This window comes from Paramisgurnus dabryanus, chromosome 8, assembly GCF_030506205.2.
Source record: "Paramisgurnus dabryanus chromosome 8, PD_genome_1.1, whole genome shotgun sequence".
NCBI classification, from domain to species: domain Eukaryota; kingdom Metazoa; phylum Chordata; class Actinopteri; order Cypriniformes; family Cobitidae; genus Paramisgurnus; species Paramisgurnus dabryanus.
This window is the reverse complement of record NC_133344.1, coordinates 4,044,666-4,287,165: the sequence shown is the minus strand read 5'-3', so window position 1 is coordinate 4,287,165 and position 242,500 is coordinate 4,044,666. Positions and strand designations below refer to the sequence as shown.

The following is a 242,500-nucleotide window of genomic DNA, read 5'->3' as shown; positions in this document are numbered from 1 at the left end:
TTTTTGAATGTGCTTGTAGAGAATGGTTTACCAAAACTAACTTAATGGGTTGATCTTTTTCACATTTGCTAGGTTGATAGAAGCACTGGGGACCCAATTATAGCACTTAAACATGGAAAAAGTCTCATTTTCATGCCATGGCCCCTTTAATTTCTCCCATCACTGTGTGTGTGTGTGTGTGTGTTTGTGCGTGCGTGTGTGTGTGTGTGTGTGCGTACATACATATATACATACATACATATAAAAACCGAGAAAAATACATTTTTTAACATTTTTGTAAAAAAAAAAATTATTATTATGTTATCATGTTATTATTTTGTTTTATGGTGCTACTTAGCTGTATTTTTAAAGTTATGAAGGTTTAAATAAAAAAAACCAAATGCAGTTGCATTGATATTAATTGGAATTTAGAACCAAAAATTAGATTTCTGAACAATTAAAAAAAACGGATTTATCTCGTTCTGTAACGAAAATCTTCATGTAAGAGCCATTTATGGTGTTATTCTTATTTTGTACACTAGGTGGACTATTGAGTTTGGGAAATGTATAAAATAAGTAAAGAAGTAATGCTGTACAGGTGCGGGTAATGAGCATACCAGTTTTGACCGTGATTAGAATGGCATTGGAAAGCCATATGTAACATCTGTAAGAATTTGTGACCTTTGTAAACTCTTTTTAATATTTAAACTATATATGAATAAACAAAATATAGAATGAGAACATGAAGATATGGACATTGTTACTGGTACACGAGTCAAACAGCATTCGCCCACAACCTCTGTGAGTGACTGATTGGCAGTCACGGCAACATAAAGTCAAAACTGAGCTCTTGGTGGATTACTCGAACGCTCTGTGAGGATTATTAGATTTGAACATTCATTGGATTACTTGTATGTTCTTGGATCGCTATGCGTTTTTTACTCACGAGGACGGAGGCGCGCACCCGCAAATAATAGGTGTGTTCGACCACATGCGGCGCTGACAGGTTGATGACGTCAATGTACCGCGAGAGCGATTCGAAATTACCCCTCGTTCAGACAGCCAACGACAAGCAATAGGTGTCTGCGCAGACCGATCGGCGAGGTTTGCCGCTTGCAGTCGAGGGAGGAACTGAAGGCGGAGCCGTCAAGCCGGACACCTGCTGCTTGCCGTAGTGACGTGTGCGCCGTGTTTCCTTGTTTTTAATCGCAAATGAAATTAATTAAAAGCTGAATTTCATAAAAACAAACCTTTTAATAAAAAGTTGCAACCAGAAACATTTTATATCGAATATTTTAATTGCTGCTTATACTGTATACCCGAAAATAACGGGAAACAAGCCTATATTATTAAAATACCAATAGAGTTTGTTATTTTCATTTTTATTTTATTACACGACACAATAGCCTATAACATATTTAGGCATATTAAAGTGTTTTTTCCTGTTTTAAAACATGAATTTATAATGTTTATAAGTGGAACTAAAGGTTGGATTAAACTTGAAACGCACGTGATCGTTGTCATCAATGAGGCGACCAATCACGTAAAACTGTTACGTCATCACAACTCCGGGCAGCCGCTCTGGAGAAGTTGCACCGGCTGAGCTAGCCGGCTACTCTCGAAACGCTCTCGCGGTACTTAAAAACCATATGACACAGTCACGTGCCTGCAGCGCCAGCTGAAGTCGGACAAAAATACTAACCGGAATGCACTGCTTCAAGTCAGCCGCCGATCGGTCTGCGCAGCGCCACATGAAGTCGAACACACCTAGTAGCAGAGCGACACGATCTCATTCATTTAAATGGAAACCTGGCGACTTCCGGCGACACGAGCGACAGTGACCGTTGGCGACCGTATGGGCGTGTCCAGCGACGCGAGAAAGTTAAGAAAAGTTTAACTTTATGCAAATGTCGAGCGACTTTCGGGAGCGACTACCAATGAGAACAAAGCAGTGGAGTTCACGTCACCCTTCTCTCGTCAGTTACTGGCGTGGATGGTACTCATTTGTTTATGACAAGCAGATTTAGAAACGCCTCATTGAAAGAGACAAGTGACACACAGCGAACGTCGCTGGCTGTCTGAACGAGGACGTGAGGTGTGTTCGAGATCATCCGGCGCTGCGCAATCGCAGACCGATGGGCCAGGTTTGCCGCTTGCAGTCCAGGGAGGAACTGAAGACGGAGCCTTCAAGCCGGACACCTGCTGCTTGCCGTAGTGACGTGTGCGCCGTGTTTCCTTGTTTTTAATCGCAAATGAAGTGAATTAGATGCTGAATTTGATAAAAACAAACCTTTTAATAAAAAGTTGCAACCAGAATCATTTTATATCGAATATTTTAATTGCTGCTTATACTGTATACCCGAAAATAACGGGAAACAAGCCTATATTATTAAAATACCAATAGTTTGCTATTTTCACAATACAACACAATACAACATATTTAAGCATATTAAAGTGTTTTTTCCTGTTTTAAAACATGAATTTATAATGTTTATTAGTGGAACTAAACGTTGGATTAAACTTGGGTTGTTTTCACATATGTTGGTGCGCACCTTGGTGCGGCCTCGGAGCGCACCAAAATACATTGTATAATTTTTCAGTTAGTGCGGTCCGTGTTCACATATATTTATATTTTTTACTTTACTCGAAATGCCGCACCGTACACCATGTGACAACGGTCAGCGCTGTCATTGGTCTCTGACAGCTCTTACCGTCTCATGACCACCCCCACGTTTCCACGACAACCAGCTTGACAGAGAGAGCGCAGTTATCAAGATGTGGAGATAAACGATGCACGTGTTTGCGAAGTTTCTTTGCTTTAACGCGAAATTGCGTAGCTGTTCTATTAAAGCCTTTCTCACGGAGCCGTTTGCTAAAAGCCCGTAATGTCACTATTTGTGTGTGGAGGACAGCTATGCATTTATAAAATCATCAGCTCAAACGTAAGGGAGACAGCGAATCTCTATGCAACGGACCAGGATTGGCTTGTTTGTTGTTAACCCACAATATAACACCCGGCTCACGTCACAACGAAAGCCCAGTGGCTCAAACATGTGGAGAACTTCCTGTATTTGGTTCGGCCCGAGGTCCAGCAGTGTTCACACCACAGGTGGGTCGCCCCAGAGTTCGGCAACAGCCGCTCCGAGACCACCTGTTTAGAGCGGTCTCGGAGCGGCCGTTTAGTGCGCACCCGAGTGCGGCTGTTGTGTTCACACTGACCCAAACGCACCGTACTCGGAGCGACACGTCATTTGGGCCCACCTAAACAGTGTATATGTGAAAACACCCTTGAAACGCACGTGATCGTTGTCATCAGTGAGGCGATCAATCACGTAAAGCTGTGTCGTCATCACAACTCCGTGCAGGTGCTCTGGAGAAGCTGCACCGGCTGAGCTAGCCGGCTACTCTCGAAACGCTCTCGCGGTACTTTAAAACCATATGACACTGTCACGTGCCTGCAGCGCCTGCTGAAGTCGGATAAAAATACTAACCGGAATGCACTGCTTCAAGTCAGCCACCGATCGGTCTGCGCAGCGCCGCATGAAGTCGAACACACCTGTGTAATATCTCGACTCGCTCTCGCGATACGTTGATGTTATCACCGTATGAAGAACAACACATAATAACAGACATCATGCCAAAAACAATACAGATTGTAAAGAAAGTGCTTCTAGCGAAACACTGCGTTTAGACGGGACTGAACATTAGAACTTGTTTAACATTAGATATTTCTAAAATAAACAGAAATATTGTGTTTTTAATGCAGCTTTTTAGATCTTCATCTGGGGGTGTGTTCAATTATTTCTACACAAACATGCATGCACATTTTGTTCTAAATGGACAGCCCTTTATAAAAATGTTTAAAAACGGTTTATAGGAAGAGTAGTAACTATGGTTTTAAGAACAACTATAAACATCAAAAGGAAACTATCTGCTAATATTAACAACCAATGATAATTATTTTAATCATTTAATAATAATTATACTTATTTTAATAATTAAAATATAAAAAAAATATTATTATGATTAACTCATTCACCGCCAGCCTTTTTTAGAAAAGTTGGCCGCCAGCAGTTTTGTTAATTTCACAAAAGTTTCCCAAATTTCCTTGCAGGAAAAATAATCTTCTATAAATATATAAACATACAAATATATCAAATGAAAGAACAGACCCTCTGCTTTCAAACAAACAAAAAACAAACAGTTGAACAGTTGTTTCACTGATGTACTGAAATATAATTACAAGCACTTCATACGTTTCAAAGGCTTTTATGGACAATTACATGACATTATGCAAAGAGTTAGTATTTGCAGTGTTGGCCATTCTTTTTCAGGACCCCTGCAACTCGACTGGGCATGCTCTCAATCAACTTCTGGGCCAAATCCTGACTGATAGCAACTCTTCTTGGAGTTTGTCAGAATTAGTGGGTTATTGTTTGTCCACCCGCATCTTGAGGATTGACCACAAGTTCTCAACATGATTAAGATCTGGGGAGGTTCCAGGCCATGGACCCAAAATTTTAACGTTCTGGTCCCCGAGCCACTTAGTTATCACTTTTGCCTTATGGCACGGTGCTCCATAGTGCTGGAAAATGCATTGTCCTTCACCAAACTGTTGTTGGATTGTTGGAAGAAGTTGCTGTTGGAGGGATTTTTGGTACAATTCTTTATTCATGGCTGGGTTTTTGGGCAGAATTGTGAGTGAGCCTACTCCCTTGGATGAGAAGCAACCGCACACATGAAAAGTCTCAGGATTCTTTACTGTTGGCATGACACAGGACTGATGGTAGCGCTCACCTTCCAGATGCCCCAAACAAACGGAAAGGGGCTTCATCTGAGGATATGACTTTGCCCCAGTCCTCAGGAGTCCATTCACTATATTTTCTGCAGACGATCAAGCTGTCCCTGATGTTTTTTTTTGGAGAGAAGTGGCTTCTTTGCTGCCCTTCTTGACACCAGGCCATCTTCCAAAAGTCTTCGCCTCACTGTGCATGCAGATGCGCTCACACATGCCTGCTGCCATTCCTGAGCAAGCTCGCCTCGACCGTCAGAGCCGTACTGATTTGCGAGTCAGGTCGGGTCAGCTCACTTCACTTTGGCTTGGATAACTTTTCCAATCGAGGTAGTATTACTTCAGAGTGGGAGGGATTACAGGCATGTCGTTATATTTGCGCTGCCTACTGCTGTGACATCATACAAGTGAGGGCGTTGTTGTACAACCCTAAATCAGAAAAAGTTGGGACACTGTAGAAATTGGGAGTAAAAAAGGAATGGAATAATTTACAAATCTCATAAACTTATATTTGATTCACAATAGAATAAAGATAACATATCAAATGTTGAAAGTGAGACATTTTGAAATGTCATGCCAAATATGGTCTCATTTTGGATTTCATGAGAGCTACACATTCCAAAAAAAGTTGGGACAGGTAGCAATAAGAGGCCGGAAAGTTAAATGTACATATAAGGAACAGCTGGAGGAGGACCAATGTTTAGGAATAGAAATGTTGTCCCATTCTTGTCTAAAATAGGCTTCTAGTTGCTGAACTGTCTACTGTTCTCAGATCCTTCTTCTACGCAGTCTTGATGTTGTAATAGTTGCAGTATGTAGTCTGGCATTGTCATGTTGGAAAATGCAAGGTTTTCTCTAAAGAGACGACGTCTGAATGGGAGCATATGTTGTTCTACAACTTGGATAAACCTTTCAGCATTGATGGTGCCTTTCCAGATGTGTAAGCTGCCCATGCCACACACACTCATGCAGCCCCAAACCATCAGAGATGCAGGTTTCTTAAATGAGCACTAATAACAACTTGGGATGTCCTTGTCCTCTTTAGTCCAGATGAAATTGCGTCCCAGTTTTCCAAAAAGAGCCTTGGCCCAGAGAAAATGCATGCGCTTTTGAGTCATGTTTAGATATTGCTTCTTGTTTGACCTATAGACACTACAGTGATGAGACCTATAACTGGCAACGGCAAATGGCACGGTGGATTGCATTTATGAATCCTCTTGTGCTTTAGTAAAGAAGACCCGTGACTAAAACTCTTCCCACAGACACTACAGTGATAAGGTTTCTCTCCAGTATGAACTCTCTGATGGTATTTTAAGGAACTTGACTGAGCAAACGTCTTGTCACACTGAGAGCATTTGTAAGGTTTTTCACCTGTATGAAGTCTCTTGTGACACAGTAATGTAGTTTGTTGACTAAAACTTTTCCCGCAAACATTACAGTGATGAGGTTTCTCTCCAGTATGAACTCTCTGATGAACTATTAATTTAGATGAAGTAGAGAAGCTCTTTCGACAGTGAGAGCAGGCGTAAGGTTTCTCTCCAGTATGAACTCTCTGATGATCTCTGAATTTAGATGAACTAGTGCAGCTCTTTCCACACTGAGAGCATTTGTAAGGTTTCTCTCCAGTGTGAATTCTCTGATGGACTATCAGCTGATATTTATAAAAGAAACGTTTATCACAGTGTGAACACTGATAGAGTTTCTCTTTAATGTGAGTATTCTGGTGTTTTTTTAATGAACCTGAATCCCTAAAGGTTTTTCCACATTCACTGCACTGATACGGTCTCTCATTGGTGTGTGAAAGCACATGTCTCTTCAGATTATATTTACAGCTAAATCTCTTCTCACAGTTAGGACACTCGTAAGGTTTTTCTCCTGTGTGAACTCTCTGGTGAATTTTAAGATGTTGTTTGTTTTTGAAGGAATTTCCACATTCAGTGCAGTTGAAAGGCTTTTCACCACTGTGTGTCCTCATGTGAACATTTAGATTAGAGGAAGAGCCAAAAATCCTCCCACACTGCTCACAGTGAAACTGCTTCTTCTTCTTCTTCTCTCTGTGGTCTTCTGAATGAAGTTTCTTCTCTTGTAAGGTAGTAAAGCTGATCTCAGATCTGGTGAAGAGTTTCTGTTCTGTGTGTTTTCTCTCATGTCTCTCTAAAAGTCTCTGTGAGCTGAATGTCTTTCCACAGGTGATGCAGGAAAGAGTTTGTGCTGTCAGTCGCTCTTTTGATGTTAAGGACGTTATTTCTATATTCAAACATGAATCACTCTTCACATCTGAAAGAAACACGAAACAATTAAATTGTCTTTTCACTCTTATTTACACAAAGAAGGATGAAGAATTGAGATTCTGTATCTTTTTCTAGATTCACACATATAGACAGAAGACAGGTGTCAGTCCTGCTATTACAGCTGGGTCATTGCACATCAAATAAACCAACATTTGTAAACATATCCAGCTATTTTGTATTATTATTTTTGTTAATATGTTATTTAATATTTTATTTAAATAGAGACAACATAACTAGTGATCAATGACAAAACATAAATGTAATGCATGATTATTTGTGAGTATTCCACTATTTTGTAGGAGTTGTCAAATGGAGCAATTTTTTTATTATTATGTTTATTTTCAGAGACTTTCACAATCCTTTTTGCATTACATGGTGACACTTCTAGAATAAGATTAAGTCTTTTTTAAAGGGATAGTTCACCCTGAAATGTTAATTTTATCATAAATCATTTACACCTGTGTCGTTCAAAACCCCCAAGTGCTCCGAATGTCTTCACAACACATTTTTAGATATTTTTGATGAAAACTGTGAGTCTTCTGTCTGTCCCATTAACTTTAGTTAGTTTCACAATTCTTTTTCCCAGAAAATAATGAAGGACATCACCAAAAAGGTCCATGCACCATATCAGTCTTTCAATAATAATATTATGATGAAGTGACGAAAACACTTTTGTGCTCAAAGAAAACTATATGAAAGATTTTATTCACTTGTTTCTCCTCCTTGGTTGTTCAGTGTGAGTTCATGACTAGGCTACGACACATGCTGCTGACGTCTCCTACTGACGGAGTGGTCAGCGTACAGACACAGAAAACGCTGGCAAGTAATTTGTGCATTTATACAGGCTGTTTTAGTATTGTTTACAATGTTTGAATAATGGGTAGATCTCCAGACTGAGAGTAAAGAGAGGCATTTTGAGAGTATTTTTCCTGCCTATGCAACTACGTTTTATTAAAGGTCGCACTGGCGCGACTGGGAAATTGAAATATAATTATGTTAATATGATGCGCTGGCGATTACGTCTACAGTGCATCCAGTCACTCTCCCTTGTTGCTGCCCCTCCCCCGAGCGATTTATTGCTTTGCCGATTTTATCGGCCCATATGAGCATGTCCCAGATATATCTGTATCAGCGTAAAAGCCGCAGATATGCAGCCGATATGAAAGTTTTTCACAGAACAAAGAAATGCTTTTGAATGATGTAAGGGTGGTCTGTGGAGACTGTGGGCGAGTTTCTCTCCTGTCATTTAAACACAAGCGGGCGTAATGACGGTTTAAATTGCCACAAACTAATATAATGTCAGAGTCCGCTGCTTGTGTTTTAAGTAAACATGCTGCACAGTGTTTTTTACATGAATATTTAAGAGCTTTCTCTGATATTTAAGCACAATTGATGAAATAAGATCGCACAACTTTTACGCGCTCGCAAAATGAAACTAATGAAAGACGTGGAGATCAGCCGCTTTAGTTTTATCAATGAAAGCCTAAAGATAGCGCTGTACACTGTGTGTTTGCGCTAGAAGTCAGAAAAGATGTAAAATATTGTGCTCAGTGCCTCAGGTTAGATAAATTGGGGGAGAAAAGGCGAACTTGTGTGGCTGTTCAAAGACATGTCGTGGAATTTTAGCCGCATCAAATAATACCATCAAAGAGTGATCCATAATCACACAGACACACTGTCAACAGAATTTTCTTTGTCTGAATTTAATATATTCTGCAGAATAGGCTCCCACTCCCTGGTGTCAGAAGTTAAAATGAGAGCCCCGTTCACAAGGTTGAGCACATATTTATAGTAAGATACTGAAAATCATCCCATCTCCGCCCATGATCCAAAGATCTCATCTTAGTTCCAGCGTCACTTAGAAAATAAACCTTCAATTTATCAATGACTAAGAAACATATCGGTTGAAGCACATCTGGTCAAATAGAAGAAATGTTTTTGTTCTCAGTGAAACTTTACCGTTTACTAAGTTTTTCCACTTGTTCATCATTCACTAGCCCCCCTTTATCTTATCTGGTAGGACTTTGCATAATGTCCTAGTCTTTAGACATTTTACTACTGAACAGATGGAAAGAACAGAAATCTTTCACTAGAAAAGAAGAACAGGATTTTGCATTTAACAATTATAAGTTCATAAACTATAATTAAAGTGCCCATATTATGACAGCTTTTCCACAAGTTAAATAGGTTTATGAGTTTCGTAAAGCATGTTTCAAAAGTTGTTTGCTCGAAATAGCTTGTAGGAAAAGATTGTTATCCATCTCTAGTAGCCTCTGTTTCAGTGCAGTTCAGATTGTGCCGTTTTGAGCTAGCCTTACATATTTATGAGCTGCTGCTCCTTTGATCACGCCCCACTACTAACCTCATGTGCGTGTGCATAGTGATATCGTGAGCAGTACAGACCATACTGTGTTATTATTTTATATATTATTAACGATTTATGTTGCCAACAGACAAATCAAGCAGAAAAGTATCACTAATAAGTAGCGTTACACTACAGGAGAAGAAACTCATTACACACAATGATTCCAGAGTAAATTGTGATGTAGGAGTTTCAACAATAAATGCGTTTTCCCTGGACAATACTAACATATTCCAGTTATAAAACATTTTCAAACGCATTATTTTCGCAAATTACAGAAATTAAGACCCGGCGGGGGATGTATACTGCTTGTAGACCGGGTGCTAATTGCTAGAAGCTAGCGGGAGGTCCGGACCGTAACAGTTATTAGAGGCTCGGGGGTTAGCCTCGTCAGAAAAGCCGGGGCGGTAAGGCCCGGTCTCAGTTAGTTTGGCAAAACACTTTTAGTTTGGCAAAGCACTATTACTAAGTTCTTAAGTCTACTAAGTAGAATTGTAAAATAAAGCCGTTAAATTTTTTTTTTACTTTCGAAACCACGCTGCAAACTATCTAGCCTGCAAAAATATCTATATAGCCTAACTTAAACAATTTTAACATCACTATACATTTAAAAGGTATAATTTACGGGATTAGGATCAATGTATGATCTCTGTTTTGAGATATAGATGCTCTAATGGCGCTTTTCCATTGCATAGTACCCCACGGTTTAGTTTAGTTTGGGTCGGGTCAGCTCACCTCACTTTGGCGTGGTAAGCTTTTCCATCGAGTTTAGTATCACTTCGGAGTGGGAGGGATTATAGGCGTGTCGTTATATTTACGCTGCCTACTGCTGTGACATCATACACGTGAGAGCGTTGTTGTACATTCCCATACATTCATTTATTTCTCAGTCTGCCACAAAATTAAAATTGGCCACCACAAATAGATGTTTGCACATCGCGTTTATAACTACCTCTGTCTCACATGACAGTTTCTGTTCAAACACCCGACCCGTGGCGTCAGTCGACGGCGCTCCGCTGAGCCTCATTCAAGTTGCATATAAGCATATATAATGCGGACGTGCACGTCGCGAATGTGCCGCCACAAACTGTAAGTCTGGAAAAAACTGTTATGGTGTCCCGGATTCTCAACCTGCGGATGTTTTTCATCGCTAAAAGGGTGTTTGGAAACTTATAGCAGAACACAGATAACAACATGTTTGCTTGAGACAGCACAAGCTAGCAGTAAGCTAAAGCTAATATTTACATTATAGCGATGACGTGACGATTCTCTCAGACCAATCAGTGATCTACAGTGTTTTCGCGTCACGTTTGGTATCAGCTCGGGTCGCTTGGAACCCCAACCGAGGTGGTACGAAAAAAAGTATCGGGTACTACGTACTGCACCCAATTGAAAAGCTCCCAAAAGTAAGCTGACCCGACCCAAACTAAACTAAACCGTGGGGTACTATGCAATGGAAAAGCGCCATAATGTTGTATTTTGTGACCGAAGATGACAACATGCAAAATATAACGTGACTTCTTACCGGTTTCAGATGTGTGAATGATCCATGAAAGTCCAATAAAATACATTCAATGACCATTTTTGTCCACAAATGCGTATAATCCGTGAAATATAGATACATAGTGACCGTCTGTTATAGTCTGTGATAGTCTGTTGGTACATCACATTTCGGTAACACACTGTATATAAGATTACTCAGGGTTCCAATAACCACGCGTTAAAACTTTGCTTTTAAAAGTAGGCGGGAGTATAATCCATAATATCCAGAGCCATATCCATGGCTCTGTAATATCCAAATTGCTGTTATTTCCGTGAGACATGATAACAGCATAGAGGGTGTGACTGCTCTGTGCTCTCTAGCTACCTGGTGGGTGGAGACCTGCGAGTGGGGTGGTGGACGGGAAAATTCAAACTGAATGTGACAAAACGGTTTGTTACGTCACAACGGAGCTGAGTTTTAACTAGCGCAATCTGAGACTCAAGGCAGAGGACATTCAGAAACCTGTATCTCACTCAGAACAGCATGGATGGATTTTTTTCCAAGTTTGTATGCGTGTGGGAGCATCAGAGACACAAATGAACACCCCAAAACCCAGAAAAAGTGAGTTTTTCATAATATGGGCACTTTAAATTATTTTATAGTATGTTTGTATTTAATTTCTTGTCTGCTTCTCTTTAATCTGTTAGATTATGCATTTGTACAGTATGGCATGGTTATTTGCAAAACACAGGAAAAGTAAAAAAAAAAAACATTTTAAAGACCTATACCGGTAGACCTTTGATAACGTTAGAATAACGTTAGGGGAACGTTAAATTAACCTAAATATAAAGTTCTATTTCTTTAAAGAAAACTTTCCTGGTTAACAAAAAACAAACCTTAAAAAAATAACATTATGGAAACCAAAAACGAACGTTAGGAAAAAGTTTTGGGTTTTCTTTATTCTTATTTCACATGTTGGTTCGTTTCTTGAAATTTGCATTCATTTTTATCAGCACAAAAATGATCCAATAACGCAACACATACCAGTAGAGACCATTATAGTTTCCATTACAACCAATAAAAATCCAATTAAAACTAAAATCCAATAGAATTTCTGTGATGATTTCTATCGATTTTTTAGCAGGGAGGTTTTGGTTCCCAAAAAAACTAACCAAATACCATATGGGAACGTTCTTTGTTTACTGGGCTACCGGTTTTCATCAAAAATATCTAAAATTGTGTTCTGAAGAGAATCAAAGCACTTGGGGGTTTAGGACGACACAGGCGTAAGTGATTTATGATCAAATTTTCATTTAGGTGTGAACTAAGCCAGCATGTTCCTCAATAAGTAGCTTATTAAATATAGCCTAAACTCCTTTAAAATTTACATTTTTGGGTCTTTTGATTAGTGAGTTTGTGACTGAAAACCCAAAACAGGTGCTCACATGACAGTTAAAAGTGTAAAATAAACACGACAATAATTATAAGGAGACATACCTGATGGAACAAAAGCATCATCTTCATCAGTGCGATCTTCCTCTTCTGTGGGTTCAGTTTTGATTTCTGTGGGTTCAGTTTTGCTTTCTGTGGGTTCAGTTTTGCTTTCTGTGGGTTCAGTTTTGCTTTCTGTGGGTTCAGTTTTGCTTTCTGTGGGTTCAGTTTTGCTTTCTGTGGGTTCAGTTTTGCTTTCTGTGGGTTCAGTTTTGCTTTCTGTGGGTTCAGTTTTGCTTTCTGTGGGTTCAGTTTTGATTTCTGTGGGTTCAGTTTTGCTTTCTGTGGGTTCAGTTTTGATTTCTGTGGGTTCAGTTTTAATCTTCATCATGAGGTTCGTGCAGTCGATGAGTTTAACTGAACACATCTTCAGTTTGGTCTGCAGGATCTGCTGCTGTTCTCCAGCGTTACAGACAGAATCCAGAGACTCTGTGGAGGTTTGATCCTCCTGTAAGCTCTGTTTACTGTCACACACTGTAGTGTCCTGAGCGTCTGTGGGCTTTGACTCAGTATAACAGAGTAAAGTCAGACTGAGATCAGAGTCCTGTGTGTGTCTGGATTTCTCTTCAGAGAGTTTAGAGTCCAGCAGTGGCTGTGGTGTGCGGCTCTGATCTCTGCTCATCCACACTGAATCCGGACTCCCATCATCAGTCACATACACTGAAGATTCACAACAATCCACATCCTGACAACACAACACACACAGACAGTAAGATTAGAAATGATTCGATGTTGTCTGATTCAGGAAAATGATGTTTAAGCTGTACAAACCTCTCGTTTCATTGCTAAATCTCCTCTTGACCTCAGCTTTGTCTCCAGTAACGCCACCTCTTTCTTCAGCTGAGAGATTTCTGTGATGAAATCATCAATATATCCAGCATGGACAGATCAGTTCCTACTCATTTACAGCACACCTCAACATCAACGTCTCAAATCTAAAATACACAGAGACAAGACTCTGTTTAGACTCAATGAAACACGCAAGAAGGAAAAACACTGAGGATACACAAACACATCACACGCGCGCTCTTTCTTTAGTGAGTTTATCTGCGGACTAAAGAGCTGCAGCGCCTCCTGCTGTACTGGAGAGAGAAGACGCTCACTGCTTTACAATGGATTTAACAAAATGCGTCTTAATTCTTGCCAGAAATCACCACAAACTATTGTATAAAGTAATAACTAAATGAAAAAAAGAGTGGTAAAATAATTGCTGAAGAATAAAGACAAAACATCAAGCTTTTAAGGTCATAAAGGATATAGTAGGACAAAGAGATTATGATCAGATTAAAAATACAAACACAAAGTTTTCACAACGTTATATTTTTTATGGGCATGTGTGCCACAACATTTTAAAAACTTTTTAAAACCACACCCTAAAAAAACAAAAAAGGACATTTTAAAAACATTTTGAAATACCTAATTTTGGCACGTTTTCTCTATGAAGTAAAAAAAAACGTAAATCACATCTGTTCACTATGAAAACAAAACCTGACCAAAATGCAACATTTGTGAGACGTTTTGTGTTAAAATGTGTTAAAATAACCACCTTAGAATAAAACGTTAAAAGAACATAATGACCAAAATCATGGCCGTAGCTAGAGAATTCTGGGTCCCCTGAAAAAAAATATATGTGCCCCCCCCACCACCCTCAACCCATATCATATACTGAATAAGAAATGAGCATGTAGGCTAAATATTTATATAAATAATACATCAAAATAGTGCCATTGAGCCACAGCCTGTAAGTTAAGCAAAGCTTAAATCACCATTCAACTAATACAGTAATAACAAAAGATAAGAAATTGTCACATAATAGTAAATACCATTCCAGTTTTTCCAATAGTTTTATCAATCTGTTATTAAATACTTGAAGTAAAAATTCAGAAATGAAAAAGAATGCAGTCAAATGTACAAATCAAATTACTCAAGTGTCCTTATTTTGGATGAAGATATTATGGCACTGTATTAGTACAGTGTGTTGTACTCATGTACTCTTTAGTATAATAAATCACATAAATATTAGGCAGGACAGTAATGCTCATGACCTGTGTTGTGTCCCTTTATCCGAAGTGTTATTCAAAACACAACAGCACTTTGATTCAGACCCATGGCCCAAACATAAACAAATGGCCATCAACTCAAACAATAAAACAAAAGGTACCAGGGTCACAGTTACCTGGCTAATTTCTTTCATTTTAAGATGAGAGACAGGAACTTGCAGGAACACACTTACATTATCAGGACAATGTTACTTGGTTTTGCTCTCAAACATGATGAATATATATATATGTATGTATTTTTTTGCAAACCTTGTGTTCTTATGAGTAACCACAGAACAGTGTCACCTGAGGCAGTTTATTAGGCAATGGCATTATGGATGTCCGCTGTTTATAGATATAACTACTGTTATTAAAGGATTATAAAACAAACTTCCATGTGATTAAACACCACATAAAGCTCTGCGATGGAGAACGATCTTTAGGAGTTTCTAACGTTACAACCATAAGAGGACATCAACCACATGAAATTGGACAAGGTAGGTGATGTTTCATTAAGATTCATTGGCCTTTATTTAGCTGATATCTAAAATGATAGCTACTTTTAATGAGCCAGATGTGTTAACGTGTAAACATTTAATGTTATCCTTTAAAATCATGCCCACATATTTATGATATAACCGTTTCCTCACCATTGACGAGTTATGTAGTCATTTAAGGCAAGGCAAGGCAAGGCAAGTTTATTTGTATAGCACATTTCATACACAGAGGTCATTTAAAGTGCTTTACATAGAAATGAGAAAACACAAAAATCAAAGATACATGAATTTAAAATATCAATTAAAAGAAAATAAATGTAATTTTAATAAAAAAAAATAATGTGTAAAAAAGAATAAAAAGTATAAAACCGTTAAAAATAAGAATAAAATCAAGAGAAATAAAAAAGAATTAAAATAGTGCATATGAAATATAGTGCAATCAGTTCGGACGCAGCATAGTGCTCATTCAGTAAATGCAAATCTAAACAAATGTGTTTTGAGTCTGGATTTGAATGTGACTACTGTCGGAGCACATCTGATCTCTTCTGGAAGCTGGTTTCAGCTGCGACTGGCATAATAGGTAAAAGCTGACTCTCCTTGCTTTGAGTGAACCCTTGGTATTTCTAGCTGATGTGATCCTAATGATCTGAATGATCTGTTGGGTTTATATTCAATGAGCATATCAGCAATGTATTGAGGTCCTAGTCCATTGAGTGATTTATATACCATTAATAATACTTTAAAATCAATCCTAAATTTAACTGGGAGCCAGTGTAGAGACCTGAGGACTGTGTGATATGTTCATATTTTCTGGTTCTGCTCAGAATCCTGGCAGCAGCGTTCTGAATGAGCTGGAGCTGTCTTATGGTCTTTTTGGGAAGGCTAGTGAGGAGGCCATTACAATAATCCACCCTGCTGGTGATGAAAGCATGCACAAGTTTCTCTAAGGGTGTTTTCACATATAGTTTATTTTAAAAGAACCAAACCCAGTTCACTTAAAGTGAACCAGAAAAGGAACTAGCTGAATGTGACCTCAGTCCTTTTGGTGTTCACAATATATTTTTTGGTCCTCTTCAGAACTGAAGTGATCTCAAACCTTTTCTTGTTCACATCACAACTTCATAAGAACTCGGATCCCAGCTTTCTGTGGAGCGATTTTGATACAGTGACTACGTTTACATGCTGTAAAAATATTCGGGTTATGGTCAGGTTAAGGTCGGGTTTCTGAAACATTCGGAATAACCCGTTTACATGCGTGAGCAGAGAGAGATACCCCTGTATACATGGAATTGGCAATATCCTGATGTAAACTGTGATTAAAAGGTAAATGCGGTGATTTTGCGTGGCTCACAAGTGCGCTATGCGGTTTTACCGCCTTCATTTACTAAAATAAGAGTATTATTTAAATCCAGAACAAGCTGCACCGATGTAGAAGCAGGGTAGGCTAAGTTACACGTCTTTCCTTTTTTGAGAAAAAGATTAACAAGCTATACCAGCCTTCAGCTAAATATATTTTTGAAAAAAAAATTAATTGAAGAACAATTTTGTAACAAGAAGTTTTTTAAGTGCAAATTTACAGATCATCGGTAAATACAGAAGACAACAGTGTCTTAAAGAAATTAAAATTAGACAGTATTTATGCACCTAAATGTACAAAACTGAATGAAACAGTATCAAAACTTTATCAAACAGAATGCAATAGCCTACAGAAGGCAATTAATATTTATTTATGGCATTTTTAATAACATATTAGTAGACAAATTAACATCTATAAAGTATGAAAACGAATAAATCATTATTTTGGCTACATTAAGCTGGATAGATCATTTTTATAATTTGTCATCCTTTCAGAACAAGCTTATATGCTATCTATAATAACTTGCATTATATCCTGAGTGTTACTTCGCCGAAAATATGTAGAAATACATGCAAGTAAAAAAGTACAGGACAAAAATGTTTAGCTCACGTGGATCGAACGAAAAGCCGTTAATTAAGCGGACGGAGGACGTGCAGAAACAGTCGAGTCGGCAGATGATCATCAATGTTTATAATGTTTCATACAGGTACTGTTGATGATAAACTTTCATATCTAAATGTCCAGGTGAGTCAAGTATTCAGTCAGTTAATAATAAAGCCACCGGCGGTATTGCAGCTTCCTTATCCACGGAGCGGACGCTGTATACAAAGAAAAAACCTAACGTTTTTATTTTAAGTGGTTTTAATGCTGGTAAGCAATCAGTTATTGTATTTGTGTCGATCAGTTAAATTAAAGTAATTTTAGTAATTTAGAAACTGCATCTAGATGCAGACGACGCTACAGTTATTCTGTCATCTTTCACTTTTTTCACAGATTCACTGTATTTAACAAAATATGAATAGCATAGTATTACATTTTGAATTCAAATTCACAAAAAAAAAAAAAAGTTACTCTCATAACTATTGACAATCTATTTGGCCTTTATTATACATGTATGATGTGAAAAACAAGAAGGGCATAGCTATATATTAATTTAACATTAAAAGCGCGGTTGTTGCAATTGGTTTCCTCCTCGCTCTAAAAGTGTGGTGCATCTCGCCATTCTTGCCTCTACTCCCTGCGGATTTTTTGGCGCATAAAAGAGGTTCCTCTACTCAAAAGACCAAGATTCCTTGGGAATAGAACATGCACAGTACACCAATCAATGTTCCTTTTGATGGGGATATGCCGATACGCGTTTACATGAACCAAATTTCGAAAAGGGGTAACCCAGGGGTAATATTCGTGTTTTTGCCGGTGTTTACATGGACGTCCGGGTTATTGCTAATATTCCAGATTTGAACGGGTTATTGGCTGCATGTAAACGTAGTCAGTGTCCAAAAGACACGCAAAGCGGACCGGGACCTCATTGATTTCACATATCAAAAAGAAATCGAACCACAAAAGAACCCAAAAGCGAACCGTACTCAGACCACCTCCTGATGTGGTCTGAGTTCGGTTCACTTCTGGGTCCTTTTAAGGGGGTCTGAGATCACTTGGTTTGTTCACATATACACCCTGAACTGATCTGAGAGCGTTTGGAGGGCTCAAACGAACTAGGTGTGAAAACACCCTAAGTCTTGTCTGGAAACAAAGCATATAATTCTTGCGATATTTTTGAGATGATAATATGCTGATTTAGTTATTGCTTTGACATGACTACTGAAACTAAGGTCAGACTCCAAAATCACACCAAGCTTTCAGAGAAAACACTTACCTGATGAGATTTTATGGTAATCTATAATTCTGCTATTATCCACTAGGTGGGGTTTGGCAAACAGGTGAAATATCTGGGAGAGCTTAATAATTTAATCAGAATGTAAGATGAAGTCTATAGGTCTTGAGACAGACAGCAGGGATGTAGTGTAATTGTGCCACTGCCACTGCCTTTTCTTTCTCCACTGCATACTTTTCACTCATCATTGCCTTGAGTGTTTTTCTGGATGGGAGGGTGCAGGTCAGATCCAGCTTCTTGCCTAAAGCTCGGAAACCATTATCTTCCACAATAGAGAAAGACTGGAGATCTTGAACTATCATGTTGAGGAGGGCGTCATCAAGCTCTTTCTTCCGTCCTAAAGATACACAATACAATGACCACATCAGCAGAACCCATAAGCAGTGTTTAGCCAACTGAGTAAAAGTAACCCGTCAGCTTTTCGTAAATGAAGTGCGCAGTCAATTCACACTGTGTGCACTCACAATGCACGTTCACAGTGTAGGCCTACTATGAAAAATATGTGGCCTTGGGTTCAGTCCTAAATGCAAAAAAAAAACATTTTTCAGAACTGTAACTACTTATTTGTCTTTTATTAAAAGTGTTTAACTTTTTTTGTAATTATCATCATTAATAACTGAATAATTCGGATAAAGAAATGTTACCTTCAGTTGGTACAGACTGGGCCTCTGAAGTTGGAGTATTGTCTGCACAGTTAGTGGGTGTTTTGCACGTAGATGGCGAAGCATTGAAGATGTGTTGTTGGAATATTAGAAACTTTATTCACATATACTACTTGTGTGGGACTCTTCAGACTGAATAACAGGTTCTCTTTCGTGCATTTTCCATAATAATTATTAGCGTGAATGATCTAGTCAGACAGCGTCTACAAGCAGCAAACAGTACTGTGATTGAGGAAGTATTTTTATTCTTTATTGAGTGATGGTTGAGTCGGCAAAGTGTTAATTGACACTCAAACAACATGATCATCATGGTTTTATTATTAATATTTAATGAACAACAATACACATGCACATACACAGTGGCAAAAAAAAAGAATGTGAACCCCTAGGAATAAACTGGTTTTCTACAGTGATTTGACATAAAATGTTATCTGATCCTCATCTAGGTCACAACAATAAGCAAACACGATGTGCATAAGCTCACAAGAAAACAATAATTCCAGTTTCTTGTGTCTTTTTTTGAAACACCCATTAAACATTCACAGTGCTGGAGGAAAATGTAAGTGAGCCCATGGACTAATTACTTTATTGAAAGCTTTTTTTGTCAGAAGCTGTCAAACTGGAGTCCAATTAATAAAATGAGTTTAAATGTGTGGTTTAGTGCAACTTTGATTGATATTAAGACATTCACACATTTTAAGATTTCTGTCCTTAAGAAGCATTATCTCTTCTGAACCATGCTCTTATAAAGATATCAGATCAAGAGTTCTTGCACTCCATAAGGCTGAAAAGGGATACAAAACAAATCTCAAAATGTTTAGACCTCCATCAGTCTACACTTAGACCAATTGTCTATAAATGGAGACAGTTAAATACTGTAGCTACCCTTCCTTGAAGTGGGCGGACAGTCAAGATGACTCCTAAGAAACCATGCAGAATACTCAATGAAGTAAAGAAGAACCCACGAGTAACAGCTAAAGACTTGAAGACATCATTGGAACGGGCACACAACTCTGTTCCTGTGTCTACCATACGCAAGTCTTTGGACAGGCACGGTGTCTATGACAGTACACCACGGAGGAAGCCCCTGCTCTCCCGAAAAACATTGCTGTGAGCCTGAAGTTTGCAAAAGAGCACCTTGGCAAACCCCAGTGCTACTGGGAAAATATTTTATGGATTGATGAAACAAAAGTTTAATTTTTTGGGAAAAATTTTATGGCGCAAAATGGGCACAGCTTACCAACATCAAAACATCATCCCGACAGTGAAGTATGGTGGAGGGAACATCATGATTTGGACTTGCTTTGCTGCCTCATGGCCTGGACCACTTGCTATCATCGAGGGTAAAATGAATTATTAAGTTAAAAAAAAAAAAATCCTACAGGATAATGTCAGGGTGGCTGTCCACCAGTTGAAGCTCAGTAGAAGTTAGTTGATGCAACAGGACAATGACCGTAAGCATTGTAGTAAATCCACTACAGACTGGCTTAAGAAATACAAAATGCGCCATTTGGAGTGGCCTAGTCAAACCTTACCTTAACCTGTGGAATGACCTCAAGAGAGTGGTTCACACCAGACATTCTACAAATGTGTCTGAGTTAAAGCGGTTTTGTAAAGGGGAATGAGCAAAAATTGCTTCTGAACGATGCGCAGGTCGGATTCAGAACTACTGAAAGCGCTTGCTTGAAGTATTTGCTGCAAAATGAGGCTCAACAAGCTGTTAAATCCAAGGGTTCACTTACATTTTCCTCCAGCACTATGAATGTTTAATGGGGGTTCTCAAAAAAGAAACTAGAATTATTTGTGTGTTGTCACCTTATGCACTTATCCTTTGTCTATTGTTGTAACATGAGGATCAGATCACATTTTATGGCAAATCACAGTAGAAAACCAGTTTATTCCTAGGGGTTCACATACTTTTTCTTGCTAATTATTTAAATTTCAAATCTATTTTATTTATATAGCACTTTTCAATTGGTAATTGTTTGAAAGCAGCTTTACATTAATAGAAGCAGTGAAAAGCACAGAAAATCGACAGATAGCAAAACATAATACACGACAGCATAAGCAACTAAATTTGCTGCGGCTATGAATCAACATTATAAGCGAGCGTATTACTAATGTAACGTATAGAAGAGGGTGCCAAGTTAAGCCCAAGAAGGCTGCCTCCCCAGGTTGAAAAACCCCCTAGGAGGAAAAAAAACCCAGACTTTTTAGCCAGGGGAAATAAAAAAAGTCCTAGGAGGGAAAAACCCTTGGGATATATATATACTGTACTTCTTGTCATGAATGTACAATATAATTATTTAGTACTTACAGGCAAGTGTGGGTTAATGACAGATACTTATATAGCTAGGATAACTAATTTCCACGGTGAACACACACAGCTGATTTCGCGGCATTCTCACGAGACGGTTTTTAAATTTGCAATTTCACCCTTCTTACTTTACACAAAATTTGTTTGAGATGGCACAAAGCTGGGGAAAGAAGATGGTCAAATTGGATGGTCGAACTTGCCTAATCGCTCCAAAGAAAAGTTTTTTGCAGGGCTTTAACATTAATGCGATTTGCAGGTATAGCAGACACTACATCACGAATTTCAGTGGGATAGTCACGTAATGTTTTGCTCATTTTTCCGTGGCATTCTCACGGATCTCCGCATTTTCCCGTGGCCCTGCTACGGACTGTCTTTTTCCGTGGCATGTTCATGGATTGGTTACTCAACGTCCTATTTTCTTACCATTGTCGCTTCGGTTTAGGGTTAGATTTACATGAAATGACATCCTTATCCAAACCCAACTCTAACCCTAACGCCAGGTGACAATTGTTTAAAGTTTAGAAAATATAAAAGAATAAATCAGAAAAAAATAGTATAAACAAATATTTAAAGTGAGATACTAACGCAAACGCCAAATCTAACCCAAAACCGAGCTTATTCAGAACCATACATTAGCAGTTTTATGCATTGTTTTTTCACCAAACTATATTAGAAATGCGTGGTCGAATCAAACACGGTGCACCACGGTGCACGTGCGTCCTGAACCGTGGGAGGATGACGGGACGATTAGATTCTTTACAGAGAACCGTTACACCCCTAGTAGTTACATATACAGCCTCAGTCACACAGTCCATATACTACTTCATAATCCCTTAGTTAAGGAATTCGCATGAAAACCACCACATGGTCACATAATTAAGAAATCACATAAGCCACCTTATAATCAAATAACATCATAATCGCGACGCAGTCGATCACATATACCACCTCATAGTCACACAGTTAAAAAAGAATAACATATACACTCACATTTTTAAGAAATCACATATACTGTTGATTAACTCTTCCCACAGACACTACAGTGATAAGGTTTCTCTCCAGTATGAACTCTCTGATGGGATTTTAAGTAACATGACAGAGCAAACTTCTTATCACACTGAGAGCATTTGAAAGGTTTTTCACCTGTATGAAGTCTCTGATGGGCTTTCAAGTGACCTGACTGAGCAAACGTCTTGTCACACTGAGAGCATTTGAAAGGTTTTTCACCTGTATGAATTCTCTTGTGAATTATTAAGGCATACTGTTGTCTAAAACTCGTCCCACAGAAACTACAGTGATGAGGTTTCTCTCCAGTATGAACTCTCTGATGGGCTTGTAAGTAACATGACAGAGCAAATGTCTTGTCGCACTGAGAGCATCTGAAAGGTTTTTCACCTGTATGAAGTCTCTGGTGTAATACTAAACTTTCATGGCGAGTAAAACTCTTCCCACAAACACTACAGTGATAAGGTTTCATTCCAGTATGAACTCTCTGGTGGGATTTTAAGTAACCTGACTGAGCAAAGGTCATGCCACACTGAGAGCATTTGTAAGGTTTTTCATGAATTCTCTTGTGATTTAATAATGTAGCCTTTACACTAAAACTCTTCCCACAGACACTACAGTGATAAGGTTTCTCTCCAGAATGAACTCTTTGATGAGCTTGGAAGTAACGTGACAAAGCAAATGTCTTGTCACACTGAGAGCATTTGAAAGGTTTTTCACCTGTATGAAGTCTCTTGTGATTTAGTAATGAAGCCTTAACACTAAAACTCTTCCCACAGAGACTGCAGTGATGAGATTTCTCTCCAGTATGAACCTTCTGATGAATTCTTAAATTAGATGAATTAGAGAAGCTCTTTCCACAGTGATCACAGACGTAAGGTTTCTCTCCAGTATGAAGTCTCTGATGGGCTTGTAAGTAACTTGACTGAGCAAACGTCTTGTCACACTGAGAGCATTTGTAAGGTTTTTCACCTGTATGAAGTCTCTGATGAACTTTAAGATTGGATTTGGTTCTGAAGTAATTTCCACATTCAGTGCAGTAGAAAGGCTTTTCACCACTGTGTGTCCTCATGTGAACATTTAGATCAGAGGAAGAGACACATATCGTCCCACACTGCTCACAGTGAAACGGCTTCTTCTCTCTGTGGTCTTCTGAATGAAGTTTCTTCTCTTGTAAGGTAGTAAAGCTGATCTCAGATCTGGTGAAGAGTTTCTGTTCTGTGTGTTTTCTCTCATGTCTCTCTAAATGTCTCTGTGAGCTGAACGTCTTTCCACAGGTGATGCAGGAAAGAGTTTGTGCTGTCAGTCGCTCTTTTGATGTTGAGGACGTTATTTCTATATCCAAACATGAATCACTCTTCACATCTGAAAGAAACAAGAAACAATTAAATTGTCTTTTCTTTTATCTCTATCTCTTATTTACACAAAGAAGGATGAAGAATTGAGATTCTTTATCTTTTTCTAGATTCACACATATAGACAGAAGACAGATGTCAGTCCTGTAATTACAGCTGGGTCATTACTAGGGATGGGCATGAGTACTCGATTGCTCGAGTACTCGAACGTGGCATCCATGATCGTTAAACCATTCATATTTGGTATCAAACTGATAATTTCTTCTTCAGTGATAAATAGTTTATTTTTTTGGTTCCTTTTTTGTTTAATAATCTGAACTAGGGATGCACCGATATGTTTTTTTTTTGCTGATAGCGATTTAAACAGACAACAATTGGCCGATACCGACATTAAACACATATACATATACAATACTATACTATATTAGTCGAGCAAACCTGTTTAGCATTAAGTTAACATCCACATTTCTTCACCGAAGTTGTTTAAAACAGCTTACCATCTATTTGTCGAATTGTCGACGTCCTTAGTACATTCTCTGTGAAGCCTAATGTACAAACTCCGGTTCCGTTTGGCTTACAAATACAACACTGAGCTCGCCGGCCGTGCGGAACAGGTAACTTCCGCTTTCTCTCCGAGTTTACTGGTATTTTGATACTGATGTGTGAATGATGTCTTACTGGTAAAAAGACGGAATGGCACTGTGTGTGTGAACAGCACATTTTTGTATTTACTGGTAAATTCATTCTGGTAAATTCATGGTAATTTACCAGAATTACTGTCTGAAAGAGGCTATAATAAAAGAGGCACAAACTTAAGATCAAATTTTGCTCAGATTTTGAAAAACACCCCGAAATCGCAGACATTTTCCCAAAATACTCCTACTCTATCCCAAGGGTGTAACTTTGGATGAGAAGTGGGGGTGACACAAAATGGGGGGAAATGTTTTTCGACATGAATCCCATTGCCTGCATTCACATTTGTTCAGGGACTATGGTGATACAAAATACAGTGCATTTCCACAGATACCGGAAAGATCCCTGAAAGACATGTGACATGTTTACAGTCCTGCAGTCCGCAGTGTCTTAAGTTTGCTTATTAAACATTATTTCTCTCTCCAGAAACCACTCGCCTGCATTTTTGTTTATGATAAGACTATAAAGGAGCGCCTGACTCGCCGTTCTATGCTGGTGAATTATCTCACTTCTGCGTGGATAGTGGCGAGCTACATGATATCTGCTTCAGTCCAGCTTGCTGTCATTTCTTGTCGTGAATGTTGATCTGCATGTAAATCCCTCGTTTTAAAGAGCTGAATCTTAAATTCATTGTTGTGAAGACACATGCGTCCTCACTACGACACGCCCATTACGGCACTGGTTCTGCGTCTTGTTCACACTGAGGGCTTTCCGGTATTTTACAGGAATGTGTCAGGATTCGGGACGAAAGGCGAGGAACACGAAGGAGAATGCAGATGCAGGTTACGGACAAAATTACATTTATTCAAATAAATAACATCAAACAAAACACGAGCAAACCAACAGGCAGGTAAAACTGGAACAAAACAGAGCACAACAGGTAACAGGCGACGATGAACCGGTGAGTGAATGACAGAAAACAAGGGTATAAATACACAGACAATCAAACAAGGAACAGGTGTAATGAGTTAATGTAATCAGTCAATGAAAGTCCAGGTGACAAGGATCAGAGACAAACACAAAACATGACACGGATCGAAGCGTGACATAAGCCCCCCCATAAAGAGTGGCTCCCAGACACTCCACCACAACACAAAAACACAAGTCCAGGTGGGCGGATCTGGGGGAGGGACAGAGGGCTCAGAAGCCCAGGCGGAACCGGCAGAGCGGAAGTTCAGGGCGGGTCCATCCACAACGGACCATCACTGGACCAAACAGCGCTCTTCTTCGGCCATCTTGGGCCAGGCAGAGAGTTCAACCACCGAGGGAACCAGCTTAGAAGATTCGACCATCGCGGGAACCGAAGATTCAACCATCACAGGAATCGACCCAGGAGGTTCAACCATTAGAAGAACTGACTTGGAAGGTTCGACCATAACAGGAACCGACGTAGAAGATTCGACCATTACAGGAGCCGACTCGGAAGACTCAACCAACACAGGAATCCACCCAGAAGGCTCGACCGCTACAGGAACCGACGTAGAAGGTTCAACCGTCACAGGAACTGACCTTGTCCCCACCGTTGCGTAACCCGCTGCATCCATGTATGACCGGTTCATCTGTCAGGATTCGGGACGAAAGGCGAGGAACACGAAGGAGGATGCAGATGCAGGTTACGGACAAAATTACATTTATTCAAATAAATAACATCAAACAAAACACGAGCAAACCAACAGGCAGGTAAAACTGGAACAAAACAGAGCACAACAGGTAACAGGCGACGATGAACCGGTGAGTGAATGACAGAAAACAAGGGTATAAATACACAGACAATCAAACAAGGAACAGGTGTAATGAGTTAATGTAATCAGTCAATGAAAGTCCAGGTGACAAGGATCAGAGACAAACACAAAACATGACACGGATCGAACCGTGACAGAATGTTACTAGGTCCTCTTTTCAGGAGCAATCCTAGACCATTTACCTGACGTGTAAGCTTTCACGCAGAGGCTTGTCTGCCAATTTTACAAGTATTTTCTGGGACCAGAGTGTTGAGTTAATGAGGTTATACTGTATGCTATACTTGAGCTGTTACACACCAACAAAATTGTAACATTTAAAAATAGCAATATTTTTCTAGAAATACCATCTTCCATCTTTACCATCTGCCTTAAATAAGCTTGTATAGCTTTTATTATTATTTATTAGGTGAATAACAGGTTTTACACACCAGTAGCTTCAGTAAAGCAAAAATAACGAAAGATCATGGAAACAGTGAACTTGAAAAAAAAGGTAAACTCTTAAATGATTCTTTAGACTGTTTTTATCAATGGGATTCTAAAATCTAGAGGACAAATAAAGCAGATTACAGCATAATTTCCATTGATTTCTAAGCTGTTGCAAGGTGAGAAGCTTTAAAATAGATACACTTACTGGACTAGTTTAACCTTCATTGCTTTTCTGTCTTATCACAATCAACTCAACACTCAAATGCATAAACATACTTCCTTGCATGGCCGGACTTATCATTGGGTTTGTGCCCAGGGGCCCCGGCCAGTAGGGGGCCCCGTGCTTGCTTGCGTTCGTTTGATTTGTTCAGTCGTTTTAATTTGGTTGGTGCTGAATTGTTTGGTGCTGCATTTAATTTGTTAATATATGTCAGTCATCTTGGTGCTGAATATGACGCGCTGCGTTTAGTGCTTTTGAAACCAAAAGATGCTAGTATAATAGCGAATACATGAAATGAGAGTCATGAATGAGCTTTACAGATAATGAGAAAGAGCAACACGAAAAGGAAGCGCTCAGTGAAATGAAAAAGATTACAAGAGTAAGTATGGTCTTTAGGGGTGTGACGAGATCTCGCGAGATTAAATGTGTTTCGCGAGATTACATGTGTCTCGCGAGATTTCTTGTGGAGGTGCTGGCCGTTTCTCAAATAAAAGACTGCATCCTTCGGAGGTCGCATTTTTAAACTGCATTTACTTCATCACTATCTTATTAGAGACTATTAACAATTATAAAGTTTACTAATTATTTAGTTAATCGCAAATTGTTGTTATATGCTCACGACTTGCGAATGTAATGCTCACTTGATGATCTGAAATAAACCTTGATGACGTATGCAGCCTGCATATGCGACCTCCATGCAGCTTTTTACAGTGCATGCATTATATTTGTCTTTTAATGCGTTTGCTTTTTGTTTAGGTTTCCAATAATGTTCTTTGGGAGCTTGTGTGAAGTCTGACATGCGTTGTGTTTGTCTGTTGATCAGTGTCAGATGTGAAGTCTCAGCAGATTAAACCCTCACACAGAGTTTACATGATTTAATGTCTGCATGTTCTTGTTTAAAAAATGACAGTGACTGTATCATTTCTAGTGTAAAGAAATTGACATATATTAAATATTAATATGGATTTAAACATTGTTTGACTAAAATAAGCGTTTCTCTCCGTCTAAAGTGAAAGTGAAGACAGCGTCTGCGAGACGAGTCCTCTATCGCCCCCTGCAGGCATTTGTTATAATACATACATAATGCTTTTTATTTATGGGCCACAAAATGTTGTTTAATGTAACTTGGTTTTAATACTTTATTTGAACCAATTTTTATTGCATTTTCGTTACTGCTCACTTGGGTCTATTTTTATTACCCCAAAATAAAAAATTACTTCATTATCAGTTAGCAAAATAATTGTTAGGGACAGTCCTTGATTAGTTAAAACATTTAAAAATAATGTGATTTCAGTTTCTTATTCATTTATTTTATCATTGCGGGTTTCTTAAAAAGTGTAAAAATATCGTCTCGTCTCATTCTTGTGAACCCAATCTCGTGTTTCGTCTCGTCTCGTGGATTAAGTGTCTCTTCACACCCCTAATGGTCTTGTAACTCTGTTTTTCTTGTTTGTTTGTTTCTTCAGTCATGTAGTGTTACGTGATAAGCAGGTATACGCAGTATAGCCTACCCACTAGGAATGGTCAAGGATTTCCATATACCCACTTAAAAAAGCGCGAGGATAGGTAACAGCACGTAACAACCTTTTAACACAAACACACGTTGTGCAGGGATTCACACAAACACACGTTGTGCAGGGATCTGATCTGCAGTGTAAATCCGCACGATCTTCACCGGTAAACGCGTGAAAATCTTCAGTAAGAACTGCTGTTGCATATGCTCTATAAAAAAGGAGTAATAAAAAGGCGGAGAATCGTTTGCATTGTGTGCATCAAGGCAGCGGTGAGATTCCGCTAAATCCGCGAGGAGATTGTAAACTCTAAGTCGAAGGATTGTTGATATCAAGGCCGCAGCGAGGTTTCAGGCTGGTTCCGCGAGACAGCCACGGATACCTGAGGCGGAGGATCGTTGCATTGGGACAGCGGCGGGTTCCCAGGTGATTTCGCGAGGTGGCCGCAAACGCTTGGCGGAGGATTGTTTATACCCAGATTACGAAGACGTTTCCAGCTAACTCAGTGCGGAGGCTGTGCAGTGAATTAGTGAAAAACTCACGGTTGGAAGGGTGCTGAAAATAATCTGTACACTTTTACAACATGCCTAGGAATACGAATAATAGCAGCGAGGACAACATCTCCCTGGCTCAGGTACGAGGGCTGCTTGATCAAGAGAAAGCGCATTATAAAGAATTAATGTTGCAACAAGAACACAGTTACAAAACTTTTACACAAATTATTATGACTTCTATGAATCAGAGAGTAGATGAACTAATGAAGGAGGTTCAAGATTTGAAGATAAGTCTCCAGTTCACTCAGAAGGAGGTTGATGAATTAAAAGTTAACTGTAGAGAATGCTCAACTGAATGTAAATCAAATACAAATGACATACATAAATTGGCTGAATCTCTTTTGATATTAGATTCTAAAGCCAATTATTTGGAAGGTCAGTGTAAGCAGAATAATATAGTGGTGGAAGGAATTCCTGAGTCCCAGAATGAGAAATGGTGTGAATCTGAAGAGAAAGTAAAACAAATGATCCAAGAGAAACTACAGCTTGATCAAACTAAAATTACCTTGGAGAAAGCACATAGAATAGGAAGGATGAAAATGGGAATTCTAATAGACCTAGACCCATTGTGGTTAAATTTCTTAAGTATAAAGATAAAGAGGCAGTGCTGGAGAGGGCAAAACACCTAAAAGGCACAAATATATACTTGAATGAAGATTTCCCGGAAAATGTGCATTTAAGAAGGAAAGAGCTTATGCCAGAATTGAGATCTGCAAGAGAGAGGGGAGAGATAGCTTATCTTCGTTATGATAAGTTAATCACATATCCTTCATCCAAAGTTAAACATCCTTAAACTTGATTGTAGAAATTAGATGAAGTTAAGATTTATTTATTTTTTTATTTTACAATTTTATAAATCATGTCAGTATCAATCAAGTTACCAAGGAAAGGATTAAAATTAGCTCATATTTAGGGCCCGAGCACACCGGGGTGTGAGGACCCTATTGTTCTTCAAGGAGTTATTATTTTTTTTTTTTTTTCTCCGATTTCAGCGGGACTTTAGAGGGCCTAAACATACTCGAAAACTCATGAAATTTTGCACAGATGTCAAGAGTGATGAAAATGTACATGTGGTGTAGGCTTTAGAATTAGGCGTGGGAAAATGGCTCTATAGCGCCACCTACAAATTTTCAACGAAGCAGCCCTCGGACTGTGTTTGACGTACAATTACGAAATTCGGTACGCTTCTGTAGCATGACATGACCTACAAAAAAGTCTCTTGGAGCGAAGCCGTAAACCAAACTGGAAGTCAGCTATTCGGAGTTATTTTTGTGATTTGGGCGCAGTTTTTGTCATTTCCAGGCGTCATACTTTAACTAACTCCTCCTACAGTTTTCGTCGGATCATCTTCATATTTGGTGAGTGTCATCTTAAGGCCTTTGTGATGCTAAATTGCGAAGGATTTGACTCTACGTAAAAATTTGTGTTGGTTCTGGCCCGACAAAGTTTGATGTTTTCCAATGAAACAGGAAGTTGCTGGAACTCATGCATACAATGTCTGATCAGTCCCAAATTTCACATGATTGCTAAGAGTCCTGACCTGAACACATCTTCATAACAATTTTCATTTATAGCCATAGCGCCACCAGCTGGCAACCTGAAGGAACATGTTTTAGCGCCACTTTCAAATATTGAATGAAGCAGCCCTTGGACTGTGTTTAACTTACATGTACGAATTTCGGTATGCTCATGTATTAATACAAGCCCTACAAAAAAGTATCTTGGAGCAACGCCCTAAACCAAACAGGAAGTCAGCTATTTTGAATTATTTCTCAGATTTTGTCTCAGTTTTTCTCATTTCCAGCAGTCATACTTTAACTAACTCCTCCTACAGTTTTCGTCGGATCATCATCATATTTGGCAAGTCTCATCTTAAGGCCTTTGTGAGGCTAAATTGCGAAGGATTTGATTCTATATTAAAATTTGTGTCGGTTTCGGCCAGCCAAAGTTTGATGTTTCGCTATGAAACAGGTTGCTGGAACTCAGGCATACAGTGTCTGATCTGTCCCAAACTTCACATGATTGCTAAGAGTCCTGACCTTAACACATCTACATGTTAATAGTCACTTATGGTTATAGCGCCACCAGCTGGCATCAGCAAGTGACATGTTTACAATGATTATGCAATGTCTGATCTGTCCCAAACTTCACATGATTAATAAGAGTCCTGGACTGAACACATCTACATGTCAATAGTCACTTATGGTTATAGCGCCACCAGCTGGCAACAGGAAGTGACATGTTTACAAGGATTATGCAATGTCTGATCTGTCCCAAACTTCACATGATTGATAAGAGTCCTGGACTGAACACATCTACACGCCAATAGTCACTTATAGTTATAGCGCCACCAACTGGCAACAGGAAGTGACATGTTTACAAGGATTATGCAATGTCTGATCTGTCCCAAACTTCACATGATTAATAAGAGTCCTGGACTGAACACATCTACATGTCAATAGTCACTTATGGTTATAGCGCCACCAGCTGGCAACAGGAAGTGACATGTTTACAATGATTATGCAATGTCTGATCTGTCCCAAACTTCACATGATTAATAAGAGTCCTGGACATAACACATCTACATGTCAAAAGTCACTTATGGCTATAGTGCCACCAGCTGGCAACAGGAAGTGACATGTTTACACTGATTATGCAATGTCTGATCTGTCCCAAACTTCACATGATTAATAAGAGCCCTGGACTGAACACATCTACATGTCAATAGTCACTTATGGTTATAGCGCCACCAGCTGGCAACAGGAAGTGACATGTTTACAAAGATTATGCAATGTCTGATCTGTCCCAAACTTCACATGATTGATAAGAGTCCTGACCTGAACACATCTACATGTCAATAGTCACTTATGGTCATAGTGCCACCAGCTGGCAACAGGAAGTGACATGTTTACAAGGATTATGCAATGTCTGATCTGTCCCAAACTTCACATGATTAATAAGAGTCCTGACCTGAACACATCTACATGTCAATAGTCACTTATGGTCATAGTGCCACCAGCTGGCAACAGGAAGTGACATGTTTACACTGATTATGCAATGTCCGATCTTTCCCTAACTTCACATGATTAATAAGAGTCCTGGACTGAACACATCTACATGTCAACAGTCAGTTATGGTCATAGCGCCACCAGCTGGTAACAGGAAGTAACATGTTTACAATGATAATGCAATGTCGGATTTGTCCCAAACTTCACATGATTGCTAAGAGTCCTGAACTGAACACATCTTCATGTCAATAGTCACTTATAGTTATAGCGCCACCAGCTGGCAACAGGAAGTGACATGTTTACAATGATTATGCAATGTCGGATTTGTTCCAAACTTCACATGAGTGATAAGAGTCCTGAACTGAACACATCTTCATCTCAATAGTCACTTATGGTCATAGCGCCACCAGCTGGCAACAGGAAGTGACATGTTTACACTAATTATGCAATGTCTGATCAGTCACAAACTCCACATGATTGATAAGAGTCCTGGACTGAACACATCTACACGCCAATAGTCACTTATAGTTATAGCGCCACCAGCTGGCAACAGGAAGTGACATGTTTACAATGATTATGCAATGTCGGATTTGTTCCAAACTTCACATGAGTGATAAGAGTCCTGAACTGAACACATCTTCATCTCAATAGTCACTTATGGTCAAAGCGCCACCAGCTGGCAACAGGAAGTGACATGTTTACACTAATTATGCAATGTCTGATCAGTCACAAACTCCACATGATTGATAAGAGTCCTGGACTGAACACATCTACACGCCAATAGTCACTTATAGTTATAGCGCCACCAGCTGGCAACAGGAAGTGACATGTTTACAATGATTATGCAATGTCTGATCTGTCCCAAACTTTACATAATTGACAAGAGTCCAGGACTGAACACATCTACATGCCAATAGTCACTTATGGCCATAGCGCCACCTGCTGGCAACAAGAAGTAACATGTTTTACACTGATTATTCAAAGTCAGATCTGCCCTAAATTTTACATGATCAATAAGAGTCCTGGACTGAACACATCTATGTGCCAACATTTACATGTAGTCACTCATACTCACACACACACACACACACACACTCGCTCACTCTCTCTCTCTCTCTCTGTCTCTCTCTCTTTCTCTCCCTCTCTCATGCTATCTTACACGATGCTACCTCACTGTAATTTGTAATTAGCAACATGAAATGTGGCACATTATACTACACTTTTAAATAGTTCACCTATGTTTACATGCTTAAATGCCTATTAACTACTGTTCCCTTTAATTCTTATGCCACGGCGTGGTGGTGTCATGTGTGCGAGGGCCCTTCCATCACTGCTTGCAGTTTTAATAATATTTGTAGTCTTAGGAATAAACTTGTTGAAATATCTGATGTCTTAACTACAAATAAAATTCATGTTCTAGCAGTAACAGAAACACATCTTGATCAAACATTTTCAGATGATGTAGTACATATAAATGGTTATAATATTTACAGGAAAGATAGAAATAGATATGGTGGAGGGGTGGCCATATATATTCAAAGTCATATTCCTGTAAAGATAAGACAAGATTTAATGCCTACAGATGTAGAGGTTTTGTGGCTACAAGTACAGTTACCATTTGTTAAAGCATTATTTGTTGGATGTTGCTATAGACCACCATGTGCAAATAGTTGTTACTTAAGTGAATTGTGTGATATGATTAATGATGTATGTGATACTGGAAATGAAATTTTTTTAATGGGCGATTTAAATATTAATTGGATGTCTCAGGTTTGTCCCTTAAAGACTACAGTGATGAATACGATTAATGCATGCAATTTAACACAAGTTATTGATCAACCAACAAGAGTCAATGTAAATAGTCTTGGTCAGAGAACATCTACTTGTATAGATCATATTTATACCAATGCTATGGAAATGTGCTCTAAGGGTGTATCTGTTCCTATTGGATGTAGTGATCATAATATAATAGCGATTACTAGAAAAACAAAGGTACCTAAAGGAAGACCAAAAGTCATCTATAAGAGATCATATAAGAAATTTTGTCAGGAACTATTATGTAGAGATGTAAATAATATATGTTGGGCTGATGTTTATAACGAAGATCATCCTGATGATGCACTAGCAGCTTTTGAAAGATTATTTTATTCATTGGTGGATAAACATGCTCCTATGAAAAAACATACAGTGAAGAATACCAGGGCACTATGGATCGATGATGAATTGAAGAATATTATGGTAGGAAGAGATGTGGCAAAGGGTATAGCAAATAGGACGAAGAATAAGCAGGATTGGGAAGTTTATTGCAAATTACGTAATCAAGTAACTAAAATTAACAGGAAAAAGAAAAGGACATTTTATAAAGTAAAAATATGTGAAAATAAATATGATGGAAAAAAATTGTGGAATATTCTTAATGAAATAATGGGTAGGAGATCAGGTCAAATTCCTTTTTTTATTGAGACTGGTGATTCTTTTTTAACTAAATCAGATGAAATTGCAAATTATTTTAATGAATTTTTTATAGATAAAGTACATAAACTTAGAAAAGAAATGTTAACTGATAATATTCCATCAAGTGAAAGGCAAATTGAAAAAATAACAAGTGATAAGCCAGCCCTATGCTTTGAAATGAATAAAATAAATGTACAACAAGTGGAACAAAAATTAGCATTGATAAATATAGATAAACCATCAGGAATGGATAACATAGATGGTCGTCTTCTAAAATTAGCAGCTAGCTGTTTGGCGGAACCAGTTTGCCACATTTTTAATATAAGTATTAATAAAGGAATTTTTCCTTCAGCTTGGAAAGAAGCGAAGGTTATTCCTTTACAGAAAAATGCAGCTCTGAGTTTTAGTGGTGCTAATAGTCGACCAATAAGTTTACTGCCAGTTCTTAGTAAAGTGTTTGAAACAATGGTCTGTGAACAGATTCAATTATTTTTTAAGAAGAATAATTTATTCTCTGATTTTCAACATGCATATAGAGTAGGACATTCAACAGGAACAGCATTAACACAGATTACAGATGATTGTTTAGTATCGATTGATGATAATAATTTAATAGGAACAGTATTGTTGGATTTTAGCTCTGCATTTGATGTATTGGATCATAACTTACTGTTAGAAAAATTGAAATATTTTAAATTTACTTCTCAAACTGTGCATTGGTTTAAAAGTTATCTGATTAATAGGAGGCAATGTGTATTTTATAATGGAAGTTATTCGAAAGTGAAAGAGTTACAATGTGGTGTTCCTCAAGAAAGCTGTTTAGGACCATTATTATTTTCTATTTTTACCAATGATCTCCCTTTTGTTTTAAAGCATGCAAAGGCAGTTATGTATGCCGATGATACAACATTATATTTATCAGCTACATCAATTGACAAATTAGCGGAAGATTTAAATGAGGAGTTACAATTAGTGGTAAAGTGGGTAAGGAATAATAAGATGGTTTTAAATTTGACAAAAACTAAAAGTATTGTGTTTGGATCGACTTCTAAACTTAAACCTAAACCAAAATTAAATTTGTCTGTAAAGAGTGTGCCTATAGAACAGGTAGAGGAAGTTAGACTTCTTGGAGTTACTCTAGACAGTAGGCTTAAGTGGTCGAAACACATAGAAAATATGGTAAAAGCTATGGGAAGAGGCCTATCAGTAATTAAGAGATGTGCAAAATTTTTACCTCAGTATTGCATCTCTCTAGTTGTGCAAACAATGGTTCTTACTCATTTAGATTACTGCCCAGTGGTATGGTCAAGTGCGTTAAGCAAAGATTTAGGAAAATTACAGTTAGTACAAAATAGAGCTGCACGATTAATTTTGAACTGTAAAAGAAGGGTTAATATCATAAGAATGCACAAAGATTTAGGTTGGTTAATGGTGAAGGATAGGGTAATTTTTTCTTTGCTATGTTTTATAAGAAACATTTCAGTATCTAGGGACCCAAATGTATTGTACTCTAAACTCTTGTATAGTAATGTTAGTCATAATTTTAACACCAGGCATGCATTAAAGGGATACTTCCTGCTTCCTGTTTCAAAAACTAATGCCAAGCAACGGACTGTAATGTGTATAGAGGAATGAAAATATGGAACGAATTGCCATCGGATATTACATGTGTTTTATCAAGTAAAATGAGGTTTAAAAAAGTTTTAAAGAATTATTTAATGGTACAGTATTCAATAAATTGCTGATCGTGATGTTTTTGATGAATATAGGGTTTGTATATTTAATTGTATTGTTTTTATTTTAGTTTTTTTTTTTTTTTTTTTTTTTTTTGTCATGTATTAATGTAATATAATGTAACTTTGTTTTTTACTTGTTGGACCCCAGGAAGAATAGCCACTACCTTGGTAATGGCTAATGGGGATCCAAATAAATAAATTGAAATTGAAACACTTTCATTCAGAAATTGACATCTGAATCACTCACCATTCGCATGCTCCACTTGCAACTTTGGCGGGTTGAACCTCATATACAGTCGGCTATTTGGAATTTGGCCTCATGCGGCACTGCGCGATCCGATCATCATATTAAAATCTAATTATCGCGGATTTGTGGCGCAAAAGTGACTGGAAAGCAGCTTGTTTACTGTATGTGCACAATTTACACAAGCTGTCACTGGGGGGGGGTACCCTTTCAAATAGTACACCTTTGTACCTAAAGAGTGCATATGGGTACAAACGTACCCATATCTGTACCTAATGGTAAATATTAGGACCCATTTAAAGGGTACCGTCACAGTGACAGCTTTTGTACCTTTTATTCTGAGAGTGTAGGGCCCAAAATTTATTCAAGCCCAGGGGCCCCCACCCCGGTAAGTCCTGACCTGCATCCTTGGCATATTGTTTTACAAAACGTTGGTGTGTGTAACTGATAGAATTTTTTAGTTTATGTTAATTCACTCATACAGGCTATGTTAATTAAAACAGCATAAGAGCTAACTTCATAATGATAACACAAAACAGGGAACGTATATCTGTATTATACTGCTCCAGCGTCACATTATGTAAACTGCACATATGCAGATGTCATATCTTCTGAAGTTCACTCCTCACACCGCGACCGAGCTAAAAATTCAGAGTAGAGTCTGGGCGAAGCGAGGGAGAGAGGGCCCAGCTGAGGGAGTTGTGCATGTGGTACAGTCAATGGCTGGAGACTTAAAAAGATTATGGGCCTCTAGAATCGTCCTAAGCACACACAACACAATGAGCGCGGCGTACGCACACGCATAACAGCACGAAAACTCCCACATAATGCAAAGAGTGACGATGGCGGATAGAGCAAAACGTTCAGAAGTGTGCTAATACTTCACTAGAGTTGTTGCAGACAACGTTCGTTGTCATACAGGTAAGTGCAACAAGATGTTTGCATGTAAGGGCAAAAACACAAGCAATCTGTCAAAGCATCTTTCAAAAGTGCATTACGTGCAGACAGAAACTTTGTCGCAATTTAAGGGCTGCGACCTTCTAAGCATGCAACCTTAAAAGGCGAGCACTCTGTCTTTCAAGGTGGCAGCATCAGAAGTCTGCAAAGAGAACTGAAATGAGACGGTCTAACCCTCAGAGGACCCATCATTTGCGGCACCTGCTGCACGCGCCCACCGCGCCTGTCAGCATGTATGCTAAAATCATGTTGAATCAACGTAGTTCACGTCATTTAAATTAAATGTACAATCTCCCTAATTGGTTTGCTTACCTTACATTGAAATTCTGTTGATTTCATTTGGGAGAAATGAAGTTAGGCATTCAACATATTTTCTACTTTTTTTAAAAATCCCAAATTAAGAAAAATCAGTATGTAAACATTTGGCTAAATGCACAGCACTTTAAGTTAGTTTACAAAATAACCTACATGTAAATATCCTATTTAGAGTATTTTTTTCTGCAGCTTTCACGCTGGTGCATTAACAAATAAATGTATATTATTTAGAAATGATATCCAGAAATTAATTTGTAATAATGAAATGCAGACACATATAATTAACTTAATCATGTGAACATAGGTTCATGATCAAATGTTAACATTGGCCAAAGTACCGATAAGAATACCGTTAAAGTACCAGACCGTTAAGCAATATCAGTAAGAGTAGTAATACCGTTAAAACCTTACCGATACCCATCCCTAAACGTTAGAGGAACGTTGCACTAACGATCTGCTAACATGTTGTTGCTTCAACATTCTGCTGACATTCCCCTTACCTCTATATCGTGAAAGCCTGAATGCAGGGATTCCCTGCTGAAAATAACAGCATCAAACCAGCATGGGTATTATGCTGGTCTATGCTGGTGGTCACCACCATACCAGCAGCTAAACACAACATATTGCTGGTCTTTCTGGTATGACTGGTCTTTCAGCATGGGATGCTGGTACTAATGCTGGTTTGTTGCTGGTGGTAATGCTGGTTTAGCTTGTGAGAATGCTGGTGCTGATGCTGGTTTAGCTGGTGTTCACTAGCAAACCAGCACCAAAACACAATGCTGGTTTTGCTGGTATGCTGCTTTTATCAGCAGGGTTAACAAATATGAATAAATACAAATATGAATAAAAACAAATGTATTGCTCATGGTTTGTTCATGTTAGTTAATACATTAACTAATGAACCTTATTGTAAAGTGTTACCACAATATCAAAAGCTTTTCCCTTATGCTACATAATATTCTCTTCATAAGACATCCCTGCTGAAAAACAGCATCAAACCAGCATGGACCAGCATAGGAATTATGCTGGTCTATGCTGGTTTGATGCTGGTTTAGCTGGTGGTCACCAGCATACCAGCACTAAACACAACATATGCTGGTATGACCAGCATGGGATGCTGGTGCTATCGCTGGTTTGGTGCTGGTTTAGCTGGTGCCAATGCTGGTTTAGTGCTGGTTTAGCTTGTGAGAATGCTGGTGCTGATGCTGGTTTAGCTGGTGTTCACTAGCAAACCAGCACCAAAACACAATGCTGATTTTGCTGGTATGCTGCTTTTTTCAGCAGGGTTAACAAATATAAATAAATACTGTAACAAATGCATTGCTCAAGGTTTGTTCATGTTAGTTAATACATTAACTAATGTTAACTAATGAACCTTATTGTAAAGTGTTACCACAATATCAAAAGCTTCTCCCTTAGGCTACATAATATTCTCTTCATAAGACATCCCTGCTGAAAAAACAGCATCAAACCAGCATGGACCAGCATGGGAATTATGCTGGTCTATGCTGGTTTGATGCTGGTTTAGCTGGTGGTCACCAGCATACCAGCACTAAAACACAACATATGCTGGTCTTGCTGGTATGACCAGCATGGGATGCTGGTGCTAACATTGGTTTGGTGCTGGTTTAGCTGGTGCCAATGCTGGTTTGGTGCTGATTTAGCTGGTGCTGATGCTGGTTTAGCTGGTGTTCACTAGCAAACCAGCACCAAAACACAACATATGCTGGTCTTGATGGTATGCTGTTTTTTTCACCAGGGATGTCAAATTGATCAGAAATCATTAAAATATATTTTTGTCCACACATATTTAAGTGAACGTTACTACAGCAAGAAAGAGATAAAAGAATTTGGCTACAATAATGTAGTCTCGGAGCTAAAGAGAGACAAATAAAACACTTCATTCACTTTAACGAATCTTACCACAGCAGTCTATCCGCCAAAACATTAGCTATCTCTGTTTTTACATCAATCATCTTTTAACTTCATATTCTCTGCATACAGATGTTAAAATCGATCGAAAACCACTGAAATGTATATTTGTTCTCTCATATTTAAGTTACTAAATGACGAAAGAGAGAAAAGAAATCGGTAAAATAATGTTTTCTCTGAGGTAAAAATTATGCGAGTTCGCAAGCACGTACTGCAGCAGTGGAGCGCGCACAACTTGCGCTCTAATAAAGAATACAATAGATTTATTAATGTTTTCATTTAATTTCCTTAACAATTCAGCAGTAGTGAACACACACGGAGCAGCGGGCATTTACTTCACTGCCCTGTGAGCTTTACCAAGTTGCCTTACAGTTTTTTTCGTTTGCTAAACGACAGTGAGCAACTGGAGCTACATGTGCAAAACTCTAACTTCAGTCTGTACTACCAAAAGTCACCTGAGCACAACTCTTAACACATGACTCAAAACAGCTCAGTGCAGCCAAACGCTATACACAACCCTCACGGAGATAACACACACTGTCACTCAGAACACACTGAGAGGAAAAACACTAACATCAAACACCAATACAGAAAATACTAACTTTTTATCTTTACAGTTTCAACAATTTCATTGACTTCATACAAAGTAAAGTTTTCTTCAAAGAATGATTTATCTATATATTGATTTATCACATGACTTTTTTTAAATGATTTTTTCATAATTCTTTAAGGTAAATGAAAATTAGCAATTTGCTTCAGTAGTCTGTAGTAATTATATATGAAAATATATATATATGAAATTGCAATCAGCAGTGTTTGAAAGGCACAAGGCTGAAAAGTTTTGAATTTAGGGTTCACAGTTCTGACAGCTGTGTGTTAGCATTTGAACAAAGTGCTGTAAATGCACAGTATTGTGCAGGTTGTGGTTAAAGTCATGGGATAAGTGTACACAGTTTTGGAACGTTCCGTGTTTGCTGGGCTTAGTTTTCATCAAAAATATCCAAAAATTTGTTCTGAACACAATCGGAGCACTTGGGGTTTAGTACGACACAGGGGTAAGTGATTTATGATAAAATTATGATTTTGGGGTGAACTAACGGTTTAAGCCTGCCTGTTGCTCAATAAGTATTAAAGATAATAAACTCCTTTAAAAAAAAGGTACTCACATTAAGGTTAAAAATGTAAAAAAAAAAAAAAAAACTATAATCAAGGAGACATACCTGTAATAATAAAATCATCATCTTCCTCTGTGCAATCTTCCTCTTCTGTGGGTTCAGTTTTGATTTCTGTGGGTTCAGTTTTGATTTCTGTGGGCTCAGTTTTAATCTTCATCATGAGGTTCGTGCAGTCGATGAGTTTAACTGAATACATCTTCAGTTTGGTCTGCAGGATCTGCTGCTGTTCTCCAGCGTTACAGACAGAATCCAGAGACTCTGTGGAGGTTTGATCCTCCTGTAAGCTCTGTTTACTGTCACACACTGTAGTGTCCTGAGTGTCTGTGGGCTTTGACTCAGTATAACAGAGTAAAGTCAGACTGAGATCGGAGTCCTGTGTGTGTCTGGATTTCTCTTCAGAGAGTTTAGAGTCCAGCAGTGGCTGTGGTGTGCGGCTCTGATCTCTGCTCATCCACACTGAATCCAGACTCCCATCATCAGTCACATACACTGAAGATTCACAACAATCCACATCCTGACAACACAACACAACACAACACAACACAACACACGCACGCACGCACGCACGCACGCACGCACGCACGCACGCACGCACACACACACACACACACACACACACACACACAGTAAGATTAGAAATGATTTGATGTTGTCTGATTCAGGTAAATGATGTTTAAGCTGTACAAACCTCTCGATTCATTGCTAAATATCCTCTTGACCTCAGGTTTGTCTCCAGTAACGCCACCTCTTTCTTCAGCTGAGAGATTTCTGTGATGAAATCATCAATATATCCAGCATGGAAAGATCAGTTCCTACTCATTTACATCACATCTCATCATCATCGTCTCAACACTTAAATACACAGAGACAAGACTCTGTTTACACTCAATGAAACACGCAAGAGAGAAAAACACTGAGGATACACAAACACATCACACGCGCGCTCTTTCTTTCTTTCTTTAGTGAGTTTATCTGCGAATTAAAGAGCTGCAGCGCCTCCTGCTGTACTGGAGACAGAAGACGCTCACTGCTTTACAATGGATTTAGCCAAACAACTAGGCGTCTCAATTATGGCAAGAAATCATCACAAACTTATGTATAATGACTAAATGAAAAGAAGGGGTGGGAAAATAATTGCTAAAGAATAAAGACAAAACATCAAACTTTTAAAGTCATAAAGATAGGACATTGTAGGACAACGAGCCTATGATCAGATTAAAAATAAACAAAAAAGTTTTTACAACTTTTCACAATGTTGTATTTTCATTGTAATACAGGTAATGTTGCAGCACAATATTTTAAAACCTTTTAAAAAACACATCTTAAATAAAAACCAAAAAAGGACATTTAAAAACATTGTAGGGCTAAAATACATAATTAGAACGTTTTCTATAGACCCCTTCAATGTTTGTAACCATTGAATGACTCTCGGGTGCGCGCGCAGCATGGGGTCAAACTGTTCATACCATTTAGGCTTTCTAGTTTAATCTAACAGCGCTGAAAAATGAGAACTTCCCTGAAATGAAGTGAGCACTACAAACACTACAAAGGCTCCGGAGCACTGTTTCGAAGCAGTAGTGTTTCGAAAGCTCGTTACGTGTGTCGGGACAGTGTGTCAAGCAACCCACCACTAGTACTGGGTAATACCAGATACATACTTATAGGTATACTGTAAGTAACAAGAAGCACTACTGTACTTACAAATAAATGTACAATATAAGTATTTAGTACTTACACGCAAGTGAGGGTTAATGACAGGTACTTATAGTGTACATATAGCTAGGATAACTAATTTCCACGGTGAACACACAGCTGACTTTCGTGGTATTTACATTTGCAATTTCACCCTTCTTGCTTTACACAATTTTTGTTTGAGATGGCACAAAGCTGGGAAAAGAATATGGTCGAATTGGAGTTTAACTTGCCTAATCACTCCAAAGAATAGTTTTTTTTCAGTGCTTTAACATTAATATGATTTGCAGGTATAGCAGACACTACATTACAGAAACACCCCCAGACACACATCAATCTAATACTCACTCATAATAATGTGGTCCTATTCAAAATAAATTGTCCCCATTTGGGCCTTGATTCAGCTTAGCAATGTGAGACTTTAAGCAGCCGTTTCAGCACCAGAACAGCTTCCGGGTGGAAAATATTGACCTTAAATGGTCAAATTAGTTTGGGTTTGGTATATCCATGTTCAGGAAAACAAATTGTTCCAATTATTTAAAATACAGTGTAGTGATTTTGACATGAGCACAAATTAATTTTGTGATTTTTACACAGGCAACAACTGGGTGTAGGACATTAGAGGTTTCACTGTGTGCGTGTGTCAGATGACCCCTCCCTCCTCTACTTCACGGCACCAGCTAAAGAATTTCACTTTAACAATAATAATGATGATATCTTAATAGATCATTCAACAAATAAGACAATATGTAAATTAGAGGGAGTTTGTCATCTAAATTATCTGAAGGATTTTGTGAGATTCTGACCAGCTTGTAGAACCCTTTAACTGTATTATCAACACAAGAAAGACACAGTGGTAATAAAATGGAATTTATTAACAAAAGATAAACAAGAAAACTAAAAACACTACTGAATAATACTAAATAATAGAAAAAGATAGAAACTAAAATGCAAAGAATAGAAAATTTAAGTGACTGAGTTCAATTCATGGCAGAATGTTTCTGTTTCTTTTAAGATGAAACCCTTATTTCTAATAACCCAAATAATGAAAGTTTTATCTGATAAATGTTAAAGAAATCAGTTATGCAATATTGAGAAGCATCTATGTTAAATAGTTAGTAATAGAATAGACCAATGCCATGGTTTCAGGAAAGATTTGTTTGTGTGATATTTACATTCTGTGCGGTCGAATGAGCAGTCCGGTGGTGGCCCGTCGGCCACGTGTCAAGCTTTTCCTTGCTGCAATGGGGAAAGAGTCAGGTTCAGTTCAACAGCCTTGAACATGAAGTGCTGTGAAAATGCTGATCTCCAATAGGCATCGAGAGAATTCTAGCGGTCTTGTAGTGGGTGCAGAAGGTCCTTAACAAATCTGGAACACGCAGATGAAGGTCCTTTGAAGTGAAGGTTTGCTCTTATGAGCTCCACCTTTTTTGCAGACGTCTTTGATTGCCTTTCTGGACGTGAGGCTCGGAACGTGGTGTGATCCACTTAGTCTCTGGACACATAATCTCAAAACTTGTGATCGATCTGGTTCAGTCTCTGTTGTCAAACTCAGAATGAGGAGCTGTAAAATCTCAAGGAGAGATTCAGAAACTTGGTTGGTTTTCTGATGATCCGTTATAGTCTTTCTGATCTATATAAATGACTGGATTGCGCATGACGTCACGATTGTAAAGCCACCGCCCCGCCATGTTGGTATACCCAAATGTTAAATCAATGGTAGACGTTATCAGATTTTAATGATATAAAACATCACTTTACAAGTCTTCGTTTTTATATCTGAAGTTACCCTGTACATTATTACAATGCAAACGTCCTAAGCATGTACATAGTTTTGCTTTTTAATCAATTATTATACATTCATCTTTATTAGAGTATCAGATCAGCGGCCAACCGCAGCATATTTAGTATTAATGAGAAATGTGCTCGTTCTGAAATCTAAATAAATAATCATGCTTTGTACTGTATGTGCATGCAATAATTTGCTGGTTTTGTAATTGTTATCTAAACGTACAAGTTACCTAAACTTATAATAGAGAAATGACGGTGACCATGTAGCTGAATGTCAAACAATCTTTATTTTTCCAAAATACCAATGGCATTATTCTGAGTTTAAAAAGTATAACATCAAAATGTTACTCTATCAAACATGCATTCATTCATTCATTCGTTAATAACGTTATTTAAACATAACATCACATAAAGATGTCATTCAGAATGCTAGTGTTCAGTCCAAATGTTGCAATCGGGGAGGGATCTGGAATGCTTTGTTGTATGCTGTTCACTACACTAACGTGTTGTTTTGTAATGCTATAGTCTTTGGTAGTAACAAGTTTTGATAAAATATCTGTTGGAAATCAGAAGTTGTTTGTTTTCTTAAGTTACAGACACCGGCCCTGTTGGTGTCTGTTTTTTATTGACTTAAACATGGTGAGGTTCAAATCTCTGTACAAAAACTACCGTACAGTGTACAGAAACTAACTTTTAGTGTACTTTCATGGTAACTTTTTTAACTGTGTATTTCACTCATAAAACAACTGTCAAAAAACAACACATAGTAAGAACAAATAATACTATGGAAGTAAATTGGCATGATTTCAAACTTTACTCAAAATATCAGAACAAAAGAACAAATACTGACTGTTGATTAACTCTTCCCACAAACATTACAGTGTTAAGGTTTCTTTCCTGTGTGAACTCTCTGATGGGATTTTAAATTACTTGAACAAGCAAATGTCTTGTCACACTGAGAGCATTTGAAAGGTTTATCACCTGTATGAAGTCTCTGGTGTGTTACTAAACTGCCATGGCGAGTAAAACTCTTCCCACAAACAATACAGTAATAAGGTTTCTCTCCAGTATGAACTCTCTGATGGGTTTTTAAGGAAGCTAAAAAAGTAAATGTCTCGTCACACTGAGAGCATTTAAAAGGTTTTTCACCTGTATGAATTTTCTGGTGTCTTAATAAATTTTCATGTTGATTAAATCTCTTCCCACAAACATTGCAGTGATGAGGTTTCTCTCCAGTATGAACTCCCTGATGGACTTGTAAGCAACGTGACTGAGCAAACGTCTTGTCACACTAAGAGCATTTGAAAGGTTTTTCACCTGTATGAATTATCTTGTGATTTAGTAATGTAGCCCTTTGACTAAAACTGTTCCCACAGAGACTACAGTGATAAGGTTTCTCTCCAGTATGAACTCTCTGATGAACTCTTAAATGAGATGAATAAGAGAAGCTCTTTCCACATTGAGCGCAGACGTAAGGTTTCTCTCCAGTATGAAGTCTCTGATGTGCTTTCAAGTGACTTGACTGAGAAAAAGTTTTGTCACACTGAGAGCATTTGTAAGGTTTTTCTCCTGTATGAACTTTCTGATGAACTTTAAGATATTGTTTGGTTGTGAAGTATTTTCCACATTCAGTGCAGTTGAAAGGCTTTTCATCACTGTGTGTCCTCATGTGAACATTTAGATCAGAGGAAGAGACAAAAATCTTCCCACACTGCTCACAGTGAAACTGCTTCTTCTTCTTTTTCTTATTCTCTCTGTGGTCTTCTGAATGAAGTTTCTTCTCTTGTAAGGTAGTAAAGCTGATCTCAGATCTGGTGAAGAGTTTCTGTTCTGTGTGTTTTCTCTCATGTCTCTCTAAATGTCTCTGTGAGCTGAATGTCTTTCCACAGGTGATGCAGGAAAGAGTTTGTGCTGTCAGTCGCTCTTTTGATGTTGAGGACGTTATTTCTATATCCAAACATGAATCACTCTTAACATCTGAAAGAAACATGAAACAATTTAATTGTCTTTTCACTCTTATTTACACAAAGAAGGATGAAGAATTGAGATTCTGTATCTTTTTCTAGATTCACACATATAGACAAAAGACAGGTGTCAGTCCTGTTATTACAACTGGGTCATTGCAAATCAAATAAATCAACATGTATTAAACTTTTTGTTAATATTGTAGCATATGGCTGGTTCCATAACTTTTGGATGATTAAAGTTGCATTATAATATCATTACTACAGTTCCCTCATAATCTCCTAAGGTCTCTTGATCTCAACATCATTCCCCCCTAGAGTTGTTCCGATTCCGATACCAGTATTTTCACTTAGGATAAATAAATATTACTGTCAAATGTCTTTCAGATAATAAAAATACTCTAGTTCACTGTATGTATTTGTTCATGTTTTATACATGAATAAGTCTAAAGCACACCATAAAACAGTTATCCATTCATACAGGGCTAGCAGTATGTACAGCTGTATATTATACAGATACACAGCCAGGTATCGTATCTGTACTCCGTATCGGACGATACCCCGAGCCCAGGTATCGGAATCTGGAAGAGAAAAATGTCATCGGAACATCTTTATCCCCCCCCCCCAAAAAAAACCCATTCCAACGAATTTGGTTGAACATTTCCGACCCCCTTTGAAGCTTGATAGAGAGCTGATAAGGTGTAGACATAATGTAAAGAACATTCTGCGAAAATATAAACTTGATATGTTTAATATTGACTGAGTAATGTCATGTCAGTGATTGAAATCATAGTGAAATTAATCAAATTGTGATTCTCTTTATTTCACAATAAGATTTGAGACTTTAGTCTGGTATTCACAGGCATAGTCTCAGTGACAGTGTGCCCCTTTCACACTGACATTACTGAAAATGGACCGGGAATATTTCTGAGAATGTTAGATTTTTGGTTCATTCACACTGCCAATGACTTGCCGGAATCTGTGTGTGCATTCCCACAGATACCGGAAAGATCCCTGAAAGACACGAGACGCGTTTAATGTCCTGCCAGGGCTCGAAAGCGCGACCAATTGCACATGCGCCCTAATTTCTCAATGGTGCGCCTTAAACAAAAAAATAGGTCGCAGCCGTTTGATGGATTAAAAGTCTCTACAACTCTGGCTGTTTCCCAATGTCAAGGATACTTCCTTGGCAAGACTAGTCCTTACAAGTCACTTCCTTCAGAGGCTAGGCGAGGCTCCTCTTAAGCATTTGGAGAACACGTATATGGTGTCTGTGCAGTGAAAGTGTGACATGCTTGCAAATCTGTCACCCCCAGGGGCTGGCTATGTTTGACTAAAGCCAAGCCCCTTCTCAACTTCCACCTCGAGGAGGTCCCCAAAGCAAACCCAATGACCAGACAACACGAGAGCAGGTACGTAATAAAACAAACTTTATTTAAATATTTAAAAGAATAGGGAAATGGGGAAAGGGCAATTAAAACTAAAGGGATCTCTAGCTCCTCCCTCCAGGGAGACTGCAGCCACGGGCAGGCAGGGACAAAGGGGCAACGGGGGTCCAGACCTCCGTAAGCCGGGGGGGAGGGAAGCGTCAGACTCCTGCCTGGTCCCTGCTATCCGTGGCGCCCTCCTTCTTCCTTCCTGGAGGCAGAGTACAAACAGTGTGACTGGTAAGTGGACTTTTCGCTATCTGCGTACCTTTCTCTGTTCGGCAGGGGGTCTTCGCCCCACGTGCCTTCACGTTTCTCCGTCGTACGTTCACCCTCTTGCTCCTCGTTCTCCACAGGTGGCCGCTGGGACACAAAAGCACTGTTAACTTGGACTACGAACACTTCTCACCGGTTCTGCTGTTTACAGCTCGTGGTAGGTATAGCTTTCCACAGTCTGTTCTCCTAATGTTCACTCTCGTTCTCCTTTTTCTCCACAGGTGGCTGCTGGGACACAAAAGCACTGTTAACTTGGACTTCGAACACTTCTCACCGGTCCTGCTGTTTACAGCTCTTGGTAGGTATAGCTTTCCACAGTCTGTTCTCCTAATGTTCACTCTCGTTCTCCTTTTTCTCCACAGGTGGCGGGTCGAGCGCTGCCCTATCCTCACTACCCATAGGGCGATCGAATACTGGACAGGGGCGCCCCTTTGTAGAGACCACGGGGCGGCGGAACTCTTTCGCCTCTGACTCTGCGACAGGGGCAGACACAGGTAAGTTTCCAATACAAATCATCCAATGTCGTACTCACACTCGCTGACAGTTCTTAATCTGCGTCACTTCACACTCCAAACAGCACACTGCGTATAGTAGCTGGTAATTCCTGAGGTCGTTAGCCTCTCCGTCCTCTGCTCAGTGAAAAATGGATGATGCGGGGTTTCGTCTGACAAGACACACAGCAACCCACAGCAAATACACAGCACCACTTCAACGTGAAAAGTTTCCTAATTACAAAGACTCACTCACCACACTATCAGTGTACACAACAAGGGACGCCCGGCGTCCTCCACTTCGCTTGGGCTGGATAAGGGCGATGGAAATACGACCTGAATAGTAGTTCGTTGCTGTGGCTGCTTGGATGGATGCTTCTGCAGCTCACCCACCACGCTGTTTCAGGGGTAGGGCCGCCCTCTTTCTCCTGGAGGTATCCAACAATTGCACAGGTTAGCTTTTACAAGTTGCTCAACACAAGAGTTGATACTCACAGCGGTTTGCCTTTGTTTACGTTGCAAAACAAAGTCGGTTTCCTTCCTGCTTTACTCCTTTAAATGTGCCACTTAGACCAATGTTTCTTCTACCCATAGGGTTCTCCTTTAACTCCAGCGTTTTCACCGCAGACTGCAACCAAGAGAGAGAGAGAAAAATGCAGACAGCCACCAATGTTCATCAACGAGCACAGCTCCGCTCCTCAGCACACACTAAACTTCTCCAACTGTGATTTAACTGCTCTTTAAGTGCTCCTCCGTGTATTCCAGTCGTCCAATCACCCGGCGATCTCCTTAACGACACACAGCTGTGCTTAATCTACTGATTACAGCCCTTCGCGATGCTGCCAGATGTCCGGTGTTTCCTTTCCCCGGTCCGGGCGGAAACATCCGGGCGGAACCAAACTTTCCCAACTTTTGGTTCCGCCCAAAAAGATCGTCACCTTGTGACAAATACTCAAAATATAGTGGTGTTCCTCTACGCAGTCTTTACTCCTCTCTACAAGCTCTTGCAGTTCATTTCTATTGTGCTACCATATCAAACCGGCATCTGGTCAAGATGATCTCAATGCAATAACAGGTCTTTTAACTTTCCTAGAAAGAATAAAAAGACTGACAAAATACTGAATAATTATGTAATTGAATTTACCAGCCGAGAGAATAGGCCTATAGCAGAAGTCAGGAGACATAATCATTGTAAAAATGAACAAAGCATTTACTGAATAATCTGAACAGTTCCTTTCTTAAATGAACAATAAATGACATTGTGGTCCCATGACATAAAACTTTGAAACCAATTTGTAAAATCACATAGCACACAATATAAAATAAACAAGTTTGACACATAACAAAAGAGTTTATAAAAGATAAAAAAATTATAAATGTGTAAATAAAATATGAAAAACAACATGAATTAACACTATTGTATATAGTTATGAACAGTATGTTTGCCTCCAGACACATACACCCTTTACCAGCTTGGCACCTTACCTCCAAAATACAGAACTGTCAGATCAATCTGAAAAACCTGAACAGCACTGTTTTATTTCATTTGTTCTGTTGTATTTATCTGCGATATTGCTCATAATTTGATTATTTGTTCTTATTTTACTATTAAAGGGTAACTAAACCCCTGGGGCCGGTTGCACATGCTGGGCATAAACCCGGTCCTAATCCTACTTTGTATGTAAAATTTGCTTCATGTCGGACGTACATTTAACACCTGTTGCACCATCTAGCCGTAGCGCACGTCTGAGACTTAAACTTACGTCTAGTCAAGGGAAGGCGTATAAGTATTTACTTTGTTTCTAAAGGCAAAAATAAAAATAATTAATGCGTCTAATGCACAGGATACGCAATGTGCTTTCATGCATGGTAGAGACCGCCGTGCTTTCACCGCCATAAATACTTACAAAGACACTGTAGAAGTTTTTAAAAGCTTTGATTTAATTTTGTTTTTAAACTAGAGCTGTTATTATGTGTTTGATGGGTCTGCACGCACGCATCTTGAGGTAGAGTGCACTGGTAAACATGGGAAAAGCTCTCATATGTCATCTATTAGTGTACCATTTTTGCCATAGTAAACACGAGCAGCGTTTAAATATCACTATTAAACACATACGTGGGGATGTGCATCATTTACGCTGAGCGTAGCTACGTCTGGTTGTAGTTTCAGATGGTGCAACAGGCGTAAATATTTTTCACAATGTCGGACGTAGCTAAGCCCAATGTAGGACTTGCACCCAACTTTTTTACATCGGCTGGTGCAACCGGCCCCAGGTCAGAGCCTGACTCCACCCACTGGCAATATATTGTAGCATTGAAACACTTTATACACAAATGTCAAAAAAGTTACTCAAATCAATGAACAGATAATAAAGCCCCATTCTTACAGATCATTAACTAAAAAAGTTGGTTTAGGGTTTAGTTACTATTTAATAATAGTTAAAACAGTTTTTGGTGTCATAACCTTATTAAGGTCACTGGTGCTATACAAAGTTTGACTGTTGATTAACTCTTCCCACAGACACTACTGTGTTATGGTTTCTCTCCAGTATGAACTCTTTGATGATCTCTGAATTAAAACGGATTAGAGAAGCTTATTCCACAGTGAGAGCAGACTTAAGGGCCGGGTATACTTTTTTCTGTGTCCGGCTCACAAACAGCTTTCAAAGCATACTCAGCTACCCGTGTTGGAAAGTGTTGTGGCCAAAAGTTTTGAGAATTACATAAATATTAGTTTTCACAAAGTTTGCTGCTAAACTGCTTTTAGATCTTTGTTTCAGTTGTTTCTGTGATGTACTGAAATATAATTACAAGCACTTACGTTTCAACGGCTTTTATCGACAATTACATGACATTTATGCAAAGAGTCAGTATTTGCAGTTTTGGCCATTCTTTTTCAGGACCTCTGCAATTCGACTGGGCGTGCTCTCAATCAACTTCTGGCCCAAATCCTGACTGATAACAACTCATTCTTTCATAATCACTTCTTGGAGTTTGTCAGAATTTGTGGGGTTTTTTTGTCCACCCGCCTCTTGAGGATTGACCACAAGTTCTCAATGGGATTAAGATCTGGGGAGTTTCCAGACCATGGACCCAAAATTTCAACGTTCTGGTCCCTGAGCCACTTAGTTATCACTTTGCCTTATGACACGGTGCTCCATAGTGCTGGAAAATGCATTGTTCTTCACCAAACTGTTGTTGGATTGTTGGAAGAAGTTGCTGTTGGAGGGTATTTTGGTACCATTCTTTATTCATGGCTGTGTTTTTGGGCAGAATTGTGAGTGAGCCTACTCCCTTGGATGAGAAGCAAATGCACATATGAATGGTTTTAGGATGCTTTACTGTTGGCATGACACAGGACTGATGGTAGCTCTCACCTTTTCTTCTCCTGACAAGCCTTTTTCCAGATGCCCCAAACAAAATGAAAGGGGCTTCATCAGAGAATATGACTTTGACCTTGAAGTTCTTGATGATTCTATAGGTTGTTGATTTGGGTGCAATCTTAGTAGCCACAAGATCCTTGCCTGTGAAGCCATTTTTATGCAACACAAAGATGGCTGCACACGTTTCTTTGCAGGTCACCATGGTTAACAATGGAAGAACAATGATTTCAAGCATCATCCTCCTTTTAACATGTCAAGTCTGCCATTCTAACCCAATCAGCCTGACATAATGATCTCCAGCCTTGTGCTCGTCAACATTCTCACCTGAGTTAACAAGACGATTACTAAAATGATCTCATCAGGTCCTTTAATGACAGCAATGAAATGCAGTGGAAAGGTTTTTTTGAGATTAAGATAATTTTCATGGCAAAGAAGGACTATGCAATTCATCTGATCACTCTTCATTCAACATTCTGAAGTATATGCAAATGGCTATTATAAAAACTTAAGCAGCAACTTTTCCAATTTCCAATATTTATGTAATTCTCAAAACTTTTGGCCTTGACTGTACACAATACAAATGATTTCTCATTCAAATTATTACTCTACCACGCCGTCAGAGCCGCACTGATTTGCGAGTCAGGTCGGGTCAGCTCACTTCACTTTGGCTTGGTAAGCTTTTCCATTGAGTTAGTATTACTTCAGAGTGGGATGTTTTCACAACGCATTTAACACTACCTCTGTCTCACATGACAGTTTCTGTACAAACACCTGTGGCATCAATTAACACGCTCCGCTAAGCCTCATAAGTTGCATTTAAGCATACGTGCGCGTCGCGAATGTGCCGCCACAAACTGCAAGTCTGAAAAAAAAACTGTTATGGTGTTCTTGATTCTCAACCTGTAGATGTTTTTCATTGCTAAAGAGAGTTTGGGAACTTGTAGCAGAGCACAGATGACAACAGATGACAACAAGCTAGCACTGAGGTAAAGCTAATCTTGTAGATTATAGCAATGACGCTGATAGTGACCATTCTCTCAGACCAATCAGTGATCTACAGTGTTTTCGCGTCATGTTTGGTATCAGCTCGGGTCGCTTGGAATCCCAACCGAGGTGGTACTAAAAAAAAGTATCGGGTACTTCACCCCGTGGAAAAGCTCCCAAAAGCTGACCCGACCCAAACCAAACCGTGAGGTACTATGCAACGGAAAAGCGCCATAAAAGAAATGTAGGATAGGTGAAGAAAAGTAGCCAATCCACCATGGCAAACAAAGTTTAGAAGAAACATGAAGAAAACAATGACCAGGAATCAAACATTAGGGTGACGAAGATGCTCCACAGCTTTCTGTTCTTGAAATAAGTGAAAATAAAAGTAGAAAAAAACAATAGTGTGAGCAAATGCTGTATATTGCCTTTGTGCAATTGTTTGTAGTGGGGTGTCCTGTCTCAATATTTTCTCACACATGCGAGTCTCTTGTGATTTAGTAATGAAGTCTGTTGACTAAAACTCTTCCCACAGACACCACAATGATAAGGTTTCTCTCCAGTATGAACTCTTTGATGGTATTTTAAGGAACTTGACTGAGCAAACGTCTTGTCACACTGAGAGCATTTGAAAGGTTTTTCACCTGTATGAATTCTCTTGTGAATTATTAAGATTGACTGTTGACCAAAACTCTTCCCACAGAGACTACAGTGATAAGGTTTCTCTCCAGTATGAACTCTCTGATGGACTTTGAAGTGACCTGAATAAGCAAACATCTTGTCACACTGAGAGCATTTGAAAGGTTTTTCACCTGTATGAACTCTCTTGTGATTAAGTAAGTTTGACTGTTGACTAAAACTCTTCCCACAGTGAGAGCAGGCGTAAGGTTTCTCTCCAGTATGAACTCTCTGATGAGTTATCAGCTGATATTTATGACCGTAACATTTATCACAGTGTGAACACTGATAGAGTTTCTCTTTAATGTGAATATTCTGGTGTGATTTTAATGAACCTGAATCCCTAAAGGTTTTTCCACATTCACTGCACTGATACGGTCTCTCATTGGTGTGCAAAAGCACATGTGTCTTCAGACCACGTTTACGGCTAAATCTCTTCTCACAGTGAGGACACTCGTAAGGTTTTTCACCGGTGTGAACTCTCTGATGAACTTTAAGATATTGTTTAGTTCTGAAGTAATTTCCACATTCATTGCAGTTGAAAGGCTTTTCACCACTGTGTGTCCTCATGTGATCATTTAGATTAGATGAAGAGACAAAAATCTTCCCACACTGCTCACAGTGAAACTGCTTCTTCTTCTTCCTCCTCTTCTTCTCTCTGTGGTCTTCTGAATGAAGTTTCTTCTCTTGTAAGGTAGTAAAGCTGATCTCAGATCTGGTGAAGAGTTTCTGTTCTGTGTGTTTTCTCTCATGTCTCTTTAAATGTCTCTGTGAGCTGAATGTCTTTCCACAGGTGATGCAGGAAAGAGTTTGTGCTGTCAGTCGCTCTTTTGATGTTGAGGACGTTATTTCTATATCCAAACATGAACCACTCTTCACATCTGAAAGAAACATGAAACAATTAAATTGTCTTTTCACTCTTATTTACACAAAGAAGGGTGAAGAATTGAGATTCTGTATCTTTTTCTAGATTCACACATATAGACAGAAGACAGATGTCAGTCCTGTTATTACAGCTGGGTCATTGCACATCAAATAAACCAACATTTGTAAACATACCCAGCTATTTTGTATTATTATTTTTGTTAATATTTTATTAAAATAGAGACAACATAACTAGTGATCAATGACAAAACATAAATGTAATGCAAGATTATTTGTGAGTATTTCACTATTTTGTAGGAGTTGTCAAAAGGAACAATATTTTTTATTATTATTTTTATTTTCAGAGACTTTCAAAATCCTTTTTGCATGGTGACACTTCTAGAATGAGATTAAGTCTTTTTTAAAGGGATAGTTCACCCTAAAATGTTAATTTTATCTTAATCACTTACACCTGTGTCGTTTTAAACGCCCAAGTGCTCCGATTGTCTTCACAACACATTTTTAGATATTTTTGATGAAAACTGGGAGTCTTCGGTCTGTCCTATTAACTTTAGTTAGTTTAACAATTCTTTTGCCCAGAAAATAATGAAGGCCACATCACCAAAAAGCTCCATGCGCCATATCAGTCGTTCAATAATAATATTATGATGAAGTGACAAAAACACTTTTGTGCTCAAAGAAAACTATATGAAAGATTTTATTCAATTGTTTCTCCTCCTTGGTTGTTCAGTGTGCGTTCATGACTAGGCTACGACACATGCTGCTGACGTCTCCTACTGACTGAGTGGTCAGCGTACAGACACAGAATACGCTGGAATGTAATTTGCGCATTTATACAGGCTGTATTAGTATTGTTTACAATGTTTGAATAATGGGTAGGGCTCCAGACTGAGAGTAAAGAGTCGCATTTTGAGAGTATTTTTCCTGCCTATGCAACTACGTTTAATTAAAGGTTGCACTGGTGCAAATGGGAAATTTAAGTATAATTATGTTAATATGATGCGCTGGCGATTATGTCTACAGCGCATCCAGTTATTCTCCCTTGTTGCTCTTGCTCCCCCGAATGATTTATCGTTTTGCCGATTTTATCGGCCAATATGAGATATATCTGTATCGGCGTAAAAGCCGCAGATATGCAGCCGATATGAATGTTTTTCACAGAACAAAGAAATGCTTTTGAATGATGTAAGGGTGGTCTGTGGAGACTGTGGGCGAGTCTCTCTGCTGTAATTTAAACACGAGCGGGAGTAATGGTGGTTTAAATTCCCACAAACTAATATAATGTCAGAGTCCGCTGCTTGTGTTGTAAGTAAACATGCTGCACAGTGTTTTTTTACATGAATATTTAAAGCTCTACTGTGTACTTTATTGAGTTAATTCTTAACAAAAACCCATGTTTTCTTTCAAAAGTATGTGCTCATTCATGTGTAATTACTTCCCACCACTAATCAAAGTATTCTCGTAAGTGTAGAATCTGATATTTAAAATGCATACCGTCGAAGCGCTCTCTGGCTGAATCCATGTTGTGCCTCCATCTTTGAAATACATTTGCCGAAGAGGGACATTCCTGAAATTCAAGCTCCGCCTTTCGCGCGTTCACTCTACACTCACGCTGCCCGATAGCTGAAGCCTCCAGAGGTTGCATGTGTAGGCGCTATACGTCATCAAGACAGTCTTATTTCAGAATATTAACAATTATAAAGCTGACAATTATTCTTAGTTAATTGTAAATTGATGTAATATGCGTATGACTTGCGAATGTAATGCTCAGTTAATTTAAATAAACCAGGCTTGATGACGTATCCAGCCTGTGACCTGCGTAGCTGAATCCTTCGGATTTTACAACAACCGCACACCGTGATGAACCTGCGATCTAATGCTTTGATTTGAAAGCCTGTTGAAGACATATTCTCGAGGACATTAAAACAAATCGCCAAGGATGCGAAACGGGGATTTTAAACGACAACGTGACAGGAAAAACATCAAGACCAAAGTCACTATTGGAGTTAGTTTTCCAAGATGGGGCTCAAGGGACACTGAAGTTGCACTTTCTATATTCTCCACAGGTAATTCAGCATATTCGTTTACATCTATACAGTCCATGTTGTAAACTTGAAGTTTTATAGTTCCTTGGCTAACTTTAGCATGATTATGCATAACACTTGTTAGTGTAAACATGCATGTGGTTTAATGTGTTTGAACAGACACACGCCGTCTCTCCGCCCATTTATGCAATCTGAGGTACTGAGATAAATGTTTTCATCTTTTCTGACCTCTAGCACAAACACACGGTGACAGCGCTATTTTTAGCCTTTCATTGATAAAAGCGCCTGATCTGCGCGTCTTTCGTTTCATTTTACAAGCGTGTGAATGTTGCGCGATCTTTTTTCACCAATATGAGAGAAAGCTCTTACATATACACGGACATGTAACATGTTTACTTAAAACATAAGCATTGTACTCTGACATAATGTCTGACATAATACTTTGATAAAGTGAAAGTTGCGCGATCTTTTTTCACCAATATGAGAGAAAGCTCTTACATATACACGGACATGTAACGTTTACTTAAAACATAAGCATTGTACTCTGACAATGTCTGACATAATACTCTGATAAAAGCGTCTGATCTGCGCGTCTTTCGTTTCATTTTACAAGCGTGTGAAAGTTGCGCGATCTTTTTTCACCAATCTGAGAGAAAGCTCTTACATATACACGGACATGTAACGTTTACTTAAAACATAAGCATTGTAGCCTACTTTGACATAATATTAGTTTGCGTCCATTTAAACCCGTCATGGTTGCTTTTTGTATTTGATTTTAAGCGGACATATAATGACAATCAGACTTTTTTCATGTTAAACATAAATCTGTGTGCTTTGATGGATCACAGGCAAAGGACATTGCAAATTGTTCATTTTTTCTCATTGCTTTTGCTTTGTAGCTACTGGAAGCCATGTTAACCTTGGCATGACACGGCCGGGCCACCGTACGAGTTAAAACGCGTTCCGAATGGGGAGGGCTAGAAAGTAATATTCAGTTGCTTGTCATATAGACTTTCACCGCTAGATGGGAGTAGATCTTACACAGTGGAGCTTTAAGAGCTTTCTCTGATATTTCAGCACAATTGATGAAATAAGATCGCACAACTTTCATGCGCTCACAAAATGAAACTAATGAAAGATGCAGTGACCAGCCGCTTTAGTTTATCAATGAAAGCCTACAGATAGCGCTGTACACTGTGTGTTTGCGCTAGAAGTAAAAAAAGATGTAAAATATTGTGCTCAGTGCCTCAGGTTAGATAAATGGGGGTAAAATTAAACGACCGTGAGGCGAGTTCGAAAGCGCGTGCTGGAGGAGCGGAGTAGAGAAGCGCGTGCTGCAGAAGTGGAGCGCACACGACTTGCGCACTAATAAAGAATACGATGGATTTATTGATGTTTTCAATTTCCTTCAATATTTGTTGGATAGCAGCAGTACTGAACTACGGTGGCCAGCTGGTGCACATACCACAACATTTGAAAAGCACACGTAAGCTCACAACACAATGAAATAAATGACAACACAATGAAATAAATGACAACACAATGAAATAAATGACAACACAATGGAAACAAGCCAAAACGGAAACGCTCCCGACCACTAGGGGGCTCTTTCGGCATAAAAATGTGTAACGCTGCTGCAATATTAGTAAGGTTGCGCTTAGCAATGATACATTATCATAATAATGCGCTACTGGTGTGAATGGCTTAAAGGTGCTCTAAGCGAATTCACACGTTTTGGACCATAAAACATTTTTTGTTACATACTGCAAACATCTCCTCACTATCTGCTCGCTGCCTGTCCGCTGATCAAACTGTAAAAACACGATCTCTGTAGACAGCCCAGGCTCCACAAACTGCAATAAAAACAAAGTGGCCAAACCTACAAACAGAAACCATAACAAAGTGTTTCAGCCAATAAACGACAAGAAGGATTTGAGGGTGGGGGTTGGTCGCGTTCATGAAAGCACGGAAGGGAGGGGGAGGAGTTAGCTACGCCCGTTTGTTTGAAAACAGTTCAAAAGTCAACAAAAAATTGGCGTCACAGCGCCTTTAATTTGATTATTAAGGACACCGTCAAGAAAGGCATTTATATTCACGATGAAATCAGGAAAAGCAGAGAAACCTATGCATTGTGCTATTAGTATCTATTATCTAGCTAGAAATAATGTTATAGTATGTTTGTATTTAATTTCTTGTCTGCTTCTCTTTAATCTATTACATTATGCTTTTGTACAGTATGGCAAGGTTATTTGCAAAACACAGGAAACGTAATAAAACATTATTTTTTAAAGACCTACACAGACCTATGATAACGTTAGAATAACGTTAGGGGAACGTTATTTTTAGTTTAGTTTCATGTTAAACTAACCTAAAAATAACATTATTTTAACGTTACTGTAACGTTAAACTAACATAAATATAAAGTTATATTTCTGTAAAGAATACTTTCCTGGCTAAAAAAAGCAAACTTTAAAAAAATAATATTATGGGAACCAAAAACTAACGTTAGGGGAAAAATTAAAAAAACATTAAAAAAATGTTAGCTGGGTTTTCTTTATTCTCATTTCACATGTTCATTCGTTTCTTGCGTTATTGCCAATAAAAATGAATGCAAATTTCAACACATACCAGTAGAGACCATTATAGTTTCCATTACTACCAATAAAAATCCCATTAAAACTATTACATCCAATAGAATTTCTGTGATGGTTTCTATCATTTTTTACCAGGGAGGTTTTTGTTCCCAAAAAAATAACCAAATACCATATGGGAACGTTCTGTGTTTGCTGGTTTCCCGGTTTTCATCCTAAACATCTAAAAATGTGTTCTGAAGAGAATCGAAGCACTTGTGGTTTAGGACGACACAGGCGTAAGTGATTTGTGATAAAATTATCATTTTGGGGTGAACTAAGCCAACATGCTTGTTCCTCAATAAGCAGCTTATTAAATATAGCCTAAACTCTTTTAAAATTTACATTTTTGGGTCTTTTGATTAGTGAGTTTGTGACTGAAAACCCAAAACAGGTGCTCACATGACAGTTAAAAGTAAAAAAAAAACACGACAATAATTAAGGAGACATACCTGATGGAATAAAATCATCATCTTCCTCGGTGCGATCTTCCTCTTCTGTGGGTTCAGTTTTGATTTCTGTGGGTTCAGTTTTGATTTCTGTGGGTTCTGTTTTGATTTCTGTGGGTTCAGTTTTGATTTCTGTGGGTTCAGTTTTAATCTTCATCATGAGGTTCCTGCAGTCGATGAGTTTAACTGAACACATCTTCAGTTTGGTCTGCAGGATCTGCTGCTGTTCTCCAGCGTTGCAGACAGAATCCAGAGACTATGTGGAGGTTTGATCCTCCTGTAAACTCTGTTTACTGTCACACACTGTAGTGTCCTGCATCGTCTTTACAATAAAATACACCGAGACAATACTTCGTTTACACTCAACGAAACACACAAGAGAGAAAAACACGGAGGATCCCATTCACAAACACATCGCACGCGCGCTCCTTCTTCTTCGTCGGTTTTATTGGCGGTTGGCAAACCAGCATAAAGGTGCATTACCGCCACCTACTGGACGGGAGTGTGAGCAGCAGATTAAATAAAAAAAAACTATTATTGTCTGTCAATTAATCCAGTAGTTTTAAGGAATGTAATTACATAGTCTAGACTTTTATAAGTTGATTTCCCCAATAAGTACTCTATTGTCATGTTTTGTTGTCCAACTTGATTTTCCAACTTCCTTCTAGCCTCCTCATATTTCTCACAGTGTATCAGAATGTGTTCAGTCTTTTGAGCTTTACAATAGTCACAGAATCCAGTAGGATGCTTCCCTATTCTGTGCAATGACTGATTTAATCCAGTATGTCCAATTCTTAGTCTTATAATTGCCATCTGTTCTTTTGGATTCCTGCCGTGTCTCATAATAACACCTACTTGTTTTTGTATTTTGTAAAAGTGTCGCCCTGTGTCTGATATGTCCCAATACTCCTGCCATAGATTTAGTGTGTGACCTTTTATAATGGTTTTCATTTCTGCTTTACTCAGTGCTACTTGTACATCAACTCTTTCATGCTTTATTGATCTTTTGCCAATCCATCAACAATTTAATTTCCCTCCACCCCTACATGGGCGGGAACCCACAGAAATAAAACCTCTAGCCCCCTGTCATGGAGTGTAAGAAGCACCTGCAATATTTGGTAGATAATGTCCTGCTGCCCGCAAGATGCGTTTCCAGGTTGTTAACTTGATAAAGCAGCCAGACTGTCCGAGGCTATGACCACATTTTTATTCTGACTGTTTTCTTCCAACCATTGTAGCGCGCTCCTTCTTTTTCTATTGACTTTTTATGGCGGATGGCAAACCAACTAATGGTGCATTTACTGCCACCAGCTGGACTGGAGTGTGAAGCACTGGTAGGCATATGACATTCGCATAAAAGTATAAAAAAAAATTAAAGGTTAAATTCTATCAAATACTCCTATTTCTTTAATATATTTTATTATAGAACCATATATAATACTTAGTTTTTCTTGTTCTTTCAATATATTTATCAAATTGAATGCTTCAACACCCATATTTTTAACTTTATTAATGAGTTTTAACCTTTCATTCTCATATTTCTTACACTTTATTAATACATGTTCTATGGTTTCTGGCTGAATACAATAATTACATTGCCCTGATTCATGCTTTCCGATTTTAAACAGGGAATGATTCAATGTAGTATGACCCATTCGGATGCGTGAAATTGCTGTATACACGTGCGCTCTTTCTTTCTTTCTTTAGTGAGTTTATCTGCGGACTAGAGCGATTTTTGTGTGAGCATACCAGTGAACACCCCTGACCACTCGGTGAGTTTCACGTCTTTGTAAACTAAAGTTTAATGCATTTTAGGAAGGATTGTTCCAGTGCACCATTAAACCCATTGTAGAGGTGTGAGATGAAACACAAACACGCGAAAATTCTCAGGGCAGCCGCAAATGTCGAAATTTCAGTCAAAACCATTCTATTTCACAATAAACAATCTGAAAACAGGGCTTTAAGTCTAAAATACCGAACTTGTCCTTTAAAGCAACACTATGTAGTTTTTTTACCTTTAAATAATATCTCTAATATTATTTCAGTGATAGAACAACTTTTAACTGGACAAATTGTACTGTTGCTACAACCTGAGAAGCCTCCTAGCTGCTACAAGCACACTCTGAAAGTGGCAGTGGAGGGTAGGAAACACAGCCGCGCCCCTCCCCCTGCCTGCAGAAGAGTGTCTGATACCAGGCACTGTTGCGCTTTTCAACCACATGGGGGAGCTGTAAGTCATTTTTACATGGAAACTACATAGTGTTGCTTTAACAAGCTCTTTACCCCCTGCATCACCGTCTCTCAGTTCCTCTAATTTTTCTTTCACACAAATCCAATCAACAGATGTCATGAAAGATCTACAAATGCTTGACCCCTACAAATCATTCGGACTAGATAACCTGGATTCGTCCTTTCTGAGACTCTCGGCAGCAATCATTGCTACTCCGATTACCAGTTCGAGCTGGTCATGGCTGTACCTCTGCTACACTTAAGGTCTTAAATGACGTTACGACTGCCATTGATAAAAGACATTATTGTGCAGCCATATTTATTGACCTGGCCAAGGCTTTCGATTCGGTCAATCATCACATCCTTATTGGCAGGCTTGGTAGCCTTGGTTTCTCAAAAACTGCCTTGATTGGTTTACCAACTACTTCTCCGACAGGGTTCGACATGTTAAATCTGAGGGTCTGGCGTCTGGACCTATTGACGTCATGATGGGGGTGCCACAAGGTTCGATTCTTGGGCCAACTCCGTTCTCTTTGTATGTCAATGATGTTCCTCTTGCTGCTGGTATCTCTCAAATCCACCTTTATGCAGACGATACCATTTTATACACATCTGGTCTCTCATTGAACGCTGTGCTGTCCAATCTTCAAAAAAGCTTTGATGCTATTCAAAATGCATTCTGGGGACTTAAGTTGCTCCTAAATTCCAGCAAAACTAAATGCATGTTGTTTAATCGCACACTACCCATACATGCTAACTTGACTAGTATTTTGACTCTGGATGGATTTACACTAGATTATGTGGACACCTAGAAATATCTAGGTATCTGGTTAGATAAATCACTTTCTTTTAAGTTCCACATTAACAAGCTGCAAACCAGAATTAAATCTAGGATTGGCTTTTTATTTAGAAACAAAGCTTCTTTTACTTATGCTGTTAAACATTCACTAGTAAAAATGACTGTCCTTCCAATATTAGATTTCGGAGACGTCATTTATATATCTGCCTCTACCTCTCTTCTGAAAAGGTTAGATGTGGTCTATAACAGTGCCATTCATTTTGTTACTAATGCCTCTTTTAATACACACAATTGCGATTTATACACACTAGTGGGTTGGCCTTCTTTACACACTCGACGTCTGACCCACTGTATCTGATCTCTCTTCTCACCATTGCCTCATCTGTTCATAACCTACGCTCCAGAAGATATATTTCTATAGTAATACCCAAAGTAAATACTTCTTTTGGCCGTAGCTCCTTCCAGTTTGCAGCTGCATACGACTGGAATGAGCTACAAAAGACCCTGAAACTTGAGAACACCGTCTCTCTCACTTCTTTTAAAGCACGCTTATCAGAGCTTTTGCCAATTTGTTGTACCCGCTGACCTCCTTTTTATAATTTTATATTACATTTTTTTCTGCTCTAGATCTTTTATTACAGATTAGGATATATTAATTTTTATATATTGTTTAATTTATTGTCTAGAAGACTTGTACTTCATTTATTTCCTTGTGTATTTAATGTATAATTTGTGCAATTTTTTATGTGGAACTACTTGTTGTCTTGCAGCTTGCTTCATCTTGGCCAGATCGCCGTTTCAATTAAGAATGTGTTCTCTACGTGCTTACCTGGCTAAATAAAGGTTAAATAAAAAACTTCAAAACTACGTACTTCACCCAGTGGAAAAACTCCCAAACAGGGGTGCAAACTCATCAGGGGTGAAAAGCGTTCATATATATATTTGAACATACATGTATGTATGACATACATACATGACATACATATTATAATTTGTAATTTATTTATTGTAAATCTTATTCATTTTAGCATTTTAATTTGATTTTAGCATTTTAATTTCAATCAAATTTGAAACTGTAAGCATTAGATAATGCAACATTAATTACTAACACCAATTACTGCAATGACATAAACCATAATTAATAAATGCTTATATACAATATAATGTTAAATTTTCGTTCATAATGCATTTACTAATGTGAACAAATGCAAGCTTTTTGTAAAGTGTTACAGAAATGTGCATTTTTATTATTATTTAGTAGTACACATAAACAAATAATTTAGGTTTTTTTCTGTTGCACAATCATAGCTCTAATACAGAATATGAACCCTGAACGAGCACCTCGAATCAAACTCGTGTACAATTCGACGTACAAATGTTATTAAAGGTAGAAAAGTGATTTAGTTGAGAGCAGTGAGAGATTTTCTCTCAATACTGTACTGTTTGATTAACACGAGTGACAGACAGGAGCAAAATTAGGTAACTTCCCCTTTAAGACCGAAGTCCGAATCCGGATCTAATATACTGTTACACGTGCGTTTTCTCTTTTAGCTTTTTACTTTCTCTTATGCCCTGAATTGTCGTGTTTATGAGGACACTTGCAAAAACCAGGAATTTTGACGCATGTGTGTATTAAAGGCTAATACAGCGGCAAAAATACTCACAAGCTTAATGAGAAGCGGATACGTGGCTTCCGCGCTCCTCTCAAACAGAAACGGGTATATAGCGCATATAGCACTGTTGTTTGTGTTTAAACAGCTTAAAATCACTTAATTTAAAACTGCGGTTAACAAATGTTAAGCTTTTATGACCACGCTCACAGCAACGTGACGTGGGCGCGTAACCTCGAATGAGAAAATACTACGAGTTAAGTGTGTGCGCTCAATCTGCAGACTGCTCAAACTTCGGCAGCAAATGAGGTGACTATAAATTGTAAAACATAACCCACCAAACTGACATCATTACCACAATAGCTGGACATGATTGTCATAATTTCATTTACTGCTACCCTGTCGCAGACCCCCCTCACCCCTTATTTTCAAAAACTCATTGGATCTAGACGAATCACAAGAATTACCTATTTTGGATCAAAAACGGCGCATTTCCCCGAATGTGACAATTTTGCACCCCTGCCAAAAGTAAGCTGACCCGACCCAAACTAAACTAAACCTTGAGGTACTATGCAACGGAAAAGCGGCATTAAAAAAATTTAGGACAGGTGAAGAAAAGTAGACGATCCACCATGGCAAACAAAGTTTAAAAGAAACAATCAAGAAAACAAAGACCAGGAATCAAACATTAGGGTGACGAAAATGCTCCACAGCTTTCTGTTCTTGAAATAAGTGAAAATAAAAACAAAAACACAAAAACAATAGTGTGTGTGCAAATGCTGTCTATTGCCTTTGTGTAATTGTTTGTAGTGGGGTGTCCCGTCTCAATATTTTTCTCACGCATACACCGTTGCGAAAATGACGTCATGCAGATGTCCCTAGTATACCTTCGGCTTTAAGGTAGCTCACCAGTATGAACTCTCTGATGGGCTTGTAAGTAACTTGACTGAGCAAACGTACTGTCACACTGAGAGCATTTGAAAGGTTTTTCACCTGTGTGAAGTCTCTGATGCCTTAGTAATGTAGCCGCTTGACTCAAACTCTTCCCACAGACACTACAGTGATAAGGTTTCTCTCCAGTATGAACTTTCTGATGGGATTTTAAGGAACCTGAATAAGCAAACGTCTTGTCACACTGAGAGCATTTGAAAGGTTTTTCACCTGTATGAATTCTCTTGTGCTTTAGTAATGTAGCCTTTAGACTAAAACTCTTCCCACAGACACTACAGTGATAAGGTTTCTCTCCAGTATGAACTCTCTGATGAACTATTAATTGAGATGAAGTAGAGAAGCTCTTTCCACAGTGAGCGCAGACGTAAGGTTTCTCTCCAGTGTGAACTCTCTGATGGATTATCAGATGACATTTATGACCGTAACATTTATCACAGTGTGAACACTGATAGAGTTTCTCTTTAATGTGAGTATTCTGGTGTGATTTTAATGAACCTGAATCCCTAAAGGTTTTGTCACATTCACTGCACTGATACGGTCGCTCATTGGTGTGCAAAAGCACATGTCTCTTCAGACCACGTTTATAGCTAAATCTCTTCTCACAGTGAGGACACTCGTAAGGTTTTTCTCCTGTATGAACTCTCTGATGAACTTTAAGAGCGTCTTTGGTTCTGAAGTAATTTCCACATTCATTGCAGTTGAAAGGCTTTTCACCACTGTGTGTCCTCATGTGAACATTAAGTTTAGAGGAAGAGACACAAATCCTCCCACACTGCTCACAGTGAAACTGCTTCTTCGTCGTCTTCTTCTTCTTCTTCTTTTTCTTCTTTTTCTTCTTCTCTCTGTGGTCTTCTGAATGAAGTTTCTTCTCTTGTAAGGTAGTAAAGCTGATCTCAGATCTGGTAAATAGTCTCTCTTCTGTGTGTTTTCTCTCATGTCTCTCTAAAAGTCTCTGTGAGCTGAATGTCTTTCCACAGGTGATGCAGGAAAGAGTTTGTGCTGTCAGTCGCTCTTTTGATGTTGAGGACGTTATTTCTATATCCAAACATGAATCACTCTTCACATCTGAAAGAAACATGAAACAATTAAATTGTCTTTTCACTCTTAATTACACAAATAAGGATAGCAGAAGCTGCGTGCTTACTCGTTTTTGTTTAAAGATACATATATGATGTTTAATATAGGCGAGATCGTTTTGTTGTTGTGTTTTTCATTAAGAATAATAATAAACCCATCATTCAAGCAGCGCTTTATGGAGGAATAGCCAGTTGCTCTGCTTGGGACTTGCAGGTTTCTGTCAGAATTACCTGTGCACATTGACTCAAGCACTTAAACCAGCTGTTGCACTCGCATTTGCACGCAATTTCATACGCGATTTAACGCAGCGTACGCAAGCGCTGGATTTAAACAACAGTTGCATCTAATTCAAAAGTGAAAGTAAAATGCGCACTTCTGTGCTTTTATAAGCCAGAGACTTTCACAATCCTTTTTGCTTTATATGGTGACACTTCTAGAATGAGATCAAGTCTTTTTTAAAGATTTTTTTGTTTTCATCTTGTTTTTGATATTTTTGATGAAAACTGGGAGGCTTCTGTCTGTCCCATTGACTTTAGTTAAGTTTCACAATTCTTTTCCCCAGGAAATAATGAAGGACATCACCAAAAAGGTCCATGGGCCATATCAGTCGTTCAATAATAATATTATTATTATGAAGCGACAAAACACAAAGAAAACTATATGAACGATTTTATTAAATTTTTTCTCTTCCTTGGTTGTTCAGTGTGCGTTCATGACCAGGCTATAGCACATACTGCTGACGTCTCCTACTGACGGAGTGGTCAGCGTACAGACACAGAATACGCTGACAGAATACTAGATTTATCGTTTTGACGATTTTATCGGCCGATATGAGCATGTCACAGATATATCTGTATCGGCGTAAAAGCCGAAGATATGCAGTCGATATGAAAGGACTTGTTTGTCCAGCAGAGCGCGCTCCACTGTTTTGGTTCTGGTGACCCAGGTCACTGTGTAGTGACACTAGCCAACCCCCCTTCACTTCAGTCAGTGGTCTCAGTTAGTTCAGGCGCCAGCAGTCACGCTGTATCTTCACAACATTCTTACACCTGGATAACGGTGTATTATGGAATCACTCATAGTGCGATCACCTTGTCCCTGGCCAAGTGGCTCCTTCAATGGGGCCCGATCCGTTATAAGTCCTCTGCTTAGGCATGATGCTTTCAGATCAGGCCATGTATGCACTGATTCCTGCAGCACCACTAAGGTGTGTTCAATGGGCACAGGGGTTAGCTCCCCCTGTGCCGTTAAACCTCTGCTACCAAACTAGAAAGAAAGCCTCAAAACAATCGGACTACCCAATGTCGACCACTGCACTGACTACGACTGCAAATTAGCGAATCTGAACTGACTATCCTTGAAGTGAACATCAGACGACTACGGTCCAATATTGGGGATCGTGCCAACTATTGATGGGGCCGACTCCATCCAGATTCCTGGCTACTCGCTCAATTGTCGCAGAGACCGCACTGGAAAATGCGGTGGTGGTATAGCAGTATACTGTCTAGAAGGAATATCCATCTATCACAATCCAGCTAGAGACCCTGATGACTTTGAGCTAACGTGGTTTCACTGTTACTCTAAAAAAAACAGGACACTACTGACAGGTGCTATATACCCCCCCAAGTGCCTCCTGTGATATCTTGGACTTCCTTGACAAGAGCACATTCTCTGTGATGGACGAATATAGAGCACAGTCTGCAATGCTCATAGGTGACTTTAATGTACACCACCAGGAGTGGCTGGGCAGTAATAAAACAGGCACTGCTGGACGGCGAGCTTTACAACTAGTCAACTGTCTGGGACTAGGACAGATGGTCATGGAACCAACTAGAGTAGAAAATATTCTTGATCTAGTTCTCTCAGACACACCAGCAACCACAACCAGCTTAGCACAAATGGGATCCTCTGACCACAATCCTGTTCTAATACAGCTGAAAATCCCAGTCTTCAGAGATAAGCCATACAAGAGAACAGTATGGAGTTACGATAAGGCTCACTTCTGGGAAATGAGAGGCTACCTTACTAACATTAACTGGCCCAGTATTCTCAAGGATGAAGATCCCGAAATCATCTGCACAAACTTTACCACCATACTACGAGATGCCATGGCATTATATATATTCCCAATAAGACATCACAAAAAAGCCTGGGGATAAAGCCTGGTTCAACGCAGAGTGCAGAAGATTAGCCTTGAGAAAATGAAAGCTTTATCACAACATACGGACCTCCGATGACCCGGCTATGAAATGGAAGTTCCTCAAGGCAAGAGCAGCATTCAATCAAGCTGAAAAGAGGGCAAAAAGGGAGTATTCCACTAAATCGAGGAATGTTCTTGCAGATAACTCACTAAGCTCAAAAAAATGGTGCGGCATAGTAAATTTACTTTCAGGAAGAACTGGTTTCACAGACATCCTTGTCATAGAACACTGGGGTACCACCCACATCAGCGCAAGTGCAAAGGCTAACATCTTCTGCCAAACCTTTGCAGAGAAGTGTACGCTGTTTGATGCATCTGCGCAATCGTTGCCTCAGTACCAGCAACCAACATCCTCTTTCGCCTATGTGCACTTCAAACCCAAAGACATTAGGAACATTCTTCGCAACCTTGATACAGCAAAGGCAACAGCAGATGTTCTTACAGTTCTTTCGCAGACGTGGAACAACATCTTAGACAAAGAAGGGGAGGTGTACATTGTTGTACTAGACATTAAAGGAGCGTTCGACCAGGTTTGGCACTACGGCTTTCTGGATAAGCTTTCTGCTAAAGGCATAACTGGGACATTGCATTCATGGCTACAGAATTACCTGGAAGGAAGGTCCATCCAGGTCGTGCTCTCTGGTCAGTCCTCATCACCTCAACAAATCAATGCCTCGGTGCCTCAGGGATCCATTCTCGTCCCGCTATTATTCTCCATCTTCATAGATGATGTTGTAGTACAGTGCGACAATAGCATTTTTCTTTATGCGGATGATTCCACCATATACGCCCCAGTAACGACACTTAATGGTCCCAATGTGGCAGCATCTCTAAATAAAGACTTGGAGAACATTCGCAGGTGGGCTGATACCTTGAAGGTCACATTCGAGCCTAGCAAATGAAAGGCTATGGTTTTGTCGAGAAAGAGGCCTCCATCCTGCCCGGACCTTTTCTTTGGGGCAACCAGATTTGACCTTGTTGAGCAGTTGAATATTCTGGGACTATGCATCGATAATAGGATGCTGTAAGAATTTATAGTCAGCCTTGACAAAGATTCCACTCCAATTTAGATGTTGAAACAAGCTCATCCCTCTAAAAGGCTTGATAATCATAAAAGGTAATCTCAGTTCAAGCAATACAATTATATTACCTGAAGTAATACTTTCTTACTAGTAGTATGGGAGCAAATGTGAGACTTCTTGAACCAACACAGATCAAAGAGGGTTCATGATAATAAAAGACATCTATATAAACATTATCTGACCACTTGGTTGAGCACACAGTTGGGTACTAAGGTAATCTGATCATATAAATACAATGACCCATTTGGGCACAGTGGGAGATAAAGAGGTCATTTGTAATATTAGTCTTAATTTACATTTAAAGGGATACTTTATTAGCATTAGGGGTGGGAAAACAGGTTTGAAACTATAAAGTGTTAAGACTGACTTTGCTCAGGGTTCACTCCAACTCCGATGAACCCAGAGTGCTTCATGTACTTTGCTACTGCTTCGATTGAATAAACTACTTTTTGATTGAGACCTTCAACGTCATCATTTTTTCTTACATTTGGCGAGCCAACCAGCGAGGGATTTCCGAAAAAAAAAAAAGCGGGGAAAGGTAAGAAAGGTGGACTTTTCTTCTTTAATGCTGTTTTTGTTTTAGGGAACCCCCTCGTTTAAAAAAATCTAGAAAAGAAAATTGTAAGGAGAGGAAGGAATAGTTTGTTTAATTTAGCAGGAGGAGTTCTTAAGCCTATTCTATACAATTCTGTTTGAGATTTTAACGAAACTGAATTAACCCGATGCAGTGTGGTGGCAGAGTTGTATTGGAATTTTTGTTTCTAACGTAATTGAAGCAAAGTGTTTAAGTTTTTGTGTTTCTAAAGTAACTGAAACGTGGTGTTGTGTTGTTATAATTTCTGTTAAGATTCTAAAGTAACTGAATCAACCCGACATAGTGTGGTGGCAGAATTATAACAAAAGAGTTTCTAAAGTAACTGAAACTTCTTGTAGTGAGAGCCCAACGAACTGTGGCTTTGTGAAGTTTAAAACTAAAAACCCGAAGCAGTGTGGTTTTGCTCGACGTACTGTAGCACAGTTTTAAACGTGATATATAGTGTTGTAAGCCCGAAGTACTGTGGCTAGATAGTTTAAGAGATAACACAGAAGCCCGAGGTAGTGTGGTTTTGTCCAACGTACTGTGACAGTGTTACATTTTAATCTATTTGTGAGTATTGGTGAAGCAGAGTTTGAGGCCCAAAGGAGTGTGGCCTCCAAAGTAGTGAGACTTTCAAGTTAAAAGAAACTTGGTTTGGAATTGTTATAATTTCTGTTAAGATTCTAAAGTAATTGAATTAACCCAACGTAGTGTGGTTGCAGAATTATAACAAATGAGTTCCTAAAGTAACTGAAATTGTTGTGTCAGTTACTTGAATGGCAATTTTTGTCAATGTTTTGAATGGCAATTTTTCTTACGATTTACAAGTAGTTGAAAACATTACAGATATTGATAGTAATCAGCTGGACAAAATATATAACACTGGCCTAGTGGTGTTAGGAAGACCTAAAACACACTGTTCAACAGGTGTTGATTGAGACATCCGGTTTGTGACGTCACGCTGAACAGATCGTGCATCGTAGCTCCGTCGAGTTCATCATCTAAAAGCTTTTTTTACCATCTTATTCCTATTTATATAATATAACTTATTAGTTTTACATAGGAATACTTTACCGTGACGATTATTGAGCAGTACTACCACGTGAAACTATTTATCACTAATAAACAGTTAGCATATAGCCCGCTAGCATCCTCACGGTGGAGGCTGAAGCTAGCATTTTCCGATCTAATGGCGGATTCATCTGATATATGCTTTTCTGACCTATCCTCACCTGAGCGGGAAGCTGTGGAGGAGTTGTTTCCCGGTTTTAGCAGATCCAAGGCGAGGTACAGCGCCCACTTCACCCTGCCTTCCGACGTCCACAAGCGAGCAACAAACATGCATTCCACGCGATGCAGCTTCACGGACCGTGAACGACATGAAAGCGATCGGGAAGCTGTGGAGGAACCGCTGCCCGGCCTTCGCAGATTCAGCAAGCCAAACATCACCCTGACCCCAGACGTTCGCAGGCGACCGAGGCGTGTCACAACCGAACACCCCACGCGATGCAGCTCCGGGGACCGCGTTCGGGTAAACGAAGACGCCATCGCCCAGCATGAAAGCGGTAAGACTCCGCTTGTTATTGTAACATGTACTACTTGCCACATGTATAGTTTAGCTTCTGCTGTTAGCATAGAGGGGTTTACATGCACTAAGTGTATTGAAGTATTAAGGTTAACTGAGAAGGTTGCTGAACTAGAATCGCGCATCCGAACGCTAGTTGAGGATAGCAAAACCGCTAATGTTACTGTCGCAAATAATCTATCGAGCGAAAAGACTAATGGCTCGGTTCCGACATCAGATGCTAATATAAATATTACAAATACTGTATCGAGCGCGCATAGTGTTTATCAAAATACACATGGCTCGGTTCCGTCATCAGAGTCAAGTCGGCGGTCAAACTGGGTGACTGTTAGGCGGCATAGTCATATAAGGCGTCCTTCTAAGACCCATAACGTAACGACAATTTCTTTTTTTTTTTTATACTTTCATTTTTATTGAGAACAAAAAACACATGCAGTTACAAGAAAAAAAGAAAAGAAAAAATAAGATAACTAAAATAAGATAAATAAATAAAAGGGTCGTCATAGGTACACAAAATTGAGCATTTTATACAATGAATAAATTACTGTAATACACTCAATGGTAGATGTGCAAGATCCATTTATCCCAAAATCTAATACAATTTACCAACTCAAGTCTTAAAGAGAAAGTTAGACTTTCCATACGGTACACTTCATTTACAATTCCCAACCACTGGTCCCTTGTTGGAGGGTCAACCTGCATCCATTTGCGTGTTATGGCTTTACGGCTGCTTGCCAAGAGTATTTTTAACAAATATTTGTCACTTTTTAGGACTGTTTTAGGAATTTTTCCTAGGTACATTGTGATAAATGAAAAGTCCAATTCCTCTCCAATTATTTTTCCAACCTCAGATGATACCTCATGCCAGAAAGGTTGTATTTTGGGACACGCCCAGAAAATGTGAAAATGGTTAGCCAAAGAGGTTCCACACTGCCTCCAACAAAGACCCAGATTTGGATCACCTGTGCGTAAGGCGACCAATTTGGGAGTTGTAAAGAATCTTATCACATTTTTCCATCCAAATTCCCGCCAAGATCTTGAATTCGTAGTATTTGCCTGAGTAACACAGATCTCTGCCCAGTCTTCCTGAGATATTTGGGAGTCCGACTCTTTCTCCCATTTTTGTTTAACATAGTTTGATGTATAATTTTTACCATTTTGTATATATCCATATAATTTCGATACCAACTTCTTATGATCCTTTTTTGAATATGCATTAATAAATAACGTTATCAAATTATCATCACTTGTTATTGTACATTTGATTTTTTTATTGAAATAATCCCTAATTTGCAGGTACCTATATAAATCCTGTTTTTCTAGTCCAAATGTGTCTGATATAGTCTGGTAATTCAATAAGTTCCCATCAGAGGTAACCGTGCAATAAGCTGTAATTCCCCTCCATATCCATTGTTTGAATCTCACATCTATTCTAGCGGGTTCAAAATCTGGGTCGTGTGCTATCCACTTTAATAGTCCCACCTATTTCTGTAATTGCAATTTTTTCAACACCTTGAACCACAATTTTATTGAAAAAATTGTCCAATTATTTAATTGTCTGTAATTTTTTTCAGCCATCTTTCTATTCCCAAGTGGTGATTGCAGAGGTGTATCTATCTGTGCAAGTTCCAGAGTTTTCCATCTAGATTCGTAACTTGGAATACACCAACTTATCAAAGGTTTCAGTTGTGCTGCATAGAAATAATCCTGAAGAGAAGGTAGAGCCCTTCCTCCCTTTTCTTTTACCAGCTGCAGTGTCTTAAACCTTATCCTAGGCCTCCTACCATTCCAGACAAACATTGATATCATCCCGTCCCATTCATTAAATTGGTTTAGTGATATGTCTACAGGTAGTGATTGAAATAGGTAAAGCAACCGTGGTAACATGTTCATTTTAATTAATTCTATCCGATTACTCATATCTAGTGGGCGCAAAGTCCACCTAGCAATATCAGATTTTATCTCCTTGCAAACTGGGCCATAGTTAGAATCGAAGAGTTTTGATATATCTTTTGTTAAATTTATCCCTAAATATTTTAGTGATGTGGAATTCCATTTAAACGTATATTGCTTTTTTATATTTGGGTTAGGTCTATAATTATATGTAAGTGTTTGAGTTTTTTGGATATTTATTTTATATCCAGAATATGGATTATATGCTTTTAAAAGGGCCATCACTCTGGGGATGCTAAAGTCGGGGTTTGTGAGGAATAGAAGAACATCATCCGCATACATACTAATTTTGTGTTCATCATCTTTTATTTTTATCCCCTTTATCTCTGGGTCCTCTCTTATGTCTTGGGCCAGAGGTTCAATAAATAGTGCAAACAGATAGGGGCTTAGAGGGCATCCCTGCCGTGTCCCTCTTTCCAGGTTTATCGTTTTAGATAAATTCCCATTGATCTTTATCCTTGCTGTTGGTGAGGAGTATATCATTTTAATGCATTTGATAAATGCTTCATTAAAGCCAAACCTTGCCAGGACCTGAAACAAATAATCCCATCCAACAGAGTCTAATGCTTTTTCAGCATCTAGACTCAGTAAAATTGCGCTTAAGTTTTCTGTCTTGATATGGCTCATTATGTGTAGAGTTCTTCTTAAATTATCCTGTGTCTGTCTATTTTGTATAAAGCCAGTTTGGTCTAGATTTATTAGCTCAGGAACGATCCCCTCCATTCTCTTAGATAATATTGAAGCAAATAGTTTGTAGTCTACATTTAACACCGAAATAGGTCTATATGAGCTACAGTCACTCACATCTTTCCCTTCCTTAGGGATGACTGAAATGATTGCTTCTTTCCAAGATCGAGGGGTTTTCTCCACCTCTCAATATATAGTTAAAACAATTAAGCACTATTGGCATTACTTGTGGTCTGAACGTTTTATAGAACTCAGGCGGGTAGCAGTCTGCTCCTGGTGCTTTGTTTGCTTTCATTTTTGATATTGCATTATTTAATTGTTCCATCGTTATTTCGGCCATAAGTGCTTTATTCTGTTCTTCCCCTATTGATGGTAGATCGAGTGAATCTAGAAATTTTTTTAAGGTTGGGGTGTCTACCCTGGCTGGTTGTGAATATAAATCTTTATAAAAAACTTCGAAAGATTCCTGAATATCTTTTAATTCGTTACATACTTTCTGGGTTTTAGGGTTTTTAATTTTATTTATTGTATTTTTTCCCTTCTGTTTTCGTATCCTCCAAGCTAACAATCTCATGGCTTTAGGACCTGTCTCATAGTATCTTTGCTTGGAGAATTTAATTTGCTTTTCTATTTCTTCATCATATATTCCATTCAATTCCTGTTTTACCTTATTTATTCGCGCCAATATTTGTGGATCTTTCTGTTTAGTATGTTCCATCTCCAAGTTTTTCATTTCCTCTTGTAAATTTACAAGTCTTTTTTGTTTTTCTTTTTTGCGCGAAGCAGCAAGTCCGATAAGCCTGCCCCTAATAACCGCCTTAGCAGCGTCCCACAAAGTGCTCGGAGACACTTCTCCATTATCATTATTTTGGAGATATAATTCAAATTCTTTTTGGATTTGCTTCTGAATCGTTAAATCATTTAAAATACTGGTGTTAAACTTCCAAAGTGTATCCCTCTTTTGATTTTCTAAATTTAAGGAGAGGTATACCCCAGCATGGTCCGATACATCTCTAATTCCGATGTAGCAATCTTTAATTCTGTGCCTATCTGAGTTATTCATAAATATATAGTCAATTCTTGAATATACAGAATGACAGGCTGAATAAAAAGTGAATTGCTTATCCCTTGGGTGGAGATCTCTCCAAGTATCGATCATTTCCAATTCTTTAAGCATCCGTTGAACCAATTTAGCATTTGAAGTCTTCATTTTGGAAGGATTAGTCGTATCCAGCCCGGGTTTTAATTGAACATTTAAGTCACCACCGCATATAAGAGTACCATGTGATTCCGTAGCCATTAAGTTAAATATTTTCTTAAAGAAAATTTTGGTGCTTCCTGGCGGAGCATAAATGTTAAACAATGTTACATCTTTATTATCTAGTTTCCCCTTTACTAAAATATATCTACCCTCTTTATCTTTGATCTCAGAAATAAATTCAAAGTTAACAATATTGGGGATCAATATAGCTACCCCTCTTCTGCGTCCAGATTTATGAGATGAATAATAAGTGTTCTGAAAGCCCATTTTCTTAAATTTCTCATGTTCTAATGAGGATAGGTGGGTCTCTTGCCAAAAAATAACCTGCAATTTTTCTCTTTTCATCTTAGCTATGATTTTACTCCTTTTAACCGGGCTATGCAGCCCATTGACATTAAGTGTAACTACCTTATGTTCCTGGTTATGCATGTTTTAATTTTAAGCCATTTCTCTTTTTGTAACCCTTTCCATGACGACCCGCTGAACATCATAAACCGAACTTAAACAGTTTTAACAAAATCAAATACAATATTAAATAATATGCTAACAACAAAATACAACAGGCTTCCAAGTCCTAGGTTTAACAAAAAACCTTCATTTTGAGAGGAAGTCCTCGCTTCTGTCGAGGGCCTCTCTTCAGTGCAAAAGAAAACACTCGCTTGACGCACTGTAGGTTTCTGAACTTTTCCCTCTGAATCGGTTTCAATGTTCAACTTTAGCAGGCTCATAAAAAATAATGTTAATTAGCAAACAACTTAGAGAAGAAGATAACCAAACACGATCCGTTTTCAACCAAATATTATGACCTCTGCTGCTATTTTCTCCAAAGGAACACGGTCTTGAGATCCATGTAATGACAAGCATCATAAGTCCGTGGTTATCTCTATTTTATCAGTCACTTGGTTTGGTTTTCATCACTTATCCCTCGATCTCGTTCGCAACAAGCTCAAGTTACAATTTTACTTATTTGTTTCCGCTGAACCCGGCGTTACGCGTTGAAAACTTTGTAACTTTCCACGTATTTTTTGTTGATCCACTCTTGTGCGGCGTCTGTCGGTTCCTTGTCTTTTCCACGAAACCGTGCTCTGCTGTTTCCACGATGTAGGTTCCTGTTCTTTGACGTCTTCTACAGAAAATCCTCTCTTCTTTAAGTCTTTAACTGCCTCAGCCGCAGAGTCGTATACTTGAGTACCGTTTTCGAAGAACACCTTTAGCTTAGCCGGATGTGGCGTTTGGAACCGAACCCCTTTGGTTTTGAGCTCCCTGAGAATTCCCGAGTATGCCTTTCTTCTTTTTAGTATCTCCGAAGGGTAGTCATGGTCAAAATAGATCCTCTTTCCTTCAAAACGAATTTCTTTCTTTTTCCATGCTGTGTGCATCACGTGTTCTTTCACTCTGTGCTCTAAAAAACAGAGTACCAATGATCTGGGAGGTGCGTAGCGGGGAGGCTTTGGAGCGAGCGCCCTATGACAACGTTGTATACCCAGCTCCTTGTCCGTAAGCGGCAGATCCAACTCCGACTTTATAAGATTTGTCACAAATCCCATCATATTAGCTCCCTCAGATCCCTCCGGGATTCCATATATACGAAGGTTATTCCGTCTCGAGCGGGCTTCCAGATCGATAAGCTTTGCTTGCATCTCACTTTGTTTCTCGATCAAATCAAGGAGTGTTTCGTCCGCTGCTCCGTTCCATTCCTCCACATCGGCTATACGTTGCTCCGCTTCAGTCACACGGGCAGTAGCAGCCTGTAGATCACCTGTTAAGTTTTTAAGTTTCAGATTAATTTCTTCTCTGAACTCGTTAAACTCCTTCCGCATATCTTCCCGAAGAGAGAGACGAAATTCGTCCATGTCACTCTTAAGATCGGCCCTAAATGCCCTTAGCTCGTCACGGACGGTCTTTATGTTAGCTTCTTCATTAGCCTTGCCCTGCTCGCCATCTTTATCACGACTCTCTTCCCCTCCGTCTGTATCTTCGATTATTTCTCCTCTTTCGCGCTTCGAGCCTGTTTTGTTTTTATTTTTTTTATGCTTTTCCCCTTCCATGTTCACTTTCAGTTTAAATTCGACTTTCCAAATCTAATTTCCAAGGGGATTTGAATCGACCGATTAAGAGAGATTGTTTCACGCGGCCATCTGCTCTAGCGCCACACCGGAAGTCCGTAACGACAATTTCTAACAGATTCGATCCCCTAAGGAGTATACCAGCTGAAACACCTTTTAAAAGTGCCCTGGTCATTGGAGATTCTATACTCAGGAACACTAACATTGAGGCACCAAACACCATAGTCGACTGTATACCGGGAGCCAGAACGTCTGACATTAGATCCAAACTTAAAGTGCTGGCTAATGCTAAGCGGAAGTTTTCTAAGATTGTTATTCACGCCGGCACGAATGACACTAGGCTCCGCCAGTCGGAAATCACCAAAGATAATATTAAGGAGATGTGTGAAATTGCAAAAACAATGTCAGACAATGTAATATGCTCTGGTCCCCTCCCCGCCTACCGGGGAGATGAAACACATAGTAGATTAGTGTCTCTCAATGGATGGATGTCAAAGTGGTGCCCTTAGCATAACGTAGGGTTTATAGACAATTGGAAGCATTTCTGGGGAAGACCATTTCTCCTAACCCGAGATGGCCTTCATCCGTCATCGGAAGGAAGTGCTATACTCACTAAAAATCTGATCAATAGTCTTAATTCTGATATAGTCTGACTATCCAGGGCCCAGGTCAGGAAACAGACGGATCGGCTTAACCGTCCATCTGTTAGCTGCCGTGATATGTCAAGACCACTTATATCCCAGCACTTCGATCTTACCGAAATATCAGCACATTTCAACTGTATCTGTTCCCCGAACAAATAAATACAGGGCACCGCTTGTTACATCTGGTACAAATCTGATTCAAATAAAATTAGAAAACAATACATTAACAGATGAATCTCGAATCTTAAAATTCGGCCTTCTTAACATTAGATCGCTTACCAATAAAGAACCTATTGTCAATGAAATAATTACAGACCAAAACTTAGATGTACTCTGTTTAACAGAAACCTGGCTTAAAGCAGACGACTACATTAGTTTAAATGAATCCACCCCACAAGACCAATATTATAAACACGAACCTCGATTAAAGGGGAGAGGGGGTGGTGTAGCTACAATATACAACACAATGTTTAAAGTAAACCAAAAATCTGAGCTAAAATTTAAATCATTTGAAGTAATGTTGTTAAATATGGAAATAACTGATCGTAACCACAAACAGCTTTCTTTTGCTTTAGCGACAATCTATAGACCACCGGGCCACCATGCAGATTTCCTTAATGAAATAGCAGATTTCCTATCTGAGCTTGTGGTCACTGTAGATTAGGGCTGGAACGACGCGTCGACGTAGTCGATTACGTCGATTACGTAATTACGTCGATTTGCCGGAAATGCGTCGATGCGTCGCACTGTTTACATTTTGAAATGAAGGCGGCTTCAGCTCCGACCGGGTGATACAAGTGTTACCAAACAGACAGAACGCGATCAAAAGTGTGGGAATACTTTAAGCAGAGACCAAATAAAACACATACTGTGTAAAACTGAAATGGCATACCACAGCAGCGCAACACCTGTGTATGATCATCTTAAAAGAAGAAAACCTGGAGCTCTCCGACCTCAAAATGACGAGACGTCAGCGTAAGAATTTGAACTATTACAGTAAGTTTTTATACTTACTCTATAAACAATAGAATCAATACATATTGTGCTTAATACAGCTGCGTTTACATCTTCGTTTAATACGAGCTGCGAGACGCCTGACAGACGTGACATTGCATCGCTTCTGGGCAGTATGTTGAAACAGTAAATAAAGAGCAGGACATGTTTTTATATTAAGAAGTTATGAAATAATAAGTTACTGTCACATTGAGAACTGATAGGCATGTGCCCGCGTGCACTGAAAGCCAGCTGGCAGTGCGGAGTTCCCAATGAACGTCTTTTTTGCGAATATGTGCGCAGATATTACAGAAGCTCGTCTTGTAAGGTATTCCTGACATGCGTTTATTTAAAGTAACAGCGGCGTAAACGCTGTTTATAAAATATTAGAAGATCATACTAACTGAACTTGTTTTTTACCCGGAACTTAAGAAAAGTTAAATGTTAAAGTTAAATGAGAATGCAGTACTACTAATAGTAATAATATTAACAGTAATAATATAACCATTACATCTTATATAAGGGTTCATGAATCACAATGAACTTATTTTTACTTCAGTCTGAACTAATGCTGAGTTAATGCATGTACTAATGATAAACTAATGTTTAAAATATTAATATATGCCTATTTTATTGTTTAAGTTGAATAATGCCTCTTTTAAAGTGGCACTGCCACTTTATTTTTCATGTTGAAAATTTTGGTTTGTGTGCTTGTTTAATTAAGAAAATGCTTAAATAAAATGTTAGCGTTAATGGCAGATGTTACATTTATTATTTGTTGGGGAATTATATGTATAAAAAAATTATTAGACTATTCGATTAATCGAAAAAATAATCGATAGATTAATCGGTTGAAAAAATAGTCGATAGTTGCAGCTCTACTGTAGATAAAGCTCTTATTGTTGGTGATTTTAATGTCCATGTGGATAACCCAAAAGACGCATTAGGACGTGCGTTTATAGATGTTCTAAATTCTCTCAATATTAGACAAAACGTGACAGGGCCAACGCATACTCGTAATCACACATTAGACTTAATTCTGTCAGTCGGACTCAATATTAATGACGTCGAAATATCACCTCAGAGTGATGCAGTTTCTGACCATTACCTTGTGTCATACACTGTACTTCTAGATAGGATCACTCAATCTACAACATGCTACCGACTAGCCAGAACAATAATTTCCACCACTAAAGATAGCTTTATTAGCACTCTTCCAGACCTGTCCCAAATGAAACATGTAGCAGATAACTGTGACGATCTAGATATTGAAATAGAAAACCTAAACAATGTCTGTTCTAACACATTGGATGCCGTTGCTCCCATTCGAAAAAAGAGATTCAAAGAAAAACCGCCAGCTCCATGGTATGACCATCACACAGCAGCCCTTAAAAAGGCAGCTAGAAAAATGGAAAGAAATTATAGAAGCACAAAGTTAGAAGTATGGCGCGCAGCATGGAAACAGAGTGTTAAACACTACAGACAGGCTATTAAAACCGCCAGATCTACATATCTTAGCAAGCTTATAAATGAGAATCATAATAACCCTCGTTTCCTCTTTAGCACAGTTGCGAAACTGACTAGAAACAAAGAACAAACAGAAACCAATAGTAAACTTCAACACAATAGTAACGACTTCATGATCTTCTTTTCTAACAAAATTTCGGCTATTAGGGAAAACATCGTAGCTACCCAGGCAGCCACCACTCTACCCATTAGTTCACTTAACACTAGACTACCATACGAACATCTTGATTCATTTAAACCTACTACAATAGATGAGCTCTCTAAACTAGTCACATCATCCAAATCATCGTCCTGTATATTAGACCCCGTTCTCACAAAACTACTTGAAGTATTCCCTGTAGTGTCAACCCCGGTTCTAAATATCTTTAACTCATCGCTAGAAATAGGATACGTTCCAACAGCTTTCAAACTAGCAGTTATTAAACCGCTGATTAAAAAACCACAGCTTGACCAAGGAGAACTTAATAACTTTAGACCAATCTCAAATCTCCCTTTTCTTTCGAAAATATTAGAAAAGGTAGTGGCAAGCCAGTTACGCATATTCTTGACAAATAATAGTACATATGAAAAGTTCCAATCAGGATTCAGGCCCCACCATAGCACAGAGACAGCGTTGCTTAGAGTTACAAATGACCTCCTATTAACATCCGATCGTGGTGAAATCTCAATTCTTATATTACTAGACCTTAGTGCAGCATTTGACACAATAGACCACAGAATCCTACTCAATAGACTAGAAAACTATGTTGGTATCAGTGGTCAGGCGCTAGCCTGGTTTAGGTCATATCTAACCAATCGCTATCACTTTGTTTATGTAAATGAGGAAGAGTCATATCACTCCCTGGTTAAATACGGTGTACCGCAGGGATCAGTTTTAGGTCCTATCCTGTTCTCGTTATACATGTTACCCCTAGGAGACATTATCAGGAAACATAACATAAGTTTTCACTGCTATGCGGATGATACCCAGCTTTACATCTCCTCGCATCCCAGCGAAACACACACGTTTTCTAGGCTAAAAGACTGCATTAGCGATGTTAGTGACTGGATGGCACATAACTTTCTTAAGCTCAACTCCAATAAGACAGAGGTACTTATTATTGAACCAAATCGCTACAAACATAATATGTCAGATTACAAATTGCACATAGATGGCTGTACTGTGGTGCCATCTTCCACGGTTAGGAACTTAGGTGTGATGTTCGACAGCAACTTATCCTTTGATAGTCATATCGCCAACGTCTGCTGCACAGCATTCTTCCATCTTAGAAATATCTCAAAAATACGCCATATACTGTCTACATCTGACGCAGAGAAGCTTATTCATGCTTTTATGACCTCTAGAATAGACTATTGTAACTCGCTACTCGGGGGATGCCATTCAAATCAGGTCAACAAGCTTCAGCTAGTTCAAAACGCTTCTGCAAGGGTACTTACTCGATCTAAGAAGTATGACCACATAAGCCCAATTCTGGCATCTTTACACTGGCTACCAGTTAAATATCGCATCCAATTTAAAATATCACTAATCACCTACAAAGCTTTAAATGGCTTAGCACCCTCATATCTTAGAGAATTACTATCAGAATACAATCCATCACGCACACTACGGTCGCAAAATTCTGGCCTATTGATTATCCCTAGACTATCAAAAGTGTCTAAAAGTGGAAGATCCTTTTCCTACTTAGCCCCTAAGCTCTGGAATGATTTACCAACCGATGTCCGAGAATCAGACACAGTCGATCATTTTAAATCTAGACTTAAAACTTTTCTCTTCAACAAAGCATTCGCATAATTTGTCTAGTAAAGGTTCTTAACTCGCAATAGTTATTTTCACGGAACAAAGCACTCACGGTCATAACACAGACCAACCAAATAAATAAATAAAAACCTTTTCTGCATGAACACTTAAAATGAATTGCATTAAATAGTTTGCCACCGTTTGCCACTGAACCTGCATTAACGACGACAGTGGGGCTTCCGGCCTTAGTCAAACGGTTTGGCACGTATGGTCGGGTTGCGATTTTGGTGCTTTCGTGTGTCTTGTGAATAGTATGCCATACAGACCCGTTTGCCACTGAACCTGCATTAACGACGACAGTGGGGCCTCCAGCCTTAGTCAAACGGGTTGGTATGTATGGTCGGGTTGCGTTTTTCGCGCTTTCGTGTGTCTTGTGAATAGTATGCCATACATACCCGTTTGCCACTGAACCTGCATTAACGACGACAGTGGGGCCTCCAGCCTTAGTCAAACGGGTTGGCAAGTATGGTCGGGTTGCGATTTTGGCGCTATCGTAAGTCTTATGAATAGTATGCCATACAGACCCGTTTGCCACTGAACCTGCATTAACGACGACAGTGGGGCCTCCAGCCTTAGTCAAACGGGTTGGTATGTATGGTCGGGTTGCGTTTTTCGCGCTTTCGTGTGTCTTGTGAATAGTATGCCATACAGACCCGTTTGCCACTGAACCTGCATTAACGACGACAGTGGGGCCTCCAGCCTTAGTCAAACGGGTTGGCACGTATGGTCGGGTTGCGATTTTGGCGCTATCGTAAGTCTTATGAATAGTGTGCCATACAGACCCGTTTGCCACTGAACCTGCATTAACGACGACAGTGGGGCTTCCGGCCTTAGTCAAACGGGTTAACACGTATGGTCGGGTTGCGATGTTTTTGGCGTTTTCTCCTGGTCCTGTAAATGGTATACAATATAGACCCGTTTGCCACTGAACCTGCATTAACGACGACAGTGGGGCTTTAGGCCTTAGTCAAACGGGTCGTCAGGTTTCATTTTCTCTTAAAGATCGGAAGGTGACCCTTATTTACCATATATACCCTCGCATTGGGCCCCCAATTTGCTAAATCCTCAACTGTGGATAACATAATTATGCCGCAATATTAAGTCTGTCTGGAACTAAGCTGAGTTAAACCACATCACTGTGTGACACTTCAATACATATGAACGGCCGCTACGCTAATACGATTTTGTTTTTCTCTCCCTGTCTCGTCCTCGACCCGAGGACGAGACAAACAGACCCAGTCCCGGTAGATGTGAAAGTTGGCACACCTCTGATCTACTGGCTGTCCTTCAACGTTATGCCCAGCTGATACCTGACCAACGATCACCGGCAGAACCGCTTAATCTCCGCTAAATCTCCATTTCCGTTCTCCCAAGGGTTTTTCCCTCCTAGGACTTATTTTTCCTCGGATAAAAGCCCGGGGGGTTTTTTTCTCCTAGGGGGTTTTTCACCCCGGGGAGGCAGCCTTTTTGGGCTTTACCTAGCTTCCTCTTCTATACGTTGCTTTAGTAATACGTGCAATTATAATATTGAGTCATAGCCGCAGCAAATTTAACTGCTCATGCTATCATGTATTTTGTTGTGCTATCTGTCGTTTTCTGTGCTTTTCACTGCTTCTATTTATGTAAAGCTGCTTTGAAACAATTGACTTTTGTGAAAAGCGCTATATAAATAAAATTGAATTGAATTGAAAAAGTGTAGAGAGCCCAACGCACCGTGGCTCTGTGAAGTTTAAACAAAAACCTGAACCAGTGTGGGTTTGCTCGAGGTATTGCAGCTGTGTTTTAAACTTGATAACTGTTGTTCCCCCTGAAGTGCTACAGCTAGGTAGACTATTGTAAAATATAATACAGTGTGGTGGGTCCGATGTATTGTGACAGTGTTATATTTTAAACTGCTTGTGAGCATTTGTGTAGATGAACTTAAGGCCTGACGGACTGTGGCCATGTCTGAAGCAGGAACCTTCAGGTTTAGAGGCCAGACATATTGTGTTGTTAATTCAGTGTCCGACGTACAGGAACTATGAACAAACAGACTAACGAATATCTTAAAGCAACTAGATAACGTGTAGTCATTGTAATAGTGAGTTGTAAATACCTTTTGAATTATTGCACATAATTCGGTAAGACAATTGAAATGGAAAAGCTGATTGTTAAATACATTACCAAGCACGGATCACAGGGAATGTTTGATGGGATAGAGAACTTTGTTGATAAGCCATATGAATGGGCTATCACTAAGTTTGAAACTTCGAAAATGCCTAAAAATGAAAAAGGAAAGATTGCCAATGCGCTTAACTTCTTACACCCTGAAGCTATTTTGGGGATTTTTGCCTGGATTTGGCCTACCCAATTTCAAAAGCATCCCATACCCACATGCAGAGGTTTACATACAAAAGTTTGGTATCATTTTACAGGTAACCCTTTGAAATTACATAAAACACTGTTAAAAGTGCTCAACATGGTTGTATGTGATATCAGTCCTCTAATAAACACAAAAATAAATAGGCGCTTTTTGATGTTTTTTTCTAAAGTTTTTATTTGAAAGTATATAACTCTGGCCCTGGGTATCTCAGGTCCCTGCAGACAGTTTTGTTTGATTCCAGCAATTGTCAGCTTACAGAGGAAAAAGGAATTTTTTCTCTATCATAATCTATGCAAAAGTTATTTTACTCCAACTGAAGGGAGGAATAATACCCTTTTTGTATACAATTTCTGCCTAAAAACATTTGAAGTGCTCCCATAACCACATACAGTGGAATAAATGCAATTTCTTTATATCATTTTAAAGAAAACCCTTTGAAGTTACAAAAAAAGCTGCTGTTTGTGACAAATATTGTTATTTATGTTGTTTTTCATATGATGAAACACCAAATTTTATTTTTTATGTTGTAAACACTGTCTTTTATAGTGTATAACTCTGGTTCTGGGTGCTCTAGCAGACTGCAGACAGTTCTGGTTGTTACCAGCAGCAGACAGTAAACAACCAAAAAAAGAATGAACTCTTTAGCATGTCGCATTCAAAAGTTATTCTCATTTTACTAAAGGGTGTGAAAATACATTTTTCATATAAATATTAATTTTTTGTTTTGCACATATAATATATAGCAAGGGATTATTCATGCACACAACCAAAGAAAATGCTGTGAATGGACTCATTGTTTAGAGTAGGACCTAAGATAAAAGATGGTGTATCATTTGTGGCTATCTGTGCTATCTGAGGCAGTTCACACTCAAGTTTCCCATATGTTTACAAAAGACCATTTTTCACCTTATTATTCATTCAGCGATTGTTGGATATGTGTTGATATTAGAACAAAAATAACGCTGTAGCCTTATTCCTGAGAGTGAGAGCTTTCATTTGATATAAGACTTGCCCATGTTTGTCATTTTTGAAAAATATGAAATATGTAAATATTAAATGATATAATAAAATATTGGGGGGGTGATAGTGTAAATTAAGTGTAAATAACTTTCTTACAGTAAAAGATGTGTCAAAGTGATGCATATCTGCAGAAAGTAGAGAGTCTAAGCTTTCAAACAGTATCTCATATGTGTTACTGGGGTCCATGACGGAGCATCAAAGATTAAAAGAATATTTTATATTAAGTCAAAATACGAAATTCTGGACCCGGGACAGGGTCCTCAGGGTTGAAGAGGTTAAAGCAGTTTTTGCTTCGTACAACGTAATAAGGAAGAGAGTAGATGAGTTAAAAGCTGAAAATGAGCGACTCAGTGTTGAGGTAATTTCTACAAAAAATTACCAGGCCCTTGAAACAATATGGAAAGAAGAAAAGGTCAAGATGCAGAATGAGATTGCACTCCTTAGAACTAACAAGGACATGCTTAAATCATCTGTGGAAATTTTGGCCAACAATTTGGAGGAAGCACAGACAGCTTGTCAATGTATGATAATGAATGGCACAACTGAGCAAAATGTTAGGAAGACATTGTTAGATGTAACAGTGTGTAGTCCAGTTTCAAATATGCCAGATTTGCAGGAAGAAAGTCCTGAGGCTTGGGAAAGAGATTCTCAGTTATTCAGAAGTCAGTACTCTGACTCTACAGTTAGATTTCCAATGGCACCAGTTCATGTGACTACAACTATGCGTGCTAGTGAAGGAAGGGAAGAGCGAATGACCTCTACCATGGTAAGAGCATTTAATCCAACTGAACTAGAAATTGTGATCAAGAACATTGGCAAATTTGACCCTGCCAAGCAGGATCCATTAGATTTTTTAAAGAATCTGGAACAATATGCAGATCTGTATAATTTTACTGATGGTGATGCCTGTGTTGTGCTAAAAATGTGTCTGCCTGATACTTTGTCTGGAGCCTTAACTCAGAAAGTAAAGGACAGAACAGCAAATAAGTCAGAGAGGAAACAGGCACTTCTTGAAGTTTTGGGTATGATGTCAATTGATTGGGATAAAATATCTGAGATGCACATGAGGAAAGGAGAGCACCCAGCAGCGTTTTCAGAATGATTACTGGAGACATTTAAAACTTTTAGTGGCAATCCTGATATTACTAAGAATGATGTCACTTTCAAGTCTGCCTTGATTAACAAATGTGATCCACTCACCCATTCTGCTGTGTCAATGTTTGTGACACCTTTCTCTGAATTTGATGACATTATTGCTAAAATGACACAGTTTTACAACAATAATGCTAATAGTCAAATGAAGGGTGCCAAATCTAGACACCCAGTTGCTGCTTTTGGCAGAACAGAATATTCTAGATTAACTGATGGCTTCCATCATAGACAAAGGAGATTTACAAGAGTAAATTCAGGTGTTGTTATTCTTTGCTATGCACGTGGAAACGCCGGTCACATTGCTAGGCATTGTCAAGACAAAGAGAGATATCGAAACTTTGTCTGTCATGCATGTGGAAAAGATGGTCACATTGCTAGGCATTGTTCAGAGAAAAGATGGAAAGATCAGGAAGCTGTTTGCTTTAGATGTGGAAAGACAGGACACAAGGCAAGACAGTGTCACTTTTCACATAAAAGACAGATGGGCTCTCATGATTTGCTTAAGAAAGTAGACAATTTAGAAACCCAGTTAGCACTGTTGAATGGAAAGAAGGAAGAAACCTTGCCAGACACATCACTGTGTGAACAATATGACTGTAACTCAGTCACAAGCAGATGTTGATTTGAACTAGAGAATTGTTTTATGATAGTACCACATTTTAGGAAAAATATGTTTACTATCAAAAGGGGGGTGATTCTTGAAGATTCATGAAAAATTATTTAATGTGATTGATATGTAAATTTATTTAGAAGAAATGTTTTAATGCCAATAATTTAAAAAATATATTTTTTAAAACATAACTGATGTTTGATGTTCTGTGTTTAAAAACATATGTGACTTTGATGTTTTGAATGTGAAAAATTTTTGTGGGGGAAAAGGGGGGCAACCTCTTCTATTCTTCTTGTTTCAGGTGTAAGCATGGAGATGTCTAAAATGTATAACCTTAGGGAGAAAGACGATTTGGACCAGAAGGCCAACAGGACAAGTGATGCCAGGGTACTTCCTCAAGAAAGAGGAATCAGGACTTCTCTAGAGTTACTACTGGAATAGGAAATCCAGACATTTCCAAACTTGCTAAGATCCAGAATGACAGATCTAAAAGATCCTGTGACATACGAATCGGAACAATAGCTATGAAAGCTTCATCTAAGGAACTGGTTTCAAAATTGAAAAAGATTGGACAATCGATAGGAGAAGCACAAATAAATCAAACAATTTCCAGAGAGTATGGACAGCAGTCTTCCTACCAAGGTGGAAAACAAGTGGACAAATGACATATATCCATACTATGAAAAGTCTCACTACACATGACACTAGAATGAGACTACAATGTATGCTATGCTTTAAACAATTTTCCAGGAGCAAGGAAATTTTGAGTTTGAGAAAATTCATTAAGGTGGACAATCTAGGAACATTACAGGAACATGTTCTTAAAAGAAAGCAAGAACCTTCCTAGATTTGTTGCAAAGTTGTCATCAGAAGAAGGGCGGGGAATAAACACAGATTGTTGTGACAAAACCCCATTCGGTTTCATGTGCGAGTGTGACATGGTGGAAAAACAACTATTGTGTTGAGCACCAGAAACTGACTTTGATGCATGTGAAGTTAAACTCACTCATATTCAGAATAATTTCTCTAGGATAATAGTCAAAGATGAGAGAAATGGTGTTACTACAACCTTGAATAATTTTTCCAACTTGTCAATGGTAGCCAATACCTCATTATAGTACTTCATTTTGTATAAATACAGAATCAGCATGGTCAATGGGTTATTATAACTTTCTTTATGTGAATGTGACCCGACAACTACTATCCTATTTGTAGAAAATATTCCACAATTTGATTTTAAAATGCCAGAATGCCAATGTGCTAATGTCATTGATTTTAATGAGAAAGATAGGGTAATGGGGACTTAGCTTTTGCATATTCAAATTTACTTTGGGATGTAAGCTTCAAAACTGCTATGTTTGTATCTTTCTCATGGTTTGTAAATGTATTATTCTATGCTGTATGTGTTCTCTATTAAGATTGCAGATACTTCAATGATCACCTTAGGACGTTCCCGTTGGCTGTGATGGTTCTTGAATATTTCTCTCCCAAACCCAAGAATTGTTTGTTTCATATTGCCAAATTTTAGAAGAGACCCTATGATAATCTTGCCTAAAGGGATGGAGCGATAACCAGTGTGCATGAGGTGATGACCCAAAGACGGGTAAGATTCTCCAGTGGCCAGATGGGGTACAACCTAAGCCAGGGTATTACCGCCACTGGGCACCTGCCCTAATAGTAAGGGAGGTGTAATCTTTATGAATGGAGTGGATGTGATGCTTCTCTGCCAAGAGCATCAAACGGGGGATTGTAAGAATTTATAGTCAGCCTTGACAAAGATTCCACTCCAATTTAGATGTTGAAACAAGCTCATCCCTCTAAAAGGCTTGATAATCATAAAAGGTAATCTCAGTTCAAGCAATACAATTATATTACCTGAAGTAATACTTTCTTACTAGTAGTATGGGAGCAAATGTGAGACTTCTTGAACCAACACAGATCAAAGAGGGTTCATGATAATAAAAGACATCTATCTAAACATTATCTGACCACTTGGTTGAGCACACAGTTGGGTACTAAGGTAATCTGATCATATAAATACAATGACCCATTTGGGCACAGTGGGAGATAAAGAGGTCATTTGTAGTAGTAGTCTTAATTTACATTTAAAGGGATACTTTATTAGCATTAGGGGTGGGAAAACAGGTTTGAAACTATAAAGTGTTAAGACTGACTTTGCTCAGGGTTCACTCCAACTCCGATGAACCCAGAGTGCTTCATGTACTTTGCTACTGCTTCGATTGAATAAACTACTTTTTGATTGAGACCTTCAACGTCATCATTTTTTCTTACAATGCTATGGAATAATCACCTGTCAAACATCTCCAAGCATGCTGAACAGCTTCTTGGAGCTCTGCGCAGGTTGGCCAATAAGCTTGATGTCAAAGGTAAGGCCAATGTCTACAAGGCACAAGTCAGGAGTACCATGGAGTACTTATGCCTTGCCTGGATGAACGCATCACAGACCACCCTTGGGCAGCTTGACAAAATCCAGAAAAAGGCACTGAAAATCATTGGGGAGGATGAGAACTCTACCCTAAGGAAATATGCAATCAGCCAGCTCAGCCATCGTAAAACTGTTGCAGCAACAACTATGCTTTCCAAAATGCACACTGAAAACTGCCTAGAGAATCTCAAAGCTTTGCTACCTCCTCCTGATCTCCTTTGCCGAACCACTCGAAGAGTATGACCAAGTCACGCCCTACAACTGCCCAAGTCCAACAATAAAATGCTTGGGGAGGAGCTTTCTTCATTCGGCTGTAACAACTTGGAACTGCCTCCCCTGTACTGTAGTAGGTGAAATCACCTCAAAAAACTTTCAGGCCCTCAAAAAGAGAACAAATAAACACCTCCTTAGGAAAAAAAACTGTAATTTCCCAGCTAACATTTTTTGGTTCCCAGAACATTCCCAGAACAGATACCGCAAAGTTCTAACGACAATAGAATGTTCCCTCTGGGTTTAGGTAACGTTCCCCTAACCTTGTGGAACGTTAAAGAAACAATAGAGGACTTACAGGACGATATTTATTGCCAGATAAATAAAAACTTTACAGATCTTACCACTGCAGTTTGCCAATCTGTTTTTAGATCAAACAATATCAAAAGCTTCTCCCTTACATTATATTCTCTTTATAAGACGTGTCAAATCATTAAAATATATTAACACCCAGGAAGGAGGGCACCCACTTGACAACCCAAAGCTCCTAGTGACACAATTCTAAGAAAATTCTTAGAAATGTGGGCGTTTACTCTTAAAATTAAAGAAAAAATCCTAGTAAAGAAAAAAGTAATTCAGAAAGCATCTTAACCCTTTAAAGAGGTCTTAAGGTCAAAATTGTTAGGAGCACGGATGAGGACTTTTAAGAGGCTTAAGAGTTTTTTAGCAACCGGAAAAGTGGACAAAACACGAAGAGGAAGACAAAGAATGTTGCACACAATGCATGACGGTAAGTAAATAACATGCGACACATTGGATCATGCAGGAATCATATTTGTGATCGATCTTATAAGAGACATAATAATATAGCGCCAGAAATAAAAGTAATCACTACATTAACTACAGTAACAGATTCGGTAACTAGAAAAAAAGCAACTTTGCAGCTGAGGTGATTTAGGTCTGTTACAGACGTCTATAAGCAAAGTAATCACACAAGCTTGCAGAACATTGTGTTGCTGTTTATTTCCTATCTAATACGTTAAGTTTGACATAAACAGCACTTATTATATGTATATATTTTCTATATTAATTCTATATTGTATATTTTCTCATTTTTTTATGTAATATGTAATTATGTAATAAATGCAAATTTCTTATCAGGCAATCACATGGCAGCAACTGAATGCATTTAGGCATGTAGACATGGTCAAGACGATCTGCTGAAGTTCAAACCGAGCGTCAGAATAGGGAATAAATGTGATTTAAGTGACTTTGAACATGGCATGGTTGTTGGTGCCAGACGGGCTGGTCTGAGTATTTCAGAAACTTCTGATCTACTGGGATTTTCACGCACAACCATCTCTAGGGTTTACAGAGAATGGTCAAAAAAAAAATATATCCAGTGAGCGGCAGTTCTGTGGGCGAAAATGCCTTGTTGATGCTAGAGGTCAGAGGAGAATGGGCCGACTGATTCAAGCTGATAGAAGAGCAACTTACTGAAATAACCACTCATTACAACCGAGGTATGCAGCAAAGCATTTGTGAATCCACAACATGCACAACCCTGAGGCGGATGGGCTACAACGGCAGAAGACCCCACCGGGTACCACTCATCTCCACGGCAAATAGGAAAAAAAGAGGCTACAATTTGCACAAGCTCACCAAAATTGGACAGTTGAAGACTTAAAAATGTTGCCTGGTCTGATGTGTCTCGATTTCTGTTGCGACTTTCGGATGTTAGGGTCAAAATTTGACGTCAACAACATGAAAGCATAGATCCATCCTGCCTTGTATCAATGGTTCAGGCTGGTGATGGTGGTGTTATGGTTTCTTGGCACACTTTGGGCCCATTAGTACAAATTGAGCATTGTGTCAACGCCACAGCCTACCTGAGTATTGTTTCTGACCATGTCCATCCCTTTATAATCCTAGTATACCCATCTTCTGATGGCTACTTCCAGCAGGATAATGCGGCATGTCATAAAACGTGAATCATCTCAGACTGGTTTCTTGAACATGACAATGAGTTCACTGTACTCAAATGGCCTCCACAGTCACCAGATCTCCTACGTAAAAGACTCCTACATAAAAGTTTTTAAGCTAAATCAAGAGTTTTCTGAGAGGACTCTTAGAATCTTTAAGAATACCAGCCCTGATCTTTTGTCCAAATATATTCAAGTTAACGTTACTAAATGAAGAAAGAGATAAAATAATTTGCTAAATTAATGAAGTCTCGGAGGTAAAGAGTGACAAATAAAACATTTAATTTACTTTAACTAATCTTACCAGCAGTAGGCGCCTAACATTAGCTATCTCCGTTTTCACATCAATCAAAAGCTTTTTTAATATAATATTCTCTTCATATAGATGTTAAAATCGATCAAAAACCACTAAAATATATATTTGTTCTCTCATTTTTAAGTTACTAAATGACGAAAGAGAGAAAAGAAATCGGTATTGTTTGTTTCTGAAGTCATATTAAACGACCGAGTGGTCAGGGGTGTTCACTGATGCTCACACAAAAATCGCTGCAAAATATGCTTTCCAACAGGATTTATCGTAGTTTTTGTCCAACTCCATTGACTTTTATTATGGCGCTTTTCCATTGCATAGTACCCCACGGTTTAGTTTAGTTTGGGTCGGGTCAGCTTACTTTTGGGAGCTTTTCCTTTGGGTGCAGTACGTAGTACCCGATACTTTTTTTCGTACCACCTCGGTTGGGGTTCCAAGCGACCCGAGCTGATACCAAACGTGACGCGAAAACACTGTAGATCACTGATTGGTCTGAGAGAATCGTCACGTCATCGCTATAATGTAAATATTAGCTTTAGCTTACTGCTAGCTTGCGCTGTCTCAAGCAAACATGTTGTTATCTGTGTTCTGCAATAAGTTTCCAAACACCCTTTTAGCGATGAAAAACATCCGCAGGTTGAGAATCCGGGACACCATAACAGTTTTTTCCAGACTTGCAGTTTGTGGCGGCACATTCGCGACGAGCACGTCCGCATTATATATGCTTAACTCTTTCACCGCCAGCGTTTTTAAAAAAAGTTGCCAGCCAGCGCCAGCGTTTTTCATGATTTTCACCAAAGTTTAATGCCTTCCAGAAAATGTTCTTCTTTAAATATATAAACATACAATATACCAAATGAAAGAACAGACCCTCTGCTTTCAAACAAAAAAAAACGTTTCATCCTACCTTTAGTGGTTCTTTTGCAATCAGCTTTTGAATATGGGTAGGTTTTTGCAAAAACACCATATTTTGAGCAAAAAGCAGAAATAATTCCATTTTTATGACGGACTTTTCATAGACATCCATTCAGAGCGATCTTTAAAACAGACACGGACATGCAGCAGCTTGGCATAGGGAAATACTTCCGGTTTTAAAAAGTTGCGGAAGGGCGCCACCTGGTGGATAATAGCGGTATTGCGGAAAGACGGAATATCTCGTCATTGGCGGGGAAGCGTTTTCTCTTAATTGACGAGAAATCTCGTCAATGGCGGGGAAAGAGTTAAATGCAACTTAAATTAGGTTCAACGGAGCGCCGTCGACTGACGCCACGGGTCGGGTGTTTGAACAGAAACTGTCATGTGAGACAGAGGTAGTTATAAACGCGATGTGCAAACATCTATTTGTGGTGGCCACTTTAAATTTTGTGGCAGACTGAGAAATAAATGAATGTATGGGAATGTACAACAACGCTCTCACGTGTATGATGTCACAGCAGTAGGCAGCGTAAATATAACGACACGCCTATAATCCCTCCCATTCCGAAGTGATACTAAACTCGATGGAAAAGCTAACCATCCCAAAGTGAGGTGAGCTGACCCAACCCAAACTAAACTAAACCATGGGGTACTATGCAATGGAAAAGCGCCATTAGATGTGCTGTGAGGTATGGTATTACTCCGCGCCCAGGGGCGAAAATTTGTTGGGGGGGACAATAAACATAACATTTTTCAAAAACAGTTTTTGAAGGGGACACCAATAATACAGGCAAAATTGTACTTGTAAGGAAATGTGTACAGATAGAAAACGTTTCTCTTTCTCTATGAATGGACACAAATTAAATTTTAATACACATGAATGCAGAGGTGGAAAGAGTAATAAAATATTCTACTTAAGTAAAAGTAAAGTTGCTGGTCTAAAAATCTACTCAAGTAAAAGTAAAAAGTAAGTCATTTTAATTCTAGTCAGAGTAAAAGTTACTTTTTTACAGCGGGGAGTGGTGGTGGATTCTAGTATAGTTAAAAAAGGACAAGGAAATATAAATCTCAAACTAGTTGTTTTTTTTGTAGGAACAACTTTACAATTAAAGTGCAATAACAAAAAGTTAATAAAATAAAAAGCTTTTTTATAACTAAGAAACTTTATGGATTATTTAAAGAGCCAGTAAGATGACAATTTCAAGCATCCTATCACTATTTATAAGTCCCGGACAACAGGTTTAAATGCATGCAAGGTCAAAAAACACTGTAATTTTCCAGGGCTCCAGACTGCCCCCAAATGGTGGCATTTTGCCCCTAAAATTTGAGAGTGTGCCACTGAATTTTACATCCAGTCGCACATGTGCAACCAGTAAATTTGACCTTTTTTTCCAAAAGTGCACAATAAAATGTGACACTGAATTTGAAACAGCACATTGTACTTTCTGCATCTATCATTAAAATACGTATTAGTAATACAGTGGAAATTAGTAGAAATGTGAATATTTGGTTAGCATGTTGATTTACGGTGTGTGCCCCTAAATTTTCTGGTTGCGCCACTAAAACTTTCAGTTGGGGGCCACTGTGCTCCTAGTGAAAAAAGTTAGTCTGGAGCCCTGTTTTCTCAAAATATAAATTTAAAATTACCCCATTTCTCAGAGATCCCCAAACGATTCGTGTGAAGCCGTTCAACGACTCAGTCTGCCTAAACCCCACTTTTCAGTAGCCTACTCTGCTCTGATTGGTGAACTGACACAGTGTCTTTGCACAGATCACAGATCAGTCTCACAGACCACAGATCGGTGGCACAGACCAAGAACAGTGCAACATGTATTGACCTCGTGCTAACATGATTTACTGAGAAGACATTATCAACATCAATACACATCATTCATCATTAATCCAAGCAATAACAACGACGATTGAAACTAACATTTTACACTCATTTAAGCATTTATGTAAACTAACCGGGTCATTACAAAACCGTAAATGAGCATGCGTTAGCCGTTTGCTAACGTGACTCTCTGACAGTAAATTAACAATTTAAACACACAACATCATTCATCATTAATCTAAACAATACAAACGACGATTGAAACTAACAATTTTACACTCATTTAAGCATTTATGTAAACTAACCGGGTCATAGCAAAACCGCTTGCTATCGTGACTCTGACAGTATATAAATCATCATTAATCCAAGCAATAAAAACGAATATAGACATTTTACACTCTTTTAAGCAAGTATGTAGCTATAATCATACTTACAGGTTGTGGTTAGGAGACGCATGTTGTTCCAAATAAAGTGGGTACTGAACCACTTTCATTGTCAAACGTCTAAATCCCTCCGTTAAAAATTAATTTTAACCACTGATTCTTCACAGCCAGACACGTTTAGTATATCCCTCCTTGAAAAAGTCTCCTTTGGTAGTGAAAACAACACAAGCTGAAAACACAGCGTGAGCTGATGTTTACACTCACACACAAACTAGCTGTGGGCGGGTCATAGTTTTCGTTTCTCCCGGGCAAGGCTGCAGAGGTGGGTAGAGTACCCAAAATCTGTACTCAAGTAAAAGTACAAGTACTTATACAAAAATGTACTCCAGTAAAAGTAAAAGTATCAAATCTAATTATTTACTTGAGTAAGAGTAAAAAAGTATTAGATGAAAAAACTACTCAAGTAGTTAGTTACTCGTTACTTCCAATCTGATAAAGAAGTAGCGCAAAAGCACTGAATTTCAGACTACTTGGAGAGTTTTCACAAACCTCTCCTTAAAAGTCTCATTGTTCTGCTTATATACAAGTAAAGCAGCCTATCTCAGTCCTGCAATGGGTACATTAACATCGCATAATGTGTCATTTGAGAAAAAATCTCAAGCACACACACATAGATGTTTTCTGACGGTTAACTCTGTATTTATTTTCATGTTCACAACACAAACATGTCAGCATCTGCCTTTAAACATGCAAACAGTAAACAAAAAACAACGTGTGTGTCTGTTTGTGATCATGTTTTTATATGAATAGGTGATTTTCATTGCCATTAAAGTGCAATTACTGAACATAAACAGGAGCTTAATAAAAATTATCATTTTAGAATTTCATATGGAACTTATCTGTTTGTGCAAATCAACTCTACATTTATTATAATATATAATACATGTTTCTTTAAAATCAAACTTTATTCTTTTATTTTTATTCATTCATTCTTTAGGAAGGATTTAAATAAAATACAATCCCGTTTTTATTTATGTATTTTCTACACACTAGTGAGGTATCCGGATTTGTGTATAAATGCAAGACGTCCTTACAGTATGCTGTTCAGTTTGTTTTAGTTGTGGGAAAAAAAAGATATGGAAATATGCAGATGTGAACGTGCTGTTTGTATGGTTTAACTTACACTAGGTTTTCTCATCGCTTGCACAAGAGTGCATATGGCAAAAGAACTCGGACAGTGTGTGAAATGACCATTAATAGTGTTCAAATAGACAATACTGTGACACTTACTTCAGGTTGGATCTTGAATTCTTGTACGCTGAGATGTCAGCTCGTTTAACAAAGCATGCATCGCATTATGAAACTATTCTTTTTAACATCTTGGAGTGAAAACATAGACCGAACTTGAAGCCACGCGTAATCTGCCTCCGATATCTCGCACAACGCACATGCGACCTCAACTGCTTCTCCTGTCATCTACGCGTGACCGCGCGGTCGCGCGCTAAAGGGTGACGTAGCAGCCTGTCTCGCAAAACTTTCGAGCACGCCCTATAAAGTAAAAAAAAAATATAAAAAAAAATAATAATAATAAAATAATATATATATATATTCATTAATTATTACCATTTGAAAGTAGCGCAGTAACGCCGCCAAATGTAGCGAAGTAAAAGTACAGTTTTTTCACTAGAAATATACTTGAGTAAGAGTGAAAAGTACCCATCGCTAAATTTACTCTAAAAGTACTAGTTACCCGAAAAATTTACTCAAGTAAATGTGACGAAGTAAATGTAATTCGTTACTACACACCTCTGCAAGGCTGTAGGCGGAGATTAGTATCTCATGTGACATGGATAAGTTCGTGTGACGTGGATAATATCAGGAAGAAGACTCACTCCCTATAACGACTTGTTTCAGCGATTTAGAGTCGACTCCCTACTTTAGAAACAAATAACTTTATTAATCGTGCACTTTTTGGTTCAACTACTTTACACGTTGTTTACATTGATGGACAGCAGCTACATGACACACTGCAATAAAGGTAAGTTTCGATTTTGGATCTGTGTGGCTCTTTAATGATTTGAGTTATGCACTTTTGAAGCAAAAATAATATGAGGTGAGCAGCTTGTAAATACAATCACTATAGTAAGCTTGTAATTAATGTATTGCTGGTAACATACATTATTTTATTAAACTATATACCTAGTTTAAATGAACATATAATGAGATGAGTGCCATGGCTATATACTTTTATCCTTTACACGTTTATTGTATTCTAGCTTCAGACCTGTGTACCTGATGTCTTTCAATCTCTCTCTCTCTCTCTGCAATGTCTAATGATCTGCGCATTCTCGAGGACGTTCTTAAGTTGTGTTTGACTTGACGAGAAGCTGCTAGATCTCGGAAGATGAGGGTGGTGGTGGCGCAGTGGATAAGACACACGCCTTTGGTGTGAGAGACCCGGGTTTGAATCCACTGTGACACACCATTGTGTCCCTGAGCAAGACACTTAACTCCTAGTTGCTCCAGAGACGTGCGACCTCTGACATATATAACAATTGTAAGTCGCTTTGGATAAAAGCGTCAGCTAAATGAATGAATAAGTAAGTAAGTAACATAAGGCGCATGTATGACAAACACGTCGTGCAGATTAGCGGTAAAAACCCGGTCGGCAATTCCGTACTCAAGAGCATGAATCCTACCTGAATTAAACAATCGCTTCGCGTCAATAGCTAGGTTTTTTTTTAATAAGAATTGAATTGAGGGTCTGCATTAGCCCACGCCTGTCTCATCCCTCTCTATGGTTCTTTTTGCACGTTCCCCCGCCCATCAATCAATCATCCGTGGCACTTCTTTATCACCTTGCTTTTTTACTCAGTAACGAATATGATTTAAAATGTAGTGAAGTACAATACTTTAAACAAAACATACTTAAGTAAAAGTACACAAAAAAAAAACCTACTCAATTACAGTAACGTGAGTAAATGTAATTCGTTACTCTCCACCTCTGCATGGATGCATAAAATGTTTTCTTGTTCGTTTATCTGCTTCTGTTCTCATAAAACGAAATATGTTCATGTTTATATGTCCAAATAGTCCCGTTTTAAAACATATGAGGTTAAACTGATAAGTGACGGGAAACGTTGTTTTGTAGGTATTAGGGATGAGCATTCGATTAAGTTTTCTTTGTCGATTGTCGGGAGAATTAACGATCGACTATCGATTAATCATTAATATTTTTATAATAAAATTTATTATTTAACTTTTATAATTCAAAAATGCAATGAATACAAATATACAGCTTGTTTTTCCTCGATGAGACCTTTATTACAAGATCAACTTGTGGCAGACAGTTGTTTACACTTGGTATTAAGATGTGTTTTCATCGATCGGATCACAAGTGGACAAGAGAGACACATTACGTTTACACCTGGCATTTAAATCCGTCTCTTTTATCCACTTTCGACCACTTCTGTCCTGAATACTGTGAGGGGGTGGTCTGTGAGACGGTGGGCGAGTCTCTCTCCTGTATTTTAAAGCGAGCGGGAGTAGTTATGAGTTTATGGAAGCAAACTAATATTATGTCGGAGTCCACTGCTTGTTTAGCAAGTAAACATGCCGCACAGAGTTTTGTACGTGTGTACATAAGAGCTTTCTCTGAATTTTCAGCGCAATTGATGAAATAGGATTGCGCACTTTCACACGCTTTCAAAGCGAAACTACGGAGATCAGCCGCTTTAGTTGTATCAATGAAAGGCTAAAAATAGCGCTGTTCACCGTATGTTCATGCCAGAAGTCGAAAAAAGATGTAAAACTTGTGTTTAACACCTCAGATTAGATAAATGGGCGGAGAAAAGGCGGTCACGAGTGGCTGTTCGAACACATTCAACCACATATACATTCCGCAACTCCAAAGGCGATCCGATCGAAAGTGGTTTCGACAACCTCTGGATGTGGTTGAAAGTGGTCGAAAGTGTACGAGCTCAAATTGTTTTGAACACCATTTACACCTGGCATTAACGTCGTCCACTTGTGATCCGATTGACGAAAACGCATGTTAATGCCAAGTGTAAACAGCCTCTATGTTTCAAACATATATGTGCGTGCATGCGGTGCTCTAAAGCAGCGGAACCTTCAGCTGCGAGCCAACGTTCTTAAACAGAGACCTCATTAGTTCCAAAAAAAAGATTCATGTTTAACATTAAATTAAACAAAAAACATAATACTATAGATCTGATCTCAAAATTATTCAAGCCAGAAGAAAGTGCAAGATATTAGCCTTCCTAACATTAGGCTAACTTAACAAATTAGGCTACTTAAAGCCTCGTGAAAAATAACTAACTTTAGTTTGATTTTTTTGAGAAATATAAGCATGTTTTGGGGTCAGACGCGACCGCAACCCATGGTGACCATCAGTCCAGCCGCCGCCGAAAACACCCGCTCCGAGGAGACTGACCAGGATGCACAGGTACCTCAGCGCTAACTTGGCTTATTTCGCATACAGAGTATGTGTGAAACAGCGTGCGTTTTGTGAGCCCCATTCACCATTGTTTAATTATACTAACATAGTCTTTTAGTTTTTATTTGTTGTAAAACAACAGTAGACACAAATTTACTATGGTCTCCAACTCCACAATATACCATAACCATGGTATTTGTAGTAAAATTGCAGAAATACAAATCGTATTTAATCTGAAAAAAAAAACATTTTCACAATGATAAAATCATGGCTAATTTTAATAAGTGAGTAATTAGAAAATGATATCTGTTTGAAAGACGGAGATGCGCACCTGTCGATCTATTACATAACAGAGCAAGGCCAGAGACAAACATGCTCATAAACGGGAGTAATATGGAATAATGTGTGCATCTTTGAATAACATTTCTTTTAAATATATTTTTGTCATATAAAGTTTTGAGACATGGCCTAATACATTTTTTTTTCACTTTTATTGCTTATTATGTTGGCTTGACAAAGCCAACATACTGTTCTTCGATCTAAGCTTATTATTATTATTATTATTATTAGTGGTGCTTGCATTTATGCAAGGCATCACTATTACTATTCCAAAAATTATTATTAGTGGTGCTTGCATTTATGCAAGGCATCACTATTACTATTCCTCATACTTATTCTTATTATTCTTATTCTGGACACTTTTTTCGGCGCGTAACTCGTCCCGCACGGTTTGTCATAGACCCATGAAAGATGGCTCAAAATGACCGGTTTATTGAGGAGAGGTGTGCTATGACTTTTATAAGGGATCGGGTGCAGGATTTTCGAAAGGGGGACGAAAAACCACCCGAAAAATCCCATTGACTTAACATTGCGCCCAACTTTGACGGGTCATAGCTCAGCTCGAGGATTTGGTAGAAACTTGTGGGTTACAACATTTGAAGAGGGTGGTAGGCTCTGTAAGAACATGGATCACAATGGGGTGTAAGTTGTACCCCTGGGGTGTAGGAGGCGCCCAAAAGTGCCCCATTGACTTATAATTGGTCAGGGAACATGCCCATATAAGGGAATAAGAATTTTCCTGATGGGATATCTTCGAATTACAGTGTCGTAGAATCAAGGGGGTGGGCTTATTTTACTCAGGCATCCAATCAGTCTCTCAGGAGAGTCCCAGAGCTATTAAGCCACGCCCCTAGCAACCATTTTGGGCACCCTAGCAACATCTCCCATAGACTGCCATTATAAAATGCCCAGATGGATATCTTTGCAGCACAGTGTCATAGAGACATGGGGGTGGGCTCATTTTACTCAGGCATCCAATCAGTCTCTCGGGATCCTTAAAGACTTACTAAGCCACGCCCCTAGCAACCACTTTTGAGCACCCTAGCAACATAAAATTCAAACAGTTATATCTCGGCATCAGAACATCGTAGAGACAAGGGGGTTGGACCGTTTTACTTGTGACTAGGGGTGTAACAATTGGGCACATCATTGGCCACTCCCAAGCCACGCCCCTAGCAACCAAATACAGTACCCTAGCAACAGAGTAAACAAAGCCTTATATCTCCGCATCAGAACATCGTAGAGACACGGAGGTTGGACCGTTTGACTCGTGACTCAGAGTGTAATCATTATGGGATGCCAATTTTTTCCCTAGCAACCAAATACAGTACCCTAGCAACAGAGTAAAAAAGCCTTATATCTCCGCATCAGAACATCGTAGAGACACGGGGGTTGGACCGTTTGACTAGTGACTCAGAGTGTAATCATTATGGGATGCCAATTTTTTCCCTAGCAACCAAATACAGTACCCTAGCAACAGAGTAAACAAAGCCTTATATCTCCGCATCAGAACATCGTAGAGACACGGGGGTTGGACCGTTTGACTCGTGACTCGGAGTGTAATCATTATGGGATGCCAATTTTTTCCCTAGCAACCAAATACAGTACCCTAGCAACAGAGTAAACAAAGCCTTATATCTCTGCATCAGAACATTGTAGAGACACGGGGTTGGATCATTTTACTTGTGACTGCGTGTAAAATCACTCTTAGAATATTTTGTCCCCCGAATTTTGCCACGGCAAGCACCACTTCACATTTTCTTCAGGAAATGTACCTATCTAGTTATATTTTATTCTTACATCTGCACGTTTTTTCGGCACCTAACTCGTCCCGCACGGTTTGTCGTAGACCCATGAAAGAGGGCTCAAATCGACCGACTTATTGAGGAGAGGTGTGCTATGACTTTTATAAGCAATCGGGTGCAGGATTTCCGAAAGGGGGGCGAAAAACCACCCGAAAAATCCCATTGACTTAACATTGCGCCCAACTTTGACGAGTCATAGCTCCGCTCGAGGATTTTGTAGAAACATGTGGGTTACAACATTTGAAGAGGGTGGTAGACTCTGTAAGAACATACATCACAATGGGGTGTAAGTTGTACCCCTGGGGTGTAAGAGGCGCCCAAAAGTGCCCCAATGAAAAGTCAATGGGGGAAAATCCCATAGACTTAACATTGCAAAAACTTTGACGGGTCATAGGTACGAGCGAGGATTTTGTAGAAACATGTGGGTTACATTATTTGAAGACGGTGGTAGACTCTGTAAGAACATGGATCACAATGGGGTGTAAGTTGTACCCCTGGGATGTAGAAGGCACCCGAATTTTCCCATTGACTTGTAATGGGGCAGGAAACATGCCCATATAAGGGAATAAAAAAGTTCCAGATGGGATATCTTTGCTTTACAATGTCGTAAAGACAAGGGGGTGGGCTCATTTTCCTCAGACATCCAATCAGTCTATCAGGATATTCCCAAAGCTTTTAAGCCACGCCCCTAGCAACCAAATACAGTACCCTAGCAACAGAGTAAACAAAGCCTTATATCTCCGCACCAGAACATCGTAGAGACACGGGGGTTGGACCGTTTGACTCGTGACTCAGAGTGTAATCAATATGGAATGCCATTTTTTCCCCTAGCAACCAAATACAGTACCCTAGCAACAGAGTAAACAAAGCCTTATATCTCAGCATCAGAACATCGTAGAGACACGGGGGTTGGACCGTTTGACTCGTGACTCGGAGTGTAATCATTATGGGATGCCCATTTTTTCCCTAGCAACCAAATACAGTACCCTAGCAACAGAGTAAACAAAGCCTTATATCTCCGCATCAGAACATCGTAGAGACACGGGGGTTGGACCGTTTGACTCGTGACTCAGATTGTAATCATTATGGGATGCCAATTTTTTCCCTAGCAACCAAATACAGTACCCTAGCAACAGAGTAAACAAAGCCTTATATCTCAGCATCAGAACATCGTAGAGACACGGGGGTTGGACCGTTTGACTCGTGACTCGGAGTGTAATCATTATGGGATGCCCATTTTTTCCCTAGCAACCAAATACAGTACCCTAGCAACAGAGTAAACAAAGCCTTATATCTCCGCATCAGAACATCGTAGAGACACGGGGGTTGGACCGTTTGACTCGTGACTCAGATTGTAATCATTATGGGATGCCAATTTTTTCCCTAGCAACCAAATACAGTACCCTAGCAACAGAGTAAACAAAGCCTTATATCTCCGCATCAGAACATCGTAGAGACACGGGGGTTGGACCGTTTGACTCGTGACTCGGAGTGTAATCATTATGGGATGCCCATTTTTTCCCTAGCAACCAAATACAGTACCCTAGCAACAGAGTAAACAAAGCCTTATATCTCCGCATCAGAACATCTTAGAGACACGGGGGTTGGACCGTTTGACTCGTGACTCAGATTGTAATCATTATGGGATGCCATTTTTTTCCCTAGCAACCAAATACAGTACCCTAGCAACAGAGTAAACAAAGCCTTATATCTCCGCATCAGAACATCGTAGAGACACAGGGGTTGGACCGTTTGACTCGTGACTCAGAGTGTAATCATTATGGGATGCCAATTTTTTCCCTAGCAACCAAATACAGTACCCTAGCAACAGAGTAAACAAAGCCTTATATCTCCGTATCAGAACATCGTAGAGACATTGGGGTTGGACCGTTTGACTTGTGACTCGGAGTGTAATCATTATGGGATGCCAATTTTTTTCCCTAGCAACCAAATACAGTACCCTAGCAACAGAGTAAACAAAGCCTTATATCTCCGCATCAGAACATCGTAGAGACACGGGGGTTGGACCGTTTGACTTGTGACTCGGAGTGTAATCATTATGGGATGCCAATTTTTTCCCTAGCAACCAAATACAGTACCCTAGCAACAGAGTAAACAAAGCCTTATATCTCCGCATCAGAACATCGTAGAGACACGGGGGTTGGACCGTTTGACTCGTGACTCGGAGTGTAATCATTATGGGATGCCAATATTTTCCCTAGCAACCAAATACAGTACCCTAGCAACAGAGTAAACAAAGCCTTATATCTCCGCATCAGAACAACGTAGAGACACGGGGGTTGGCCCGTTTTACTTGTGGCTTGGAGTATGATCATTATGGGATGCCAATTTTCTCCCTAGCAACCAAATACACTACCCTAGCAACCGAATACACAAAGCCTTATATCTCCGCATCAGAACATCGTAGAGACACGGGGTTTGGACCGTTTGACTCGTGACTCGGAGCGTAATCACTAGTGGATGCCATTTTTTCCCTAGCAACCAAATGCAGGACCCTAGCAACAGAGTAAACAAAGCCTTATATCTCCGCATCCGAACATCGTAGAGACACGGGGGTTGGACCGTTTGACTCGTGACTCAGAGTGTAATCACTATGGGATGCCAATTTTTTCCCTAGCAACCAAATACAGTACCCTAGCAACAGAGTAAACAAAGCCTTATATCTCCGCATCAGAACATCTTAGAGACACGGGGGTTGGACCGTTTGACTCGTGACTCAGAGTGTAATTGCTATGGGATGCCATTTTTTCCCTAGCAACCAAATACAGTACCCTAGCAACAGAGTAAACAAAGCCTTATATCTCCGCATCAGAACATCGTAGAGACACGGGGGTTGGACCGTTTGACTCGTGACTCAGAGTGTAATCATTATGGGATGCCAATTTTTTCCCTAGCAACCAAATACAGTACCCTAGCAACAGAGTAAACAAAGCCTTATATCTCCGCATCAGAACATCGTAGAGACAAGGGGGTTGGACCGTTTGACTCGTGACTCAGAGTGTAATCACTATGGGATGCCAATTTTTTCCCTAGCAACCAAATACAGTACCCTAGCAACAGAGTAAACAAAGCCTTATATCTCAGCATCAGAACATCGTAGAGACACGGGGGTTGGACCGTTTGACCCGTGACTCAGAGTGTAATCACTATGGGATGCCATTTTTTCCCTAGCAACCAAATACAGTACCCTAGCAACAGAGTAAACAAAGCCTTATATCTCAGCATCAGAACATCGTAGAGACACGGGGGTTGGACCGTTTGACTCATGACTCGGAGGGTAATCACTAGTGGATGCAATTTTTTCCCTAGCAACCAAATACAGTACCCTAGCAACAGAGTAAACAAAGCCTTATATCTCCGCATCAGAACATCGTAGAGACACGGGGTTTGGACCGTTTGACTCGTGACTCAAAGTGTAATCATTATGGGATGCCATTTTTTTCCCTAGCAACCAAATACAGTACCCTAGCAACAGAGTAAACAAAGCCTTATATCTCAGCATCAGAACATCGTAGAGACACGGGGGTTGGACCGTTTGACTCGTGACTCAGAGTGTAATCACTATGGGATGCCAATTTTTTCCCTAGCAACCAAATACAGTACCCTAGCAACAGAGTAAACAAAGCCTTATATCTCAGCATCAGAACATCGTAGAGACACGGGGGTTGGACCGTTTGACCCGTGACTCAGAGTGTAATCACTATGGGATGCCATTTTTTCCCTAGCAACCAAATACAGTACCCTAGCAACAGAGTAAACAAAGCCTTATATCTCAGCATCAGAACATCGTAGAGACACGGGGGTTGGACCGTTTGACTCATGACTCGGAGGGTAATCACTAGTGGATGCAATTTTTTCCCTAGCAACCAAATACAGTACCCTAGCAACAGAGTAAACAAAGCCTTATATCTCCGCATCAGAACATCGTAGAGACACGGGGTTTGGACCGTTTGACTCGTGACTCGGAGGGTAATCACTAGTGGATGCCATTTTTTTCCCTAGCAACCAAATACAGTACCCTAGCAACAGAGTAAACAAAGCCTTATATCTCCTCATCAGAACATCGTAGAGACACGGGGGTTGGATCGTTTGACTTGTGACTCGGAGGGTAATCACTAGTGGATGCCATTTTTTTCCTTAGCAACCAAATACAGTACCCTAGCAACAGAGTAAACAAAGCCTTATATCTCCGCATCAGAACATCGTAGAGACACAGGGGTTGGACCGTTTGACTCATGACTCGGAGAGTGGATGCCATTTTTTCCCTAGCAACCAAATACATTACCCTAGCAACAGAGTAAACAAAGCCTTATATCTCGCCTTCAGAACATTGTAGAGACATGGGGGTTGGACCGTTTTACTTGTGACTTGAAGTGTAATCACTGGCCACATCATTGGCCACTCCCAAGCCACGCCCCTAGCAACCAAATACAGTACCCTAGCAACAGAGTAAACAAAGCCTTATATCTCTGCATCAGAACATCGTAGAGACACAGGGGTTGGACCGTTTTACTTTTGGCTTGGAGTATAATCATAAATTGTCCCCCGAAATTTGCCACGGCAAGCACCACTCACATTTTCTTCAGGAAATGTACCTATCTAGTTATTATTATTATTCTGGTCCACACTTTTTCTAACTGTAACTCCTCCTAGAGCTTTCAAGCTACACCCACAAAATTTTACAAAACTTTTAAGACTGGTACGTAGATTTATGCTATATCTTTTCTAACTGATGGGACCTACCGAATTCCTAAACGGGGCGCTCAAACACCCCAAATTTTCCATTGACTTAACATTGCGACAAACTTTGACGGGTCATAGCTGCGAGCGAGAAATTTGTAGAAACTTCTGGGTTACCACATTTGAAGAGGCTGGCAGGCTCTGTAAGAACATGCCTCACATTGGGGTGTAAGTTTCACCCCTGGGGCGTAAGGGCCACCCAAATTTCCCCATTGACTTATAATGGGGCAGGGAACATGCCCATATAAGGGAATAAAAGCGTCCCAGATGGAATATCTTCACTTTAGAGTGTCGTAGAGACATGGGGGTGGGCTCATTTTACTCAGTCATCCAATCAGTCTCTTAGGATCACCCCAGAGCTATTAAGCCACGCCCCTAGCAACCATTTTGGGCACCCTAGCAACATCTTCCATAGACTGCCATTATAAAATGCCCAGATGGATATCTTTGCATCACAGTGTCACAGAGACATGGGGGTGGGCTTATTTTACTCAGACATCCAATCAGTCTCTTTGGATTCTTATTGAGGTATTAAGCCACGCCCCTAACAACCAAATATGAGCACCCTAGCAACATAATAAACAAAGCCTTATATCTCTGGATCCGAACATCATAGAGACATGGGGGTTGGGTCTTTTGGTCATGTTAGCCTTATGCTAGCTCCATGCTAAGTCATACTAGCTTCATGCTAGTTTCGTGCTAGCTTTATGCTAATTTCATAATAAATCTTGCTAACTTCATGCTAAATCATGTTAGCATCATGCTAGCTTCATGTTAATTCATGTTAGCATCGTGCTAGCTTCATGCTAATTCATATTAACATCGTGCTAGCTTCATGCTAATTCATGTTAGCTTCATGCTAGCTTCATGCTAATTCATGTTAGCATCGTGCTAGCTTCATGCTAATTCATGTTAGCATCGTGCTAGCTTCATGCTAATTCATGTTAACATCGTGCTAGCTTCATGCTAATTCATGTTAGCTTCGTGCTAGCTTCATGCTAATTCATGTTAGCTTCGTGCTAGCTTCATGCTAATTCATGTTAGCATCGTGCTAGCTTCATGCTAATTCATGTTAGCATCGTGCTAGCTTCATGCTAATTCATGTTAGCATCGTGCTAGCTTCATGCTAATTCATGTTAGCATCGTGCTAGCTTCATGCTAATTCATGTTAGCATCGTGCTAGCTTCATGCTAATTCATGTTAGCATCGTGCTAGCTTCATGCCAATTCATGTTAGCATCGTGCTAGCTTCATGCTAATTCATGTTAGCATCGTGCTAGCTTCATGCTAATTCATGTTAGCATCATGTTAGCTTCATGCTAATCATGCTAACATGATGTTAGCTTCCTGCTAATCATGCTAACATCATGCTAGCTTCATGCTAATCATGCTAGCATCATGCTAGCTTCATGCTAATTCATGTTAGCATCATGCTAGCTTCATGCTTATTCATGTTAGCATCATGCTATCTTCATGCTAATTCATGTTAGCATCATGCTAGCTTCATACTAATTCATGTTAGCATCATGCTAGCTTCATGCTAATTCATGTTAGCATCATGCTAGCTTCATGCTAATTCATGTTAGCTTCATGCTAATTCATGTTAGCTTCATGCTAATTCATGTTAGCTTCATGCTAATTCATGTTAGCTTCATGCTAATTCATGTTAGCTTCATGCTAATTCATGTTAGCATCATGCTAGCTTCATGCTAAGTCATGCTAGCTTCATGCTAATTCATGTTAGCATCATGCTAGCTTCATGCTAATTCATGTTAGCATCATGTTAGCTTCATGTTAATTCATGTTAGCATCATGCTAGCTTCATGCTAATTCATGTTAGCATCATGCTAGCTTCATGTTAATTCATGTTAGCATCATGTTAGCTTCATGTTATTTCATGTTAGCATCATGTTAGCTTCATGCTAATTCATGTTAGCTTCATGCTAATTCATGTTAGCATCATGTTAGCTTCATGCTAATTCATGTTATCATCATGCTAGCTTCATGCTAATTAATGTTAGCATCATGCTAACTTAGTGCTAAACATGCTAACATGGTAACTTTTGGTATCATGTTTACGGAAAGTTATAATACTAAACTAAACTTGTTTTAAATTTCTCTCAATCTGTTTTAAACATTCAGGCTAGGCTTTGTCAAGCCAACATAAAGTTTGTCTTCAAACTTTTCTATCTAGTTTAGACTTATTGTGCGGTTAACAGCGTTTTTGACGCATTTACCTCAGAGATTATTTTAGTAATATTGCTTTTTTTCCGGTAACAATAATACAATTTAAATTTCAATCCTGTTTCATTGTCTGTTTATTCATTTCATTATGCTGTTATGTTAATGTGAGGATATTTATTTGCCATATGACACTAGAGGTCGACCGATTTATCGACCGGCTGATTAATTGGCCGATTTTTGGCATATTTTTAAAAAATCGGCTTTGACCGATTTTGCTGCAAAATTAGGCCGATTAATAGGCAGGCGCATCTGCTGGCACCTAAGCGTTGTTGTAAAACTTGTGACGCTGCCTCTTGCTGCAAGCAGATCGCTCTCGTGTGTGTGCAGCCGTGCCTTGTTCACAAACAGCTTTAGGAAACGATGGCGGGATCGCGCAAATTAAGCAGCCAGTACAACAGCACAACGGGCTTATGTCTGGCGGTGCACTGTCCGTGCAAAGATTAGGCTCATTTCATGTGACTAATGAGTGATGATGATCTTTGTTTGCGTGATAGAGAGAGCAGAGCCGCGCATGCACGCTTTCTGTCTTTAAACTGTCTCCCTGCTTTTATTACTCAAAACAAAACTGACTCGATAGCAAAAGGTCGGAAGACCAAATCATATCCACCTAGGAAATGTTTTACGTATAGTTACAGTAACACTTTTGGCGCTTTTCCATTGCATAGTAACCCACGGTTTAGTTTAGTTTGGGTCGGGTCAGCTCACCTCACTTTGGTGTGGTTAGCTTTTCCATCGAGTTTAGTATCACTTCGGAGTGGGAGGGATTATAGGCGTGTCGTTATATTTACGCTGCCTACTGCTGTGACATCATACACGTGAGAGCGTTGTTGTACATTCCCATACATTCATTTATTTCTCAGTCTGCCACAAAATTAAAATTGGCCACCACATAGATGTTTGCACATCGCGTTTATAACTACCTCTGTCTCACATGACAGTTTCTGTTCAAACACCCGACCCGTGGCGTCAGTCGACGGCGCTCCGTTGAGCCTCATTCAAGTTGCATTTAAGCATAATAATGCGGACGTGCTCGTCGCGAATGTGCCGCCACAAACTGCAAGTCTGGAAAAAACTGTTATGGTCTCCCGGATTCTCAACCTGTGGATGTTTTTCATCGCTAAAAGGGTGTTTGGAAACTTATAGCAGAACACAGATAACAACATGTTTGCTTGAGACAGCGCAAGCTAGCAGTAAGCTAAAGCTAATATTTACATTATAGCGATGACGCTTCTCTCAGACCAATCAGTGATCTACAGTGTTTTCGCGTCACGTTTGGTATCAGCTCGGGTCGCTTGGAACCCCAACCGAGGTGGTACGAAAAAAAGTATCGGGTACTACGTACTGCACCCAATGGAAAAGCTCCCAAAAGTAAGCTGACCCGACCCAAACTAAACTAAACCGTGGGGTACTATGCAATGGAAAAGCGCCATTTGTTTACAGTTTTGCGCTGCTCAGCCTGGATTACAACACAATGCGTCCAATTCGCGAACTGACTTATTTGAACGGATTCGTTTGAATGAACGGTTGAAACAACAGATCTGTCCCAACACTAAACTCACAAGATGTCACTGTCAGCACAATCAGTCACTTATAGCGCCTCAGAAAGGAGAATGTAAATGTGTTTAGAAAGATTTGCCCTAAATTTGTCTCAACTAAAAAACATAGACATTTACTATGTTAACTTTATGATGAATAAATAATTTATCAGGTCTACCAAATAAGGATTTTATCCTACAAAGCAATAAAAGCCATGGTAAAAAACTGATCAAAGATGATGACAGCAGAGTGTCAGGTAATATCTGTGTCTGATAAATGCATGGTGAAGGAGGTTGTAAAACTCTTCAGAAAGACCAGTCATAATTTTTTTTAAATACTTTACCTTAAATAGTGACATTTTTACATTTAAAATATCTGCTAATGATGAGAACATTTTGATTATTATGTACATATAGAAAATCGGCCAAACATATCGTCCATCGGCTGCTCTGATTTCTAAATATCGCCATCGGCCAGAGAAAAAGCCATATCGGTCGACCTCTATATGAGACGTGCCGTTATATGAATACGTTTGTATAATATTCAAATTATATGCGGAATAATGTGTGCATCTTTGAATAACTGTAGGAATACAGTTGCTTATTTTTGTCAAGTTTTGAGAAATAATATTATTGTGATGATTTATTTCCATATGAGACGCTTTTTGTCATTGAATACTCTCGTTTATTATTTGGAAATCATATACATACATAGTAGGAAATATATAATGTGGAAGGGTAGACTTGCAAAGTTACTCTGCTTATTTTTATTTATGATATATGTGGAGATAAATAAATCATTGCAGAACTGCTGATTTGATCCATTCAGATCCTGACCACCAGGCTAGAGATTTTAAACATCTTTAATCCACACTTACTAGACTGTCAAATAATATCTAAAATATATTGTTTTGTGGGGGAAAAAATTATGCTTTGTTCTATTGTTTATGCGGAAAAGTGTCCACAGAAAGTGTCAATCACATGAACGTTTTATATGCAAAATAAGCGGTCAGCAGCGTGCTGCAAAGGGTGCTTGACGGATTCGTCCGCACACATACGCAAACGCAAAAGCACTGCATACGGAGTATTTGTGAAACAGGAGTTAGATTAATTGGTAACAAATTAATGTGATTGACGAAATTCTTAACAATCAATTATCGATCGTTGATTAATTATGCCCATCCCTACTCCCTAGTAGGTATATAGCTGATTAACGCATCGGCTCCGTACACATCTGTAACACTGCGCTGGCAGTGGACCAAACCACTGTGAGGCAAGGGAGGGGGGAATAAAAGTGTTTAAAACGTTTTTTGTTGTTGCTCCGTTTGCATTTGTATTGTTTTACTTCTTACACAACTATTTTAAGTATTATAAATCATTAAATTATTGACAATACACATAATTTAATGATATTTTAGGGGGGACAACCCTCAAAAAAGGAGGGTCCTGACCCCCGACACCCCCCCTAGGATTTCCGCCTATGTCCGTGCCGGGAACGTTGTTTGTATTCCTCCAATTCGCAAAGGCGGATTATCGCCACCAACTGGGCTGGAGTGTCTTATTCAAGCTCTCAATGGAAGAATGTATGGGTGTGAGGCGTTTGGAAAGATAGGTCCACAAGTTTACAACCTGACCTGTTGGAAAGCATCTTTTGCAGCAATTTTTGTGTGATCATATCAATGAACACCCCTGACCACTTGGTGAGTTTCACGTCTTTGTAAACAAAAGTTTAATGCATTTAAGGAGGGATTGTTCCAGTGCACCTATGTAGCCCTTGTGAAGGTGGGTCCTGATACAACAGAAACCGAAAATTCTCGAGCCAGCATCCTATGTCCAAATTTCAGTCAAAACCGTTCTATTTCATCAAAAAACAATCTGAAAACAGGGCTTTAAGCGTAAAATACAGAACTTGTCCTTTAAAAAAATAACATTATGGGAACTAAAAACTAACATTAGGGGAACGTTTTGGGAACCAAAAATTGTTAGCTGGGTTTTCTTTATTCTCATTTCACATGTTCGTTCGTTTCTTGAAATTTGCATTCATTTTTATTGGCACAAAAATGATCCCATAACCCAACACATACCAGAAGAGACCATTATAGTTTACATTACAACCTATAATAAACTATTAAATCCAATATAATTTCTGTGATGATTTCTATAATTTTTTTAGCAGGGAGGTTTTGGTTAAAAAAAAACATATGGGAGCGTTCTGTGTTTGCTGGGCTCTCGGTTTTCATCAAAAATATCTGAAATGTGTTCTGAAGAGAATCGAAGCACTTGTGGTTTAGGACGACACAGGGGTAAGATTTATGATAAAAATGTTCATTTTGGGGTGAACTAAGCCAACATGCATTCTCCTCAATAAGTAGCTTATTAAATATAACCTAAACTCCTTTGTATATTTTTGGGTCTTTTGATTAGTGAGTTTGTGACTGAAAACCCAAAACAGGTGCTCACATGGCAGTTAAAAGTGTAAAAACACATACCTGATGGAACATAATCAGCATCTTCCTCGGCTGTGTGTTCAGCTTTGATTTCTGTGGGTTCAGCTTTGATTTCTGTGGGTTCAGCTTTGATTTCTGTGGGTTCAGTTGTGATTTCTGTGGGTTCAGTTTTAATCTTCATCATGAGGTTCGCTGAACACATCTTCAGTTTGGTCTGCAAGATCTGCTGCTGTTCTCCAGCGTTACAGACAGAATCCAGAGACTTCTGAGAAGTTTGATCCTCCTGTAAGCTCTGTTTACTGTCACACACTGTAGTGTCCTGCATCCTCTTAACACTAAAATACACCGAGACAATACTTCGTTTACACTCAATGAAACACGCAAGAGAGAAAAACACGGAGGATACACAAACACATCACACGCGCACTCTTTCTTCTTCTATTGACTTTTTTATGGCGGATGGCAAACCAACTTATGGTGCATTTACCGCCACCAACTGGACTGGAGTGTGAAGCACTGGTAGGCATATGACATTCGCATAAAAGTGTATATAGACCCTTTTACAGCTCACGTGATCAAATAGCCTGCGCGCGCATTTGGGCAACAGAAGTGGTGTTATTCCCCATTGGTTCTAACGTGGTAGCAACTCAGAAAGTTTATTAAAACGGTTTCTCAACATCAAAATGTCCCGTTGTTGCGTTTGGTTGCACTAATATAATATACTAATATACGTATATATGTATCTGGCAACTTTATTTTTGGCCATCTGCTAACGTCTTTTATCCACTCCACTATAGTACACGGATCTGGTAGCTGTGTTGAAAATGTTGATAAAGTCCATTTTTTTAAAATAACTTACTGTTTGTGTTGCTTCACTGTTGATTCTTACGATACTTCCGTTGCCTAAATGCGCGCGCATACGCTGCCACGTCATCATTGTGTACAAACAGTAAAAGGGTCTATATATATGACCTTAATTCAAAATTAGGTTTACTTATATCCTCCCTTATGAAAAATAAACATGCAGTAAAGCTGTTTTGATTGCCATTTGTTTATATAAAAATATAACCCTGGTCATCCAAATCATCCCTGGAAGGTTGTTATTTTCTATTTTTATCATATAACTTCTGTTTTAAGATTATGAATTCTCCAGTTTCATTTTCTCCCGTAAAATAAACAAATTTTTTAAAGGAACTAAAAATAATATTTTAAATGATTCTTTCTTGAATGTGAAAATTAAAAGTGCAGTTGAAGTTTAAAGCCTTTATTTTCATCTAGATACCTACAATGACATTCTTCCTTTTTTATTACAACATTACATTCAACTGTGATTGTCATTAAAATACTAATAAAGTAAAAAGAAACCTGTTTTACAATATATGGTGTCTGTGCAGTGAACGTGTGACAAACTTGTCAAGTATGCAAAATATACTCAAAATATAGTGGTGTTCCTCTCGGCAGTCTTTACTCATCTCTACACTCTCTTGCAGTTAATTTCTATTGTGCTAACATATCACACTGGCATCTGGTCAAGATGCTCTCAATGCAATAACAGCTCCTTTAACTTTCCTAGAAAGAATAAAAAGACTGACAAAATACTGAATAATTATGTAAACTTTAATTTTCCAGCCCTATAATAGGCCTATAGCAGAAGTCAGGAGACATAATCATTGTAAAAATGAACAAAGCATTTACTAAATGATCTGAACAAAGACTTTCTTAAATGAATGTGGTCCCATGACATTAAAACTTTGAAAACAGTACACAGCACACAATATAAAATAAACAAGTTTGACACATAAAAATAGTTTATAAAAGAGATAATGATAAATGTGTAAATAAAATATGAAAAACATCATGAATTCACACTATTGTATATAGTTATGAACATTATGTTTGCTCACAAACACATACACTCTTTACCAGCTTGGCACCTTACCTCCAAAATACAGAACTGTTAGATCAATCCGACAAACCTGAACAGAACTGTTTTATTTCATTTGTGAAGGATCTCTTGACAGAAATGCAATATAATATACACCACTATATCAGTGGTGTATAAAGACCTTACATAATGATCAGTTATGTGTTTATTACCTTACAATGAGCCGATTTTATCTACATACACAGGGGGTCCCCTCACATGGAAGTCGCCATTTTGTGCCGCCATGTTTCTACAGTAGCACTAAACGAACAAACTGCTCTACAAAGCACATTTTTATTTTGTCTTAGACAACAACATGTTTGTCCTTTGGCGACTACCATAGCTTCTCTATGCGTTCTGGTGAACGGCAGACTGAGCCATTGGTTTCAATTCAACATCTCACTAGATACCGCTAAAATATACACACTGCACCTTTAAACTTATGTCTAGTCAAGGGTAGGAGTAAGTATAAAGTATTGACTTTGCTTCTATGGTAAAAATAGAAATAATGAAATGTGACAAGACATTGGCACATGCACAGGATACACAATGTGCTTTTCATGCATGGTAGAGAGACCGCCAATAAATTATATAATAAAATACATGAATACTTACAAAGACACTGTAGAGAACTTATTAAAAGCTTTGATTTAATTTTGTTTGAAACTAGAGCTGTTATAATGTGTTTGATGGGTCTGCACGCACGCATCTTGAGGTAGAGTGCACTGGTAAACATGGGTAAAGCTTACATATGTCATCTATTAGTGTACCATTTTGCCATAGTAAACGCGAACAGCTTTAAATATCACTGTTAAACACAAACGTGGGGATATGCATCATCTACACTGGGCGTAGCTGCGTCTGGTCATAGTTTCAGATGGTGCAACAGGCGTAAATATTTTTCACAATGTCGGACGTAGCTAAGCCCGACATAGGACTTACACCCAATATTTTTACGTCCGGCTGGTGCCACCGGCCCCAGGTCAGAGCCTGACTCCACCCACTGGCAATATTTGAAAAATGCAAGAAAAGTGTGCAGACCCCAATGGAGATAGAGGGGACGAACCGAGGGCAGGGCTGATTTGGGGGCTGCTGCGGTCAGCCTCTAAAATGGAGAATTTTGCCAAGGGTGTGGTGAGATCGTAACAAGGGCGAGGCGAGCTTGAACCTGCTTATGTCACACCGTACAGCTTATGTCACGTAGTACCGCAACATCCAATAGGAAAATTCAACTTCAGTAGCCACCGATCGACCTGAGGAGGGCAGCAGTCAGGCATTTTTACACCATATATTGTAGTATTTAAACACTTTATACCCAAATGTGAAAAAAGTTACTCAAATCAAAGAACAGCACTAAAAAAAGCCCCATTCTTATTGATCATTAACTAAAAAAAGTTGGTTTAGGGTTTAGTTACTATTTAATAATAGTTAAAACAGTTTTTGGTGTCATAACCTTATTAAGGTCACTGGTGCTATACAAAGTTTGACTGTTGATTAACTCTTCCCACAGACACTACGGTGTTAAGCCGAAAGTATACTAGGGACTTAATTTTCGTCATCAGGAGGGTCCGTGGTCGGCCACGCGGGCCATCCGCGTGCAGCCCAAAATTTGAGGCCGCGCGGACAGTGCGCATACAGTCCGCGTACAACAGGAAATATTTAGGGGCTGTCCACACGGAGACGCGTATCACTGTATACGTATAAATTTGTTATTGTATTGGAGTTTCATCCACACGGATCCAGCGTTTTGGGAGACTGAATCCGCTATTTTTTTAAACCGGGTCCTAAAGTGGATAAATCTGAAACCGACACCCTTGCGGTTTCGTCTGTACAGCCAATCCGTATATTTTGTGAAGCGAAAACGTCATCACATCACGTGTCGGAAGCGTCACACTTAACAGCAACAACAATAACGGCGGAATATGTGATTGTGTTCGTGCTACAGAAGCTACTAAAGCCTACTAGCTTTATTACAGAAAAATCTATTGCTTCTATGCAATTGTGGTGACCAACAAGCGATAATGGACAACACCATACGTTGGTTATGTGCATGCTCAAAGTCTTCTTCTCCGTGTATAGTGTATATCTGTGGCAGAATTACAGTGCCACATACTGGTCCGGCATATATACTACACCGCTTTCAGTCGGTTTCAGTGGTTTCGTGTTTACAGATTATTTTTTTAGAGCAAGGAAAAAAATGATCGGATAGGGAATGCACCGGCTTCGTGTGGACATAGCCTTAGACAGGATACTCCACTACAAACAATTATACAAAGGAAATAGACGGCATTTGCACACACACTATCGTTTTTCTTCTTTAACTTTTACTTCTTCCAAGAAGAGAAAGCTGTGGAGCATGTTTGTTATCATAATGTTTGATTCCTGTTCTTTGTTGTCTTGTTTGTTCTAAACTGTGTGTGCAATGGTGGATCGGTTACTTTTCTTCACCTATCCTAATGTTTTAATGTACTGTAAATGTCGCCAAATCAGTGCTGCCCTGATGGCCTGGTAGAGTAATAATTTGAATAAGAAATCATTTGTATTGCGTATAGTGTCAAACGCGGCCATCCGCGTGTAGCCGCGGGGAGTATACTTGGAAAGCTGCGCGAACGCATGCAAGCCGGACGCAAAAAAAGGTATACCCCTGCCTTTTTGGTTTCTCTCCAGTATGAACTCTTTGATGATCTCTGAATTGAAATGGATTAGAGAAGCTTATTCCACAGTGAGAGCAGACTTAACGGCCGGGTATACTTTTTTCCGTGTCCGGCTCACGGACAGCTTTCAAAGCATACTCAGCTACCCGTGTTGAACATGTACAGTCGTGGCCAAAAGTTTTGAGAATTACATAAGTATTTAAGTATACAATATTAGTTTTCACAAAGTTTGCTGCTAAACTGTTTTAAGATCTTTGTTTCAGTTGTTTCTATGATGTACTGAAATATAATTACAAGCACTTCATACGTTTCAAAGGCTTTTATCGACAATTACATGACATTTATGAAAAGAGTCAGTATTTGCAGTGTTGGCCGTTCTTTTTCAGGACCTCTGCAATTCGACTGGGCATACTCTCAATCAACTTCGGGGCCAAATCCTGACTGATAGCAACTCATTCTTTCATAATCCCTTCTTGGAGTTTGTCAGAATTAGTGGGTTTTTGTTTGTCCACCCGCCTCTTGAGGATTGACCACAAGTTCTCAATGGGATTAAGATCTGGGAAGTTTCCAGGCCTTGGACCCCAAATTTCAATGTTCTGGTCCCCAAGCCACTTAGTTATCACTTTTGCCTTATGGCACGGTGCTCCATCGTGCTGGAAAATGCATTGTTCTTCACCAAACTGTTGTTGGATTGTTGGAAGAAGTTGCTGTTGGAGGGTATTTTGGTACCATTCTTTATTCATGGCTGTGTTTTTGGGAAGAATTGTGAGTGAGCCTACTCCCTTGGATGAAAAGCAAATGCACACATGAATGGTTTTAGGATGCTTTCCTGTTGGCATGACACAGGACTGATGGTAGCGCTCACCTTTTCTTCTCCTGACAAGCCTTTTTCCAGATGCCCCAAACAGACGGAAAGGGGCTTCATCTGAGAAAATGACTTTGCCCTAGTCCTCAGGAGTCCATTCACTATACTTTCTGCAGAAGGTCAATCTGTCCCTGATGGTTTATTTTTGGAGAGAAGTGGCTTCTTTGCTGCCCTTCTTGACACCAGACCATCTTCCAAAAGTCTTCGCCTCACTGTGCGTGCAGATGCGTTCACACCTGCCTGCTGCCATTCCTGAGCAGGCTCTGCACTGGTGGCACTTCAATCCCACAGCTGAATCCTCTTTAGGAGACGATCCTGGTGCTTGCTGGACTTTCTTGGAGGCCCTGACGCATTCTTTACAAGAATTGAACCCCTTTCCTTGAAGTTCTTGATGATTCTATAGATTGTTGATTTGGGTGCAATTTTAGTAGGCACAAGGTCCTTGCCTGTGAAGCCATTTTTATGCAAAGCAATGATGGCTGCACGCGTTTCTTTGCAGGTCACCATGGTACACAATGGAAGAACAATGATTTCAAGCATCATCCTCCTTTTAACATGTCAAGTGTGCCATTCTAACCCAATCAGCCTGACATAATGATCTCCAGCCTTGTGCTCATCAACATTCTCACCTGAGTTAACAAGACGATTACTGAAATGATGCAATTCTATGCAATTCATCTGATCACTCTTCATTCAACATTCTGGAGTATATGCAAATTGCTATTATAAAAACTTAAGCAGCAACTTTTCCAATTTCCAATATTTATGTAATTCTCAAAACCTTTGGCCACGACTGTACACAATACAAATGATTTCTCATTCAAATTATTACTCTACCAGGCCGTCAGAGCCCCACTGATTTGCGAGTCAGGTCGGGTCAGCTCACTTCACTTTGGCTTGGTTAGCTTTTCTATCGAGTTAGTATTACGAATGTCTTCACCATTTGAATCACGCTCAGGCGCGATAGCGCTCACACCACAGCCTTCCGTGCTGAGCCCAAGTGAACCGCGCTCCGGCCCACCTCTGCAACCCGGACGCGGCGCGATTAACCAATCCGCACCCGAGCGTGGAACAGAGCGATCACACTAGTCAAACAAACCAGGCTTTGGGGGTCAAACGCACCCGAGCGCGGTTTGGTTTGGATAGTGTGAGTGCGCCCTAATTGTTTGTAGTGGGGTGTTCTATCTCAATATTTTCTCACACATGCGCTGTTGAACGCGTATTGTACGCGTACGGTCATTTTCTCCCAATGACAAAAATGACGTCATGCAGATCCCCCTAGTATACCTTCAGCTTTAAGGTTTCTCACCAGTATGAACTCTCTGATGGGCTTGTAAGTGACTTGACTGAGCAAACGTCTTGTCACACTGAGAGCATTTGAAAGGTTTTTCACCTGTATGAACTCTCTTGTGCTTTAGTAATGAAGACCCTTGACTAAAACTCTTACCACAGACACTACAGTGATAAGGTTTCTCTCCAGTATGAACTCTCTGATGGTATCTTAAGTTACTTGAACAAGTAAACATTTTGTCACACTGAGAGCATTTGAAAGGTTTTTCACCTGTATGAACTCTCTTGTGCTTTAGTAATGAAGACCCTTGACTAAAACTCTTCCCACAGACACTACAGTGATGAGGTTTCTCTCCAGTATGAATTCTCTCATGGGATTTTAAGGAACCTGACTGGGCAAACGTCATGTCACACTGAGAGCATTTGTAAGGTCTTTCACCTGTATGAATTCTCTTGTGAGATAGTAATGTAGTTTTTTGACTAAAACTCTTCCCACAAACATTACAGTGATGAGGTTTCTCTCCAGTATGAACTCTCTGATGAACTATGAATTGAGATGAACTAGAAAAGCTCTTTCCACAGTGAGAGCAGACGTAAGGTTTCTCTCCGGTGTGAACTCTCTGATGGACTTTGAAGTGACCTGAATAAGCAAATGTCATGTCACACTGAGAGCATTTAAAAGGTTTTTCACCTGTATGAAGTCTCTTGTGACATAGTAATGTAGTTTGATGACTAAAACTCTTCCCACAGAAACTACAGTGATAAGGTTTTTCTCCAGTATGAACTCTTTGATGAACTCTGAATTTAGATGAACTAGAAAAGCTCTTTCTACAGTGAGAGCAGACGTAGGGTTTCTCTCCAGTGTGAACTCTCTGATGGACTTTGAAGTGACCTGAATAAGCAAATGTCATGTCACACTGATAGCATTTGTAAGGTTTTTCACCTGTATGAATTCTCTTGTGACATAGTAATGTAGTTTTTTGACTAAAACTCTTCCCACAGACACTACAGTGATAAGGTTTTTCTCCAGTATGAACTCTCTCATGGACTATCAGCTGATATTTATGGCCGTAACATTTATCACAGTGTGAACACTGATGGAGTTTCTCTTTAATGTGAGTATTCTGGTGTTTTTTTAAAGAGCGTGAATCCCTAAAGGTTTTGTCACATTCACTGCACTGATACGGTCTCTCATTGGTGTGTGAAAGCACATGTCTCTTCAGACCACGTTTACGGCTAAATCTCTTCTCACAGTGAGGACACTCATAAGGTTTTTCTCCTGTGTGAACTCTTTGATGAACTTTAAGATATTGTTTGGTTCTGAAGTAATTTCCACATTCAGTGCAGTTGAAAGGCTTTTCACCACGGTGTATTCTCATGTGAACATTTAGATTATAGGACGAGACAAAAATCCTCCCACACTGCTCACAGTGAAACTGCTGCTTCTCTCTGTGGTCTTCTGAATGAAGTTTCTTCTCTTGTAAGGTAGTAAAGCTGATCTCAGATCTGGTGAAGAGTTTCTGTTCTGTGTGTTTTCTCTCATGTCTCTCTAAAAGTCTCTGTGAGCTGAATGTCTTTCCACAGGTGATGCAGGAAAGAGTTTGTGCTGTCAGTCGCTCTTTTGATGTTGAGGATGTTATTTCTATATCCAAACATGAATCACTCTTCACATCTGAAAGAAACATGAAACAATTAAATTGTCTTTTCACTCTTATTTACACAAAGAAGGATGAAGAATTGAGATTCTGTATCTTTTTCTAGATTCACACATATAAACAGGTGTCAGTCCTGTTATTATTACAGCTGGGTCATTGCACATCAAATAAACCAACATTTGTAAACATATCCAGCTATTTTGTTTTATTATTTTTGTTAATATTTTATTAAAATAGAGACAACATAACTAGTGATCAATGACAAAACATAATGTAATGCATGATTATTTGTGAGTATTCCACTATTTTGTAGGAATTGTCAAAAGAAGCAATATTTTTGTTATTATTTTTATTTTCAGAGACTTTCACAATCCTTTTTGCATTATATGGTGACACTTCTAGAATGAGATTAAGTCTTTTTTAAAGGGATAGTTCACCCTAAAATAAAGCAATAAGCCCCAAGAAGCAGTGGGTTACCAGTGCATTTTACATCAGCGAAGGGGCGTTGTCAGGCACAATGTGAAGCGTGCCTAAAACCCCCTTAGCTGTTATAAAATATACTGTAACCCCACTGCTCTGCGGGGCTTATTGCGTTTATAAAATAGTTACTTCATATGCATAGCAGGATTTCATAAAATAAAACACAAACAAGGTGTAATTATAATTATATTAGTACAAATATTACTCTTCTGCAAAACAAAGTAGTTCCTCAGAATCAAGCGTGGCTGCAACAGAGCGCATTTCGCAAGCAACACAGATGCAGCAAAGACACAATGAAAATATGATTAAAGACTGTGGTGTTTAGTTTCATTAATCAGTACGCAGCAACAGTGGCACAGTGATACTTATGTAATGCGGTCTGAACCGTGGGTTTACCGGGGTACTTTATCACGGCTTATACGTGTTTCAACCATCAGAATGAAGAAGCTGAACGGACGTGACATGGGGGCGTGGCAGCATCGACGATCCCATTTTTTAATTCAAAGTTGTTCATGGAATGGCTTCTAACGAGGGGCGTGGTTTTAACTTATAAATTGCTGACATTCTCAGTGTGTGTTTCTTTGCCCTGAAGAAGACAACTTGCTGGAACCATTTCATAGTTCACTTATACCCATGTTGTTCTAAACCCCCAAGTGCTCCGATTGTCTTTACAACACATTTTTAGATATTTTTGATGAAAACTGAGTCTCTTCTGTTTGTCCCATTGACTTAGTTAGTTAGTTTTACAATTCTTTTCCCCAGAAAATAATTTACAATGTTTGAATAATGGGTAGGGCTCCAGTTGCACCAGTGCGACCTTTAATAAAACGTAGTCGCATAAAACGTTTCCTGCCTATGCGACTACGTTTTATTAAAGGTCGCACTGGTGCAACTGGGAAATTCCGGAGGAACTGCAAAAGTGTGCTTGCTCTGGTGCGGTCACTAACGTGATTTGTGAAATGTAAAATTTTAGAATGTTTTTTAAATTTTAGAATCCTGTGCATCCTCATATTGGAGTCCCAAGTTCATGTACAAAGTTTGGTTTCAATATGTGAAAGCATTCCTGACACACACACACACGCACGCACGCACACACACACACACACACACACACACACACAGATGAATTTATACAGGCTTGTAACAACTGTTTCTCTGAAATTTACGATAAAAGAAAATATTACACTCAGTGATTGACAGCATAATGCAATCGATCGTGTTCCCGTTCAACAGTAGCTCAGCATACGATTTAGATATAGATTTATCTTCTACTCTGAAGGTTATGTAAATGACAGCGCAGTCTTCTGGCAAACTGTATTTTTAAATGTGTCATTGCTTCCTTTTAAATTTCTCAAAGACATGACTGTTTAAATACACTTGGCGTCAAATGCATGATTTAAGGTAAAGTGACACTTTTTCGTGTCAATTCACAATCATTTAAACCATGCAGCTGTCATAGAGCCGACGCCAAATGATCGCGGCACTATTTCAGCACTGCCCCTGCTACGCGAGGGCGCGATACTGCCGAGTGTGGATCCCACGCGTCTTTACAAACTAATACGTTTACAATGTATTACATTGATGAAAAAGGGAATTAAACTTGTCATGCAATATATCATTGAAAAAAGAAAGAAAGGGTCAAAGAGTTTAACGTTAGATGTCTGAATCATATCATTCCTACCTGTAGTGTGAAACTGCGCGTTCTCCAGAAGAGATCACGTTGCTTCAAGCGTTCAGAATATAACATCCATTTGCAGTTTTGTGGATAAACGTATATGTGAAATATTAATATTCCATCGGATTTAGTATCAAATAATACTATATTGTATATAAATAATACTATATACAATATATATAGTTTTTCAATATCATGCAGTCATGGTAGTTTCTGCCTAGTCACGTGTGAAGGCAATTAAACACGCTTGGACGTAAAGGCTGCCATCTAGTGGTAAAGGCGTATTGCAATTATTATATTTACATAGGGTTCAACTGGATATTTTAAAGTGAAAATAACAAAATATAGACATGTTACTGCAATGTTTTTTTTATCTTGGGCATCCTCACATTGGAGTCCCAAGTTTATGTACAAAGTTTGGTTTCAATACGTGAAAGCATTTCTGACACACACACACACAGAAATGTATACAGGCTTGTACCAAATGTTTCTCTGAAATGTATGATAAAAGAAAAGATTTCACTCAGTGATTGACAGCATAATGCAATATATTTTGTTCCCGTTTAACAGTAGCTAAGCATACGATTTAGATATATAGATTTATCTTCTTCTCTAAAGATTATGTAAATGACAGCGCAGTCTTCTGGCAAACTGTTTTTAAATGTGTCATTGCTTCCTTTTAAATTTCTCAAAGACATGACTGTTTAAATACACTTGGAGTCACATGCATGATTTAAGGCAGTGTTTCTCAAACTTTTTCAGCTGAGATATGAACTACTTCCTGTTTGGCAACTACGCCATGGGTATCTTTTGGGCTGTGATGGGCAAATGTTTCCGAAAATCAAAAATCCTTCTAGTAACTTTTGTGAGGCTTGGTCCAAGGATCGTGAGTGCCAGTGTCATAGGTTTGGACAAAATTTGTGACCTGTAAATCTTTAAGGTTTTCTGTTCAATCCAATATGGCGGAAGAACAACATGGATTTGTGACATCATGTTTTCAAGCAACTTAGACCGGCACTGCTCGAACATTTTAAAGTTTGAATGGGGTCTCTGTGTTAAAAGGCCTAGTCACAGGAGCTGGCCAAAAATTAGGGCGGAATAATTTTGCAAGCACACTTAATTATGATAATATGATGCGCTGGCGATTACGTCTACAGCGCATCCAGTCACTTTCCCTTGTTGCTGCCCCTCCCCCGAGCGATTTATAATTTTGCCGATTTTATCGACCGATATGAGCATGTCGCAGATATATCTGTATTGGTGTAAAAGCCGCAGATATACAGCAGATATGAACGTTTTTCACAGAACAAAGAAATGCTTTTGAATGATATAAGTACTTGTTTGTCCAGCAGAGCGCGCTCCACAGTTTTGGTACTGGTGACCCAGGTCACTGTGTAGTGACACTAGCCAACCCTCCTTCCCATTCACCTCAGTCAGTGGTCTCTCAGTTCAAGCACTGGCAGTCATGTATATAAATTGAATAAAAACGTTGTGCAGTAGGCTACATTCCACATGTTGTCAGTCTAATTTGTGAAGTACATCACTTCAAAGCTAATAAACAATGACTCCATAAGTTTCCCTTTTCAATAAGTCTGATAACGTTATTCTTGTTAAAAAAAACAATGATTCAAGTTCAGTGGCGGCTGGTGCTAAAAAAAACTTTTGGGGGGGGCGCAAACACACTTAAAATCAAACTTTTACTGTAGTAATGCAGTACTGTTAATAGCCATTTATCAGGTGAGGAATATCATTAAGCTACTGCTTACCTAAAATGCTGAAAATGTTACAGTTGAAATCAAATGCACGAAATAAATGTACTATGAATCTGTAATGAAATAATATCAAGGTAATCATTCACACACACACACACACACACACACACACACACACACACACACACACACACACACACACACACCACACACACACACACACACACATTCTGGTTTCCATGTTTTGTGGGGACATTCCATAGACGTAATGCATTTTATACCATACAAACTGTATATTCTATTCCCCTAACCTGCCCCATTCCCTAACCCCAACCATCACAAAAACCTTTCTTGTACCTTAGATTTTCAATAAACATCATTCTGTTTGATTTAAAAGCTTGTTTCCTCATGGGGACATCAAAATGTCCCCACAAGGTCACAAAAACACTGGTATTCCTATCTTTGTGGGGACAATTGGTCCCCACAACGTGATAATTACCAGGTACACACACACACACACACACACACACACACACACACACACACACACGCACACACACACACACACACACATGTTGCAATAGACTTTTTTAATCTCCGTCATTTATTTTGATAAAAAGCGTTGTAAAGAGTCCGTCAGTCAGTTATTCATCATTTCATGCTGTAATTATTTTCATTTTCGTTCACATGTCCATTTCTACTCATAAACTTACAAGATGAGCATACAAGTCAAATGTGTTTATTCATTTGTTTAGAGAACAGATAAACCGAGACCGTGCATCACTTTACATGTTTCACATCACATGAAGCAGATGAATGAATGTTTTTTCTCTCACAGTGACAGCGGAGGCGATAAAACACGCGAGCTGTATGCTGAACAGGCAAATATGAACAAATCCAAAATACTACTGCGATTAAAATATCAATAAACGTGTAAAAATCTGAATTGAACTAAACTCATCTGAAACCATCTTGTGTAATAAACGCATGAAGGCAGATTAATGCAGACTCTTGTCATTACATTTTTTGTCTTTACCTTAGACAGGCGTCTTGAGTGTGAGTGATCATTTGAAAAAATTTATTTATTTTATGTAGTGTAGCGAATTCAGCGGGAGGAGGAGAACAGCGTTATTTAAAACACTATAAACCTCCGACCAAAACACTACAGGAATTTAAGGGAATTTGGGGAAATTCCCATATTTAGCTCAAATGGAATAATAAGTACAATTAACTGTAATTAATTCTACAAATTATTAAGATTTTAAACTGATTTTGCAGAATAATAACAATTAATTAATGTATTTGTCCAGCAAATACTCATATTTGTCCAGCAAATACTCATAATTGTACATTTAAGAAGTTAATTCCGTGGCCTTTAGAAAATAACATTCTTACTGCTATAAAGTATTTTTAAGCATGTAGCTTTAAGATCTTAACGGCAGATTAAGTGACATTTATTTCATGAGCATTGAACACAGAAACGATTCAATTGTGAAATGCAAAACCGGTTTATTAAACTACGTTACACTACAAAAACACACAAGACTAACTATACATACAAACAAGAAATATATATGAAAGAGAAAGAATGGAAAATTAAGAGAGCGAGAGAGAGTAAAGGAAGGGCAATATCACTATTAGGGGTGGCACGTTTCACAAAACCCTCGGTTCGGTTCGTATCACGGTTCTATGGTCACGGTTCTCGGTTCAGTACGGTTCTTGTTATTTTTTCTTTAAATTTTTAACACTCCAGTTATGTATTATCTTATTAATGTATTAATTATCCATAATTTAGGATACAGTATTAAAAAAAAAGTTATATCATGTAATCATGCACAAACTGAATTTGACTTTAAGCACATTATTGGGACCATCCCTGAGGAAAGCCAGGTGAGATTTTGAAACAGCAAGAGGGAAGACATCGATGATTTCAACATGCTTTTCATTTATTTGGCAAAAAAGAGAATGTGTATTGCCATCTACATGAACTTTGTGTGCATTTTTAGCACACAAAGATAACTTGCATTTATTAGAATGCCAACTTCAGTGTAGCTCTTAGATTTATCACTGAGGCTGCTTTAATACTGAGAGTATATGTGGACGAGAGAGAAACATAACCTTTACACCTGTAATATTTAAATCCGTCTCTTTTGTCCACTTTTGACCACTTCTGTCCTGATTACTTTGAGGGGAAATTTATGAAATAAGATCGCGCAACTTTCACACGCTAGCAAAATGAAACTACGCGGAAATCAGCCGCTTTAATTTTATCAATGAAAGGCTAAAAATAGCGCTAAAGACGTAAAACAGTACCTCAGATTAGATAAATGGTCGGAGAGAAGGCGGTCTCCTGTGGCTGTTTGAGCAGTTCAATCTATTGTTTTATTTCCGCTGTCATCATAGGTAACATGAAATAAAAATATGTTTCCACACACCAAACTTATACGACGCTGGCACATCCTCCAACTGCGGGCAGACTTCCTTTTCTCTCCCACTTGCCATTTCTATACGTAACATAACCTGCAGTACTTATACTCGAAACCACCTCTTCTTTCGCGCGAAAGGGAAATACGCAATCTGAGGTCACATACAGGGCATGAGACTACATTGCGCATGCCATGAACCGTTGAACCGTGCGGTACACACGCGCTCCGAACCGAGACAAGCGAACCGAACGGTTCGGATTTTTTTCATGGACCGTGCCACCCCTAATCACTATAGACTTAACTTCTGCACAAATCATCAGAACTCTAAGAATCACCTTAATTAAAAGGGGCAATAACTTTTACAGCGAATGAACAAGCGATACTAGGGGTGGGCGATATGACCAAAATCTTCTATCACGATAGGATTAATTTTATATCATGATAACGATATGTATCACGGTAGAGTTTTTTATGTTTTAATAAGGTTTAAATCTTTAATACCATAGAAATGTTCATAATTCTCACAAAAAACATATACAAGCATAGAAAGAAGATAAAAACAAACAAAACTCAAGCTCTCTGAAGATACACAGTCAATAAGAATGATAATAAATAATTATGCATGTATGTATAGGCGTATATATATTTTTATTTAAGGTAGAAAAGTGATTTAATCAGGAGCAGTGAGAGATTTTTTTCTCAATCCTGTTTGATTAACACGAGTGACAGACAGGAGCAAAATTAGGTAACTTCCCCTTTAAGACCTAAGTCCGGATCCAATACACTGTTACACATGCGCTTTCTCTTTTAGCTGTTAACTTTCTCTTAAGACCTTACTGGTCGTGTTTATGATGATGCTTGCAAAGACGGGAATTTTGACGCATATGTGTATTTAAGGCCAATAAAGCGGGAAAAATGCTCACGAGCTTAATAAGCAGAGGTTGCGCGACTTGCGCGCTCCTCACAGACAGAAAGAGCAGCGGTTGCGCGACTTGTCCGCTCCTGACACACAGAAAGAACGCACGCATACAGATCTGTTGTCTGTGTTTCAATGGCTTAAAATAACTTGTTTTAAAACTGCAGTGCTTAAATACGTGTACAAACAGGAGCGTGACGTGGGCACGTAACCTCGATAGAAACGATAGTCCAAAATCTCTACCGGTTGACAAATTTCTACCGGTTAATTTTGTCTACCGGTTTATCGCCCACCCCTAAGCGATACTTGCGTTTGGCTTTTGTGAGGCACGTGTGTACGTTCAGCTGTATGGGCGCGTATGATAGGAAGAGAGTTCCTGAGTTTGTGATCACATGACGGAGTCCTGAGGCGTCTGTAGGAGTTGTTCCTTTTTGGGTTAATCCGTCGGTCTGGTTAATCTGTGGCGATTAATTTGTCCAGTTTGTCCAAGTTTGTCCAAGTGTCAGGGTGCCCGTGAAACTATCCGAGAGAGGGACAGGTCTCACAGCGAGCCCGGCTGGGCGCCGTGGCCTCGCTATTGAGCAGCCGTTTGGCGTGCTGTGCGTGAGCTGTGTGCTGTGAGCATCGATGAATTGGGGTGCAGGCCTCTTAACCTGAGCTAAGACCAACCCCTTGAAGTTCAGATGACCAATCCAAAAGGGTGTTGATAGAGTAGGAAAACTTTGTCTTTGTTTTACCAGACTCATTTACATAGATGGACTATGCTAAAGATTTTGTTAAATAATCATTTGGATTAATATTTAACAAGTTTGATATCAGTTATGGGAAGATGATGCACTATGTACAGTTCTGTTTTATAATATACTGTAGTATATGTGTACTGTACTATAACAAAGAATATTGGCTGGTCTTTTTTTACTTCCTAATATCTGTATCGACATCGGCCCAAAAAATGCATATCGGTCGGGTTCTACCCTTTTATCATATTTCAGGTGCATATCACCGTACCCTCTGACAGTACATTCACACATCAGGGGCCTCATTTATAAAGCCTGCGTACGCACAGATTTGATCGTAAAGTGTGCGTAGGCGAAAATCCACGGCAAAGTCCATATTTATAAAAACCGTCTTTGACGTGGAAAAGTCCTTAGCGCCACGTCAGGGTCTGAGCAGACGTACGCACTTTTGCTTGTCTGATTGCTGCAGGTTTTTGGAAATATAAGCTATTCTTGCTGTTTGAAATTTGGTTTAAACATTGACAAGCGCTTTTTATATGTCTGACATTAATTACGCATCGTTTAAAGGCGGAGATCTGAAACTGCTCGACTGCGCGCACAAGTTCAACTTCATTTCTGATTTATAGATTTGAAAGGGGTACGCGCGTTTTCTGCGCGTACGTTCGGTTTATGAATCACACGTACGCATTTTTGTGAAATTATCGTAATATCAAATTTAGGATGGTTTTTACGCAGCATTTTATAAATGAGGCCCCTGAAGCGTGGCCAACAATTACACTTGGCATTTAAATTTGTCTCTTTTGTCCACTTTCGACCGCTTCTGTCCTAAATACTGTGAGGGGGTGGTCTGTGGAGACTGTGGGCGAGTTTCTCTGCTGTCATTTAAACACAAGCGAGCGTAATGATGGTTTAAATGGCCACAAACTAATATAATGTCAGAGTCCGCTGCTTGTGTTGTAAGTAAACATGCTGCACAGTGTTTTTTTTAAATGAATATTTAAGAGCTGTCTCTGATATTTCAGCACAATTGATGAAATAAGATCGCACAACTTCCACGCGCTCGCAAAATGAAACTAATGAAAGACGTGGAGATCAGCCGCTTTAGTTATATCAATGAAAGCCTAAAGATAGCGCTGTACACTGTGTGTTTGCGCTAGAAGTCAGAAAAGATGTAAAATATTGTGCTCAGTGCCTCAGATTAGATAAATAGGGGGAGAAAAGGTGAACTTGTGTGACTGTTCAAAGACATTTGAACACATGTGCGTTCACACTACAAAAACAATCCAGTCTCATGTGTTAAGTCAACAACCTCTTAAGCCCGGAATACATTGCACGATTATTGGCTGTCCCAGACGAAAGATTGCCTTCGTGAAACAATCGTCGCGATTTCTGTGATCGTGCGCTTCATCGGTGGTCCTATGTCGTACAATGAGAGAGGTTCAAAGACGGCCGTTTTCCCGGTCTTGCGTCCAAAGATAGCCTTTGATAGTTTTCTGACAGTGTCAGAAATTCAGCATGATCAACGCACAGTGTGTTTGCTGCTACGACCTGCGCGCTGGTGTAGCAGCCGATCCTGTTCCCCTCGGAATGTCTGTTCCCCCTTCCAGTCGATAAAGCGTTTCTGCTGACAGCGCAGTCACAGGTACCTAAGAATATCTGTGTGTTTTTTATTTATTTAATTTTTTTAATATGGTATAGCATATTTACAGAGTTTGTACAACCTAATACAGCTTACAACAATTAAAACTATAAAAGAAATATTCAGAAAAAACAGCTGGGTGTACAAAAAGCGACAAGAGGAACAGACATTCCGAGGGGAACAGGATCGGCTGCTACACCTGTATTCGTTTACCACGAGCGCATGCTGGTGACGTTGTGCAACGTGTGACGCTGTCGCCGAAGCTTCCGTGTCATCATCGTACAGTCTACATGCCTCTCGTATCCGAGTTTAAACGAACCATGTCGCACAGTGTGATAAGGTAATGATCTTATAGGAGGGCAAAAAACGTGCAGTGTATTCCGGGCTTTAATGTGGTCGAAAGTGGATGAGCTCAAAACATTTTAAACATCATTTACACCTGTCTTTAGTAGGGGTGGGACAAAAAATCGATTCTTAGATGAATCGCGATTCGGATGTGGGCCGATTCTGAATCGATTCACAAATGTCAAGAATCGATTCTTAAATGTTAGTTTACAAAATACGTTATCAGAACCAAAAGGCGGACTCAACTGGGGGAGCGGTGTTGCACACGGACAATTTAAGAGAGTGCGCACTGCACGAGCGCATAGCGGAGCTTACAAGAGCAAAAGAGAAAGAAATAAGATCTAGAACAGCCCTGTTTGACTCATTCTAAACTGCAAGAAAACAAGATACACTTTTGGATAGTCTTGCTCTGCCTTTTCTCTGTTCAGTGAGCGGCAGGGAGACACACAGCGCATTTAATTTAATGACTCTTCTGACTGTGCTATAGCGTTTCCCTAAACCATCCGCTGACTGTTTAGATATAACATACATCTGTAAAAATATGCACATCGTTTGTAGGGCTGGGCAAAAAAATCGATTTTTCGATTAATCGTTTTTTAAAACGTGGTCGATTCAGAATCGATTCTCAAAGAGCAGAATCGATTTTTTTCTTTCATATTTATTTATGCAAACATTGAACAAAAGATTAACATTAATCGAATTACTAGTCTTCTTCACTAGATGTCACCCTCTTTTTTTGCCTAGCGCATGTTACCAAGGAGCAAGAGGCAAGCCTGTCATTCATTCATTCAGTGCTTTAAATGGCGGTTTCAGGTGCTTCGTCGATTTTATTAATTACTCACTTGTAACCTGCTGTTCACTGTTCTTTTTATTAATATAATAATTATATTAAATCTATATTCATTGAGTTGAATAGAGTATAAAAACCGGTCCGAGAACCAGAATCGAAAATTGAATCGAGAATCGAAATCGAATCGATTTGGAAGCTTGTGAATCGAAATCGAATCGATCTGGAAAATCTGAATCGATACCCAGCCCTAATCGTTTGTTATTCAGTCGCTGGATGCGCTGCATTATATAAATACAGTAATACTGCCGATCACTGTGTATAAAGATGATGCTAGACGCAAAATATAGAATTAATGTGTCACGTTTAATTATTATTTTTACTGGTTTTAATGTCTTACAACAGAAACAGGACATATATGTATATAAGAAAGACATTATTTATCCCTTAGTTGCATTAAAGTACAGAATATGACAGTTCAGAGACTAGAAGCAAAAGCACAAACATTAACCTGGCTTTGAGAGCAAATGTGATGTAATGACGTCACAAATATGCAAATTAGTACGTCAAGAATCGATTCTGAATCGAATCGGGACCCTAAGAATCGATTCTGGATCGATTCACGAGGGTCCAAGCGATTCCCACCCCTAGTCTTTAGCATCGCCCACTTGTGATCCACTGGTGATTACAGCACAAGAATGGGATTTCTTTACTCAAGTCTGTGTTTTAATGTAGCCTAAAACTTTTACAACAAAGCAAGAAAAAAGTTGATTGTAAGTTTGATAGTTTACAGTAAGGCAAAAATATGCATTATCTGTATTTGTAATGAATTTATTAATGCATTAAACATGTTTGGACTTAGTTTTAGTGTTTATTTTTTTGTTTTTACACCACCCAGTGACTGGTGCAACCTATGCATTGTGCTAAACATTACTTTTTAAAGACCTACACCGGTAGACCTATGATAACGTTAGAATAACGTTAGGGGAACGTTATTTTTAGGTTAGTTTAACGTTACCCTAATGTTAACATAAAAATAATGCTATGATAACGTTACCGTAAGGTTACACTAACCTAAATATAAAGTTCTATTTCTGTAAAGAAAACTTTCCTGGCTAACAAAAACAAAACCTTAAAAAATAACATTATGGGAACCAAAAACTAACGTTAGGGGAACAATTTTAGAACAAAAAAACTAACGTTAGGAAAACGTTTTGGGAACCAAAAATTGTTAGCTGGGTTTTCTTTATTCTCATTTCACATGTTCGTTCATTTCTTGACATTTGCATTCATTTTTATTGGCACAAAAATGATCCAATAACGCAACACATACCATAGAGACCATTATAGTTTCCATTACAACCAATAAAAATCCCATTAAAACTGTTACATCCAATAGAACTTCTGTGATGATTTCTATCATTTTTTAGCAGGGAGGTTTTGGTTCCCAAAAAAATAACCAAATACCATATGGGAACGTTCTGTGTTTGCTGGGCTCCCAGTTTTCATCAAAAATATCTAAAAATGTGTTCTGAAGAGAATCAAAGCACTTGTGGTTTAGGACGACACAGGCATAAGTGATTTATGATAACATTTTCTTTTTGGGGTGAACTAAGCCAACATGCATGTTCCTCAATAAGCAGCTTATTAAATTTAGCCTAAACTCCTTTAAAATTTACATTTTTGGGTCTTTTGATTAGTGAGTTTGTGACTGAAAACCCAAAACAGGTGCTCATATGACAGTTAAAAGTGTAAAAAAAAAAACAATAATTAAGGAGACATACCTGATGGAACAAAAGCATCATCTTCCTCAGTGCGATCTTCCTCTTCTGTGTGTTCAGTTTTGATTTCTGTGGGTTCAGTTTTGATTTCTGTGGGTTCAGTTTTGATTTCTGTGGGTTCAGTTTTGATTTCTGTGGGTTCAGTTTTAATCTTCATCATGAGGATCGTGCAGTCGATGAGTTTAACTGAACACATCTTTAGTTTGGTCTGCAGGATCTGCTGCTGTTCTCCAGCGTTACTAGTGATGGGCAATCCGGCTCTTTTCATAGATTCGGCTCTTCTGGCTCGGCTCCCTTAGAAGAGCCGGCTCTTACGGCTCCAGCTCTTTATTAATTTTTAGTATCTGGGAGACTTCTTTTTAAAGCCAAATGTAGCAATTGTGAATGGTTTGTGTATTGGTATGCAATTTTTGTATCAATTGTTTTTATAAAAGCTGTATTTTTATGATTTTTTTCGTCAAAAAATACATAGTTATAATTAACATTATAATAAAACTTTAATTAAACAATTGAACAATGAACACAGAACCACAGCAAACCAAATAAATAGTCAAAATTAGTCTTTAGTGCAGGTTAGCATTTATAATAAATGCCTCAGCTTGCCTCAACTTTCTTCTTCTTTTTGGTAAATGCCTTAACTTCCTCTAGTCTGTCTTCCCATTTGATTGGATGCATTTTGTGCCACATACAAATAGGTCCCGCCCCTGCCTGCGGCTGAAGATTCGGCTCTCGTTGACGGGAGTCGGCTCTTCTCGTTCACTACAAAGAATCGGCTCTTAGAGCCGGCTCGTTCGCGAACGACCCATCACTAAGCGTTACAGACAGAATCCAGAGACGCTGTGGAGGTTTGATCCTCCTGTAAGCTCTGTTTACTGTCACACACTGTAGTGTCCTGAGTGTCTGTGGGCTTTGACTCAGTATAACAGAGTAAAGTCAGACTGAGCTCGGAGTCCTGTGTGTGTCTGGATTTCTCTTCAGATAGTTACAACACTGAAGACAACACATACACTGAAGATTCACAACAATCCACATCCTGACAACACAACACACACAGACAGTAAGATCAGAAATGATTTGATGTTGTCTGATTCAGATAAATGATGTTTAAGCTGTACAAACCTCTCGATTCATTGCTAAATCTCCGAGAAGGGTCATGATATTGAAATCTCCTCTTGACCTCAGCTTTGTCTCCAGTAACGCCACCTTTTTCTTCAGCTGAGAGCTTTCTGTGATGAAATCATCAATATATCCAGCATGGACAGATCAGTTTCTACTGATTTATAGCACAGCACATCTCATCATCAACGTCTCAACAATTAAATACACAGAGACAAGACTCTGTTTATACTCAATGAAACACGCAAGAGAGAAAAACACTGAGGATACACAAACACATCACACTCGCGCTCTTTCTTTCTTTCTTTCTTTAGTGAGTTTATCTGCGGACTGAAGAGCTGCAGCGCCTCCTGCTGTACTGGAGACAGAAGACCCTCACTGCTTTACAAGTGATTATGAGGAGGCTGCAGATCTGGAGGCAGATTTACAGCTCTGTTGTTTCTGGTGTGTCAGTAGGGTGTAAAGTGTGTGAGAGTGTACACGAAATAAGTTAAACAGTGTAATAATCTGCAGCAAATATAAAAATATTATGTAGATATTCATTGTCCATTCAAACACTGCCTACAGGAGACAATTAACCTGCAATGGAATTTATTGAACTGAACAATTAATAGCACACATTATGATCCACTGTACCTCCCTTATGAAAATTAACCATGATTTTGTTAATTACATGGTAAAAGTGTAGCATGTTTTTGTGTATTGATTACTATCAGCAAAACCATGGTTTTACTACACTAGAGGTTTGGGGTAAGTTTAGGCTCATAAAAAGCCCAGGAAGAATACTGAGAGTTGCTTCTGCTATACATTGATGTGATTGCTTTGTATGTTGAAGCCCTTGCAAGTAAAACATTAAATTCTACTTCTGTGACATAAGATGGCCTGCAGCAGAGGTGCGAGTATGGTTTTGTGTGAATATACAGTGTATTTAAGTCAAAATGATAACTAATCTCCTAATTATATATTAATTTTTAACTCTATTGGTTATAAAATATTAGTTGATTAATAGTTTGTTAATTTACAGCAGGTACTTTTAACAGTCCTTTAACTGAACCATTACCTTTAATATCTGTCTAAAGCCTGGAATACACTGCAGGATTCTTGCACTCCTAGGATCACACTGTGCGACATGGATTGTTTAAACTTGGGTACCACAAGCATATTGACTGTACGATGATGACACAGAGGCTTTGACGGTGTTGTAAACCTTTTTAGCGAAGACCAGGATACTTTTTCCTCGAGCAGTAGTCTTTATTGCAGAAAGCGATCTTTAAATCTTTTGTCCCTGTCAACATGGGAGCTATCAACATCTTAGATTGCTAATGAGCTCATCCCCTTTTAAACTGTAAAAAAATCCCTAAACAACAACAACAATTTTCTCTAAAGAAACATCAGTCCTAATAAACATGTGCGTTGGATTGCTTGAAGTGCATGCTGAATTTCTGACACAGATGAATTTTTGGACGCAAGACCGGGAAAACAGCCGTCTTTGAACCTCTCTCACAGTACGATATAGGACCACAGATGAAGAGCCATAGATTCATTCTGTGAGCTGTAGTTTTTTTTAAGAGTCAACATTAAATACTTTAAGTAAAACACACTTACAGTCTGTAAATCAAAAGCACAAGAATTTTCTAGCAAAGTTGGAAATGCCTTGGGGCATTTCAGATTGAGGCGTTTTAGGCAGGGCTGGATCAGCGATCTCTTCAGAATTTAGAACAAACTTTGTAACTAAGCAGATCTTATACATGCACAAACAAATAATATAAAAAGAAAAAATGAAATCGTACTATTTGACTCTCTTAAACATATGATTGTGATTGGATGAAAGGTGTCGGAGATCATTATCAAGTGTCGTGATCAGCACTACAGTTCAAGTTCAAGTTTATTTATATAGCACCTTTCTTAACACCCACATGGCTGACCAAAGTGCTTTACAGTGCATCTAACATTTCACACACAGACGATACACACATACACAGTTTAATACATTCACAGCTAAAATAACAATTCTTTAAGAAAATTAAAATATAAAATAAAATATGAAAAAGTAAATAATGTATTCATTAAAAAGTATTCCTTTATTGAGCATATATGTCAGTCATAAAAAGGCTTGAGAGAATAGGAGGGTCTTTAACAATGACTTGACACTAGAGATAGAAGGTGCCGTCCTACTTTCTAAAGGCAGAGCGTTCCATAAGCGAGGGCCGGCCACAGAAAAAGCACGCTCTCCTCTATGCTTGAGTATTACACGAGGGATCACTAACATAGCCTGGTCAGATGAGCGAAGATTTCTGAGAGGAGAGTAGAGATGTAGAAGTTCAGATAGATATAGGGGAGCGGTATTATAAAGCGACTTATAAACCAAGAGTAGAATTGTAAAATCTATTCTCTGAGAAATCGGCAACCAGTGTAAAGATTTGAGAATCGGAGTAATGTGTTCATATTTGCAGGAACTAGAAAGAAATCTGGCAGCTGCATTTTGAACTAGCTGAAGGCGCTTGATCGGAAATTGAGATATACCACAATATAAAGAGTTACAGTAATCTAAGCGCTAGGTTACAAATGCATAAACAGCCATTTCTAGAGTCTTAGGAAAGAGAAAGTGTTTAATTTTGGAGAGAAGCCGTAATTGGTAAAAGCTAGACCCAATTACTGAAGAGAGATATGTTTGTCAAATTTTAAGTGTTGATCAATGAAGATGCCAAGATTCTGCACTCGTGAAGATCTAAAAACCGATAAACTCTCTAGATTAATGTTTGAAGACTGAGGGTTCTCATTTGGGTTAAACACTATAACTATAACTCAGTCTTTCCTTCATTTAAGAATAGAAAATTTTGTGCCAGCCACAATTTGACCTCTTCCAAGCATTGTAGAAGAGATGAAATTGCAGTCGGATAATTTTTCCTAATTGGTAGATAGAATTTTGTGTCGTCCGCATAGAGATGGAAGGATACACCATGTTTCCTGAGAATTGAGCCCAGGGGTAACATATATAATGAGAATAGAGAAGGAGCTAGAATAGAGCCTTGTGGAAGGCCACAAGATAGCAAGGCAGGGGAGGATGTAAAGTTACCTAGTTTCACTATGAACTTTCTATCGGTTATGACCGAAACCAGCTCAAAACATTTCCTTTTAGACCTACCCAAGTCTCAAGCCTTGATAATTAAAGAGAGTGGTCTATAGCAGTGTTTCTCAACCCTGGTCCTCAAGGACCCCCTTCCAAAATGTTTTAGATGTCTCCTTAATTTACACACCTGATTTAAATTATTAGCTTGTTAGGGAGACATTCTGGAAGGAGTCTGATGAGTTAGTTCAGGTGTTTTAAATTAGGAGACATCTAAAACTTTCTGGAAGGGGGTCCTTGAGGACCAGGGTTGAGAAACACTGGTCTATAGTATCAAATGCAGCAGACAAATCAAGAAGAATGAGAATCACAGAGTCTCCGGAGTCAGTAGAGAGATTGATATCATTTAAAACATGTAGAAGGGCAGTCTCAGTACTGTGAGCAGATTTAAATCCTGATTGAAAAATCTCATAAATACACAGTGTATTCAAAAAAACTCTGAAATTGATTTAACACAACTTTCTCCAAAATTTTAGAAATGAAAGGCAGGTCAGAGATAGGTTGAAAGTTTTTTTTTTGATTGAGGGGTCTAGTGCCGGCTTCTTGAGTAAAGGGGTAACGGTGGCAATTTTAAGATCAGCAGGAACAGAGCCAGTTTGCAGGCACTTATTTATCAAAGACAGCAGGCCTGGACCAAGTGAGTGAAAAATTTGATTTAAAAATTTAGGATGGATTATGTACCTCCCTCAGTTGCTGGAGGTGATGGGCTCAAAAGCTTTAAGAGATGAAGAGGCCATTGACAAGATTGACAAGCACTGATGCTTGAGGCGCTGCAACAACTGACAGGTGGATGACATCAAAGTACAGCGAGAGCATTTCGATAGCAGTCTTCTCTGTATGATTTCTCAAATCGCTCTCGCAGGATTTTGATGTTGTTTGCCTGTTGTATCAGTCACTGGTTAGATCAGCGTAGCAGTCAAAAATAAAATGAGGGACATCCCGTACGGGAAAAATAAATTAGTCTCTAAATAGACCCCTTCAAGGTTTGTAAACAACGGGTGCACGCGCAGCATGGAGTCAAACTGTTCATACCATTTAGGCTTTCTAGTTTAATCTAACAGGGCTGAAAAATGATGACCTGAAATGAAGTGAGCACTACAAACACAAGCCTCTTTGATCTTTGCATTGTCCCAGTCTGCACGTTTAATTGCTTGCAGCCACAGATGTTGTATTTTTTGTTTTTGAGATTCTGCAGGAATCCCGAAAAACTTAACGGCAGACCTGGTGCAATTTTCAAAGCCCATGATGCAAGTAGGCATTTTTGACAATACCAAATAATACGCAACTCAATCTGCTGTAATGACTTTTCTGACCCCGACATGCGCAGTGGGAACTGCCTGTGACGTGAACTGTGAAGAGCTCTATAGGGATGTCAAGACTAATACGGGACAGATGGCAACCCTACATGCAACACTAATTTTAATTTACATAATGGAGCCAGAGAAAACTAAAATTATATAATAATAATTCATATAATTATATTGTAAATGGTTATGTGATGCTAATGTGTTGTTTTGTAACACTAAAGTCTTTAGTAGCCACAGGTTTTGTTAAAATATGTGTTTGAAACCAGATGTTTGTTTTCTTAAGTTACAGACACCAGCCCTGTCTGTTTTTTATTGACTTAAACATGGTGAGGTTAAAATCTCTTACTCTCTAGCGGTGTCTGAAACCGCTCCCTATCCACTATATAGTGCACTATATCGGGTGTTGGCCATTTTCTACTTTTTACCCACAATGCACTCCGATTTCAAAGTTACATTTGATGTACGCTCGTTCACTCACTGTTTCCAATGATGCAACAGGAGACGAAGGCTTAAGGCCGGGGTATACCTTTTTTTAGGCGTCCGCGTCCGGCTTGCGCGCGCAGCTTTCCAAGTATACTGCCCACGGCTACACGCGGATGGCCGCGTTCGTCACTATACGCAATACAAATGATTTCTTATTCAAATTATAACTCTACCAGGCTGTCAGGGCAGCACTGATTTGGCGACATTTACAGTACATTAAAACATTAGGATAGGTAAAGAAAAGTCACTGATCCCTGATAGGTAAAGAAACACCGTTTAGTACAAACAACAAGACAACAAAAGAACAGGAATCAAACATTATGGTAACAAACATGCTCCACAGCTTTCTGTTCTTGGAAGAAGTAAAAGTTAAAGAAGAAAAACAATAGTGTGTGTGCAAATGCTGTCAATTTCCTTTGTATAATTGTTTATAGTGGAGTGTCCTGTTGAAATATTTTCATGCGCATGCGCTGTTGTACGCGGACTGTACGCGCACTGTCCACGCGGTCTCAAATTTTGGGCTGCACCCTCCGCATGACGAAATTGACATCATGCGGACGACGTGGATACGCGGACGTCCCTAGTATACTTTCGGCTTAAGAAGCCATCCCATACAAACACCTTTAGTGCCTCAGCAAGTGACTGGGTGTACGTTTGCATAAATCTGAAGTATGTTTAAGAAGTTCAAGTATGTGTATCTCCCTGTCGGCACGACATCACAGACAATGTTGCACATATATAGGTGTCTTACAAGTCAGCACGCACGGTTGGTTTTTGAGAAATCTCAGGCTCGCGGCCTCACGGATCCGTTCCCACTTCTGTTGAGGCAGAACAGTGACTGCACTCGTAGGAGTCGCAATATGATTTCGTGCAGGCGAAAGGTGCCCTACATGAGAGCCACATTTCAGCTGTCTATCTTCAGAGAGATGGATCATATTTATAATCCGCCTATGGTAGCCTACTGTTTAAGGCTAAATGTGCAGTTTCCACGTGAAGCCTCTTTATACAGTTTGAATGTATTATATGTACATACATATAATATTATTACTATTATTATTATAATTATATATTTACACCTGTATGTGTAGGCTATTTATGTATATCTGCCTGTCACAGCCAGCATGAGCTGTGTGTCATTCTTTGATGAGTCAAACAGCGATTTTGTGTCTATGCTGTGTGTTGCTAGTACAGCTATGCACAGCATTAATTCTCCTGATCGGCTGCTTGTGCGCCATAACTCAGATAATGATCTTAGCGTCTTAGTTCATGTCACTTACTGGACTGCATAGATCTGGCTCCAGTAGTGGAGCTTGAACACATTCTTGTGCAGTAGGCTGTAGAACATCCACTTGAAAGAAAAGACAGCTTACAGCCATTACTTTATTGTTCCATAAAAGGAGGGATGCAGCTCAGTTCTATGCTGTGACTTAAACCGATTGTGATGCAATTAGATCTGAGAACTGATTCCTTACATTAGAGCTTATGTTTCCATTCAACACGGGAGGGTTTTCCGCGAGGGGAAACCCGCCTCGCATGATCAAAGTCACAAATCGCTGGGAAACTCATCATTAGCTATGGTACTTAAATTGCCTTGGGAATGATGGTGGTATTGATTGGACTCACATTTCCTTACAGACCTGAAGAGACATCATGTGCTTGTCCAGCCAGACATCATATCGGTGGTTTATTGAATAAATTACTAAGGAGGTCTGCAATCAAAGGATTTCACATCGTTGCCTGCGTGCTCTAATGGTGTGGAGAAAACCTTGGGTTTCTATCTTAAGGCTTGTTTTGGGTGCGCGTTACTGGCGTGTGACAACAGGTGGATCTGTTTGCGTCTCAGGACACCACACACAGCCCAATGTGGCTTTCTCTTCTTTCCCCCCAATCACTCTGCCACAGAAGTTCTGGAGGAAGCTTGCAAGAGATATAGTAGCCGTCAGTTTGGCTTCTGAGGGGGCCAGGCTCGTAGGCTCAGGTCTCCCAACTGAGGTTGTGGAGACCATACTTTACTCCTGACAAACCCAGTCAACTGGTTTATGTGGTGCTGAGGTTTCTGTAGGAGCAATTCTCTCTGCTGGCTTAACTCCTTCCACTCTTAAGGTTTAGGTGGCAGCAGTCTCTTTCTACCATATTCTTTTGGAAGGATGACATGCTTCCAACTGAGGTTGTGGAGACCATATGATTACTCCAGACCTCCCTCAAGGAGAAAGCTTAGGCCTTAACTGGAAAAACTTCACCTTTTGTTGTTCAGCTCACCTGACAGACCCAGTCAACTGCCTCGCCAACGTGGTGCTGAGATTTCTGCAGGAGCAATTCTCTGCTGGATTAACTCCTTCCAACTTTAAGGTTTAGGTGGCAGCAGTCTTTGCCTACCATACACCTTTGGAAGTATGTGATGCTACCAACTGAGGTTGTGGAGAACATATGTTTACTCCACCTTTAAGGTATAAGTAGCAGCAGTTTCTGCCTACCATACACTTTTGGAGTCGCTGAGGGCAGTCTTCATACCAGGCCACCTTAATGTGGCAGATGCCCTGTCGAGACAACAGACATCCCCGGGGAAGTGGAAACTTCATCCAGATTTGCATCCCAGGACACCACGCGTTTCTCTGATGGGTTTACTCCTGCCACCATTAAAGGTTTATATGGCAGCAATTCCTACCTACCATACTCCTGTGGAAGGCTCATCAGTAGAAAGACACCCATTAGTGGCTCACTTTCTTCATGGCACTCGCAGGTTGCAACCTGTTAGCTGCACTGGGACCCTGCGGTTGTGTGTAAGGGCTCTTGTTGGCTCCGTTCAAACCACTTGAAACTTTACCAAATAGGTTTCTGGCCTTTATGACTGTGTTCCTTCTGCCATTATCTCTTTAAACCGAGTGGGGGACCTTCAGGCCCTGTCAGTATCCCCTGCAGGTCTTGAGTTTGCACCAGGGATGGCTAAGGCTTTTCTAAATCCAAAGCCAGGTTATGTTCCTAAGGTGCTTAACTGTGTGCCGAGGCCCATTGTTCTGCAGGCCCTGTGTCCTCCCACACTCAGGAGCACAGACCAGTAAAAGCTAAATGCAGTGTGTCCTGTGCAAGCACTGGATACATATGTTCACAAGACTGCTCAGTGGAGGAAGTCTGAGCAGTTATTTGTGTGCTTTGGTTCACCCAGAAAAGGTTTACCGGCGACCAAGCAGACTTTGAGCAAATGGATAGTGGATGCTATCTCAATGGCTTATGTACATCAGGGCATACCCTCACACGTCGCTGTGAGGGCCCACACTACCCAGGGTATGGCTACCGCCAAGGCCTTAGAATCAGCCCTGCTTTCCAGTTAATTTTTTATGACCTTCCCTCGCTAACTTGTTCACTCGGATGTACATCATTGCTTACGTTGTACGAGTGCCCACTAGTTCTGGAACACTTGAAGTAGGTTCGTATGGATCGCCCCCCTTGATCACATGAAAAGTGGAGACCGCCCCCTCCATCATTTAAACTGTGCAAAGCACGAGCTTCTGAAGTGACGTCATAATCGTGTTGCAATGTGGTAAATAGAGCTGCCTGAAGTGTACATATGAAGTAGACTTGCTCCCTTGGTCAAAATCGAGGGAGCGAGGGTCTGTCCATATAAACTTCCCTCGTCCACTTGACGAAGTGGAACGCACTTCAAAATGGCGACAGGGATTCCCTCGAGGGGAAGTGTTTAGGGAAGTTCGCAAGTGCGTGTCTAATACTGGAGTGGAACGCATCCCGGGACGTATGTGATGCGGCCAGTTGGTCTTCACTGCTCACCTTTGTTAGACTTTATAATTTATACCTAAAACCCTCTTTAGTGTCCCAGGTTATTTTGCCTTGACTGTGTTCAGTACATGCTACAGGCAATTTGGTAATATGAAAGCGTGGGCATCTCGTTCGCCAAAGCATTGCTATGGCAACGCAGCTCGAGTTCCTCAAAAGGGAATGTCTCAGGTTACGTATGTAACCCTGGTTCCATGAGAAGGGAACAAGACACTGCGTCTCCATGCCGTACTTCCTGCATCTTTGTAGGCACTTGCTTTGGCACTTGGTAGCGTGTGTGTTTGTATCGAATTATTGATTATGTGTTACACGTGCTTCAGATCAGTCACTCCGAGGCATTCCCCAAAGAATTGCTATGCCGATGCAAAATTTAAAAATCCCTGGTAGCCCTTCGGGCAGGCACTCTTCAGTTTTTGGTAGCCCGAAATGAATGCAAGTAGCCCGAATAAAAAATACATGACTTTTAATGTAGAATATTAAGACAAAACATATATCAAAACACAAATAACACATAACAATTTTCAGTACATATCAATCATCAGTACAAATTTTTCTTCTAACCGAAGTGAAATATCTATACATCAGATTCTGAATCTGAAATATCAACTGAAGTCACAGATAAGAAAATGCCATAGCACAGGCTTATTCAATTAGTTTTACCTATGCTGTTGTTTTTTTAACAAACAAAAAAACTGGATTTCCATGTAAACCAACTTTTCCTGCTCATCCCCACATCAGATATACTCACCATTTAAATGTGGTTTAGTGGGTCACAAAACTCACAGTTTGGATCATCCAGTTACAGATTGGATAATTTTTTCGATCAGAAAAACAGGGGCTACTGTCGCTTTAAGAGCACAGAGTCTCTCTCTTCACTGCCCGAACAATCTATACTTTGAAGCTTGCTGCGAGAGATTTAATTTTCTAACGTGAGGATAGTAATGACTGACAGGATGAAGTTGGAGGATTTGCCCAACAAATCCATGACAAATCCTTACAGATTGCTTCCTGTACTGCGTCTTTTTGCGCGATCGCGAAAGTGAAAGTAAAACTCGAGCACACGCTCAAACGTAATTTAAATACCCAATGCCTGAATTTCATACACCATTATTACCCATCCAAATCTGTGAAAGAATGCATAAGCATTTAAATATATTTTTTCCTCCCTATAATGCCCTATTCAGACAGCCAACAACAATCAGTAGCAGAGCGACGCGATCTCATTCATTTCAATGAAAACCTGGCGACTTCCGGCGACACGAGCGAAAGTAACCGTTGGCGACCGTATGGGCGTGTCCAGCGACGCAAGAAAGTTAAGAAAAGTTTAACTTCATGCAAATGTCGAGCGACTTTCGGGAGCGACTACCAATGAGAACAAAGCAGTGGAGTTCACGTCATCCTTCTCTCGTCAGTTACTGGCGTGGATGGTACTCATTTGTTTATGACAAGCAGATTTAGAAACGCCTCATTGAAAGAGACGGGCGACACACAGCGATAACGTCGCTGGCTGTCTGAAAGAGGTAAGTCAAGATAGCCCGACGGGCAGGGCGGGGATGCATTTTGATAGCTAATATCAAATATCAGACCGCAAGTTACCTGCAATAGTAGCTAGTTACAGACCGTCTCTAGTGCGAGACTTGTAGCGTAGAGACGTTCTGTGGCTAGCTCACCTCGTTCCTAGATTAGTTACTGGCAAACAAATTGCATTAATATTTTGGTACGAAAATCACCCGCCAGTGTGGCGGGTAGTCTTTTGAACTTAGTTGCCAAACGGAAAATCTACCCGCATTTGGCGTTTGGCGGGTGTTAATTTCGGACCCTGGTTACATACCAGAGACGTTTACTTACCTAGTATGGAGTGTATAGAAACTAACATAATGGGGTGGTTTCCCAGACAGGGATTAGCTTAAGCCAGGACTAGACCTTAGTTTAATTAGGAAATATAACTAGTTTTAATAAACATGCGTTACTAAAAACATTACTTGTGTGCATTTTGAGGCTAAACAAAGGGCACGGATGTATTTTAAGATATGTCAGTGCAAGTTGTTTTCAGTTTGGACAGCTCTTACATTTATTTTAGTCTAGGACTAGTCTAATCCCTGTCCGGGAAACCGCCCCTTAGTGTACTTCTATGGGTAACATTATGTCAACTGTGTATTTCACTCTCGAAAAATCCTCAAAATATCTTCCTTAGTGTTCATCAGAACAAAGAAATTTATACAGGCTTTGAACAACATTAGTAAATAATGACAGAATTTTCATTTTTGCGTTAACTATCCCTTTAATGACTTCATAACTTAAAGCAAAACTATGTAGTTTTTAACCTTTAAATAATGTCTCTAAAATTATTTCAGTGATAGAACAACTTTTAACTGGACAAATTGTACTGTTGCTGCAACCTGAGCAGCCTCTTAGCTGCTATAAGCACACTCTGAAAGTGGCGGTGGAGGGTAGGACACACAGCCCCGCCCCTCCCCCTGCCTGCAGAAGAGTGTCTGATACCAGGCACTGTTGCGCTTTCAACCACATGGGGGTGCTGTAAGTCAATTTACATGGAAACTACATAGTGTTGCTTTAAAATAAAACTCTAGTAAGCTTTGAAATATGGGACCTTTGAGTCATTTTTCGTCCTCCACAATACAGTACTGTTAGATCAATCTGAAAAACCTGAACAGCACTGTTTTATTTCATTTGTATGTTTGTTCTGTTGTATTTATGTCCGATATTGCTCATAATATGATTATTTGTTCTTATTTTACTGTTAACTTTTAACAATATTTAAAAGTTTATACAAGCTTTTGGTGTCACCTTATTAAAGTTCTCTCTGATGGGATGACCAAAACTCTTCCCACATACACTACAGTGATAAGGTTTCTCTCCAGTGTGAACTCTCTGATGAACTATTAATTGAGATGAATTAGAGAAGCTCTTTCCACATTGAGAGCAGACGAAAGGTTTCTTTCATCTATGAACTCTCTGATGGACTTTTAAAGCAAATGAAAAAGCAAACGTCTTGTCACACTGAGAGCATTTGAAAGGTTTATCACCTGTATGAGTTCTCTCGTGATTTAGTAAGGTAGCCTGTTGACTAAAACTCTTCCCACAGACACTACAGTAATAAGGTTTCTCTCCAGTATGAACTCTTTGATGGGTGTTTAAGTGACCTGACTGAGCAAACTTCTTGTCACACTGAGAGCATTTGAAAGGTTTTTCACCTGTATGAAGTCTCTGATGGGCTTTCAAGTGACCTGACTGAGCAAACTTCTTGTCACACTGAGAGCATTTGAAAGGTTTTTCACCTGCATGAAGTCTCTTATGAATTTTAAGATTGTCTTTGGTTTTGAAGTAACTTCCACATTCAGTGCAGTTGAAAGGCTTTTCACCACTGTGTATCCTCATGTGAATATTTAGTTTATAGGAAGAGACACAAATCCTCCCACACTGCTCACAGTAAATCTGCTTCTTCTTCTTCTTCTTCTCTGTGTGCTCTTCTGAATGAAGTTTCTTCTCTTGTAAGGTAGTAAAGCTGATCTCAGATCTGGTGAAGAGTTTCTGTTCTGTGTGTTTTCTCTCATGTCTCTCTAAATGTCTCTGTGAGCTGAATGTCTTTCCACAGGTGATGCAGGAAAGAGTTTGTGCTGTCAGTCGCTCTTTTGATGTTGAGGACGTTATTTCTATATCCAAACATGAATCACTCTTCACATCTGAAAGAAACATGAAACAATTAAATTGTCTTTTCACTCTTATTTACACAAAGAAGGATGAAGAATTGAGATTCTGTGTCTTTTACTAGATTCACACATATGTATAGACAGCTGGGTCATTGCACATCAAATAAACCAAAATGTGTAAACATATGGAGCAAAAAAATAAAAAGGAATTAAGGGGTCTAGAGTGCAACCAGCCGTTCAAGGGACAAAAAGTTTCTGCAACTCTGAAAGTATCTTTGTGGTTCAACAACAGACACACATTAGACCAGTGGTTCTTAACGTTATTCCTGGAGGCCCACTGCCCTGCATGTTTTGTATGTCTCTTTTATCTGGCAGACTCAGTTCAGTTCATTGAGATCTCTTCTAATGAGCTGATGATTTGAATCAGGTGTGTTAAATAGGGGAGACATACAAAATGTGCAGGGCAGTGGGCCTCGAGGAATAACGTTAAGAACCACTGCATTAGACACACACACATCGTGGTCTAAACCAATAAGAGATATTGAAGGCCGGACACCTCCCTTCCTCTCCCTCACAAATATGAGCCGCAGTTGTGGACAAATGTGAGGCGAATGCCGCAAGAGAGAGAGAGCCACATTGCGCGAAAGAGACAGAGTCTGTGCACACGAGAGAGAGAGAGACACAAAATCAGGGATCGACCAATACAGATTTTTTTTAGTGCTGATGCAGATTTTTTTCATCAGCCTTACGCCTGTTTCACACATACTCCGTTTGCTGTGCCTTGCTAACTGCTGCTTCTGCATATCAAATGATCATGTGATTGACACTTTCTGTTGAAAAGTGCCTCCTCAATAATTAATATAATAGCCTGCTGTGTTTTTTCACAAAACAATATACTTTAGATATTATTTGATGGACTAGTTAGGATGTTTACAATCTCTAGTGTATAGCCTAGTGGTCAGGACACATGAATGGATCAAATGTCTATTTATCTCCACATATATCAGAAATATAAATAAGCAGGTTAACTTTTGAGGAGAAAATATAGGTGACAAGCATGGTTGTACGGTTGTACATTATACATTTCCTACTCATTTATACAGTGAGGAAAATAAGTATTTGAACTCCCTGCTATTTTGCAAGTTCTCCCACTTAGAAATCATGGAGGGGTCTAAAATTGTCATTGTATGTGCATGTCCACTGTGAGAGACATAATCTACCGTAAAACTTCAAATAATAGCCCGGGCTTTTATTTTCCCAAACCTATCGTCACACCAGGCGTCTAAAAGAGACAGGCGTCTATAAGAGACAGGCTTTTAATTTAATTTTTCCAGCATGACAGCAGGAGGTTACCACATATTACGTTTTATTTATAATTTGAATGTGTTTAACAAATTAGTTTGTGTAAGAATAACAGTCTTAAATTATTGGCAGCACAAATAAAGCAAACGAGGATATGCTTTTTTATTGGTTGTTGCATGACATCTTACCCAGATACAACAGTCCTATTTTCTTGGATTGGCTTGCTCGACTAGAACTCCAGGGGAGACGGGCTTGATAGAGAGAGCAGTGCGGCTAGATACATTTTGGGCGCTGCAGCATATTAAATATGATAAATAGTGTTTCCGCGTGAGAAATACCATGTGTGGCGGTAGTGCATGCATGACAAAAGACTGAAAGCCCGGCTATTATCAGCGGCCTCAAAACACTACCGGCCCACCGGGAAAAGTCCCGACTCTCCCGATTGCCACTTCGCTACTGTCATCATCACTTCAATCCTGACGACGAACCTTGTTGTGTTGTCATAGTGATGAGTAATGGAATGACTGCGTCTGTCACGTGACATCTACCGGTACTCAAAACTTTAGCGTGTGCAATCTGCACCATAGAACTGGCTTAAACAGACGATCTGACGGGTTTTAGAAGATTAAATACAACCCGAAACTAAAAAACAGACCAGGCCTTTATTTGAGACAGGCGTTTATTTACCCAAACCTGTCGTCACACCAGGCGTCTAAAAGAGACAGGCGTCTATTTGGGACTCGGCTATTATTTGAAGTTTTACGGTATAAAAAAAATCCAGAAATCACAATGTATGGTTTTTTTAAACTATTTATTTGTATGATACAGCTGCAAATAACTATTTGAACACCTGATAAAATCAATGTTAATATTTGGGGTAACACTTTATTTCGATTGTACACTTTAGACATTTTACTAATTATAAGTAACTTTGCAACTACTTATCAATTACCAATCTTTAGAGAATTAGTAGATTGTCTGCTTAATATCTACTAACACTTTATTGTGATGATATCTCAACAGACTTTCAACTGACTATAAGTATCTTTGCAGGTGCATGTCAACTTATTCCACTAACCCAAACCTCTTCCCTAACCCCAACCATTAGAGTCTACTAATACTCAAATGACAGTTAGTTGACGTATAGTTGCAAATTATTGAAAGTTAGTTGACATGTAGTTGCAAAGTTGTTTATAGTTAGTAGAATGTCTAAAGTGGACTATCAAAATAAAGTGTAACCCTATTGGGTTTAGGTCTGGAGACTGACTAGGCCACGCCAGAACCTTGATATGCTTCTTACAGAGCTTCTCCTTGGTTATCCTGGCTGTATGCTTCGGTTCATTGTCATGTTGGAAGACCCAGGCTCGACTCCTCTTCAATGCTCTAACTGAGGGAAGGAGATTGTTCCCCAACATGTGCATGGACGAGAGTATTTATATAACGGCAATGAACATCTCATACGGCAATAAATATCCTCACATAACTTAAAATAACAGCATAATGACATGAATAAACAGACAAGAAAGAGTGACATGCAAATTGTATTACTATTACCGGAAAAAAATACTGAAACTTTGAGGTAAATGCGCCAAACACGCTGTTCTAACTGCACTAACAAGTCTAAATAAGCCCAATAACAATTGAAAAGACGGTTTTTGGCAGATTGGTGTCTCTGCAGAGTTTTATTCCAACCCTAATCAAACACACCTGATCCAGCTAATCAAGGTCTTATAGGCAGACTAGATACTTTGAGGCAGGTGTGTTGAGGGAAGTTTTAGCTAAACTCTGCAGGACACAGGCCCTCCAGGACCGACTTTGGACACCCCTGCCTTAGTTTAACAAAAAATTCCATGGTTATGGCCTTGAAAAACGACCGGGCTGCACCACATGTGCGTGGCTTCTTTTATTCTTTTCTGAACCTCAGCCTGATCATTGGTGATCGCTGAATAAAACTCCTAAAAATACCACGGAACCACATCGGCATTATTTAATCCTACCAGTGATCATAACAGCTGCCGTATGCATAGGAATAGCCTACAACTTAGCTATTTGCAGCTCCCTAAATACAATGGCAAGCAGTTTATAGACGAGGCATTCGCCATTTGCGTTTTGTCATTAATCATTTTCCACACAGATTATTTATTTCATCAAGCCTTTGTACTGACCCAACATAAAATCACACATGAATATAAAATAACACATCAGTGAAAATCTCTGTAGATGTTTGCACTGAATTAACATGATTTTTTTTCTTAAACATACTGAGAATTGCATGATAATTACGCTACAGCACAAGTTAAAGGCTTTTCCTGATTCTCTCACGCACTTTGGTTCTCTCTCTCGTGCACACATTCATTCGCTCTCTCAAGTTACGAGGTAATTTTATCTCGTTTAATCAAACCCAAAAGTTGCGCAATCAAGAGATACGAGAGTGCAGAACACTATATGCAGAATACTATTTGCGCGAGGACACTTTTCCGAGCACACCTCTGCTCAGCGCTTGGGCTTGGCAAAAAAAAAACTATTTTTTGATTAATCGTTTTTTAAAACGTGGTCGATTAAAAATCGATTCTCAAAGAGCAGAATCGATTTTTTTTCATATTTATTTCCGCAAACATTGAACGGAGGAATGGAAGCATTTTAGATTTCGCAAGCAAGACGTGTTGTGCCTTTAATTTCTTTTATTAATTACCCACTTGTAAACTGCTGTTCACTGTTCTTTTTTATTAATATAGTATGTGTATTAAATCTATATTCATTGAGTTGAATCGAGAATCGAGTATAAAAACCTACCTGAGAACCGGAATCGAAAATTTAATCGAGAATAGGAATCGATTTGATAACTTGTGAATCGAAATCGAATCGATATGGAACATCTGAATCGATACCCAGCCCTACTCAGGGCGCACAAATGTGACCAGTTACAGAAAGTAGGGACACAAGTCTGATCTGGGGCATTTTAAGTTATTCACAGTTTCTAAGCTTTCCAACGATGTGTACCGCATGGAAATCTGATAGGATTTGGAGAAGTTGTGGCCATTTGAAGGTAGGCATTAGTAGTTATAGTGGGACGGCATTCGTCAAACTTTTATGACCCCCTCCCCCACCCGGTGACAGTTGCTGTCTGACAGGTCATTTTTATGACCCCTTTGATAGGGGGGGCGGGCCCATCAATCAAAATCTGTACAAGTTGTCAACTTTAGACAGAGAGTATTTAATGGGTTTATGACATGTCATTTAGTGGTTTGTTTATTCCTGAGTGTGTTTTATGTCAAGCGTATGCTGTCATTAAACATGACAGGTTGTGTTTGTGACATTTGCTGTTTATTGACATTTGCTGTATCTATCTATCACCCCTCCCTTTTCGACCCGTGCGCTTCTCAATACGGCCTGCATTTCTTTCACAGGGGTGCGTGTTGTAAAGAGAGATTTCTAAAACTCAATGGCCCTCATTTATCATTCTTGCGTAGAAACGGGCGTATATGTTGGCGTAAGATTATGATTACACTCCTCTCACCGCCTGATTTATGAAACTGTGCGTACCGTTGATATTCAGGTGTACGCAATATCTGCCCTTCATAAATGCCGCGACCGAAAACGAGCGTCATTAGAATAACAAGCCCATATAAATTCAAGTCTCCGCCTCCCCCACGCCCTCATTTTACGCCATTGACACACGAAAGACGGCAAAGAAGAGAATCCGGGGAAGTGAAAAGAAACAAAATTGTTTTATTTGGCAGTTTAAAGAGTGGGATTAAAGACACATTAATAATTGGATGACAATTTGTAATATTCTTCTTATTATTTTTATTATTAATTGATATTTAGAAGAATAATTATTTATTATTATTATTATTATTATTTACTGTTGCCTACATATAAATTCTATGTCTGCTTAATGGTTCAGTTAATTTTTTTTATATAATATTTTAAAATGATGTAGTAACTTTTGTAGTGTGTTGTTCTGTATTTACATACAGTTGTTTGTTAGCTGTATCTTAGATCCAGTTTGATACGGAGCTCCGGATATAATTCAAATTAAAAAAATTTTTCCACGACATCCACATGTTTTAGCTAAGCTAATTCATAATTTGAAGTAATAATAATTGTAATAGTAATTAAATATTCTAAATATTATAATAATTTATTCCAAGGAACAAACTAATGAATATTGGGAACAAATTCTAAATCCACTTTAGACTAAATAAGAAAAAGAAGTGTCCATAGCATAAAAAATTATTCGTGGCCATAATTTTGTCCGCATGTCATGATCGGATTTACGGCTCCATTCAACACAAGCATTTTACCTTACCTCATCTGTATTTATTTATCATCGAATGGTACGTAACTAGCTTACCTTTTATTGAGAATGAGGACATGCGTCACGGTAGCTTGCTGTCACGTGACAAATGGAGCCCGTCCACCATTTTGGGAGGGCACGCTAACGGTTGCCAGGAGCAACAGTGTATGAGCAATTCAAAGACGGAGCGGGAAAGAGCAGAAATTGTAATATACATTTCGAGGAAAATTTAGCAGAAATGGAGAAGAATGTGGCAAAAGAAAAGGGTCCTTACAGGGAGAAGCTTACAACCAATGCCAAACAGAGGTATTTAGAGAAGCTCGCGGATATTAAAAACGTCGATTCGAGGTGCCTGCAGCTGAATGGAAGAGAGACCTAGACTCTTTACCACCTTGCACGTATTTGGAAATCGTTAATTACTTACACTTACACTATGCAAGAATTTAAAAGCCTGAAGTCATTGGAAAGCTACGAAACATTCTTCTGCGGCTGGGTGCGCGACTTGGTCATCTAGTACAAGCCTACAAATTATGAAAAAAACATTGTACTGGCAAAGGTAAGTTGCTTCATCTTTAGTCAAGTCACTTTTATTTATATAGTGCTTTTTACAATCCAGATTGTATCAAAGCAGCTTAACAGTAATAACAGGAAAATAACAAAGTTTGCTTCTGCTGTACAGTAGCTGTGGATCAAACAGTGATGTATCATCCAGCTCAGTTGAAATGAAATAGTGTCTAATATATATACATATATACATACATACATGTTTGTTAATGTATTACATGCAGTGATGTACATTGTATGTCTTTGTAAAATAGCGTTGTCTTGTCACATCGGAGACATGCTCTCCTTGAAACTTTTTCCATTTAAGGAAACGAAAAAACCGTAACAAATGGTTCCTAGACTTTCCACGACAATCGTGGGAGACACTGGACCAATTTTTTACACAGCAGTGTTTTCCAGGCATTCTAAAATAGCGCGACAACCACCTCTACTACCAATATAAACAATGAACGAGTTTGACGGGTTACCACCCAAAATGGTGGAAAGGGGAAGATGACGCGGTCTCTGGGGGCGGGGCACTGTGTCGTGACGACATCTCCTCATTCTCAATTGCATTACCATGTTTTCGTAGCACATCCTTGTGCTTTCTTGCAATGTGCCGCTTCAGATTCCAGGAAGAATTTGCTAACTCAGTCTCTCCGCAGTCCCTTTCAATTTTTTCTTCCTGCTCAATCTTAACTTTGATTTTTACTTTACATTTATGTATAAGGCTTGAATTCCATAACTTATTGCTAGATGTTTTTACAGATTCTCGAACTAGCAAATTATCAAAGGGCGTTCTGGGTTCAACGAGCGGTGCTGAGGGAGCGGAATTTTCGGAAAGGCGCTTTGATGGTAATATTACCGCACCGCTCAACGATCCGCTCCCACTAAGCTCCGTTCACATGCTCGCTCTGAAACATCAGGTAAAGCGCACAGGCTCTCAACTGAAGGAATACATATGCATACAAATCAAATGCTTTGGTAAAGTCTCACAAATTAAACATTGAACATTGTTGCATAAAAATAAACACTGAAGTTTATAATTACTATGTTTTTTACAGTGGGTCATAATATATCATATATTTTAGTTTGTCAGTACGTTTTGTGGTGTTAGGAAGTTTTTGCGCATTTCTGCACTAACTCAAAATGTGCGTACACCACCTCCTGAGCTGGCGTAGGATTTGAGCGTGCCGTACGCCAACGTCCATATTGATAAATCTCAAAGTCACCGTGGTTTTGGGTGTACGCAAGGTGTACGCTGGAAATTTGGTGTACGCACTTTTGATAAATGAGGGCCAATGTTGGTAAAACAATCCCCCATTACGGTGTCAAAAAAGTAAATGTTTATTTTAGATTTTAGACAAATCATGAACAATGCTACGATTAAAACATTTGTTTGTAACATCACAAGTTATTTAATGAAATATTTCGTATACGGGTATAGTTTAAGCAATGATCTGAGCCATAACCTTCGGAGCCGGCAATACTATAATCTTTAGACGAAAGTCTAAACTAAATACAATTTTAAACGATTCATGAGTTCCGTGAATCTTTTCATGACCTGCTCTATAGTTTCACGCGTATTAAAGATCCGGCGGTGCATGACAAAGCGCCGGGTGAACGGTCATATCTGCCATTTTAAAATAAAGTTAATAAATGTAATTCTGTCCACTATGGCAAAATATGAGTTTATTTTAGATTTAGGGGAATCTTCAACCAAGTCTCTGATTAAGACATGTGTATACGTGATCCGATGGTGACAGAAAACTTATATCTGACGTAATAAACTTTTAAATGTTTTTTAAGATGTCTTCACCTCATTTTAGGGTTTTAGTTTTAATTAAAGGCTTCTTAAAACATGTGTGAATATGTGTATATTATACAATATTGTCTGCTCTGACAAAAATAAATTATTATGTAGATTTTAGGTCAATTGCCTGCGTGTATCTTATAAATACAACATGATAAAACGTTTGTATTGGCAAGAGACTTCTTTAAAGTCACGCAAGAATAAAATATTTTAGTTGTAACTGGTTAACCTTAAATGTACTATTATCTATTTAACTATAAGCTATATTTTACTGAACAGCCTCAAAGTTTCTGATGCTGAACTTATGACCGTATGTGATAGATATTTCACAGCAGGGTCGGTTCGTAATCTATGTAGAGTCTTTTAAAACTGTAATGGTAAAATGTAATATGGACACTCTGTCAAAAATAAAGCATTTGTTTGTAACAAATTATTTAATGAAATATTCAGCAGTGGTATAGCGATGAACAGTGCCAAAACCACCGGGGACACCAATAACACATTCTATAGACTAAAGGCTATTTATTTTAAACTAAATAAAAGTTTAATCTTTTCAGACATAGTATTCTGAACACACCATTAGATCGCGCTCCGGCGTTTATAATAGAGAACATACGCGGATGAGTGTTCATATCCACAGTTAAGAAACTTTTAAACGATTAAAAACACTTTCATATCATTTTCTGAGTTTGTTTTAAATTAATGACATCTTAAAATCAACTGTGAATATGTGTTTATTACACAATAAAATGTAATTCTGTCCGCTCCGGTATAATAGGGGTTTTATTTTAGATTTGGGACTTTCTTTAACCAAAGTCTCTGATTAAAACATGTGAATGTGTGTACCAACGTTGTCAGAAAACGTACGCTGATGCGCTCATATATCTGGCGTTAAGAGCCTTTTAAACGTTTTAAGACATTTCACACCCTATTCTGAGTTTAATTCATTAATGTCATCTAATATCCAAGTGTACATGTCTATTTACGATAAATGTAACACGGTACACATTTGTCAAAATAAAAGGGTTCTTGAACATGTTATTCCAGCGGGTGTTTCTTGTTTTGCGAGTGTTCGACATATTTATTGATGTGGAAAAAGTTTGTTGTTTGGACGAACAGTTTCAGTCTCTCTCTCTCTCTCTCTCTCTCTCTCTCTCTCTCTTTCTCTCTCTCTCACTCTCTATCACCAGTCCGCTATCAACCAGCAGACAACCCCCAGATGTCTGGACAGAGGGAGTGTTGGTAAAATAAAAGAAACTCAGCCCCCCCATTGTCAAAAAGTAAAAGGCTTATTTTAGATTTCAGGCTTCATTACTCAGATACAGATTAAAGCATGTTATTTCTTATTCGTAATTTCAAGAAACTTAGAAGTTTTAAGACATTTCATCACACATCCTATGATGACTTAAACCCTTGTGTTAGCCCTTAGAGGACAACAAAACGGGTGCAAATATTATTTATCAAAGTTTGATGTTGTTATAAAACAGGTTGTCACATACGTGACAACAATCATTTCTTTAAAGACAAAACATTTAACAAATTCGACATTTTGTTAAACATGCTTGTGTGCGTCCATAAACACAACAACAGTTAGGACATGGTTCTACATAATATTAAAATCACGGGCTTACGTTAAATAGGTAAACCTTAATCTGATATTAGGTTAGGTTTAAGATGAATCAGTGTCTATAGCTTTCCGAATTACATCGTAAAACCCCCAGAGGATATGGTGTGTGCGTGTGTGTGTGTGTGTGTGTGTGTGTGTGTGTGTGTGTGTGTTTAAGTGTAAACCTCATGCCAGTGACTTTGTAATTTATCTTGTTTCGTTTCTATAGGTTATGTAACAAACTCTTTATCGCATAAGTTATTGTGCAGTAGCCATTAGATAGCTAATTACTTCAGAAAATAATATCACAGATCCCCTGACAGTTAGTACATCATACATGTTGGTAATCTCTTGAAAATTGTTGCTAGAAGATTAAGGTAACGCTTCAACACTGTTTATGTTTTAGATTTATTTACTAAATCTTTCACAGCGAATATAGCAAAAATGTTTGAAACTGTAAACTTGTAAAATCATCAGTGGCAACATAATACAGAATGCTTAGGTTTTTATTTAGTAATCCTTTTAACATAAAACTTGAGAGTCTGTTGCATGCAACAGCAATGCGATGAAACACATCGTGACAAACAGTAATGTGTGTTAAAACCTTTGTAAATTGAGTCACAACCATCTACAACTTGGTAATGTTTGAAATAGTATGGTCACATTCAAACAGGTACCATTAGATTGAAAACATCTATATGACGGTGAAGGTTGTTTTGCAAAATACTTAGATTTAACATTTCGGCATCGATCCTTAGTGTCAGTTCAGGCAGGACAACTTTTGTCATACACATTTGTTTAAAGATGAAAATAAACAGCTTGTGTCTAAAAATACGCCAACAAACCTTTGCATACAGGTTTTTTATGTTATTAAACATTGAGACTTGTGATGTGTTTAGATCTGTGTGTAAGAAACATTACAGCTTACTGTTTTTAAAAATCAGGACGCATATAAATTATGTTAAAGTTCAAAACTTTTGCGTTGTTTCTCTGCATTCATATAATTTCCAAACAATCAAAGGTATTTGTCACAGCAACACATACTCATGGGAGCCACTTAAAAGTAAAATGTTTCATCATTTTGTAAATGTTAAAATGGTGTCATGTTCTGAAGTTTTCTATAAAAATCTAGACCGAAAACGCACAAACATGTTTAAAACGAAGTAAAACAGTTTGCACATTCAAAATTTTTGGTGCGTTTGATGTGAACGAAATAAATTGATGACTTTAAGGCGTTGAATCCAAAAGGTTTTGAATGTAAATGGATGTTTTGTGAAATCAGAGCACGCATACAAACAACATTTGTGGCTAATATTGATAGATCATCGATCTAGTTGAGACTGAAATCACAATGTGATGTACACATGTATACTGAAAACGTAAAATCTGTGCATTTCTGTGTGCTTAACTAAAATTTCAGTGTTGAGTTATACTAAAATAAACAAAAACCTTTCGGTACCTTAAAAGTGAGTGATGTTTGATGATGACCTCCTCATCTTTTTTGGGCTTGTCAGAAAATTAGAGATCTTGACTGTCAAATGTATTTAGTTTACCGTGGTTTACATTTGATGTGTTGTGTATATGAAACTAAAGCTCTGTCAGGATTCGTAGATACATGAAGTAGATGATCTTTGACTATGTGACAGACGTCAGGCAACAAAATTAGGATCATATCGTGCATGTGCTGTTTTAGATTCCCATACTAACACTGTTGACTTTTATTTTTACGCCTCTGAAAAAACATGTGATGTAGCCACATGTAATTTCTATTAATCTTTCACATTTCTCTGTGTGGATTTGCAAAAACATATGAAGAATGAGCAATGTCACACGTTGTCTGAACAAGATGTCTAAATGTTCTAATGGTAACAACACAGACATTAAGACCAAAAATCCTTGTATATTTTTTGTTTTTATGAAACCGGTACAGCAAAACATACAAAAAAAAAAAACATAAGCAGTAAACAAAATCAATGATGAAAAACAACAGTGACCATACATTGAAACTACTAGAACATAGTTTTTGTTAAAGTATACAAATGTTGACGGACATGGATTGCCATCATAATGTTGAGTAAAAAATAAAACAGAATGAAACTTTTGGAAAACTAAAAAACAACTGTAAAACTTGCGTAAAATATACCATTGGCTCACAGGTTTGGTTTTTTAGTCATCATTAAACGTTATGATATTATCTAGATACCATAGAAAGTGCATGCATGATCCAAGATAGAGCTGTAATCGGGCCTTAAAAGTTAGGCCCGAAATGTCCGGAGCCCGACAGAATGCAGCCCGAACCCGAACGTACATTTAGATTGACAGCTTTTTAAAAGCCCGAACCCGTTTACAGCCCGACATTATTTAAATGTGCGCACACACACAGCTTTTGTCAAGAATGAGAAATTTACACAGGTTTTAACATTATTTATTCATGACTAATAATCTACACGCCACTTGGAAGTTGAAACAAAGAAATAAGTAATCTGTAACATTGTAACATCTCATTCTAAATAGGCTTATGCAATACACTATAAATATGCCAATAAAATTATTATTTCTTAACGAATTAAATTAAGATAATACATTCTGAATTAAGATGGGTATTTGGCAATAACGAAATTAAGAGGCAGGCTCCGCGGGATTTGCGTCGGCACTTCTCTCCTATGGAAGGTTTTTTTGGTCTTTTTTAAATTAATTAATTAAATTATAAAATAATTAATTAAATGATAAAATAAAAATAAAATTGCAAAATATGTCCCAAATTTGAAAATTAAATGCTAAAATAAAAATTAAAACATTATTTCATTTTCATTTTTAACGTGATGAAGCATCATTCCGGCCAAATTAAAAAATAAAATTAAATTGATGATTTGACATTTCATTTTCAATATAATCTTGAGTCAAGACTGACAATATTAAAATAAAAAGGCAAGCTTGAAAAGGAATCTGTAAATAAATTTTTTTAAAGGCTTTTTATTCATGCCCAAGCAATAATAGGGACAAAATTAAAATGTAAAGTTCCGTTTTAATTTTATGTTCTGTTTAAATTATTTGTTTTCATTTTCTTTTTCTTTTTCGTTTTCATTTTCATTTTCATTTTCAACTTGTATGCAAATTCAATGTTAATCAATGGGTGGCGTTTACTTGCTTAAAAAAAAGGGGATTGGCTGAAGCAGCGTTGCCAACTCAGCGACTGTGTTGCTAAAATAGCGACTTTATTGCTACATCTAGCGACTTTTAGGCCCATTTAGACAAACTTAGCGAATGTTTGGATGAATGTTAGCTTCACATCTGTACAGATAGGCTACTGTACGCTTGTACTGGCCCACGAGTGCCGGGTGGCGCTGTCCCGGTGAAATGTGCGTCTGGTGTCTCTGTGCATGGAGCTGGGCAGTGTAGGAGCTGACGCGTGGATGGGATTCGCGTACATTGTTTACATTTCAAAGGAGGAACAAACAATAAAAAGTGGCTGGTCCGCTGTTATATATGTGCGTATTTTCACACATCTGGTCCGGTGAGGCGTCAGTTTAACGAGCTGATACACCGACCAGTCACTTACTTTTAAATGAACATTATCTGTTTATTTAGCCTATGTGTTGTCTGTACAAGTATCAGAACTTGCGTCCTCTGTGAAATGCGAGTCTCTCGGAGTCTTCTGTGTACACTGCACTGGACACAACATACAGTTCTTCTGACCATAGCTGAAGCGTGGAAGACGAGCTACGCACATAAGGGCTGTGACGATATCACAGTAATACTGCATCACTGCTGTAATAAGATGCCAGCTGCGGTGATGTCACGGCCGCAACCTTATAAAGCGCGTCATGCCCACAAGGGCGTAGGTTTGATTCTGGCATTGGTGGGGACATAGATAAAATGGTCGCATTGCAAAAACTGTTTATCACCGTTTACTTGACATAAACAACAGACAACTCAGTATGCACTTTACTCAGTGACATCTGACTCGCCACCCCCGGTGCCATCCCAAATTTAATGTACTATAATAAACAATTCGTTATGTCCTAGAGCCTAATAAACAGTAACTGTTTAAGTCGTTGTCAAAAAAAAAGAAAATCACATTGTAACATATATGAATCCATATTTACTTTATAACAATGAAGAATATGCAAGTAATATTTAATTCTTCATTTAATTTTGCCAAAAAATCCCAGTGTTGAAGTAGGAATGTATATCATGCTGTTTCCTGAACACAGTTTATTAACGTTTCTGTAGTTCACATTAAATCTTCTTTTCATTAACAGACAGTTAATCAGTGTGAAAAAAGTTTTAAGTTTAAAATGCAACCTTACATTATGTCTACATCTGTGCAAGTAAGTGCAGTAATGTAAAGTATTCAGCAATCATGACATGAATTCATGTTTTTACCATGTTGGGGTTATTTTCTTTCATGGATTAGGGACCACCTAAATAACCTTGCTACCCCATTTATAAAAGGTTGACAAAAGTTTGCAACTCCTCAGGTTAACATGGGATTGTCGTGTATTGGTGAAAACACTGTCCTTAAATCATTATGTGACACAACTTTTTTTGTGCATGAAACAGTTACAGTGGGTATAATAATACTTTCTTCCTCACTTACCTGTAGCCCGAATAATCACGCGTGTCTTGTTGAGTGAATATTGGCGCGTTGTACAAAGTGAAACCATCCTATCACACGTAAAGTGATGTGAGTTAGAGCGGCGGGACTCAAGAAATGGTAATCCAATCATATTAGCAATGTGAGTAGAGAGGCGGGACTAAAGAAATGCAAAGCCAATCATATTAGCGATGTGAGTTACGGAGGCGGGCATTGCAGAGAACGAAAGCTGTTAACCGTTTGTGTACCACATAGAGCGTCATTTTTACAGAACGGGATTGCAACAGATTTCTAATCTCATTTAAATGATTCCTGAAAAAAATATAATAAGTAAAAAATAGAAAACACAAGAATAAGACGGACATCAGTGGTTATATATAAATACAGATTAATTGTTTGGTCGAAATTATTGCTAGGGACAATTCAGTCTTCCCTGAATTTTGCTAGGGACATGTCCCTAGCGTCCCACCCTAAATCTACGCCCATGTGCCCAAGTGCTCTGATTTCTTGAACTGTACCAACTCACTCCCTGGTTTTAAACCCCTGCGCGAATAACAACATCTCTGCAAAAAAATGTCAGAGCCATGCCCATGAAATTTCATGTGCAAGGAGTCCGAGCCACGCGCATATTAAGCTTTCTCATTCAAGGAGAAGCACTGTGCTGGTGATGATAATGACAGCATAATAATAATTTAAAACTATAATGGGCAAACATGACATCTATCGTTATGAAGGCAGGAGGCCAGGGGCGTCATGCACCAATTTTTTTTAAGGGGGCACAGTGTCAACAGCTCACAGAAATTTGTGCATACACAGACATCAAACGAAATATTATAGAGCTTTCAGTCTTTTCCATGGCACTTACATTTCTAACAATCTGAAAACCCCTGCTTTCATGCAAAAACCTCCAAAATAAAAGTGATGACTAACTTTCATATCAAATACTATTCAATCGGAATGATGACACATTTGCATCATATTCACATCTGAAACGGCATGTTTTATTTAAGTCTTAATGGCTTGTTTAATTGTGTAATTAATGCATTTTGCACAACAACTACATTATCATATAAAATTAATGTAATTTTAAATCCATAAAGTATATAAACAACGAAAATGACATAAGCTATAGCCACGTGATTGATTTTAATGTTCAATAATGATTTTAAAAAATATGTTTAGATAAAATTATTAGAGGATAGGATTTTTGCATTAAATTTTACCTCATGTGAGCATGTGAGATTCCGCGCCCGCGTGAACTTTGGCGAACTTTGGCGTTGTGCCAAGAAGATGAATCTCTGCTAATATAACGTTGAGACGGTCACATTTAAAACCATACATTTTCTACACAGAGAAGGTTAACTGCACATTACCGTACTGGGGTTTGGAAATGTTGTGAGCGTTTCTAACACGTTTTAATTCCTCAGATTGCCAAATGCAGCAGCAAGCCAGCAACTCGTGAGCGCGCCCAGACACTGATGACGTCTGCGGCTGCGCTCTGACTGCAGCGCCAGCTGCCGCCAGAATAAAAGTAATGTAACATGATCAAAACACGACCAAAACGGCGAAAATCTCCGAAAAGTGACAAGGTTGCAGCATAGAATGTTTAATATTGTGCATATTAACAGATTAAAAGTCAAATAACAGATTAATGGACGCTTATTTGATTTTGAGGTTGGATGCAAAATCCATTTGGCTCAAAAAAATCAAGGGGGCAGGTGCCCCCTCAGTTTGAATGGGCATGACGCCTCTGCAGGAGGCCGTATACTGACAGCACAACTCGTTATTTGGTTGAATGCTGTGCTTATATCTGGAGCTACTGTAAGCGAATTTCTGAAAGCAATGATTGGAGTATCCATAAGTTTTGCGCAGTTATTTACGTAATGATTAATTGTCGATTTCGTTTTGTATCCACTTTGAGAAAATCTAATTAAACATACTAACAATAATAACATTAAATAATATTTATTTTCTATATCTTTTGAGTTTAATATCAATTATGGAACAGTTTTTGTCATTGTTTGTAACCCATTTTTTGTACAATAAATTATTAAAAGTTGCAACATGTTTGGAGAAGTGTGTTTCTATTCACGGAGAGTTTACCGAAAATGAATGTCTAAAGAAATAGGAATCAGGTTTTGCACAACTCATCAGAAACAATCTTAAACTCTGCATGTTCTTTCTGTAGGTTTTCAGGTTGTTATTCTATGAAATGTATTGTATAAAATGGGTTATAAACGATGACATAAAAGGTCTATAAATCATTGTATATTCAAAAGATATAAAAAACAAAAGTTAACATATAGAAATACATATTATTTCACATTGTTATTGCTAATATAATTTGTTGTTTTAATAATATGGGGTGGGTTGTTGTGCTAACAGTCTAACCGCGTGATTCTGTTGCTTCTTCACCACGGTAAAATAAAATCCCGTACGGTCACAGCCCTACTCACAAATCAGCGTTACAAATGAGGACCACTTACAAATACCACAAAGGCTGAAGGTCTGCTCTGCCAGTGTGCCCGCTGCAAAAGTAAGTGACTGGTCACTCATGTCCATTTTCATGAAATGCATACAAATAACACGCAGTGTGATTATAGTGCTATATATACGCCAATTTTGCGAGCATATGATACTCCAGTCATAAACGGATTTTGGCATAATTATGTATTGCACAATAATCACACTGTGCTATGTGTATGCATTTGATGAGAATGGCTGACGCCTCACCGGATCAGATGTGTGAAAATGCGTACATATATAACAGCGGACCAGCCACTTTTTATTGTTTGTTCCTCCTTTCAAATGTAAACGATGAACGCGAATCTCATCCACGCGTCAGCTCCTACACTGCCCAGCTTCATGCACAGAGACACCAGACGCACATTTCACCGGGACAGCGCCACCCGGCACTCGTTGGCCAGAACAAGCGAGTACCCTATCTGTACAGATGTGAAGCTAAGATTCATCCAAACATTCGCTAAGTTTGTCTAAATGGGCCTAAAAGTCGCTAGATGTAGCAATAAAGTCGCTATTTTAGCAACACAGTCGCTGAGTTGGCAACGCAGCGTTACCCCGGATTTCCACCGACTGCGGAGCAGCTGCAGATCAGCTCCGCTGCGTTACGTCTCCGCACTCTGCCGTCCGCCAATACCCACCAGTTCCGTTTTTGTTGCAGAGCGGCTGCGTGCTGAAGTGACGAGGTCTCGCAAATTCACGTGATGATCGCGCGATACCTAGTTCTGTCTCTGCCCATTATGCCGTTGAATTATGACGTTTTTACAAACCAGCCCAGATCACAACACGAGATCTCGCATAGACAGAGCAGTACATCAAATCCATCCAAAATTCAAAAAATAAGAAGGCTGCTAAAACATTTATATATGCTTTATCTTTAATGTATTTATTTGAAACTCCCCTGGCTCTGTTCCTGTCTATTATTTGTTGTTTCTGTATTAATGACTTTATTTGTGTGTGTTTGTAATGTTTGTATTGCAAAGATTTAATAAAAAAACACGAGTTCTCGTGAATTCAGGTATGATCACGCGATAAAGTCATGGCTCCGCCCTGCGGAGCTGTCCGGCATCCGTCAAAAATAGAAGCTCTGCGTATTTGTGCCGGAGGGCTGCGGATGGCCGGAGCTGTGACGGATTCGGAGCGCAGTCAGTGGAAATACACACATTGACTTGAATGGAAACCGATTGACTCCGCCGCCGTTCCGCAACGGATCCGCAGCCGTTCCGCAGTCGGTGGAAATCCGGGGTTAGCCAATCCCCTTTTTTGAGCAAGTAAATAAACGCCACCCACTGAAGTTGAAAATGAAAATGAAAACGAAAAAGAAAATGAAAACAAATAATTTAAAGAGAACATAAAATTAAAACTGAACTTTACATTTTAATTTTGTCCCAATTATTGCTTGGGTATGAATAAAAACCCTTTTAAAAATGTTTTTACAGATTCCTTTTCAAGCTTGACTTTTTATTTTAATATTGTCAGTCTTGACTCAAGATTATATTGAAAATGAAATGTCAAATCATCAATTTAATTTTCTTTTTTAATTTGGCCGGAATGATGCTTCATCACATTAAAAATGAAAATGAAATAATTTAATATAATGTTTTAATTTTTATTTTAGCATTTAATTTTCAAATTTGGGACATATTTTGCGATTTTATTTTTTATTTTATAATTTAATTAATTATTTTATAATTTAATTAATTAATTTAAAAAAGACCAAAAAAAACCTTCCATACTCTCCATTACTGCCAACATTAGTCTATATCCTCTGTCTAAATTATGTAAGACTCGATTCATATTTAGTTATACATTGAAAAACCTACTCACCAAGATTAGGCTACATGTTTTTGATGAGGAAAATCATTAAATCCACTGTAAATGAATTCAGCGCGATCCTGCGCTACTGATTTGAACTTGACCGCTCATATACCTCACAAAGCCGGAGCGGAAGCCCGAGCCCGCCCCGAGCCCGTGTAAAATGTTAGAAATGAAGCCCGAACCCGCCCGAGCCCGTCGGGTCCCGACGGGTCCCGTCGGTTTCGGGCAAAGATCTTCAGCTCTAACGCTGCCTCCGGCTTGCAATGTTCTGTAGTTTATTAAAAGTTTATTAATTTTGAACGTGTCACATGTCCATACTGCACCAAAATGCAACACTACACTCCCTTGGGTCTGCAGCAACTCTCCTGACAAATAATAAAACTGCAAACCGACAAACAAACACAGAGATTCCTTTCTTTAGAGAAAAATATGTTCAGCCCCTCCTTCCGAAGCTTCGAATATTCGATTTGATTTCTACCAGAGCTTCGAAGTTTAAAAAATGAATATTTGGACCATCCCTACTTACTAGTCGCGCTGCTGTGACTGCCTAGCTAGCTCATCTCCGGTGGTTGTCCCATCTACGTCAGGCATGTATGCTAAAATCATGTTGAATCAACGTTGTTCACATCATTTAATATAAATGTACAATCTCCCTTATTGGTTTGCTTACCTTACGTTGAAATTCTGTTGATTTCTTTTGGGAGAAATGACGTTATGCATTCAACATACTTTCTACTTGTTTTTAAAATCCCAAATAAAGAAAAATCAGTATGTAAACATTTATTTGGCTAAATGCACAGCACTTCAAGTTAGTTTACAAAATAGCCTACATATAAATAGCCTATTTTTTCTGCAGCTTCCACGCTTGTGCATTAACAAATATTTATTACACGGCTCTCTGGAATGCTTGATTCCGATTGGTCAGTTGAGACATTTGCAGGTTCGTTCTTTTCAAATAATAACCGCTCCAAAGTAATAACGCATAGCCGGTACTACTTGTACGATATAAATCGCTCCGCGCCAATAAAGATTACTGTTTGGGGCCATCTTGTGACAAACACTGGACAACCACAACATTTTGACATTAATTTTAACATGTACGGAAAAAACAATTTAAACAGTGGATAGAAGAACGAACAACGACAAGACACAGAGAGCTTACTGAGACTGGCTTGAGAAAATAGAGCATGACAGCTACGAAGCCAGCACACCAAAAAAATACAGAATGGGCATTAAAACTTCTCAAAGACTGGCTAAAACAGAAAAAATGGAGACAGACAAGTATGAAGCAGAGGATCTTAATAAGGTATTACGATCATTTTATGCATCTGTGCAAAGTTTCGCGGAAGGATAAAAATGTTAATTTAAAACAAATATGCTAATAAAATTCATATTCATGTCCATTTTTGATTTCTACTAGAAGCTTCGCGTCGGGTCCTGATCACACTGTCGGGGGTTATTTCCTGCCTCTACATTATCCCTTACATGTATATTATTTAGAAATGATATAAAAAATTAATTTGTAATAATGCAATGCAGACACATAATTAACTTAATCATGTGAACATAGGTTCATGATCAAATGTCAACATTGGCCAAATTACCAATAAGAATACCGTTAAAGTACCGGTAAAAGTAGTAATAGCGTTAAAACCTTAACGATACCCATCCCTACTCGTAGCACTGTGTTTTAATGGTGCGTGTACTTTTAAATGACCATAACTTGCTTAATTTTTTCCCGAATTTTCAAACCGTTTGGTTTGTTATAAACATCAAAGATGTACCTATAACACTGCATACTTATACTAAAAATATTACTTATACTTATTTTCTTGAAACATGTTAAAGCATGGGTCACCAAACTAAGGCCCGCGGGCCGACTCAGGCCCGCTACCCCCCTTTGCCCGGACCCCAGCCCCTCTGCCCCCCACTACTTGAACCGGCCCTATGAGGCAATTTTATTTTTGTCATTGTTCTTTGGAAAGTAATCGTATGTTCGCATCTGGTATTTGTTGATTTATTCAAGTTAAAAAATATATTTAATTTTAAAATTAACTATATTTGCCAAATTTTCGTCACCCGACATGCTCGTGATCAAGCAGTAACAGACAACACATGTGCAGATAACTGGCAGTGTTCAGGACAGCAAAATGGCTAGCATTAAACAAAAAGTTGATAAGATAGTGCAGAGTTTTAAAAGAACAGTGGACCAACGATTATTTTTTGTTCAGTGTAAGGACCGTGCAGTTTGTAGTATATGTAAAGAAAGTGTTGCAGTTTTATATAAATATATACATACATACATATACATACATACATATACATACATATACATACATACATACACACACACACACACACATATCTCATTTTATATACAAACTATAATTCTATCTTGACATGCACATTTTCTGGTTCATGTTGGTCCAGTTTAATTCAGAGGTGTATTCATTTTCATTAATGGTGCATTCCGACCAGACGCGTTAGGGGCGTTAAGCGCGAGTGATTTACATGTTAAGTCAATGCAAAGACGCGAATAGACATCCTGCTGCGCGGTACGCGCGAATGGCGCGGTGCGAAATGAGCTTTTTGCGCGAATGGCGCCGCGTGAATTGAGCGTTTCGAGCGTTGACGCGCGAACGGCGCAGCGCGAATTGAGCGCTTTGAGCGTTGACGCCGATTCGCGGGAAACGCTCAAGTTGAAAAATTTGAACTTTGGCGGACATTCGCGCCGCGTTAACCAATCAGGAGCTTTCTCTAGTAGTGACGTGATTACAGGAAGCCAGCAGACGGTGGAGGCAGAAATGCAAAACAATGGAGATCAATCGTCGTGAGACATCTTCGTACTTTTTACCGAAACAGGAATTTAAAAGATCTTGGTTGGAAGAAAGTGAGTGAGGAGGATCGAACAATCTGGTAAGTTTACTTAATTTGAGCTATACATGTAAGCAATGTCCTAATAACTCAATATAGGCCTACGGACCGTTTATTACCAATATTACCGTGTTTTGGACACAAAGTGTAGTTTTAAGATTAGTTCAGTCGAGAATATATATGTACAATATTCAAATATGCAGTCGATTAGTAGAGATAGCGCCTATTTGAATGTTTGCTTAGACAGATTCGGGCATGAGATCCAGAGGTAGCAGGCGGACGTCAGTGTTCTCCTTCCCCGCTGACCACAGCCTGAACTGGGCTAAATCCCTGACAGGAATTCCCTGGCTCTTATGTAGGCCTATCTGTGTTTAATGGTCAAAACTAAGATTTTATTTGTTTTGGGTTGATAAAACCAGTAGTATTTTGTCTTATGAATCTATTCCTTGTTTCTTTTATTCATATTTAGTCTTTTTTAATAAATAATTAAACTATTTATAGTATACACTATTAATTTTCCACGTAGTCTTATATATTGCCAAGTGAAGCAACACAACAGGGCATATATGTTGTTTTTTTATAATGAAAAGTCAACATTAGTTGTAAATGAAAATTAATTTCTCTCTGACTAATATAATGTGCCATATGTATAATGTTGTATTAATATTTCATATTGTCATTACAAAGCCGACTGGTTCTTTTGATGGTGGTGAGCCTGTGTCCCCTATGAACCTGCTGCTGCTTCTGCTTCCCATGCCGACCCATCAACATCTGCAGCTGTCCCCGCAGGTAATAATGGCCATGTTTACATGCATGTTATATTTACAGTAAGCACACAACACTGACAATTTGTGAATAAGTTTAATCCTTTTCTGCCTTCTCATTGTACAAAATGTGTTATCATCTGATACAGCGCCACCAAGATGAAGAGCTCAGAGAAGGCCTAGATAGCAGCCATCAGTGGTGAAGTGGCAGCCTCCTAGAAGCACTCCGGAGTCCGGACCAGTCCTGTAGATCCAGCACCGCCTCCACGCTCAGAGGATGAGCTCTTCCTCTTGAGTCTGGTCCCTTACCTGCAGAGGTTGCTACCTCAGATGAAAAAAATTGTTAAATTTAAAGTTCACAAATTAATTTATTAAAGCAGCACAGTTGTGCTTAATGTGGAGCCTACAATGTAGTTTTAAAAAAGAGGCAGCAATCTCTGCAGGTAATGAACCAGACTTTCTCTCCTCTCCTTCACTTTGGCTCTCCCCCTTCCAAGCAAGATCCTTTCTTATTCCTCTATGTAAATAGTTGTAAAGGTTCTTTGTATATATTGATGTATTTTGTATAAATAAATGGTCTATACAGTCACCAAAGGTTTTGGTATTTTACTTTGCGCACAACATAGTAAATCACAGTTTAGACTTTGTTTAGACATCAACAGAAGCTGGTGGTGATTGTACGGGAGGAGTCTCCAGTGGTAAGATATCTGAAAGAGAGAAAATAAAATAAACATTGTCATAAATGCAGATTGCAATTCCATATTAGCAAATATAAAATTATAAAACTGGTGTTTGTGATATCTTCATTTCTCTTTACTTTTTACAGTTAAACAACAACAAGCTTAATTAAATCTCCTTTACATTTATTTAACATTTGCTCTGATTTGCTTGCTACATTGCAAAAACATAATATTGAATGATAGTCTAATATAGCAGTTACCTGCCCAATTAGTTAAGGAAATAACAAGTTTTAACAAACATGCCTTACTAAAAACATTACTTGTGTGCATTTTGAGACAAAACAAAGGACACTAATGTATTTTAAGATATGACAGTGCAAGTGGTTTTCAGTTTGGACCGCTCTTACATTTATTTTAGTCTATGACTAGTTTAATCCCTGTCCTTACGAAAGTTAACCATGGTTTTACTAATAATAATCAATACACCAAAATAGTATGGTTACTACACTTTTACCACAAACATACATTCATTTCCATAAGGGGAAACTGCCCCATAGTCTTCTGAACACACAGTTATCAATACTGTACTTGAAATGACAATTAACTTTTGTCTACAACAGTTGGTTTAAGCTAATCCCTGTCCGGGAAACCACCCCATTTATGTCTATCGAGGTTCTCAGTCATTAATTACTTGTAATCACACAGAATATTCAATGATTTACTGACCGGAGACCGATAGACAGGCGCTCTGCAGTCCTCGAAGGAAATACTCCCACCGTCACGGTCATCTAACCTGAGGCCGGCCGGAAGTAGCGCTGCAGGCGGCCGTCAGGGCAGCTCTTGAAGGAGTGGGTGCATGCTTGGATCTCCGGCCTGGCGGAAACCCCTCCCATGACGCGAATTTCCGCGTGAATGTCTCGAAAGACTAGAATTTCACGCGCGGCTTTCACGCGCGAATACAGCGAGTAAACTCAAAATGTTCAAGCATCTAACTACGCGCGAATAGCACGTTTTTGCCGCCCCTAGCGCGTCTGGTGGGAACTCACAGTTAGCCTTTAAAAAGTAATTATTTTAGATGCAATTTTGTAATATCTATAGCTTCAATTCTCTAATATCTTCTAAAGACATTTAAAATTATTCCGCAGAATTTTCAGAGAAAAAGCAACAAAAGTCTGCGGATTCAGTCTGGCCCTGCCTATAAGGTAGCTCATCTACTAGCTACCCTTGGAAACCCGTTTACTGATAGGGACTTTGGCTGTGCCAGGCTAGTACTCTCTACTACACAATGAGGCCTGCTGGTGGTCATTTTGGTCTGGGTCATACAATTCTGTTATATAGCTGACCCGGCCCCCCATCACAGTCAGGAACAATTATATGGCCCCCAGAGAAAAAAAAGCATCCAGAATTATAGCCACATTAATAATGTTTGTAAGAAACCAAACCATTTAAAAATTGGTAAAAATTGAACAGGTTATGGTCATTTAAATGTACATGCATCATTAAAACACAATGCTACAAGTGAGCAGCCTCCCTGTGGTAAGATGGCCGCCAGATGATGATGTTAGATACATATCTATGCACAAGAAACTGAAGTCACGTGACTGCAGTGACGCGGCTGACTGTTATCTGTTGCGCCCCAACTTTTTTTGTGTGTGCCCGAGCTTTGTTTACAGTCTGGGGAGAGGGATGCTGTAAGTTTGAAAAAAAAACTTCACTAAAGTCACGCGACTTAGATAAGTCACGTAGATCAGATAAGACAATGCTGAATAAAGTCGTAATTTTTTTTCATTTTTGGACCAAAATGTATTTTTTCGATGCTTCAACACATTCTTACTAACCCACTGATGTTACATGGACTACTTTGATGATGCTTTTATTGCCTTTCTAGACATGGAAACCGTACATAGATTTTCAATGCAGGGACAGAAAGCTCTCTGACTAAATCTAATGTTAAAACATCTTAAACTGTGTTCCGAAGATGAACGGCGGTCTTCTGAGTTTAGAACAACACAAGGGTGACATTATTTTCATTTTGGGGTAAACTATCCCCATTAAGTAGCCAGCCACGCTGTTCCCTTAGGGGGTGGGGGCAAAAACAAAAACAAACAAAGCTGGCTTATCCAGTATGTAAATACACACAGACAATAACGCCCCTGCTGCACGCTAGAATCTCAGGGAAAACAAGCGGTTTTCAAACGCAAAATTGCTTTTAAATATACAAAAAATACTATCTCAAACATGGAGAGGCTTCTTCGTGATCTCAACTAACAGATTAAAAAAAATTCTCTCATTATTTCGAAAGCTGTGCTGCCGACTTGTGTCACTGGTTTCCGTGACGGGTCACAAATGCATGGGATGGGATGAGCGCTTGCTCGACTCTATGTTCTCGCAGCTGCACAACACGTGCTCGCTCGATCAAGATGACTTGAGACTTTAAGGGGGGGACAATGACTGGTGTCTTCGCACCTGTGATTGGTTGTTTGATTTAAAGCAACACCAAAGAGTTTTTTTTACCTAAAAATAATGTTTCCAAAAAAGTTTCAGTGGTTCATCCACTCAAAACAGGGTGAATGGCACTTTCACATTCGCTTTGCAGCCCTCTATCGGCCAAAACCGCACTAAAGAAGTTTCCAACCATCGGGTAGTGGTCCTGTAGTTCGAGTGAAAACTACAAAAACTTGCTTTACGGCAGACCTTCAATCCAATCAGAGCCAGCTATGCTGCAGTATTTACGACAGTGGTAATGAAAAATGACGCTTCTAACCTGTAGGGGGAGTAAAGAGCAATAAGTCTTTAGTGTTGCTTTAATCAGTGACACCCATAATCTTCTGTTCCTCAATTCGTGTCCAGTCAATCTAGGTAGAGAAGATACGCTTTAAAAAGACCATTATGTCGGAGCAGGTATTTTACTGCATGTTAAAACATTAGTCTTGTTTGATCCATCAGTAAGCCGCAAACCAAACAATAACGCCAATTTTTTAAGTATTATACAGTGGGTCTGATGCCCATTCCACCTAACCCCGGATTTCCACCGACTGCGGAGCAGCTGCAGATCAGCTCCGCTGCGTTACGTCTCCGCACTCTGCCGTCCGCCAATACCCACCAGTTCCGTTTTTGTTGCAGAGCGGCTGCGTGCTGAAGTGACGAGGTCTCGCAAATTCACGTGATGATCGCGCGATACCTAGTTCTGTCTCTGCCCATTATGCCGTTGAATTATGACGTTTTTACAAACCAGCCCAGATCACAACACGAGATCTCGCATAGACAGAGCAGTACATCAAATCCATCCAAAATTCAAAAAATAAGAAGGCTGCTAAAACATTTATATATGCTTTATCTTTAATGTATTTATTTGAAACTCCCCTGGCTCTGTTCCTGTCTATTATTTGTTGTTTCTGTATTAATGACTTTATTTGTGTGTGTTTGTAATGTTTGTATTGCAAAGATTTAATAAAAAAACACGAGTTCTCGTGAATTCAGGTATGATCACGCGATAAAGTCATGGCTCCGCCCTGCGGAGCTGTCCGGCATCCGTCAAAAATAGAAGCTCTGCGTATTTGTGCCGGAGGGCTGCGGATGGCCGGAGCTGTGACGGATTCGGAGCGCAGTCAGTGGAAATACACACATTGACTTGAATGGAAACCGATTGACTCCGCCGCCGTTCCGCAACGGATCCGCAGCCGTTCCGCAGTCGGTGGAAATCCGGGGTAAAACAGTAAATGTTTATGATTTAATTTGAAAGAACTAACAAAATTCTACTTTCTGTTTAAATTTCAGACAAATGTCTGATAAATTGAGAAAGTTACAAGCAAAAACATGTGAATAAGCAAGATGAGAAAAAGAATGAGGATCAATATCTATGTTCGTGACAACATTTAACTAGACAGAGATGCGGATCTTGGTTTTAAGCGACGGGTGAGATGTTTTAATTCGTAACTCTTCAAAAATCATATGCTATTATAATATCGATCACAACATTAGCGTGTAGATTGTAATCGGTGCGTCTTCCCGCGGACGATATAATGCACATCAAGAGGTATTGTACAACAATAAGACACTAATAGAGTTTGGTACTGTACAGTCTATCATAATTTTACATAATAACCTCACAATAAGATTTGTACTGTCAATACATTATGTGAAAAATCATTTCAGATTGTAAGTTTGAACACTTAATTCTGTGCTGGGTTAACACACCATCGAATTTGGACTCATACTGTAACATCTATGACTAACAATTTCGTTTTGAACATCAACAATAACCTTACATAATTAAACACAACATTTAAAAGACTTGATTACCTTATCCATCAACGTGATTTCTCGTTCGCGTCTGATTAATGGCCATTAGCGGTTGAGTTAAAGACTACAAATCCCATAATTCCACGCTGCTTCAGAGCGTCATTAATCTACGTCTTTTGCTGTTATTGACATTTTGGCGCCATCTAGTGGTGAATTCTATGTATTCCACCTTTAACTGTTATAAAAATACAGATTTATGAGCATTTGTGGAACTGAGGGCGTGAAAATAAACACGAAAACACACGTGATAGTTGTCATGCGGTGAATTCGACAAATCATTACAGCCCGTGCAGCTCCTCTTCACGAACTGCGCTGGCTGACTCAGGCAGCTGATCTCGACTCGCTCTCGCGTTTTTTTTAAAACCATATGACAGAGTCACGTGCCTGCAGCACCAGCTCAAGTCTGACAAAATAACTAACTGACATGCACTGCTTCAAGTCAGCCGCTGATCAGTCTGCGCAGCGCCGTATGAAGTCGAACACACCTATTGATGATTGATGGATTGTTTTTCCCCCGGTGGGCGTGGTTTTCAGATTATGAAAGAAGCATATTGCTTTAAGGATTAAAGCCATCCTAACTCCTTTAAAATTTTAGTACTTGCACTTTTTGTTCTTTTGATTATTGAGTTTGTGACTGAAAACCCAAAACAGCCCTGCTGAAAAAAACAGCTAAAACCAGCTTAAGCTGGTCAAGCTGGTTTTAGCTGGTTTAAGATGGAAATAGCTGGTTTTAGCTGGTCTCCCAGCCTGGCCAGGCTGGTCAAGTTGGTCTCCCAGCCTGGCCAAGGTGGTCTCCCAGGCTGGCCAAGCTGGTCTCCCAGGCTGGTCAGGCTGGTCAAGCTGCTCTCCCAGGCTGGCCAAGCTGGTCTCCCAGGCTGGTCAGGCTGGCCAAGCTGGTCTCCCAGGCTGGTCAGGCTGGTCTCCCAGGCTGGTCAAGCTGGTCTCCCAGCCTGGCCAGGCTGGTCAAGCTGGTCTCCAAGCCTGGCCAGGCTGGTACTAGGGCTGGTCAAGCTGGTCTTCCAGCCTGGCTGGTCAAGCTGGTCTTCTATCCTGGCCAGCTTAAACCAGCTAAGACAAGCCAGCCTGACCACCAAGCAGGCATGACCAACCTTCAACCTTGACATTGATACAATGTTGAAACAACGGTGAATGGTAAACGGTTGCAAAAGGTTAATACAATGCTTAAAAATCAACGTTGAAATTTGATTGAAATAATGTCAGTACGGTGAATGGTAAATGGTTGTTTTATGACATTTTAATTTGTGAATCCTTTAGATAAAAATGTAAAAACTCATTTTATGAAAATACTTATATTTTTAAAATTTAACAAAAGTAATTGATCAAGTTAAAAATATATTAGACACATGCAAATAAATCATTTTTGTATCTTTATTTTTCCCTTTCAAAACAAGTGCCTTTTTGGTAAATATTTTTCTAGGTTGCTCATATTATATAAAGTTTAAGAAGATAAAAATATTTTATGTATACTATTTGATTGATTTTTACACTGGTGGGGCATGTGATTTCCATATGATGAATTCAGGCTATTTTTGTAAGCATTATTATGGTTGTTTTATTTTTAGTATATTTTCATCACAATGTCTAAAATATAACGTTTCAAATATAAATTTTAAGAATACCATTAATAATGTAATAACATCCAACCTTTTCTCTGCTTTCTTTACGGTGCCACAGACAGCTCCCTCAGCCTTTTGTAAGCAAAACATGCCCATGCGGGCCCACTGTGGGGTTTACTGTGGGAGAGTGTGGGCAGGGCAAACTCACACCACATCCCAAATAGGCCCCACACAGGGCCCATATGGGCAAGGCGTGCAGGCTCCTTATGACTTTGCCCTTTTGAGCCCCATGGGGGTTTTTAGTGGGCATGCCCACAGAAAACCCACACATGCCCCATATTTTTATTAAAATAAGTATTATTATGAAATTATTAAAATAATTATCATTGGTTGTTATTATCTTAGCAGATAATTTTTTATGTTTATTGTTGTTGTTAAATCAAAAACCAGTTACTACACTTTTATTATAATAAAAACATTTATTTTATTTTTTTATAAAGCTCTGTCCATTTAGAACAAAATGTGCATGCATGTTTAAGAAATAATTGAACCCACCCCCGGATGAAGATCTAAAAAGCTATGTTTTAAAAGCACAATATTTCTGTTTATTTTAATAGAAGAAATATTTATTGTTAAACAAGTTCTAATTTTCAGTTCTTCTGGACGTGGGACATCTTTTTACTATCTTTATTGTTTTTTTAACATTTTGTCTTTTGTTATGTGTTATTAGCTATGGTTATTATTAGTCATGTTCGACTTCATGCTGCGCTGCGAGAACCGACATCATACGTTGATGACGTCAATGTATCGCGAGAGCGAGTCAAGAAATTACACTCTCGCGGTACATTGACGTTATCAACCTGTCAGCGCAGCAAGAACTCGAGCACACGTATTTGCGGGCGGCCGCCTCCGTCCTCGTGAGTTCAAAGTGGATTTTAACCGTTTACCTCAGACGACAGTTTTCATTTCTATGGCAAATTCTAAGGTAAGTTTTTATTAATTCCTGGTTAAGTCATTAAAATAAGTTCACAGTTATGTTTATTTTGTTTTTAGTAACAGTTAATTCGATATGACTAAAATATTCTGAACTTTAATGTTGACTGTTGATGCAGTGGTTTGACTGAGCTCGTGACGCATCTGAGCTAATGTAGTGCATATCTTTTATTTGTCTTTACCTTCTATAAAAATGTGTTATCCTCGTTCTTCAAATTTATTTGACATTGTTTAGTTAATTATAACGCAACTTATTTAAATGTAGGGTTTGACGCGTAAATGTAAGGTTATTTAACTTACAGTACGGGGACACAGTTTACAGTAGCCTGTTAAAACTGTTAAGAATTTAAACAGAAGCCATTAATTCTGGATTAATAACTATTGTATATTTATGTTCACTTTTCTTTACAGGTCATTTTCTTGTTGTGTTTTGATGTTTTCCATTGGCTGAAGAGTAAGTATTATTACTTTGTGTTTATATTTGCATCCAAAACACAAGTGCTCAAAAAGTGCATATCTGGTTTCTCATTGTCATTAGGAAAATATAAGAAAATAATTTAGGATACAACAATTATTGTTCAGCACAGCAATTCATTTCTTTTGTATGTCACTATTCCTTCTACAGTATGTAGGCTTACATATTTCAAACCCTTTGTTTTCAATAGACAGAGACAAAAGTTAATTCATAGTTCAGAGTGGATGTTGACATAAGTTTTAGAGAGGCTTCATATTGACATATAAAATTGGTCTTTGGTGTACATAACAGCATTATTTTCTATCTTTATGTATTATGGTTTTAATCATAATTTTTTAAATGATGGCTATGTCCATGAGCTACCACCCACCATTGTAACGCACCACCAAGCTAGCATGTTGTAATAGAAATCAATAATTTACAATTTATTTTTGAAGCATCTCCCCTACAACATTACAATGCATTTAGTATTTGTTTTGTGTTCAGATCAAATTCTAATAATCATAATAACTAAGATACAGTGTTTTGTATTTCACAATTTATTATTTTCTTTTGTTTTTTATTTTATTATGTGTTTTATATTGTAGGCAGATTAATTACCATGCAATTTGAAGAATTGTGATAAAATACACAGAGGTGAAGTCATGTGTCTTTCCAGATGCCCAATCTGTACCACTCAAAAAGTAATGAAGTGACAGTGTACCATGACAAAAAATGTAAACATTCTTTATTTCTTTCAAAGTTGTACTTGGGCCACAGTTTTTTGTATTTCTAACCAAAACATTACATTTATGATTCTATACTAATGAAATATGTTTTTCTTTTTCCAAACTTTATCAAATGCAATGATCGCTAAGATGAGCCTGAAGAGGAGATTTGGGAAGATGCTGTTTATAAGTCTTTGCTTTGCCAGATCACCTGTGGTAAGTTTGTAAAACATATATTAAAAATAGGATTAGAACATCTCCTAATCAAATTTTTTGATCAGGTCGAGATGTCTGCTAACAAGATGCCTTGTTGGTCTGGGCGAGTTTGAAGTCTCTCACAGACAGTCCAGAAGGTCTGGAGTCCATCTTAGCTTTTATTGGTAAGGGACTGCACAAAAAGCAACCAGTCAATGTTTGCTCTGTTCAGCATCTCTTTTGGGGGGGGGGTTAAAGTTGATATGACCTAAGTATTCCGACCCTTTACTCAGTACTTAGTTGAAGCACATTTTGAAGTAGCAGTTACAGCCTCAGGTCTTTTTGGGTATGACACAGCAATCTTTGCAACTCCTGGATTTATTTGTAACCAAAGCGATCAGAAGCACCATTCACTTCTATAGTATTCTTTTATCCTACTAAGGAAGTCAATGGTGCTTCCGGTCAGTTTGGTTACAGCCATTCTCAAAATATCTTCATGTGTTCATCAGAACCCATCAGCAACCATCAAGAGAAATTGGAGGCAGCTGAGCTAAATTGCAGATATTGATGCAAATGATCTGTATAATGTAAATATAATATTTATTTTTTCATACATTTGCAGAAGTTTCTAAAATTCAGTTTTTACTTTGTCATGGGGTATGTACTGTAGATTTATGAGGAAAATATCTAAACAATTACAGTATCATGCAACCACCTTAAAATTTAAATGTGAAAGGGGTCTACCCTGAATACTTTCTGAATGCACTGTAGGTGATCTTGATTGAAGCTTATTGTCACCTTTGTAAACACAACAGCTTTCTTCCTTCATCAGATGGCTATGCTATGTTTCTAGACAGACCATTAAAGAACACACAAACACCCTGATGTGCAATAACAAGATTTTTTTATACATTGGCTAAAAATGTATCATTTTTTGAAAATTAAATAACTTTTGTTTCCTCTTTAGATGCTGTCATCAGGTTTTAAGTACAGTATGAGCCAGAATGGAAGGGTGTTGGTGGCCATAAGAAGACTGTGAGCTAAACCTACAACAAAATTCATATTTGCAGTTTTCCTAGAATATTTTTTTCTATTCAGATGAATAAAATGACTTTTAAATATTATTTTGTTTTCATATTTTATGTTTTTATTCTGTATTTGGAATATTCCACTTCCGCACTACTAACTGGAAACCTAACTGTTTGAAAGAATTTGTTTTTATCTATAAAAGATCAATTTTAACAGCTGCTTTCATGTTTATTTAGAAAAGGTAGGCACATGCCATTGTTCACATTCAAACTTTACCTACTTTAGATGTTTAGTTTTATGGATGGGGTTGTACTGTTGGTAATGAGCAGCAAGTTGCATTCTTGTAATAATTACACTAAAACATGATATATACAGCAAATCATTTGGTGAGTATTGAAATTTAAAAATCTATATTTAGTGTTAATAAGTGCGTTAAAACTGCGTTGGGATATCAACCTTGATTCACCTATGTTGAAAGTGTGACGTTGAAACAACATTGAAATGTTGTGAAATCAACATTGAAACCACGTTGTGAAGTCAACTTTGATTCACTTTGCAAAACCAAAAGGTAATTCAACGTTGATGCAACGTTGATCCCTGACGTTGATTCAACGTTGAAATGCCGGCTGAGAAGCTAAGACCAACCTAAACCAGCTAAAACCAGCCTGGCCAGCTAAGACCAGCCTGGCCAGTTTAAACCAGCTAAAACCAGCCTGGCCAGCTAAGACCAGCCATCCTGACCAGCTAAAACCAGCCTGGCCAGCTAAGACCAGCCTGACCAGCTTAAACCAGCCTGGCCATCTTAAACCAGCCTGACCAGCTAAAACCAGCCTGACCACCTAAGACGAGCCACCTGACCAGCTAAGACCAGCTTAAACCAGCCTGGCCAGCTTAAACCAGCTAAAACCAGCCTGACCAGCTAAAACCAGCCTGACCAGCTAAGACCAGCCATCCTGACCAGCTAAGACCAGCCTGACCAGCTAAAACCAGCCTGACCAGCTAAAAATTGTCGCCGAAACCCCTCTTAAACCAGCATGATACACCAGCTATGAACCAGGCTGGGAGACCAGCTAAAACCAGCTTGACCAGCTTAAGCTGGTTTTAGCTGGTTTTTTCAGCAGGGAGGTGCTTACACTTAAAACACAACAATAATTGAGGAGACATACCTGATGGAATAAAATCATCATCTTCCTCAGTGGGATCTTCCTCTTCTGTGGGTTCAGTTTTTATTTCTGTGGGTTCAGTTTTGATTTCTATGGGTTCAGTTTTAATCTTCATCATGAGCTTTGTGAAGTCGATGAGTTTAACTGAACACATCTTCAGTTTGGTCTGCAGGATCTGCTGCTGTTCTCCAGCGTTACAGACAGAATCCAGAGACTCTGTGGAGGTTTGATCCTCCTGTAAGCTCTGTTTACTGTCACACACTGTAGTGTCCTGAGTGTCTGTGGGCTTTGACTCAGTATAACAGAGTAAAGTCAGACTGAGATCGGAGTCCTGTGTGTGTCTGGATTTCTCTTCAGAGAGTTTAGAGGCCAGCAGTGGTGTGCGGCTCTGATCTCTGCTCATCCACACTGAATCCAGACTCCCATCAGTCGTCACATACACTGAAGATTCACAACAATCCACATCCTGACAACACAACACACACAGACAGTAAGATTAAAAATGATTTGATGTTATCTGATTCAGGTAAATGATGTTTAAGCTGTACAAACCTCTCGATTCATTGCTAAATCTCTCTTGACCTCAGCTTTGTCTCCTTCTTCAGCTAAGAGATTTCTGCGATGAAATCATCAATATATCCAGCATGGACAGATCAGTTCCTACTCATTTACAGCACAGCACATCTCATCATCAACGTCTTAACACTTAAATACACCGAGACAAGACTCTGTTTACACTCAATGAAACACGCAAGAGAGAAAAACACTGAGGATACACAAACACATCACACGCGCGCTCTCTCTTTCTTTCTTCTTCTTTTGAATTTACGGCAGCATAGACGCATCTTTCTTTCTTTCTTTCTTTAGTGAGTTTATCTTTCTTACTTTCTTTCTTTCTTTCTTTCTTTAGTGAGTTTATCTGCGGACTAAAGAGCTGCAGCGCCTCCTGCTGTACTGGACGCTCACTGCTTTATAAGTGAGTATGAGGAGGCTGCAGATCTGGAGGCAGATTTACGGCTCTGTTGTTTCGTGTACAGTGAGTGAGAGTGTACACGATATAAGATAAACAGTGTAATGATCTGGACCAAATATTAAAATATATGTATATATTCACTGTTGATTAACACTGCCTACAGGAGCCAATTACACTGCAGTGGAATTTAGTGAACAATTAATAACACACATTATGGTACCTCCCTTTATTAAACATGGTTTTATTATGGTAAAAGTGTAGTAACTATGGTTTTTGTGTAGTGATTACTATCAGCAAAACCATTATTTTACTACACTAGTCAAGGTTTAACTATGATTTTTAAAATTGTGTTACCACAATTTTTTGTTGTAGTAGTAAAACCATGGTTAATTTTCGTTTTCTGATAAACTATTCTCTTATAAATATATGAAAATGAAACGTGCAGTTGAAGTATAAAGCCTTATTTTCATCTGTAAATTTACCTGTACAATGACATTCTTACTTTTTTATTACCACATTACATTTAACTGTGATCGTCATAATAATAATAATAAAGTAAAAAGAAACCTGTTATACAATATATGGTATCTGTGCTGTGAAACTAGTGTGACAAACTTGTCCATTTATGCAACCAATACTCAAATAGTGGTGTTCCTCTCAGCAGTTTTATCCCTCAACAAGCTCTTGCAGTTCATTTCTATGGTGCTACCACATCACACTGTGCATCTGGACAAGATGTTATCAATGCAATAACAGGTCCTTTAACTTTCCTAGAAAGAATAAGAAGACTGACAAAATACTGAATAATTATGTAAACTTTAATTTACCAGCACAGAGAATAAGAGAATAGGCCTATAGCAGAAGTCAGGAGACGTAGTCATTGTAAAAATGAACAAAGCATCTACTGAATAATCTGAACAGTTCCTTTCTTAAATGAACAATTAATGACATTGTGGTCCCATGACATAAATACTTAAAACCAATTAGAAATATAGCTGCAAGCAGCAATGCCGGGGTCAAGCCAAAAAGGGCACAGAAGAAAGTAAAGTTGAATTCGGATGAGCAGTTTAAAGAACCTAGGAAAATCTCTTGATTTCAGATAGGGCTGCAGCTATCGATTCTTTTTGTAATCGATTAATCTAGCACTGAATCGATCGATTAATCGAGTAATCGGATAATTTTTTTGTGTGTTTTTAAACAACCAAAACAAATAATGCATAAAGAAAATGACTTGGCTGTAAAATGTTCAAGCATTTGGCTTTTATTTCTAAAAAAACAGAGGTATTTGGCTCCAAGAAATAAGCCTATTTATTTCAATTTTTTACCCATTTAGTGTTTATAAGTGCCAGTGCCAACAATTAAACACTTTAATTTATTAATATGCACAACTGGTTTCATGCTGTAATCTAGCCCTGACATCAAAGTAAATATCTGGTTTATGTACATTTCTACACCTGCAGCATTTACCATTAGGCTTTTAACATATAATATATCATTTCTGGGATGAGCCTATTTGCTATGGTAACAACCTGTGTGTATGCGCGCACGTGCACTTGTGTTTGTGTGTGTGCACGCGTTCTGTGCGTGAGGAAGAGTGACACCCCAGTCAGACGTTCAGTTGCTTCATTGCATTTTGGTACTGCAGAAATACATACATTACTTTTTAATAGAACGCTGCATTTGGTTTGCATCACTTGCATTGCGGTGCATTTTAGGTTAAGAATCCGTTCGAAAAATCACAACATCACGTCCCGCTGTATACAGTGAATGCATGCTGAAATTATTGTTGCGTGGCTAGATAAAAGTTTAAGCATATGTGATGCATTGCGCGATCGGTCTGACTCGCGTGAGAGAGAATAACTTCCTTATGCTAAACTCCAATAAGACAGAGATTATTATTATTGAACAGAATATGTCAGATTACAAGTTGCCCATTATATGATTGCACTGTGGTGCCGTTTTTTGGTACACACACCTGTAGTGCATGCGTGTGTGTGAAGGGGTTCTTTTTTAATCTATACTGTCCTGCAATTGAACGTGAATACGTTTACTACTTAAAAACATCAAAGCTAAACATCATATCTAGTCAAACCGCATAACGACATCGCTACAAATACAGTATGGGATTAAAATCAACGGAAGCTACGTTACCTTGTTTCATCGACGCTTGGTGAAACAGCAGTGGATGTTTTCGGTTCAGATGCTGAATGTAATGATAATGTAATGATCCCAAACTTTAGACAGTCTCTCTCTGCCGTTTATGGACATATTCGCTCCGCCATCGCGCCAACTAAATTCAAAATTTACCACGCGCTATGATGTGCTTCCTGAACATTGAACAACGGTCCGTGTGAATCAGATCTCGGCGCGTGTAGTGCGCGTCATAGGAATTTAACGAGGCTTCGAGGCAGAATTTTTGCCTCGAGGAATTTTTTGAATCGAGTAAATCGAGTCACTCGATGAATCGTTTCAGCCCTAATTTCAGACTAAATAATATAACAGTTATCAGCAAAAAAGCTGTGTTTTCAGTCAGTGTAATCTCTCCCTCTCTTCTCGAGGAGCATTGACAACTAGAACACTGAAGAAAATGTGAGTGATGCTTGCAGTGGCAATTCTCAGCTCACAAAATGTTACTGTGGTGTTAATGAGTCAAAAGAGACCACCCCCATGTCTCTACGATGTTCTGATGCAAAGATATAGCTCTTGTAAAAAGGGTTGATAAGGTATCCTAATTGGTTGCTAAGGAGTTAATTGTCATGCACCAATGATCTCCAAGCCATGAAAGGAATAATCCATGATGACTCAAGATTTTAGATGTACTGTTGGAGTAGTTTTAGGCAAAAATACCATATTTCTATCTCAAAACCACTAGGTGGCGCAATGACAAAGTTGTGCATGCAACCTCAGGTCATAACTGTGTTACATCTAGCTAGTTTTATGACTATACACTTTAGTTTAGTGAAGAAACAGTTGCATGACCATAGTGTGGCTTGATTTCAAAGGTTTTGTTCAATTATAAGGCCAACTAGTGGTGCAAGCATAAAATTTTTTTGTGTAGCCTCAGACTGTGGTCGTACATCAGCGTATCAAATATGGTGAAAAAATCTCTTTGCCTTACGAAGTTATAACCATTTATGTGTAAAAAACACAAAATGTAAAGTTAATTTTTTGTTTTTTGCAATTTTCGGCCCTTTCTGATGAAAATTTTAATATAACGCCAATAGAACTTTTTGTTCAGAAGGTAATGCAATGTTCTTCCTATGGTGTTTTCGGTTCGATCAGAATTACACTCGCGGAGATATTCACGCGTGTTTTTTAAGTGCTGTTTTGCTGCGCAGGGCTAACCGTAAGGCGAAAACTGGCATGTTTGGTAACGTTGGACTCGGCAACTATTCTGGACTTCAGCGAAACAAGTCCCGTAAAAAAACTAAGATCAGAGCCAAAGTTATAAGCATGTACAACATTTGTATGACCATTAGGTGGCACTGTGACGAAACTCTGCATGCCCCCTCAGATCCTCACTGGCATCCCAACTACCAAGTGTGGCGTCAATAGACATAAGATTGGCGACGATACACACTAAAACCTGTTTTTTTGCCCTCTACATAAAATTTGTTGACACGCTATACGAAAACGGAATGGTTTTTCAAAATTCTTTTAATAACTTTTTGCCCTGAGTGTCTCTAGATGCTACATACCGTTTTTCGTGCCAATTGGGCAAAAGCTCTAGGACAAGTTCGCAAAAGTAGGTTTTATGAATAAATCAAAATGGCGGAATTTAGTGTTTAGGACTTACGGGTCAGAAGTTATAAGCAAATACATAAGTGCAAATTTGGACTGTTGGTGGCGCTAGCGGGTTAGAGGTACAGGCTTCAAATTTGCTGTGGAGACTTTTTGGACAGTCCTCTATCAATGTGCCAAATTTCATAACTTTCCTATGTACGGTTCTATAGGCTGCCATAGACCGCAATGGCGGAGGAAGAAAAAGAAAACTAACAGATACAATAGGGGTCTTCGCCCATTCTGGGCTTGAACCCTAAAAATCACATAGCACACAATATAAAATTAATGAGTTCTTAAAAGAGATAAATGGGACATAAAAATGATAAATGTGTTAATTCATGTGGTTTTCATATTTTATTAACACTTATGAACAGTTTGTTTGCTCCCGGACACATACACACATACACTTTTTAACAGCTTGGCACCTAAACTGCTAATTTTAAGGCACAGGGATTAAAGTGAAAAAAATTCTTCTGACTGATATTTTTTTCAGGCCAAGTCATATTCCTTTAACTTACACTTTATGTAGGCGAGACCAATAACATTTTAAGGGGAGATTTTTTTGCCATTAATTCCATATTAAAGTCTCCTGTAGTATATAGGTAGCTGTAGTTTACAGGGAATTTCAGATTAAGGCGAAACAGCTAAATAACTCACTATATAAAAAGAAAACATGAATATCACCAACTTTAATGAATCTTTTATTAATTATTAATTAATTAATTGTAAATGTATTAATTTGAGCACTTACTAATATTTTTTTTAAATCAAAGTTGAAACTGTTAACATTAGTGAATGCACCATGAACTACCGTCAATTACTGTAATGACATAAACAAGAATGCTTATATACTCTATATTTTCATTGTTTGTTCATGTTATATAATGCATTTACTAATGTAAACAAATACAACTTTTTCATATCATATTATTCAGTACACAAACAAATAATCCAGGGTCTGTTCTGTTCACAAAACAGCTTACATTCACAACTCTTATACAGTAACGTTATGTATGAATATAAATCCTAAACGAGTAACTCGAGTCAAACTCGTGTACAATAAGCACAGGATGTCTGTAACCATAGTGAAAGATGTAAAATGAATGACTGTACCTTTATCAACAAATTATTATGTTACAATAGCAGCGCTGATGTGCTATTTTGTGCGCAATGTTTCTGCTGTTTACTTTCTCCTAATACCTAAATGGCCGTGTTTATATGAGGATATTTGCAAAGACTGGATTTTTGACGCATGTGTTTATTTAAGGCCAATAAAGCGGCAAAAATACTCACACAATGAGTAGCGAATGCGCGACTTTGCGTGCCCATCTGACACAGAAACAGCGGCCGCATTTTGCACTGTTGTTTGACTTTGAATGGCTTAAATCACTTGTTTTTAAACTGTGGTGCTTAAATATGTGTACAAATGTTAAGTTTTTGTGACCACACGCAAATGCAACTGCAAGAACCGACATGTGGTTGACATCAAAGTCCCGCTAGAGCATTTCGGAAGCAGTCTCCTCTTATGATTCCTCGAATCGCTCTCACGGGATTTGGATGTCATCTGCCTCCTGGTTCTTGTGGCGCCACATGAAGTTTACCCACGAGTTTAACAAACCCGTTGTATCAGCCACTGGTTAGATCAGCAGTCAAAAACGGGACGCGGGTGATCACGTACGGGGGAAATCATTTACCCCCAAAATACAGCACCCCTAGTCATACTGTGCAAAGACACGCAAGTTACCTGGCTTTTTGGTTTTCTTAGCCCACGAACTGAAAGCCTTGCCAATCTTCATCATTTCGCTAAGTCAATCTCCAGGTCTTTTACACCTTTATCGATCTCCAAAACATCGGAGCCTTCCTGCATTATAAGTTTGTCCATGCTAGCTGAAATAAAGTTTTACCTCAGCTTAACGTGATACAGCCAGAAAACCCGGAGTGGATCCGGTGCGTGGTGGTTACAGAACGCTTACAGTGGAGAGAGGAACGTGATTTGGCTCCACTCCAGGCTTTGATCACATCCCACTTAAAAAGGTGAATAGGTACACGTCGTCTTTATGAAAAGTGAATTTAATAATTTTTCAATTGACGGAAATCCGTCTAGCGACGGAAAACTTTAATCCATGAAGGCACTGACAGTTTAAAATGTTCGGTCAGACGTTTAACTAGTTCAAAGGAAGATATTTTGTAGTGGTTTTAATGGTAAAAGCTAATGGAAACCATTAGGAATTTCTGTAAAGGTTTTATTGGGTTTTTTTTCAAAAGGGAAGTGACTTGACAGAGCAAACGTCTTGTCACACTTAAGGGTTTTTCACCTGTATGGAATCTCTTGTGCTTAGAGGTCACATAATTTACTTATCTGTATAGCACTGTTTTCACTGTCCTCAAAACAAATCAGCCTTGCAGTTAGCTTAGCTGGCGACTGACATATTCCTGTGGGCGGGGTTTAGTCAAAAACTGTTCTACTGTAGTCATTAAAACAGGAAGTAGAGGTCTGTAGTCCAAACGGCCGTTCGCTGTAAGCTTTGAAAGGCGAATTCTGTTAAAGAAAATATATCGCCTGGCAGTGAGCTTTATCATTTTACAAGTATTATTTATGCTATTATAGCAACATTACACACTAAATAGGGTTTAAAAAATAGGATTAGGAAAACGTGACCTTTAAGTTAGTTTCACTGTTGACTAAAATCTTCCCACAAACATTACAGTGTTAAAGGAACAGTATGTAGGATTGTGGCCAAAACTGGTACTGCAATCACACAACTAGTGGCCAATACGCAAAATGACAACATAAACATCAGTTGAGGACTGCAACTCCACTTTTTAAATGACAATATCCTTGCCAGGCCACTGATGTCAGTGATATAAATATTTGAAATGAAAATTAATTCTTTATGTCTAGTGACATATCAGGGCCATTTTATGATTAATTTATATAAATTTCTTACATACTGTTCCTTTTTGTTTTCTCTCCAGTATGAAGTCTCTGATGAGATTTTAAGTACTCTGACTGAGCAAACGTCTTGTCACACTGAGAGCATTTGTAAGGTTTTTCACCTGTATGAATTCTCTGGTGCCTTATTAAGGGTGACAGTTGACTAAAACTCTTTCCACAGACACTACAGTGATAAGGTTTCTCTCCAGTATGAACTCTTTCGTGGTTTTTTAAGCTACTTGAACAAGTAAACGTCATGTCACACTGAGAGCATTTGAAAGGTTTTTCACCTGTATGAATTCTCTTGTGCTTTAGTAATGAAGACCCTTGATTAAAACTCTTCCCACAGACACTACAGTGATGAGGTTTCTCTCCAGTATGAACTCTCTCATGAACTCTTAAATTAGATGAATTAGCGAATCTCTTTCCACAATGAGCGCAGACGTAAGGTTTCTCTCCAGTGTGAACTCTCTCATGGATTATTAGATGACTTTTATGATCGTAACATTTATCACAGTGTGAACACTGATAGAGTTTCTCTTTAAAGTGAGTATTCTGGTGTGATTTTAATGAACGTGAATCCCTAAAGGTTTTGTCACATTCACTGCACTGATACGGTCTCTCATTGGTGTGTAAAAGCATATGTGTCTTCAGATTATTTTTACAGCTAAATCTCTTCTCACAGTGAGGGCACTCGTAAGGTTTTTCTCCTGTGTGAACTCTCTGATGAACTTTAAGATTGTATTTGGTTCTGAAGTATTTTCCACATTCAGTGCAGTTGAAAGGCTTTTCACCACTGTGTGTCCTCATGTGAACATTTAGATCAGAGGAAGAGACACAAATCTTCCCACACTGCTCACAGTGAAACTGCTGCTTCTTCTGCTCTCTGTGGTCTTCTGAATGAAGTTTCTTCTCTTGTAAGGTAGTAAAGCTGATCTCAGATCTGGTGAAGAGTTTCTGTTCTGTGTGTTTTCTCTCATGTCTCTCTAAAAGTCTCCGTGAGCTGAATGTCTTTCCACAGGTGATGCAGGAAAGAGTTTGTGCTGTCAGTCGCTCTTTTGATGTTGAGGACGTTATTTCTATATCCAGACATGCATCACTCTTCACACCTGAAAGAAACATAATACAATTAAATTGTATTATATGAAGAATTGAGATTCTGTATCTTTTTCTAGATTCACACATAAGACAGAAGACAGGTGTCAGTCCTGTTATCCGGAGCATGTGTTGCGAATAAATGGATATGGGTGAGCGATATGACGATATCGCGAACGATTAAAATGTCTCCATGATCCACTTTTCGGAAACATCATTGTATCCGTGCCTACATCAAGTACGTGACAAGGGGGCGTGCTACACGAAGGCGAGGTGTACCTTTTTCCCGCGTTTGGCGAACGTGTCCGTGGAGCTTTCAAAGTATTGACCGTGTTCCGACACACAATACAAATTATTGTTTAATAAAATTATTACTCTACCAGGCCGTCAGGGCATCACTGATGAGCAACATTTACAGTAAATAAAAAAAAATTAGGATAAGTGAAGAAAAGTAGCCAATCCACCATTGCAAACAAAGTTTAGAACAAACAAAAAACAGGAATCAAACATTAGGGTGACGAAAATGCTCCACAGCTTTTTGTTCTTGGAAGAATTAAAAATTAAAGAAGAGAAAACGACAGTGAGTGCGTTTACATGCACAGACTTACGCCAATTATGCTTAATAAAATGATAACGTGACCTCCGTGTATGAAAAATAAACGTCACACGCGGAAGTAAGCGCAAAGTAACGTATAAAAGTCTCCGCTCGACTAAAGCAGTTGGCAGAGAAACTGTTAAAATAGAAGCTCATGTTACATTTACAGGTTCTGCAGACCTGAGAAGAGATACAACAATATAGCTTAAGACAGATATGCCGTTGACTTTTTGAATGACTATTTTGTACTATAGGTGGTGAAGTCACTGCCAGCGAGAAAACTGATATCTCTGCAAGTCCCATGTAAGCGCAGTTGTCTGCATAGCCAGATTATTGATTTGCATGTAAACGCATGAAAACATTTTTCTATAATAAGCAGATTTTTGATAGTAATCCGCTTATTCTGTGCATGTAAACGCACTCAGTGTGTGTGCAAATGCTGTCTATTTCCTTTGTGTAATTGTTTGTAGTGGAGTGTCCTGAAAGACTCTTCAGAGATAAAAAGAATGTAATACTACTCTATAGGTACTCCAGATTAACATCAGAAATGCAGAAACAGCATGTGTTACGTGAGCTTTAAAACTTTATATGACAAAAATTATATTTAAAGGAAATATTCTTACAGTTATTCAAAGATGCACAAATAATTCCATATATTATTTCCTGTTTATGAGCACGACCTTCATTATTTTCTGGGGAATTTTGAAACTAACTGAAGTCAGTTGGACAGAAAGAAGCTTCCCGGACTTCATCAAAAATATCTACAAATTTGTTCATAAGACAATCGGAGCACTTGGGGGTTAAGGACGACACAGAGGTAAGTGATTTATGATCAAATTATTATTTTAGGGTGAACCAACCCTTTAAGCCTATATACCTGTTGCTCAATAAGCATTAAAGCTCCACTGTGTACTTTTTCTAGTTAATTCTTAGCAAAAACCCATGTTTTCTTTCAAAAGTATGTGCTCATTCATGTGTAATTACTTCCACCCCACTAATCAAAGTATTCTCGTAAGTGTAGAATCTGCTATTTAAAATGCATACCGTCGAATCGCTCTCTGGCTGAATCCATGTTGTGCCTCCATCTTTGAAATACATTCGCCGACGAGGGACATTCCTGAAATTCAAGCTCCGTCTCTCGCGCTTTCAGACTACACTCACGCTGGCCGCTAACTGAAGGTTGCATGTGTAGGCGGTATACGTCATCAAGACAGTCTTATTTAAGAATATTAACAATTATAAAGTTGATTATTATTCTTAGTTAATTGTAAATTGATGTAATATGCTTATGACTTGTGAATGTAATTCTCAGTTAATTTAAATAAACCAGGCTTGATGACTTATGCAGCCCGGATATGCGACCTGCGTAGACTGAATCCAGTGTTTCCCATATATTCATTTATCTGTGGCGGGCCGCCACAGAATCAACACTGGCCGCCACAAATAGATTTTTCATGATTCCCATTTACATTTTAATTTTACTATTTAAAACGGCTTAATTCATTGCAGCGAGCGCTCAGCACGCCTCCATCCTCCCTCTCTCGTTGTGTGCAGCGCAACAGCACGCGCCCCCGGTAGTGATGGGAAGTTCGGATCATTTTTCTGATTCGGATCTTTGAATCTCGTTCATCAAAATGAACTAATCTTTTTTTGAGTCAAATATGACATTTCTAACAAGTTATGAGAAATAAAAATCCTTATTTCATTATTTCTTGACACAAGCTCTGAAACATATACAAGAGATAGAAATTATTAGGTTACTCCTAAGTCAGTCCTCGTGTACAAGTCATGGTAATGCAGCCAAAGCCAAAATATAAGAAACGGAACTCCATATTTATCACATTTGTACGCCTCCTCTCGTGTCTAACTTACAGATGTTAGTTGTCAACTCGTCACTGTCTTACTGACTCTCTGTGTTCGGCCAGGCTGTGCCGTATGATATACAGCACAGGACCGGAAAGAGAACCCGAACTCGAAAGGTGAACTAATCATTTCTCTTTCCGGTACTGGTAGTGTAGCCTCTATGGGACTGACAGGAAGAACAAAAGACTTGAACCTGTCCCGAACTCGAGACTCAAGAGAACGATGAACTAATCATTTCTGTTTCAGATTCAGAGCCCATATGTTGCGCAATGCGCATGCGCGGTCAACACAAAATGAACAAATCACTCTCTGAGACAACTCAGTAGTCCCGAGTCATATTAAAGATTCGTTCAAAATGAACGAATCGTTCATGAACGACACACCACTAGCCCCCGGTCCCCTCCCCTCTCTTTGCTGAGCCTGCACGCCTCTCTCACATAACAGTGAAAAGTATTTAACTCCGTGTTCCTCCGTGTACTTTCTCTTTTTCGCGTAAACGTCAACAGTCACGGACAGAGAAGTCGGTGGCTGATTAAGTTCATCATGAGAGTGACTTAACAAAAGGTTAGCATAGTGTTTCCCACATATACCCGTTCTGCTGTGAGTCTGTGTCCGAGCTCTCTCCCTACCTATTATGCGGCATGCCCATGCACGTGTTCTGTAGTAACAGCAACTGTGTATTCTCTCATATTTCTGAATTAGCAACAAATTGTCTGCGCTATACAATAAAATACCACTCGTATTTCTAATAAAAAAGCGCTCATAACACAACAACACTGATGAGAAGAGCAACACCAGTACAGCCTCAATGTAAACGTATGATGATTTTTTTCAGTTTAAGAAAGAGCTGATTGGATTAAACAAAGAGTTACTGAGTCGTGGGTCGTTACTGGGTCCTGTTTAGTCACTATTTTATAGACAACAGAACAGAAACTATGTAAAAATAGCATCCTAGTTGTTTTAAAATGCAATATAATGTGACGGATCAAAGAGTAAATCACGACGCAATGACGTCACATATATGCTAATCAGCGTGTGACGTCATCGCCGCCACAGTATCTCAAAATCCTGTGGGAAACACTGGAATCCTTCGGATTTTACAACAGCCGCACGCCGTGATAAACCTCCGATCTAATGCTTTGATTTGAAAGCCTGTTGAAGACATATTCTCGAGGACATTAAAACAAGTCACCAAGGAAGCGAAACAGGGATTTTAAACGACAACGCGACAGGAAAAACATCAAGACCAAAGTCAATATTGGAGTTAGTTTTCCAAGATGGGGCTCAATGGACACTGAAGTTGCTACTTTCTATCTTCACCACAGGTAATTCAGCATATTCGTTTACATCGATACAGTCCATGTTGTTAACCTGAAGTTTTATAGTTCCTTGGCTAACTTTAGCATGGTTATGCAGTTAGTGTAAACACGCATGTGGTTTAATGTGTTCGAACAGCCACACGCCGTCTCTCCGCCCATTTATGTAATCTGAGGTACTGAGATAAATGTTTTTCATCTTTTCTGACCTCTAGCACAAACACACGGTGCCAACCCTATTTTTAGCCTTTCATTGATAAAACGCTGCTGATCTGCGCGTCTTTCGTTTCATTTTACAAGCGTGTGAAAGTTGTGCAATCTTATTTCACCAATATCAGAGAAAGCTCTTACATATACATGGACATGTAACGTTTACTTAAAACATAAGCATTGGACTCTGACATAATATTAGAGCTGCAACTATCGACTATTTTTTCAACCGATTAATCTATCGATTATTTTTTCGATTAATCGAATAGTCTAATGATTTTTTTATACATATAATTCCCCAACAAATAATAAATGTAACATCTGCCATTAACGCCAACATTTTATTTAAGCATTTTCTTAATTAAACAAACACACAAACCAAAATTTTCAACATGAAAAATAAAGTGGCAGTGCCACTTTAAAAGAGGAATTATTCACCTTAAACAATAAAATAGGCATATATTAATATTTTAAACATTAGTTTATGATTAGTACATGCATTAACTCAGCATTAGTTCAGACTGAAGTAAAAATAAGTTCATTGTGATTCATGAACCCTTATATAAAATGTAATGGTTATATTATTACTGTTAATATTATTACTAATAGTAGTACTGCATTCTCATTTAACTTTAACATTTAACTTTTCTTAAGTTCCGGGTAAAAAAACAAGTTCAGTTAGTATGATCTTCTAATATTTTATAAACGGCGTTTACGCCGCTGTTACTTTAAATAAACGCATGTCAGGAATACCTTACAAGACGAGCTTCTGTAATATCTGCGCACATATTCGCAAAAAAGACGTTCATTGGGAACTCCGCACTGCCAGCTGGCTTTCAGTGCACGCGGGCACATGCCTATAAGTTCTCAATGTGACAGTAACTTATTATTTCATAACTTCTTAATATAAAAACATGTCCTGCTCTTTATTTACGGTTTCAACATACTGCCCAGAAGCGATGCAATGTCGCGTCTGTCAGGCGTCTCGCAGCTCGTATTAAACGAAGATGTAAACGCAGCTGTATTAAGCACAATATGTATTGATTCTATTGTTTATAGAGTAAGTATAAAAACTTACTGTAATAGTTCAAATTCTTACGCTGATGTCTCGTCATTTTGAGGTCGGAGAGCCCCAGGTTTTCTTCTTTTAAGATGATCATACACAGGTGTTGCGCTGCTGTGGTATGCCATTTCAGTTTTACACAGTATGTGTTTTTTTGGTCTCTGCTTAAAGTATTCCCACACTTTTGATCGCGTTCTGTCTGTTTGGTATAACACTTGTATCACCCGGTCAGAGCTGAAGCCGCCTTCATTTCAAAATGTAAACAGTGCGACGCATCGACGCATTTCCGGCAAATCGACGTAATTACGTAATCGACGTAATCGACTACGTCGACGCGTCGTTCCAGCCCTACATAATATTAGTTTTGCGTCCATTTAAACCCGTCATTACTCCCGCTCATGATTAAATGACAGGAGAGGGACTCATCCACAGACCATCTCCTCAGTAATCTGGAAAGAAGCGGTCGAAAATGGACAAAAAGAGATGGATTAAAACACCAAGTGTAAACGTAATGTGTCTCTCTCGTCCACATGTGATCTGATCGACAAAAACACATCTAAATACCAAGTGTAACAGCCCCTGTGATATTTTTTCTCGTGTCGATGCAAAAGGAGTGTCTAAGCTACGTTTATGGTTGCTTTTTGTATGTGATTTTAAGCGGACATATCATGACAATCAGACTTTTTACATGTTTAACATAAATCTGTGTGCTTTGACGGATCACAGGCAAAGGACATTGCAAATTGTTCATTTTTTTCATTGCTTTTGCTTTAGCTACTGGAAGCCATGTTAACCTTGGCATGACACGGCCGGGCCACCGTACTAGTTAAAACGCGTTCCGAATGGGGGGGGGGGGGCTAGAAAGTAATATTCAGTTGGTTGTCATATAGAATTTTACCGCTAGATGGGAGTAGATCCTACACAGTGGGGCTTTAAAGATATCCTAGACTCACTGAGTACGTTTACATGCACAGCATAAGCGACTAACTATCAAAAATCTGCTTATTATTACAGAAAACTGTTTTCATGCATTTACATGCAAATCAATAAGCCGGCTATGCAGACAACTGCGTTTACATGGGACTTGCAGAAAGTTATCAGGGCTGCGTTCAGCCCCGACAAAACGTTGCACAACGTTTATTAAACAGAAACGGTGATGCATTGAACACCCTGTTTTGATGACACAAAAGTTGCAAATACGGTAGCTGAGAGGCCATTCTTTGTGTTCTTTTTTTAAATGTTTCTGAAGCCTGATGAGATCGTTATAAATGTGTGTTTAATACTGTAAAATACCCTCGACGTTACAGTCACTGACCTTGCCGTCCAGAATGAAAGACAACATTCCAACTTGAACCCATTGAGCGAGCTGTCTCTTTACCGCGTGGTTTTATACATCTTGCCGCTGATTGGGCCGACATTTCTGACACACCCACCAAACAAGAGAAAACGCTTCTAAAACCTGTTGCACGCCGTTGCACCGTGCACACCGTTTCCAGGAAACATGTCGTTCAACCCGGAAACCGTAGCAAAGCGTTGTGCACCGGTGTGAGATTGAACGTGCCCCAGTTTTCTCGCAGGCAGTGACGTTACAACCTATAGTACACAATAGTTGTCAAAAAGCCGACAGCATATCTGTCTATAGCTATATTGTTGTATCTCTTCTCGTGTCTGCAGAACCTGTAAATGTAACATGAGCTGCTATTTTAACAGTTTCTCTGCCAACTTGGCACATCCGGTTTGTGACGTCACGCTGAACAGATCGTGCATCGTAGCTCCGTCGAGTTCATCATCTAAAATCCTTTTTTTACCATCTTATTCCTATTTATATAATATAACTTATTAGTTTTACATGGGAATACTTTACCGTGACGATTATTGAGCAGTACTACCACGTGAAACTATTTATCACTAATAAACACCCAGTGTTAGCATATAGCCCGCTAGCATCCACAAACGGTGGAGGCTGAAGCTAGCATTTTCCGATCTAATGGCGGATTCATCTGATATATGCTTTTCTGACCTGTCCTCACCTGAGCGGGAAGCTGTGGAGGAGTTGTTACCCAGTTTTAGCAGATCCAACGCGAGGTACAGCGCCCACTTCACCCTGCCTTCCGACGTCCACAAGCGAACGAGGCGTGCAACAAACGAGCATTCCACGCGATGCAGCTTCATGGACCGTGAACGACTGAATAGAGACGCCAACGCCCAACATGAAAGCGATCGGGAAGCTGTGGAGGAACCGCTGCCTGGCCTTCGCAGATTCAGCAAGCCCCACATCACCCTGGCCCCAGACATTCGCAGGCGACCGAGGCGTGTCACAACCGAACACCCCACGCGATGCAGCTCCGGGGACCGCGTTCGGGTAAACGAAGACGCCATCGCCCAGCATGAAAGCGGTAAGACTACGCTTGTTATTGTAACATGTACTACTTGCCACATGTATAGTTTAGCTTCTGCTGTTAGCATAGAGGGGTTTACATGCACTAAGTGTATTGAAGTATTAAGGTTAACTGAGAAGGTTGCTGAACTAGAATCGCGCATCCGAACGCTAGTTGAGGATAGCAAAACCGCTAATGTTACTGTTGCAAATAATCTATCGAGCGAAAAGACTAATGGCTCAATTCTGACATCAGATGCTAATGTAAATATTACAAATACTGTATCGAGCGCGCATAGTGTTTATCAAAATACACATGGCTCGGTTCCGACATCAGAGTCAAGTCGGCGGTCAAACTGGGTGACTGTCAGGCGGCATAGTCATATAAGGCGTCCTTCTAAGACCCATAACGTTACGGTAATTTCTAACAAATTCGATCCCCTAAGGAGTACACCAGCTGAAACACCTTTTAAAAGTGCCCTGGTCATTGGAGATTCTATACTCAGGAACACTAACATTGAGGCCATGTTTACATTAGAGCATTTGCGTTTTAAAACGGCATTTTAAAATGAAAACGATCCTCGTTTATACTGGCATTTTAAAAAGAATCTTCATCCACACTATACACCACCATAAACATGAAACATGACCAATCACGTAACTGGGCATGCGCATAAAAGTGTAAAATAACTTATTACTCTATAATAGCTTACCTTTGCACGTTTATGCAGCCTAGGGGTGTGCGATATTGACAAAAAGTCATACATGGGTCCTTTGCTGGCAACTATAACAGACACTATTTTTGAACCTATAAAAATGTGTTTGGGAAAGTCTAATACTGTTCTATTTCCCCCCTACAACATATTAATATGATTAATAGGTTAATTTTGATTTTATAACTAAACAGAAAGGTCTTTATGATTTAAAAAGAAAGCATTCAAGTGAACAGTACTAAACAGTAGCGAACTTGAAGCAAAAATAAATTTCAGCAAATGCAAACTTCAATCAAGCTTAGTAAGAGGTGAAGTATTGCTTTAGCCTACCAGAAATGTTTATTGCATTAATTTTTAAAAGTGTGCGAGGTCCGTGCACTTCCTCCGCTAGCAACACACAAATAGCTAAAAGCCAAGCGCCTAAACGAGCATTATATTAATGACGTTGAGTTTATTGTTTTTATTAATTTATATTCACAAAACGTATCAACAAAACATCGATTAAAATTAAGAGACAAATTATCTGAAACGAAATTCATTTTAAAGTAGCAAACAAAACTTACATTAAACTGGAAAATAATGTCTGACCCATTACAATTCTCCCTTCATATTGGCCTTTGCAATGCCTATATGGCGTTTAAAATTACAGTCTATCTTTGGTAAGCTAACTAAATTTAAACAAAACATAAACACATTAAACCCAACAATACTCAAACATTCATATAAAACAGACATTATATATAAGGATACATTTAAAAAAAACCTGATATAGCGTTTATAATAGCTGGCTGGTAGATGTTTACTATTTTTGGCAAAACCTCCGTTGCAAACCAACATTTACATGAATAAAATAATTTTTACTTTGAAAATGATGCGCTGTCACGTTAACATCAGATGTTCGTTTACATAAGACTCCGACCAACGTTCATTCACACTCAGAGCAACGTCTGAGTTCTCAAACTAAAACAGGGTCTTCAGCGTTTGCGAACAAATCCGTTTATGAGGGTCGAAAACGGTGATGTAGTGTAGATGAAAGGCGTAAACATAGCAAAAGTAACACGTTTTAAAGCATAAACGCATTAATGTAAACATAGCCTGAGGCACCAAACACCATAGTCGACTGTATACCGGGAGCCAGAACGTTTGACATTAGATCCAAACTTAAAGTGCTGGCTAATGCTAAGCGGAAGTTTTCTAAGATTGTTATTCACGCCGGCACGAATGACACCAGGCTCCGCCAGTCGGAAATCACCAAAGATACTATTAAGGAGATGTGTGCAAAAACAATGTCAGACAATATAATATGCTCTGGTCCCCTCCCCGCCTACCGGGAAGATGAAACACATAGTAGAACTAGTGTCTCTCAATGGATGGATGTCAAAGTGGTGCCCTTAGCATAATGTAGGGTTTATAGACAATTGGAAGCATTTCTGGGGAAGACCATTCCTCCTAACCCGAGATGGCCTTCATCCGTCATCGGAATAGTGTTAATTCTGATATAGTCTGACTATCCAGGGCCCAGGTCAGGAAACAGACGGATCGGCTTAACCGTCCATCTGTTAGCTGCCGTGACATATCAAGACCACTTGTATCCCAGCACTTCGAGTCAATCTTACCGAAATATCAGCACATTTCAACTGTATCTGTTCCCCGAACAAATAAATACAGGGCACCGCTTGTTACATCTGGTACAAATCTGATTAATATAAAATTAGAAAACAATTAGGGATGCACCGATAGGATTTTTTTGGGCCGATACCGATACCGATTTAAGCAGACAGCTTCTGGCCGATACCGATGCCGATACCGATATAAAAAAAGTTTGTCTATTAGCTAGTTTATTTCTGCATCAAATTATTTTTACTGAACATGGATTGTATCTAATTAACATTCAACTGACCAACATAATAAGAGGCACAAATTAAGCTAAAACAAATATAATAAGACAACATGACAACCTTCAAAGGTGGTTTTTGCTATTCAGCATTTCTTTTATTAACAACATTAATTAATTTTTTTTACATATATATTGGATTTCTTTAATAAACATAAATAATGCCAGTGCTATTGCTTTAAACAGAGTATAAATATTGCTACTTCAAAAAAGTTGGACTTCTTGCCCCACTAAAGTGCAGTCTGTTTCTTTTATTGTCCAAGACATTTGAGCCAGCTCAACAAAGGTTTTCTGTCGGTGCTTAAGTATAGTGCACACTAGGGCTGGACCAGAATGTTTGAATATTCGTTCCGTTGGTTGACATTCAATTTTCAGTTTTGAGATTCGAATATATATATAAATATTTTACAGCGTTAATGCAGAGCATTTTGCCAAGCAGGAAGTGCGCTTCACGCTCCCGCTCTATAGGTGGCGCAGAGAGACCAACATCCATAGCAAACAGCCATCAAACGCCACCAGTAGGAGAGATCGCCTCGAACGGAAAGCGCGCTTCCTGCTTTGGCATTCACGCTTATAGTGTTGTAAATAACGTTCAGTTTCTTGCAAAAACTGATTGATTTCCTTCACAAGACATCAATATGTCACACGGAGTTATGTGCGATTACTTTTGTATTAGATATACATGTTTAAAGTGGCGGATCGGTTGACTTGCATGATGGAGCACTGGCCGTTTCTGCAAAATATCTTCTTTATTGTTCTACTGATGAAAAACGTATTGGATGGTGTAAGTTTTAGTAAATAAACTTGATTTTGAAAGTATGCTACCGTTTTATTACAGTTTGTTGAACTTCATTCATTCGTTCATTTATTTACGTTGTTTTATTTAAATGGCCTAAGTTACCCTTTACGTTATCAGTAATTACTATGCTTCTAATTTCTGATACGGGAGTGTTTGTTTGTTAGAAAAATGTTAGGCTAACGTTACCTTATTAAAAGTATTGCTTGTGTTTTGTTTCACTAATGCTGTTCTCGCAGCACGCGTGACAGGCACGCCGCTACATACGCACACAGATTCCTGCCTTTATTAAAGAGAAAAATATGTTCAGCCCCTCCTTCCGAAGCTTTGAATATTTGATTTGATTTCTACTAGAGCTTTGAAGCTCAAAGATTGTATTCGGAACAGCCCTAGTGCACACCCAAACATTAAATCATTTTAATTGAACAACAGACATGCAATTCATTGACTTTATGCGGTTAATTAATAAACAATCGGTATCGGCCTTTCTCGTGCTATTGCCGATATGCCGATGGTTTCAAATTCATCAAAAATCGGCCGATAACTATCGGCGGCCGATGCATCGGTGCATCACTAAAAACAATACGTTAAAATTCGGCCTTCTTAACATTAGATTGCTTACCAATAAAGAACCTATTGTCAATGAAATAATTACAGACCAAAACTTAGATGCACTCTGTTTAACAGAAACCTGGCTTAAAGCAGACGACTACATTAGTTTAAATGAATCCACACCACAAGACTATTATTATAAACACAAACCTCGATAAAAGGGGAGAGGGGGTGGTGTAGCTACAATATAATTGCATTAGCGATGTTAGTGACTGGATGGCACATAACTTTCTTAAGCTCAACTCCAATAAGACAGAGATACTTATTATTGAACCAAATCGCTACAAACATAATATGTCAGATTACAAATTGCACATAGATGGCTGTACTGTGGTGCCATCTTCCACGGTTAGGAACTTAGGTGTGATGTTCGACAGCAACTTATCTTTTGATAGTCATATCGCCAACGTCTGCCACACAGCATTCTTCCATCTTAGAAATATCTCAAAAATACGCCATATACTGTCTACATCTGACACAGAGAAGCTTATTCATGCTTTTATGACCTCTAGAATAGACTATTGTAACTCGCTACTCGTGTGTCTTGTGAATAGTATGCCATACATACCCGTTTGCCACTGAACCTGCATTAACGACGACAGTGGGGCATCCGGCCTTAGTCAAACGGGTTAGCACGTATGGTCGGGTTGCGATGTTTTGCCGTTTTCTCCTGGTCCTGTAAATGGTATACAATATAGACCCGTTTGCCACTGAACCTGCATTAACGACGACAGTGGGGCCTCCAGCCTTAGTCAAACGGGTTGGTATGTATTAGGGCTGGGTAAAAATATCGATTCATCAATGCATTGCAATTATTTGTTTCTCAATTCAATATCGATTCATCAAATCCTATGAATCGATTCAGCCCCCCCGGCCAGTGGCGGCGCTGTGGGCAACACTCTAGTGAGAGCGTTCAGCGTTGTACAAGGCGCTATATAGAAAGATAAAACAGAAAGATCAAAGATGGCAAACAGCAGCACTTCTTTCAAGCCTGCACCATCAACGTGATCAAACATTAGCAGAGGTGGAAAGAAACGAATTACATTTACTCACGTTACTGTAAATGAGTAGTTTTTTGTGTACTTTTACTTTTTTGAGTAGTTTTTAAAATCTGTACTTTTACTTTTACTTTTGTTTGAAGTATTGTACTTCGCTACATTTTAAATCATATCCGTTACAGAGTATTTTTTTTTTTTAAGCAAGGTGATAAAGACGCGCAACGGATGATTGATGGGCGGGGGAACGCGCAAAAAGAACCATGGAGACGGACGAGACAGGCGCGCGCTAATGCAGACCCGCCTCAGTTCAAATCTTATGAAAGAAACCCCTGGCCATATTTAAGCGACCACTTTCCACTGACGCGAAGCGAGTGTTTCATTCCTATGAAAGGTAGGATTCATGCTCTCGAGTACGAAATTGCAGACCGGGTTTTAACGCTCATTTGCACGACGCGTTTTTAATACAATGCGCATTATCCATCGCAGCTTCGCGTCAAGTCAAACACAACTTCAGAACGTCCTCGAAAATGCGCAGGTCATTAGACATTGCAGAGAGAGAGAGAGAGAGAGAGAGAGAGAGAGAGAGAGAGAGAGAGAGAGAGAGAGAGAGAGAGAGAGAGAGAGAGAGAGAGGAGAGAGAGAGAGAGAGAGAGAGAGAGAGAGAGAGAGAGAGAGAGAGAGAGAGAGAGAGAGAGAGAGAGAGAGAGAGAGAGAGAGAGAGAGAGAGAGAGAGAGAGAGAGAGAGAGAGAGAGAGAGAGAGAGAGAGAGAGAGAGAGAGAGAGAGAGAGAGAGAGAGAGATCTGACATCAGGTACCCAGGTCAGGGACGCTAGAAGACAATAAACGTGTCAAAAGTATGACATGGCACTCATCTCATTATATGCTCATTTAAACTAGATATATAGTTTAATAAAATAATGTATGTTACCAGCAATACATAAATTACAACCTTACTATAGTAATTGTATTTACAAGCTGCTGACCACCTTCAAAAGTGCATAACTCACATGTAAAATCATTAAATAATTCCATAAATGTTTCTTAGTTTAAAAAAGCTTTTTATTTTATTAACTTTTTGTTATTGCACTTTAATTGTAAAGATGTTCCTACAATTAAAAATAACTAGTTTGAGATTTATATTCCCTTGTCGTTTTTGAACTATACTAAAATCCTCCACCTCTCCCCGCTGTAAAAAAAGTAACTTTTACTCTGAGTAAAGTTAAAATGATTTACTTTTTACTTGAGTAGATTTTTAGACCAGTAACTTTACTTTTACTTAAGTAAAATAGTTTATACTTTTCCCACCTCTGAACATTAGTAATACTACACACATTATTTAAAAATATACTCAGGTCCTTAATTGCTTGTGTATTTACTTATTATTGAATCGATATCGAAGGAAGTAAATCAATATTGAATTGAATCGAATCGAATCGAAGCATCAAGAATCGAAATCGAATCGAATTGTGAAATTGCTAACAATACCCAGCCCTAGTATGTATGGTTGGGTTGCGTTTTTCGCGCTTTCGTGTGTCTTGTGAATAGTATGCCATACATACCCGTTTGCCACTGAACCTGCATTAACGACGACAGTGGGGCATCCGGCCTTAGTCAAACGGGTTAGCACGTATGGTCGGGTTGCGATGTTTTGCCGTTTTCTCCTGGTCCTGTAAATGGTATACAATATAGACCCGTTTGCCACTGAACCTGCATTAACTCTTTCCCCGCCATTGACGAGATATCTCGTCAATTAAGAGAAAACGCTTCCCCGCCAATGACGAGATTTTCCGTCTTTCCGCAATATTGCTATTATCCACCAGGTGGCGCCCTTCTGCAACTTTTTAAAACCGGAAGTATTGCCCTATGGCAAGCTGCTGCATGTCCGTGTCTGTTTTAAAGATCGCTCTGAATGGGATCTCTATGAAAAGTCTGTCATAAAAATGGAATTATCTCTGCTTTTTGCTCAAAATATGGTGTTTTTGCAAAAACCTACCCATATTCAAAAGCTGATTGCAAAAGAACCACTAAAGGTAGGATGAAACAGTTTTTTTTGTTTGAAAGCAGTATGTTTAAATATTTAAAGAAGAACATTTTCTGGAAGGCATTAAACTTTGGTGAAAATCATGAAAAACGCTGGCGCTGGCTGGCAACTTTTTTTTAAAACGCTGGCGGTGAAAGAGTTAACGACGACAGTGGGGCTTTAGGCCTTAGACAAACGGGTCGTCAGGTTTCATTTTCTCTTAAAGATCGGAAGGTGACCCTTATTTACCATATATACCCTCGCATTGGGCCCCCAATTTGCTAAATCCTCAACTGTGGATAATATAATTATGCCGCAATAGTTAGTCTGTCTGGAACTAAGCTAAGTTAAACCACATCACTGTGTGACACTTCAATACATATGAACGGCCGCTACGCTAATACGATTTTGTTTTACTCTCCCTGTCTCGTCCTCGACCCGAGGACAACGAGACAAACAGACCCAGTCCCGGTAGATGTGAAAGTCGGCACACCTCTGATCTACTGGCCGTCCTTCAACGTGATGCCCAGCTGATGCCTGACCGACGATCACCGGCAGAACCGCTTAATCTCCGCTAAATCTCCTTATCCGTTCTCCCAAGGGTTTTTCCCTCCTAGGACTTATTTTTCCTCGGATAAAAGCCCGGGGTTTTTTTTCTCCTAGGGGGTTTTTCACCCCGGGGAGGCAGCCTTTTTGGGCTTTACTTAGCTTCCTCTTCTAGACGTTGCTTTAGTAATACGTGAACTTATAATATTAAGTCATAGCCGCAGCAAATTTAACTGCTATCATGTATTTTGTTGTGCTATCTGTCGTTTTTCTGTGCTTTTCACTGCTTCTATTTATGTAAAGCTGCTTTGAAACAATTGACTTTTGTGAAAAGCGCTATATAAATAAAATTGAATTGAATTGAACTGCTTTAGTCGAGCGGGCTTTTATGCGTTACTTTGCGCTTACTTCCACGTGTGACGTTTATCTTTCATACGCGGAGACATGCGCACATGGACAAAACCGTGAGAAAGCCGGTTAAGGTGTGCCACGCGAAATCGGCGTAATGAGCAAAAACACTACCTGTGCTGATCGGTTTTTTTCTTACGCCGTTTATGGGCTTTCCCCGATTAAAGAAAACCATTTACATGACCCCACGTGTTATCAGTTTATTAAGCATAATCAGCGTAAGACTGTGCATGTAAACGCACTCAGTGAGTTTGTGATTGAAAACCCAAAATAGGTGCTCCCAGTTAAAAAATGTAAAAACACAACAATAATTAAGGAGACATACCTGATGAAATAAGGTCATCATCTTCATCAGTGCGATCTTCCTCTTCTGTGGGTTCAGTTTTGATTTCTGTGGGTTCAGTTTTGATTTCTGTGGGTTCAGTTTTAATCTTCATCATGAAGTTCGTGCAGTCGATGAGTTTGACTGAACACATCTTCAGTGTGGTCTGCAGGATCTGCTGCTGTTCTCCAGCATTACAGACAGAATCCAGAGACTCTGTGGAGGTTTGATCCTCCTGTAAGCTCTGTTTACTGTCACACACTGTAGTGTCCTGAGTGTCTGTGGGCTTTGACTCAGTATAACAGAGTAAAGTCAGACTGAGATCGGAGTCCTGTGTGTGTCTGGATTTCTCTTCAGAGAGTTTAGAGTCCAGCAGTGGTTGTGGTGTGCGGCTCTGATCTCTGCTCATCCACACTGAATCCAGACTTCCATCATCAGTCACATACACTGAAGATTCACAACAATCGACATCCTGACAACACAACACACACAGACAGTAAGATTAGAAATTATTTGAAGTTGTCTGATTCAGGTAAATGATGTTTAAGCTGTACAAACCTCTCGATTCATTGCTAAATCTCCTCTTGACCTCAGCTTTGTCTCCAGTAACGCCACCTCATTCTTCAGCTGAGAGTTTTCTGTGATGAAATCATCAATATATCCAGCATAGACAGATCAGTTTGATTTACAGCATATCTCATCATCAACGTCTCAACACTAAAATACACAGAGACAAGACTCTGTTTACAGTCAACGAAACACGCAAGAGAGAAAAACACTGATGATACACAAACACATCACACTCGCGCTCTTTCTTTCTTTCTTTCTTTAGTGAGTTTATCTGCGGACTAAAGAGCTGCAGCGCCTCCTGCTGTACTGGAGACAGAAGACGCTCACTGCTTTATAAGTGAGTATGAGGAGGCTGCAGATCTGGAGGCAGATTTACGGCTCTGTTGTTTCGTGTACAGTGAGTGAGAATGTACACGATATAAGATAAACATTGTAATGATCTGCACCAAATATTAAAATATATATATATATATTCACTGTTGATTCAAACACTGCCTACAGGAGCCAATTACACTGCAGTGGAATTTAGTGAACAATTAATAACACACATTATGGTACCTCCCTTTATTAAACATGGTTTTAGTATGGTAAGAGTTTAGTAACAATGGTTTTTGTGTAGTGATTACTATCAGCAAAACCATGATTTTACTACACTAGTCAAGGTTTAACTACAATTTTTAAAATTGTTTTACTGCAGTTACCATGTATTTTGTTGTTGTAGTAAAACCATGGTTAATTTTCGTTTTCTGATAAACTATTCTCTTATAAATATATGAAAATGAAACGTGCAGTTGAAGTATAAAGCCTTATTTTCATCTGTAAATTTACCTGTACAATGACATTCTTCCTTTTTAATTACCACATTACATTTAACTGTGATCGTCATAATAATAATAAAGTAAAAAGAAACCTGTTATACAATATATGGTATCTGTGCACTGAGTGTGACAAACTTGTCCATTTATGCAACATATACTCAAATAGTGGTGTTCCTCTCATCAGTCTTTATCCCTCAACAAGCTCTTGCAGTTCATTTCTATTGTGCTACCACATCACACTGTGCATCTGGACAAGATGATATCAATGCAATAACAGGTCCTTTAACTTTCATAGAAAGAATAAAAAGACTGACAAAATACTGAATAATTATGTAAACTTTCATTTACCAGCCAAGAGAATAGGCCTATAGCAGAAGTCAGAAGACATAATCATTGTAAAAATGAACAAAGAATTTACTGAATAATCTGAACAGTTCCTTTCTTAAATGAACAATTAATCACATTGTGGTCCCATGACATAAATACTTAAAACCAATTAGAAAAATCACATAGCACACAATATAAAATTAATGAGTTCTTAAAAGAGATAAATGTGACATACAAATGATAAATGTGTTAATTCATGTTGTTTTTCATATTTTATTAACACTATTATGAACAGTTTGTTTGCTCCCGGACACATACACACATACACTTTTTAACAGCTTGGCACCTAAACTGCTAATTTTAAGGCACTGACAGTTTAAAATGTTCGGTCAGACGTTTAATTAGTTCAAAGGAAGATATTTTGTAGTGGTTTTAATGGTAAAAGCTAATGGAAACCATACGGAATTTCTGTAAAGGTTTTATTGTTGTTTTTTTTTTCAGAAGGGAAGTGACTGACAGAGCAAACGTCTTGTCACACTTAAGGGTTTTTCACCTGTATGGAATCTATTGTGCTTAGAGGTCACATAATTTACTTATCTGTATAGCGCTGTTTTCGCTGTCCTCAAAACAGGCTGATTAGCTTGCCGTTAGCTTAGCTGGCGACTGACATATTCCTGTGGGCGGGGTTTAGTCAAAAACTGTTCTATTGTAGTCATTAAAACAGGAAGTAGAGGTCTGTAGTCCAAACCGGCCGTTCGCTGTAAGCTGTGAAAGGCGAATTCTGTTAAAGAAAATATATCGCCTGGCAGTGAGCTTTATCATTTTACAAGTATTATTTATGCTATTATAGCAACATTACACTCTAACTAGGGTTTAAAAAATAGGATTAGGAAAACATGACCTTTAAGTTAGTTTCACTGTTGACTAAAAATATTCCCACAAACATTACAGTGTTAAAGGAACAGTATGTAGGATTGTGGCCAAAACTGGTACTGCAATCACACAACTAGTGGCCAATACGCAAAATGACAACATAAACATCAGTTGAGGACTGCAACTCCACTTTTTAAATGACAATATCCTTGCCAGGCCACTGATGTCAGTGATATAAATATTTGAAATGAAAATTAATTCTTAATGTCTAGTGACATATCATGGCCATTTTATGATTAATTGATATACATTTCTTACATACTGTTCCTTTAAGGTTTCTCTCCAGTATGAACTCTCTGATGGTATTTTAAATTACTTGAATAACCAAAAGTCTTGTCACACTGAGAGCATTTGAAAGGTTTTTCACCTGTATGAATTACCTTGTGCTTTAGTAGTGTATGCTTTAGACTAAAACTTTTCCCACAGACACTACATTGATAAGGTTTCTCTCCAGTATGAACTCTTTGATGAACTCTTAAATTAGTTGAATTAGTGAAGCTCTTTCCACAATGAGCGCAGACGTAAGGTTTCTCTACAGTATGAACTCTCTGATGGGTAATCAGCTGATATTTATAACCGTAACATTTATCACAGTGTGAACACTGATAGAGTTTCTCTTTAATGTGAGTATTCTGGTGTTTTTTTAATGAACTTGAATCCCTAAAGGTTTTGTGACATTCACTGCACTGATACGGTCTCTCATTGGTGTGTGAACGCACATGTCTCTTCCGATTATATTTACAGCTAAATCTCTTCTCACAGTGAGGACATTTGTAAGGTTTTTCTCCTGTGTGAATTCTCTGATGAACTTTAAGATTGTGTTTGGTATTAAAGTAATTTCCACATTCAGTGCAGTTGAAAGGCTTTTCACCACTGTGTATCCTCATGTGAATATTTAGTTTAGAGGAAGAGACACAAATCATCCCACACTGCTCACAGTGAAACTGCTGCTGCTGCTTCTTCTTCTTCTTCTTCTTCTTCTTCTTCTCTCTGTGTTCTTCTGAATGAAGTTTCTTCTCTTGTAAGGTAGTAAAGCTGATCTCAGATCTGGTGAAGAGTTTCTGTTCTGTGTGTTTTCTCTCATGTCTCTCTAAATGTCTCTGTGAGCTGAATGTCTTTCCACAGGTGATGCAGGAAAGAGTTTGTGCTGTCAGTCGCTCTTTTGATGTTGAGGACGATATTTCTATATCCAGACATGCATCACTCTTCACACCTGAAAGAAACATGAAACAAATAAATTGTCTTTTCAATCTTATTTACACAAAGAAGGATGAAGAATTGAGATTCTGTATATTTTTCTAGATTCACACATAAGACAGAAGTCAGGTGTCAGTCCTGTTAATACAGCTGGATCATTGTTAGTGATGGGATATTTAAAGCAAGGGTCCGGAGCGTGTGTTGCGAAAAAATGGATATGGGTGAGCGATATGACGATATCGTGAATGATTAAAATGTCTCCATGATCCACTTTTTCGGAAACATCATTGTATCCGTGCCTACATCAAGTACGTGACAAGGGGGCTCGCTACACGAAGGCGAGGTGTACCTTTTCCCCGCGTTCGCCGCACGTGTCCGCGGAGCTTTCAAAGTATTGACTGTGTTCCGACACGCAATACAAATTATTGTTTAAATTATTCAGGGCATCACTGATTTGCAACATTTACAGTAAATAAAAAAAATTAGGATAATTGAAGAAAAGTAGCCAATTCACCATTGCAAACAAAGTTTAGGACAAACAAAAAAACAGGAATCAAACATTAGGGTGACGAAACTGCTCCACAGCTTTTTGTTCTTGGAAGAATTAAAAATAAAAGAAGAGAAAACGACAGTGAGTGCGTTTACATGCACAGTCTTACGCCAATTATGCTTAATAAACTGATAACGTGATCTACGCTAGGGCTGGGTATTGGCAAGGGCCTTCCGATACAATACGTATCACGATACATGGGTCATGATACGATACAATCATGTCCAGACAACTGGACAGTGACAACTACAGCAGTGGCGGAGGAGGTCGTTTGACCCACACAGAGGGATTTGATGTTTTTAAAATATCGATAGTAGAGATCAAAATACCGATACACTATCGATACAGCTAACTATCATGATAGTTATCATGATTTTTGTTAGGGTTAGAACGCGGAAGTAAGCGCAAAGTAACATATAAAAGTCTCCGCTCGACTAAAGCAGTTGGCAGAGAAACTGTTAAAATAGAAGCTCATGTTACATTTACAGGTTCTGCAGATCCGAGAAGATACAACAATATAGCTTTAGACAGATATATGCCGTCGGCCTTTTGATCAACTATTATGTACTATAGGTGGTGAAGTCACTGTCAGCGAGAAAACTTCTTGAATTCTTCAAGTCCCATGTAAGCTCAGTTGTCTGCATAGCCAGATTATTGATTTGCATGTAAACGCATGAAAACAGTTTTCTATAATAAGCAGATTTTTGATGGTTATCCGCCTATGCTGTGCATGTAAACGCACTCAGTGTTTGTGCAAATGCTGTCTATTTCCTTTGTGTAATTGTTTGTAGTGGATTGTCATGAAAGACTCTTCAGAGATAAAAAGGATGTAATACTACTCTATAGGTACTCCAGATTAACATCAGAAATGCAGAAACAGTGTGTGTTACGTGAGCTTTAAAACTTTATATGACAAAAATTATATTTAAAGGAAATATTCTTACAGTTATTCAAAGATGCACAAATAACTCCATATATTATTTCCTGTTTAAGAGCACATCCTTCATTATTTTCTGGGGAATTTTGAAACTAACTGAAGTCAGTTGGACAGAAAGAAGCCTCCAGAACTTCATCAAAAATATCTACAAATGTGTTCATAAGAGCACTTGGGGGTTTAGAATGACACAGAGGTAAGTGATTTATGATCAAATTATTATTTTAGGGTGAACTGAGTCTGACGCTTTAAGCCTACATACCTGTTGCTCAATAAATATTAAAGGTATCCTAAACTCAGTGAGATTGTGACTGAAAACCCAAAATAGGTGCTCCCAGTTAAAAACACCATAATAATTAAGGAGACATACCTGATGGAATAAAGTCATCATCTTCATCAGTGCGATCTTCCTCTTCTGTGGGTTCAGTTTTGATTTCTGTGGGTTCAGTTTTGATTTCTGTGGGTTCAGTTTTGATTTCTGTGGGTTCAGTTTTGATTTCTGTGGGTTCAGTTTTGATTTCTGAGAGTAAAGTCAGACTGAGCTTGGAGTCCTGTGTGTGTCTGGATTTCTCTTCAGAGAGTTTAGAGTCCAGCAGTGGCTGTGGTGTGCGGCTCTGATCTCTGCTCATCCACACTGAATCCAGACTCCCATCATCAGTCACATACACTGAAGATTCACAACAATCCACATCCTGAAAACACAACACACACAGACAGTAAGATTAGAAATGATTTGATGTTGTCTGATTCAGGTAAATGATGTTTAAGCTGTACAAACCTCTCGATTAATTGCTAAATCTCCTCTTGACCTCAGCATTGTCTCCAGTAACACCACCTCTTTCTTCAGCTGAGAGATTTCTGTGATGAAATCATCAATATATCCAGCATGGACAGATCAGTTCCTACTCATTTACAGCACATCTCAACATCAACGTCTCAACACTTAAATACACAGAGACAAGACTCTGTTTACACTCAACGAAACACGCAAGAGAGAAAAACACTGAGGATACACAAACACATCACACACGCGCTCTCTTTCTTTCTTTCTTTAGTGAGTTTATCTGCAGACTAAAGAGTTGCAGCGCCTCCTGCTGTACTGGAGACAGAAGACGCTCACTGCTTTACAAGTGAGTATGAGGAGGCTGCAGATCTGGAGGCAGATTTACGGCTCTGTTGTTTCTGGTGTGTCAGTAGGGTGTACAGTGAGTGAGAGTGTACACGATATATATATAAGATAAACAGTGTAATGATCTGCACCAAATATTAAAATATAAGTCACTGTTGATTCAAACACTGCCTACAGAAGATGATTGAACTGCAACGAAATTTAGTGAATTGAACAATTAACAACACACATTATGGTATCTCCCTTTATTAAACATGTTTTTTATGATAAAAGTGTAGTAACTATGGTTTTTGTGTAGTGATTACTATCAGCAAAACCATGATTTTACTACACTAGTCAAGGTTTAACTATGATTTTTAAAATTAAATTGTGTTTTACTACAGTAACCATGTTTTTTTTTGTAAAACCATTTTCGTAAGGGCTAAGCTATATTCAGATTTTCATAAATTACTGTCATCTCTTTGTATCCGTGTACACATTCAGGGACAGAGATTGTGCACGCGAGACAGATGTGACAGTAAATTTAAAATCTATGAATATTATTCAAGTGTTACTACATCCTTCTAAAGGAAGTACTAGTTGGTAACTATGATCTTTATTATAGAATATTGATCCTATTGAAGTAATTACTTTAGAATGATGTAGTAACACTTGATGATTATCATTTGACATGATTATCACTTTAAAATACTGATTTTAATTATTACATTTACATTTACATTTTGTCATTTAGCAGACGCTTTTGTCCAAAGCGACTTACAAGTGAGGTAAACAAAAGCAGCAATTATGGCAACATAAGAACAGCAATACATAAGTGCACTGGAAATAGTCTCATCAAGTCCAACACAATATACATAGCCAAGGGTATGTTAGTATTTTTTTTTTTTTTAGATAAAGAGGAAGGTAAATAGAGAAAGAGATAAAGAGAAGGGTAACTAAAGAAAGATAGTAAATCTGTAGTTAGGAAGTTAGGTAATGGCGGAAGAGATGGGTTTTTAGCCGAGTCTTAAAGACAGCTACAGTGTCAGCAGATCGTGTCACGACCGGCAGATCATTCCACAGTTGTGGGACAGTTCCTGAGAAGGTACGCGTTAGTGTTTTCTTCCCTTTTTGAGATGGTACCACAAGCCGTCGCTCGGTGGCAGATTATTAAAATTATTATTTGAAAAAACATGTTTGGCAGACTGTATAATGCACTGTTTAATATTCCGGTAATAACCACCTTAACCAGGGCAAAATAACCTAATTAATGCCCAGAGACCAGGAGGACAGTAAGTATTTGGGGTTTGGGGTAAGCAGGCTCATAAAAAGCCCAGCAAGAATACTGAGAGTTGCTTCTGCTATACATTGATTTGATTGCTTTGTATGTTGAAGCCCTTGCAAGTAAAACATTAAATTCTTCTTCTTTAAGCATTCATTCTGTCTTGTCTCAGTCTATCAGGATATTGCTGAATTTCCACCACAGCAGTCTACACAGTCGAATCACACTCAGTTAATAAATCTGTTGATCTCCGCAGCATGAATACACTTATTGCATCGATTCAAGCTCAGCTTCTATGAACCGAAACTGCTGTACAATTTAGCCCCATGAAAAAAACAGTAAGGTTATTGTGTTATTACACTTTATGTTTTAACAGCGAGCACACAACCACTTCTCCCAGCAGCACACCGAGGGATTGCAGGGCACTAGACCTCTGCTCAGTGTTCTGCAGGTCTTCAGTCATTTAAAGGCAGGATATTTGATTTGATCCAGAAACATTTATAGTTATGCTTGTTGAAAGTCTCCTCACATCCTGATACCAATCACTATGTTAAGTTGTCTAAATGTATTTGTATAAAAAATGTGTCCAACAAATCATTGAACTCAGATGCAATAATTGGACGCATGCAATTTTTGCTCCTCTTCTGTGAGTGTGTTTTGTATGCCACTGCACAAACTGTTCACGCAGACATCATACATTATCAGCGCGTTCACGTCCGCTCTGTAAACAGAGGCAAACAAACTTTACTGCTGAATTGACAACCTGCACATGAGCCACAAAACGAAAGACATATTTTGAAAAAACAACGGCAAAAACTGTCTGGATCAGGAAAGAGCAAAAACCCAAATTAACATCGGTAACTGTTAGGCAAGGGTCTAAACGTGTTGTTGCTGTGTTGGAAAGGTGATATGTAATTGCTTGTACACTAATTTCGAGTCAGGTTAAGTATTGAATCGAGGTAATATTGTTGTGTTATTATGTTCTTCTATTTACCTGATATTTAATAACTTAACAGAGTGGCAGTTATCCTTGTACATCTTTGTATCTTATCTTTGTACAGTATAATGCCTGAAGTTATTTGTAATATTGTTTATAAGAGATAATTTATTATTGTATTTTGTTTCTGTTTATTGTAGACCACGCAAATACCGGCAAATGCTCATGCATGCAGAAGTAATCAAAATAAAGCTCCTTAAAGGAATAGTCTACTCATTTTCAATATTAAACTATGTTATTACCTTAACTAAGAATTGTTGATACATCCCTCTATCATCTGTGTGCGTGCACGTAAGTAGTGTTGCTTTCGTCAACGAAAAGTATGACGAAATATCCTCGTCAACGAACCTTTATCACGTGACGAAAAAGAGACGAGACGCAACGTAAATGCTGGTCATGTGACAAAAACTATAATAAAATGTATAATACAAAATTGTTGACGAATAAAAACGAGACTAAAAGTGGTTTACTAAATAAAAACTATGCTAAAATGTGTCTTCATTTTCGTTGACCAAAACGAGACGAGACGAAATGTTATAACGTTATTTCGTCTAGCCATCTCCTGGCACCCCGCCACCTGACTGCAAATTATCATGTGTGTTCAATGGCGCTCTGCAAATCGATCCGCAAAAATACGTAAACGTACCGCGAGAGCGATTAGAAAGCATGCAGAGCAGTCTGTTCTCGCGATGCTTTGATATCATACGCAATCCGTTTGCGCAGTAACACGCGACACGTCACTTTTGATGGACAGCTGCGCCCGCGAGTACACCGCTGCATTAAGTCTTCAAATGGAAACTAAAAGTCCAAAAGGAAACCCCTGCATCGTTTTCAGGTGAGTTCACAAGTCTGTTAATATGTATAAAGTTGACTGCTGGCACCGCGAACTCATCTGTGTGATTTAAATAATATAACAATGTACCAGTTTGCATCTTCAATCGTTTAAATGACATGTGCTGCGTTGTGTTTTGAAGCATAGTAAATATATATATGCTAAAGACGTTGTTTTATAACTTATGTGCTAACAACAAGGGTCTGTGTCCTTATTTATTATTTGAATTAACTAAACTTGCTTAACTAAATGCTTGAGTGTTAAATCAATCAAACAGCTGTATTATTAAGAACATAACCATACATACAAACTTTTGCTTTTGTTAATAGACATCTGATGTTTCTCAAAGCTGGCTTTTAATTTACTTACAACTTACAAGAAAGATATTTAGTAATTCTCCAAAATTGTTTGGATTTATACTGACACGTAAAATTAGCTTTGTCACATTATAGTGCTATTTGCAAAACAAATACAGATATACTATATTGCATATTTGTATAATTGTAGTTTGTGTTGCTGTCAAAATACAATTATAAATGATAACAATAGCATTTTAATAAAGTGCTATAACATTTTAATAAAGTGCTATTCTCACACATAGCCTACTATAGTTGTGATTTTGTTGTTGTTTTTTAACTAAAGGTGGCACCACCGTAAAAGTCAGCTTATGGCACCCATCGGACCAGCAGTGGCCCTGTGTGTGTTTCTGCTTAGACTACTCTGTTTTGATTATGTAGACTTTAATGTAGACTCTTTACCTACAGTCAAGGTTAAATAAAATTAAGTAAAATATATATATATATATATATATATATATATATATATATATATATATATATATATATATATATATATATATATATATATATATATATATATATATATATATATATATATATATATATATCTTCAAATCAAGTAAATTCCAATAAGAGCATCTTCCATGTCTGAAATGGATGTATTCTTATATCTATGAAAATTTTGGTTTTGTCTATACTACTGCTAGGTACTTATACTATATTGACTGGGTTAAATAGAATTGCATTACTAAAAAGAGACTAAAATACAATTTTCATTGACTAAAACTAGACTAAAAATGTCACCAGTTGTCGTCGACTAAAACTAGACAAAAATAGTCAAGGATAATTCTGACTAAAATAAGACTAAAATGCCCAGACTTTTAGTCGACTAAAACTTGACTAGACTAAAAAGAGTATGAACTGACTAAAACTAATAAAAACTAAAATGTCAGCTTGACACAAAGACTAGACTAAAACTAAAATTAAAACAGGCCGCCAAAAACAACACTACACGTAAGCGCTGGAGCGCCCTGCGACACTTCGATAGCATTTAACTTAACCCCATTCATTCAATGGTATCAAACAGAGATAAAGTTAGAAGTGACCACACACATCAACGTTTTTCCTATTTAAGACGAGTAGTTATACGAGCAAGTTTGGTGGTACAAGATAAAACGTAGCGCTTTTCTAAGCGGATTTAAAAAAGGAACTATATTTTATGGCGTAATAGCACTTTTGGGAGTACTTCAACTCGCCTGAAAAGTCGAGATGGTCCTCACTGCGGAACAAAACATCCAGGGGGCGGGGTTGGATCTAGATCCAACTCCTCCCACTTTATATACTTTGTTCTGCCAAATGAACCAGTATATTTGCGTTGTTGCAGCCCGCAATTAGTTGCAACCTGTGGTCGCCAACGTTTGCTCTTATCAATTTAAGTGTACGTTTGATTAATAATATAGTTGAGAAAGATTCATAATTTAGAAAGTATCACAGTTAGGTGTAAGGAGAGGTACAGACATGCTCCCGACAGTTTGATATCACTGAAGGGATTTATTTGTACATTATCCCACTTATAACACAGCTATTCCTATACGAGTAAATATAAAAACAAATTTATTTGATATCTTTTATTAGCAAATAAAAAAAAGTAAACCATCTACGAGGGAAACCTGTTTCCTAATGGCTGTAAGCAAAGACGTGTTAAAACAAGTTCAAAGTCCATATATATTTTAATAATTACGCATATTTATACTGTATCCATTAATAAGTCTTAAACTGCATGTGGTAAGATTACTCATAGTAGGCTTACCCGAAATGTTTTACTCCAAAACATTATAGCAAAAACTTACATTTCACCCTAAAGGCACTACTTTTATTGTAGTCATAAGTAAAGTTAGTTTTTATGTCAAAATAATAACTTAATTTAGTTACGACTTAATGCGGAAATGGTAACGCAGCAACACGTGTATGACGTGTCTTGTGGTAAAACTGCCGACCAATGGGATCTCTGGATCGGGATCCAGCTCCGCCCCAGGATCTAAATCCAACCCCGCCCCCTGGATGTCACGTTCTGCAGTGAGGCGCTACTGGAAAAGTCCGCTCCCCTTCTCCCTCTCAAAATGGGAGAGGGAGGGTGTTACTGCGCTGAGTCGAAGTACTCCCATTAGTGCTATTATGCCATACAATATAGTTGAAAATACTCAATAATTAAGTAAACTTTCATTTACCAGCCCAAAGAAAAGGCCTATGGCAGAATTCAGGAGACGAAATCATTGTAAAAATGAACAAAGCATTTACTGAATAATCTGAACAGTTTCTTTCTCAGTGTGTTTCTATACCAACCAAAGTTAATGAACAATTGATGACATTGTGGTCCCATGACAATAAGACTTTAAAACCAATTAGAAAAATCACATAGCACACAATATAAAATTAACGAGTTCCTTAAAGAGATAAATGTGACATAAAAATGATAAATGTGTTAATTCATGTTGTTTTTCATATTTTATTAACACTATTATGAACAGTTTGTTTGCTCCCGGACACATACACACACACACACTTTTTAACAGCTTGGCACCTAAACTGCTAATTTTAAGGCACTGACATCATGTCAGGTCATCATGTGGGCCGCAGACGCTGCTAGGCGCAGATAGTTTAAGATGTTCGGTCAGACGTTTAATTAGCTAAAAGGAAGATATTTTGTAGTGGTTTTAATGGTAAAAGCTAATGGAAACCATTAGGAATTTCTGTAAAGGTTTTAGGTTTTTTTTTTCAGAAGGGAAGTGACTGACAGAGCAAACGTCTTGTCACACTTAAGGGTTTTTCACCTGTATGGAATCTCTTGTGCTTAGAGGTCACATAATTTACTTATCTCTATAGCGCTGTTTTCACTGTCCTCAAAACGGGCTGATTAGCTTGCCGTTAGCTTAGCTGGCGACTGACATATTCCTGTGGGGTGGGTTTAGTCAAAAACTGTTCTACTGTAGTCATTAAAACAGGAAGTAGAGGTCTGTAGTCCAAACCGGCCGTTCGCTGTAGAATTCTGCGAATTCTGTTAAAGAAAATATATCGCCTAGCAGTAAGCTTTATCATTTTATTTTACAAGTATTATTTATGCTGTTATAGCAACATTACACTCTAACCAGGGTTTAAAAAATAGCATTAGGAAAACGTGACCTTTCAATCTTGCAATCACAAACCTTGTGGCTAAAACTGATACTGCAATCACACAACTAGTGGCCAATACGCAAAATGACAACATAAACATCAGTTGAGGACTGCAACTCCACTTTTTAAATGACAATATCCTTGCCAGGCCACTGTTGTCAGTGATATAAATATTTGAAATGAAAATTAATTCTTAATGTCTAGTGACATATCAGGGCCATTTTATGATTAATTTATATAAATTTCTTACATACTGTTCTTTTAAAGTTTCTTTCCAGTATGAAGTCTCTGATGAGATTTTAAGTGATCTGACTTAGAAAAAGTCATGTCACACTGAGAGCATTTGTAAGGTTTTTCACCTGTATGAATTCTCTGGTGCCTTATTAAGGGTGACAGTTGACTAAAACTCTTCCCACAGAGACTACAGTGATAAGGTTTCTCTCCAGTATGAACTCTTTCGTGGTTTATTAAGCTACTTGAACAAGCAAACGTCTTGTCACACTGAGAGCATTTGAAAGGTTTTTCACCTGTATGAAGTCTCTTGTGATTTAGTAATGTACTCCGTTGTCCAAAACTCTTTCCACAGAGACTACAGTGATAAGGTTTCTCCCCAGTATGAACAATTTTGTGTTTTTTTAAGTTACTTGAACAAGCAAACGTCTTGTCACACTGAGAGCATTTGAAAGGTTTTTCACCTGTATGAAGTCTCTGATGAATATCAAGATTTTGTTTGGTTCTGAAGTATTTTCCACATTCAGTGCAGTTGAAAGGCTTTTCACCACTGTGTGTCCTCATGTGAACATTTAGATTAGAGGAACAGACAAAAATCCTCCCACACTGCTCACAGTGAAACTGCTTCTTCTTCTTCTTCTTCTTTTTCTTCCTCTTCTCTCTGTGGTCTTCTGAATGAAGTTTCTTCTCTTGTAAGGTAGTAAAGCTGATCTCAGATCTGGTGAAGAGTTTCTGTTCTGTGTGTTTTCTCTCATGTCTCTCTAAATGTCTCTGTGAGCTGAATGTCTTTCCACAGGTGATGCAGGAAAGAGTTTGTGCTGTCAGTCGCTCTTTTGATGTTGAGGACGTTATTTCTATATCCAAACATGAATCACTCTTCACATCTGAAAGAACCATGAAACAAATAAATTGTCTTTTCACTCTTATTTACACAAAGAAGGATGAAGAATTGAGATTCTGTATATTTTTCTAGATTCACACATAAGACAGAAGACAGGTGTCAGTCCTGTTATTACAGCTGGGTCATTGTTAGTGATGGGATATTTAAAGCAAGGGTCCGGAGCGTGTGTTGCGAATAAATGGATATGGGTGAGCGATATGACGATATCGTGAATGATTAAAATGTCTCCATGATCCACTTTTCCGGCAACATCATTGTATCCGTGCCTACATCAAGTACGTGACAAGTAGGGCTGTCACTTTTGAGAAAAATCTAATTCGAACGGATTTCGAATATCATGCAATGTATCCGAATATATTCGAATATCTAGGCGCCGCCCCCCACGCGCATCAAAAACCCTCCGTAATGGAGATTCAATCACAAAATTATTAACAGTGACAGTCATACACAGGGTTGTCTGGATTACTTTTTACTTAATGTTTGAAACAGCAGGTTATCAACTTATGAATAACAAACTTATATATATATAAAAAAATGATTAAGAACAGTTACAAACAATAACGTGACAACTTAAATAGCAGCAGGAGTATATAGACAGACGCAAACGGAATTCGCGCCCGCAGATTTCGGCAGAAAACTCCGCGGAATTTCGCGGATTTAATGCCCATCATTGACAAGCACACATATCCCGCGCTTGAGCGTGTTTGTGCCCAGAACTGTCATTGACAACAAGCACACATACATACATAGCCTATCCCCCGCGTTTGTGAGCCGTCAATCACAAGTACATTAACCCTGCGCGTGCTGTTTGCTTGCCCGTTTTCAATGATAGAGAGCACAAACCCTTTGATACTTGAGATGAAATTAAACTTATAGATGAGTTAATCAGATCTCACTTGACTCTGTCGTCTATGTGACGCGCGACAGTCAGCACATGATCATTTAAAATCCGTTTACAAGACAAATGCTGTCGTTTAATATAAAGCTTTACATTGCGTTGTAAAAATGATGAAATTATCTTCATTCATGCTAATTTCATAATGCGAACGTATTAACACAAGCTTTTTATTCTGCTATAATATTTAACACTATAAACAATATGTAATTTTATATACAAACTATAATTCTATCTTGACATGCACATGAGGTTCATTTTAGTCCCATTTGATTCCCTCTCTTGCGCACAGTTGCAGTCGTCGGTCTCACTCTCAGCCTCATTCCTATTACGAGGTGTTACTGTAAAAAATGCGCTATGGCATTTAAAAAACCGGTTGGTTTATTTATAGTTCGAATACGGATATTTCACGTCATGTTCGAATGCATATTCGAATATCGAATAAAAAGTGACAGCCCTAGTGACAAGGGGGCTCGCTACACGAAGGCGAGGTGTACCTTTTCCCTGAGTTTGGCGCACGTGTCCGCGGAGCTTTCAAAGTATTGACCGTGTTCCGACACGCAATACAAATTATTGTTTAAATTATTCAGGGCATCACTGATGTGCAACATTTACAGTAAATAAAAAAATTTGGATAAGTGAAGAAAAGTAGCCAATCCACCATTGCAAACAAAGTTTAGAACAAACAAAAAAACAGGAATCCAACATTAGGGTGACGAAAATGCTCCACTGCTTTTTGTTCTGGGAAGAATTAAAAATAAAAGAAGAGAAAACGACAGTGAGTGCGTTTACATGCACAGACTTACGCCAATTATGCTTAATAAACTGATAACGTGATCTACGCTACGGTATTGGCAAGGCCCTCCCGATACAATACGTATCACGATACATGGGTCATGATATGATACAATCATGTCCAGACAACTGGACAGTGACAACTACAGCAGTGGCGGAGGAGGTCGTTTGACGCACACAAAGGCATTTGATGGGTTTTAAAACATCGATAGTAGAGATCAAAATACCGATACACTATCGATACAGCTAACTAACATGATAGTTAGCTGTATCGATATTTTTGCACAGAAAGATGAAAGATAAACGTCACACGCAGAAGCACAAAGTAACGTATAAAAGTCTCCTCTCGACTAAAGCAGTTGGCAGAGAAACTGTTAAAATAGAAGCTCATGTTACATTTACAGGTTCTGTAGACCCGAGAAGAGATACAACAATATAACTTTAGACAGATATATGCCGTCGGCTTTTTGATCAACTATTATGTACTATAGGTGGTGAAGTTACTGCCAGTGAGAAAACTTCTTGAATTCTTCAAGTCCCATGTAAGCGCAGTTGTCTGCATAGCCAGATTATTGATTTGCATGTAAACGCATGAAAACAGTTTTCTATAAGCAGATTTTTGATAGTAATCAGGGGCCTCATTTATAAACGTTGCGTACGCACAAAAGAAGGCGTACGACACTCTCTACGCAATACTTGTTATTTATAAAAAGCAAACTTGACGAGAAAATGTGCAGTCCGTCACGCAAGCTCTGACCCAGGCGTACGCACAAAAACGGGTGAAATGAGAAATGGCGACACCGTCGGCAGATGGAAGAAACACGTGAAAGTAAAAATGACAACACTGCCTCTCATAAATAACATGAAGACTTCACAAAGCAAGTCTTACAATTAACAGCCTACACGAAAACCCGTTTGATCGATCAGCAGTGAAAAACAATAAACAAATCGAAAATTACAACAGAAATTCAAATGAACACATATTTGCTAAAAAAGAAGTGAAATATGTTCTGCAATAATATTGGCATGTTGTGCAATTCATCATCATAAAGAATATAGTTAACAGAACGAAATAATGTACAAAACTGATATTCTCGTCAATGTGTCCGTCTGGCGGAGCAGATATAGATGCAATTACATAGACAGATAGATAATTAAGGAGATATATAGATAGATAGATAAATAAATAGATAGATGTATTAATTGTCCACTGGGGAAAGTTGTTTTCATAGTAAACCATATCTTCATAATCTACGAAATTATGGTATTCATGCATATGCCTTCAGTGTGTTTTATTTTTGTTAAAACAATGTATGGCGTATGTCTCAACCATTCAGAAAGCAACAAGAAATTACATTTGCGCTGAACAATGTCCCATTTCCACGTCGATTATTACCGACATCTGTAGCTTGTCAGATGCAATTAAATGGATGGAAATAAAATGCCCCATCACAATGCGTAATGCCCACACTGTGCCCTCCAAACAACATTTTCTCCTCTTTTCCACCTCGCCAATGATAACTTCTACTTCACATTGAGTGAAGTTACGTTTTTTTGATTTCCTCTCTGTGTTTGCCATGATTTCGCATTCAATGCATATTAAATGTGGGCGTTTCACGGACTATTTATGGGCAACTATGGGCGTGTCATGAAGCCGCAAAAGCTGCGCTACATTTAGAATTGATTGTGATTTATTAAGGGAAAAATGCGTAGGATGTGCGTGCGCACGGTTTTATAAATCCGAATATTTCTGTGCGTACGCGCGTCCTATGTTTCATCCGTACGCCACTTCTGACGCAAATCCTACGCAAAGTTTTATAAATGAGGCCCCTGCTTATTCTGTGCATGAAAATGCACTCAGTGTTTGTGCAAATGCTGTCTATTTCCTTTGTGTAATTGTTTGTAGTGGAGTGTCCTGAAAGACTCTTCAGAGATAAAAAGAATGTAATACTACTCTATAGGTACTCCAGATTAACATCAGAAATGCAGAAACAGTGTGTGTTACGTGAGCTTTAAAACTTAATATGACAAAAATTATATTTAAAGGAAATATTCTTACAGTTATTCAAAGATGCACAAATAATTCCATATATTATTTCCTGTTTAAGAGCACGACCTGCATTATTTTCTGGGGAATTTTGAAACTAACTGAAGTCATTTGGACAGAAAGAAGCCTCCCAAACTTCATCAAAAATATCTACAAATGTGTTCATAAGACAATCGGAGCACTTGGGGGTTTAGAACGACACGGAGGTAAGTGATTTATGATCAAATTATTATTTTAGGGTGAACTAACCCTTTAAGCCTACATACCTGTTGCTCAATAAATTTTAAAGATATCTTAAACTTAGTGAGTTTGTGACTGAAAATCCAAAATAGGTGCTCTCAGTTAAAAATGTTAAAAACACAACAATAATTAAGGAGACATACCTGATGTAATAAAGTCATCATCTTCATCAGGGCGATCTTCCTCTTCTGTGGGTTCAGTTTTAATTTCTGTGGGTTCAGTTTTGATTTCTGTGGGTTCAGTTTTGATTTCTGTGGGTTCAGTTTTAATCTTCATCATGAGGTTCGTGCAGTCGATGAGTTTAACTGAACACATCTTCAGTTTGGTCTGCAGGATCTGCTGCTGTTCTCCAGCGTTACAGACAGAATCCAGAGACTCTGTGGAGGTTTGATCCTCCTGTAAGCTCTGTTTACTGTCACACACTGTAGTGTCCTGAGTGTCTGTGGACTTTGACTCAGTATAACAGAGTAAAGTCAGACTCAGCTCGGAGTCCTGTGTGTGTCTGGATTTCTCTTCAGAGAGTTTAGAGTCCAGCAGTGGCTGTGGTGTGCGGCTCTGATCTCTGCTCATCCACACTGAATCCAGACTCCCATCATCAGTCACATACACTGAAGATTCACAACAATCCACATCCTGACAACACAACACACACAGACAGTAAGATTAGAAATTATTTGATGTTGTCTGATTCAGGTAAATGATGTTAAGATGTACAAACCTCTCGATTCATTGCTAAATCTCCTCTTTCTTCAGCTGAGAGATTTCTGTGATGAAATCATCAATATATCCAGCATGGACAGATCAGTTCATACTGATTTACAGCACATCTCATCATCAACGTCTCAACACTTAAATACACAGAAACAAGAGTCTGTTTAAAGTCAATGAAACGCGCAAGAGAGAAAAACACTGAGAATACACAAACACATCACACACGCGCGCTCTTTCTTTCTTTCTTTAGTGAGTTTATTTGTGGACTAAAGAGCTGCAGCGCCTCCTGCTGTACTGGAGACATAAGACGCTCACTGCTTTACAAGTGAGTATGAGGAGGCTGCAGATCTGGAGGCAGATTTACTGCTCTGTTGTTTCGTGTACAGTGAGTGAGAGTGTACACAATATAAGATAAACAGTGTAATGATCTGCACCAAATATTATGTAATGATCTGCACCAACTATTAGGGGCGGGAGTGGCTCAGTGGTTCATGTAGGTTGTCTACAAACTGGAAGGTTGGTGGTTCAATCCCCGGCTCCACCGGACCAAGTGTCGAGGTGTCCGACGAGCTGGATGGCGCCTTGCATGGCTGACACCGCCGTCGGTGTATAAATGTGTGCGTGAAAGGGTGAATGTGAGGCAAACTTGTAAAGCGCTTTGGATGTCCATAGGTCTGTTAAAAGCGCTATATAAATGCAGTCCATTAAAATATTTGTTGATATTTACTGTTGATTCAAACACTGCCTACATGAGACGATTGAACTGCAACGGAATTTAGTGAATTGAACAATTAATAACACACATTATGATACATCCCTTTATTAAACATGTTTTTTATGGTAAAAGTGTAGTAACCATGGTTTTTGTGTAGTGATCAGCAAAACCATGATTTTACTACACAAGTCAAGGTTTAACTATGATTTTTAAAATTAAATTGTGTTTTACTACAGTAACCATGTTTTTTTTCCTGTAAAACCATTTTCGTAAGGGCTATATTCAGGTTTTCATAAATAACTGTCACCTCTTTGTATCCGTGTACACATTCAGGGAGAGAGATTGTGCACGCGAGACAGATGTGACAGTAAATTTAAATATAAAAACCTATGAATATAATTCAAGTGTTACTACATCCTTCTAAAGGAATTACTAGTTGGTAACTATGATCTTTACTATAGAATATTGATCCTATTGAAGTAATTACTTTAGAATGATGTAGTAACACTTGGTGATTATCATTTGACATGATTATCACTTTAAAATACTGATTTTAATTATTAAAATTATTATATAAAAACGTGTTTGGCAGACTGTATAATGCACTGTTTAATATTCCGGTAATAACCACCTTAGAGGGCAAATAACCCAATTAATGCCCAGGGACCAGGAGGACAGTAATTATTTGGGGTTTGGGGTAAGCAGGCTCATAAAAAGCCCAGCAAGAATACTGAGAGTTGCTTCTGCTATACATTGATTTGATTGCTTTGTATGTTGAAGCCCTTGCAAGTAAAACATTAAATTATTTTTCTTTAAGCATTCATTTTGTCTTGTCTCAATCTATCAGATTATTGCTGAATTTCCACCATAGCAGTCCACACTCGAATCACACTCGGTTAATAAATCTGTTGATCTCCGCAGCATGAATACACTTATTGCATCGATTCAAGCTCAGCTTCTATGAACCGAAACTGCTGTACAATTTAGCCCCATGAAAAAAACAGTAAGGTTATTGTGTTATTACACAATGGGGCGGTTTCCCGGACCAGGATGAGCTTAATCCAGGACTAGGCATAAATTTAATTAGGATATATAACTAGTTTTAAAAAACATGCCTTACTAAAAACATAACCTGTGTGCATTTTGAGGTAAAACAATGGGCACTGATGTATTTTAAGATATGTAAGTGCAAGTTGTTATCAGTTTGGAGAGCTCTTAAAAGTGTTTAAGTCTAGGACTAGTCTAATCCCTGTCTGGGAAACCGCCCCTTTATGTGTTTACCAGCGAGCACACAACCACTTCTCCCAGCAGCACACCGAGGGATTGCAGGGCACTAGACCTCTGCTCAGTGTTCTGCATGTCTTCAGTCATTTAAAGGCAGGATATTTGATTTGATCCAGAAACATTTATAGTTATGCTTGTTGAAAGTCTCCTCACATCCTGATACCAATCACTATATTAAGTTGTCTCAATGTATTTGTATAAAAAATGTTCAACAAATCATTGAACTCAGATGTAATAATTGTACGCAAGCAATTTTTGCTCCTCTTCTGTGAGTGAGTTTTGCATGCCACTGCGCAACATGTTCACGCAGACATCATTCATCATCAGCGTGTTCACATCCACTCTGTAAACAGAGGCAAACAAACTTTCCTGCTGAATTGACAACCTGCACATGAGCCACAAAATGAAAGACATCTTTTGAAACAACAACGGCAAAAACTGTCTGGATCAGGAAAGAGCAAAAACCCAAATTAACATCGGTAACTGTTAGCCTGGGTTTCCCCATGCTGCCTTGCGTGCAAATTTATTTACATGGCAAGTCTAGCATGGAAACTAATGCCTGGTTCACACGGCAGGATAATTAGGCCGATTTTAGCCCCGATTCACCCCTTCCGACAATCTTAAGGATGCTCCGATAATCGTAAAATAAACTGATCAGATATTCTTGCCGTGTGTGGTGTGTTTAGACTGCTCTCGTCTACTCGGAAGCACCTCGGGACCGCTCCGATCTCAAATCGGGGATATCCAACATGTTGGATTTTTTGGCCCGATTTCTTCTCGTGTGTGGTGTCTCCCGGGGACAAACGAGCATGCAGCCTGTGGACTGTGACGTGTAGCCAATCAGAAAGCGAGGTGACGAGGAAGCGAGGATGTACCGGTGTCATGTAAACAAAATCACGGGTCACAACAACTCACCTCCATATCATGATGTAGCAAGTATAGTCCATGCTCGCGTTGTCTTGTCTCCACTTCTTTGACCATCGCCTTTTCTTTTGAGAACGTTTTTTTTCGGATAAAAACAAACTGCAAACTATCGCCACAGCATCCTCTTTGTTGCCATGATTGTTTACTCTGAAATCACGTTTGATCTCGAGAGATTTTGCGAGATTTCCCGTCTGACCTGGGACTGCTCGGGAGTCAAATCGGTTCGTGTGTGATGTGTTGATTTTGCCATGTGGCGGCGCACCACTAACTGTACGACCAAAACTGTTAGACCCGCGATGTTTTATCGCCGTGTGTGGGGTCTCTCAGAGTTGGAAAATCGGCCGACGATTTTAAATTCGTCCCGTCTGGTGGAGCCTTTAGGACCATCCCCCCCCCCTGAAATAGGGAACCAATCACAGAACGGGGAGGGGGCAGCAAGACGATGACGACGTCTATGCGACACACCGAAGCAGTTTTGTTTATTCAACACGGCAGCAGACATGTCAAGTTACTTTTCGATGCGGCCTTAGATAGTGTTCTAAGTAGTTTTGAACACAAGTTTATTTTTAAAAAGCCTCAAATAAGAGAAAATGAGCATGTGGTTCCCAGACCACGTCTCATTCTCTAAGAGACTGGTCTAGTGTTAGCCAGGCTAGGTAACTTTACTGCTTTTTATGTATAGTATAGTATGATTTTAAAGTATGATTTTATTTAGATGGATTCAGATATTCTATTTTGATTAAACATTGGCTATGTTTACATGCACAAAATTTTGTCAATCCGATTGAATTTAATCTGATTGAAGGTTACGCCAATACAGTTTACATGCACCCTAGCATTGCAATCTGATTAAAATGTTTGTTTACATGTCCAGTCTATTTAATCCGATCCGAACATCTGCACAACAGCACAACCAGGGTTGCCAGTTCGCATATCAAAATCATCCCAATGTTTTTGTCCCAACAGTTTAAACAGTAGCCCAAATCTAAACTCAAAAAAGCAGAGGAATTTGCAACGTCACGCCGCAGACAACATCTCTCATCGAGTTCACGCTTTGTGTCTAAATAAAAGTCAAAGTGGAGTTGGATAAAGTTGTTCTTAAAGGTGCAGTGTGTAAATTTTAGTGGCATCTATTGGTGAGGTTGCGAATTGCAACCAACGGCTCAGTCCACTTCTCACCCCTCGCTTTTGAAACACATAGAGAAGCTATGATAGCTGCCACCGGACAAACATGTCATCGTCGGAGACAACTTAGTAAAAAAAAATTGTCCGTTAAGGGCTTCTGTAGAAACATGGCGGCCCAAAATGGCGACTTCCATGTAAGGGGACCCTGCATGTATGTAGATAAAAACGTCTCATTCTAAGGTAATAAACACATAAGGGTTCATTATGAAAGGTCTTTATAAACCCCTGATAATATTGTATTGAATATTATTTTGCATTTCTTTTAAGAGATCCTTTTAAAAATTACACACTGCACCTTTAAAATGTTTTCAGATATAGGTAATGAAAACAATTATTTTAATGCACAACGCTATTTATTGCTTTATAGCCTAAGTACACATATGAAGGCTGTGTAGATTGTAATGTTACAGCCCGTGACCCCATTACCTTAATAATGTGTGTTGCCATTACCTTGCTATTGCATGTTTCTGTGACAAGATTAACGTGATACATAAATAAGAGGTAAATATAAGACGTGAACTTAAGCACAACTGTTCTGCGCACAAGGTCTTTTTACATCCGATTGAGAAAACACTACGATTCACGCATTTACATGCATATTTTTTTCCTGATGATCGGATCAAAGATCGGACTACACCACATCTTTTAATACGATCAAAATTTGCATCCAATCGGACTGAATCGTATTGATTAAGGTGTTTACATGAATGCTTTTCAGTATGATTGAGCCATCAATGAGATTACAAACGGATTATTTGGTTGCATGTAAACGTAGCTACTATGTTGCTTTTGTAGTTTGTGTACCTTTAAGAATTAGCGTAACAATATTTATGTTTTCAAAATTAAAAGCAAACTACTACGTCTACACAACCGAAAACGTGCTGTATCTAATTCTGATTTCAAACAGTTGTTTATGTTGTTATTCACTTTGTACTGGAAAGGCTTCTCACTGGTGAATGAGACATGAAATGTGAACGTCTGGTCTGTTCATGTGTTTTGGAGGAAGCGTGACTATGGATGGCAATCTGAATGGAGGGTGGATCGTGATTTTAGTCCTAGTAGGCTAAAGTTAGTTTTTTTTTTTTTTTTAATCAGATACCCACCTATTTTTAGTCATAAGCTTTATTTATAGGACCTAAATGTATAGTCAGGTTAACTTATTCTCCCTTATACATGGCTATATACAAATACAGTAGCAAAACTTTTTTTCTATCAGGTAGGTTATTTTCTAATTTCAATCCATACCATATCACACATCTGTTCAAGATGCTCTCAATGCAATAACAGCTCCTTTAACTTTCCTAGAAAGAATGAAAGACTGACAAAATACTAAATAATTAAGTAAACTTTCATTTACCAGTCCAGAGAAAAGGCCTATAGTAGAAGTCAGGAGACGTTTACTGAATAATCTGAACAGTTTCTTTCTCAGTGTGTTTCTATACCAACCAAAGTTAATGAACAATTAATGACATTGTGGTCCCATGACATAAATACTTTAAAACCAATTAGAAAAATCAAATAGCACACAATATAAAATTAACGAGTTCTTAAAAGAGATAAATGTGACATAAAAATGATAAATAAATAAACACGCCCCGTTAATAAAGAGAACTGTAAGGAAAACAAGAGCTGGTTGGGTAGATGCGGAACTAAAGGACTGTATGGTACAAAGAGATGAGGCCAAAAAAGTGGCAAACAACTCCAATTATGAATCAGATTGGCAAGTCTACCGAAAATTGAGAAATTATGTGACTAAATTGAATACAAAGAAAAGGAAGCTGTATTATGGGAATTTGATATCGAATAATAAATATGATATCGGGAAATTATGGAATATTTTAAATAGCATGTTGGGAAGAGGTGTTAAGAGTGCTCCAACATTTCTTGAACTAGGGGATAGGTTTCTTACGAAGCCATTGGAAATAGCAAATTATTTAAGTAAGTATTTCTATGAGAAAACTGATAAGTTTTGAAATGAAATGGGTCAAATACAAACAAATAATACAAAAGCAGAAATGTTAATAAGAAAAAGGATCATGGTAGGAAAGACTTGCGAATTTAAATTTACTTAAGTAACGGAGAGTCAAGTAAAGAAATTACTATTAGAATGTAAAGAAAAACCATCGGGTGTAGATAATATTGACTCAAAGCTGCTGAAACAAGTGGCAAATATAATTGCAGTATTTTGAACTTGAGTTTACAGAAGAGTAGTTATCCACAATCTTGGAAAACAGCAAAGATTGTACCATTACCAAAAAGTACAGCTGTACCTTTTTGTGGTCTTAACTGTAGACCAATTAGTCTGTTACCAACCTTGAGTAAAGTGATGGAGAAAATAGTTTTTGAACAAATTCAGAACTATTTTTCAGATAAGAACTTAAGTACTGACTTTCAGCACGCTTATAGAGCTGGTCATTCAACTGCTACAGCGTTGGCTCAAATGACAGATGATTGGCTCACGGCATTAGATAATAAGATTTTGGAAGGAGCAGTGTTGTTAGATTTCAGCTCAGCCTTTAATCTTATTGACCATAATCTCTTATTAAGAAAACTGAAATGTTATGGGTTTAGTCAAGCAGCATTACATTGGCTTCAAAGTTACCTAGAGAATAGGAAACAGACTGTTTTCTTTAATGGAAGTTTTTCAGATAACATAGATGTGTGTTGTGGTATACCACAAGGAAGCTGTCTAGGTCCGCTACTGTTTTCTATGTACACAAATGATATGCCTTTAGTGTTACAAAAAGCAAAAATATCTATGTATGCTGATGATTCAACAATTTATTCTTCACAAAGTACAATTGGTGAACTTCAAAATGTTTTAGTGGAAGAATTAAAATTGGTATATGAGTGGATCATAAATAATAAGTTAGCACTAAATATTGAAAAGACAAAAAGTATTGTGTTTGGAACCAGATGTATGCTGTTGAATGAGCCTAAATTGTGTATAACTGTGAAGGATACAAATGTCGAGCAGGTACAAGAGGTTAAACTTCTTGGAGTAGAACTTGATAACAAGCTGTTGTGGTCCAAACACATCAGCACTGTTGTATGCAAGATGAGCAAAAGTCTTGTGATGGTTAAACGGTGCTCCCATTTATTGCCTTTTAATATGGTGGCAGATGTTATAAAAACACTTGTACTATCACAATTTGACTATTGTTCTGAGATTTGACCTTGTGCTGCTGCTTCTCATATCAAAGTGCTTCAAAGGGTTCAAAACAAGGCAGCGCGATGTGCTCTTCGATGTCTGTATAGAACAAATGTAAATTGGATGCACGCTATGTTGTCCTGGTTAAAGGTAACAGAGAGATTTGAAGCCTCATTGCTTAATCTGACAAGAAATATTGTAGTATCGGAATTACCAAATGTGCTTTATCGGGAGTAATGTTTTAGTTATAACGAGCATAATTATGGAACCAGACATGCTATAGAGGGCAGATTCAAACTACCCAAAGTAAAAACAAATCAGTTTTTACTGAGTGAAATTATTAATAGTAAACATAAATTTAAAGTCCTCCTGAAGAGGCATCTTCTTTTATTCCAATAACACCCAAGAAGAAAAACACGTGTACTCTCACAATTAAAAATCTTTCGGGCTCTATGGCAGGCAGGATGGACAGATAAATACTCGACATGTTTAATCTGAGTGATTTCATAAGTTATTTACGCCTGCCGGCTGTGTAAAAACGTTTCTTTGTTCCGCTATTTTGAATGGAAGCCAATGGAAGGGCTGCTTTTTTATCCCCCAAAATGGGGCGGTGACGAAATTTACAGTCAAGTTCCCGGATGTGCCGGTAGTCCGTATTGAAGTCATTAAAACAGGAAGTAGAGGTCTGTATGCCAAACCGGCCGTTCGCTGTAAGCTTTGAAAGGCGAATTCTGTTAAAGAAAATATATCGCCTGGCAGTGAGCTTTATCATTTTACAAGTATTATTTATGCTATTATAGCAACATTACACACTAACTAGGGTTTAAAAAATAGGATTAGGAAAACATGACCTTTAAGTTAGTTTCACTGTTGACTAAAAATCTTCCCACAAACACTACAGTGTTAAGGTTTTTCTCCAGTATGAACGCTCTGATGAGATTTTAAATGACCGGACTGAGAAAAAGTCTTGTCACACTGAGAGCATTTGAAAGGTTTTTCACCTGTATGAATTCTCTTGTGATTTAGTAATGTAGCCCGTTGTCCAAAACTCTTTCCACAGACACTACAGTGATAAGGTTTCTCTCCAGAATGAACTCTCTGATGGTATCTTAAGTTACTTGAACAAATAAATGTCTTGTCACACTGAGAGCATTTGAAAGGTTTTTCACCTGTATGAATTCTCTTGTGATATAGTAATGTAGACCCTTGACTAAAACTCTTCCCACAGACACTACAGTGATAAGGTTTCTCTCCAGTATGAACTCTTTCATGTTTTTTTAAGTTACTTGAACAAGTAAACGTCTTGCCACACTGAGAGCATTTGAAAGGTTTTTCACCTGTATGAATTATCTTGTGCTTTAGTAATGTATACTTTACACTAAAACTCTTCCCACAGAAACTACAGTGATGAGGTTTCTCTCCAGTATGAACTCTCTGATGAACTATTAATTGAGGTGAATTAGTGAAGCTCTTTCCACAATGAGCGCAGACACTAGGTTTCTCTCCAGTATGACGTCTCTGATGGATTATCAGATGACATTTATAACCGTAACATTCATCACAGTGTGAACACTGATAGAGTTTCTCTTCAATGTGTGTATTCTGGTGTGATTTTAAAGACCGTGAATCCCTAAAGGTTTTGTCACATTCACTGCACTGATACGGTCTCTCATTGGTGTGTAAAAGCACATGTCTCTTCAGACTATGTTTACAGCTAAATCTCTTCTCACAGTGAGGACACTCGTAAGGTTTTTCTCCTGTGTGAACTCTCTGATGAACTTTAAGATTGTGTTTGGTTGTGAAGTATTTTCCACATTCAGTGCAGTTGAAAGGCTTTTCACCACTGTGTATCCTCATGTGATCATTTAGATTAGAGGAAGAGCCAAAAGTCCTCCCACACTGCTCACAGTGAAACTGCTTCTTCTTCACTCTGTGGTCTTCTGAATGAAGTTTCTTCTCTTGTAAGGTAGTAAAGCTGATCTCAGATCTGGTGAAGAGTTTCTGTTCTGTGTGTTTTCTCTCATGTCTCTCTAAAAGTCTTTGTGAGCTGAATGTCTTTCCACAGGTGATGCACGAAAGAGTTTGTGCTGTCAGTCGCTCTATTGATGTTGAGGACGTTATTTCTATATCCAAACATGAATCACTCTTCACACCTGAAAGAAACATGAAACAATTAAATTGTCTTTTCACTCTTATGTACACAAAGATGAAAAAATGAAGAATTGAGATTCTGTATCTTTTTCTAGATTCACACATAAGACAGAAGACAGGTGTCAGTCCTGTTAATACAGCTGGGTCGTTGTTAGTGATGGGATATTTAAAGCAAGGGTCCGGAGCGTGTGTTGCGAATAAATGGATATGGGTGAGTGATATGACGCTATCGTGAATGAATAAAATGTCTCCATGATCCACTTTTTCGGAAACATCATTGTATCCGTGCCTACACGTCACGTGACAAGGGGGCGTGCTTCCCGCGTTTGGCGCACGTGTCCGCGGAGCTTTCAAAGTATTGACCGTGTTCCGACACGCAATACAAATTATTGTTTAAATTATTCAGGGCATCACTGATGTGTAACATTTACAGTAAATAAAAAAAATTAGGATAAGTGAAGAAAAGTAGCCAATCCACCATTGCAAACAAAGTTTAGAACAAGCAAAAAAACAGGAATCAAACATTAGCTGACGAAAATGCTCCACAGCTTTTTGTTCTTGGAAAAATTAAAAATTAAAGAAGATAAAACGACAGTGAGTGCGTTTACACGCACAGCTTAATAAACTGATAAAGTGATCTACGCTAGGGCTGGGTATTGGCAAGGGCCTCCCGATACAATACGTATCACGATACATGGGTCACGATACGATACAATCATGTCCAGACAACTGGACAGTGACAACTACAGCAGTGGCGGAGGAGGTTGTTTGACGCACACAGAGGGATTTGACGTTTTTAAAATATCGATAGTAGAGATCGAAATATCGATACATTATTGATACAGCTAACTATCACGATAGTTAGCTGTATCGATATTTTTGAACAGTCCTAATCTCCACATATGAAAGATAAACGTCACACGCAGAAGCGCAAAGTAACGTATTAAAGTCTCCTCTCGACTAAAGCAGTTGGCAGAGAAACTGTTAAAATAGAAGCTCATGTTACATTTACAGGTTCTGCAGACACGAGAAAAGATACAACAATATAGCTTTAGACAGATATATGCCGTCGGCTTTTTGATAAACTATTATGTACTATAGTCACTGCCAGCGAGAAAACTTCTTGAATTCTTCAAGTCCCATGTAAGCGCAGTTGTCTGCATAGCCAGATTATTGATTTGCATGTAAACGCTTAAAAACAGTTTTCTACAATAAGCAGATTTTTGATAGTTATCCGCTTATTCTGTGCATGTAAACGCACTCAGTGTTTGTGCAAATGCTGTCTATTTCCTTTGTGTAATTGTTTGTAGTGGAGTGTCCTGAAAGACTCTTCAGAGATAAAAAGAATGTAATACTACTCTATAGGTACTCCAGATTAACATCAGAAATGCAGAAACAGCATGTGTTACGTGAGCTTTAAAACTTTATATGACAAAAATTATATTTAAAGGAAATATTCTTACAGTTATTCAAACTCAAAGATGCACAAATAATTCCATATATTATTTCCTGTTTATGAGCACATCCTTCATTATTTTCTGTGGAATTTTGAAACTAACTGAAGTCAGTTGGACAGAAAGAAGCCTCTCGGACTTCATCAAAAATATCTACAAATGTGTTCATAAGACAATCGGAGCACTTGGGGGTTTAGAACGACACAGAGGTAAGTGATTTATGATCAAATTATTATTTTAGGGTGAACTAACCCTTTAAGCCTACATACCTGTTCCTCAATCAATATTAAAGATATCCTAAACTCAGTGAGATTGTGACTGAAAACCCAAAATAGGCGCTCCCAGTTAAAAATTTTAAAAACACAACAATAATTAAGGAGACATACCTGATGGAATAAAGTCATCATCTTCCTCAGTGCGATCTTCCTCTTCTGTGGGTTCAGTTTTGATTTCTGTGGGTTCAGTTTTGATTTCTGTGGGTTCAGTTTTGATTTCTGTGGGTTCAGTTTTGATTTCTGTGGGTTCAGTTTTGATTTCTGAGAGTAAAGTCAGACTGAGCTCGGAGTCCTGTGTGTGTCTGGATTTCTCTTCAGAGAGTTTAGAGTCCAGCAGTGGCTGTGGTGTGCTGCTCTGATCTCTGCTCATCCACACTGAATCCAGACTCCCATCATCAGTCACATACACTGAAGATTCACAACAATCCACATCCTGACAACACAACACACACAGACAGTAAGATTAGAAATGATTTGATGTTGTCTGATTCAGGTAAATGATGTTTAAGCTGTACAAACCTCTCGATTCATTGCTAAATCTCCTCTTGACCTCAGCATTGTCTCCAGTAACGCCACCTCTTTCTTCAGCTGAGAGATTTCTGTGATTAAATCATCAATATATCCAGCATGGACAGATCAGTTCCTACTCATTTACAGCACATCTCAACATCAACGTCTCAACACTTAAATACACAGAGACAAGACTCTGTTTACACTCAATGAAACACGCAAGAGAGAAAAACACTGAGGATACACAAACACATCACACGCGCGCTCTTTCTTTCTTTCTTTAGTGAGTTTATCTGCGGACTAAAGAGCTGCAGCGCCTCCTGCTGTACTGGAGACAGAAGACGCTCACTGCTTTACAAGTGAGTATGAGGAGGCTGCAGATCTGGAGGCAGATTTACGGCTCTGTTGTTTCTGGTGTGTCAGTAGGGTGTACAGTGTGTAAGAGTGTACACGATATAAGATAAACAGTGTAATGATTTGCACCAATATTAAAATATATGTAGATATTTACTGTTGATTCAAACACATACAGGAAATAATTGAACTGCAACGAAATTTAGTGAATTGAATAATTAATAACACACATTATGGTACCTCCCTTTATTAAACATGTTTTTTATAGTAAAAGTGTAGTAACCATGGTTTTTGTGTAGTGATTACTATCAGCAAAACCATGATTATACTACACTAGTCAAGGTTTAACTATGATTTTTAAAATTAAATTGTGTTTTACTACAGTAACCATGTTTTTTTTGTAAAACCATTTTCGTAAGGGCTAAGCTATATTCAGGTTTTCATAAATTACTGTCACCTCATTGTATCCGTGTACACATTCAGGGAGAGAGATTGTGCACGCGAGACAGATGTGACAGTAAATTTAAATATAAAAACCTATGAATATAATTCAAGTGTTACAATACCCGCTCAAAGCTGATATGGCGTGGACGCAAAGTCTTCTCAAGGACAGACAGTGTAGTGCGAATTTGTCGTCCCAACATCAGCTGAGCAGGGCTTGCACCAGTGGCAGTAATTGGAGTGGCTCTGTAACTCAAAAGTGCCAATTGAGGGTCAGGTTGACGTAAGATATGTTTGGCTGTCTTGACAGCCCGCTCAACAGTCCCATTTGACTGTGGGAAGTGTGGGCTGCTAGTAACATGTTGGATGCCCCAGCTCTTACAAAAGTCTGCAAAGTCCATGCTGCTGAACTGGGTACCATTATCTGAGTGTAACTCATGCGGAATCCCCCACCTAATGAACATCCCTTTTAGCGTAGTGATCACATTGCGGCTGCTAGTGAGGCTTAAATGTGCAAGTTCAATGTCTCTAGAATAGTAATCCACGACCACTAAATAGTTCTTACCTCCATATTTACACAGATCCGCTCCTATGGTGTGCCAAGGACTGGGAGGAAGTGGAGTGGTAATGAGGGGCTCTTTCCTCTGAGTAGGTTTGTGCTCGTGACAGAAGGCACATTGAGAAATTGTCGTCTGAAGATCTTTTCCGATGCCAGGCCACCAGACAGACACTTTGGCCCGTTCTCTGCATTTATTTAGTCCCAGGTGACCCTCGTGCAAGCGAACAAGAATCTCTCGCCGTTGTGCAGTAGGAACCACAATCCTGTCACCATGTAAAAGCAGACCCTCGGCCCTGCACAATGATGCCCGTTCTGCATGGTAAGCCTTAAGCTCCAACGGCACATGGTGTGGCCAGCCTTCATTAATGAAACGCATTACTTCCCTCATAGTAGGGTCTGTGGATGTGGCCTCACAAATGGCGTCCAGCTTTGCCTCTGATATTGGCTTAGTTTGAATCACAGCCTCCACATAAGCGCGCACATCACGTTCAGTATCAGAAACTCCTGTTCCAGTTAAGGGGTTGCGCGACAGCGCATCGGCGACGACAAGTGATTTTCCTGGGACATGTACTGCTTTGACATTGAAACGCATCAGGCGCATCAGCAGACGTTGACAGCGCAGAGGTGTTTTGTCCAGATCATTAAGTGTTAATCAGGGGGACCAATGGCTTATGGTCCGTTTGCAGTGTAAAGCAAGACCCAGCAAATAACACGCAAGCCGCTCACATGCCCAGACAGCAGCGAGGCATTCCTTTTCGATTTGAGAGTATTTTAACTCAGCACTTGACAGGGTTCTGGAGCAGAAAGCCACCGGAAGTAGTTTATCATCATGGATTTGCAGGAGAGTGGCGCCCAGTCCAAAACTGCTGGCATCTGCAAACACAATGGTAGGTTTTGTGATGTCATAAAAAGCTAAAACCGGAGCTGAAGACAGCATTGTCTTTATGTTGTTAAAGGCCTGCTGTTGTTGTGTGTCCCACAGCCATGCAGAATCATTGAGTGGGTGCAGCACCGTCGACAAGTCTGGAAGAAACTTTCCAAGGTAATTGACCATACCTAATACCTGTCTGAAATGGGTGAGGTCTTTGGGGCATGGCAGGTCTGTAATTGCTTTCACCTTGTCTGGATCAGGTTTTACTCCATCGCCACTAATGATGTGTCCAAAGAAAACGATTTCTTTCTTACTAAAATTACATATGTCTTTGTTGAGCTTTAATCCCGTCTCCTGGAATGTCTGTAAGACTGCCTCCAGATTCTTATCATGTGTCTCTTGGTCTCTGCCATACACCAGAACATCGTCCATGACTACTACACAGCCTTCATGTCCCTCCAGTAGCTTGGTCATTTCCCTCTGGAAGATTTCTGGAGCAGATGTGATTCCATAGGGAAGTCTCTGGAAACAAAATCTGCCTCTTGGAGTGATAAATGTTGTGAGTATTGAACTACTGTAATCCAAAGGGATTTGCCAAAATCCTGAGGAAGCGTCCAACATTGAGAAAACTTTAGCTCCTGTCGGTTTTACGGCAACATCCTCCAAAGTGGGCAGTATGAATTTTTCCCTCTTCACAGCTTTGTTGAGGCGCTTCAAGTCTACACATATCCTGACATTCCCATTTTTCTTAACTACCGGGACCATTGGGGCACACCAATCTGTAGGCTGAGTGACTTCTCGTATTATCTGCATAAATTGCATCCTCTGTAGCTCTTCATCTACTTTTTGCATTAAGGGAAAGGGCACCCTCCTTGGTGTAGCTAAGCTATAGGGTTGTACATCTGGCTTAAAGGAATAGTCTACTCATTTTCAATATTAAAATATGTTATTACCTTAACTAAGAACTGTTGAATCATCCCTCTATCATCTGTGTGTGTGCACGTAAGCGCTGGAGCCCGCTGCGACGCTACGATAGCATTTAGCTTAGCCCCATTCATTCAATGCTGCCATTTAGAGATAAAGTTAGAAGTGACCAGACACATCAACGTTTTTCCTATTTAAGACGAGTAGTTATACGAGCAAGTTTGGTGGTACAAAATAAAACGTAGCGCTTTTCTAAGCGGATTTAAAAGAGGAACTATATTGTATGGCGTAATAGCACTTTTGGGAGTACTTCGACTCGCCTGAAAAGTCCGCTCCCCTTCTCACTCTCATAATGGGAGAGGGAGGGTGTTACTGCGCCAAGTCGAAGTACTCCCAAAAGTGCTATTACGCCATAAAATATAGTTACTCTTTTAAATCCGCTTAGAAAAGCGCTATGTTTTATTTTGTACCACCAAACTTGCTCGTATAAGTACTCGTCTTAAATAGGAAAAAACGTTGATGTGTTTGGTCACTAACTTTATCTCTAAATGGTACCATTGAATGAATGGGGCTAAGCTAAATGCTATCGAAGCGTCGCAGCGCGCTCCAGCGCTTAAGTGCACACACACAGATGATAGAGGGATGATTCAACAGTTCTTAGTTAAGGTAATAACATATTTTAATATTGAAAATGAGTAGACTATTCCTTTAAGTTCAATTTTTATTGGTTTACAGTTCAGACAGCCAATTTCTCCAAAAAGTTCGGCATGAATGTTATCTGCTCTGGCTACTAATCTCATAGCACAGGCTGCACTTCTGCTGAGAAGGTTGTGTGTATATCGTCCATCCACTACATAAATCCAAAACTGATGACGAGTTGTGTTTCTTTTAGTCTCTCAGCTAAGAATTTTCCTATTGTTTCCACATTGCCACCAGGACTGTTAAGCTGTAGTTCCGTTTTGGTCAACGGGGGGCGCTGTGGGAGCCCTTGGTATGTCTCCTTGGACATAATTGTGATGTCAGCCCCAGTGTCTATTTTGAAAGATACCGTTTTACCGCACACTGGAAGACTTACCAGCCAATCAGAATCTGAATCACTTTTCTCAATGCTGCCAAGAAAATATGCCTCACTGTCATCCTCTTCTTTAAATTGCAAATGTACAGCTCTCACAGCCTTGCTTTGACAGGCAGCAGCAAAATGTCCCAGTCTCCTGCATTTGCGGCATTGTTTATTATATGCGGGGCACTCGCGTGGCCTATGACATCTATTGCAGCGTGAACACATTTTCTCTTCTGTCTGCTTATCCCTTTGCTGTCCTGTATTGTTTGTTCTCTTACCAGCGTTAAAGTGTTTAACTCCTCTAGACCGCTGCTGTAACGCAGCCACTTCCGCAGACATCACTACAGCCGAGTTTTGTGTTTTTATAAGCTCTGCCTGGCGTAGCCTGGCTCCGCCCTCCTACGTGCTTCCGCTTATTTTTACATTTAGCTTCAGCAGCACGTCTGGGATGGCTCTATAGAGTTTCGTTTTCTCCTGCAAAAATCTGCAGGACCAATCAGCGAACAGATGGGGGTGGCTAAGAACGATGACGTTTAGGGTGTGCGTCAAGTTGAGTTGTAGTTCAGTAATGGTAGCGTAGAAAGACGTGAGAAAAGCTATTCGGTCCGTTGTTGCAAAACTGCCGAATATACAGAAGTTAAAGCCGGAGCAAGAACCAGGTTTGCTAACTTTTGTTTGTCTGATTATTCTGACTTGTTGTTTCCGGAAGGTTTCGGTGCATGATATACGTCACGACCACACGTTAGCGATTGGCTTTGGCAGATCCTGAGTGACTCTGGGCATATCCAATTGTTTTAAACTTCAACAATGGACCCTCCTTAACGGAAGTAACGCTTTGCAATGGAGCGTGGCCAGACTCTCTGTACAAATGAAATGAATGTACGAGAGTCTGGTTATACCAGGCTATGCCTGGCGGTAGGGGTGTCAACAATAATCGATTCGGCGATGCATCGCAATGCGAACATGCACGATTCAGCATCGATGCAGCAAAGTGCCATAATCGATTATGTCACAGTTTATTTTCTGGCCTCGAGTGGACAATAAAGTTGTGAAGTTTCAATTACTTCCAGAGGCATAACAACAACAATCAAGATGGCTGAGGCGGAGAGAGATGACCGCGATAGACGGGTAAATAAAAACGCGCCATTTTCCATTGAAAGCGGACATATGGGCACATTTCGGATTCTACAAAGTTAATGGGAAACTAGACAAGACTTAAGCTCTGTGGAAAATTCTCATCTCAGGTATATAATTGTCATTGTCTTAAAGCTGCTAAGCTTCTGTTTTTAGTTGAGAATAGTTGCACCTGACTTTACTACTTGACTGATGAAAAATTTGCCTTGTTGTGTACAGTAGAATTCTGATGCATCGCAATGCATCGTAGAATCGAATTGAATCGTTACCAGGTGAATCGTAATTGAATCGAATTGTGAGGGCAGTGCCAATGCACACCCCTACCTGGCGGGCCATCTGCACTGCTCTCTCCAGTGTCAATTCGCTTTCCATCTGAAGCCTTTGTGACACTCCCCGGTCTGTTATCCCTATAACCATCTGTCTCGAATGTGTTCGCCTTTCTGTGCTCCAAACTCACAATGTTCCGCAAGCTCATATAATCCCCTCACAAAAGCTTCCACTGATTCACCCGTCTTTTGCATACGTTGATGAAAGCATGCGCGTTCATGTATGACATTCCTGCGAGGTATGAAATGGTCGTTAAGCAGTTAACATCTGCGACACACTCTCCAGTGCAGTCGCCTCTTGCATTACATCATACACCCAAATGCCTTATGGGTAATGTAGTACATCCCAACACACTACATCCTTCTAAAGGAATTACTAGTTGGTAACTATGATCTTCACTATAGAATATTGATCCTATTGAAGTAATTACTTTAGAATGATGTAGTAACACTTGGTGATTATCATTTGAAATGATTATCACTTTAAAATACTGATTTTAATTATTAAAATTATTATTTAAAAAAACATGTTTGGCAGACTGTATAATGCACTGTTTAATATTCCGGTAATAACCACCTTAACCAGGGCAAATAACCTAATTTATAAAGATTGCTGTTTGGCGTCATCTTGTGACACTGGACAACCACAATTATAGGAATGGAACAGTTTGACATTAATTTTAACATGTACGGAAAAAACAAAACATTTAAACAGTGGATAGAAGAATGAACAACGACAAGACACAGAGAGCTTACTGAGACTGAACTTGACAAAATAGAGCATGACAGCTACGAAGCCAACACACAAAAAAATCCAGAATGGGCATTAAAACTTCTCAAAGACTGGCTAAAAGAGAAAAAAATGGAGACAGACAAGTATGAAGCAGAGGATCTTAATAAGGTATTACGATCATTTTATGTATCTGTGCAAAGTTTCGCGGAAGGATAAAAATGTTAATTTAAAACAAATATGCCAATAAAATGTTTCAAATTCATATTCATGTCCGGTTTTTTTCTTATGTGACAAGTAGCCGTGTTATAAGCGGGATAATGTAGAGGCAGCCGGTAGTTATCGGGAAATAAGCCCCTTCAGTGTGATACAAGACCCTCCGCTTCCCGCACACAACCACTTCTCCCAGCAGCACACCGA

The 242,500-nt window shown here is 38.8% G+C and overlaps 6 protein-coding genes, 2 long non-coding RNA genes and 1 pseudogene across 12 annotated transcripts; 2 read left to right on the top strand and 7 right to left on the bottom strand.

Annotated features, from left to right (window-relative positions):
* Nucleotides 1-4,183: 4,183 nt before the first annotated feature.
* Nucleotides 4,184-23,379, bottom strand: LOC135771650 (uncharacterized). Its single transcript, XM_073815476.1, has 5 exons — nucleotides 22,188-23,379; nucleotides 18,302-18,522; nucleotides 13,170-13,262; nucleotides 12,405-13,083; nucleotides 4,184-7,048 (listed from the first exon to the last, which is right to left on the bottom strand). Exons 1-5 carry the CDS (start codon nucleotides 23,239-23,241, stop codon nucleotides 5,892-5,894), a joined length of 3,204 nt encoding a protein of 1,067 aa, XP_073671577.1. The 5' UTR covers nucleotides 23,242-23,379; the 3' UTR covers nucleotides 4,184-5,891.
* Nucleotides 23,380-43,201: 19,822 nt separating this feature from the next.
* LOC135771721 (uncharacterized) lies at nucleotides 43,202-45,945 on the bottom strand (annotated as a pseudogene).
* A 1,406-nt stretch (nucleotides 45,946-47,351) lies between these two features.
* Nucleotides 47,352-65,834, bottom strand: LOC135771612 (uncharacterized). Its single transcript, XM_073815475.1, has 2 exons — nucleotides 64,724-65,834; nucleotides 47,352-54,096 (listed from the first exon to the last, which is right to left on the bottom strand). Exons 1-2 carry the CDS (start codon nucleotides 65,503-65,505, stop codon nucleotides 52,962-52,964), a joined length of 1,917 nt encoding a protein of 638 aa, XP_073671576.1. The 5' UTR covers nucleotides 65,506-65,834; the 3' UTR covers nucleotides 47,352-52,961.
* A 48,452-nt stretch (nucleotides 65,835-114,286) lies between these two features.
* Nucleotides 114,287-181,521, bottom strand: LOC135771678 (uncharacterized). Of its 2 annotated transcripts, XM_065282023.1 has the most exons (3): nucleotides 181,228-181,521; nucleotides 180,679-181,141; nucleotides 114,287-121,443 (listed from the first exon to the last, which is right to left on the bottom strand). In XM_065282023.1, exons 1-3 carry the CDS (start codon nucleotides 181,237-181,239, stop codon nucleotides 119,777-119,779), a joined length of 2,142 nt encoding a protein of 713 aa, XP_065138095.1. In that variant the 5' UTR covers nucleotides 181,240-181,521; the 3' UTR covers nucleotides 114,287-119,776. The 2 variants fall into 2 exon arrangements, with proteins under 2 accessions (XP_065138095.1, XP_065138096.1); XM_065282024.2 differs by lacking the exons at nucleotides 180,679-181,141; nucleotides 181,228-181,521 and adding an exon at nucleotides 133,928-134,139.
* LOC135771755 (uncharacterized) lies at nucleotides 168,634-170,344 on the top strand. The gene is made up of 3 exons (XR_010542995.1): nucleotides 168,634-168,832; nucleotides 169,478-169,579; nucleotides 169,704-170,344. It is a non-coding gene; the product is annotated as an uncharacterized lncRNA (long non-coding RNA).
* On the top strand, nucleotides 177,018-179,607 carry LOC135771758 (uncharacterized). 4 transcript variants are annotated; one of them, XR_010543009.1, is made up of 6 exons: nucleotides 177,018-177,098; nucleotides 177,518-177,560; nucleotides 178,240-178,297; nucleotides 178,439-178,504; nucleotides 178,570-178,668; nucleotides 179,451-179,607. It is a non-coding gene; the product is annotated as an uncharacterized lncRNA (long non-coding RNA). The 4 variants fall into 4 exon arrangements; XR_010543008.1 differs by having other exon boundaries at nucleotides 178,169-178,297; XR_010543010.1 differs by lacking the exon at nucleotides 178,240-178,297.
* A 6,854-nt stretch (nucleotides 181,522-188,375) lies between the features above and the next one.
* On the bottom strand, nucleotides 188,376-205,845 carry LOC141282445 (uncharacterized). Its single transcript, XM_073815414.1, has 3 exons — nucleotides 205,753-205,845; nucleotides 205,198-205,666; nucleotides 188,376-189,475 (listed from the first exon to the last, which is right to left on the bottom strand). The coding sequence occupies exons 1-3, from the start codon at nucleotides 205,762-205,764 to the stop codon at nucleotides 188,376-188,378; spliced, it is 1,581 nt and encodes a 526-aa protein (XP_073671515.1). The 5' UTR covers nucleotides 205,765-205,845.
* A 2,266-nt stretch (nucleotides 205,846-208,111) lies between these two features.
* LOC141282448 (uncharacterized) lies at nucleotides 208,112-211,561 on the bottom strand. Its single transcript, XM_073815421.1, has 3 exons — nucleotides 211,302-211,561; nucleotides 210,894-211,215; nucleotides 208,112-209,055 (listed from the first exon to the last, which is right to left on the bottom strand). Exons 1-3 carry the CDS (start codon nucleotides 211,338-211,340, stop codon nucleotides 208,112-208,114), a joined length of 1,305 nt encoding a protein of 434 aa, XP_073671522.1. The 5' UTR covers nucleotides 211,341-211,561.
* A 17,827-nt stretch (nucleotides 211,562-229,388) lies between these two features.
* On the bottom strand, nucleotides 229,389-235,781 carry LOC135771651 (uncharacterized). The gene is made up of 3 exons (XM_073815413.1): nucleotides 235,691-235,781; nucleotides 235,283-235,604; nucleotides 229,389-233,444 (listed from the first exon to the last, which is right to left on the bottom strand). The coding sequence occupies exons 1-3, from the start codon at nucleotides 235,727-235,729 to the stop codon at nucleotides 232,195-232,197; spliced, it is 1,611 nt and encodes a 536-aa protein (XP_073671514.1). The 5' UTR covers nucleotides 235,730-235,781; the 3' UTR covers nucleotides 229,389-232,194.
* Between the last annotated feature and the right edge of the window lie 6,719 nt (nucleotides 235,782-242,500).

Bases quoted from the DNA above. Each gene is read 5' to 3' on its own strand.
- LOC135771650 (XM_073815476.1), bottom strand. From the start codon at position 23,241: ATGAGGACACACAGTGGTGAAAAGCCTTTCTACTGCACTGAATGTGGA. The intron at 13,263-18,301 runs GTCTGTCTCAAG...GGATATATTGAT, and splicing joins AATTACACTACATCCCTGCT to GATTTCATCACAGAAATCTC. The intron at 7,049-12,404 runs GTATGTCTCCTT...TGTTTCTTTCAG, and splicing joins TGATGCTTTTGTTCCATCAG to ATGTGAAGAGTGATTCATGT.
- LOC135771612 (XM_073815475.1), bottom strand. From the start codon at position 65,505: ATGAGGACACACAGTGGTGAAAAGCCTTTCAACTGCAATGAATGTGGA. The intron at 54,097-64,723 runs TTAAAGCCGAAG...TGTGTAAATAAG, and splicing joins GTTCATACTGGTGAGCTACC to AGTGAAAAGACAATTTAATT.
- LOC135771678 (XM_065282023.1), bottom strand. The intron at 121,444-180,678 runs GTATGTCTCCTC...TGTTTCTTTCAG, and splicing joins TGATGATTTTATTCCATCAG to ATGTGAAGAGTGATTCATGT.
- LOC141282445 (XM_073815414.1), bottom strand. The intron at 189,476-205,197 runs GTATGTCTCCTT...TGTTTCTTTCAG, and splicing joins TGATGACCTTATTTCATCAG to GTGTGAAGAGTGATGCATGT.
- LOC141282448 (XM_073815421.1), bottom strand. From the start codon at position 211,340: ATGCTGAGGTCAAGAGGAGATTTAGCAATTAATCGAGAG. The intron at 211,216-211,301 runs GTTTGTACAGCT...TTGTGTTTTCAG, and splicing joins ATTTAGCAATTAATCGAGAG to GATGTGGATTGTTGTGAATC. The intron at 209,056-210,893 runs GTATGTCTCCTT...TGTTTCTTTCAG, and splicing joins TGATGACTTTATTCCATCAG to GTGTGAAGAGTGATGCATGT.
- LOC135771651 (XM_073815413.1), bottom strand. From the start codon at position 235,729: ATGCTGAGGTCAAGAGGAGATTTAGCAATGAATCGAGAG. The intron at 235,605-235,690 runs GTTTGTACAGCT...TTGTGTTGTCAG, and splicing joins ATTTAGCAATGAATCGAGAG to GATGTGGATTGTTGTGAATC. The intron at 233,445-235,282 runs GTATGTCTCCTT...TGTTTCTTTCAG, and splicing joins TGATGACTTTATTCCATCAG to GTGTGAAGAGTGATTCATGT.